The following is a 237,811-nucleotide window of genomic DNA, read 5'->3' as shown; positions in this document are numbered from 1 at the left end:
TTTATAGGAAACCCCAGAAAGGACAGTGATGGGAAGCACAAAATGTCCATCCATGGTTGCCAGGATTTGGGAATAACTAGGGCGAGAGGCGGCTTCTGCGAGGGCGGCCGTGCTCTGCTGTGGCTGCGTGGGCCGATGCAGACTCCGTCCGAGTGTCTCCTGGGCTGCGCCTCTCTGCAGGTGCACCCAGCCCATCGCAGCCCCCGCTGCGCGCTTACCACCCCCGCACCCCCAGCTGTGTGCTGCGCTTCAGAAGGACGTTAGGGCTGAGCGCATCTCCACGCGTCGCTGTGTGTTGGGTTTCTCGGGCTTCCCCGCCGTCCTGGCCTGAGCAAGGTGACGCACGGTACGGACGAGAGTCATGTTCTCAGAGTGGAAGCTGTGGACCATCTGAAGAACGCCTGCCCTTCCTTATTCCCCCTGAAGGCTCCAGTTCTGGCGAAAGCTGGGCCCCTCCCTTGGGGACGTGGTGGGTGTCCCGGGGCCCCGTATGAGCACCAGAACTCCTCGCACACACAAGCGTCCTCACCACGTCACTCGGGGGCCTGGGCCGAGGGTGGGAGGGCGATGTGGGAGTTTGTCCCTTGTCTGAGACATGTGTCCACAGTTGCAACCAAACAACGGGGACACGCTGGCCAGGTGGTTGTAGGAGAGGCTTTTACCGTGTGCGTGTCTGCACCTTCTGCATTTCAGAAGCATCACTTAGTTCAGAAGTAAAGGTCTAATGTACCGTGACTCTGGCACAAGCCTCACGCCAGTGCCAGGACTGGGGGCACACCTCAGCGGCGGGGCATGTCACAGGCTACGGACTCCCTCTACAAACCCCAAAATGAATTCCATTCTTAAAAAGAACCCCTTCCCATGGAGCCCCAGAGAGCGTTTACCTTGATTGCCTTGTCGGTTAGTTGTTTTGCTATTTTGAATCTGTCTAATTTGGGGGAAGAAACCAAGTCTTGGGAAACGCCTTGTTTTAATTCTGCAAAAGGAAAACAGACATGAAGGCAAAGGCAAGACCAAACCAGTTACATTCACACCCAGGAGATACCAGTCTGATCCCTGTGTCCAGCCCCCCATGGCAGGCAGCCCTCAGAGACATTTCATAATATTCCAAATGTGTATATACTTAATAATATAGCTTCAAATGTATAAAAACACAAGTGGACAGAGATTACAAAAAAAAAAGGCATAGAAAATCCAAATTCATATTGAGATACTTCAATGAACCATTTGTCTCAGGAAAGGAAGGGCTGCCTGGGTGGCACTAGGAGTAAAAAAATCCACTTGCCAACGCAGGAGACATAAGACATGAGTTCCATCCCTGGGTCAGGAAGATCGCCTGGAGGAAGGCATGGCAACCCACTCCAGTATTCTTGCCTGGAGGATCCCATGGACAGAGGAACCTGGTGAGCTACAGTCCATGGACGTGCAAAGACTCAGACAGGACTGAAGTGACTTAGCACATGCTCAGAAAAGGAAAGCATAAACAAAGAATCAGTAAAATATAGCAGATTTGAATCAATCAGCCCTAAATGACATCCAGAAATCAAATCCACAGCTGAGGACACACTTTCTCTTCACACATCTCTTCCAACATAGATCACACACTGGGCCACAGGGTCTCTGCAAACTTCAGTGGATCAAAATGATATAGATTAAATTTTTTACCACTGAAGGAAACTAGAAATTAATAACAAAATGGTAACTAGAAATTTTTCTAAACGTTCAAAAATTCAGTTCCATTCAGTTCAGTCGCTCAGTCATGTCCAACTGTGCGACCCCATGGACCACAGCATGCCAGGCTTCCCTGTCCATCACCACCTCCTGGAGTTTGCTCAAACTCATGTCCATTGAGTCGGTGATGCCATCCAACCATCTCATCCTCTGTTGTCCCCTTCTCCTCCTGCCCTCAATCTTTCCCAACATCAGGGTCTTTTCCAATGAGTCAGCTCTTCACATCAGGTGGCCAAAGTATTGGAGTTTCAGCTTCAGCGTCAGTCCTTCCAGTGACTATTCAGGACTGATTTCCTTTAGGATGGACTGGTTGGATGTCCTTGCAGTCCAGGGGACTCTCAAGGGCCTTCTCTAATACCACAGTTCAGAAGCATCAGTTCTTCAGAGCTCAGCATTCTTTATGGTCCAACTCTCACATTCATATATGACCACTGGATAAACCATAGCCTTGACTAGACGGACCTTTGTCAGCAAAGTAATGTCTCTGCTTTTTAATATGCTATCTATGTTGGTCATAGCTTTTCTCGCAAGGAGCAAGCGTCTTTTAATTTCATGGCTGCAGTCACCATCTGCAGTGATTATGGAGCCCAAAAAATTAAGTAGCACACTTTTAAAATAAAGCATGGCTCAAAGGAGAAATCAGGTGGAAATGATGAGAACTGTGCGGCAGTGAAAACATGGCCCATCACAGTGTCAGAACACAAACGAAACTATGATTAGAGTTCTAAAAATACAAAGGTTTCTAATGTTTGAAAATCCATAACATAGTCCATTGATACAGTAAATAAAAATATGTAGAAGAAAACATGATAAAATGTAATAACTGTTCATTTTAAAACTCTCAGTAAACCAGGAATAAAAGGGAACTTCCTTTCAAACTTATAGAAGCAAGAATTCATGGGTGTTTAACTCATAATTTTTGTGAATGACCACTTAAAACATACTACTTGTACATTTTAAAGGGGAAATATTAACCAATGGGGCTTAGAGGAAGGTATCCTGGTGAACCTGGATCCATTTAGGACTTCTGTTATATAAATATAAATTCAGTTCTAAAATGAAAATTAGTATTTTGAATAAATTTGCCAAAGAAAATTTGACAGCTAAAGAGTTGTGAAAAAGTAAATCATGGCTTTTTGTTTTGTTTTGTTTTTAAAAAATCTTATAGCAACACCATACTTCATGGTTAAACACTGAACACTCTCCTCTGGAGTTTAGAAACAAAAAAAGATGTCCACTATATCACATCTACTCAACATTATACTCAAAGTGCTAGCCCATGCAATAATGCAAGAAAAGGAAATAAGAGGTATAAAGACTGAAAAGATCTGCAGGTGATGACTGTGTATGGAACACATTTAATTGTTACAGTTAGTAAGTATATTTACTAAGGTCACCAACCACCAAGGCAGGAAAATGAATTCAACTGTATTTGCATACATTACAGACAATTAGAAAATGGAACTCAAAAATGCCATCCACGGCAGTGTTAAGCATGGACTATCTGGGAATGATTCTAACAAAGAGGTGGTACACACTTGTAACTAAAAGTGGGAACCTTGCCAACAAGATTGGAAGAGCTGATGTTCATGATCAGGACACTGAATACTAAGATATTAATTCTCTTCCCAGCTGATCTATGTATTCAGTGGAATCACACAGCAGGATGTGTGTGTGTGTGTGTGTGTGTGTGTGTGTGTGTGTGTGTGTGTGTGTGTGTTGGGGGAGGGGTAAATTAACAATTGATTCTAAAAATGCTAAAGTCCAAGAAACCCTGCATACATATTGAAGAAAAAAACAGAAAAATAGTGACTTACTATGAGGCTACTGAAATTAAAGCAGGTGGTTTGAGGTTAGGATAGGCAGATAGATCAATAGAACAGATAGAGGCATCCAGAGCCTGAACTTGACAGTCACTTTCAGAAAACCCAGGGGGACGGGCAGAGGACAATACTGACTAGATTCTGCTCTGCGCTCCCCTTCCAACGACGTGGGCTCTGATGGCAGCCTGTTCGGTTCACCTGGCTCCATCCCTGCTTCGACCTTGGCCTCGGGCACCTCGTCCTTGCCCCCTTCTACCACCTGGGCCCCTGCCAAGGGGTATAAGCCAGGCTGGAAGCGGGGAGCACAGATGGGGGGGGAGGGGAGGAAGGGGAGTCTGGAGTGGAGAGGGGACTCTCAGGTTGGGCGGGCAGGGCTGGGGAGGAGGGAGAAGTCTGGGGTTGGGGGGTCCTGGGGTTGGGGGGGGTCCAGGGTTGGGGGAGTCTGGGTTTCGGGGGCAGGGCTGGGATGGAAGGGGAGCCTGGGGGAGGGTGTCTGGGGTTGAAGGGCAGGGCTGCGGTGGAGGGGGGAGCCTGGGAGTGGGGGGGCCGACTTGGGTTGGGGGAACGCAGGTCCCGGCCCCCAAGGGCCGGGATTCAGAGGTGGAGGGCTGGGCGGGCCTGGAGTTCCGAAGGAAGGGTAGGTCTGGGGCTCCACTGGAGTGGTCTGGAATCCCGGAGGCGGGGGGCGGGGGCGGGGGCAGACTACGGGCCCAGGCCTAGGGTTCGGAGGGAGGCGGGCTCTGTGCTCACCCGGGCCGGTCCGCGTGCCCCCGCCCCCCGTCGCGCTGTCTCGCGTCCTGCGGTTGCCCTGGGCGACAGACCCCGGCGGCGCGGCGCATTGTGCAGCCCGGGGGCGCCGGCGGCGGGGCCTCGCAGGCATGGCGCGGCGGCCCGCGCGGGGCGTGGGGCTTCGCGGGCGGCGGGGTGCGGCGGGGGCGGCGGTGGGGGCGGCTCCGGGCGCGGCCCCGAGCGCAGCTCCGGGCGCGGCGGCGCGCGGGGGGCGTCGGGGGTGTGGGGTCCCACGGGCCACAGTTGAGGGCACCTAGGCGGCGCTCCTGGAAGGGGCTGCAGTCCGAGACGCTGCCGCGGCTGGCGTGGGAACCGGGGCGCGGGGCACGGAGCATGGTGTCCGCGGGGAGGGGGCCCCACGAGTGGCATGCGCCCTGCCCGGGGTCACGCAATCTCGCCCCGCGCGGCTGTCGGGGTCACACAGACCCGCCGTGGCAATCAGAGTCCCCCAAGTCATAAAGACCCGAAGGTCACACACCTGGGACCCCGCCCTTGCAGGACTAGCCGACCATCCAGGTCAGGCTCCGCCCCATCCAGTGTTCCTGGGAAGATGACCCTAGCCCTCCAGGAGCTGTACCATGTTCCCTGGGTCACTCGTGGGGCCTGAAGTGCTGCCCCGGGAGTTCCGAGCACCAGCCAGCATCCCAGCCACCCAGATGTCCAGCTTCTCTGGTCCAGCATCTTTGTAGAGGGAGGGGTGAATAGGAAAGATCCACCTACCCCATCGGCACCTTCCTCCTGGTAACTTTCCAAAATCTAGATGTCATCTTTATTTGGTTTAAACATCTTTATTTTGCATTTAACTTCCCTAGATAACCCCAAAGCGAGGCTCTGTGCCTATTCTGTGGGGGATTGGGGGTCCCGGGGGAGGCACCAGTGCCTTTCCAGCCTCCTCCCATCCCACCTGCAGACTGGCTCAAGGTTATGGTAAATCATGAATTAAAAGCATCCCCCCACCATGCTTTACGTCTTAGTTGTTTCGGAACCTGGGCACGGAGATGCGGGGCGACCCAAAGTGAAATAGGCCACTGGCCACAATGACATGTTAGCATTTATTGCTCAGGCAGTATTAAATTATATCACACAAAAATGTAAATTGACAGAGACAGGACTATGCAGTTTAAAACCCCACTTGTGTGAATGCTTTGCGCTGTCTCTGAAGTTAGAAGTGCCTGTGTAGCCCCAGGCACTCACTCCAGCTGTCAGGCTCCAACTTCCTGGCCTCCTAGAGACATCCCTGTCACCTGCGCTACCCCCGTGGCTTTCACCCAGCCTGAGGAGCTGGGAGGGGGAGTTGGCCCCCACGGGCTGCACGTGGGTGGGTGTGGTCTGCTTGTGTGCAGACAGCCCCTCAATGCTCCCGTGCTTGTTTGGGGACTTGACCAAGGCCTGTGTCTGCCCGGCCTGCCGGGGACACGAGGCCATCAAGGCATGCAGATGTGGCCTGTCCATTTTCAGAGCTGTGGACAGGCTCAGCCACAGCCGTGGCCCATCCGGAGGACACTGAGCTGCCACAGCGATCAGGGTGGACTTCTGTGTTGACAGAGGCTTCAGGACAAGAGCGCGCTGACTACCACTGAGCTGGGTCTCTACTGGCCGTGCGGACAGCCCAACATGGATGAGGGCCCTTCCAGAAACACTGGGGTTAAGTGTAAAAAGAGGTCAGAAATACAGGCCTGTGGGTTTCACACGGGGACACTGCGGGTCGAGTGGGGGCTGCCGGCGCCTGCAGCTCTGAGGGCTCTGCAGGCTCTGGGGCAGGCAGGAAGCAGCTCCGCCCGCTCCGGGGGAAATCGAGGCTTGGCAGGCTGCCCCCCTCGCCTGGAGGATAGAAGTGTGGAGATGGGTAAGGTCCATGCAGGGATGCAGGGCTGAGCACACAGCAGGTGCAAATCAAAGCAGGGCAGGGAGGCCGAGCACGGTGCAGGCGAGCATGCCGGCAGCCTGGGGCCCGGGGCTGCCCAGTGATCAGCGCCGGCAGGGTTCGGCTCCGGCCTGGCCCTTCCTCACCAGGGGCCCCCGTGCCGCGGCTCCTATGGTCAGGCCACCTCAGCAGCACTGAAATGATCACCCCTCAATAAGCACAAAGCAGTCAACATTTGCCTATTTCACAATTAAACCACAAGAAATGAGAAAACTCCACCTTGAACCTGGCCCTCCGCAGGAAAGGGGAGGGGCGGGCTGGGGTTGCAGCTCGGGGGCAACTAGCGTCTGGGTGTTAGGGTGCCGGGGCGTGGGCCCTGGGCCTTGGCGGCCCGTGTGTGGTCACTGGGCCATCTGCACCACGACGGCTCTCCACGCTTTCTCCTTGTCGAACTCCTTCAGGGGGCTTCTGGCCACCTGCAACTGAGGACAGCGTATCTGTCCGGGGCCGCCCAGCCCATGCAGGAAGCAGGAGAGGCCCTGACCCCCTCACTGGCCCTCCCAATTCTCCCAGACGTCCCCCCGCCGTGCTGTCCGCAGGGGCTGGGCTGGCACCCACACCTGCCTCGTGAGGCCTCTTCCTGCGTGCCCGCATCCTGCACCCGGCAGGGCAGTCTCGGCACACGGCAGGTGCTCAGTAAGTGCTGCGGACGGGCAATAATGCTCTCCAGGGCACAGCGGCAAGTCCCGCCAGCTCTTCCTGGGGAAGGGGACAGATGCCCCCCATACCAGGAGGCTGGACCTGGCCCTGGAGGCTGTGAGGCAGCTCTAGGGCTGTGACCCCCGGGAGGGAGGGCGTCTGAAGCAGCCAGTGGTCGCCAAACAGGGTGGACCGCTGCCCGGATTGCCTTCCTGAGCCCCAGAACGGCAGCTCTGGAACCAGCCGGGAGGAACCACTGGCTTGACGCTGCATCTTGACGTCCTGGCATGGAGCCAGGTGGACCTCACATGGGGCCCGGGGACACAGCGGTCCCTGCGGGAGACTGACCGCAGCCGGGTGGGAAGGACAAGCGAGCAACACCGCCCGAGCAGCGCCCAGCAGATGGGGGGCCGGTGGTGCCGGGCTCGCCCCAGGAGGTGCCGCGCGGAGCGCAGGGGAGCCCCACTCGACTCGCCGTGTCCCCCCGGGAAACCCACGGGCCTGCGTTTCTCACCTGTTTTTACACTAAACCCAGTTTTCCCGGAGGGGCCCTGGTCCATGCTGGGCTGCCCTGCACAGCCCATAAGTAAGCCGGGTGGGCCCAGGGGGCAGCCAGGCAGGAGGAGTGTCCCGTCCACCCAGGGTGCCCTCCCCAGGTGCCCAGGGCATGGTGCCGCCTGGGGGACAGTGGGCAGGTGTGTCCAGCCAAAGTGCCGCAGCAGACAGCACCCGGAAGGAGCCGTCCACTTGTGGGGACGAGGGGCGGGGCCCGGGCAGAGTGCAGCGGCCGTGAGCCTGGTCGAAGGGCTGGCGTGAGTCCTCAGAGCCCGCGCCACGGGCCCTGGACGCACATCTACAGGGGGCGGGCTGGGCTCCCCTTCCTGGCCAGGCTGCTGGAGGGAGAGCCCGGTGATCCCTGAAGATGCTTGCCAAGTTCTCAGCTCACTTATAAGAGTAAAACTGGAAGCATTCAGTCCATAATATCTTTTCAGAAATGGATTTGTGTTTGCCTGGCTGGCTTAAAAACTGTATAAACGTATTGCACCTTTTCAAGAGTTTTCTTTGTTTTAAAAAGAGAAAGTGACCCAACAGGTCTTGAAAGAAGTCAGCCTGGGTGGCGTCGCTTTGCCCAGGGTCCCAGGATGGCAGGCCCCCCTTCCCCTTCCCTCCGGACGGGCTCAGAGGCCACTCACCTCCCCGGCCACCGGGCGCTCCTGCGGGCTGGGCAGGGCGCCCGCGGCGTCCCAGGACGCGCCCACCTTGAAGCGCACACACTGGATGACCGTGGCTGTGTTGAGGCCCGCCTGCAGCAGCAGCTCCAGCATCAGCATTAGCAGCAGCGCGTCGTAGGATTGCTGGGGGCGAGAGGTGAGCAGGAGACGGGGGAGAGGGCGGGAGGGGGGGATGGCAGGCCGCACACCCTGCTCCCTCTCAGCCGCTACCCCCCCCCACCCCACTGTGTGGCCCCTCGGCCGGGAGGCTCCCAAAGCAGAGACCCTGAGCCCTGGGGTAGTTACATGGAGCGGTTTCAGCTTCCCATTCCTCGGGGGCCCTACTGTGTCACCAGCCAGGGCAGTGATCACTGCAGTGAGCCAGAGCTGAGGAGCTCAGTTCTGGTCTGAGCTCTGTCATCCTGGACTTAACAGAAGACCCGCACAAACATGACCCAAAGGCAGCCAGGCCCCCGACGGTGCTGCCCGGCTCATCTTCTAGGCCCCCCAGCAGGGCCAGAGAGGAGCTGCTGAAATGATCTATGGCCTCCCGGAGGGTGCCTGGTGACGCAAAGGCGAGTTCCGTGTGAGACGCCAGTGGAAGCCCAGAGCTGGAGGAGAAACAGGGACACAGGCTCCAAAGAAAGACCGGCAGACCAGCTCCAGCAGAAGCCGGGGGGCCTGTACTGACTACTGGGAGGAGGCGTCTGCCCGGGACCACAGGAGCAGGGGGTGGCACGCCTTGGGGAAGGGGCTGCCAGCAACCCTAGGAGGAAGCCCTAGGGTCTGTAAAGACACCCACAGACCACTGGCTCTCTCCTCACACTGCAGGGTGACCTTCCAGCCTCAGAAACGCAAAGCAACCAAACGTTAAGACAAAGAACCCAGGTAGGGTCACTGTTTAAAAAAAAGAGACTCAGTGTCTCTGACGTTAACCTGCATACTTAAGGGTGAGTCTAGTTTTTCTAAAAACTCAACACTGTGTTTTCTTGAGTCAGGCAGGGTGATTCTAAAATTCACACAGGAACTTTCTGGTAGTCCAGTGGTTAAGAATCTGCCTCCCAAAGCAGAGGATGTGGGACTGATCCCTGCTTGGAGAACTAACATCCCACCCGCCGCTGGGCAGCTCAGCCCAAGTGCCACAGCCACCGAGTCTGCACTCGAGGGCCCGCGTGCCCCAACGAGAAAGAAACGCATGTGCCGCAATGAAGACTCCCACACGCTACCACCGAGTCTGCACTCGAGGGCCCGCATGCCCCAACGAGAGAGAAACACACGTGCCGCGACGAAGGATCCCACACGCTATAACCGAGACCCGACGCAGCTCAAAATAAAACATTTCTTACAAATCTAAAAAATAAAATTCATATATAAGAACAAACAAGTGACAGAAGTGAGGAAGCCCTGAAATGCAGGGCAGTTGGCATCAAGCCAGCCAGGTGGTGATGGCCTGGTGCCAACCTCCAGGGTGGGCAGAGCGGCACAGATTGGCTGCGAGAGGACAGTCAGGGCAGAGAGAGACCCAGATAGACAGAAACTCAGTGCATGAAAAAGGCAGAGTCTCAGACGACAGAAAAAGATGGGCTTTCTAATACAAGGGGCTGAACCTCTCATTCACAGATGAGCTACTCGAGTAAAGTCCGACTGGGCCCACTCCTCGCGCCATGCTCCGGGTTAAACTCCAGCACAAACACAAGTGTGAGCCTTCCTAATTGTGACTCAAAATCCAGAAGCAATGAAGGAAAATATGGACAGATTTAACTGTGTAAAACACCAACAAAACTTCCACATGAGACAGATCACAGCAAGCAGAATGGAACAGCTGCCTAGCTGAGGCCGCTGTTTGCATCTTCCGTGTCTGACGGAGGGCTGGGCTTCCTGTGTTGACAGCGTTATTAAAGCCCGCAGGAAACGGGCAAGAGACACAGGCAGAGCTTGTAGGAGAAAGGCAGGGCCTGGGACAGAGGAAAGGGCCTCAGCGACCTGCGTGTTCAGATGCGTGCTTCACCCCCCCTGCCACAAGACTCCATCTCAGCCGTGTCACACGTCCCGGGGGACACCCCTCCCGGGCTATGAGGGGACAGATGCCCTCATACCGCTGGTGGGAGGAAAGAGAGGAGCCTCCAGGGGATTTGCCAACATCCAACTAAACTATAAATGCATCTATCCTTTGGGTGATGAGGAAACACCAAGATAAATTGTTTAAAAAAAGAAAGGTAAGGTGCAGAGATTATTAGAGTGACCTGTTCTGTAGGAAAGAAGGAAACTAAAGATACACACAGTTGCCTGTGGGAGCAGCGGGGGGCCGTGGGTGGGACCACAACCGCTCTGAGTTTGCCTCCGGTTGATTTCACTTTTGAACCACATAAAAGTTTTATATGTTCAAAAGTACTAACAAGAGGGAAAAAAGCATCAAAGCCCCAAACTGAATACAAACAGAAGCCGTTAAACTTGGCTCTGCAGCATGGCCACCCAGCGGGGGTTCCTTCCCGGAACGAGTGGGTGGAGGAGCCGTCAGCTCGCCCAAGGGCATCACTGCGAGCACGTGTGTGCAGTCAGATCAAAGGTGGCAGCAACCACAGTCAGTGCTACCGGGAAGCACGGTCTCTGGACTAAGAGAAAAATAAGGCAAATATAAAACAACAGAGGCTGGGGGAACCCTAGAATGTAAAATTTTGAATTAGAGATACCAACATACATTCAGGATCTGTAAGTACACACATTTCTCAGCTCTGTCCACTGACAGGGCTTAGGCATGATGATACCCCCGCCGGAATGGGTACATGGCTCCCCTCCCAGGGCGAGGGCGAGTTGGGGCGGGGCCAGGACCAGGTGAGCTGGGCCATCTCAAGCGTCTGATGGGAGAGGCTGATGGGCTGGCATCCGGGAGCCCAGAGAACAGGGACGCAGCGCTCTGTGGACAGTGACCAGCACACGTCCCCCGGGGGCGGTTCTTGGGCAGACACAGGTGCACACACCCCGACCCCATCTGTGGCCCAGGGAGTGTGCCGCCAGCCGCGCTGACCCACAGATGCCGGCGCTGGGACTTCCTTCCTTCAAGGGGTTGCAGCTCCTGGGAAGCCCGCCGGCAGCACTGCAGACTGGCCAGCACGCAGCGCCAGCACTCCTGGACTCACTCCTGCCCACACTGCAGCACACAGACCCACGGGGGCATCTCCCAGGCCACAGGCCAGCACTCCAGAAAGTCAGTGCCTGGGGGGAGCGGGGGCTGCCCCAGATCCGAGGACACCAGAGTGCAAGGGTGAATGAACCTCACTGCTCTGAGGACCACAGCCCTGGGAGCGTCTTCTCGGGACAGTCCGAGGGAGGCTGTGCTGTCAGCTGTTAGGCCAGCTGCCTCAACTGTGCCAGGACTGGCCTTACTGCTGACATGCAGAGGATCGAAGGCCAAGGGTCACCTCAAGCATCTGCCACTCCCTTTCAGATGCTTCCAGAAAACAACGCCTGTGTGTGCTCTGCCCACCCGTCAGCGCACACCACACACACACACAAACCACCAGAGAACCTCAGTGTTGACTGTATTAACCTTCAACTCTCCTGATATGTTTGAAATTTCTCTTAACACCGTCTTACTGGGATCATCCAGGGCATCTGAGACTAACCCTGCCTGATGCCTGAGCCTGTGGGGGAGACACTGGACCCCAGAGAATCCCCTTAAAAAGGAGGTTCTCGCTCCCTTCAGCTTACCCAGGAACCAATGGGGTCTCTCATGAGACTGGATGAATGTGACTCTAAAACACAAATGAACGCAGAAAGGGCTGAGAAAATAAGACACGCCTGTGAAGGCAGGCGTTCCGGACCTGGGCAGCAGCTCAGCGGCACTGTGTCTCTAAGGGTTTAATTAAAATAAAAGCACACAGACCTTGAAGGCTGGTGGGTAGTCTTTGAAAACGTCCATGATTCTCATGATGCTGAAGGACAGGTACCCAGAGGCCGTGAACAGCAGCGGGGCCGCCAGGCTGCAGACGGCGATCAGCACCTCCACCTGGGGGAGCGGGCGGGGCGGGGCCGGGGGCCAGCGTCACTCAGGACTCCGCTGGGTCTGCGGGTCTGTGGCTGGCGGGGGGCCTGCTGAGTCTCTGTGCCCAGTGTGCCCCTTGATTCAAAACGCACTGTGTGTTGAACTTTCTCAACTGACACACAATTCACTCTGTTCATAAAACAGCACTTAATGATCTCTGGCCTCCTCCCCATGCCCTCCAACCTGCTCCTCTGACCTCCCAAAACAAGCCACGCAGCCCCAGGAGTCGGCCGAGCTGGGATGCTCACACCTTGGGGCATTCAGACTGGATTCGGCAGTTCAACACCCACACCATGACAGGACGCCGCCTCTGCTGAGTCCCTAGAATCTCTCCCGACTCTCATGCCAGACCTGCCGTGGCTGCTCATTTCCAGACGGGCCAGCCCTCGGACAGTCGCCCGGCCTTCCTGCAGGCCCTGCAGACGCCCCTCGGGTGCTCACCCCCACCCCGCTCAGGCCAGCAGGTTGCGCAGGAGGTCCCTGGGCCCAGCCGGGTGTCACCTACCAGAGGCCTGCTGGGACACTCCGCCGTCACGTGACTGGCGATGGCGCTTGGGAAACACTGAGAGCGGAGGAAAGAGAAGGCTTCAGAGCCGACACCCCACGTCCGGCCCCAAACCTGCCCTGCCCCCCCGTGCTCATTCAGGCCGGCCACTCGGGGCTAGAGGGTGCGGGGGAGGCAGGGGAGGCACCCTGCGCCCCGCTGCTCAGCGCCACAGCGGCTGGGGGCCAGGCCGGGAGGCGGGCACCCCGCCAACACCGAGTGCCTATCTCCTGCTCCCTCCCAGCTCAGCGGCAGCCCAGACTGTGACGCGGACTCAGTGGCCGTGTCCAGGGCAGGGTCTGCGTCCAGCTGCAGTCGTCCCTGCCGTGTCCTGGCCCAGGTGGGTCTGCTCGCAGCTCAGGGTCCAGGTGAGGATGAAGCTTCGTGCTTCTCGTCTCTGGGGAGCCCTCAGCTGGCCCTCACCTGTGCCTCATTCGTGACATTTCTGGGCCGTCACCAGGGCGGGCTGCATGGGCTCAGCTGGGCTGTCAGACGCAGGGGCCCTGGAGACACTGTGCCACCGCACACCACGCTTCGACCACGGCGGGGGCCTCCACTGGGCCAACGTCCCTGCCGCTTTGTTAGTAACAAATGCCTGTGCTACTTATTTTAAGGAGCCAGATCTAACTCTACACGACCCAGGCAGGGGGAAGTTCGGGGGCTGGACTTCCTCAAGGTCGCCAACCCCCGAGCCCACCTTCTGGCCATCCACCCGCCCGCACCAGGCACCCGGAACCCTCCGCCGTCCCGGCCAACACGGCCTGCTAAGCCCAGGTGTGTCCAAGCCCCAGCCAGCCGTCCACGCAGCCACAGAGGAAAGGGAAGCGCCCACACGCTGGGTGTGGGAGCACCAGGCTCCGGAGGACTGTGCGGTTGGGGCGTCACACGACACGGGGAGACTCGGGGCGCGGGGGGCCCTGGTAACTGCCCCAAGCGGACTGGGATCCAGGCACCCCGGCACGGCAGGGCCGCAGGGTGGCGGGGCTGGGCAGGCGCTCCACAGGGGGCTTCCCAGTTTAAGGGGCGAATAGCATTCAATTGCGTAAGTCAACTGAGACTTGCTTATGAGAGGGTGGACGTTCCGTCTGCAACAGCGACCCAGCGGTGAGCACTTGCCAAGCTGAGCCTTCACTTGTTGCAGTCAGTGTAAAATAACACACGTGTCCTTCATTTAAAATGTGAAACAAAATGAATGCTATACATTATAAAATTATATAAAATAATGAAACAAGGATTTTCCTGGAAAAATAATACAAAAAAATAAAATAAAATAAAACAGCTAGGCTAACAGGCTGACTCGTTTCCTCCCGGGTCCCAAACAGCCCGGGTGCCCCGGCCCTCCCACTGCGATCCTGCCTGACCCCTGAAGCTGAGCTCAGAGGCTGGCCACCCCCACGGGCACCGCCGGTGTACTCACGGCCACTAAGATCCAGAAGAACGTAACCGAGAGGTGCGGGCCCGAGACGGCGTCATCCACGTTCAGAGCAATGACCCCTCCGAGGATGGCGGAGACCCCTGCGATCACCTCGATGACCTGGGGGCAGGCAAACATCGAGGGTCAGCATCTCCCAGGGGGTGGGGCGGCTCCCCAGGGCCCCCGGGAGGCAGGTGGGGAGGCTCCTGCGAGCTCAGGGCTGAGGAGCAGGGTGCCCCCCCCACGCAGTGACACGCAGGATAATCTCCAAAGGAATACTGAAAATATGCATTCCAACACAAATTTGTGGGAAAAGGAAGGAGGAAGCTTCCACCAATTCAAAGGAAAGTGGGAAAAGCCACAGAAAATAGGAAAACGATGGAGAAATACATAAATACGAAGGTGCCAGGAACTGTGCTCCGGGTGACCCGGCTCAGTCCACACAGCCCCTATATGCCACACAGAAACCACCCAGATGTGCAGGAAGAAAGGGCTGGAAGGAATGGAAGACACGGTGAGGAGATATTAACAAGAGACAACTCGCGTAGTTAATGATGCAACTGTCCTGGCAAAGGCCACGACTCTGGAGAGTTGCTCGAAATGGTTTAAAAAAAGGGGGCGGGGGGCAGGGGATGGGGGGACAGGCGTAAGGAAGGGATTCTAAAGTTGTGTGTACTAAAAACCAGCAAGCTCTATGGTGCAAAGCTGCAGAATTACAGAGACAGATCCGTAATCTGCACTCAGGTTGGGAGGTTTTTAACAGACCTTTCAGTAATAGAACAAGTGGACTAAAAGATTTTGGAAAGGGCTTAAAACACAGTTAACATGGGATTTATGGAACAGGGGTGCACTGCCAACCAGGGCGGTGCCTGTGATCGTGGACACACCCACTCCGTATTTATCACGTACACCCCCTCCCCCCACCACTCCATGAAACCAAGTAGAGGGGAAAAAAGCCTTTCTTACAGAGTAGGATTTCAGGACCCGAGCAGGAAATGTCACTTCACACAGAATGTTGGTGCTGTCAGAGATGGAACCCTGTAAAGAAACAAACCCCGTTACAGGGGTGGCCATGTCCAGGCCACCGCTCCAGGGACGGTCTGAAATGGGAGTTTCTAGGCAATGCTCCTGGATCTTCAGGCTTAAGAGCAGAAGTTCAAACATGGACTTTCTCTTTGCACATGGAAATGTGTGATTGCTGAAGTCCTAGTTTACAAGGTGATACTTGAGGTTGACTTGGGCTCTGTCTGTGGCACTGCTGGGGGTGGGGAAGGTACTTGGTCAGAATCAGACGAGGGAAGAGATGGTCCGCATCTCTCTGTTTGCCTCCCCGGGGCCATCGACCCCTCACTCCGCAGCCAGGTCTGTGGTGCAGCTGTGCCGCAGGCTGGGCCCACCTTCTGCTTGCAGTGCGCCTCACTGGACCGTGCAGAGATGATCACTGTGGCCGCCATGAAGAGCTCCAGCAGAAGCAGCAGAATCAGATTGAAGTTGATCTGCCCAAGGAAAACATACACGTTTATAAAATTGGCTTCTCCACTTTGATCCAGTAAACGTAGACAGCCCCATGAAGGGGCTCAGTGGCCTCTTCAAAGCCCGGGCAACATTTCCTGTCCAAAGTTAGATATCAGGCAAGCCTTTTCTTTCTTGGTTGTGGATTTTTGTTCTTAAACCACTGTTGGTTCACAGGCTGGATTTGACCTTGGGCTGTAGCCTGCCAACCCTGACCTCAAGCTTCCTTGGCAGTTGTTCACTCCTGGGTATTTATACTAAAGGAATGAAAACTCACATTTATAACAAAACCTGCCCATATTTACAGTAATTCTGTGCATAGCTGCCTCAAGTGGAAAACACCAGGCTGTTGGGGGTTACAGGACTGACCCACATCCTGACTGTTGGCAGTTACAAGAATCCATGCCTGTGTTTAAATTCACACGATACACAACAAGTCAATTTAACTGTGTGATATAAAACCATAATACCTACTACTGTGGGCAAGAATCCCTTAGAAGAAATGGAGTAGCCCTCATAGTCAACAGAAGAGTCCAAAATGCAGTACTTGCGTGCAATCTCAAAGATGACAGAATGACCTCTGTTCGTTTCCAAGGCAAACCATTCAATATCACAGTGATCCAAGTCTATGCCCCAACCAGTAATGCTAAAGCTGATGTTGAACAGTTATATGAAGACCTACAAGACCTTCTAGAACTAACACCCAAAAAAGATGTCCTTTTCATTATAGGGGGCTGGAATGCAAAAGTAGGAAGTCAAGAGATACCTGGAGTAACTCTTGCAGTAAAGTGATGCACTCAATATGGCAGCAAATTTGGAAAACTCAAGAGTGCCCACAGGACTGGGAAAGGTCATTTCTCATTCCAATCCCAAAGAAAGGCAATGCCAAAGAATGTTCAAACTACCACACAACTGCATTGATTTCACACGCTAGCAAAGCAATGATCAAAATCCTCCAAGTCAGGCTTCAACAGTACATGAACCGAGAACTTCCAGATGTTCAAGCTGGATTGAGAAAAGGCAGAGGAATCAGAGATCAAATTGCCAACATCTGTTGGATCATAGAAAAAGCAAGAGAGTTCCAGAAAAACATCTACTTCTGCTTTATTGACTATGCCAAAGTCTTTGTGTGGATCACAACAAACTATGGAACATTCTTCAAGAGGTGGGAATACCAGACCACCTTACCTGCCTCCTGAGAAATCTGTATGTAGGTCAAGAAGCAACAGTTAGAACTGGACATGGAACAACAGACTGGTTCCAAATCGGGAAAGAAGTACATCAAGACAGTATATTGTCACCCTGCTTATTTAATTTATATGCAGAGTACATCATGCGAAATGCTCAGCTGGATGAAGCACAAGCTGGAATAAAGATTGCCAGGAGAAATAGCAATAACCTCAGATACGCAGGTGATACCACCCTTATGGCACAAAGCGAAGAGGAACTGAAGAGCCGCTTCATGAAAGTGAAAGAGAAGATTGAAAAAGTTGGCTTAAAACTCCACATTCAGAAAACAAAGATCATGGCATCCAGTCCCATCACTTCATGGCAAATAGATGGGGAAACAATGGAAACAGTGATAGACTTTGTTTTTTGGGCTCTAAAACCACTGCAGATGGTGACTGCAGCCATGAAATTAAATGTTTGCTCCTTGGAAGAAAAGCTATGACCAACCTAGACAGCATATTAAAAAGCAGAGACATTACTTTGCCAACAAATGTCCGTCTAGTCAAAGCTATGGTTTTCCCAGTGGTCATGTGTGGATGTGAGAGTTGGACTATAAAGAAAGCTGAGCGTCGAAGAATTGATGCTTTTGAACTGTGGTGTTGGAGAAGACTCTTGAGAGTCCCTTGGACTGCAAGGAGATCCAACCAGTCCATCTTAAAGGAGATCAGTCCTGAATATTCATTGGAAGGACTGATGCTGAAGCTGAAACTCCAATACTTTGGCCACCTGATGTGAAGAACGACTCATTGGAAAAGACCCTGATGCTGGGAAAGATTGAGGGCAGGAGGAGAGGGGGACGACAGAGGATGAGATGGTTGGATGGCATCACCAACTCAATGGACATGAGTATGAGCAAGCTCCAGGAGTTGGTGACAGACAGGTGATCTGCTGAAGTCTATGGGGTTGCAAAGAGTCAGATACGACAGAGCAACTGGACTGAACTGATAAAACCAACTAATCAGGAATTCCCTGGCAGTCAGTGATTAGGACTTGGCACTTTTACTGCCTGGGCCCAAGTTCAGTACTTTTTTTTTTGCTCTGTTGGGTCTTCACTGCTGTGCGTGGGCTTTCTCTAGTGGAGTCAAGAGGGGGCTCTCTAGCTGCGGCGCTCAGACTTCTCATTGCGGTGGCCTCTCTTGTCGGCGGCTGTCGGGTTCTACAACACGCAGGCTCGGCAGTCGCGGTGCACAGTTAGCTGCCCCGCGGCAGACAGAAAACTTTAACACTAATAGTGAAAGCTGTCCCCTCACCACAGTCATCATCGAGATGACTTTACAGGTGAGTTCCATCAGACTTTCCAGAAGCAGTGACTTCTCATCGTGTCAAGATGTTGCAAAAAGCAAAAAAGAGGTAAGAGTTTCTGCGTTCATTTTATGAGAACAAGGAAAACCTTGGTTCTAAAACCAGACGAAGGAAATGTAGGTCCATTTCACTCAGGAAACTTGATGAGCAACCCTAACGAGGAGACTGGTTGGTCGGCCCATCAAAACACTGAAAATAACACACTGTGATGAGGTAAAGCTAATCTCCGGAAGGAAAGTTTCAACACCAGAAAAATTAGTGCATTTAATAAAGTAAATGAGGACAGAGCATCTCAATAAGTTCAAGAGCAAGCAGCACATGTTTGTATTTTTAAAACGAAAAACTTACAGCAAACCAGGACTTGAAGACAAGGTTTTGACTTGGTGAAAGTTATGTATAAAACACTTAATGGAGGGACTGCTCTAGTGGGCCAGTGGTTAGGAGGCTGCCTTCCAAGGAAGGGGATGTGGGTTCGAGCCCTAGTTGGGGAACTAAACTCCCACGGGCCGCAGAGCAACCCAGCCCACGCCCATAACGACTGAGCCCTCAAGCCAAAAGCGAGTCTGCAGGCAGCGCAGCCAAAGAAGAAAAAGAAGGAAGTTCACGGCAACTTTAGATCCAGCCCATTTAAAACCAGGAATAAGACAGAAAGGCCCAAGGTGCCAGAAGCCCCGGGCAAAGCTATGAAGACTCCGGGACTGAGGGGCAGGCTGAGCAGGGCGTTTAGTGTCACTTGTGGTGACACAGGCCTGCACAGAAAACCAGCGCAACCAAGAGGGACGCTCGGAGGATGCGAGTCCAGCAAGGCTTCCGGACACAAAGACCTCTTATGAAAATCCACTTCTAAAAATGGCTACCATTTCAATGGAGTCTAAATTAACACATGCCATGTCAGTTGATTTGACAACATAAGATGCTGTCACTGGGGCAACTGGATAAAGGACACCCAGGAATGCTCTGTACTGTGCATGCAAATTCTTTTCAGTCTCTAACACTTCAAAATAAAGGGGAAAAAAAAGAAAATCAGAAGCTTCTCTCTGCACTAGGAACAACCCATCTAAAAATATAATTTGAGAAAGAAGACACCATTCATACTAGCAACACGCCCATGAATTATGTAGAGACTGTCTAATACAGGAACATTCTGACCCTGATAAAGGGCAGATGCTGTGAGGGGGGAGACAGTCTGTGCCCCTGGTGGGATGACGTCACACAACAAAGCTGTCAGTTCTTCCCAGGTTACTCTATAAACTTCAACTAATTGCAACAGAATCTCAGTTGTATTTTTTGGGAACTCAGCAATCTTCTCCTCCAACATATTTGAAATAAGAGCGGTCGACTTTGAAGGAGGAAGACAACTGAAGTCACGAAGCCACACTGAGAAGCCTGGCTTCGCCTCGGCCGCCAAGCAGCCCACGGGGGTGTAGGCAGGGGCTGGCCCACGTGGCACGGCCCGAGCTGCTGACCACGGGGAGACCCAACTCAGGAGAAGCCGAGGACGGGAGCAGCCAGCAGACAGAAAGGAGGTTCAGGAGGGCACCTGCCTGGGAAGAGGGGTTCAGAGGTGGCAGTGATCCGAGGGTGACCTGCGGCAGCTGGGAGCCACGCCACAGTCATCAGATGGGAAAACGGGATGGCTGGAGATGCCACGTGCAGGGACAGCTGTGCGACCAGGCAGCTTTTGGCCGTGGGGAGGATGGACCCCGCGGTGTCCTGGGCTTGGCTGCGTCAGGTGGGTTCACGGCCCTCCCGGGCATCCAAGGAGCCCACGGAGATGTGCCACGTCGGCCTCGTTTGCTGAGGGAAGAGTCAGAGGCCAGGGAGCTGGGTCCTTCCCTGAAGAAAGCAGCGCCCAGGAGGACACAGAGCAGCCTGGGTGGGGAGTGCGGGCACGGGGGCAGCAGAGCCTCTACTGGAACCCCGCGTGGCCTCCCCCGGGGAGGAGGAGGAGACAGGCAGAAGGGGGAGGGGAGCAGCCCCCTCACCCTGGTGGCCTCACGGCGGGGGGCTTCAGGGTTTCCTGTTTCATCGTACATGACCCTGTTTGGACACTGGGAGTCCGACCTCGTGGTCCTGGGGTCCTTCCGTGCGTTCAGGTGTCCGAGCTTCACGTCCTCCACGTGGCCTGGCTGGGCCTTAGAGGTGCAGGAGCCCATGGGTCTGGTTAGCGATGGTGGGGGGATGCTGCGGCCCAGCCCCGGGGGAGGCCACCGGAGGAGGAGCCCTCCTGGGGGAGCCCTGGAGGAGGGGAAATGCAGTGCATAGCTGCGCACATCTGCAGCCTCTTCATCCACTCTGTGTGGGGCGCCGTCCTGGGTGACGGGTGCTGGATTATGTTCTGGTCTGGGACTCCTGCCACCATCAACAGGGCTGCTAGGAACACGCTGCCTGGTCACCCGTGTGAGTGTCTCTCTGAGGTTTGTACCTCTTTCGAAATGACCTGAAAATTCCAGGCCTTTGCCAAGAGCCTGCGCAGCAGCAGGAGTTGCAGGAAGTGAGGGAAGCCCCCTGGGCCCTTGCCCGACTGACGCGGGGAACGTCATCTCCTGTGGTTTCAGCTGACCTCCTCTGACGGGTGGGTCTCGGCTCGGCTGCCTGCTGGCGAGCCCCTGGCGCAGTCAGCTACAGCCCAGGACTTTCTCCCAGGGCTCCGCACGGTGGCCTGGAGCCAGCCGCTCTGACAGAACCTGTCCCCTTCCTCACAGCGTGGGCTCTTGTGTCCGCGGGACAACTGGCTGGGCCTCATGGTGGGCAGGTGGCAGGGCCAAAGCCGAGTCGATCACAGCTGTGTGCCAAGCCTGGGACGGCCACACCCTGGACTGCTCAGGCTGACTGGATGCAGGCGCCCTCCTCTCCTGCCAGGGCAGCTGTGCGATGGAGGGGGAGACCCCCACCTGAACTTCAAGGGGGCTCCGCCCCGGCCCTTGGGTACCACCTGGATCTGCTGGGGCCTGCCTGTGGGTGGACTTGCTCTGGGCCCACAGGCCGGCAGCACCTCCATGCAGAGTTTCTTTCGTGAAAAAGCATCGCAATTGTCAGTGAGGCTTTGTGACTTGCTACAGTCTCCAGACCTTCTGTTGCATTTATTCCCAGGAACTTGATACTGTATTTCATAAAGTGCTATCTGTATTTCAGTAACATTTTCAACAATTTCTGTTTCTGGCACAAATAATTGTTTTACATGGATTTTCACATCCAACAACCTTGCTAGGAGCACTTAACGGTCAAATGTCAAGAAAGCAGAGACTCATCTCCTGCAGGACAGGCAGCAGACAGGCTCCTCTGAGACCTGAGCGTCTGTCATCTTCCTGCTCAGACGCCGGGCTGGGGTGTCTCTGGCCACGGCCTCCGTTTCCCGATCTTAAAGAAACGCGTGCACTGTCACACACAGAGCAGCGATATCCCTAACCAGGTCCTGTTTCCAAGAGATTCTGCTCTGCTTTTTTGTGATTTAAACAACAAGGCTCTTCCATTTTTCTTAGCAGAACATAAAGTAATAATGGGACTTTAGTCAGCAGCATCACACATTTAACAAAATACGTTATGTACTGCTAAATGTTTAAGACCCTGTTTAAGACTCCTTTGAAAAGACCCTGATGCTGGGAAAGATTGAAGGCGGGAGGAGAAGGGGACAACAGAGGATGAGATGGTTGGATGGCATCATCAACTCAAAGGACATGAGTTTGAGTGAACTCCGGGAGTTGGTGATGGACAGGAAGGCCTGGCATGCTGCAGTCCATGGGGTCGCAAAGAGTCGGACACAACTTAGCAACTGAACTGAACTGAACTGAACAGAACGTTTAAGAACTGTCATGAAAGCAATACAAGAAATCAGTGTATCCATCCACTGACACCAATGAAAGCATCGAAGACAGTTATTTTCTTCAGAAGCATAGGTGAAATTCTCAGACTCAAGAGCTACGGTACACATCCCTACGTAACTGCCCAGCAGACAGCTCGCCAACACTCGCTCCAGGCCCACAGGGCTGAGCAGACCCAGGAGCCAAGCCCGCGGCACCCGTGAGTGCAGGAGACCGCATGGCTCTCTGCGGACTCACATCTACTGCTGACGGGTTCAGGACAAGCTTACAGCCGAACCAGATCAGGCAGGTGGTGGTGACCGCGAACGTGGACACGAACAGTATCTGGAAGCTGGGGATCTGGAAGACAAGACGGGAGGCTTTCCTTCACCTCTGTGTGACGTTCAGCCTCATTCCCGGGCACTGACCACCACCCCGAGGTCAGGCACTTAGCATCAGCAGGGGTGACTGTGAGCTCGGCCCCTTAAGCCCTCATGGGGGCAGGAAGAGGGGGTGCAGGGCTGCAGAGGGTGTGCCCCAAGGGCGGCCTGGGCCCACCCCCCCAGCCCTCCCACCTGCGTGCCCTGCCATCCGGGGCCTCTGGTACCGCCCTCAAGCTATGCAGGTGGAAGGCTGGACTCACCGCGCTAACATTTCTCTTCGAGACAGCGAAGCTCACGATGGCTGAAGGGATGCACTGCAAAGAGAGAGTGGGTGAGCGTCCTGCTGGCCGCTCCGTGTCCTGAAAACCCGCAGGGCCCGAAGCATGTCCCCTCTGCCCAGTGGTCTCACTCAAAGCTGGAGGGGTCTGGGTCTTTAAAAATAATTCTTCTGGAAACAGCTTTAACTGTTCTGATGATGGAAAGGCACCTGAAGGTGAAGACTGTCCTAGCCAGACGCGCCTGGAGCAGATTAGTTTCCTATCACCTGAGACCAGCGCGGCTTGCTAAGAATTACCCAGGAGACCCCGAGCCCCTTGGGGTCCTTGTTGGGGGCCCCCACTGCACCCTCCCAGGAGCTGAGGACAATGAAAAGGGGGAGCCTGGGTGGCAGGGAGGGGATGGGGGCCAGCCTGAGCCTCGGGGATCATGCCAGTGTCGCTGCAGCCCCAGGACCCCCAGACCTCAGAGGGAGCAGCGGCGACACAGCCTGGCAGGAGTTGGGTGGGGGCTGGGCCAGGGGAGGAGCCAGGGGGACCATATGACCCGCCCCCACCCCGTCACCCCTGACAATTCTGCTGGGACATCTGTCTAGGTCAGCGTGGCCCTGGAGCCACCTGGGTCAGAGGTCACTGTGACCCCCAACCAGGGCTGCTCCAGTAGTGAAGAGCAAGGGCCACCTAGGAGGTTCTGGAGAGAAGGGCAGCAGGTGAGTGGAATTCTTTCAACGGGTTTTCTTTAAGAGAGCGGAGGCTGTGCGCCCTGCAGGGGTATAGGGTAAGGAAACGTAGGTCTCGAGTTTTCAGACACTTGGGAGTGCTGACGGGGCTGGCAGGGAGCAGGTGCCCGAGCCCCGCCCCCCCAAGGCCCCAGGGAGCGTGCCCTGTGCTCGAGCTGGCCGGGGTCACCGGGTGTTTCTCCGCGCGGGCCAGCGGCTCCCCTGGGCCTCAGCACTCTGAGCCCAGAGCAGGCACAAGCTCTGGGGAGGGCAGGTGCAGCCCCCAAACCACGGAGGGGGTTCCCTGCTGGCTCGTGGGACAGCCCAGAGCAGCTCGCAGCCGCCTGGGAGAGATCAAAGGGCCGCTTCTCACCCTGGAGTTGGTGGAGTAAGGCAGGCTTGCTTCATTCATCCGTTTCAAAAGCGACAGAAGCCAAAGTACACAAAGAGATTTTTTGAGTGAGAAGTGAGCACAGATACGGGTCAATCTCAGAGTCAAGAACTCAGTGCTGACGGAGGACCACTACTCACCGAGCCCGCAGCACAGCGTAGGTAGTCCATCTCCAGAGGAAACACGTTTCCCAGGTAGAGAGAAAACCCCGAGGTCACGAGCAGGCAGCTCTGCAGGACAGCACGAACGCCGGTGACGACAGCGGGCCTGAAGCTCAGGTGGTGGGACAGGAAGCCCTCTCCCACACCTTAACTCTGCCCACACCAACACCCCAGTGGATCCTGCTGGACCTGACTCCCTCCTGAAGGACAACAGCTGCCCACTCTCCCCCAGGCTCAGGCTGTGGGCCTCAACACTTACTAGGGGGACGGGAGACTCTGTCAAAGCTGAAAGCAAGAAGCAGAGGTGCCGCTTCCCAGACAACGCCTGCACCTCAATGCACGCAGGGGGCCTGGGGACGGAGCCAGCACACAACCGTGTCCTCCTCAAGGAGGCGGAGATGGAAGCTCACCCCACGGAGAAGGCCATGGGGCAAAGGTCACAGGTAGAGGTCTCTCAGACCTGGGGTCTGAGGGGGGCCTTGTGCACCGTGGAGTGGGAGCATGGGGCCTGGGGGTGCGGAGACAGAGGAGCCCTCGCTGCACCCCCAAGTGAGGAGCAGACAGCTGGGCCACGCGCTATGGCCGAGGGCACAGAGCCCCGGGCCCTGGGAGTGAGAGGAGGCTGACCAGCTGCTGGCCGTCCACACAGGGGCGGGGGGAGGAGACTCCTCTGAGACACAAGTAATGGGGGTTCCAGTCTCAGTGGCGCAGGGTCGCAATGTAGGGGGAGGGCAGGCAGGACCACTGGGGTGCTGGCCTGTAGGGCCTGGGCCCGGGGAGAGGCAAGGGCCCAGCCTGGATCCTGGATCTTGGCCTGGGCACACGGGCCCCCAAGGTCCTGCCCACGGAGAGGTGGGGCCAGTGGCCAGCCCCGGTGACCGTGCTTGCTCAGGCCAAAATGGCTCTTGCTGTCGTCCGAGTGCCTGCGCAAGCTGTCAGAAAACGTCCTGGGACCCCAGGCACGGTCCGCCGGGCCTGCCCCCAGCTCCTGTCAGCCCTGCCCTTTCAGCCCCTCGGTCTTCACGGTCCTGTGGCCCTGGCGTACTGCCTCAGGACCCCCTTCCACTGTTCACCCTGCCAGAGGCCCGTCCTGAGAGCAGAGCCCCTCCTCCCATCTCTGCAGAGCCCCCAGGAGGTGATGGGCATGCAGACCACCCTGGCCCAACAGGTGACCTGGCCGACGGGCAGCGTGGGCCCCAGACTGTCCCAACCCTGCGGGACACAGGGTGGCCACCAGGAAAGAATCCAAAGAACAAAAGCAAGCCAGCATGTCACACCCGTGAGGCTCTCAGATGCAGCAGTGACCCAGGGCCCCGGGGAGCCACACGCAGGCAGGGGACCCTTGGCGGGGAGCACTCACCCCCACCAGCACAGAGAAGACCCACGTCTTGCGGCTGAAGCACGGGGGCAGCCTCGACGACAGCTGAAGGTCGCCGGGCTTGGTGTCCGGGGCGTAGCCCGCGGCGTCCGGCCTCCCGCGCTCCAGCGGGGGCATCCGGTCGTACGCCAGGCCCTCCCGGCACTGCTCCTCACGGGCCATGGGCCGGCCGGGGCAAGGCTGGCGTGAGCGGCTCAGCGCAGCACTCACCACGCAGCCCTGTCTTTATTTGCGATAAGATTACAAATTACACTTTGATCACTCTGAAAAAACTCCCACAGAAGTGATTTTCAGTAAATACTTGTTTTGGGCTTCCCTGCTGGCTCACTGGTAAAGAGTCCACACCCAGTGCAGAAGGCGCGGGTCTAACCCGCAGTCTGGGCAGGTCGCACACGCCAAGGGGCAGTTATGTGCACGCGCCACACCCACGGAGCCTGTGCGCCCCAACAAGGGCAGTCACGGCAACGAGAAGCCCACACACCACAACTCCAGAGTAGACCCCACGTGCCGCAGCTAGAAGAAAGCCCGTGCAGCAGCAGAGACCCGGCACAGCCAGAGACAAATTAAAAAACTATTAAAAATTTCTTAAATATTTGTTTTCAATAAAAGAAATATCATGCGTATGGAAGTACTGTGAATTTGAAGAATAAAATGAACACTTAATTTCGCAAGTGAACACAATCACTCTCCCAGTAAAACCACCCTGACCAGTCCAGATCCATGGAGGGACTCAGGCACCTTGCTGAACTGGGGCTCCCTCGGCTCCTCCCCCCCACATCCCACTGCCCACTGGCACCTGCAGCCACAAATCCCTTGATGTGTCGGTTACCCCAGGTCCAGGGTGGTGACCAGACAAGAGATCACAGATGTACCCCACCCAAGGGGTTCCCAGCTGTCCACGCACTTACCTCCGTGGTGATTCTGGCGGCGGGAGCACCGGTCGCTGGGTGATGGGCTCCTGTTACTGAGTCACTGTGCCTTGGCGTCCAGTGAGAACTATTCACAGACGGAACAAAAGCCCAGCAAAACTGCACTTAAGCCAGGGAAGCGGGACTGCTTCCTGAATTTCAATGAGGGCATGAAGTGCGGGATCCTGGAAGGTTCTCGGCGGTTGTGTAACTGCTGGCCCAGAGTTCCACTCCATCCTGTGCCAACCCACCAAGAGCAGGGGGGCCTCCGCTGCTCCACTTGTGGCAGACAGGTTGTGAGCACCAGAGTGGGCCTCTCAGGACAAAGAGCGTGCCCGAGCGCAGAACTGTTCCAAGCTCAGGATCCCAGAAGGCCCGACAGCCCAGCGCTTGACTCTTTTGGAAACAAGCACGCTTTTATCCAAAGTCTTACTCTCCATCCTTTCTGGAAGCCCTTTTCCATCCCTGCCATCACACAAGGAAGGCCCTTCACAAGGTCACACACCATTTGCATGCTGCGTGACTGGCCTGGCCCTTAAACTGTTTGGGATTCTGACCCATGGGTTCCTGTGCGCCGTGAGGGCCCCGCTGTGCCCGCTATGTCCGCTCAGCGCGGAAGGGAAGGGACGGGCGTGCATTTCGCCCAGCCTCTGCTTGTTACTCCTCCATGGCTCAGTCGTGTCCGACTCTCTGCGACCCCATGGACTGCAGCACGCCAGGCTTCCCTGTCCTTCACTATCTCAAGGAGTTTGCTCAAACTCATGTCCATTGAGTCAGTGATGCCATCCAACCATCTCATCCTCTGTGGCCCCCTTCTCCTCCCGCCCTCAATCTTTCCCAGCGTCAGGGTCATCAACCTGGTCAGAAGTTGCAAAGTATCGATACTCCTCACTGTCATTCAGCCTTCTCTATTTGCCATTGCTTGTGAACTTCACACACAGACAGTGCGCTCCAGAACGAAAACCACAGTCACAGAAAACGAACCCAAACGATCACATGGATCACAGCCTTGTGTAACTCAATGAAGCGATGAGCTGTGCTGTGCAGGGCCACCCAAGACAGACAAGTCATGGTGGAGAGTTCTGACAAAACGTGGCCCACTGGAGGAGGGAACAGCAAACCACATCAGTACTTTTGCCTTGAGAACTCATGAACAGTATAAAGGCAAAAAGACATGACATCAGAAGATGAGCCCCCAGCTCGGTTGGTGCAGAGACTCCGGTGCCCCATGATCACAACGTCAGTCTCTTGTGTTCTCAGGAGCCGAAGCCTTCCACAGAGCTGGCCGCTCAGACCACAAGCCCACATCACGCCCAAGCAGAGGCTTCAGCTTCCCATCACAGGATGCTCAGAGCCTCAGTTCTTCAACCAATCAAAAAGTATTAGAATTAATTTTCACAAACTGTGAGGTCAAGAAGGGATTTTAAACATTGAAAACCTCCCAAACCTCCTTATGACTGCCTTTTAAAGCAATTAAGTGCAACTAGCAGGGAGGTTGTCAACCAGTGGAACTCTTCGCTTCTCTCTTTGTTTGAAAAAGAGCATTATGCAGGTTTCACCATGTCTGTGCATTTCCAAAGTCGTTCTCTAAGAAACACAAATAAGCAGTCTGGAATTAGAGATGGTGGGACAAACGCCTCCCACGCATCCTGGGAAGAACTTCCTCACCTCCGGCAGCAACACCAGTCTCTAGAACAAGCCCCACCCCTCGCACGAACTCTGTTCCTAAAGTGCCCCCCTCCCTCTGTGCTGCCCAGGTCCTGCTCATGCATCAACATTCACCTCGCCGTTCAGCACACACTTGCGGGATGAGCGGGACAGGCCACGGCCCTTCCAATGTGGAGTCCACAGCCTGATGGGGCACACAGGGGCTAATCGGGTGTCTTCTGTGGTGATGCACCTGGCTTCCTCTGTGATGGCAAATAAGTCCAGGGAGGGTGTGGGGGGCTACTTGGGGGAGTTAGGGTAGGCCTCACTGGGGGGGGGGGCAAGGAGGGCAGGGGAGCAGCAGCGCCCCAGGTGCAGAGGCACTGAGGTCATGGCAAGGCTGGAGGGCGGTGGGCACAGTGACCCCGCGAGGCAAGGTGCAGATGAGGCACCCAGGCATGAGGCTCCTGAGGACGTGGAGACGGCTGTGGCTTTGACTCCGAGATGCACTTGCAGGGCAGGAGAGTGAGCGTTCAGCTGGGTGGAGCACAGGCCGTGGCACAGCCGCTGAGAGCAGGTGTTGGTGGGATGGAGGGGGAGCCGCCGGGGTGGTGAGAAGCCACCAGATTCTTGACAGACTGAAAAGTCAAGCTGACCTGCCATCCGATGATGCGAGATGAGGGGAGCAGGAGTCCGGGGACTGGAAGGTTCCCGGCCTGAGAGGTGCAGCTGCCTCACCTGAGACAGAACACAGAGAGCAGGAGTTCTGTCCACGGGACGGTTCAGCCACAAGCCCATGCTCTGCGACAAGAGACGCCGCCGCAGTGAGAAGCCTGCTCGCCACAACTAGAGAAAGCCCACGCGAATCAACAAAGACCCAGCTCAGCCAAAAATAAACAAAAACTTTTAAAATATTGTATATGCAACTAATTGGTGCTTAGAGTAATATATGGTCTTAAATGCTTGTGTTAAAAATGAAGAAAGTTCCATTCCAAAATTCATGATCTAATTTTCCAGCTTAAAAAGTTAGAAAAGCACAAATCAAACTAGAAGAAGGGGAAGGAAGGAGAAGAGGAGTGGAAGGGGGGAAAGAGAAGGGGGAGGAAGAGAAGGCAGGAAATAGTGAATAGAAAAAAGTCAATGAAACCAAAAGATATTTTTTGAAAAGATAAATAAAATTGATAAACATGTAGCTAGACTGATGAAGACAAACAAGAGGACAGACATTAATTACCAAAGTTAGGAATGAAAGATGGTTCATCACAGTGGATCACAGAGACAGTAAAAGGATAGTAAGGAAATACTATGAACAATTTATGCCAACAATTTGACACGTTGGCTAAAACGGACAAATCCCTTAAAATTACCAAAGTTCATGCAATATTGCTGAATATCGGTAACAGCCCTTTAACTAATATAAAAGTTGAATTTGTTAAAACAGATATATGTGTTTGATAGGCCACGAGGCAGGCTGTTCCAGTTAGCACAGATTTCAAGCCAAATCAGGTCTAAGCCCGGAGGACTACCCCACACCGCAATAAATGAAAAATTCCTCATCACTCAGGCACAAACATACCACCCTTGATCAAATATCACCAAGCTGGATCAATACACAAAACAGATAATACACCATGACCTGGGAAGTTGAGCTTCCCAGGAATGCAGGGTAGTTTAACATTTCTCTGATGGTAAAGCGTCTGCCCACAGTACGGGAGACCTGGGTTCGATTCCTGGGTTGGGAAGATCCCCTGGAGAAGGAAATGGCAACCCATTCCAGTACTCTTGCCTGGAAAATCCCATGGACTGAGGAGCCTGGTAGGCTACAGCCCATGGGGTCGCAAAGAGTTGGACACGACTGAGTGACTTCACTTTCTTTCTTTCTTAACATTTGAAAATTCAATCAATGTAATTCATTCTCAACACGCTAAAATAGAAAAAACAAGATGTCATTACACTAGATACAGGGAAAGCATTTGAGAAAACTCCACACCCAAGCACTGTAAGAACTCTCAGAAAAGTGGGCAGGGGGTACTTCTCCAACTTGATACAGTGAACTGAAGTCACTCAGTCGTGTCCGACTCTTTGCGACCCCATGGACTGTAGCCTACCAGGCTCCTCTGTCCATGGCATTTTCCAGGCAAGAGCACTGGAGTGGGTTGCCATTTCCTTCTCCAGGGGATCTTCCCGACCCAGGGGTCGAACCCGGGTCTCCCGCACTGCAGGCAGACGCTTTACCATCTGAGCCACCAGGAACATTTGCCAAAGCTACACCTACCAGCACCGAGCAGCCAAACGTTCAGCCGGCTCGCGCCCAGAAGGAGGCAAGCACACCTACCCAGCTTGCCTGCACGAAGCCCGGCCAACCTGCTCCAGGTCCCGCCCACCAGCACAGGCGTGACGTCACTCCCACAGGCCGCACTAACGGTCGCAACCGCCCACCACTCTCCGCGTGCAGCACACCCATTGGCTGAGCTCCACCGGCTGGGCGCAGGCGCCGCAACCCTATTGGCCAAGCTCCAGGGAGCGCTGGCGCGAGCGCGGCAGCCCATTGGCGGCAGGAGCGGCGTGCCGCGTGCGGGCTCCTCAGGCTGTGGCGCTGAGGCTGGGCGCCCAGGCCATGCTGCGCCTCGCGGCCAAGGTGGTTTCCTTCTTCTGGAGGAAGGCGGACTGCCCAGAGGAGGAGGCCGGGCCTCTGGGGCCCGAGCTCGTGGAAGGTGCCTCGCGGGGAGGGCGGGCTGCGCGGCCCCTGAGGCGGCCCGGCCTCACTGGACGCTGCCCTGGCGGGGGCGGCTGGTGACCTAGTAGTAGCCCCCGAGGCTCGCGAAGCCTGGTTCCCGCGCCTGCACTGAGGGTGGGGGTGGGGAGTGGCCCGGGCCGGGTCCCAGGGCGTTGGCATGACCACACCAGGGTCTGAGAGACCCGGGAGTCACCTTTATATTGTCTTCTCCCTCGAAGCTGAGGCGTGTCTCTTTCATGGCGATCTCTTCCCAGCGTAGGATCTGTGTCTCCTTTCCGCTTGGTTTTTTCGCGCGCTGCGAGCGCCCTGACACCAGCCCCTCTGGACAGGTTCCCGCTCTCTGTCCATGCCCCAGCAGTTGGGTGCGTCGACGGCTCTGGAAAGGGTGACCCCGGCTGTCCTAAACTGTCCTTTTAGTCCGTGGGGTCTTGCTCTTCTCGAAATTGTTTTCGAACCCAGTTCCTGAAGTCCAGGCAGTACTTGTGATTCTGGCACCCGGAATTACACATTACCCAAGGTTCTTGTCATTTTCTCCCAACCCCTCCTTCTGTCCGAGACTTGAGCGCTGGGTAGTGAGTCTCTAGTTGCTTTCTGTAACCTCCAAAACCAGGAAATTCTCCGCAAGAGAAGCCAGAACGTCAGTCATGGAACTACTTGTCGCAACGTGCTATTAGCCGTCCCCCGCCGGCATTCTGGCCTCTTCAGCAAACTGCGGCCTGGAGCAGGTCGCTTCACCCATCCAGGCCTTGTCTGTCAATGCAGCCCCTCAAGCAGCAGTAGGATTACAGCTCGGCCTCAGTGGGCTTCCAGCCGGGCCGGGGGGCACTCGGGTGTCTTCTGGGTCTGAGAAGGAGCAGGAGTTCTAGGCCCAGGTCTCCTGAGTGGATGAGGGCAGGCCAGCTCTGTCCCAGACTTGCCCCCCAGGCCCAGACTCTTCCAGTAGTGCCTGCCTGGGATTGAGTGCTCAGTTGTGTCCCACTCTTTGCGAGCCAGTGGGCTATAGCCCACAGGCTCCTCTGCCCATGGGATTCTCCAGGCAAGAATACTAGAGTGGCTTGCCATTTCCTGCTCCAGGGGATGTTCCTGAGAAGGAATTGAACCTGGGTCTCCGGCATTGCTGATAGTTTCTTTCACCATTGGGCCATCTAGGAAGCCATTCCTGGTATGATGAAATAATACTGGATCTCCTACCCCTGCTGCTGGTAGTATTGGTGATGAGAAAGACAATAGTGGTGATGAGAGTGCACAGTAGTGACTCCCCCACTGCTGCTCTAAAGCAGCCCCCAGCCTGTGCCAGCCACGCAGAGGTCTGTGCTTTGCACATTCTGTCGTGTGATAACCTTCACACAGCTCTCTTGGACTGTAACTGTCTCCATTTTACAGATGAGGACAGGCACAGACCTAGACCAGGGTTCCCCACATGGCAGGGCAAGAGCTGGGCATCAAACCCAGGCAACATGGCTCTAGAGTCAGAGCTCTACCCATGGTGCGTACCACCTGTGCCCCTTGGAGTAACCTGGGAAGTCTGCCTCCAAAACCCTACTTTCTGAGCACTCTGCTCTCCAGGGAGGTTCTCAGCCCACAGGGCTCTTAGCCACAAGGATGCTCTGAGCTCCACTGTTCTCTGGGAGGCTCAACTGTAGTGTGCACTTGCTTTGTGGTCAATGTAACCTTTCTGTTTACCTGTCTCAGGTGACACCAGGTTGAAAACTGTCCAGGGTGTTGTGACAAGATACTGCAGTGATTATGGCATGATTGATGATTTGATCTACTTCTCCAATGAGGCTGTGACTAGCAAAGTGCTTCTAAATGTCGGACAGGAAGTTATTGCGGTTGTGGAAGAAAATAAGGTGTCAAATGGACTGAAAGCAATCCGGGTAAGACCTGAGTTGTTGAGGAAGAATTTTCTCCACCTTGAGCTTTGCACCACCATCCTCCTCTCAGAGACAACCTATAGTTTTGTGCCATGGAGGAAATCAGTGTTACCACTTCGTTATCTATTCTTCTAGTCATTTAAAAAACTATTGTTACAAATGATAGCTATTTGGACCCTTTGTTATCCAGTTAGCAAAGATAATTAATGAACTCTACTATGCAGCAAATTTTTCTTTAAAAAAATATAGTAGTATTATGCTCTAATTCCCTGATGTTAGTCAGAGGGTATGCATGTTTAACATTTTAATGGTTATCATCAAATTATCCTTCAAGAACTTTGTGCTAATTATACTCAGGAGCAGGATGAGAGACTTGTCACCTATGTTGGCAAGGATGTGGACTTAGGCATCTTTGAAATCTTCACCAGTCACTTTCATAAATGATCTTATTGTTTTAATTTGCATTTAAGCCTTAAAATAGACTAAATATTCACATTTTTTTCCTGTGAGTTATTTTAGTGTCCTTTATACATTTTGTTTGTTAGATTCAGCTATTTAAAATTAAACTTTCTACATTACAGGATTAAGTTTCATTCCATGTAGTTAATGGGTCTGTCTGTTTCTTGTGGCTCTGGGGCTTTGTATGAATCCTTAGAGAGGCTTTTCATACTTCTCAGTACAGACATGCACTCAGGTTTTCCTCTGAAAAATTGTTTATTGACATTTAAATGTTTAATTTCCCTGGAACTTATTGGCTGTGTGGACTGAAAGAAGGAGCCAGACGTTTCTTTCCTGGTAGCTTGCCAGTCATCTGCTGAGTGGTCCAGTCTTTCCTACTGAGTTGGAAGGTCCCAGCATCCCACCTACCTGGGACCCTGTCTGGGCCCTGTCGGTCCTGATGCCTCACTTGGACTCCGTGGCACAGCCACGTCCTTGGGTGGCAGGCTGGTTTCCCTCTTCCTGTCTGTGGAGGGGCTTCTCCAGGCTCTCCTCTTATTCTGGTGAACATTAGAGTCGTCCTGCTGTTTCTCCTCCTTGGCTCAGACTGACCTGGACCAGCACGGAGTGCATGGATCCACTGAGGTCCAGTGACGTGGATTAGGGCGAGTTTCACCAGCTACAAATTAGGTCCACTTATTTAAGCCTTCCTTTGTGTTCTTTTTGTTCACTTATGTTCTGCAGATTCCTTCTTAAGTTTATTTTTGAGAATTGTATTGATTTTATTTCATCATCAGTATGATTTTATTTTGTATTTTCAATCCTTTTCTTCCCTTATGGGAAATCTGTTGATTTTTGGTATATAACTTGGTATCTGGTAAACTTACTGAGTTCAACTACTTTTTTAAATGGTCATGACATACCATCTACCAACCATATGTCGCTATTTAGATTTATTAAAATTAAGTAAAATTTAGAATTAACTCCTCAGTTTCATGAACTACATTTTAAGTACTGAACATGACTGGTGGCGCCAAATCGGATGCTTCCAACATAAACCATCTCTATTGGGGCAGAAGGGCCTGTGGAGTTGCTGTGGTCTGGAACATGCCACCCCCAGGGAACAGCATTCTCCTCGTGCTCCACCTGGACTCTGGCTCTTCAAACACAGTACTTCCTTGTTTGTCTTTAGCTCTTCTGGAAGATGCCTATGTCACTTGATTTACCAACACTAGGTAGGATTAACTGACTTCCACTGTGAAAGTTGTGGAATTGGCTCATTTCTACTAGCCTCTGGATTTATTGGCTTATTTTTTGTTTAGGTTTTTTAAATCATGGTAAAATGTATATAACATGAAATTGTTAACCATTTAAAATTTCTTGATGCCATTCAGTGGCACTGAATACATTCATGTTGTTGTGCACCCATATCACTACTTTCACAACTTTTCTTCGTCCTGAATACAAACTCTATACCCACTAAATAATAACCCACAGTTCTAGTTTCTGTCTCTATGAGTTTGACTATCCTGGGATGCTTCATGTAAGTGGAATCGTGTATTAGTCCTTTTATATCTGCCTTATTGGACTTCCTATTTTCAGAGTACATCCACGTACCAAGTGTCAGCTCTTCATTCCTTTTTATGGTTAAATAACATTCTGTTGTATGTATAGATTATATTTTGTTTTTCCACTCACCTGCTGATGGACATCTGGGTTGTCTCTACCTTTTGGTTGTTGTAGATAATCCTGCTAGGGAAAGTACCTTTTGAGTCCCTGTTTTCAACTCTGGAGTCTTCACCTTGCAGTAGAATTGAATGGTCATATGGTAATCCTGTGGGCTTCCCAGGTGGTTCAGTAGTAAAGAATCCGTCTGCCAATGCAGGAGACAGGAGATGTGGGTTCGATCCCTGGATCAGAAAGATCCTCTGGATTAGGAAATGGCAACCCCCTCCAGTCTTCTTGCCTGGAAAATTCCATGAACAGAAGAACCTGGGGAGCTACAATATACGGGGTTTCAAAGAGTTGGACATGACTGAGAGACTGAGCATGTGTAAGGTAATCCTATATTTAACTTCTGGAGAGTCCACCACAGTTTCCCCACCAGCAGCACAGAGCTCCACTTTCTCCAGGCCCCCACCAACGTGAATTATTTTCCTTTTTTTTTTTTGATAGTAACCAACCTAGTGAATGTGTCTTATTGTGGTTTTGATTTACATTTTCCTAATAGTAACACTGAAAATCTTTTCATGCCTTTATAGGTCATTTACAACAACATGTGTCTTCTTCAGAGAAATGTCTTTTCAGTTCCTTTGCTTATATTTTAATCACTATTTTCTTATTGAATTATAAAAGTTCTTTATATATTCTGATATTAATCTGTTATCAGATGTGTGATTTACACATATTTCCTCCCATTCTGTGGATTTTTTCACTTCTCTTTTTAAATTTATTTATTTTTGGCTGCATTGGGTCTTTGTTGCTGTGTGTGGGCTTTTCTCTAGTTTTGGTGAGCAGGAGCTACTCTCTAGTCACATTGCTCTGACTTCTCATTGTAGTGGCTTCTCTTGTTGCAGAACATGGGCTCCAGGGCACTTAACCTTCAGTAGTTGTAGTGCAGGGACTTAGTTGCTCTTCAGCAGCATATGAGATCTTCCCAGACCAGGGATCATACCGATGTCCTCACATTCCAAAGCAGAGTCTTAACTACTGGACCATCAGGGAAGCCTCTTCACTTTTCTCAGTAATATCCTTTGATGCACTGAAGTTTTAAATTTTGATGAAGTCCAATTTATCATTTTTAAATTATGATAAATTTAAATTAAATTTAAACTAAAATTATCATATTTTATTTTTTAATTTAATTTAAATTAAAATTTAATTTTAACTTTTAATTTAAATTAAAATTATCATTTTAAACATGAGCCTGTGCCTGATGTCACATTTAAAAAATAACCCAAGATCATAAAGTTTTTCTCCTATGCTTTCTTCTAAGAGTTTTGTAGGTTTAGCTCTTAAATTTAAATCTTTAACCCACTTTTTAATAGTTACTGAATATGGTGTTGGATGAGAGTTTGACTTCATCTTTTACATGCTGGGATCCAGTTTTCCCAGCGCTATTTCTTGAGGAGATTGCACCACATGGAAGACCTTTTCTCCTTCGAATGGTCTGGCACCTTTGTTGAGAGTCTTTTGACCATACATGTGAGGGTTTATTTCTGGGCTCTTTATTCTGTTTCATTGGTGTTTTGTATGTCTCTACAGTCTTTTAATTATTGTAGCTTGGTAGTAAGTTTTGAAATCAAAAAAGGTGAGCCTTCCTACTTTGTCCATCCTTTTCAAGATTGTTTTGGCTATTCAGGGTCCCTTGAGATTCCATGTGAATTTTAGGATGGGTTTTTCTGTTTCTTCAAAAACCATCATTGGGATTTTGACCAAGATTGCATCGACTCCATCGATCACTTTGGGCAGTATTGATGTCTTCATGTTAATCTGTGGACGTGGGGTGTGTTTCCACTTGTTTGTGTCTTCTCTAACTTCTTTCCTGGTGAGGGCTTCCCTGGTGGCTCAGACGTTAAAGAGTCTGCCTGCAGTGCGGGAGACCTGAGTCCGATCCCTCGGTCGGGAAGATCCCCTGGAGAAGGAAATGGCAACCTACTCCAGTATTCTTGCCTGGGAAATCCAATAGATGGAGAAGCCTGGCGGGCTCCGGTCCATGGGGTCGCAAAGAGTCGAACATGACTGAGTAACACTTTAACTTCTTTCAGTCACATTTGTAGTTTCAGTGTATAAGTCTTTCACCTTCTGGGTTAAATTTATTAAGTATTTGATTCTTTTTTGATGCTATCATAAATGGAATTGTTTTCTCAGTTTTTTTGGATCATTTATTACAGGTAAATAGAAATACAGCTGATTTTTGTATGTTGATTTTGTATCCTATAACTTTGCTGAATTTGTTTATTGGCTCTAACAGGTGTTTTGTAGATTCTTTAGCATTTTCTGGATGTAAGATCTCGCTCAGTAATGTTTGACTCTTTGCAACCCTGTGGACAGTAGCCTGCCAGGCTTCTTTTCCATGGAATTCTCCAGGCAAGAATCCTGGAATGGGTAGCCCCATTCCCTTATCTAGAGGATATTCCTGACCCCAAGGATCAAACCCAGGTCTCCTGCATTGTAGGCAGATTCTTTACCATCTAAGTCTTCAGGGAAGCCCATATTAGATCATTTGTTGTTGTTCAGTCCCTCAGTTGTCTTCAACTCTTTGCAATCCCATGGACTACAGCATGCCAGGCTTCCCTGTCCTTCATCTCCCAGAACTTGCTCAAACTCATGTCCATTGAGTCGGTAATGCCGTCCAACCGTCTCATCCTCTGTCGTCCCCTTCTCCTCCTTCATTCAATCTTTCCCAGCATCAAGGTCTTTTCCAATGAGTCAGCTCTTCTGATGTCAACTCTAAATAGATAGTTTTACTTCTTCCTTTCCAATCTGGACATTAAAATTTCTTCTTCTTGGCTAGTTGCTTTGACTGGGACTTTCAGTATTCTGTTGAACAGAAGTGGTAAAAGCACACATCCTTGCCTTTTTCCTTATCCTGGGGAAAAGCTTTCAGCCTCTCACCACTGAGTGTCATAGGAGCATTGGGTCATATGTGGTCTTTATAGTACTGAGGAAGTTCCAGTGTCTTCCTAGTTAATTGAGTATTTTTATCATAAAAAAGGTGTTGGGTTTTATCAGATGCCTTTTCTGCACCAACTGAGGTAACTATGTAATTTTTCATTTGTTCTGCCAGATTGCTGGATGGTGGTGACTGGTTTGCATTTGTTGAGCCATGTCTGTGTTCTGGGAGGAACCCCTCTCCATCACGACGTGCAGCCCCTCACCATGCAGCTGCATTCGGTTTGCCTGTGTTTCACTGGGATTTTTGCCTCAGTGTTCATAGGGGGTCTCGGCCAGTATCTGGCTTTCTTTGTGGTCCTCAGCATGTGCTAAGTGGTGGTTTGTCTGTCTTGCAGGTGGAAGCTGTCTCTGATAAATGGGACGATGACAGCAAGAGCCACGGTGGGGGGCTGTCGGACCCCAGCCCCCGGGTGCTCATCGGCTGCGTGACCTCACTGATGGACCGCGCAGGCTACATCAGCCAGACCACGTACTTCTCCCTGGAGAGTGTGTGCGAAGGTGCGCTGGGCAGGTCTCTGCTTCACATTTACAATCAGTTTTTGTGGTTTTTAAAAAATGTTGATGGATAGAGTTGAGGTGACTGCTCGCATCACTGAAAGGGCCGTGTCTGGGTTCCCTCTGGAGGAGGCTTGTGGTGGGAGCAGCAGCAGGTGCTGGTGCCACAGTGCCCCTCGTCTGTGGCGTCTGTCGTGCAGTTGCCGACTCCTAGGTAGCTGTTCCTTTTCCATAATTGTTGCTCCTGACCTAAGACAGCAATGTCATAGATGTACAGAGGTACTGTGATTTTTTTTTTTTTTAGTTGTGTCCAGTGTTTTAAAATAGGACTTGGGGATAACCTGGTACTTTTCTGAGAGTACATTTTTAATTGCATCTGGTTTTAGCTGATATTCCTAGATGGCGCCGTGATAAAGAATCTAGTTTCCAATATAGGAGAAACAAGAGACCTGGGTTTGATCCCTGGGTTGGGAAGATCCCCTGGAGGAGAAAATGGCAACCCACTCTAATATTCTAGCCTGGAAAATGCCATGGACAGAGGAGCCTGGCAGGCTACAGTTCATGGAGTCGGCAGAGTCAGACTCAACTGAAGGACTGAGCACACACACATTAGCTGATCTAAGATTCTGTTTTTATGCTTAAAGAAATAATTCGTCAGCATAATTTGTTGAACAACTATTTATTGTGTGCCTGCCGTCTCCAGTGGTGGGTAGGGAGCAAGGCAGGAGGAGACCCAGATGAGTGAGCCCTTGCTGTCCCACCTGAGGAGAAACAGCCCTATACATGCTTTATCCTCAGGCAGGACTTAGAGGAGCTTGGTGGGGGGAGGCCCGTGAGCTGGACACTCTGCTGGGCTGTGTAGTCGAGGGGCCGTGCCCCCTGTCTGGATGACCCTTCAGTGATTGATGTGTCCAGTCCAGGGACCAGTTTTCATCTCCCAGCATCCCTGAGGTCCTCAGAGTGTTGCTCTGAAAGCCTCGACCCAGCACCTGGTTCCTTCTTCCTGGGGCTTATCCCAGACCTCTGACCTACGACCCACCTCAAGGCTGGACCCCTTTACCTAGATCTCCCCCTTCTCTGACCCTAGGCCTGCCCTATATGGACCACAGCCTTGCCCTCTGCCTTCTGGTTGGGATTAACCTGGGGGGAGCACCAGCAGGTTGAGGATGTGGGGAGTGAGATTGGGCTCAGCACCCCCACCCTGTGGCCTGCCCGTGGCTTCGCTCCTCTCCTGTGACCATAACCAGGGCACCAGGCAAGTGAGTGGCCAAGCTGGTACACAGTGGAGAAGTGAAAGGGACATTCAAATTGGTGAAGATTAAATCATTTTAAAATGTGTGTGTATATATATATATCAATTAGCACATTTATTTTATATTGGTGGGCCTTTACTGATATTCAAAAACTATTTGCAATGCTAAAATTCCTTCTAAAAAAAAAGAAAAACAATACCTGGGTACATTAAAGAATAGTAAAACAATTTAATCTTGACTGTGTAGCCATTATATTCTTTGTGTGTCTTAACATCTTTTCATTTCTTAGCAGCCCTAATACCATGTCACTGGTATTGTTCTGAGGAACGTACATTTTTCAGTGTTATCTTAGCTTCATTTTTTCATACAGTGGCCTGGAGTCTTCCTCAAAGCTGCATTTTATGGTCGATGAACTTGAAATTGTAGGCACCTTTGATGGGCTCTCCCTGTAGGCTTTTGTATGCTCAGTCGCTAAGTCATGTTAAGCTCTTTGTGACCCCCACGGAGTGTAGCCCACTAGGCTCCTCTGTCCATGCGATTTCCCAGACTAGAATGCTGGAGTGGGTTGCCATTCCCTTCTGCTGGGGATCTGCCCAGATCAGGGATTTAACCCTCATCTGCATTGCAGGTGAATTCTTTACCACTGAGCCACCTTTTAATTAAGGAAATACTAGTAAGCTTAAAGCAGATTCTGCTGAATGTGAGTTTATGAACAAGTCTGGGTTTTTTCCTACTGAAATATCCAACTTTTTTAGCCCAGATGTTTCACAAGTATTGGTTTTTACCTCTGTGAGTACAAAGGTATTCAAATATTTTCATGAACTGAAATCTATCAAATAAGTCATCTCTGTGATTTTTTTTAATCTTACACCAAATTTGGAAGCTGTAGACTTGTTGTAGGCCTTAATGGTTTTAACTTATTCACTGCTGAATATCAGTGTATCCAGCTAAGAGTGAGGGCTTGATTGAACGGCTCCTCACACAGGTGGTGGGCGTCATGGCCAGGTGCTCAGCTCTGCGCTGAATCAACACATGGGGCCTCGCTGCTTCAGGTTCTTGGTGCTTTTATGGGAGTGAGTGTCACCATGTCGTGTTTACAGGCTGTATTCCCAGTAACTGCAGTTCACAAAAGCCTCAGAACTGAAGTTTTTTTTCTTTTGTTCCATCTCCCGCTCAACCCCCCACCCTGCCGTGCCGCACAGCTTGTGGACTCTTGTTCCACAACCAGAGTGAACCCCGCCCTCACCAGTGAGAGCACCGAGTCCTAACCACTGGACCATCTAGGAATTCCATAAAGCTGAAGATTTGTTGCTTCCACATTTACTGAGTACTTTAATTAAAAATTGCCAACTGATTTTGAACAAAGTGTAACCAAAATTTAGAGCCCTCACCTGAAAAAAGGGGAAGGAGCACCACTGAAGGGTTGATTTACAAAGCACTTTTTCAGAGGTTCAACCATTTGTAAAATTCAGGCTGCGAAGAGGACCAGGCCACCAGGCCCCACGATCTGTTTGTTTTAACACTGGCTTTGCCACGGGGCTCTGAGGCTGAGTTGCCTCCGTGCCTCCGTCAGTCTCCATGGCTGCAGCCTGTCCGTCCACTCACCGCCCGGCACAGCGTGGGGGAAGCCCTGGGCCTGCGGGCACATGGTAGTTCCTGTACTTGTTGCCCCACGGGTGTCTTGGTGCACAGGGACCTTGTTTCTGTTACAGTTCCATCAAAACTTGCACTTATGTGTGTTATCATGGTAAAAGCAAATAATCTTTTCTCCAGTGTTGGGTTTTTAAACTGAATTACAGTCGCTTTCACAATAACGTCAGATATATCTCCTTCAATAGAACAGTCTTCCAAAAATCTTTACTTTGACTCCATGATTCTGATGGGGGAAAAAATGAGCTAGTTTTTTACTTGTCTCACTGTTTTTCTCTTTAAAATAACTTTTATACAGCTAACAGTAATAGCTGTTGCTTCACTTCTCGTGTATGTTGGAAGATACAGAATTAAAAATTAGCAAAATTATCAATTATTTGATAAATTAAGGCATGGCTTACAAACCAACAAGTAAAGATTTCTCAGTGGTGTGTTAACTTGTGCTTCTGGGCAGCATCCTCCTAAAAAACTCACCAACCTGGAAGCTGGCGCCCAGGAGCTGTGTCTCCCGTGGGTTTGTGCTGCCGTGCCATGCTGGGTGGCCCCTGTGCTGAGAAGCAGTGTCTGTAGGTGTTTGGGCTGCTCTCTGCTTATCATCAGCTTTCTTGAGAAACAGCTCAGTATTTTATTAGGCACTGTTGTCTTCTCAGCTCAATAAAAATGTTTATTACAAAAGAACCAAAAGGTTATCAGCAGGTATAGCCCCACCACGAACCACGGCAGTTCAGCGGCTGCCTCACGTCCCTGCTTCTGTGGTTCCCGTCTCTGCCTGCCCCGCCAGTTCCTAGGCATGCTGAGGGGGCTCCCAGGGCTCCCCTGCCTGAGCTGGGGCGGTCGCAGCTGCCCAGGCCTCGGGCGCGAGTGCACCTCCCTGCGTCGCCACGCACCCACGTGTCCCTGACGAGGAGGGTGGGCGCGCGCTCCCAGTGTCTGCTGGAGCCGGCAGAGGAGCGCCATGAACACCCACGCCTCCTGAAGCTCACCTCAGTGCGGTTGTCAACCACGGTGCTTGGTCACGTGTTAGATGTGTGCTATATATGCATATGTGTATAATTGCTATATATGTATAACATAATATATATGCCTGTGTATTATATAGCATATAATTGTGTATTACATATGATCACATACAGTATATATAGTTGTATATAATTAACATACATAATATATACCTTATATATTACATACATATGTAACAACCATGCTCTGAAAGGTAACTTCAGAGTCTCTTGTACACTTTTTTTTTTCTTGTACACTTTAATGTTTCAATGTCACCAAGTAACTTGTCTGGTTTCCCTGCCTTGGAGGTTTCCAGCCCTGCAAGGGAGACTGGGTGGAGGCTGAGTACTGGATCCGGCCAGGCACATGGAGCAGCGAGGCCATCTCAGTGAAGCCGCTGAGGTACAAGCGTGTGGACCGGGTAGGTACCAGGCCTCGAGTATCCGTGGGTCCTGGGTGCAGCGGGAGGTCAGGTTAAGTGAGAGTCAGAGAAGACCCTGACTTCTTACCAAGATGGCCGGAGGCCGGCCTGCATGCAGGCGTACTTAAATTCTAGGTCACGGGGGTACTCAGTGTAAAGTGTCTGATGGTGGGACACAGAGAGCGGGTGTGGGCTCTGCCTGTGCTCCTCGCAGAGCTGTGGTCTGGGGAGTCGGGGCTGGAGCAGAGGAGGGAATCGCGCTCGCGAGTGGAGGTGGAACCTGCCCTGGGCTGCTCCCGAAGCCTCGGCTCCAGGCTTCTGCCTGGCCTGCGCCGTCTAGGGCGTTGCTTCTCACCGGCGACCAGGCCCGCGCCTTGCTGGCCACAGCAGCCCCACCCTCCGGGCGCTGGTCTCCGCCTCACTGTGCACGTGCTGCCAGCCTCAGTGTTCTGCTTGCAGGTCTGCGTGTCCAGCCTTTGTGGGAGGAATGGGGTGATCGATGATTGCATCTTCTTCACCTTGGACTCCCTGAAACTTCCGGAAGGCTACATGCCCCGCAGGCACGATGTGGTCAGCGCAGTGGTGGTGGAGAGCAGCCAGTCCTGCTATGTGTGGAGGGCACTGTGCATGACTCCAGTGCAGAGGTGGTGAGCAGGCGGGAGCGGGCCCAGGGTGCGTCTGAGGGTTGGTTCAACAAAACAAGATCCCCTGAGCCAGCGGGGTTGGAGGGAGACCTCCTGGGTGCTGAGGGGTCTTTGTGTTTGACTGAAGGCTGAGTGAAAAATGGCCCCTTGAGCCTGATCTCATGTTGATGATCTTCATGTTTTCATGGGTTTTGTGAGTTGTACTCTTTCACACACTGGTGTTTTGCAGAACATGTTACACATGGCAAATTTTTAGAGTTACTGAATTTGCTGTATCCGTATTCTTCTCTCTGTGTCCCAGTGACCTTCCACCTCTGACGCGTGTTTGTGAGCACTCCAGGCATTCCCGAGCTCGGGTGTGAGCAGCAGTCCTGCCCTGCGTCCTGCCTGCCTCTGCTCTTTCTCCCCAGTGCTCAGTTAGGGCACTCATACACGGTTTCCTAAGCAGTCCTATTTGTCCTGTGGTCCCACAGGAGCAGGTCACATGTGGGAGGAGGGTCTGTGAGCCTCAAGTCGGGGAGCCTGTCTCAGGAGAAGTGGGCTACCGGCCTGGCCAGGAAGGTGTGCTGCAGATAAGGTGTGGGCAGAGCAGGGGACATGCGGGCAGCCCTGCCGCGTCCAGACCACCTGTGGGCACGTGCTCCTGCCCCACGGGGCTTGCTCCCCTTTTGGAGAATGACTTGGCCCATCTGCGGAGCAGTGAAGTGTGTGAGACACATTGCCCTCGCCCCTACCAGCAGAGAGGCTGAGGAGTTCTGGCTTCAGCCTGTCTGATGGGCCCAGGGGTGTGAGGACCACCCTGCCACGTGATCGTGCTGGCCGCCAGCTGCCTGGAGCAGAAGCCGGGGCCCTGCCCACATGGGTGTCATGGTTGCTCAGAACCTCGTGCCGCTCTCAGGAGACCCCAGGTCGTTGAGACGCATGATTCCGTGACCGTCCTCTTTATGCCGCCGTTAACTGGGTTCCTATTGGCTGTGGGCATGGGCGGACCGTGGGCGGGTGGCCGGGACTGGCCCAGATGACCATCCGGGAGAAAGAGCTGCCAGCACACCCTCAGGGCCAGTGTGTCCATCAGCAGGACTCTGGATCCCTACTGCTCCACCTGTCTGCCTCTCTGCTCACTTCCCTTGCCCTGCCCTGCAGCCCTCTGTCTCCAGAGGACTCACGTCTGCTGAATGGAGTGGGTGGGGGCATGGGCAGGGGCTCCCTGGCTGTGGGTGGCAAGCTTCAGGTGAGCCTCTTTTGGGCCCCGGCTGCAGTGGCCTCTGCTCCATCCAGGGCGGGGACCTGGTCCCGGGCGCGTGATGACAGGCATGTCCCCCTGCGGCTGGAGCGGCTGTCCTCGCAGGGAGCCCGCGGCCCAGCAGGTGCTCCCCGAGCACTGTGGCCTGTGCCACTGCCCTGACCCTGCCTCCTCCTGAGCTGGTCCCGCCTTCCGGCTTTAGCCCCAAGTCGAGGGTGCCGCCCCGCCCTCAGACCCACTGTCCTCCGCCCACTCGAGGGTCCAAAGGCCAGCAGCAGTGCTGTGTGCGCAGCAGGGCCCGTGCTCCTCCAGGCCCAGCCTGTGGTGCTGTCCAGGCCCGCCCCCCAGGCTCTGGGTGGGTTGAGCCCTTTAGCCAGTTCTCAGCCCCTGGGTGGTGGGCGGACTGTAGGACAGATGGCCACTGCCACAGCACGCTGGGCTGGGGGAGGCTCGGCAGGGCTGGCTATGTGACCAAGGCGAGGAAGACGGGATGGGGTGTGTGACTGAAGTGGGTCTGAGGGGGTGGGCAGGCTGAGGTCGAGGATGTTGCTGGTGTGTGGACAGGAGCGGGTGTGAAGGAGCCCATTTGTGAGTGGCATGGGGTGGGTCAGGGATGGGAAGGAGCTGCGAGTGAGTGGTGGACGCAGCACCTGCAGCTCACAGCCCTGTCAGCACAGAGGGGCGAACGGTCCCTCCCACGGGAGGGCGGCGTCTGCCCATTTTCTAAAGATTAAAATCCTCCTTTAGTTTCAGATACTCTGAAGCCAGACTCTTCTCCCCAATGAAATGGGTCCCTAACAAGCCAAGTGCCTCCCTCCAGCCGAGGGGAGGGTCTGAGGAGGAGCATTGAACGCCCTTCCCTCTGGGTGCAGCGGGCTTGGGTCCCTGGGCCGCTCTGATGGAGGCAGCCTGCTCTCAGACCCTCAGTATCACTGCTGGTCCCCCTCTCCTCTGGAGTCAGCAGGCTTGTGGTTTCTTCATGAGGGTGACCTCCTGTCCTGCCCAGAAGTCCTCAGGGTGTCCTTCCACGTCTCCTCTGGGGCTTGGCTCCATGCCCTGTCCCCTGCTGTTGGTGCCACCCGGCGGGGCGGGGCCTCCACACACCCCTGCCCGCTGACCTGACAGCGTCCTGTGGTGCTTTCTCCAGGGACTTCTCTCCCACCACGGGGACTGCTGAAGAGGCCTGTGGAGCCCTTTTGCTCAAAAACAAAGGTGACATTGAAGTCACAAGGATGACAGATTTTGGAACTCTGAAAGAAGGAGAAAGCAAAAATATGGTGATCTGCATAGAGTAAGTTTGCCACTTGAATAGAATTACACAGTTGGGTTTTAAGCTGTGATCGAAGAGTTTCTGTAGAGTGAACTTTACTTTGCCTGTTTGTTTTTCGTTTTATGTCTGTCTTTCTAGATTTTCCGCCCTGAAGTAGCCTTTTCACTTACACTCGATTAGAAGTATTTTCAATTGTCATTCTCTTGTTAGATTGAATTCTGTTTTATGGTAATAGTGTTTTACTTTAAAAATCCTGTCTCTGTTCACAGCTAATTTTCCCTTTCCAGGAATAAAGGAGACGTTCCTCAAAACTTAGTCAGCTGCAAGCTGGGTGGCTGGGATAAAGCTCAACAGTTCCGATTTCAAATGCTGGATAAGACCCCACTGTGCCCTGAAGTGTCTCCTGTTTGTGTTCCTCAGAAGGAGAAGGATTTTGCAGATGGAAATATTAACTCGCTAGACAGCTGCGGGGGAAGCACAGCCGGGCAGCCCCTGGAGAGCAGTTCAGTGAACAGCAGAGAAGTCTCTTCAGGTAGCCGTCTCACTGATGCCGTCGGGTCAGCCGCACCAGCACCTTCGGGCCAGGGGCTGGTGCAGCTGCTCCCGGGTCTGGGCTGGTGGGGGCGGTGGCTACACTGCTGGTGCTGGCTCTGGACCCTACTCCGGTAACTCGGGGCTGACGACTGGAGACGCGCCCAGTGTGCTTCAGACAAGCCACTTCCTCTGAACGATTCCAAACTGGGGAGAGGCTGCCTGTGCACCTTTGCCTGCTGGTCAGTGTGTGTGCTAGACCCTTCCATCAACACCACCGCTGTCAGAACAGCTCACCTTTGGTCTAATTTTGGATTTAAATTTCATCTCCCAGGTGATTGTGCCTGTAAAGGAGAAAATGGACTAAAGGAGAAGAACACATCACAGAAGCAGGTGACAGAGTCCGAACCTGATGGGCTCATCCCTCCAGGGGGAGAAACTCGGATCGTGATCACATGTGATGCAAAGTACGTGGCTGGAGGGTGTGGAAGGAGTTGACCTTAGGGACGTGTGCACATGTGTCTTGTTCTGTTTCACGTGTGGTCCTTCTGGGTTGGATGTTGTGAAAAGGATCGGTGGTTATTTTGGTGGGACAGAATCACAAGGAAAAGCACTGGAGAAAAGTGGTCCAGTCCAGGGGGCGAGTAGGGGTGCCCGCCAAGGGGCTTAGCCTGGCAGAGGACATGAGCCCCCTCAGTCCTGGGAGCCAGTGCCCCAGCCTCCTGCTGCTGCTCCTCGAGCCTGCCTTCAGCGTGCCCTGAGCCCTTCCTGCCCCACCCCTGCCCCCCGCGCAAGCTGACCAGACGGCGGCTCCTGAGCCCTTGCGGGCCCTTCCCCTCTTCTGCCTCCGTCCCTGTGTCCGGAGCCCTGGGCTCTGACTCCCAGTAACCTGTCAGCTCGGAGCTTGGGTGCAGCCCTTCTTCCCTGTCTCATCTCATCTGCACCTGCTGGTTCTACGTTGGTCCAAGGGTGGCTCTGATTAGATCAGTGCCTCGCTTCAGGCCAAGGGTGACCCTGCACACAGAGGGCAGTCCTCGCGTGAGCAGTCAGTGCTGGTGCCTGTGTAGCTCTGTGATGTGGCCCAGCCTCGAGCAGCAGAGGGAGGCGGGCCGCAGGCAAAGGGAGACGGCGTCTTGTGTAGCACGGCTCTGATCAGACTTGGGGACACTGAGTGTATGTTTCCTATTCTTAAGTCTGAGAATCACAGACAATACTATTTTAGGTTTGTGATTTTATCTTATACTGTTCATGGGGTTCTCAAGGCAAGAATACTGAAGTGGTTTGCCATCATTCCCTTCTCCAGTAGATCACATTCCGTCAGACCTGTCCACCATGACCCCTCCGTCTTGGGTGGCCCCACACTGCATGGCTTAGTTTCACTGAATTAGACAAGGCTATGATCTGTTTGATCAGATTGGCTAGTTTTCTGTGACTGTGGTTTCAGTCTCTCTGCCCTCTGATGCCCTCTCTCAGCACCTACTGTCTTACTTGGGTTTCTCTTACCCTGGACGTGGGGTAGCTCCTCTCGGCCGCACTTCTGTGCCGTCGCAGCCATCGCACTCCAAGAGTGAACATGAGTGAACATTGACATTCTAGGAATCAGCAAGCTAAGATGGACTGGAATGGGTTATATCTACTACTGTGGGCAGGAATCCCTTAGAAGAAATGGAGTAGCCATCATAGTCAACAAAAGAGTCCGAAATGCAGTACTTGGATGCAATCTCAAAAATGACAGAATGATCTCTGTTCATTTCCAAGGCAAACCATTCAACATCACGGTAATCCAAGTCTATGCCCCGACCAGTAATGCTGAAGAAGCTGAAGTTGAACAGTTCTATGAAGACCTATAAGACCTTCTGGAACTAACACCCAAAAAAGATGTCCTTTTCATCATAGGGGACTGGAATGCAAAAGTAGGAAGTCAAGAAACACCTGGAGTAACAGGCAAATTTAGCCTTGGATACAGAATGAAGCAGGGCAAAGGCTAATAAGAGTTTTGCCAAGAGAATGCAAACACCCTCTTCCAACAACACAAGAGAAGACTCTACACATGGGCATCACCAGATGGTCGACACCAAAATCAGATTGATTATATTCTTTGCAGCCAAAGATGGAGAAGCTCTATACAGTCAGCAAAAACAAGACCAGGAGCTGACTGTGGCTCAGATCATGAACTCCTTATTGCCAAATACAGACTGAAATTGAAGAAAGTGGAGAAAACCACTAGACCATTCAGGTATGACCTAAATCAAATCCCTACTGACTATACAGTGGAAGTGAGAAATAGATTTAAGGGACTAGATCTGATAGACAAAGTGCCTAATGAACTATGGGCGGAGGTTCATGACATTGTACAGGAGACAGGAATCAAGACCATCCCCAAGAAAAAGAAATGCAAAAAAGCAAAATGGCTGTCTGAAGAGGCCTTGAAAATAGCTGTGAAAAGAAGGGAACCGAAAAGCAAAGGAGAAAAGGAAAGATATTCCCATTTGAATGCAGAGTTCCAAAGAATAGCAAGGAGAGATAAGAAAGCCTTCCTCAGAGATCAATGCAAAGAAATAGAGGAAAACAATCAAATGAGAAAGACTAGAGATCTCTTCAAGAAAATTAGAGATACCAAGAGAACATTTCATGCAAAGATGGGCTCAATAAAGGACAGAGATGGTAGGGACCTAACAGAAGCAGAAGATATTAAGAAGAGGTGGCAAGAATACACAGAAGAACTGTACAAAAATGATCTTCATGACCCAGATAATCTCGATGGTGTGATCACTCACCTAGAGCCAGACATCCTAGAATGTGAAGTCAAGTGGGCCTTAGGAAGAATCACTACAAACAAAGCTAGTGGAGGTGATGGAATTCCAGTTGAGCTATTTCAAATCCTGAAAGATGATGCTGTGAAAGTGCTGCCCTCAATATGCCAGCAAATTTGGAAAACTCATCAGTGGCCACAGGACTGGAAAAAGTCAGTTTTCATTCCAATCCCAAAGAAAGGCAATGCCAAAGAATGCTCAAACTATCACATAATTGCACTAGACTCACATGCTAGCAAAGTAATGCTCAAAATTCTCCAAGCCAGGCTTCAGCAATACATGAATTGTGAACTTCCAGATGTTCAAGCTGGATTTTGAAAAGACAGAGGAACCAGAGATCAAATTGCCAACCTCCAATGGATCATCAAAAAAGCAAGAGAGTTCCAGAAAAACATCTAGTTCTGCTTTATTGACTATGCCAAAGCCTTTGACTGTGTGTATCACAATAAACTGTGGAAAATTCTTAAAAGAGATGGGAATACCAGAACACCTACCTGACCTGCCTCTTGAGAAACCTGTATGCAGGTCAGGAAGCAACAGTTAGAATTGGACATGGAACAACAGACTGGTTCCAAATAGGAAAAGGAGTACGTCAAGGCTGTATATTGTCAGTCCGCTTATTTAACTTATATGCAGAGTACATCATGAGAAACACTGGGCTGGAAGAAGCACAAGCTGGAATCAAGATTGCCGGGAGAAATATCAGTAACCTCAGATATACAGATGACACCACCCTTATGGCAGAAAGTGAAGAAGAACTAAAGAGCCTCTTGGTGAAAGTGAAAGAGGAGGGTGAAAAAGTTGGCTTAAAGCTCAACATTCAGAAAATGAAGATCATGGCATCCGGTCCCATCACTTCATGGCAAGTAGATGGGGGAACAGTGGAAACAGTGGCTGACTTTATTTTTCTGGGCTCCAAAGTCACTGCAGGTGGTGATTGCAGCCGTGAAATTAAAAGATGCTTAGTCCTTGGAAGGAAAGTTATGACCAGCCTAGACAGGATATTGAAAGGCCGAAACATTATTTTGTCAACAAATGTCCGTCTGGTCAATGCTATGGTTTTTCCAGTGGTCATGTATGGATGTGAGAGTTGGACTATAAAGAAAGCTGAGTGCAGAAGAATTGATGCTTTTGAGCTGTGGTGTTGGAGAAGACTCTTGAGAGTCCCTTGGACTGCAAGGAGATCCAACCAGTCCATCCTGAAGGAGATCAGTCCTGGGTGTTCATTGGAAGGACCGATGTTGAAGCTGAAACTCCAATACTTTGGCCACGTGATGTGAAGAGCTGACTCATTTGAAAAGACCCTGATGTTGGGAAAGATTGAGGGCAGGAGGAGAAGGGGACGGCTGAGGATGAGATGGTTGGATGGCATCACCGACTCAGTGGACATGGGTTTGGGTGGACTCCGGGAGTTGGCGATGGACAGGAAGGCATGGCATGCTGCAGTTCATGGGGTCGCAGAGTCAGACATGACTGAGCGACTGAACTGATTTTATCTTGGGAAAATGTTACATTGCTTATTGTAAAACATCCCTTTTTTCCTGTAAAAGAATTATTAAAAGGCTAACGGTGACTGGTTTGCTACCTCTGTGACTTTCCCTGAGTGAAAAGGGAGGTTGTATTAGATCTGCCTGGCTTAACTTATAACACACACTGAATTGTGTCTTGTTTTTCCAGGAATTCTGGCCGCTGCAGGGAGCTCCTTCTGCTTTGCTTCTCCAATTTCATAATTGGGCGATACCTTGAAGTAAATGTTGTAAGTGAGGAGGAGTCACTGATAGCCATCCGTGAACCCTTTTCGTGGAAGAAGTCTAAAAGTTCCCAGGTGTTAGCTTCCACCAAAACCACAGTCGTCGTGACCACGCAGAAAAGGTACCATGAGCAGAAATGAAAAAGCAAGCCCTGATCTCGGGCTCGCGATGAGAGGGACACACACGGTTGCTGTTGTTGAAGGGATGCAGACGTCCAGTTAAAGGGGTGTAGCTGTGGCCCAGCCTCTTACATCACTGTGCTCGGGGCACGCTGTGAGGACCAGGCGGGGAGCCTGTGACCGCAGCTCGTCTCGGGGTGACTCTCAGGGCAGGACGGGGCTTGACCCTCACCCTCAGCTCCTGCCGCCTGTCATGTTCCCAGCAGCACAGCCGCTCACCCTCAGAGACAGCCCGTGTCCCACATGGGCACCCCTCAGGAAGGGGTCAGTGAGACGTGGCTGGCGTAGCCTCTGTGAGCTGTCCACAGCACCCAAGTGTCACTTATCAAGGGCAGCTTGAGGGTCACTTGGCTGCTTGAAGCCCTTTTGAAGATGTGACACCTTTTAAAAGTGAAATTAAGAAAAAAAAACCTGTAACCTGCCATCTACGTGTGGCTGGCGGTTGGGGACCACCCAGACTTTAACTAGGGCATCGTCTGGAGAAAGTGCTTTTTGTCTACCTTTTCTCATCTGCAGTAACAAACCCCAGAAGCTCTAAAAAGCAGATTTTGCTTTTTCAAGTTTGGTGCCAAAAATCATGACCTATAGACTGGAGGGTTTTCATGACTTCGTCCTGTGGGTATGTGGCCTCAGCTGCTGCCCCAAGTCCCTGGGATGATGGGTGCTACTTTTCTGTAATGGGAAGCCCTGAATTTCTGCTTACACCCTACCTGGGAATAACTGAAGATAAGATGCGGACTTCAGCTCAGCTGTGGGCTAAAGGAAGACCTGTTGGACTGTTGTGTGTTGTCGGCCTTGGGTTGGAGCACTGTTGACTCCCAGCATGCACAGGGAGCCGCGTCCACTCCCAGCATGCACGGGGAGCCGCGTCGTCCCTGCCCAGTCTCTCAGTCTCTCTGACCTGCTCTCTCTGTGAAGCGATAGTCCCGCCCCCGCCCTGCCTGTGATCGTAAGGATCTTTCTTTCCACCGAGCTGGGTCTTTGTCTTGGTGCACCAGTGCTTGGTTGCTCTACGTGGGCTTTTCTCTCGTTGCTGTGAGCAGGGCTCACAGGATGTCTGAGGGCTGACATTGCAGTGGCTTCTCTTGCTGCGGAACATGGGCCCTGGGGTGCGCTGGCCTCAATAGTTGCAGCACGTGGGCTCAGCAGTGGCATGCGGGGTTAGTTGCCCCACAGCATGTGAGATCTTAGTTCTCAGGGCAGGGATCAAACCCATGTCCCTTGGATTGAAACGTGGATTCTTAACCGCTAGACCATTGGGAAGTCCCAGTTAATGAGGATTAAATGTACAGTTTCTGGCTCTGAGCAGTTAGGAGTAATAAATAAGCAGTAACAGTCACTAGGTCTGTGAACAGTGGTCAGGTTGGGTGGCTCTAGGGATGGAAGCTGAACACAGGAGCAAGAAGTCACATGGTCCGCAAGTGGTGGGTCCCCAGGGCAGGGCTCCAGTTACAGGAGCTTTCTAGAGCTTCCAGCTGTCTTCAGTGGTGCTGCAAGCAGCTTTCTCATCACAAGTTGACTTAACTGAAGAAGTAAAATAGAGCAGGAGCACACATATTTAATCCCCTGGTCAGCTTTTTCACTTTGAATGTTAATACATTGTTCCTGTTCAGGAGCATCCCTAAAACAAACATCTGTTTCCCACCATCAAAGCAGTGACCCAGACTGCCTGTCCTGATGGCCTGGCTCTTTTGGAACTGCCACCGTCTGCATCTGCCCACCCCATCAGTAGGCAGGCTGCTTTAAGCCCTTCAAGACCTAGACCCAGCCACCAGTGGCCAGCAGCCTCCACACAAGGCAGGGCCTGGGAGCAACCAGACCAGGGGCAGCCGCACCCACCACTCAACAGCAGTCAGCCCACCATGACCGGAGGACCCACACAGCCCACACAGAGGGCGCCTGTAGCTGTGAGGCATGTGGCTCTGGTGCTCAGCGGGGACTGTGCTGCTGGGTGCACAGGACATCTACAAAAGGCCACTTTTCCAAGGCTAGGAAACGTAACCACCCCCCCCAGATACTCAGAAATAAAAACAGCAAGCTGGGCAGAGGAGGGCTTCCCTGGTGCTCCAGTGGTTAAGAATTTGCCTGCCAATGCAGGAGACACAGGTTCAGTCTCTGCTCTGGGAAGATCCCACTTGCCAAGGAGTAATTAGGCCTGTGAGCCACAACTGCTGAGCCTGCATGCCCCGGGGCCTGTGCTCCTTAACAAGGGAGGCCACTGCAAAGAGAAGCCCTCGGGCCGCAATGGAGAGGAGCCCCCACTCACCACATAGAGAAAGCCTGCATGCAGCAGCAAAGACCCAGTGCAGCCAGAAATACATAGTGTTAGCAAGGTGACAGAGGGATGCGTTCCAAATACAGGAACAGGTAAAACTCCAGAAGAAGAACCGAGCGACGTGGAGAGAAGCCTCCTGCCCAAGAGATTTCAAGGTAATGATGATTGCAGAGATCAAGCAACTTGGGAGAAGAGTGCATGGATGCAGCGAGAAGTGAGAAGTTTTCAACAGAGTTAGAAAACGTAAAGAACCAAACAGATGGAGACTGAAGTAACTGAGATGGAATATGCCCTAGAAGGAATCAGCATTGGATTAGATGATATGGAGGAATGAAACAGCAAGCTTGGGAGACAGTGGTAGAAATCACTGAGGTGGAACAGAAGAAAGAGAAAAGAATAAAAAGAAATGAGGATAGATTAAGAGACCACTGGGATGACGTCAAGTGTGTAGACATTCACGTGATAGGGGTCCCAGAGAGAGGAGAGAGAGAAAGGGGCAGAGAACACAAGTGAAGGCGTAACAGCTGAAAACTTCCTAACTTGGAAAAGAAAACAGACATCCAGGTCCAGGAAGCACAGGGAGTCCCAAACAGGATCCACCCAAAGAGGAACATAGCAAGACACACTGTCGTTAACCTGGGAAAAGTTAGAGGCGGAGTATTAAAGGCAGCACACTGGGTACAAGGGCACTCCTGTAAGACAGTCCGCTGATTTCTCAGAATCTGCGGGCCAGAAAGGAGTGGCAGGATATATTTAAAGGGATGAAAGGGAAAAAACTAACGCCCAGGAACACAACCCAGCAAGGCTCTCATTCAGATTTGATGGAGAGATCAAAAGCTTTACAGACAAGCAAAAGCTAAAAGAATTCAGCATCACCAAACCAGCCTTACAAGAAACGTTAAAGGGACTTTAGCAAAAAAGAAAAGGCCACAAATGAAAGTGTGAAAGTCATGAAAGAACACTCGTAGGAAAGATAAAAATATATAGTAAAGCTTGCAAAAACAGCCTTGTATAAAGCTAGTAATAAGGTTAAAAGGCAAAAGTAGTGAAATCATATGTGCCCGTAACAAGTAGTTAAGTGACAGTGTCAGTTGCACAGTTGTATCCGACTCTTTGTGACCCTATGCATGGTAGCCCACTGGGCTTCTCTGCCTTGGGAGTCTCCAGGCAAGAACACTGGAGTGGGTTGCCATACCCTTCTCCAGGGGATCTTCCTGACCCAGGGACTGAACCCATGTCTCTATGTCTCCTGCATTGGCAGGTGAGTTCTTCACCACTTGCGCCAACTGGGAAGCCCAGTAAATAAGGGATACACAAAAGATGTCAAGTATGATGTCAGATATGATAATCATGAGGGAAGGGAAGTAAAAATGCAGGGTTGTTTAAATGTGTTTGTACTTAAGCAGCTTAAATAACCATAGATGGATGGATGGATTGATGGGTGGATGGATAGATGGGTGGATGGATGAATGGATGGAAGGTGGAAATGGATGGATGGAGGCTGGCTGGATGGAGAGGTGGGTGGATGGATGGGAGGGACAGATAGATGGATGTATGGATAGATGCGTGGGTGGGTGGATAGCTAGCTATCCCCAATGTGGGGAATACAGTCAATAACGATGTATCAATATCTTTGCAGAATGACACATGTTAACTATGCCATGATCGTCCTTTTTGAAACGTACAGAAACATCAAATCACTCTGTCGCTTAACAGAAACTAACAGTGTTGTAGGTCAGTTATACATCAAAAACAAAGTTATAGAAAAGGACGTCAGATCTGTGGTCACCAGTTTGGTTCAGGGGAGGGGAATTGAATGAAGGAGGTAAGAGGTGCAAACCACCATTAACCAATGAGTGAGTGCTGGGGTGTGACGCGCAGTGGGACGGGTGCAGTCAGCCCTGCTGTGTGCTGCACGTGAGGGTTGTTCACGGAGTGAAACCTGGGAGTTCTCGTCACATGGAAAACTATCTTTTTCTGTTTCTCCAACTTTGTGTTTGCACGAGACGGTGAGTGATCATGATTTCTTGATGCATATAAATCAGGTCATTATGCTGCACACTTTAAGTGTCTTCAGTGCATCTGTCAGTATCTCTATGAAACTAGAAGGAAAAGAACAGTTGAGCTCATTGGAAGCTTCGAAACAGTGTTTCTGAATTCCCTGGTTCCTGGAGGCTCCTGGTCATTGGGCCCATTCTCCTATCGCAGGCAGAGCAGCTCTGTTCCTGCTTACAGGAGGACAGGCCCGGAGAGCAGGTCCCAAAGCTGAATGACACTTTACAAACCGAGAACCGAGGCCAGAGCCCAAGGGTCAGTGGCTTTTGGTGAGAATGTGTAAGTGAAGACGTCTGGTAGGAAGTGCTGTGTGAGGAAGGATTGTTTTTGACTTGTGACTCTCTTTTGTAAGGAACTCACGACGACAACTTCCCAGCTTCCTCCCGCAGTACCCGATACCAGACAGGCTTAAGAAGTGTGTGGAACAGAAAATCGACATCCTGACCTTCCAGCCGCTGCTTGCGGAGGTAAGGATTGTGTCTTAACGCGAAGCACTGATTCTTCTCCACACTCGAGCTGTTTTCTGACACACTCAGGATGAACCCTTGTCGAGTTCAGAGGTCATGTGGGCTGAGAGTGTCAGAATATTGAGTGTGGAGACCATCGCTGGGTCCCTCTGGAGACGGTCCATCCTCACAGCCTTATGGACTTACATGCACCAGGGCTCTGGGGATACCCTCTCCCCACCTGGCCTTTCTCCTGTGTGGCTGAGCCTCTCGGCAGCTCTCCACTCCTGCCGGAGCTCTGAGCACTAGGAAGGCCTGCAGCCGTGCAGAGCAGTGCGGAGCGGAGGGGGCTACCCTCCCCAACCCCGACCCTCGGGCGTCCTCTGCCGGGACGGCTCCTCCTCACCCTCCCAGTGCTGTGTGTTCTCAGGCTTCCTCATGCCTGCTGGAGGAGGCCTGCTTCGAACCTGTCTGCTGTGACGGGAGAAGGGCTGGGAGTCTGAGGGCAGGGCAGTGCTGAGTGAGCCCCGGCAGGGCTGGAGCCTGTGTGTGTGCAGCGGGAGCAGAGATGTCTGCTTCACTGGCAGGGAGGAGGGGAGCGCGGCCCTGTCTCCAGGAGGCATCTTCCCAAGAATCTGGGGGTCTGTTGGCTGAGGACAGGGTGAGTGGAGTGAGAACTGGGCCTGTGTTGATTCGGGGCAAGGGGGGAGGAGAGGCCATGTGGGCCCTGTATCAGAGGAGAGCTTGAGCCCATGACTGTGTGGCAGCTAGGAGCACGCCTGACGCTGTAAGACAGACTGACGGACAGACGGAGCCTCCGTCTGCTGGGCCCTGTGTCCTCCGCAATGAGGATGCCGCAAGGGCACCCGCAGCAGACAGCACCCGAGGCAGACAGCACCCGAGGCTGGCTGACCACAGGGAAGGGGCAGCACCTGGAAGCATGTGGGCGAGGCCGCGGGTGGCTGCAGTGATTCCTGTCGGCCTGAACTGAAGCCGGAGCAGCAAACCTGCCCTAAAGTAGCTCAGAGCAAACCTGGGGCTGAGAAGCAGATCCCAGGGCGGTGCTCGTACAATGTCCTGTGGGCCTCCTGTGACTTGGCCTGGGCACCAGGACGGGACCTCCTCGGGAGTGCAGTTCCCAGGAGAAAGTGGCTCCTTTCAGCAGTGGTAACATCACAGAACTGAGATAGCGCACCTGTCACTCAGCACTTCTGCGCCCTGTGACCTCCCCCCCCCCCCCGACCCCGCAGTGTGGCCCCTCCTGGGGCTCCTCCCATCTGCTGGGGGCCTGCACAGTAGGTTCCCCACTGCCCTGTCTGGGAGGGGCCCTCTGGGCCCGGGAGGCGTTGCTTTCCTTCTCACCTTTATTCTTTTGTACAAAGCCTGTATTTTCCCCTACCTCCTTTTAGGGTTTTCACTAGTTTTAAGGCATTTAATTCACAGTGTGCCTTGCTGTAAGTTCTTCACGTTTCTTGGCTTGGGTTCTTTGAACTTATTGGACAACCAGAACTTACAGTTCTCAGATTTCAAGGTTCTTGGCCATTCTGTCTTCATGTGTTCCTTCTGCCCTGCTCTCCAGGCTCCTCTGACGGGCACGTGCGGCCACATGAATTAGCCCAAGCTGCCGGCTGCTCCCTTCACTTCTCTCCGTCTTTCCCCTCTGCGCTGCATTCTGAGTAGTTGCTCTGGCTGTGTCTTCACAGCCAGATGTTTCTTCTGCAGCATGTGATCCCCTTCAGACACTGCAGTTATTGCCTCCACAAGTTCAGTGAGGGTCTTTTATATCTTCTGTATTTCTACTTAATGGACTTCCCTGGGGCTCAGATGATAAAGAATCTACCTGCAATGCAGGAGGAGAATACAGGAAACTCAGGTTTGATCCCTGGGTGCGGAAGATCCCCTGGAGAAGGGAATGGCAACCCACTCCAGTATCCTTGCCTGGAGAATTCCGTGGACAGAGAAGCCTAATGGGCTACAGTCCATGGGGTTGCATAGAGTAGGACTTGACTGAGTGACTAACATTTTCACTTTAACTTCTCTACTTAATATGTTTCATCTTTCCTCAACTTCCTTTTCACTTCCATTTTTTCCCCTCCACTTTTTGAATGTATATAGTTAAATATATAAAATATATAAATATGTAAAAGAACTGTTTTATGTGTTTGTGTACTGATTCTATCCCAGGGTTTTTGTGGGTTTTTTTTTCTTCCTTTTGAACCTCTTATTTTGTTTGGAGTTTAGCTGATCAGCCATGTTGTGATAGTTCAAGGTGAACAGCGAAGGGACTCAGCCATGCATATACATGGATCCATTCTCCCCCAGACTCCCCTCCCGTCCTCAACATTGAGCAGAGTTCTGTGTGCTCCACAGCAGGTCCTTGTTGGGTATCCACTTAACAGCAGTGTGTACATGTCCCTCCCAAACTCTCTCACTATCCCTTCTCCCCATTCTTCCCCCTGGTAACCGTAAGTTCCTTCTCTAAATCTGTCAGTCTCTTTCTGTTTTGTAAATAAGTTCGTTTGTATCGTTTCTTTTTAGATTCTGCATATAAGGGATATTTCTCCTTCTCTGACTTAACTCCTGGGGTCATTTTTTTGTTCTGTAGATAGGTTTTTCTCCTCCTGGGGTCATTTTTTTGTTCTGTAGATAGGTTTTTCTCCTCATTACAGGTTGTGGCTTCTGCTCATTTCCATGCCTGATCATCTTTGGATGCTAAACAAACATCCTGCATTCTACTTAGTTGGTATTTCTATTCCTGCAAGTAACTTTGAACTTTGTTCTGGGATGCAGTTAGGTTAGCTGGCAGTGGTTGGGTACTTTTTAGCCTGGATTTAAAGCCTTATTAGACCAGAGTAGTTTTTACTTAGGGCTGATCCCTTCTGAATCCCCCACCCAGTGCCCCTGTATCTCAGGCCTTTCTCTTTAGGCTAGGGGGCCCGTGGCACCTCAGCCCTGTGTGAGCTCTGGGAATTGTTCTTTCCAACCCAGTGGCTCTCAGCAGGCGAACTTGCCCCCAGGAGACACTTGGTTGTCACCGTTGAGAGAGCCCACAGCCTCCAGTGGATGGAGGCCAGAGGTGCTACTCACTGCCGAGCTCTGCGCAGCTCAGCCCTGCTGCAGAGGCCGGGCCGCCCTGGCGTCTCCCGCCCCACGCGTCTACCCCGTCTGGCATAGCTCCTCCCGCTCATGTGCTCACGGGGCCCTGGGAAGCTCCAGACCACCCCGGCATTCGGCCTCCTGGGACCCCCAGCCCCGCCCGCTCTGGGCAGAGACCGCGAGGCTGCTGGGTGTGCTCCGTGCCGAGCCTGGCAGCTCTGTCTGGGTGGGAGCTGGGCGGCTGTGGGCACACTCAGATGGCTCCCGGTCTCAAGGCTGCCGCCCTGCATTTGCCGGGTCATCGGCGTGTGAAGGCTGGTTAGCCTGTCCTTTGGCCTCCTGACCTGAGTGTGTGTGGAGTGCCGCTCTGCTCTCACTCACAGGCTGCCTTGTTTCCAGCTTTTGAACATGTCAAACTACAAGGAGAAGTTCTCAACTCTGCTCTGGCTGGAGGAGATTCATGCAGAAATAGAACTGAAGGAGTATAATATGAGTGCAGTCACGTTGAAAAGAAACGGGGATCTGCTCGTTCTGGAAGTCCCAGGATTGGCTGAAAGTCGGCCTTCGCTGTATGCAGGTTTGTTATGTGTCATGTTCTCCTCGGTGAACTGGCAGCCACTGAACACGGTCACGGAAGAGAACATGTTAGCTGGCAGCGCTGTCGTCACATGAGTTGCCTTTGCTTTGGGTATCTCTCTTAGTACATTGATGTGATTTTAAGCCATTGACCTCATAATGTTTTTTGGCTTATTCCACTTCTTCATAGTGTTTCACCTTACAGTACAGCAGCAAAGTTTATTGAGTTTGTAGTTTTACATGTGGTAATGTGTTTTTTAACTAGGTGATAAACTGATTTTAAAAACCCAAGAGTACAATGGACACGTGATCGAATACATCGGCTACGTGATTGAGGTGAGAGGCCACTGTTAGTCAGTCCATGTGGGGCTGGCCCAGCAGACCACTCACAGAGGTGACCCATCTGCCTTGGGGACAGGGAGGGGGTCCCCTGGGTGTTGACAGCATTTTAGAAAATCAAGGATCAAGAGAATATTTAAATAAGTGTGATACATAAAGAGAACTTTGTAACTGAAGAAATCCTATCACTTTCAGCCATAAACAGCGTCTTACTTGTTATCACATCGATATCAAGGTATCGCATGAGTATCCCATGGAAGGCTTGCATCTACTCAGATTTGAGTGTTCTGAACAGGTCCCAGAGGGTAGACTGGTCATGCCCCTAGGGGCCACTCTGTGGACTAAATCCTCAGCAGAAGCAGGGCCAGAGATGTCAGGGGTGAGACCCCCATGGCCCTGCCCCCAGGCTGGCTGGGGGAGTGAGCAGCGCCACAAGCTGGAGAGTCCAGAGCTGAAGCTGCAAGTGCCAGCCTCCGGGTGAGGGCGCCCTGCCAACCCTCCTGCAGGACCATCTGGAGCCGCCGCTCCTGAGTGATGGGCTGCCAGGTGAAGCTAGGGCTGTCTCGGGTCTCAGTCTGTTGCTTCACTCAGTTCTCTGGAACTCCTTGGCCGGTGCCGTGGCCTGGGTACCTTGAAGGCACCAAGGCCCTCGAGAGCCCCCAGATTGTGTGGCAGGCGGCACGGTGCTTCCGGGAGCCTCCTTGGCTGCGCCAGCACTGGCCTCCCCCGGCCACCGCCTCAGAGGGCCTGCTTGTCTGGGGCAGCGCACGGAGCACTTCCCCCCTTCTCCCTGAGTCTGGCTCTGTAAGCACACCCCATTGTGTTCCCTTGTGTTATCTTATGCTTGCTTATCTTGGTCTCCCTAGTTTTTTTTGTTTCATAGTTTTTGAAGTTTCTGTAAACGACAGTGTCAGTACATGCTGTCCTGGGGGCCTCGATCTGTTGATGACTGTGCCTGTAGACCCTCACTGTCTGTGGTTTGTTTCCTTGTCTGCTTGGTGGTCTTTGATTACAGATTTATTTTCATTTGTCTTAACCTGTGGGAAAACTGGGGACCTGTGCTTGCATTTGCTTCTGCCAAGAGCAGGGGCACAGTTAGCCTCATGTCACGGCCCCCAGCTCTTGGGAGAGACCCCACTGCCTGCTGCTCCTGTCCTCTCAGCTCCTCCTCAGCTCGGGATTTTCCATCCTGCTCATCTCGGATTGTTATGTAGGATCTAGTTTTGGCTGGAGGGTTCCTGAATGTCTAGTACCCTGTCCTGCTGGAAGGGGGTTTCAGAATGATGTCCATGAGGCATTTTTGTGGTCAGCACACCCTGCTGTTAGTGGTCACTCACTTGTCTACTTTGGAGGTGGCAGCCTGTCTCCAACATAGGCTGTCTGAGCCCCGAGGAGAGTGCGACCTGGGGGAGGAGTCGGCAGATGTGCTAGTGGGGCTGGGGATGCAGCGGCACAGTGACGGAATCTTTTTAATATTTTTGCACACGTTTCAGATACCAGATTTTAGCTCTGATCTATAGGATGGATTTTGATGATGCGTTATGACTATGGGTGGAGGATTGTCCAAAGCAAGCATAAAGATGAGAAGTAAAATATTTTTCTTTTTAGATTCATGAAGAAGATGTAACTCTTAAACTTAATCCAGAATTTGAACAAGCATATAACTTTGAACCTATGGATGTGGAATTTACATACAACAGGTAATGCTTCGGGGACTCTTTCTGCCGGGTGGGGGGCTTCTCCCCTTCGCTCGGCCCCTTGATGCCTCGGTGGCGGCATGGGTGCTGCAGGTGGTGCTCCTGCCCCTCTCTGTGGTCACAGCTGGGTCAGTGGACATGTGTAACATACTGAGCTGCGAACGTTTGCACATCCGTTCCTTCTTGGACCTGAAGTGAGAATCCCCACGCTCAGTACCACCGCCACCGCTCCCTCTCAGCCCTCGCCCTCGTCACGTGTCACCAGCCATCTGTTCCCTTCCTCCCCCAAGCCCCCCACTGTCAGCAGGGATTTTGTGTTTCTCTTCACTTTTTAAAGCACAGTCTGTGTCTGTGCATATGCACACGCGCACACACACAGGAAAGGTTGTGTTAGCTGCAGCTGCTTTGCGCTTACAGCCTGTGGTCTCTGGAGTGGTGTGTGTGCTGACGTGAGGGTCACATGCCAGGTGCTCGGCACGCTTGTGCCCCCGTGTGTTCTGCCCCGTCTGTGTGCCAGCTGGGCTTCTGTGCACACATACTCCCCCCTCATGCACACACACTCCCCCCCTCGTGCACACACTCCCCCCTCGTGCGCACACACTCCCCCCTCGTGCACACACTCCCCCCTCGTGCGCACACACTCCCCCCTCGTGCACACACTCCCCCCTCGAGCACACACACTCCCCCCTCGTGCACACACACTCCCCCCTCGTGCACACACCCCCCCCTCGTGCACACACTCTCCCCCCTCGTGCACACACACTCCCCCCTCGTGCACACACTCCCCCCTCGTGCGCACTCTCCCCCCTCGTGCGCACACTCCCCCCTCGTGCACACACACTCCCCCCTCGTGCACACACACTCCCCCCTCGTGCACACTCTCCCCCCCTCGTGCGCACACTCCCCCCTCCTGCGCACACTCCCCCCTCGTGCACACACTCCCCCCCTCGTGCACACACTCCCCCCTCGTGCACACACACTCCCCCCTCGTGCGCACACTCCCCCCTCGTGCGCACACTCCCCCCCTCGTGCACACACTCCCCCCTCGTGCACACACACTCCCCCCTCGTGCACACACTCCCCCCTCGTGCGCACACACTCCCCCCTCGTGCGCACGCTCCCCCCTCCTGCGCACACTCCCCCCTCGTGCGCACACACTCCCCCCTCGTGCGCACACTCCCCCCTCGTGCACACACTCCCCCCTCGTGCGCACACTCCCCCCTCGTGCGCACTCTCCCCCCTCGTGCACACACACTCCCCCCTCGTGCGCACACTCCCCCCTCGTGCACACTCTCCCCCCCTCGTGCACACACACTCCCCCCTCCTGCGCACACCCCCCCCTCGCGCGCACACTCCCCCCTCGTGCGCACACACTCCCCCCTCGTGCACACTCTCCCCCCTCGTGCGCACACACTCCCCCCTCGTGCGCACACTCCCCCCTCGTGCACACACACTCCCCCCTCGTGCGCACACACTCCCCCCTCGTGCGCACACTCCCCCCTCCTGCGCACACTCCCCCCTCGTGCACACACACTCCCCCCTCGTGCACACTCTCCCCCCTTGTGCGCACACTCTCCCCCCTCGTGCACACACACTCCCCCCTCGTGCGCACGCTCCCCCCTCCTGCGCACGCTCCCCCCTCCTGCGCACTCTCCCCCCTCGTGCACACACACTCCCCCCTCGTGCGCACACTCCCCCCTCCTGCGCACACTCCCCCCTCGTGCACACACTCCCCCCTCGTGCACACACTCCCCCCTCGTGCGCACACTCCCCCCTCGTGCACACACTCCCCCCTCGTGCACACACTCTCCCCCCTCGTGCGCACACACTCCCCCCTCGTGCGCGCACACTCCCCCCTCGTGCGCACACACTCCCCCCTCGTGCACACACTCCCCCCTCGTGCGCACACACTCCCCCCTCGTGCACACACACTCCCCCCTCGTGCACACACTCCCCCCTCGTGCACACACTCCCCCCTCGTGCGCACACTCCCCCCTCGCGCACACACACCCCCCTCGTGCACACACTCTCCCCCCTCGTGCGCACACACTCCCCCCTCGTGCGCGCACACTCCCCCCTCGTGCGCACACACTCCCCCCTCCTGCACACACTCCCCTCTCGTGCGCACACTCCCCCCTCGTGCGCACACTCCCCCCTCGTGCACACACTCCCCCCTCGTGCACGCACACTCCCCCCTCGTGCGCACACTCCCCCCCTCGTGCGCACTCTCCCCCCTCGTGCACACACACTCCCCCCGCGTGCGCACACTCCCCCCTCGTGCACACTCTCCCCCCTCGTGCGCACACACTCCCCGCTCGTGCGCACACTCCCCTTCCTGCACACACTCCCCCCTCGTGCACACACTCCCCCCTCGTGCACACTCTCCCCCCTCGTGCGCACACACTCCCCCCTCGTGCGCACACTCCCCTTCCTGCACACACTCCCCCCTCCTGCGCACACTCCCCCCTCGTGCACACACACTCCCCCCTCGTGCACACTCTCCCCCCTCGTGCACACACACCCCCCCCTCGTGCACACACACTCCCCCCTCGTGCGCACACTCCCCCCTCGTGCACACTCTCCCCCCTTGTGCGCACACTCTCCCCCCTCGTGCACACACACTCCCCCCTCGTGCGCACGCTCCCCCCCTCCTGCGCACGCTCCCCCCCTCCTGCGCACTCTCCCCCCTCGTGCACACACCACTCCCCCCTCGTGCGCACACTCCCCCCTCCTGCGCACACTCCCCCCTCGTGCACACACTCCCCCCTCGTGCACACACTCCCCCCTCGTGCGCACAATCCCCCCTCGTGCACACACTCCCCCCCTCGTGCACACACTCTCCCCCCTCGTGCGCACACACTCCCCCCTCGTGCGCGCACACTCCCCCCTCGTGCGCACACACTCCCCCCCTCCTGCACACACTCCCCTCTCGTGCGCACACTCCCCCCTCGTGCGCACACTCCCCCCTCGTGCACACACTCCCCCCTCGTGCACGCACACTCCCCCCTCGTGCGCACACTCCCCCCTCGTGCGCACTCTCCCCCCCTCGTGCACACACACTCCCCCCCTCGTGCGCACACTCCCCCCTCGTGCACACTCTCCCCCCTCGTGCGCACACACTCCCCGCTCGTGCGCACACTCCCCTTCCTGCACACACTCCCCCCTCGTGCACACACTCCCCCCTCGTGCACACTCTCCCCCCTCGTGCGCACACACTCCCCCCTCGTGCGCACACTCCCCTTCCTGCACACACTCCCCCCTCCTGCGCACACCCCCCCCTCGTGCACACACACTCCCCCCTCGTGCACACTCTCCCCCCTCGTGCACACACACTCCCCCCTCGCGCACACACACTCCCCCCGCGTGCGCACACTCCCCCCTCGTGCACACTCTCCCCCCTTGTGCGCACACTCTCCCCCCTCGTGCACACACACTCCCCCCTCGTGCGCACGCTCCCCCCTCCTGCGCACGCTCCCCCCTCCTGCGCACTCTCCCCCCTCGTGCACACACACTCCCCCCTCGTGCGCACACTCCCCCCTCCTGCGCACACTCCCCCCTCGTGCACACACTCCCCCCTCGTGCACACACTCCCCCCTCGTGCGCACAATCCCCCCTCGTGCACACACTCCCCCCTCGTGCGCACACACTCCCTCCTCGTGCACACACACTCCCCCCTCATGCACACTCTCCCCCCCTCCTGCGCACACTCCCCCCTCGTGCACACACACTCCCCCCTCGTGCACACTCTCCCCCCTTGTGCGCACACTCTCCCCCCTCCTGCACACACTCCCCCCTCGTGCGCACACACTCCCCCCTCGTGCGCACACTCCCCCTCCTGCACACACTCCCCCCTCCTGCGCACACTCCCCCCTTGTGCGCACACACTCCCCCCTCGTGCACACACACTCCCCCCTCGTGCACACTCTCCCCCCTTGTGCGCACACTCTCCCCCCTCGTGCACACACTCCCCCCTCGTGCACACACACTCCCCCCTCGTGCACACACACTCCCCCCTCGTGCACACACACTCCCCCCTCGTGCGCACACTCCCCCCTCGTGCGCACACACTCCCCCCCTCGTGCACACACACTCCCCCCCTCGTGCGCACACTCCCCCCTCGTGCACGCACTCCCCCCTCGTGCACACACTCCCCCCTCGTGCACACACACTCCCCCCTCGTGCACACTCTCCCCCCTCGTGCACACACACTCCCCCCTCGTGCGCACTCTCCCCCCTCGTGCGCACACTCCCCCCCTCGTGTGCACACTCCCCCCTCGTGCGCACTCTCCCCCCTCGTGCGCACACTCCCCCCTCGTGCACACACTCCCCCCTCGTGCACACACTCCCCCCTCGTGCGCACACTCCCCCCCTCGTGCACACACACTCCCCCCTCGTGCACACACACTCCCCCCTCGTGCGCACTCTCCCCCCTCGTGCGCACACACTCCCCCCTCGTGCACACACTCCCCCCTCGTGCACACACTCCCCCCTCGTGCACACACTCCCCCCTCGTGCACACACACTCCCCCCTCGTGCGCACTCTCCCCCCCTCGTGCACACACACTCCCCCCCTCGTGCACACACTCCCCCCTCGTGCACACACACTCCCCCCTCGTGCACACACTCCCCCCTCGTGCACACACTCCCCCCTCGTGCACACACTCCCCCCTCGTGCACACACACTCCCCCCTCGTGCGCACTCTCCCCCCTCGTGCACACAACACTCCCCCCTCGTGCACACACTCCCCCCTCGTGCACACACACTCCCCCCTCGTGCACACACTCCCCCCTCGTGCACACACACTCCCCCCTCGTGCGCACACTCCCCCCTCGTGCACACACTCCCCCCTCGTGCACACACTCCCCCCTCGTGCACACACTCCCCCCTCGTGCACACACACACTCCCCCCTCCTGCGCACACTCCCCCCTCGTGCACACACTCCCCCCTCGTGCACACACTCCCCCCTCGTGCACACACACTCCCCCCTCGTGCACACTCTCCCCCCTCGTGCGCACTCTCCCCCCTCGTGCGCACACTCCCCCCTCGTGCACACACTCCCCCCTCGTGCACACTCTCCCCCCTCGTGCGCACACTCCCCCCTCGTGCACACACTCCCCCCTCCTGCGCACACTCCCCCCTCGTGCACACACTCCCCCCTCGTGCACACACTCCCCCCTCGTGCGCACTCTCCCCCTCGTGCGCACACTCCCCCCTCGTGCACACACTCCCCCCTCGTGCGCACTCTCCCCCCTCGTGCACACACACTCCCCCCTCGTGCACACACTCCCCCCTCGTGCACACTCTCCCCCCTCGTGCGCACACTCCCCCCTCGTGCACACACTCCCCCCTCGTGCGCACTCTCCCCCCCTCGTGCGCACACACTCCCCCCTCGTGCACACACACTCCCCCCTCGTGCACACACTCCCCCCTCGTGCACACTCTCCCCCCGTCGTGCGCACACTCCCCCCTCGTGCACACACTCCCCCCTCGTGCGCACTCTCCCCCCTCGTGCACACACACTCCCCCCTCGTGCACACACTCCCCCCTCGTGCACACACTCCCCCCTCGTGCACACTCTCCCCCCTCGTGCGCACACTCCCCCCTCGTGCACACACTCCCCCCTCGTGCGCACTCTCCCCCCTCGTGCACACACACTCCCCCCTCGTGCACACTCTCCCCCCCTCGTGCGCACACACTCCCCCCCTCGTGCGCACACTCTCCTTCCTGCACACACTCCCCCCTCGTGCACACTCTCCCCCCTTGTGCGCACACTCTCCCCCCTCGTGCACACACACTCCCCCCTCGTGCACACTCTCCCCCCCTCCTGCGCACACTCCCCCCTCGTGCACACACACTCCCCCCTCGTGCACACTCTCCCCCCTTGTGCGCACACTCTCCCCCCTCCTGCACACACTCCCCCCCTCGTGCGCACACACCCCCCCCTCGTGCGCACACTCCCCTTCCTGCACACACTCCCCCCTCCTGCGCACACTCCCCCCTTGTGCGCACACACTCCCCCCTCGTGCACACACACTCCCCCCTCGTGCACACTCTCCCCCCTTGTGCGCACACTCTCCCCCCTCGTGCACACACTCCCCCCTCGTGCACACACACTCCCCCCTCGTGCACACACACTCCCCCCTCGTGCACACACACTCCCTCCTCGTGCACACACACTCCCCCCTCGTGCACACACACTCCCCCCTCGTGCGCACACACTCCCCCCTCGTGCACACACACTCCCCCCTCGTGCACACACTCCCCCCTCGTGCGCACTCTCCCCCCTCGTGCACACACACTCCCCCCCTCGTGCACACACACTCCCCCCTCGTGCACACTCTCCCCCCTCGTGCGCACACTCCCCCCCTCCTGCGCACACTCCCCCCTCGTGCACACACACTCCCCCCTCGTGCACACTCTCCCCCCTTGTGCACACACTCTCCCCCCTCGTGCACACACACTCCCCCCTCGTGCACACACTCCCCCCCTCGTGCACACACTCCCCCCTCGTGCACACACACTCCCCCCTCGTGCACACTCTCCCCCCTCGTGCGCACACACTCCCCCCTCGTGCGCACACTCTCCTTCCTGCACACACTCCCCCCTCGTGCACACTCTCCCCCCTTGTGCGCACACTCTCCCCCCTCGTGCACACACACTCCCCCCTCGTGCACACTCTCCCCCCTCCTGCGCACACTCCCCCCTCGTGCACACACACTCCCCCCCTCGTGCACACTCTCCCCCCTTGTGCGCACACTCTCCCCCCTCCTGCACACACTCCCCCCTCGTGCGCACACCCTCCCCCCTCGTGCGCACACTCCCCTTCCTGCACACACTCCCCCCTCCTGCGCACACTCCCCCCTTGTGCGCACACACTCCCCCCTCGTGCACACACACTCCCCCCTCGTGCACACTCTCCCCCCTTGTGCGCACACTCTCCCCCCCTCGTGCACACACTCCCCCCTCGTGCACACACACTCCCCCCTCGTGCACACACACTCCCCCCTCGTGCGCACACACTCCCCCCTCGTGCACACACACTCCCCCCTCGTGCACACACACTCCCCCCCTCGTGCGCACACACTCCCCCCTCGTGCACACACACTCCCCCCTCGTGCACACACTCCCCCCTCGTGCGCACTCTCCCCCCTCGTGCACACACACTCCCCCCTCGTGCACACACACTCCCCCCTCGTGCACACTCTCCCCCCTCGTGCGCACACTCCCCCCTCCTGCGCACACTCCCCCCTCGTGCACACACACTCCCCCCTCGTGCACACACTCCCCCCTCGTGCACACACACTCCCCCCTCGTGCACACACTCCCCCCTCGTGCACACACACTCCCCCCTCGTGCACACACTCCCCCCTCGTGCACACACTCCCCCCTCGTGCACACACTCCCCCCTCGTGCGCACTCTCCCCCCTCGTGCACACACACTCCCCCCTCGTGCACACACACTCCCCCCTCGTGCACACTCTCCCCCCCTCGTGCCCACACTCCCCCCTCGTGCGCACACTCCCCCCTCGTGCACACACACTCCCCCCTCGTGCACACACTCCCCCCTCGTGCGCACACACTCCCCCCTCGTGCGCACACTCCCCCCTCGTGCGCACTCTCCCCCCTCGTGCACACTCTCCCCCCTCGTGCACACACACTCCCCCCTCGTGCGCACTCTCCCCCCCTCGTGCGCACACTCCCCCCTCGTGCGCACACTCCCCCCTCGTGCGCACTCTCCCCCCTCGTGCACACACACTCCCCCCTCGTGCACACACTCCCCCCCTCGTGCACACACTCCCCCCTCGCACACACTCCCCCCTCGTGCGCACTCTCCCCCCTCGTGCGCACATTCCCCCCTCGTGCACACACACTCCCCCCTCGTGCACACACACTCCCCCCTCGCACACACTCCCCCCTCGTGCGCACTCTCCCCCCTCGTGCGCACACTCCCCCCTCGTGCACACACACTCCCCCCTCGTGCACACACTCCCCCCTCGTGCACACACACTCCCCCCCTCGTGCACACTCTCCCCCCTCGTGCGCACACTCCCCCCTCGTGCGCACACACTCCCCCCTCCTGCGCACACCCCGCCCTCGTGCACACACACTCCCCCCTCGTGCGCACACACTCCCCCCTCGTGCACACACACTCCCCCCTCGTGCGCGCACACTCTCCCCCCTCGTGCGCGCACACTCCCCCCTCGTGCGCACACTCCCCCCTCGTGCGCACACTCCCCCCTCGTGCACACACTCCCCCCTCGTGCACACACTCCCCCCTCGTGCGCACACTCCCCCCCTCCTGCGCACACACTCCCCCCTCGTGCACACACTCCCCCCTCGTGCACACACTCCCCCCTCGTGCGCGCACACTCTCCCCCCCTCGTGCGCGCACACTCCCCCCTCGTGCGCACACTCCCCCCCTCGTGCGCACACTCCCCCCTCGTGCGCACACTCCCCCCTCGTGCACACACTCCCCCCTCGTGCGCACACTCCCCCCTCGTGCGCACACACTCCCCCCTCGTGCGCACACACTCCCCCCTCGTGCGCACACTCCCCCCTCGTGCGCACACTCCCCCCTCGTGCGCACACTCCCCCCCTCGTGCGCACACTCCCCCCTCCTGCGCACACACTCCCCCCTCGTGCACACACTCCCCCCTCGTGCACACACTCCCCCCTCGTGCGCACACTCCCCCCTCGTGCGCACTCTCCCCCCTCGTGCACACACACTCCCCCCTCGTGCGCACACTCCCCCCTCGTGCGCACACTCCCCCCTCGTGCACACACACTCCCCCCTCGTGCGCACACTCCCCCCTCGTGCACACACTCCCCCCTCGTGCACACACTCTCCCCCCTCGTGCGCACACTCCCCCCTCGTTGCACACACTCTCCCCCCTCGTGCGCACACTCCCCCCTCGTGCACACACTCCCCCCTCGTGCACACTCTCCCCCCTCGTGCGCGCACACTCCCCCCTCGTGCACACACTCCCCCCTCGTGCACACACACTCCCCCCTCGTGCACACTCTCCCCCCTCGTGCGCACACCCCCCCCTCCTGCGCACACTCCCCCCTCGTGCACACACTCCCCCCTCGTGCACACACTCCCCCCCTCGTGCGCACACTCCCCCCTTGTGCGCACACACTCCCCCCTCGTGCGCACACACTCCCCCCTCGTGCGCACACTCCCCCCTCGTGCGCACACTCCCCCCCTCGTGCGCACACTCCCCCCTCGTGCGCACACTCCCCCCTCCTGCGCACACACCCCCCCTCGTGCACACACTCCCCCCCTCGTGCACACACCCCCCCCTCGTGCGCACACTCCCCCCTCGTGCGCACTCTCCCCCCTCGTGCACACACACTCCCCCCTCGTGCGCACACTCCCCCCTCGTGCGCACACTCCCCCCTCGTGCACACACGCTCCCCCCTCGTGCGCACACTCCCCCCTCGTGCACACACTCCCCCCTCGTGCACACACTCTCCCCCCTCGTGCGCACACTCCCCCCTCGTGCACACACTCCCCCCCTCGTGCACACTCTCCCCCCTCGTGCGCGCACACTCCCCCCTCGTGCACACACTCCCCCCTCGTGCACACACACTCCCCCCTCGTGCACACTCTCCCCCCTCGTGCGCACACTCCCCCCTCCTGCCCACACTCCCCCCTCGTGCGCACACTCCCCCCTCGTGCCCACACTCCCCCCCTCGTGCGCACACTCCCCCCTCGTGCGCACACACTCCCCCCTCGTGCACACACACTCCCCCCTCGTGCGCACACTCCCCCCCTCGTGCGCACACTCCCCCCTCGTGCACACACTCCCCCCTCGTGCGCACACTCCCCCCTCCTGCGCACACACTCCCCCCTCGTGCACACACTCCCCCCCCTCGTGCACACACTCCCCCCTCGTGCGCACACTCCCCCCTCATGCGCACACTCCCCCCTCGTGCGCACTCTCCCCCCTCGTGCACACACACTCCCCCCCTCGTGCGCACACTCCCCCCCTCGTGCGCACACTCCCCCCTCGTGCACACACACTCCCCCCCTCGTGCGCACACTCCCCCCTCCTGCGCACACACTCCCCCCTCGTGCACACACACTCCCCCCCTCGTGCACACACTCCCCCCTCGTGCACACACACTCCCCCCTCGTGCGCACACTCCCCCCTCGTGCGCACACTCCCCCCTCGTGCACACACTCCCCCCTCGTGCGCACACTCCCCCCTCGTGCACACACACTCCCCCCTCGTGCGCACACTCCCCCCCCCTGCGCACACACTCCCCCCTCGTGCACACACTCCCCCCTCGTGCACACACTCCCCCCTCGTGCGCACACTCCCCCCTCGTGCGCACTCTCCCCCCTCGTGCACACACACTCCCCCCTCGTGCACACACACTCCCCCCTCCTGCGCACACTCCCCCCTCGTGCGCACTCTCCCCCCTCGTGCACACACACTCCCCCCTCGTGCGCACACTCCCCCCTCCTGCGCACACACTCCCCCCTCGTGCACACACACTCCCCCCTCGTGCACACACTCCCCCCTCGTGCACACACACTCCCCCCTCGTGCGCACACTCCCCCCTCGTGCACACACTCCCCCCTCGTGCACACACTCCCCCCTCGTGCGCACACTCCCCCCTCGTGCACACACACTCCCCCCTCGCGCGCACACTCCCCCCTCGTGCACACACACTCCCCCCTCGTGCGCACACACTCCCTCAGGTGTCCTTGGCTGCACACTTTGGACGGGGCGTCACAGTTGGGGGGTGTTAGTGTTCCAGTGCTTACACGTGGTGGGAGAAGCGACCCCCGAGGTCAGGATCTGTAACACCCTCCCAAAACCTGGTTTTAGGAAACGTCTGAATTGGTGCCAGCCTTGTAGGTGTCTGCTGTTTCCTCTGTGGTTGTGAGGTGTGTTTCTCTGATGATGTCTAAGGTTATGGATCTCCCTGTTTGTTGGCCATAAAGTTCCTTCATCTGTGAAATGCTTGCTCATGTCTTTTATTGAGTCATTTGATTTTTATTTGTAGGAGTTCTCTCTGTATTCTTTATATAGACCTTTCTTAGATTCATGCATTACAGATAACGTCCGTGAGTTTGTTACTTGATTTTTCACTTCTTAAAGTATGTTTTGAGTGACAGAAGGTGGTAGTTTTTATAGTGAAACGTACCTAGGATTTTGTACATTACTGCTTTTCATGTCTGGTCTTCTCTGGTGGCTCAGTTGTAAAGAATCCACCCACAAATGGAGAAGATGCAGTTTCAATCCTTGGGTCGGGAAGATCCCCTGGAGAAGGGAATGGCAACCCACTCCAGTATTGTTGCCTGGGAGATTTCATGGACAGAGAAGCCTGGCCGGCTGCAGTCCATGGGGTCACAAAGAGTCCGACAAGACTGTGTGACTGAGCACACACGCATGCTTTTCACATCTGATTTAAGAGGTCTCGGTGTTTGGAACACAGCCAGATGGAAACGTCTTGAGGATAAATGGATGGTGCAGATGTGGAGTCGGCCTCTTGAGGGGTGTTTGCCTGTGAAAGCAGTAAAGACAGGAGAAAGAGACCAGTGAGTGAGGAGGCGCCCGAGGCCCAGAGGCCCTCCCTTGTTTGTGTGCTGACCAGGGAGCACGAGTGACTTGTGGGGACCCGGCTCTGGGCCCGGTTTGCAGGCCATGGTCTCTGGGGGCGGCGGCACATCCTCCTTGGGGCTGAGCTGGTACAGCAGGCAGAGTGCTGGTGAATGGGGGTGTCTGAGGGCTTGTGGCTGCTCTGAAACAGGAGGCAGAGTGCTCACAGAGGACGGGGAGGATGTAGATCTGAGTGAGGCGGCGGAGTGGGGGGCAGAAGCAACATAGCTGCCATTGGTGTGAGAGGAAACGGACTGAGGGACACAGACGGGAGGATGGGTGGGAGCGCTGTCGGATCTGAGCCCAGGAGAGACAGGGAGCAGGAAGCGGCTCAGGACCCCGGGCAGCTTCTTGACTCAGCATCGTCCAGGTGGGGCACGAAGGGGGCGGGACGGCCGCCATAAGTGAGTGAGAAAGCCCGGGGGCACTTCTCTGCGCAGAGGTTCTGCTCCAGATAAGTTTTTGTTTCCCTTTTTTGTTGTTCTTTTTTCCCCTGTTTTTATTCTTTTATCTATTTTCTTTTGGTTTATTTCTTCTTGTTTTTCTCCCAGATAATTTTTGATGGTTTACATTAAGTTACTGCCCCAAAGAAGAATAATGTCAAAGAATGTTCAAACTACTGTACAGTTGCACTCATTTCACAAAATCCTTCAAGCTAGGCTTCAGCAGTACATAATGCAACAACTTCCAAGATATACAACCTGGGTTTCAGAGAGGCAAAGGAAACAGAGATCAAATTGCAGATATTTGTTGGATCCTGGACAAAGCAAGGGAGTTGAAGGAAAACATCTGTTTCTTTGCACTAAGACCTTTGACTGTGTGGATCATAACAAACTGTGAAATATTCCTAAAGAAATGGGAATACCAGACCACCTTACCTGTCTCCTGAGAAACCTCTGTGCAGGTCAAAAAGCAACAGTTAGAATCAGACATGGAACAATGGACTGGTTCCAAATTGGGAAAGGAGTACAACAAGGCTATATATTGTCACCCTGCTTATTTAACTTGTATGAAAAGTATGTCATGTGAAATTCAGGACTGGATGATTCACAAGCTGGAATCAAGATTGCCAGGAGAAATACCAACAACCTTAGATATGCAGATGATACCACTCTAATGGCAGAGAATGAAGAGGAACTAAAGAGCCTCTTGATGAGTGTGAAGGAGGAGAGTGAAAAAAACTGGCTTGAAACTCAACATTCAAAAAACTAAGATTGTAGCATCCTGTCCCATCACTTCATGGCAAGTTCAGTTCAGTCGCTCAGTCATGTCCAACTCTTTGCGATCCCATGGATCACAGCATGCCAGGCCTCCCTGTCCATCACCAACTCCCAGAGCTTGCTCAAACTCATGTCCTTCAAGTCATTGATGTCATCCAACCATCTCATCCTCTGTCGTCCCCTTCTCCTCCTGCCTCCAGTCTTTCCCAATATCAGGGTCTTTTCCAGTGAGTCAGTTCTTCCCATCAGGTAGCCAAAGCATTGGAGCTTAAGCTTCAACATCAGTCCTTCCAATGAATATTCAGGACTGATTTCCTTTGGGATTGACTGGTTTGATCTCTTTGCAGTCCAAGAGACTCTCAAGAGTCTTCTCCAACACCACAGTTCAAAAGCATTAATTCTGCAGTGCTCAGCTTTCTTTATAGTCCAACTCTCACATCCATACATGACTACTGGAAAAACCATAGCTTTGACTAGACAGACTTTTTTCAGCAGAGTAACATCTCTGCTTTTTAATATGCTGTCTAGGTTGGTTATAGTTTTTTTTCCAAGGAGCAAGTGTCTTTTAATTTCATGGCTACAGTCACTATCTGCAGTGACTTTAGAGCCCAAAAAAATAGTCTATCACTGTTTCCATTCTTTCCCATCTATTTGCCATGAAGTGATGCCATGATCTTAGTTTTCTGAATGTTGAGTTTTAAGCCAACTCTCTCACTCTCCTCTTTCACTTTCATCAAGAGGCTCTTCAGTTCCTCTTTGCTTTCTGCCATCAGAGTAGTGTCATCTGTGTATCTGAGGATACTGATATTTCTCCCAGCAATCTTGCTTCCAGCTTAGACTTCCTCCAGCCCAGCATTTCTCATTATGTACTCTGCAGGTAAGTTAAATAAGCAGGGTGACAATATACACCCTTGATGTACTCCTTTCCCAATTTGGAACTAGTCTGTTGTTCCATGTCCAGTTCTAACTGTTACTTCTTGACCTGCATACAGATTTTTCAGGAGGCAGATAAGGTTCAGAAAGAATGAAGAGATGGAGCCAAAGCAAAAACAAAGCCCAGTTTGGATGTGACTGGTGATGGAAGTAAAGTCTGATGCTCTAAAGGACAATATTGCATAGGAACCTGGAATGTTATATCCATGAATCAAGGTAAATTGGAATTGGTCAAACAGGAGATGGCAAGAGTGAACATTGAAAAAAAAAAAAAAGAGTGAACATTGACATTTTAGGAATCAGTGAACTAAAATGGACTGGAATGGGCAAATTTAATTCAGATGACCATTATATCTACTACTGTGGGCAAGAATCCCTTAGAAGAAATGGAGTAGCCATCATAGTCAACAAAAGAGTCCAAAATGCAGTACTTGGGTGTAATCTCAAAAACAACAGAATGATCTGTGTTCATTTCCAAGGCAAACAATTCATGATCACAGTAATCCAAGTCTATGCCCCAACCACTAATGCTGAAGAAGCTGAAGTTGAACAGTTCTTTGAAGACCTACAAGACTTTCTAGGACTAACACCCCCCAAGAAATGTCCTTTTCATCATAGGGGACTGGAATGTAAACATAGGAAGTCAAGAGATACCTGGAGTAACAGGCAAGTTTGGCCTTGGAGTACAAAATGAAGCAGGACAAAGGTTAACGGTTTGGCCAAGAGAATGCACTGGTCATAGCAAACGCCCTTTTCCAGCAACTCAAGAGAAGACTCTACACATGGACACCACCAGATGATGATACTGAAATCAGATTGATTATATTCTTTGCAGCCAAAGATGGAGAAACTCTGTATAGTCAGCAAAAACAAGACCAGGAGCTGACTGTGGCTCAGATCATGAATTCCTTATTGCCAAGTTCAGACTTATATTGAAGAAAGTAGGGAAAACCACTAGGCCATTCAGGTATGACCTAAATCAAATCCCTTACGATTATACACTGGAGGTGAGAAATAGATTCAAGGGATTAGATCTGATAGAGTGAAGAACTATGGACGGAGGTTCATGACGTTGTACAGGAGGCAGTGATCAAGACCATCCCCAAGAAAAAGAAATGCAAAAAGGCAAAGTGGTTGTTTGAGGAGGCTTTACAAATAGCTGTGAAAAGAAGAGAAGCGAAAAGCAAAGGAGAAAAGGAAAGATATACCCATTTGAATGCAGAGTTCCAAAGAATAGCCAGGGGAGATAAGAAAGCTTTCCTCAGAGATCAATGCACAGAAATAGAGGAAAACAATCGAATGGGAAAGACTAGAGATCTCTTCAAGAAAATTAGAGATACCAAGGGAACATTTCATGCAAAGATGGGCACAATAAAGGACAGGAATGGTATGGACCTAATAGAAGCAGAAGATATTAAGAAAAGGTAGCAAGAATACACAGAAGAACTATACAAAAAAGATCTTCATGACTCAGATATCCACGATGGCGTGATCACTCACCTAGAACCAGACATCCTGGAATGTGAAGTCAAGTGGGCCTTAGGAAGAATCACCACAAACAAAGCTAGTGGAGGTGATAGAATTCCAGTTGAGCTATTTCAAATCCTGAAAGATGATGCTGTGAAAGTGCTGCCCTCAATAGGCCAGCAAATTTGGAAAACTCAGCAGTGGCCACAGGACTGGAAAAGGTCAGTTTTCATTCCAGTCCCAAAGAAAGACAGTGCCAAAGAATGTTCAAACTACCGCACAATTGCACTCATCTCACATGCTAGCAAAGTAATGCTCAAAGTTCTCTAAGTGAGGTTTCAACAGTACATGAACCGAGATCTTCCAGATGTTCAAGCTGGATTTAGAAAAGGCAAAGGAACCAGAGATCAAATTGCCAACATCCGTTGGATCATGGAAAAAGCAAGAGAGTTCCAGAAAAGCATCTACTGCTTTATTTACTACGCCAAAGTCTTTGACTGTGTGGATCACAGCAAACTATGGAAAATTCTTAAAGAGATGAGAATACCAGACCACCTTTCCTGTCTCCTAAGAAGTCTGTATGCAGGTCAGGAAGCAACAGTTAGAACTGGACATGGAACCATAGATTGGTTCCAAATTGGGAAAGGGGTACATCAAGGCTGTATATTGTCACCCTGCTTATTTAACTTATATGCAGAGTACATCATGAGAAACACTGGGCTGGATGAAGCACAAGCTGGAATCAAGATTGCTGGGACAAATATCAATAACCTCAGATACACAGATCACACCACCTTTATGGCAGAAAGCGAAGAGGAACTGAAGAGCCTCTTGATGAAAGTGAAAGAGGAGAGTGAAAAAGTTGGCTTAAAACCCAACATTCAGAAAATGATGATCATGGCATCTGGTCCCATCACTTCATGGCAAATAGATGGAGAAACAGTGGAAACAGTGACAGATTTTAGGACAGGGAAGCCTGACATGCTGCAGTCCATGGGTTCGCAAGGAGTCGGACACAACTTAGCGACTGAACAACAGCAACAAAGTAAGTTACTCAAAATCAGATCCTTTCACACTTCAGAAAATCTGTATTTCCTCCTTGTTTTGAAAATGAGAGGATGGATGACACAGCAGTGCAGCAGGTGAGACAGAACCAGGAGGCCAGGCCTCTCAGTGCACAGATGGTCCCGTCTTATGCTCCTTCACAAGTGTTTTTCCTCCTTACAAAAGTAGGTGTGCTGAGATACAATGATGATAAAATGGTTATGCCTGTTTAAAGTGTACAGTTTCATGATTCTGATGTTTGCACACCTCTTGGATCCATCTCCACAGTGAAGACCGCAGTTCCGCAGGTGTTTCCTGGTGCCCCGTCCTGCCTTGTCTGTGCCCCAGCGCCCAATCTCCAGAGGCTTGTTTTCATTTCATAGAATTTACGTTAATTGGAAACATACAGGACCTACTCTTTTTTTGGTGGCATCTTTCACTCAGCTAATTATCTTGAGATTCAGCCTACTTTTGCATGAATTCATTCCTTTTTATGAGTAACATTCCCTTATAAGACCATACCCTAGCTCACTAATCCAGGCACCTGTGGTTGGACACTGGCTTGTTGCTTGTCATGGCTGTCACAGATGAAGCTGCTGTGAGCATCACACCGAGTGTCTGTGTGGCCAGGCATTTCCACTGCTCTTGGGTAAGTGCCTGGCAGAGCCAGAGCTGTGTACAGCGGCTGGTGTACACTGGGCATCCGGAGGCCCTGCCAGGCCCTCCTCCGGTGGCTGCGCAGCCTTTGTGCCCACAGCGTGCGTGAGGTCCCACTTGCCCCACAAGCTTACAGCCGCTGGGTGGTTGGTCATGCTGCTGCTCGTGGCAGTGTGAGGTGTGCAGGGGGGGCTCCTGTGGTCTCGGCCATCTTCGCTCTGATGACCAACACTTGCTGGCCATCACTTGGCCTTGGTGAGAGTGCCTGCTCCCGTCTGTGGTTCACAGCCTCCATCATTTGCTTATTTTTGTTGGTCTGGAGAGTTGTTCACATATTCTCAGTGCAAGTCCTTTATGAGGTGTGTTTTTTGCAAGTGTGTCCTCAGACTGTGGCTTGTGTTCTCACTGTTTCTAGCAGTGCCTTTGGAATAGCAGAAGTTCTTAATTTTGATGACGTTCAGTGTACCAGTTTTGCTTTGATGGATTATGCTTTCGGTGACACGTTTAAGAAGTCTGCCAGATTCAAGGTCATGAGGGTTTTCTCTTACGTTTTCTTCTATAATAGAAATTTTACAGCTTGAAGTTTTATATTTATGGCTATGATCTGTTCCGTTTTTGCAGATGATGCCATGTGTGGATTGACTAGCGGCAGGGGGTATCCAGTTGTCTCAGTACCGTGTGTTGAAAAGACAGACTGTCCTTTGTCCAGTGAGTGACCTTTTCACCTTTTTGAAAGCCAGTTGACCTGTGCCTGTGGATCTGCTCCTAAGCTCTTGGCTCTGCTCCACGGATGCGTGTGTCTGTCTTGCAGCCACACCACAGAGTCTTGTCAGGGTGCCCTCGTGGGAAGTCGTAAAGTTGACGGGACAGCCTCCAGTGAGTCCCTCTTCTTCAGAATGGCGGCTGTCCTAGGTGTTGGCATTCTGTGGGGATTTTAGATTCAGCCTGTCAGTTTCTACAGAGAGCCTGTTGAGATTTTGGTCAGGATGACATGACGGACCCTTTAGGTCCACTTAAGGGACAATAGACATCTTTTTTTAATTGGAGTAGAGTTGACTTACAGTATTGTGTTAGTCTCCAGTGTACAGCAAAGCGATTAAGTTACGTATTTCTTTCAGATTCCCTTCCCGTTCTAGGTTATTGCAATAACCTTTTGGCCTCAAGCACTTCCTCATGCCTGCTCCTTTCTGCCTATGAAAGTCTTCTATTTTGAGCTGCTCCTCATGCTCCTTTCTGTCTGCGGTTTGGACTGCCTGATTCTAATCAGTTTTTGCTCTAATAAACTCTTAAAATTTTTAACATATGTCAGCTTATCTTTTAACTGTTTTGAATAAATTTCATAGGAGTGAATCTTCACCATCAGTTACTTCCCTTTTTAAAAATTTTTTTTTACTTGTCTTTGGCTCTGCTGAGTCTTTGTTGCTGAGCTCAGGCTGTCTCTAGTTGTGGCACGGCAGGCTTCCCATTGCGGTGGCTTCTCTTTTTAGCACAGGTTCTAGGCTCAAGGGCTCAGTAGTTGTGGTGCATGGACTTGGTTGCCCCACGGCATGTGGGCTCTTCCTGGGCCAGGGATCGAACCAGTGTCCGCTGCATTGCAAGGCAGACTCTTATCCACTGAACCACTAGGGAAGCTGAGAGTTACTAGATTGATGCAAACATAATTGCAGTTTCAGACTGTGACTTTTAAATCATCATAACTAGACTCAAACACATTTTTATTAGTCAAAATAGGAACCATTACAATCAACACATTTTTGCCAGCGAGAAATAAGTTTGTTTATTCCTGTAGTGCAAAAATCCATTCTTCAGGATTTGGTGAACTCTTGGAAAGCATTTTCTGCTTCCTGTTGGTTGTGGAAGTGTTTTTCCTGCAAAAAATTACCAAGATGCATGAAGAAGATGTAGTTGGTTGGCAAGAGGTCTGGTGAAAATGGCAGATGAGGCAAAACTTTGCAGCCCAATTCATTCAACTTTTGAAGCACTGGTTGTGTGATGTATGAGGACGTTGTCGTGGAGAAGAACTGGGCCCTTTCTGTTGACCAATACGAGCTGCAGGCATTGCAGTTTTTGGTGCATCTCATCCATTTGCTGAGCATACTTCTCAGATGTAATGGTTTAGCCAGGATTTGGAAAGCTGTAGTGGATCAGACAGGCAGCAGATGACCAGTGACCATGACCTTTTCTGGTGCAAGTTTGGCTTTGGCAATTGCTTTGGAGCTTCTTGGTCCAGCCACTGAGCTGGTCGTTGCCGGTTTTCATGTAAAATCTACCTTTTGTCGCACATCACAATCTGACCGGGAAATGGTTTGTTGTTGTTGGGTCTAGAGTAAGAAAATGACACTTCAGAACGATGATTTTGATTTTTAGTCAGCTCATAAGGCACCCACTTACCAGGTTTTTCACCTTTCCAATTTGCTTCGAGTGCCGAACAAGCATAGAATGGTCAACATTGAGTTCTTTGGCAGCTTCTCGTGTAGTTGTAAGAGGATCAGCTTCAATGATGGTTCTCAGCTGGTCGTTGTCAACTTCTGACAGCCAGCCACTATGCTCCTGTCTTCAAGGCACTCGTCTCCTTTGCAAAACTTGAACCTCGACTGCACTGTACGTTCACTAGCATTCCTAGACCAAGTGAGCTGTTGATGTTGTGAGTTGTCTCTGCTGGTTTATGACCCATTCTGAACTTGAATAAGAAAGTAGCTCAAATGTGCTTTTTGTCAAACATTATTTCCATAATCTAAAATAAATATAAGTAGTTAAGTCAGTAACAAAAAAGACATAAAGCGAGAAATGTTCGTTAAAATAATGTATAATGTAGCTGCATTTATTTAAGAATGTGTTCCAGTATCAAATGGCAAAGTTCAACAGTGGGAAACCAAAATTACTTTTTCACCAACCTAATACTTTCCCACTGATGCAGCATTGTTGCTATTTCTCTGACACTTCACAGGCTCTATTTTCTTTTTTTCTACTTGTTCACTTTGTACATTAAACAGAGATAGTCCCAGAAAGGAAGGCACCTGCTACCCTGACACATTTAAAGTTTTCCTGGTAAACTCCTGGCATCCTGATGACAGCCTCATGGCCGGTGGGGCTTCTGATGCTGCCTAGCCTGGGCTCTGAGCGCCCATCTGCTGAGGCGCCAGGCCCTGACCTATGTTGCTTTCTCCACTGCAGGACCACCAGCAGACGATGCCACTTTGCACTTGAACAGGTCATCCACTTGGGGGTAAAAGGTACTACTTTTGGGGGATGGTAGTGTTATATCTTCCTGGAGTATTTTAGAAGCTTCCTATAGAATTTTGTGTAAATCAGTTTCTTCAGCTGTACATTAGAAGTGAATTGAAAAAAAAAAAAGAAGTGAATTGAAATTCTGATATCCAGTGTTTTTTCTGTTGGGGAGGTTCATTGTTTTCTGACAATTTCAAGTATGTAGAAATAGCACGCTTAAATTATTAACAATAAAATGATTTTACTCTGCTTCCCCATCTTAATATAAGTCGTTTGTAGGCTACAAATGAACAAGAAAGTGGCGTGGTTGCAAAGAACATGCGGTGCTGGCGTTACGCTGCAGCTGAGGAGCAGACCCGGGGCAGGGAGCAGGGGGTGCACAGACATGCGTGTCTTCTCTGTTCACCTTTCTTAAGCTTCTCAGTAATAACTGCCTTCTCGTGTTGTCTTGTTTTAAAAGTGTTGTTTCCAGAAGAAATCATTTTACAGCCTCCCCAGGTGACATGGAATTGGACCCATGCACAAGACACCAAAAATGACGGACAGTCTACCTCCAAGGTACTGATTTGATATGTGTAAATAGATAATAGTTTCCTTTCAGTTTACTGGTGCATCAGAGGAGTATAGTGAGTGTAGTTCACAAATAACCCCACATCGCAATGAAAGTAAAACTAACTATTCACTATGTAAAGTCTGTTTACCCTTACATGTAGGGTAATGACAGCTGCAATATATTGGGGAATAATAGGGGAAAGGAAGATAAGGATATATTGTGTGAGCATGTAGTTTTATTTTTTTGTTTTTATTTATTTACTTTTTAATTTTTTAATTGAAATCTAATTGCTTTACAGAATTTTGTGGTTTTCTGTCATTCATAGACAAGAATCAGCCATAGGCACACCCATGTCCCCTCGCTCCCGGACCTCCCTCCACATCCCACCCTCCCGCCTGTCGCAGGTTCAGTTCCCCGAGTCATACAGAGCCTTCCCACTGCCCATCTGTCTCACATGTTATTGTGAATTTCCACGTTACTGTCTCCATACATCTCCCCTTCTCCCTCCTCTCCTCCCCCCGTGTGCATAGGTTCAGAGCTCTTTCTCTGAAAGAGAAATTAAGAAATCAATCCCATTCACCATTGCAACAAAAAGAATTAAAATCTAGGAATAAACTTACCTAAGGTGAAAAAAGACCTGTATACAGAAAACTATAAGACACTAATGAAGGAAATCAGTTCAGTTCAGTTCAGTTGCTCAGTCGTGTCCGATTCTTTTGACCCCATGAACCACAGCACACCAGGCCTCCCTGTCCATCACCAACTCGCAGAGTTTACTCAAACTCACATCCATCAGCTCAGTGATGCCATCCAACCATCTCATCCTCTGTCGTCCCCTTCTCCTCCTGCCCTCAATCTTTCCCAACATCAGGGTCTTTTCTAATGAGTCAGTTCTCTGCATCAGGTGGCCAAAGGATTGGTGTTTCAGCTTCAACATCAGTCCTTCCAATGGCTATTCAGGACTTATCTCTTTTAGGATGGACTGGTTGGATCTCTTTGCAGTCCAAGGGACTCTCAAGAGTCTTCTCCAACACCACAGTTAAAAAGCATCAATTCTTCAATGCTCAGCTTTATTTATAGTCTAACTCTCACATCCATACATGACTACTGGAAAAACCATAACTTTCATTAGATGGGCCTTTGTTGGTAAAGTAATGTCTCTGCTTTTTAATATGCTGCCTATGTTGGTCATAACTTTTCTTCCAAGGAGTAAGTGTCTTTTAATTTCATGGCTGCAGTCACCATCTGCAGTGATTTTGGAGCCTAAGAGAGTAAAGTCTGTCGCTGTTTCCATAGTTTCCCCATCTATTTGCCATGAAGTGATGGGACTGGATGCCATGATCTTAGTTTTCTGAATGTTGAGTTTTAAGCCAACTTTTTCACTCTCCTCTTTCACTTTCATAAAGAAACTCTTCAGTTCCTCTTTGCTTTCTGCCGTAAGGGTAGTGTCATCTGCATATCTGAGATTGTTGATATTTCTCCCAGCAATCTTGATTCCAGCTTGTGCTTCATCCAGCCCCGTGTTTCTCATGATGTACTCTGCATATAAGTTAAATAAGCAAGGTGACAATATACAGCCTTGACATACTCCTTTTCCTATTTGGAACCAGTCTGTTGTTTCATGTCCAGTTCTAACTATTGCTTCCTGACCTGCATACAGGTTTCTCAAGAGGCAGGTCAGATGGTCTGGTATTCCCATCTCTTTAAGAATTTTCCACAATTTATTGTGATCCACACAGTCAAAGGCTTTGGCATAGTCAATAAAGCAGAAATAGATGTTTTTCTGAAACTCTTTTGCTTTTTCAGTGATCCAGTGGATTTTGGCAATTTGATCTCTGGTTCCACTTCCTTTTCTAAATCCAGCTTGAATTGGATTCAGAAAACTGGATGTTCATGGTTCACGTGTTGTTGAAGCCTGGTTTGGAGAATTTTGAGCATTATTTTACTAGCGTGTGAGATGACTGCAGTTTTGAGGTAGTTTGAGCATTCTTTGGCATTGCCTTTCTTTGGGATTGGAGTGAAAACTGACCTTTTCCAGTCCTGTGGCCACTGCTGAGTTTTCCACATTTGCTGGCATATTGAGGGCAGCACTTTCACAGCGTCATCTTTCAGGATTTGAAAGAGCTCAACTTGAATTCCATCACCTCCACTAGCTTTGTTCGTAGTGATGCTTCCTAAGGCCCACTTGACTTCACATTCTAGGATGTCTGGCTCTAGGTGAGTGATCACACCATTGTGGTTATCTGGGTCATGAAGATCTGTTTTGTATAGTTCATCTGTGTATTGTTGCCACCTCTTCTTAATATCTTCTACTTCTGTTAAGTCCATAACATTTCTGTCCTTTATTGTTCCCATCTTTGCATGAAATGTTCTCTTGGTATCTCTAATTTTCTTGAAGAGATCTCTAATCTTTCCCATTCGATTGTTTTCCTCTATTTTTGTGCATTGATCACTGAAGACAGATTTCTCATCTCTCCTTGCTGTTCTTTGGAACTCTGCATTCAAATGGATATATCTTTCCTTTTCTGCTTTGCTTTTCACTTCTCTTCCTTTCACAGCTATTTGTAAGGCGTCCTCAGACAGCCACTTTGCCTTTTTGCATTTCTTTTTCCTGGGCATGGTCTTCATCCCTGCTCCTGTGCAGCGTCACGCACCTCCGTCCATAGTTCATCAGGCTCTCTGTGTGTCAGATCTAGTCCCTTGAATCTGTTTCTCACTTCCACTGTATTATTGTAAGGGATTTGATTTAGGTCATACCTGAATGGCCTAGTGGTTTTCCCTACTTTCTTCAATATAAGTCTGAGTTTGGCAATAAGGAGTTCATGATCTGAGCTACAGTCAACTCCCGGTCTTGTTTATGCTGACTATATAGAGCTATAACATAACACCATAGGTAAAGGTAAGCTCAAAATGGATTAAAGACCTAAATGTAAGACCAGAGACTATTAAACTCTTCACGAAGAATGTAGACAGAACACTTCATGACATGAATCAAAGCAAGATCTTCTATGACCCATCTCCTAGAGTAATGGAAATATAAACGAAAATAAACAAGTGGTACCTAATTAAACTTAAAAGCTTTTGCACAACAAAGGAAACCACACACAAGGTGAAAAAACAGCCCTCAGAGTGGGAGAAAATAATAGCAAAGGAAACAAGTGACAAAGAATTAATTTCCAAAATACAAAACCAGCTCATGTAACTCAATACCAGAAAAGCAAACATCCGAATCAAAAGTTGGGAAAGGGACCTGAAGAGACAGTTCCCCAAAGAGGACGCACAGGCGGCCAACAAGCACTTGGGAAGATGCCCAGCGTCAGTCATTGTTAGAGAATGCACATCAAACCACAGTGAGATAGCCACCTCACACCGGTCAGCGTGGGCATCATCAGAAAGTCTACAAGCAATTAATGCTGGAGAGAGTGTGGGAGCGGGAACACTCTGGCATTGCTGTTGGGAATGTAAAATGATGGAAGATGGTGTGGAGACTCCTTAAAAACTAGGAATAAAACCACCATATGACCCAGCAATCCCACTCCTAGGCATATATCCTGAGGAAATCAAAACTGAAAGGGACACATGAATCCCAATATTCATTCCAGCACTGTCTGCAATGGCTACAACATGGAAGCAGCTTAGATGTCCGTCGACAGATGAATGGGTAAAGCAGCCGTGGTACATATACACAATGGAATACTACGTGGCCATAAAAAGGAATGCATTTGAGTCTGTTCTAATGAGGTGGATGAAACTAGAGTCTGTTATACAGAGTGAAGTAGTAAGTCAGAAAGAGAAATATAAATATCGTATGCTGACACCTACATATGGAATCTGAAGAGATGACACTGATGAATTTATTTTCAGGGCAGCAGTGGAGAAACAGACATAGAGAACAGACCTGTGGACACGGTGGGAGGAGAGGAGGGAGAAGAGGAGATGTGTGGAGGGAGTAACGTGGAAATTCACAATACCAGATATGAGATGGACGGGCAACGGGGATTCGTGTACGACTCAGGGAACTGAATCGGGGGCTCTGCCACAGGGGGGGGTGGGGTGGGGAGGGAGGGGGGGGGAGGGGACGTGGGTGTGCCTGCGGCTGATTCTTGTTCATGTGTCACAGAAAACCACAAAACTTTTACTTCTTCTCCGATTTGGATTCTTTTTATTTCTTTTTCTTCTCTAATTGTCATAGCTGGGACTTCCAAGACTATGTGAAATAATTGTGGTAAGAGTGGACACCCTTGTCTTGTTCCTTAGCTTAGAGGGAGTGCGTTTAGTTTTTCACCATTGAGAATAATGTTTGCTGTGGACTTTTCATATATGGCCTTTACCATGTTGAGGTAGTTTCCTTCTATGCCCATTTTTTGGAGTGTTTTTATCATAAATGGATGCTGAATTTTGTCAAAGGCTTTTTGTGCATCTATTGAGATGATCATATGGTTTTTATCTTTCAATTTGTTGATACGGTGTATCACATTGATTGATGTGCATATATTGAAGAATCCTTGCATCCCTGGAATAAACCTGACTCGATCATGGTGTATGAGCTTTTTAATGTGTTCTGTTTAAAAATTCTGTTTGCTAGAATTTGTTGAGGACTTTTGCATCTATGTTCATCAGGGATATGGCCTGTACTTTTCTTTTTTTGTGTTGTCTTTACCTGGTTTTAGTATCAGGGTAATTGTGGCCTCATAGAATGAGTTTGGAAGTGTTCCTTCCTCTGTGATTTTTTGGAAGAGTTTCAGAAAAATAGGCATTAGCTCTTCTCTGAATGTTTGATAGAATTCCCCTGTGAAGCCGTTGGCCCTGGCCTTTTGTTTTGGGGGAGATTTTTGATCACTGTTTCGATTTCAGTGTTTGTAATTGGGTTGTTCATAATTTCTGTTTCTTCCTGGTTTAGTCTTGGGAGGTTGATTTTTTCTAAGTACCTGTCCATTTCCTCTAAGTTGTCCATTTTACTAGCATATAGTTGCTCATAATATTCTCTCATGATCCTTTGTATTTCTGTGTTATCTGTTATAACCTCTCCTTTTTCATTTCTAATTTTATTGATTTCGTTTTCCTCCCTTTTTTTCTTGATGAGTCTGGCTAGTGGTTTGTCAATTTTGTTTATCTTCTCAAAGAACCAGCTTTTAGTTTAATTAATCTTTGCTCCGTAGTTTTATTTTTAAGGTACATGGTTTTTGTGTACACTCAGGCACGTTTTTATCATCACACATGCATAGAAGACCTCTGAAAGTGCTGCACACCAAGAACATTATTCTTTTGTGATCTTTGTGCAGGTTACAAGGGTATTTTTTAATGTACAATCATTAGGTCCGTAAATACGTATTATGTGCCAGATATTGTTCTAGGCTCTACGTTTTATTTTCAAGAGTAAAGTAGAAGTGGTTTTATTTATCACTGAATTTCCATTAACAAGAAAAACCCTTCATGCCACAGGTTACAGCTTGTAACTTATAATTCTCTGCTGTTGGAATTTGGTTTTTTGAGCATGCTTTGACTTTATAGTAAATACAGATTTTTAAATTATATCTGACATGTATAAACCTTTTTACTACTTTGTAGCCCCTCTCCAAAAATGGAGAAATGATAGCTTTAGAATGCCTGCACAACCACAGAGAATTCTCTAAAGGTTTGCATTAAAATCATCTGCCATATAACTGGTACCTGAACTCACTTTTGCTCTGAAAAATAGAAAGAGGTCTTCATTGAACAAAGATGCAATGTCATCTGCAAAACTGTGTTTTCACCTCATTTCCTGGCCCATCCCACTGCCCGATTCTCAGGAAGTATTGCTGTTTTAGTGGATCACAGTCCTGATGAGCTGAATCTTAGCACTTTAAATGTAGAGCATTGTCCTATTACAGATTAGCCAGGTTGCAGACAAAGCACCCAGCCAAGGTGGAATTGCAGGGAGTGGTTTTACCTTCCCACCTAAATGATTAAAAATCAGAATACATGAAGCAACAGGTTCAGAGCTTGATCAGTGATTCCTGAGAGAAGAAACAAGGAGCAGCCACTGTGGTCACCCCAGCCCCTGCTACCAGCCTTCAGAGCTCCCAGGTCGGGGAGCCCAGAGCCAGAGCCAGTGTCTGCCTCATGGAGGAGGCAGCGTTTTCACTAAATGGCCAGTGGTGTGTTTTGATCAACTTCAAGTGGAGATGGGTTTGGGAAAGATACTGCTTCTGTGAAAATGCCCCCTTTTCTCCATTAGAGGTACACTCCTTCAGCTCTGATATTCATATTCCAGTAAGTTATTTTGTTCTCACTGTTAAACACAAAAAGAACATAAAAAGCCTTGCACGGGACTTCCCTGGTGGTCCAGTGGTTAAGATTCTGTGCTCCCAATGCAGGGGCCTGGGTTTGATCCCCAGTCAGGGAACTAAGATTCCACATGCTGCAACTAAGAGTTTGCATGCCACAATCCAGCACAGCCAAATAAATTTTTTTTTTTAAAAAAAGACACAAGACAATGAAAAGACAAGTGACAGACTGAAAATATTTGCACATCACTTTATCTGATAAAAGATTTGTATCAAGACTACATATTGAAGAATTTTGCAAATTGAATAGTAAAGAAGATTTTTAATGAACCAATACCTGAGCAGATGTTGTACAGATGAACCACGTACAGGTGACATGACCGCAAGAAGATGCTCGGTGTTAGTCGTTACGGAAACACACGGCCAGTGAGACCCCACCACACGCCTGCTGATGTGGCCTCACTGCGCTCGCTGGTGGGAACACAGACCTGACTGGACACGGGATGAGTGCTTGAGCAGGAGATCGCCCACAGCCTGCAGTGCGGGCGTCTCCCCGCGGGCGGTGGGAGCACGTGCACTGCAGCCTCCCTTGCAGTGGCGCAGCCTCAGAAACAGTCTGTGTCCATCCACGGACAATAGGCCAGCAGTCAGTTTGTTCTCACCGTGAATGTCTTCTCAGCAAGGAAGAGGGTAACATCCGTGTACACACAGCCCAAAGGAGTCTCCAGACCTCCAGTTGTGCTGTGTGGAGATGTCAGAAAGCCTGCGTCTGTGCGCTTCTGTGACTAGAACCTTCTGGAAGATGCACGTCAGGCTGCAACAGCAGGAGGGTGTACGGGGGTGCTTGGGGACTGAGAGGCAGACTTGCTTTCTTGCGGTGATGGGTTTACGGGTGTGCATGTGTCCAGACCCGCCCAGTTACTCGCTTTGGCAGTCCACTCCTTACTGTGTGTCTGTTCTCTGTCAAACAGACGATGCTGGGAGGGCGGATTGCTGTGATCTCTTGGACTGAAATTTGATAAAAGAAAAAAACTTTTCAGTGTGAAAACCTGTATAGAAATTTTACTTTGGGAATTTACGCTGTAAAAGTAATCAGGTGATTACACAAGCATGTGTGTGCAGAGGTGTTTATTACCACGTTGTTTATAATGAGAAATTTGAAAAATAGTTCCATTGGTCCATGTCAGATTCAGTTTATGTTTAAACACATGCAAAACCAGTTCCTCAGCAGGATCCTGACCAGTAGACAAGGAAGCAGCCCCAGGGCCGCCTCGTACCCAAGAGGCAGGTGAGGGTCTGCCCGGGGCCGAGTCCTCGCCGAGCTCACGGGGCCCCTTCACACACGGAGAGGAGGACCTGGGGCCCCAGGAGCAAGGGCTGAGCTTGCAGTCAGCCCCAGTGGGTTCTCCTCGCAGATGAGCAGGCTCCAAGGGAAGAGCAGACATCCTGGACTCAAGGAGAATATAGTCCTTTTTAGCAGTTTTTATTAGATATTCTGCATTCGCGTTACATCTGAAAGGGATGACCTGTGATCTGTGCAGAGAGCTGTTAAGTCAATAAGACAAGCATTTGATGATTATTTACATTCACACTTTAAGCCTGCGTGAACACAAAGCTTTCTTTTTAAGCAATTTTTTTGGCGTGATTTTTTTCTAGAATAGGAAAGCCGTGAAGGACCAAACTAAGCAAGCCCCAGAGGAGCACCAGGCAGGTGCCCAGGACACACCAGGGCCGCGGGCCTTCGCCACAGAGATCAGCAGGCTGGGTGAGTCTGGGACCAGGCTGGCTCCTGCAGGCCTGGAGGGGAGACGTCTGGGGCTGCCGGGGAACACATGCTCTGGCCTTGGTGGTGGCTGTTGTTGTCCACCTGTCACCGCAACATCTGACACCTTGGTGACACTGTCCAAGTGAAATGGGGAGGGGCGAGTGGCCTGGGCTTTTGTAGTCAGCCAGCTGTCCTGGTGAGTGATGCTGAGCGGGTCTTGAAGGGCCCTGCCTGTGACCCACTGACCATCTCTCCCTGACGCAGTCAGTGGATCCCCGAAGGCGAGAGAAAAGGAGTTTTTCAACCCCATGCTCAACGAGAACCAGAAGCTGGCAGTGAGGAGGATCCTGAGCGGAGACTGCCGCCCAATCCCCTACGTGCTCTTCGGGCCTCCGGGGACGGGGAAGACGGTGACCATCATAGAGGCCATCCTGCAGGTAACGGCCGGGCAGTGTCGCGGGAGGTGTAGCCTTGTGCTCCTGCCATCAGAACGTGTTGGTGCAGACCTTGGGATCAGAGCATGGGAAACAGCTTAGAAAATCTCATTTGCTTTGCATGTAGCAGTTTGCTATGTGGCTTTAGGCTTCTGAGAGCTGGTGTCCTCAGTTTACAAAGGAGTTGCTTCATTTCAGAACAGTCAACTGCAGATGTTTCTGGTGCCTCAATCTAGATTGAAACTGAGTTTGTGGAAAGAGAGGGTGTGCTCAGTGTCCTGCATCGCTGGGGACCCGGCTTGACCCACAGGCACCCAGACCTGGTGCACGGTTTCCCAGGGTCCTGGCTGGGCAGTTTAGGGGCTGGGAGACACGATGGCAAGGTCAGGGCTCTGGCCACGAGGGGTGACGTGGGCCAGGCGGCAGGTCTGCATCCAGAGCCCTCGTGGCGGGGCTTGGTGCTGGCTGCTGACCATTCCCTCTTTGCCTTCCATGTGTCCTGGGGAAGGTCTTCCATGCTCTGCCAGACAGCCGGATCCTGGTGTGTGCACCCTCCAACAGCGCGGCCGACCTTGTGTGCCTGCGGCTGCACGAAAGCCGGGCGCTGCGTCCAGGCACCATGGTCCGCGTGAACGCCACCTGCAGGTTTGAGGAGGTGAGCACCCTCCCCAGCCTCGTGCACACCGCCGCAGGCCCCGGGAGGGCCATTTCCGTGCTGGTGTCCAGTGGCGGCCGGGCAGTCCCAGCTCTGTGAGGCGATGACACTCCTGCTTGCCTCCCCCAGATGTGTACTTGCTTTTCGGTTCTGTTCTGTTGGTTTGCTATAAAGGTTTCCAGTTTGGTTAGCAAAAAAGATTAGAAAGCATGTACAGTTGTTTTGGGGAAGGATCTGCAGGATTCTCTTGTTATATTCATGGTTCTAGCATCTGTAAGACGTGGATTATGTTGATGAGAAAACGTAAGACGTTTTGATTTAAGAAAACAATCTAAAAAAAAAAAAAAGGAAAACAATCTTACATCATTACGTAGTCCAGATAAAAAGGGGCAGCAGAACAGGCTTATTGTTGAGAATTCCATTCAGCTTTGTGATTACGTCCAGTTTAAAGAATCACTCAGTAACCCTAAGGGTGGCCTCTTCCCCGCAGACTATCACAGAGGCCCTCAGGCCGTACTGCAGAGACGGGGAAGACGTCTGGAAGGCCTCTCGCTTCAGGGTGGTCATCACCACGTGCAGCAGTGCGGGGCTCTTCTACCAGATAGGCTTGAGGTGGGGGCTCGAGGCTTGGGGCTTCCTGGGTGGAGGCAGGGCAGCATGGGGTGTGGGGAAGGGTTGGAGTTGCCTGGGCTCCCAGGCCGTGAGGCGAGGCCTTGTGGGCAGGACACTCAAGCAGGAGTGACCCTGGCACGTGTCTGCTGCAGAGTCGGGCACTTCACGCACGTGTTTGTGGATGAAGCGGGCCAGGCGAGCGAGCCCGAGTGCCTCATCCCTCTGGGGCTGGTGTCGGATGTCAGCGGCCAGGTGAGGCCCCTGCGCCGCGGCCACCCGGCCTTCGTCCCTGCCCCTCCACACACCAGGGGCCCAGGCAGCTGTGTCTGCCTTCTTCACCTGTGAGACACACGCTGAGAGTTGCCCCATTTGTGCTGTAGATCGTCCTGGCTGGAGACCCCATGCAGCTGGGACCAGTCATCAAGTCCAGACTTGCCATGGCCTACGGGCTGAACGTCTCCATGCTGGAGAGACTAATGTCCCGACCAGTGTACCTGCGTGATGAGGACGCTTTTGGGGCCTGTGGCGCCTACAACCCCTTGTTGGTGAGCTCAGACCCACATGCTCTTCAGTCAGACTGGATCAGAGGGGCCACTGGGGAGGTCACCTCTCTGTGTCCCAGAGTCACAGCTGGGGGCAGAGGCCACCACCTAGGGTGCACCTGAGGTGCCTTCAAACCCACTGTCCTGGGAACTCAGGAACTGCCGCCTGTGCCCCTTGAGGGGCTTCCTGAGGGGTCAGCCCTTCCAGCAGGTCCAGCCCATCAGTAGAACCACTGCAGACCGTGACGCTATGGAAGTGGGAAGGAGCTTTGTAAGTTTACCTGGAGGAGAAGGCAGGTGTCTGCGGTCTCCTGAGGTACCAGGTGGAGTGCAGGCTCCTGGCTCTTGGCGGCTCTCTAACGGCGCTGAGGCACAGACCTTGGCGTCTGCGTTTCTGGAGCCCCAGCTCCTGGAGCTCAGAGCGTTGTGCCTGTGGCTGCCCCGTGCTCGGGCAGGAGGAGGTTCCCCTCTGGACTTGGAACAGAAGGGCAGGTGCAGGGATCGTGGGCGGTGGTCCCGGCAAGGCCTGGGGCCTGTTCCACATTCCAGGCCCTTTCTGCCAGAGGGCAGGGCGGGCAGGTGGGCACAGGGTGGCGAGATGGCGGGCAGGGGTCCAGGCCGGTGCAGCGGGCCCAGCCTGGCCGAGGGAGAAGTCGTGCTGCTGAGTTTTGGGGTTTTGACAAGAGTCTCGGAGGCTGGACTTGTCGTGATGACTGAGTAGAAGGGTGTCAGCCGGAGGGTCCCGGGCCTCTGGCCTTCCCACCCCAGGAGCAGGAAAGACGGGAATGAACTTCCTGGACAGTTGAAGCAGGAAACAAAGCTGTCCTTGCTTCATGTCCTGGTGCTCCACCCCCACTGGCTCTCAACAAGGTCCTGGCCAGCCTCAGAGACCCAGCACCCACCACAGCAGATCCAAGACCAGGCGCCCCAGGCAGCTCTAATGGCCGGGCTCCCATGGCCTGGATCAGGGTGCAGCTTGGAGGCGGCCGCAGCCCCCACAGGGGCCCTGTCTCGCAGCAGAGGTCCCCCAAGCGCTTCTGAGGCAGGAGGAGCTGGGCACAGGTGCAGGGCCCTCCTCCACAGTGGCAGCGTGCAGGGCGCCCACGGGCTCTGGCCTAGGCCCTGCCCCACCTCCCCCATAGGTGACGAAGCTTGTGAAGAACTACAGGTCCCACTCGGCTCTGCTGGCCCTGCCGTCCAGACTGTTCTACCACCGAGAGCTGGAGGTGTGCGCCGACCCCGCCGTGGTGACCTCCCTGCTGGGCTGGGAAAAGCTGCCCAGGAAGGGCTTCCCCCTCGTCTTCCACGGAGTGCGGGTGAGCTTTGGGCCAGCTTAGCAGGAGGGTGTACACGTGTCTGTGCGTGGCTCTTGTTGAACCCAGTCGTCCCCCGGCGTTTCCCGAGAGCCTGCGGTGGGCTAGCTCCCTCCTGCTGCTGGTGGTGGCGGCGGTGTTGAGTCAGTAAGTTGTGTCTGACTCTTTGTGACCCCATGGACTGCAGCACTTCCGGTGAGTGGGGAATAAAACCAGTGAGGGGGGCGTTAAAGGGGGCATCCTGAAGGAAGGAGTAAGGGTCACAAAAAGCTTATTCATGACAAAACCCATGTAGGAGGAATTTGCCAACATGCGTAAGGTTGTGTAGAAGGAAACGGAGACTGAAGCCCACTGGGTACCCGGCCTCGGAGCTGCGAACGTGGGGCTCCTTGGCGTGGAAAGTACAGACCTGAAAGGCTGCCTTACTTTTTAATAAGTGCTCTTTGTTACTAAGATTTACTTATGTAGGCTGTGCTGGGTCTTCGTTGCTGTGAATGAGCTTTCTCTAGTTGCGGCAATGGAGGCTGCTCTCTGCGTGTGGTGCACAGGCTTCTGACCGTTAGGACTTCTCTTGCCAAGAAAGTGACATTTTCTGATGGACCAGCTATCCTCTTATCTTCCTGGTGACTCAGGGCAACGAAGCTCGAGAGGGACGCAGCCCGTCGTGGTTCAATCCTGCCGAGGCCGTGCGGGTCATGCGCTACTGCTGCCTGCTGGCCAGGAGCGTCTCCAGCCAGGTGTCCGCTGACGACATTGGCGTCATCACACCCTACCGGAAGCAGGTGTGGGCCGCTCCAGATCCTCCGCGCAGTCGTGTCCGTGGGGTCCTGGTCTCTCTGCCACTCGCCCCTCTGTCTGCACAGCTGCTGCTCCTGTGCCCCAGATGGGGTGGGCACACGCCTCGAGAAGGCCTGTCCTCTGGGTGTGGAGAGAGTGGCCCCTAGTCCCCGTCCTCCAGCCTCCTCTCCTGGAGAGCTGAGCTTCTGTCCATGTTCTGTTCCTTTCGCAATTCAGAGTTGCTTCTCCTTCGCCAGCACCGCCTGGAGATCTCGACACCCCTCTCCCCCAGCGCCCCCGCCCAGTCCTGCCCCACCTGCAGGAGTGTCTCCCCGGCCCTCTTCCTCCTGGCTTCCCTGTGGTGCCCGCTCAGGCCCCTGGGGGTGGGACCCCCTGAGGGGCTCTCCCCCCACCCTGGGAGGCACTCTGCACCCTGGAGCCGCCCCCACTGTTGGGGGTGCCCTCGTGTCTCACGTGAAACCCCACTCCTGGCAGTACCCACTGGCGCACCATCTGAGATCAGGGCATGTTCTGTGAGCAACTTAGACATTGTGAAACTTAAAAGATTGTGATTAGGAGTTGAAAGGCCCTGATGCTCACTGGTTACCGTTTGGCTTTTGCTGTTAATATGTAAAGAAATGGTCAGATTTGTGAAATTTTATCTTTGATCTTATCTCTTTCAAAGGTAGAGAAAATCAAGATTCTTTTGCGAAATGTTGATCTGATGGATATAAAGGTTGGATCCGTGGAGGAGTTTCAAGGGCAGGAATACCTGGTCATCATCATCTCCACTGTAGGTGCCCTGTCCCAGACTTGCACAGGCCCTCCCCTCGAGCACTTACCTGCAGGGTGTTCTTTAAGAAAACAAAACAACTATAGAATCCCAGGAAGAAGTGCTTAAATTTGGAGAAGGGACCCAGGAATGGAGAGGAGGGGAAGGCGGGATCGGAAAGCAGCTGCGGGCCCGGAGGGCAGCTGGGCTCCAAGGAGTCTGTTCTTCTTTTAAAAATTCCCATAGTGACCAGTGCACCGCTAACTGCAGGCAGATTAGGGAGTTCAGGCAGGAGAAGCAGCAGCGTTTCTTGAAACCCACACGTGAGGTCACCCCTGGGGAGAACATAGCGCGGTGAAGCGTATTCCCCTCCCATGGCAAAATGAAGACACACTGACGTGTAACATTTTTAAATGCTTTTATATATCGAATTTCTTTCCACACCAAAAATTTTTAGATACTGTTTTTATTCATCTCTGTGTTTTTTAGGTACGGTCAAATGAAGATAGATTTGAAGATGATAGATATTTTTTGGGATTCTTGTCCAACTCAAAAAGATTTAACGTCGCAATCACCAGACCCAAAGCCTTGCTGATCGTAGTGGGAAACCCTCACGTCCTTGTCAGAGTGAGTCACGGCCGGGGGCGCGGGGTGCGGGCCCTGGGGGCAGGGCGGCTGTGAGAGCCAGCCGCTCCCTGCTGTGTCCGCAGGACCCGTGCTTCGGGGCTCTGCTGGAATACAGCATCGCCCACGGCGTCTACACAGGCTGCGACCTGCCGCCCGAGCTGCAGCCGCCGCGGGAGTGAGCTGCGCCTCCTGGCAGACGGACTCCGGCCTGGCCCCTGGGCTGCAGCAGCCACCCTCCATCTGGTCCTGGGGTGACATTTCCAGTCTGCGTCCCTTGCCCTAGCACAGCTTCATGAGAAACTTCAGTGCCCCTCGTAAAGCCTCCTTGGGAAGCAGGGCGGCCGCCAGCCCCGCCGCAGTGGTCCCGTGGGCACCTGAGCCCCCACGGGGAGCCCCACCCACTGGCCCCTGCCTCTCCACGTCTGCAGCCATGGCTGGGTGTGTGGCCTCCCCTCCCCGCCCAGCAGAGCCCTGTTGAGAAAGGGCGGCCAGAGGCCAGCTCCACCCCCGAGGGGCGCTGTCTGGACGCAGCCTGCCTGGACTCCAGCCTTGGCTGCGGGCATGGGGCCCCTGGTCTGACACCTGCTCCCCCTGTGGGCAGCTCCACACCTGCCTGCCCCTGCCCCGGGGCAGTCCTGCAGCTGTCACCAAAATAAACGCTCAGTGGGATACCTGCGAGGCATCCGCCTCAGATGTGTAGGTGTTGGGGGATGGCCAGGCTTTCACGGGTCCTCCAGGCCCTTGAGCCACTTCCCCGTCATGTGCCGGCTGTGGGAAACCCGGCGGCTCTGCCCGAAGGCAGGCCAGTCGGGCAGGGGGCTCAAGCATCCTGCCCACCCACTTCCTGGAGCAGCCAGGCAGGGCCACGGAGACCTTCCCGTGAATTCTGCAAGGGTGGAGTGTGGAGCATGTGGCAGGACGGACGAGGCAGGGACTGTCCACACCAAGCCCCCGCGGCCGTCCCAGGACCCTCGTGCACATACCCTGTGACGGCTGCCGCCCCCCCGTCCCAGCAGCCCTGCCCCTTGTTGACAGCTGTGAGCACAGGAAGTGCCCTCATCCCAGCTCACAGGTGGGGAAGTTGAGGTCCTGGGGGTCCAGCCCGGCACCCGCTGGGGCCCCAGTGGTGGCTCAGTGGGTAAGAATCCACCTGCCAATGCAGGAGACGTGGGTTTGATCCCCGACCTGGGAAGACGGCACGTGCTGAGAAGCAGCTGAGGCCTGCGCACAGCTGACAAGCCCAGGCTCCTGAGCCCACGAGCCCCAGAGCCCGCGCTCCCACGAGGAGCCGCTACAGCGAGAAGCCCTCGCTCACCACAGCTGGAGAGACGTCCATGCACAGCACTGAAGGCCCAGGCAACCAAAAGCTAATGTGAAAGGCTGCCCATCCCCAGCGTGTTGTAAATGGTGCCTTTTCATGGCAGCCTTTCCAGTGTCTCCAGCAGAATCAAAAAGCCGCTGACTTGCCGCTCACCTTTGTCCACTTGACGAGGACCCTGCCAGCTGCCCCTCCACAGCTGGCCGCAGCGTGGCATTCCTCCCTCTGCAGAACCGCACCCCAGAGCAGGGGGCGCTCAGCTGACGTCGAGGCTATCACAGGGTCTGTTCCTCCCGGGCGCACTGTGGGCTGGGGCCAAGCGCTCTGCCAACAGAGTGCGGCAGCTCACAGCTCCACTTCCTCCGGAGGTGCCTGTGCCCCCAGCCCTGGCGGTGGCCGCCTCTTGCCAGAGTGAGGGGTGCTGACCAGGGCAGCGCTCCCAGCCCACCTACCACCCAGGTTCCGGGTGAAGCGGCCCTCTGCTGTGTTGTGTGTTGAGACCGGCGAGGTTACTGCAGCGTGACTGGGCCTGGCCTGTCCTGCCCAGCATCCAGTGCTGCTCCAGACAAATGCAGTCAGTCCCTGCGTATGGACAAGCTCCATTCTGAGAGCTGTTCATAAGTCCAACGATGTTTGCCTAGGTATCCAGCTAACACAATTGACTACGTAGTACTGTATTGTAATAGGTTTATAATACTTTTCATATAAATAGTATATAAAAAACAGTATGACAGCCAGCATGCAGGGACTGGTGTCGCGTGAACAGGCAAGAAGAGTTTCCGATGAGGAGGAAGAAGAGGGGAGAGAGGCTGAGCGGAAGGAGGCAGCCACCAGAGACAAGGCGCGGCCTCACTCACGTCTGATGTCGCTGGCTCAGGCCTGGTTCCATGCTGGATCCGGTTCTGTCGTCTTGAAAAAATGATCCCGTGATGTCTGGGTTGTAGCTCTTTTTCTGTCGTCATAGATGACACAGTAGCCCTGGATTGCATTCTGAACGGCTGCTACAGACGAGAACAGTGACTCCTCCAGCAGAGAACATGCTCTGCCGTTTCCTGTAGGCTGGCTCTCTCCGGCCTTCAGTTCCTCCTCCTCCTGTCTCTCCCCGTCCTCTCTCTCCCCTCATCCCCTCGGGTCTTCATTAGCGAGGCCCCCATGTTGCACAGCAAGGAGTTGAGGGAAGTCATCCTCCTGCAGATCCACTCCGGCGTCTCTCTCAGGGTCCCTGAGTTGCTGAAGATCTCTTTGGACTCCTCATCCACCTTCTCAAATCCTCAAGAATCGTGAATTATGGGCAAAGGTTCTTCCAAACCCCATTCATGGTAATGGCTGTAACCTCACGCCGAGCAGAGTCGGTGTTTTTATGGCCCTGTAGATGGTGTCCTTCCCAAACTGTCACAGCTTGTTCCTGATTGGTCAGTGCCTTTACTTCCTGATGAAAAGTGTGACGTGAGTAATACTTCTTGAAAGTCAATAAAACTCTACTTGGTCCATAGGTTGGATGAGTGACATGCACTACTCCGACGTTGGGATGAAAATTGTCTATGAGCAGGGGGTGGCCTGGAGCACTGTCAAGCTTCAAATGTTGAATGGAACGTCCTTCTCCACACAGTATGTCTCTGCCTCTGGGATAAAGTGGGAAAACCAGTCCTGGAAAACGGGCTGTAACCAGGCTTTGGGGTTACTTTTCCACACAACAGGAAGAGAGCCCTTGGCTGTTTTTCAGGACTCAAGGGCTCTCTGAGTGGTAAATTAAGAGAGGTTTCAGCTTCATGTTACCAGAAGCATTGCCACCAAACCGCAGAGTCAGCCTGTCCTTTGCTGCTTTATAGCCTGGCATCAGCTTTTCCTCCTTACCAATGTAACTTCAGCCTGGCGTCCTCTTCTGGTACAGTCCTGTCCCAGCCAGTTTAAAAACCTGCTCTGGTAAATACTCCCCTTCATCAATAATTTCTCGAAGCATGTCAGGAAATTCCCAGCAGCTACCATCTCACCCACTGCCTCAGCACCCACTTTTATGTCGTGAAGGCTGACTGACGCTGGCTCTAGCCTTGAACCCATGAAATCAGTCATGGATGGGATTAAAGGATATACCCTCTGATTCTCCCTTGTGGGTCTTCTTCAGGTCTTCATATAGACTTTTAGCTCTCTTAAATCAGCATTAAGCTGAGTGGGGCTAGGCGCTGGTGCTGGTCCTGCAGCCACATGCTGAGAAGGTTCTCCGTCTCCTCCGTCGCTTTCCCACGCCTCTGCAATGTTCTGGCCAACATCCTCTGCACAGCAGACCTCCACACATTCCACGACCTTGTCCTTACTCTTTAGAAGCGCGCCGACGGCTGAACTGTTCATGTTACGAGAGCGAGTGATGTCGACCATCTTTTCACCTCGCTCTGCTCTCCGTTATTTTCACTTTTGTCTCCATCATTGTTTCTTGGCACTTGTTTGCGGTACTAGCTACATTACCACTATTTTTGCACCTGCTTGCAGATACCCTGGCCGTTAAATAAAGACGCTGCACCTCTGCACTCTATAGCACTGCACAGTAGCGTGCACAGAAGCGCAACGCTCCCAGAGATGCGCTCAGTGCCAGCGCACCCCAGACGCGTGAGCCAGCGGGACTGCACGTGTGAGCTCACACCTTTGGAAGTTCACAACCTGAAGGCTCACACATACGGGACTCACTGTATCTGCAGTGCACCGAGGGGGTCATCTGTCCTAATCTGAGGCTGGGAACCCGAGCTTCCCCTGTGTTCTCAGGATTATTAGCTACATACTCAACACGATACACAGACATTGCAGATTTGCATAACAACATGGAAGTAAAACTGACTTAGAAATTCGTTATTAACAAGCCATCTGTCTTCATGGCAGAACACTACTTAGGGCCAAAATGAGACAGTATTCAGAGTGGCGCTTTTTCCTATTTTTCATCTTTGTTGATAGAAGAACTGGTAAAACATCACCTGAATAGAGATGAGAATGTTTTGCTGTAGCAACATCCCTCAATTTTCCAAAGTCTTTCATGTGTCAGAAGCCACATGTTACTGTTCTGGAGACAGAAATGACCACCCACTCCAGTATTCTTGCCTGGAAAATCCCGTGGACAGAGGAGCCTGGCGGGCCACTCCCCATGGGGTCACAGAGTCGGGCGAGGCTGAGCGCCACACAGCACAGTCAGCCCCACGCCGGCTCAGTCGCTCAGTCGTCTCGACTCCTCCGACCCCGCGGGCCGTCAGCGCTGTGTGTGTGGGTGTCTCGGTGTCTAAAGGTATCTCGGGGGAAAGGGCAGTCTGCCCCCTGCAATGCCGCCCCGCCCCAGAGGCTGGATTTGGGGAGGCTGGCCCCCCACTCTGGGCCGATGGGCCTGGGGAGGGTGCAGCCCCTGTTATCCACCTCTGCCCAAGTGGGGGGTGGGGGGAGCCACAGAGAGGGCGGGGGGCTCAGAGCGCTGGTCTGGGCGTCACCTCCACACCCAGGCCTCCTGGGACGACAGCGTCGGAGGGGCTGCTGGCTCCGGCTGTGCCCCCGTCCCGTGGGAAGGCGTGGGCCAGCGTTCCCACGGCGCCCACTGGGTCCTGTCACTCACCACTGCTCCAGCAGCGACTCTGCCACGTGCCACGGCCACATGCCCACTCAGAGCCCATGAGGCCCATGGTGTTCGCGGCACCAGGCTGGCTATAAAATAAACCAGCGCGACTTCCCTGGTGGCCCAGTGGTTGAGGATCTTCATACCAGTGCAGGAGACACAGGTTCGAGCCCTGGTTCAGGAGGATCCCTCGTGCCACGTGGCAACTGAGGCCACGCTCTAGAGCCCGAGCTCTGCAACAAGAGAAGCCACTGCAGCTAGAAAGGACCCACACGCAGCAGTGAAGACCCAGCACAGACCCACATAAGCTAGTAAAACACACCAGAGACTGGGCCCTCTACAGTGGGACTTCTAGGACGTGTCTAGGAAGCACCTGCAGAACCAACAAGACATTGCAGGAGAGACACAGAAGACGCCGCGCCCTGTTCACCAACAGGGTACTTAACTCAGTGTGGATTGCCACTTTCCCCATCCTGCAAATGTTCATGGAAGAGGAAAGGCCGTGACTGCCTAAGTCGTCATGGGAAAAGGAGGGCGCGGGGACCTGCCGACCTCTGGATCCTGCAGAGCCAGTCAGGAAAGCGTGCTGCTGTGGGGAAGGGCCAGCCCCTGACGGGAGGCGTCAGGCTTGGGGGCATTGGGGCGGGGGCGGTTATCTGAAAACAGGCAGCCCAGCTCCCTCAGTGAGCAGCAAAGTAAAATGACCTGGAAGCCAGGGGCAGGCGTCATTTGGGAACATTTGTAAATCTTTAAAAGCACAGGCATATTAAAAAGGTTTTGTGTTTTGTTTGTTTTTAAAAAGTGTGAACTTAAGGCTTGTGCAGGATAAACCCCCTCTTTGAACCTCTGGGCAGAGGGTAGGGAATTAGCTCACCGCAGTGACCCAAGGCCTGCAAATACTGGTACTCACAACATGCTTGGATGAATTAATGAAGCGGAAACTCCAACTGTGCTACATATTTTACAAAGACCACGCATACATCCCCTTACAATGGCATGGGTTCCTGCCATGAAAAAGTGAGTCTCGCCGGCAGTGGGCATGGAGGTGCAGCTGGTCTCTGCCAGGAAGACCTAACCCAGGAGAGTGTGCAGTGGGGGTGCCTGAGGGTGGCTACGCGGGTTCGGAGTGGAGGGGGTGAAGTTCAGGAAGGTGGCAGGGACCCGGGAGCCTGTCTGGAGAATGCCTTTGACAGTGGCAAAGGGACGGGGTGATAGGGAGGGAGGTGCCGGGCTGGAGAGGCCTTAGGGCCACGTCGCTAGGGGAAAGGGGACGCTCACCGGGGCCATGGGTCAGGGTGTGGGCGCCGGGGACGCCGGCTGCAGTGGAGGGGCCGCGAGGAGACGCCCCATAGCGTCCATCTGCCCGCCGCCCCGAGCGGGGAGGGGTGCCAGACCCCTCCTCTGTGGCCGCAACACCCCGGGTGGGTGGGGGCCTCAGCGCCCACCGTGGCGGCCAGGCATCGGTAGGGAGCGGAGAGGGACTGCGGAAGGCGGGCTGCGAACCCCTCTCGACCGCTCGGGCGGCTCCCGGACGCCGGGCTGGAAGAGGGGGGCCCGGGACGCCGCAGGTCTTCCCGCGTTTCCTCCGCGTGCGGCCGCCCCCGCGCCCCGGGAGAGGGGAGCCACCCCACCCGCTAGGCCTTTCCCTCTTTCCCACCCTGAGGAGGCGAAGGGACCAGTCATTGTTCATTCATTTTATTTCATTTAAATATTTTTTGCTAAGTCATCGCCGGCGCCGCATCTGCGTGCGGGGGGGGGGGGGGGGGGGGCGGGGGCGGGGGGGCGGAGCTACTCCCCGAGTCGCCGCAGGTAAACAGCCCCCTCCCCGCGGCGGGACCGCAGCCGCCGCCCGCCGCTCGGGGCGGGGGTCCCGCCGCCGCCCCCGCCGGGAGGACGCGCCGCGGCTGCAGCCGAGGCGGGGGCGGCGGCCCCTGCGCCTCCCGCAGCCCGCGTCGGCCCGGGCGGCCGGACCCCTGCCCGGGGGGCGGCGGCGGAGCGCCCCCCGCCCCCGCCGCGGGCCCCGCGCCCCGGGTCCCCCGCGCCCCCCATGCACCACCTCCTGGAGCCGTCCGCGGACATGGCGACGGCGCTGCTGGCCGGGGAGAAGCTGCGCGAGCTGATCCTGCCCGGCGCGCAGGACGACAAGGCGGGCGCGCTGGCCGCGCTGCTGCTGCAGCTCAAGCTGGAGCTGCCGTTTGACCGCGTGGTCACCATCGGCACCGTGCTCGTCCCCATCCTGCTGGTCACCCTGGTCTTCACCAAGAACTTCGCAGGTGAGGCCGGAGGCTAGTGGCGGAAAGGGCACAGGCCCTCTGAGGTCTCCCTCGCTGACCCAGCCGCCGCGGGCCTCCTCGCTGGGACCCGCAGTGAGCGCGGTGCCCCGGGTCTCCCCGCAGAGCCCCTGCATGTGTTGCGGGTCGCTGGGGCTACCTCCCCACGTCTCTCGTTGCTGGATTGATTTTCCCTTCCCTTGGTTCACACTGGGTAGAGGGTGCTGCGGTCTAGGCATCAGGAGACATGGGGTCTGGCCTGGAAGAGGGGGGACCAGGAGGGGAAGTGGGCAGGGTCTGAGAGGAGGAGGAGTGGCCAGGTGGGGACCGGGAAAGGAGGCTGCAGGTGATGAGGCCCGGGGACACGGAAGACCACTGCTGGGTGGGGTCCTGGGGCCAGGTGTGGAGTGAAGACCCTGGGACGTGGGCAGATTCTTGTCTGGGGCCCAGGGATGCTCCAGCCGCTGGGAACCTGGGTCGGTCTTGGGCAGAAGCCCAGCAAGCAGGCAGGGCCTGGAGGAGCAGGCAGTGAGGGCACTGGACCACGCTGGCCTCAGCAGGAGGCTGAGCCTGAGGCTGATGCAGGGAGGAGAGGGCAGGGACCACGGCAGTGTGCTTGTGACGAGCGGTCAAAGGCCCGGGTCCGCAGATGCGGTCCTGGCTGGACTCAGTGTCGGGGCGCTGAGGGCCCTCTGAGAAGCAGTGACCCCAGGTGAGGCAGAGGCGGGGAGGAGTGGGCTCCTGGGGCCATTGTCCTCCCGGGGGGCCCACGGGGGTAGGTGGGTGGGAGACTGGAGACAGGAGACAGCACCCCCACCCAGGGTCTGGCTGGCAAGCGGTCTCAGGGTCCAGATGTCCAGGGAGGCCCCTGGGCACCCATCAGCCCGCGCAGAGAGGGCCCTGGGGCAGCGGGGTGGAGCAGCTCTCCCTGAGGGACGCAGCCAGGCAGCTTTCTCAAAGGCCTCTCCTTTAGGGGTCTCTGTGACCAGGGCGGACACTGTGCAGGCTGCCTTGTCTGACCGCTGGGCAGGGCACGCCCACACCCACATGCTCAGACACTCCCGGTCGCGCGCGACCTGTCCCCTCAGCACAGAGTCACCACCCCCTGCAGGGTTTGAGCCCGGGGGTGGGGTGTCCTGCTGCAGCCAGAAGGGTCCTTGTCCCACCCCCCGGGGCCCAGCTGGGCCAGGGGCACCTGGTGCCCAGACCCTCACTTGCTGCCCTGGTGTGGGGGGTCCCACCCTATCTGCCTGTTGCAGACTGGGCGAGTGCATGCTGGATGTCCGGCTCATAGTGAGGAGCCAGCCAGACGGGACCTCCCTGACACCAAGGCCTGTGCACGTCCCCCGGCTGGAGGGTGGCTGATGGTGGGAAGATCCTCATGGCTCCATAGATGCCGCCCACCCTTTAGACCTGCTCTGTGACAGACAGAGGGGACAGCCAGGGGCATAGCTGAGCAAGAGGACCACGAGGAGGGGAGTTGAAGGGTTGCCAGTTTCTCCAGGGGCTTTTCCGATGGCTCCGTGGCAAAGAATCTGCCTGCCAATGCAGGAGACACAGGAGATGCGGGTTGGATCCCTGGGTCAGGAAGATCTCCTGGAGGAGGGCATGGCAACCCACTCCAGTATGCTTGCCTAGAGAATCCCATGGACAGAGGGGCCTGGCGGGCTGCAGTCCACGGGGTCACAGAGAGCCGGACACGACTGAGCGCACAGCACACAGCAGGTTCTCCAGGCGTCACGCGGGCCCCGGGCAGAGGGGACCAACACCTGCCTTTTCCTAAGTAGCCGGATACAGCCGGCTCTGGCTTTATTGTGCTTCACAGATACTGCGTTTCTCACAACTTGAAGGTTAGTGACAACACTGTGTCAAGTCGTTTATTCAACAGCATTTGCTCAGTTCACATCTGTGCTGCATTTTGGTAATTCTCACAATATTTCAAATTTTTCATTATTAATATATTTGTTAAGGTGATCTGTGAGCAGTGATCTTTGATGTTACTACTGCAAAATGATTACGATTCACTGAAGGCTCCGATGATGCATAGCATTTTTTAGCAATAAAGTGTTTTTAATTAAGGTATGTACATTCCTTTTTAGACGTGCATACAGTATGCAGATATAGACTACAGTGTAGTATAAACATTTTTACATGCACTGGAAAAAAAAAGTGTGTTACTTGCTTTATCAAGGCATCTGGAGCCAAACCTGCAATGTCTCTGAGGTGCCCGCAGGTAGGCAGGGACTCCAAGGGTACTGGGGTGCCCAGGGGCTGGGAGGACCCTGGCCACAGTGCCATCCTCCAGAAGGGTGCCCTTCGCGGGCTGTCTGTGTCTCGGCCCCCGGCAGACACCTGTGCAGACCCTGCCGTGTCTGAGTGCCCAGGGCTCAGGCTCCGTGGCCCAGCAGTCACTGCACACCCCCCACCCCCGGGAGTCCAGCCCAGGTCCTGGGCCCCTGCAGGTCAAGTCAGGACAGGTGGCCGCCGCTCCTCCAGGGCAGGGTCCTGAGGCGCCTGGGTGCCACACGTGCTGGGCGCAGTCTGCTTCGCAGTAGCCAGCGGGAGGGGGAAGGATAGAGATCCTGGAGAAGAGCCCGTGGGGCGCTGGGCTGGGCCTCCCCTGAGCTGGAGCTGTTTCCCCTCCCTGCCGGCAGGCAGGGCTGGTGGCGGGCGTGAGAGGACCGGGGGTGGGGGCCAGCCTCGATGCACAGAGGGGCTCAGCTCCCCTGTGCCTGCAGCACCATGGCCACGGGAGAGGTCTCCCCGTGCCCCGGGGCCCGGCCGGGGCCTGGACCGGGGCACCGCCCCCCAGGGTCCCTTTCCCCAGCGGAGAGCATCTCCTGGCCTGGAGTTGGCTGTAAGGACAAAAGTAAGTGAATGAAATGCTATTTTCTCAACCGCGACGCGGGCTCCTGTGCCTTTTCCATGTTCTCGGAGCCTAACTCACCACCAAATCCGTGTCCTTGTCAGGGGGCCCTGGGCTGTGGGAACAGCGTTTCCTGACCTGCCCCCACCCCAGTGCCCCCGCCTCATCGCCACCCCCAAGCCCGCTCGCCCGCGTCCCTCCTGCCCCCAGGCCCCTGACTCCCCAGTGCCCGCCAGGCTGAGTTTGAGGTCCGCATTCCCGGAACGAGCCATGGGCCCCGCTCTGGCGATGCTGAGGCCCGAGGCCTCCAGGATGGCACGAAGCTAAGACAGGGTGGTGGTGGCCTGAGGCCTGTGCGTGTGAGAGGGAGGTGGTCTCGGCTGGCTGGGCCGAGGCGCATAGAGGGTGTTTGTACCCAGAGGGTAGCCGGCCCCTGGGCCCCTGCGAGGCACCAGCAGTGACCAGCTGCCTCCCCAGTCAAGGGCCGGCTTCGTGCAGCCGGCCTTGGGGTGGGGGGCCTGCACAGACAGACAGACAGACGGGCACGCTGGTCCCCACAGCTTCGTGGTCTGCGTCTCCTGGGCTGAGAGGCTTAAGCTGGGGGAGAGGGGGACTTAGCGGCCTGCCCTGGGGCTCTTCAGGTGAGGGGGAGGGTGCCCGCTGTGTTCAGGTTGGGGCGCTGCCTCCTGCCAGTGAACGCTGCCCTCTAGGTGAGGGGCCCTGGGCGCCGGCGCCTGCAGGAGGGCACCCCCGGCTGGAGCCCAGCCTAATAGCGCAGTGACCCGGCCTTCAGGGCCCAGACCACCCTGCCCTGAGGACAGTGCCGAGGAGGCCAAGCCCTGCCCTCTGGGAGACCCGGGGTGGGGGCCTCGCCTCCTGCTGTGGTCTGTGCCTGTCCTCACCTAGGGAGACAGTTCTTCCTGCGTTGGGGCGGAGCTCTCACCCTCGAGTGTTGGGCAGACACCGGGGTGTGGGTGATGACTCCTTGCTGTCCGATCCCTGGAGTGGCTCCCCTGCCCACCCAGCGTCCAGGGACCTCAGGCCTGCCCTTCCCCAGGACAGTGGGTCTGGGGGGACACCCTCACCTCTCACAGGCAGGCGCCGCTTTTGCTTTTCTTCAGTCATGCCCCCATAACCTCTGGCCAGGGAGGACTCGCCCAGGGCACCTGCCCTCCTCAGGATGGGTGGTGGTGCCAGGCCCCGGGGAGGCCCCGGGCTCTGGACTCTGCCCTGTGTGCTGGGGGCAGACGTGGTGGCACCTGGAGGGAGGCCTGAGGTTCCAAGTGCAGACCTCTGCCCCCCCAGGTGGGTAGGGCTGTACCCTCCACCCCAAACCGCAAAGCTGACTGCGGTATGTGGGGGCGGGAGGGGGTGTAGGAGGAGACCTCGTGGGACACAGCAGAGATGGGGAAGGCGGCTAGGGAGCCGCAGACCGGGAGGGGTCCGATGCCCCAGCGCCTTCTCCTCTCCCCCCCCAGAGGAGCCCATTTACTGCTATACGCCGCACAACTTCACCCGCGACCAGGCGCTATACGCCCGTGGCTACTGCTGGACGGAGCTGCGGGACGCGCTGCCCGGCGTGGACGCCAGCCTGTGGCCATCGCTGTTCGAACATAAGCTGCTGCCCTACTCGCTGCTGGCCTTCGCGGCGATCATGTACGTGCCCGCGCTGGGCTGGGAGTTCCTGGCGTCCACGCGCCTCACCTCCGAGCTCAACTTCCTGCTGCAGGAAATCGACAACTGCTACCACCGGGCGGCCGAGGGCCGAGCGCCCAAGATCGAGAAGCAGATCCAGTCCAAGGGCCCGGGCATCACGGAGCGCGAGCGGCGCGAGATCATCGAGAACGCCGAGAAGGAGAAGAGCCCCGAGCAGAACCTGTTCGAGAAGTACCTGGAGCGCCGCGGCCGCAGCAACTTCCTGGCCAAGCTCTACCTGGCGCGGCATCTGCTCATCCTGCTGCTCAGCGTGGCGCCCATCTCCTACCTGTGCACCTACTACGCCACCCAGAAGCAGAACGAGTTCACCTGCGCGCTGGGCGCGGCCCCGGGGGGCGGCCCGTCCGTGCGCGTCACCTGCAAGCTGCCGGCGGTGCAGCTGCAGCGCATCGTGGCGGGCGTGGACGTCGTGCTCCTCTGCGCCATGAACCTCGTCATCCTGGTCAACCTCACGCACCTCTTCATCTTCCGCAAGAGCAACTTCGTCTTCGACAAGCTGCACAAGGTGGGCATCAAAACGCGCCGGCAGTGGCGCCGCTCCCAGTTCTGCGACATCAACATCCTGGCCATGTTCTGCAACGAGAACCGGGACCACATCAAGTCGCTCAACCGGCTGGACTTCATCACCAACGAGAGCGACCTCATGTACGACAACGTGGTGAGGCAGCTGCTGGCGGCGCTGGCGCAGTCCAACCACGACGCCACGCCCACCGTGCGCGACGCGGGCGTGCAGACCGTGGACCCCAGCGCCAACCCCGCCGAACCCGACGGCGCGGCCGAGCCGCCCGTGGTCAAGCGGCCCCGCAAGAAGATGAAGTGGATTCCCAGCAGCAACCCGCTGCCCCAGCCCTTCAAGGAGCCGCTGGCCATCATGCGCGTGGAGAACAGCAAGGCTGAGAAACCCAAGCCCGTGCGCCGCAAGACGGCCACGGACACTCTGATCGCGCCGCTGCTGGACGCGGGCGCGCGCGCCGCGCACCACTACAAGGGCGGCGGGGGCGACGCGGGGCCCGCGACCGACAAGAAGCACGCCCGCCACTTCTCCCTGGACGTGCACCCCTACATCCTGGGCACCAAGAAGGCCAAGGCCGAGGCCGTGCCCGCCGCGCTGCCGGCCTCCCGGAGTCAGGAGGGCGGCTTCCTGTCCCAGGAGGACGAGTGCGGGCTGGGCCTGACAGCGGCGCCCGCGGCAGGTAGGGGCCGGCAGGGCGGGGGCAGGGGGCCGTGAGCGGGTTAAGGATTGCGCCATCCGGGTGGACGCGGGGGCAGGCAGGGGAGCCAGCTGCGGGCGTGACCCCAGGCGGCTCCCTCGCCCCAGGGCCCCGGGAAGCAGCAGGGATGAAGGGCTGGAGAGGGGAACACACGGTGAGGTTGCTCAGCTCCTGGAGAAGGTTCTGGAAACAGGCGCCCCTGCTCCTGGGGCAGCCAGGGTCCATCCAGACAGGCCACCGTGCTGGAGGGCTTCCGCGCTCCAGCCGGCCGGGAAGGAGGGGCGGGCAGGGCGCGCGGGAGGGGGGCGCCGCAGGTGGGGCGGGGGCTGCAGACACCCGGTGCTCTGGGCTGTTTGCAGACGCGCCGCTCCCGGAGGAGGAGGTCCTGTACTCAGCAGAGCCAGCCCGGGGCGTGCTGTCCCCCGGGGGCCCGTTTCACGTCTGCTCGCCCCCTGCCGCCCCTGCCACCGCCCCTCTGTCGCCAGCCAGCCTGGGCAAGCCTGACCCCCTTGCCATCCTGAGCCGCAACGCCACCCACCCGCTGCTGCACATCAGCACCCTCTACGAGGCCCGGGAGGAGGAGGACGGGGCCCCCCGCGCCCCCCAGGACGTGGGCAGCCTCATCACCATCCCTCCCCCGCAGCAGATCCTCATCGCCACCTTCGACGAGCCGAGGACAGTAGTGAGTACCGTGGAGTTCTGAGGGCCGGGGTTGCATGACAGCGAGGCCCTGCTCCCAGCCGCGTGCGGAGGCGGCCTTCGCTTCTCCCGGCACTGCCCACGCGCCCCGGCCTCCCGCCCGCATGCCACGGGTCTCAGCACCTCTGCCCCCCGGTCCCCCGAATGGCATCGTCGGGGCGCTGGCTGGGTCCGGGGCTGGCCGGGACCCCGTAGGAGCCCAGAGCCGCCCCCTCCCCCCAGCATCAGGCGCTCGGCTGTGAGATGAAGAATTTATTTTTTTAGTTGATTCTGTTTGGGGCCTGGGATGCTGGCCTGTGAGGGGCCGGGAGGTGGCAGGACGACTCAGGGGGGCGCGGGGGGGTGGGGTGGCACCTCAGCCTTAGCCCGCCCCTGCAGGGATGTGCGCCCTGGTGGGAGGGGCCGGGCCCCCTCCGGTCAAAGGTCAACATGCACTTTCTCCTCATACCCCGACCACCTGTCCTTTATTACTGTATTATGATTACTGTAACTAGCCAGTACATTTATTATCCGGCGGCTTCGGATGCCTTTAAATCAAAGGATGTCGTGCGTGTGACTGTGCGAGCGTGCCCGCGGGTGTGTGTGAGAGCCGGCGAGCGTGGAGCGTGTGTGTGAGTGGGCGTGGGGTGAGGCCAGTGAGGGCAGGAATCCAACGCAATAACCACGCCTCCTCCAGGCCACCTGAGGGGCCCCAGCGGTCTGTGGGAGCCCCGGGCTGGCGTGGGCGGGGCTCCCCATTACCTCAGCCAGGGGGACATCATGACAGTGTTAGCAAGGTACCGAGCATCTCAATAAAGATTATTCTGATACCCCCGGGTCCCGAGTGCTGCGTCCCCGCCAGAGGCCCAAGCTCCGGCTGGGGCTCTGTCTCCCTGCACGGGGTGGAGGTGCTGGGGGGCAGGGCACCGGGAGATGCCCGCTGCCCTCCGGGGCTGCGCTGCAGCTGAGCCAGGCCGTGTGGTCCTCGCCGGTGGCCTCCAGCTGCCTCACGTGCATCCTGGGCCCCTGGGTGAGTCCCTGCCTCAGTGGAGAGGGCCTGGCCCCCGGGAAGCCGCCCCCATCAGATGCTGGAGGGCCCAGCTGCGAGGTGCACCTGAGGCAACAGCCAGGGCTGGCGGGACTCAGGAGGGCTTCACCGAGGAGGCACCCGTGTTGCGGGGACTCGGGGTAGGGGGCTTTCGGGATGCAGGTGGGGGTGCAGCCGGTCCGAGGAGTCACGAGCCTCCCAGGCCCTGGCAGGGAGGCCCTGGGGGCCTGAAGACAGGTGGCTGGGGCAGCCAGGCCAGGGACCCCGGGGCTACAATCACAAGGGGGCTCGGCGGGGATTAGAGTGGGACCATCTGCTGCACCGTGTGGAGGGCCGACAGGAAGACCCTGGGCAGGCCCTCTCTGGAGCAGCCCCCGCTGGGCGCCGTGCAGATGATCCCTTGCCCAGGGGCGGCATCCTAATGGGTTTCCATCATCACTCGGGGACGGTGAGGCCCGAGATCGGGGGAGGCCGCCACTTTACAGACAGCTCCCGAGAGGAGGGCCCCAGGACCGGGCAGCAGGCAGGCAGGAGGACGTGTGGGCAGGGCCTTTCCTGGGGTCTCCACAGGGAGGGCGCATGTGAGGCAGGGTGAGCAGGCTCAGGATGGGCCGGCATGAATAGTCTGGTGGGGCTCGGGCAGGGGGCTGCCCCTGGCTGCCGGGTGCCTGGCCCTGGGGATCCCGAGGGCGGCACCAGGACACACAGGAGCCTGAGGAGGATGGGGCGCCATGCTCCGGACGTCCCCTTGGCCTGTGAAGCTGTTCGCCGGCTCTAGGAACTGGCCGGCTCTGGGAGGGCTGGTCTCTCCAGGGTCAGCAGGGTTCCCAGCCCTGCCCCAGAAAGCACTCACCCACACCTGCTGCTCTCCGCTGCCCAGCGTCCCAGGGCACGTGGCCCCTGCCCCTCAGGCTGGCACTATCTCCACGTGTCTGGGGAAGGTACCCAAGGACCCACGCAGGCTGGGCCAGCCCCGCAGGTCAAGCAGCTCCGTGGTGATGGTGACCCCAGCACCAGGGCCAGGGTGCCCCCTCCCCAGGAGAGCGGCTGTGCCCACCTGGGAACCCAAGCCACCCTGACCTCAGGCCCCCCCACCCCTGAGGGCTGGAGGGCAGCCCCGCCTGCTCACGCCCACGCAGGGCCTCGCTGAGAGTGGAGGTGTGCCCGGCGCCCACAGGCGTGCACTGGCCAGTGTGTGCCCACCAGTCGAGGCAGGGCTGGAGCGCCGCGGCCTCTGAGCCCTGGGCTGTGTCTCTGGCAGGACTGCTCTCCCCCAGCCCCGTCCCTGAGCCAAGGCTGGCAGGATGTTTCGGGCCCAGTCTCCTCCAAGGCCTGGGTTGGCTGGGGAACAGAGGGAGTCAGAGTCCCACTGAGGCTGACCTCCTCCTGCGGGCCGGGGCTGCACCTCAGGGGAGCGGGCAGAGGGTGCCCGACGGGAGCTGTCGGTCCATTACACACGGTCCACAGCCGGTCCTGGGCAGGGCAGCTGGGGGCGCCCTCCCTCTCCCGGGAGGAGGGGCGTCAGGAGAACCTCCGACCGCACCCCGGACAGCCAGGACGGGAGCCCGGGCCTGCATCAGTCACACCAGCCCAGCGGGGGCGTCTCAGCCAGGCCGGCTCTCCAGCGGGGCGACGGCCTGGAGTGAAGGGCAGCGCTCCACCTCTGCCGTGTGGGTGGCCAAGGCGGCGGGGCGGGCAGAGCCAATCTGTGCCATGCCGACCGGACAGAGAGGCTGGGCCCAAGCTGTGGGCCAGGAGCCTGGAAGCTAAGGGTCAGCCTGGAGCCTCTCCTGACAGCTCAGCCTGCAGGCCGGGAGCTCACCCTGCTCGAGGCTGGACGGGGCGTCTCAACTCAGAACGGGGGAGCCCGGGACCCGCAGGGGCGCCAGGGCGGGGCGCACCCCCTTCGTGGAGCTGACCAGGCAAAGCGGATGGGGCCGGCCTCACTCTGGGCTCCCCGTCCGGCTGCGCGCCCCCCATCCTGCCCGCCCTGCCCCTGCCCGCACCTCCCCGGACCCCACCCGCCAGGCCGAGGGGGCGCCCAGGCACCCGCACGGGCGCGATCTGCGGTCTGGACTCTGCTCCTAGCGTTGCATTGATGGTTCTGTATCATAGCAGGCCACACGAACATCCACTCCCTTTTCCCGACCGGAAGCTGAGGCCAGAGAATTTCGGGGCGCTTCGCAACGCCTCCCCACTACGGCCGCAGGCCTGGGACTTGAACCCACGTCCTCGGCCGCCGCTAAGCCCTCGGAGCCTGGTGCGCGAGGAGGGGCCAGGTGGTGCTCCTTGCGCGCGGCCTCCTGGGAAGTGAAGTCCTCGCACAGTCGCGCGCGGCCCCCTGGGAACTGTAGTTCGCAGGCGCGGATCGGGCCTGCTGCAAGCGCAGGCAGACGGCGCGCCGGACTACGCTTCCCGGCAAGCCGCGCGCCCCGCCCCCCGCCCCGGCCGCAGTCAGTCTGGCCGCCCCGCCCCGCCCCGCGGCCCTGGCCCGCCCCGCCCCGTCCGGTGGGCGACGCGCCGCATGGAGGCCGGCTGAGGAGCGCCGCCCCGCCTGGTACGCCGCGCGGCTCGGTTCGGGGCGGGGGGGCGCGCGGGGCGCGCGGGACAAGGGGGCGGCGGCGGCAGCGGGGGCGGTCCAGACCAGGCCCAGTCGTCCCGCGGCACGCGGCCCCGGGCCGGACGGTCAGCGCCGGCCTCCGCGGAGCGCGCGGGGCTGAGGGAGAGGGCGCTGTGGACTGGGGGCGGGGCCGGGGGTGGGGACCGGGCCGGGTCGGGGTCGGGGTCGGGGCCGGGGCCGCGACCCGGGGTGGCGGCGGTCCGAGCGGGCAGCCCGGCTCCGCAGGGGCGGCGACGTGGCCTCGGAGGGGGCCCTGGGCCCTTCGCGGCCCCGGCGGCCTCTGCCCTTCAGGCCGAGGAGTCGGGGCTGCCATATGGAGCCCCGGAGCCCAGACTCCGAAGCCCGGCGCGCTCTACTCACCTCGATTCTGGGAGCAGCTTTATTGAGATGTAACTTACACGCCGCAAAGTTCTCAAATGCGTCTCTGTGAAAACTGTCCCGAGAAAGAAAAGCGAGGCTCACGGAGAGCAGGAAGTCCTCGGCGTCACACTTGGGGTGTCAGGGCCGCCGCAACCGGAGATGGGGGGCCTCCAGGTGTCTTCCTCTGGGCTCTCGGGAGTCCCCCGGAGAGGAGGGTGTACAGGCCACCGGCTCGCTGCGCCCCCGTGAAGGCGGCAGTGTCTCTGGGCTGTCTTCCTGGCTGTCGTTGCCTGCCCCCTTGTTGTGTGACTGGGAGGGAGCCCCCTGACCTTGGCGCCACTGGGCAGCCTTGCAGGGTGGTGGTGATGCTTCCGTGTCAGGCCTGGGGCAAAACCGCCAGGAGAGGGTCCAGCATGGTGGGCAGGAAGGACCCCACCCCCCAGTGCCTCCGAGGAGGTCAGCATGGGGACCCTCACTGGGCAGAGTGCAGGTTCCAGGAGGGTTGGCCAGGTGTGCTAGGCCTCCAGCTCAGGTGTGACTTGACCCTTTACCCATATCCCGACCTTTGCCACAGCTCCATAAAACAGCCTGCCAGGCCCGGGGGGGTTCCGGTGGCTTCAGAAGTGGGGGTGTAGGGGTGTAGCTTCAGGCCACACTCTGCTGCCTCCCACTCAGTCGTTTTTCTTTACAGCCTGTTGTCTGTCCAGTTTGGGATCCCTGACCTGAGCAGGCAGGCCTAGTGGGCTGGTTGGGAGCTGGTTTTTCTGGAAACTCCATCTGGCGCTGGTCAGCTCTTGGCCAGTAAGGGGAAGCCAGGCTGGGGTCTGGGAGGCATTTCTGGCTTCCTGATTTTTAGAGGCAGATGGGAGGGAACGACTGAGTGTGATCATGACAGAATACCACCGATGGGGCTAAAGCAACAGTTTCCTCACAGTTGTGGGGATAGAAAATTCAAGACCAAGGTTCCTGCTGCCTTGGTTGCTGAGAGGAGCTCTTCCTGGCCCCAGACAGCTGCCTTCTCAGCATGCACACTCCCAGACCAGCCCTCCTGGGGCTCTTCCCAGGAAGGCTCTAGTCCTATCCTGGGGCCCAGCCTCGTGACCTTCTCATCTGAGTCATCTCCCGGAGCCCCTGCCTCCTAATTTCATCCCATTGGGCTCAGGGCTTCAAAATATGAATTAGAGGGAACACAGCCCAGTCCATAGCAGTGGGACCCTGAGAGGAGATGGCAGCCCATGGTCTGGCTCCCCGCCGGCTGCCTGCTGTCCTGGGTCTGTGCTGCATGGGGCACTCAGCAGGCTGTTTGCTGCGCTAACACCTCGTCCAGCAAGAGCGCCTGACACGTTCCCTGGGGGTCCCCAACGCAGGCGGGGCTCTCCCTGCCTGTGAGCCGGTGCGTTCTCTGGTGAACCTGGCAAGATGGGTCCTCTTGGGGGTCAGGGGCTCCCTGGCATTTGGAGTCTGTTTCCCATAAGTGTGTGGGTGGAGCCAGATCACAGTTACGCCCCTTCTGCGGAGGCGCCTCCTGGTCCTCCTGCCCCAGGGACGGACGCCGACATGCCATCTGAGCGCGGCACACCCTGTGCCCATCATGGGACGGCTGGGCGGCTGCTCGAACCACCCCGGCCCTGGAGGCCGGAGGTAGGCGTCTGGGCAGGTTGGGGGGGCTCCTGAGGCCGCACCGTGCCAGGTGGCAGTCTGAGAGTGGACAGCCCTGCGGACATCCCCCCGCAGCGCAGTTGCTGACAGCCCAGGTGCCTGTTTGCTGGAGGACCGGCCTCAGGCCACCCAGCTCAGGAGGCCTCCCCAGGCCGCGCTCCCTAAGTCCAGCGAGGTAGTGACAGCTGCTGGGGTGCGGGGAGAGCACCTGGATCGGGCGGAAAGTTCTGCTTTGTGCCGGCTCCCCAAGGGCTCGGCATTGTTGGCTGGGTTGCTGGGCGGAAGCCTGGCGTGGGCTCCCTGGGCCTGGGCGTGGAGCCTGGGGTCTGCTGGGCTGGGCTGCCAGGACCTGTCGTCCAGAAATCCTGTGGCCAAAAACACCACCTGCGGGTGTGAGGAGGTGGAGGCTGGGCCCTTGCGCCCCTCCAGGCAGCTGAGAGGTCGGGTCCCGGCTGTAAAGATCTGAGGGTGCGTCATGCTGGGAGGAGGGTCGATGACCCTCTGAACTGGTCCTGAGTCCGCCAGGGGCCCTGCCTGAGCTTCCGGGAAACCAGACCCTGGGAAGTGAGAGACGCCTCTCAGGCCAGGTACCCGCCCTGGGGCACTCCGAGTGCTGGGTCTGGGTACTGTGGTCGTGGCCCAGCTGTCTGGGGGCTCATGGCCCGTCTGCCCCCTGGGACAGAGGGTGGGTCTGGGGGGCCAACCAGACTGCGGCCCCCAGGCCCCAGGGAGGGACACTGAGGCTCACTGGCCTGCCTCCCGCTGGCTGTCACACAAGCTTCCCGGGACAGCACAGACGCTACCTGGAGAAGCTTCTCTGATCCTCTGGCACCATGTGAAGGAGACCCAGGGGGCTCTCCTGGGTCTGCTAGGGAACCTGAGAGGAGGGCGGGCCAAGGCAGACACCGCAGAAGCAGCTTCCTGTTTCTGTTCCCGTGGGGCCTTTGGTCTGTGAAGCGGGAAGGAGGCGGCCCTGGGGCTGGTGAGGCCGGTGAGCCGCCCTCCGCGGGGACCGGCCCCTGCAGCGTGGCTGCTGCTCCGGGTGGGGGGCGCCGGGGCCCGGCCTGCTCAGAGCCCACGCTGGCCCCCCGCCCCCCGCAGAGGCCCCGGCTCTGCCTGCTGCTCCTCGGCCGGGGCCTCACCCGGGGCCTGTCAGTCCCTCTCGGGACCCTTCCCCCGACTTCATTCCTGGGAGCCCCAGGCCAGGACGCCGGTGCTCCGAGAGGGGCTGGGAATGGAGCCCGGGCGAGAGTTGGGCCCAGGGTCACAGGGTACTGGGGGGAGGAACTTGACCTGGTGTCGTGTTTATTTTATGGTCTGTATTTCCTCTTCGTTGTGAAACTGGAGCTGATGGGGCCTTGGGCATGTCCTGCTGCCTGCGTGGACCTCCTGGGGGCCCCCCGCGGTTCACATGTGACCGCGTGGACGCGAGAGCCCACCACGGTGCTGAGCCAAAACCAGATCAGAATCGCTGCTCACGTGATGGTCCCGTCACCTGTCAGATTCTCCAGTGGGCTCAGCCCGTGGGTGCCCCGCAGGACCCCAGCTTTAAGCTCAGCTGGAACCGAGGCTCTTTCAGTTTCTGGTTTGTTTCCAGAGGCACCTTGGGAGGTCTGGGTGACTGATGTGGGGCAGGCACTGCTTCTGTCCTCAGTGGGGGCGGACAGAACGCCATGTCCCAGCCCCTGACATCCCACCCACCCCCGCAAACACCCACCCCATTCCTGATACCCCCACCCTGCTCCCTGACACCCCAGCACCCCTACCGTGTCCCTGACCCCACACCCCGCCCCCTGACACCCAAACACCCCTACTGTGTCCCTGATACCCCCACCCCGCCCCCTGACATCCCCACCACCCCCTGACACCCCACCCTGCCCCCTGACACCCCCACTGCCCCTGACCCCCTGGTTTTCTCAGGTGAGAACAGTCTTCCTGGGTCCAGCTCCTGGCTGGCCTCTGGTAGGAACAGTGCAGAGGCTCACGGACGACCCAGGGGACTTGGTTTCTGGCTCAGCTTCTTAGAAGCAGGCTGGGTTCTCAGTGACGCCAGCACAGCCAGGCCATCCCCGATCCCTGCTCCCTGCGCCTCCTGAGTCTCTGCTCACACCCGTGTGAGACTCACACCCATGCCGACACTGCTGGGACGTGGGCGTCACTGCCCATGAGAGCAGGGCTGTGGCCACGTGGCCTCCCACGCCGGCCCCACACACAGACTCCCTCCCACCGCTTGGTGTCATTTTTTTAGGGAATTTTATAAATTTTGTTTTTGTTCCGAAGTCAGAACGGAAGCACCCAGGTCTGGCCAACTCCCCCATGGGGTGTCCCCCTGCCGGGCAAGCAGAGCGGGCGCGTCCCAGCTGTGGGCGACTCCAGGCTTGCTGCCCTGGTGTCCCCGCTCCGCGCCCGGGGCCCAGGGCTTGCCTGCGGGTCGTTCCAGACACCGGAGGCCCTGGCACACTGATCCCGTGCCCGGCCCTGGGGCCCTAGGTGAGGACGGCCCCTGTTTCCTCAGGCTTCACGCGTCACTGCCAGAGCTGCTGCCAGCCATGGAGGGGCCGGAGGAGCAGCCGCCCCGCGAGGTCAGAGGCTGGGTGGGCTCGGGGGATGGGTGCAGGGTCCCCGGGGCTCCCGGGGTCACACCACCCTCTGTGCCCAGAGGCACCTCACTGGTTTTCCCACTGTGTTGCTGACCAGCTGAGGGCCACGCTGGGCGCCATTGGGAGCGTGTCGGGGGCACATGCCCCGCGGTCCCCCAGGCCGGGGGCAGCACAGCCTCAGCGCCTCCTCCCTCTGCAGGCTGACACGGAGCCCGTCGTGACTTCAGGGGCCTCAGAGGCGGTGCCCAGGGTGCTCCCCGGAGACCCCCAGAACCTGTGTGCGTGCTCCCCGGGTCCCCGTGGGGTGGGGCTTGGGCGGGGTGACCTCCCGAGGTCGTGGTGAGCCGGGGCCCCGACCCAGCCTGGGGTGTTCAGGGGTGCTTGAGTGGGAGCCCCCTCCCCTCCTCGGGTTGGTGGGCTGGGGGCTTCAGAGTCGCCCTGGAGCCCATGGGCCCTGCCGCAGCCTCTCCTGGGCGCCTCGGCAGCCTGGGGCTCCCACCCAGGCCCCAGGACGCTCATCCTGGTGGGTGAGGACCAGAGGCTCCAGACTGGGAAGGACCCCGTGTAGGCGGGCGTCCCTGAGCGGGGGCTCGCTGTCCCGCAGCCGACGTGGACGCGTTCAACCTGCTGCTGGAGATGAAGCTGAAGAGGCGGCGAGAGCGGCCCGACCTGCCGCGCACGGTGACTGAGCTGGTGGCGGAGGACGGCAGCCGCGTGTACGTGGTGGGCACGGCCCACTTCAGCGACGACAGCAAGCGGGACGTGGTGAAGGTGAGGCCGCCCCTTCCCGGCTTCACGTGCAGAGCGGTGCCGCGGCCCAGCCGTGGGTGGGGTCGCCGCGGGGCAGGCGCGTCCGGGGCGGGGCTCTGGGCCGGGCGGGGCCCTGAGCTGGCGTGTCCGCCGCAGACTATCCGGGAGGTGCAGCCCGACGTGGTGGTGGTGGAGCTCTGCCAGTACCGCGTGTCCATGCTGAAGATGGACGAGCGCACACTGCTGCGCGAGGCCAAGGAGATCAGCCTGGAGAAGCTGCAGCAGGCCATCAGGCAGGTGCGGCCATCGGGCGGGCCGGGCCCGGGGCTCTGCCCGAGGGGCCGGAGGAGAGCCGGCTGGCGCCCCACCCCCGAGGCAGGAGCTGCTCTGGTCCCGGGGACCCCGGGGGTGCTGGCAGGTCGCAGGGGTGGGGAGGGGGCTTCAGTGTGTCCTGGGGCCGCAGGCCGAGACCCCCACTGCGTGTCCCTCCCCGGGGACATAGCACCCAAGGGAGATGTGGACAGGGGAGTCGGGTTTGGGCTGGAGGGCTGAGGGCAGGGGGCTCCGTGGGGCCACGGGCAGGCCGCCGGCCCAAGCCTGCAGGCCGCTGGCGTGTGGTGGACACGCCTACCGGCGGCCTGCGGAAGGCCGCCCCCTCGCGGCTGACACGCCCCCCGCCCCCCCAACGCAGAACGGCGTGGCGTCCGGGCTGATGCAGATGCTCCTGCTGAAGGTGTCCGCCCACATCACCGAGCAACTGGGCGTGGCCCCCGGCGGCGAGTTCAGGGAGGCCTTCAAGGAGGTGGGCCCAGGCCCGACTGGGGGCGGGGGCTCGGGAGTCGTCCCGGGGCCTGGGGTCCCCCACCGACACTCCAACACCCCACCTCTACCCAGGCCAGCAGGGTGCCGTTCTGCAAGTTCCACCTGGGCGACCGGCCCATCCCTGTCACCTTCAAGCGGGCCATCGCTGCCCTCTCCTTCTGGCAGAAGGTCAAGCTGGCCTGGGGCCTGTGCTTTCTGTCGGACCCCATCAGGTAGGTCCGCTCAGCCTCCTGACTGGGGATGCGGCCAGCCGCCTCATGTGACCCGCAGTGACTGCCCCGCCGTGAGGCCTGCTCCCGAGTTCCCGGGCTGGGTCTCCTCGTGCAGAGCCGCCCCTCCCCTCCTTCCATGGGGTCCAGATGGGGGCGGGGGGGGCCCCGCCCTGGGCCCACCGCCTCAGCGCCGGCCGCCTCCCCCCAGCAAGGACGACGTGGAGCGCTGCAAGCAGAAGGACCTGCTGGAGCAGATGATGGCAGAGATGGTGGGTGAGTTCCCCGACCTGCACCGCACCATCGTGTCGGAGCGCGACGTTTACCTGACCTACATGCTGCGCCAGGCTGCCCGCCGCCTGGAGCTGCCGCGCGCCTCTGACGGTGAGCACAGCGCCCGCGGGCACGGGGCCCCGCAGGGAACGGGGGTGCTCAGGTGTCATGCGTCTCCCACCCCAGCCGAGCCCAGGAAGTGCGTTCCTTCCGTGGTGGTGGGCGTCGTGGGCATGGGCCACGTACCTGGCATTGAGAAGAACTGGACCACCGACCTCAACATCCAGGAGATCATGACGTGAGTGCTGTGCCCCGCACGCCCCCGCCCTGCCGCCTCGGAGTCGGGCTGGGGGCTGGGACCGCCCCCTCAGCCAGCCCAGCCCGCCCTCCCTCCCCAGCGTGCCCCCGCCGTCAGCCTCGGGCAGAGTGTCCCGCCTGGCCGTGAAGGCCGCCGCCCTGGGCCTGCTTGGCTACGGCCTCTACTGGACGGGGCGCCGTGCCGCCAGCCTGCTCCTGGCCCTGCCCGCCGCCCGGCGCTGCCTGCAGAGGCTCTGCGATGCCTGGCCGCACAAGTAGCAGGACAGACTGGAGCCAGCGCCCGTGCCGGGGCGCCCCTCGGGGGTCTCGGCCCAGCTTCTGCCCGCCCCCAGCCCGCCCAAATAAAAGAGTTGTTCACTGTCTGAGCTCGGGCTTCCCCGCAGCCCCTCCGCACACCCGCTGTGGGCTGTTAGGAGGCTCACGGGCCGGGACGAGCCGCGGGGCAGGGGCAGGGGCGCGGGAGGCCGGCCAGCCCCTTCCTCACTGTGCCTTCTCTCCGAGGCGGGCTGCGGGGGTGTCTCGCAGGGGGTCGGGGCCACTCCCTGGGGGCAGGCTGCGGCCATGCAGCCTTGGGGTGTCCCCTGGGGGCGACTTGGCCAGGCTCAGGCCCCAGGAAGCGCCAGCAGCAGCTCTGCCTGCAGAGATTCTGTGTTTTGGGCTTTTAAAAACGTCTGAAACTTTTTTACTCAGGTAATTTTAACTTAAACTGAAGCAAACGTCAGGAAATACTAGCCTTAAATCTGGTTGGGACCTAGCACATCTTTTTCTTGAGTCTCAGTCCTGGGAAGATGAGCTTGTAGGGCACGTCCGCTCCACTGTGGGCAGCCAGGCCGGCCCCGAGCCTGCCTCCAGCTGCCGGAGGCCCAGGACCCCACCCTCCCGGGTGGCTGACCCTGCTACCTGTGCAGCTGGCGGACGGACCCGGGGTCTCCCTTGCCCTCTGGACAGACGGTGGCTGCCAGCAGGGCATCCACCTTGCACGGGACCCAGCCTGGGCGCAGTCGGGCCCCACACCGCACTGCCCTGTCGCCGCCTGTCCGCGTGTCTCCTGGTCTCCTGTCGGTGGCGTAGCACCTGGGGCCCACGGCCTCGTCCGATTGTGTGTGTTGACTCAGTGTCCAGATGAGGTGAAATCCACACCACGGGCTGGACCAGGTCATTGTCATTCACATGCTCGTATACCCGTCCCTTAGAAACTGAAATAAAATCTAATTTTGGAAGCCGTCTTGTGAAATATGTGGGAAGGGGGCTCAAGTGACAGGCGGGTCGGGGAGGCGCCAGCGTGCTGGGGGCTCCCCCCACCCCCGCGGGGCCCTGCCCTCACCCTGCGGCCCACGCTGCCGTGCTGCCCAGCCCAGCCCAGCCCAGGCGGGAGGAGGCGGGCCGGGACCCGCAGCTCAGATCGGTCCAGAAAGCCCAGAGCGGAGAGGGGCCTTCCCCCCAGAACACACGCTCACCCACCCGACGCGGGCCTCTGTGCTGCTCTGCCCCGGGCCAGCTCAGAGGGGCCGCGTCCAAGGCCAGTAAGAATGGCCAGCGGGCACAATGAGCTGGGGGCCCCAGGGCTCCTGGGCCTCCCCCTGCCAGGGCTCTTCTCTCCACTGGTACAGGCAGTGGGCTGGGACCCCCAAGGCCTGGCCGGGCCTGGGGGGGTGGGGCAGGAGGGGCCGAGTGGATGCTGACCCTTCACCCCACAAGTCTGCACCCTGTAGGCCTCTCGCTGCCCATGAGGACCCTGTGGGGTCCCTGCCCTGAGCAGCCCGGGGAGGGGCAGACAGGGACCAGGCTCCTCCAGCCCCAAGTTGGGGGGGAGGAGGGCAGGAAAGCCAAGGCAGGCAGGTGAGGGCCACATGGGACCCACTGGGTGACCACGGCAGTGGGGGGAATCCAGGGTGGGGGCAGCCTCTTCAGGAGGAGGCAGCCTGACGGTGAAGGGACGGTGACCAGGTCATGAGTCACCTGCTGGGTCACCTGCAGGCCCTTTTGGGGCCCTGGTCCCCGGAGTGCTCTGAGGCGTCCTGGCCGCGTCTCTCAGGGAGGGGCCGCTCTCAGATCCTGGTGGAGAATCCCAGGCCCAGTGGCGTGTGTACCAGCCTGCTGGGGAGCCCGCACCCCCTTCCAGGATGTGGCCGGCAGCCCGGGGGGTGTGGACTCTTGTGTCAACTTTGGTAAAAACAAGAGACGTCACCGTCAGAGGTTGGGAGGGAAGGCGGGGGCCAGCCATACCTGCCCAGAGACCACCCTCAGGCGCTAGCTCCTGGGGTGCAAAGGCGAGGAGGAGATGAACCACAACGCCAGATACAAGTTAGGTATAAAATAACTGCCAAGCCTGAAGCCTGGAGAGTTACTTGAATCTTCACCCTGGGAATTTTTTAATGTATTCCAATGCAAGTTTGTATTACATTGACAAGCACAAAAGCAACAAGGTTTCATTTTTCAAATGTATGACAAGTACTTGGAGGAGAGTGGACTGACAACCAAGGGAGAGCCTATGGGCCCACCCAGGCGCTCAGCATAGGAGATGCTGGTGTCCCTGCCCCCACCTGGCTCCTCTGCGAGGGGGGCACAGCCAGTGGAGACTGGGGCCGGGGTGCCGCTGGACTCTGAGAGGTGCTGGCAGAACTAGAGACTGGGTCCCAGGACCTCGTCGGAGAACACAGCAGGGGTGGCCAGTGCGGCAGGCCTGAGCCTGGGGCCCCCCCACGGGTGACCCCTGAGCCTGGGGCCCCCCCACGGGTGACCCCTGAGCCTGGGGCCCCCCACGGGTGACCCCTGGCCAGGGCAGGAGCACATCTGGGTCCTGGCTCCCCGCCCAGCCTGCGTACCACGCTGCCGGCGGACCTGCTGGACACAGACAGCCACACGCTGCGGGCCCACTGCGACAATGACCGCGTGGACCTCCTGGACCAGTTTTACTGGCCGCCCCTTGGCCTGTCCTCGGCCCAGGTGAGTGCCTGGGGGGCTGGGGGCTCTGCTGACACCCCCCTGCCCACAAGCACCCCGTTTTGCTGACACGTTTTCCAGGCTGGGGGCGGGGGAGAAGGCTGAGGCCCCAGAGACCCAACTTCTCGGCCTACCGCTGCCAGCCTATGCGCTCTGGGAAAGGACGGTGCTCCCGGGGCGGGGGGGGGGGGTTGCTGGGGGCCCAGGGTCCATGATGGAGGTGCAGTCAGGGCCACATGGGGTCACGGACAACAGGGGGCTGTGCACACACACTGGGGCCACCAGGCCTCGCGGCCTCACTCAGCGCGCCTGCCTGTCGGCTGAATTTCCAGACAGGAGCCAGGAAGGGGCCGGCTCAGCCCCACACAGCAGGGCCGCGTGGGCCCACCTGCACAGGACGGACTCGGAAGGTCCAGAGGCCAGACGGCCAAACGGGGAGGCAGAGTCAAGGCTGCAGGGCAGGGAGGGCCACTGCCGCTCCTGGGTTGACCTGCTGGGACCACTGGAACCAACCAGATGTTCCCTCTGCTGTGCATGGCCAGTAGGCACCCACAGGCTGTCAAAACCCAGTCCCACCAGGTTCCAGAGTGCGGGCAGGGCAGGGGCTGAGGGTGGGGGGCGCAGGTCTGGAAGAGGGAAAGCTCAGGCCGGTCTCTCAGGCAGTTAGGAAGGAGGCTGGGCACGGAGGACTCTGCCCGCAGGCCAGGTGAGGAGACCCCAGGTGGGCCCAGGGGTAAGGGCAGCAGTCTGGCTGCAGGAGGCGGCTCTGGGTGCCGAGCACCACCAGACCCTCACCGCATTGGGGGCGGAGCCAGCAGGGCAGAGCGGGGTCACACGAGGTCTGGGAGCCGCGAGGTGGCCCCTGGAGGCAGTTCTGGAGAGCCCCCCATGTCAGAGGTGGATCGGGGCTGCTGGACAGAGCGGCCTGGACAGGAGGGCGCTGGGAGTTTGTCCAGGTCTCAGGTTTTGCTCCGGAGAAGGCAATGGCAACCCACTCCAGTACTCTTGCCTGGAAAATCCCATGGGCAGAAGAGCCTGGTGGGCTGCAGTCCATGGGGTCAGGAAGAGTCAGATAGACTGAGCGACTTCACTTTCACTTCTCACTTTCATGTATTGGAGAAGGAAATGGCAACCCACTCCAGTGTTCTTGCCTAGAGAATCCCAGGGATGGTGGAGCCTGGTGGGCTGCCATCTGTGGGGTTGCACAAGAGTCAGACATGACTGAAGCGACTTAGCAGCAGCAGCAGCAGCAGGTTTTGCTCTGGGCCCGGGTGGGCGGGGGCTTGGGAACCCCTCCGAGGACCACCCTCTCCAGGCAGGCATCAGCGGGTCACCTGGGGGCCCCACACGACTCTTCTGAACAGAGTGACCCCGGAGTCACTCTGCACACTGACCCCACCTCCTCACCTAGGGAGGCCCTTCGAGGCCAGGCTTGGCCCTCCCCACCCCGCGCCCGCCCCAGCCTCCTGGGCGTCCACCCGTGTTTTCTGGGGGAACTGCGGCCCGGATCAGCACAGCTGCCGCCCTCCCAGCGCGTGGTGAGGAGAAAGACACAGGAGAAACAGGAGAGTAAGAGCCTGCTTACTTCAGAGAGAAGCGCAAGGAAAAGCACGGGGTGACCGGAGGGAGGTCGGACAGGCAAGCGGAGCGGCAGAGGGCGGAGGGGCAGCGGGACAGCCGGGCGCCGGCTCCCAGCCGGGGGAGGGCAGCGGGAGGGGAGGGGCGGCGCCCGGCCCGCCGGAGGAGCAGGCGGCCGCGCCCCCGGCTTCGGCTTCACCCCGGGGCCTTCCTGGCCCGAAACTGCCCCCTGACTTCCGGCAAGATCTTGACCAGCGCCGCCGTCTTTCCCCCCTGTCTTGTGCGCGCTGGGCAAAGGACAGTCAAGGGCCAGACCCCAACAAAGCTGGTCCTGCTTCACGCGGAACTGCGGGGCACTCCGAGGGTCCCCTGGGGCCGTCACTCGGCACGGTCACCGGCCCGGAGCGCTCAACATGGACGGGCCGGAGCCCCCGAGGCGGGCCTCCAGGACCTGCCGCTGTGACGCGGGGTAGTCTCCGCCGCGCGCTCCCCCAGGGTCCGGCCGGGACCTCGAGGTCCCCCAGGCAGGACGTGGAGAGGAGGCGGAAGGACGGCGAGACCAATCAGAGTCAGACATCCGCGGGCGTCCGGCTCAGCTAGGCGTGTCCGACTCTGTGCGACCCCACGGACTGCAGCGTCCCAGTCAGTCAGGAGCGGCCCGGGAGGCGAGCCCGGGGCGGGACTTCCTGTCGGGGCGGCGGGGCTTCCGGGGCTAGCGGGACTTCCTGTCGGGGCGGCGGGCCTTCCGGGCAGCGGGACTTCCTGTAGGGCGCCGCTGAGGCGCCTCAGATGGCCGCGCTCCGCGCAGCGCTCGCGCCCTCGCTCGCGGTCGCCCGCGCCCGGCCGCCGCCCCTCGGCCGCTGTCCGCCGCCCGCCCGCTGCTCCGCGTTGGCCGGCGCCATGGAGCCAGCGCCCCGCTGGTTGGCCGGGCTGCGCTTCGACAACCGCGCCCTGCGCGCGCTGCCGGTGGAGACGCCGCCGCCCGGTCCCGAGGGCGCCCCGTCCGCGCCGCGGCCGGTGCCCGGCGCCTGCTTCAGCCGCGCGCGGCCCGAGCCCCTGCGGCGGCCGCGTGTCGTGGCGCTGTCGGAGCCCGCGCTGGCGCTCCTGGGCCTGGGCGCGCCGCCCGCCGCCTCCGCCGCCCGCGAGGCGCGCGAGGCCGAGGCCGCGCTCTTCTTCAGCGGCAACGCGCTGCTGCCGGGCGCCGAGCCCGCCGCGCACTGCTACTGCGGCCACCAGTTCGGCCAGTTTGCGGGGCAGCTGGGCGACGGCGCCGCCATGTACCTGGGCGAGGTGTGCACCGAGGCCGGCGAGCGCTGGGAGCTGCAGCTCAAGGGCGCGGGGCCCACGCCCTTCTCCAGGTGTGTTTGGGGGTGCGCCCGCGCACCCGCCGGGCGGTCGGGGGTGAGGCGTGTGGCCCGGGACCGTAAAGCGAGCTGGGCAGCCGCGCCCGAGCCGAGACCCGAGGCTCGGACGAGAGGCCGGGAGCTGTGCGCCCTCTCGGGTCGGGCTGAGCGTCTGATCCCGCCGCGCTGGCCGCTGCCCGTGCTCTGTTCTGATAAACGACCCACGGACTTCGGAGCCAGTCCTGCGCGTGACACGCTCGTGTTTACCGCGTGCCCCGCGGGGCTGCCAGCGCTGCGGCGCTTAAGGCTTCGTCTGAATGCTGACCAGGCCGTCGGCTTGCCTCCCACACACTTAGCACCGCGTATGCCTACTTACTACTTGGGGCCAGCCCTGCTCTGAGGGCGCAGTGAGGTGGGCGCTGTCCGTGCTCCTCCAGGGGCTCATGCTGCCGGCCTGGGTCTAGACCTTGACAGCCCTAGCTGGCAGGGTGCCCAGCTGTCCCACCTCAGCTGTATGCCCGCGGCTGACAGGCTGTTCTACTCTTTAACACGAAAAAGTTCATATCCATCGCCCATGTTGTTAAGGGCTTGTTGAATGGCCAGAAGAATTACACCTAACTTGGAGTTTTATATTCAAAGACATTCTGAAGGTGTGCTGTTGTCTGGCCCCTCCCACAAGCTCTTGCCTCCCCTCTGTCAGGGACTGAACCCGCCCCCCAACCCCCCATCTGTAGCAGCTCCACCTCAGGTCCTCAGGTTCTTCCTCATACCCCAGTCTTCAAACATTTCTGTGTCTGCGACATCCTGAGTTCAGCCTGGCACCCCCACCACGGTCCTGGAACAACCTGCTCAGAGCTGTTTGCACCTGCAGCTGGTGGAAGCATTTCTGCTCTTGGGATCATGTGTAAATGTCTCACTCTGGGGCTTGCATATTGTATGAGCAGCTTTCAACTTCATGTGTTCATTTTGACCATTTGTTTTTGTTTTAAAAAAATTTTTTTGAGAGTAACATGCTGCTGGAAAGTTGCTTTTGATATTTGAAGACTTGAACTGTAAGTCAGTGTTTCCAGACCTGAAGTCCTTTAAAAGAAAGGGGCTGTCTGACTGTTAGCAGACTTGTGCCCACCTGCCATCCCCAACGTTTCCTGGGGTCCCCAGCCTCAACAACACTTGAAGCTAGCATCTGAAGTGATGTGAGTGGGTTAGGCCAGCAGCTGCTGGAATCCCCGGTTGTGAGTTGGGGATGAAGGGACAGGCGGCTTCTTGCCTTTGCCTCCATGGGGGTTGGGGTTTCAGGACGGCAGGTGCAGGAGAGCTTGGCATGTGTCCTTGGCACTCTGGGCGGGCAGGGTCAGGGAAGGCCCTGTACCCTTGCTGTGCGGTCGTTACACGGTTCTGGTTTCTGCTTTGGGCGCCTCGCCCTGGGCAAGGAGGTAGCCTGCCTGTTTTCTGGATCCTTTTTTTACCAGATCCACAATTAGCTTAAGCAGTGCTGGCTTCCTGCTGAATAGGCCAGGGTGGGGGTGGAGTGACATTTGAGGACAGATTACAGACCACAAGGGCCTGAGTGGAATGCAGCTGTGTATTGAGTCTCACCAGCCAGAGGCAGGTGCGGACAGCCTTGGGGTGACTGTCAGGCCTGGTTTCTAGAGGTGTCAGTCACACCTGGAATAAACTCCTCCCAGGTGAGGGTGAGGCAGGAGGCCAAGGTGGTCCCCACGCCGTGTGGAGGCCCACGGAGGTCTCTGCTGACCTCTGGTCCCACTCTAGGCGTATGCCCCAGCACCTCAAACTCATACTGGCCTCTTCCCTGCAGAGGACTTGGGTAGAGGTGCATCCCAGGCAGCTTCATGCAGCATCTGTGTCCTTTGGCAGGTGAGACAGAGTGAGCCCAGAGTTTTTTTTATTCCTAGAGAATTTTCTAAGTTGTCTCAAGTGCCTTCCTGCTGGGGGAGTGCTCGGACGCTTCTGTGCCCTGGGCCAGGCCAGGGCACCAGGCCCGACTCTGAAGGGCAGAGATCCAAACTCACTTTGTTTTGGTTGCTTGATGGGTGGGGGCTCTTGGAGGTCGAGGTGTCCAGCCCCCTCACCTTACAAGGAGGGGCCTGAGGACATGGCTCATGCAGGCTAGCTGTTCTCAGGCACTGCTGTGACTTTCCTTTTTTAATTTGGAAAAACATGGAGTAAGAAACTGGATATCGTCACTCTGTCCTAATGGGTGAAAAGCTGAAAAAACTGAAAAATCCACAAGTTTTCTTAGATCTGCAAGAAAAGCGAGGTGAGAGGGCAAATCACTGCCCACCCGCCACCCCTGCCCCAACTGGAGAGACAAGCAAAGACAGAGAATTGCGCGTCACCAGAGCAGGAGTCTCCAGGGACTCTTGCACTGCGAATGATGATTTGCTGGAGGCTCAGTGTGGACAAGCCAGTTAAAACCCCAAGGGCCCCTGCACCTTGGTGAGTTTTACCTCCTGGAGCTCTACAAGGTCCTCACAGTGAATGCTGGTGGAAAACCCCTTTGTGCTTCTGGCAGGAGTGGGGAAATGAAGCCATTTCAAGTTCATAGGAGCACCGCGTTCTTAGCAAGCCTGCCTCAGGGAGCTAATTAACCCGAGGCTGACCTGCTGGGGTCTTCTCAGAGCCTAAGCGGGGAAGGGGAAGTGCCCAGCTCCAGCCTCTGGCGGAGAGGAGACTGAAAAGCCCATGTGGATGTTCTCAGTCCAGAGACCCAGGTTCACTGACAGGCTGAGGCCTCCACCCAGTACCTGAAACCCACCACCACATCACAGAGGCCTGTTTATAGCTGTTCTTTTTGCCCCAAACATCATTCCTGGCTATCAAGAAAAAATTAAAAAACATACTAAAAGGCAGGAAACACAGCTGCAAGTGACAGGGCCAGCATCAGAATTAGCCTCAGACATGGCAGAGGTGTTGGAACTATCAGACCAAAGACTTGACATAACTGTGATTAATATGTCAAAGACGCTAATCGATAAAGTAGGCAGCATGCAGGAACAGATGAGCAGTGTGAGCAGAGAGATGGAAATTCTGAGAAAGACCAGAAGGAAATGCTAGAGATTTCTAGTAAAAACACTAACAAAAATGAAGAATGCCTATGATGGACATATTACTACACTGGACACAGATGAGGAAAAGTCTCTGAGCTTGAGTATATCTCAGGAGAAACCTACAAAGATGCAAAGCAAAAAGAAAAAAACCGAAAAAGCCCAAACGCTATTCGAAGAACTGCAGGACAGCTGCAAAAGAAGTAGCATGTCATAGGAATACCAGGAGAGAAAGAGAAAAAGGGACAAAAAAAAATATTTAATGTAGTGACTGAGAATTTCTCCAAATTAATACCAGATGCCAAACAGATACAAGAAGCTCAGGGTACACCAAGCAAGATAAATGTCTACCTGCCCCCCCCCCGCTTACAGGAAAAAAAAAAAAAACACCTAGGCTTATAATTTTCAAGACAAGCAAAAATAAAGGAAAAAAGTGAAAAAAGCTAGAGGAAGGAAACACTTCACCTACAGCAGAGCAGAGATTAGAATGACAGCTGACTTCTCAAAAGCCAGGCAAGCAGAGTAAAGTGGAGTAAGGGAAAAAACTCGCCCATCTAGGATTATGTGCCTTGTGAAACTCCTTCAGCAGTGAAGGAGACACAGACTGCCTCAAAAAGTAAGGGGAATTGTTACCATTAGATCTGTTTTGCAAAAAATGTTGAAAGATGTTCTTTGCAGAGAATGAAAATGATACAGGTCAGGAGCTTGAATCAAGATAATCAAAGGAGGAGCACAGGAGAAGGAAGTGAATGTAGAGTGAAGCCTCTGCTTTTCATCGTAACTGATGTAACAGGTAATAGTTTAAAATAGCAGAAACAATGCATTTGATTATGTGTAAGTGAGATTAATGACACCAAATGGAATAAGGGATGGGAGGAAGAGGTTGGGATTATTTTGCTATTATAAAGTACTCATACTACCCATGGAGTAGTATAATGGTACTTGAAAGTAGACTTGGATTAGTTGTGAATGTGTATTACAAACTCCAGGGCAACCATTTTTTAGAGTAAAAAAACAAACAAAATGCACAAAAAAGTATTATTGATATGCCAGGAGAGAACTAGTGAAAAAGGAGAAAACAGAATCACAAAATGCTCAATTAAAACCACAAAAGATGGCGGGGGGCGGGGGGGAAGAGTGAAAGGAAAGAAAAACACTTTGGTCTAAACGCACTAATTAAAACACAGGATACTGTTAATTAAAAAAAAAAGGGTCCTAAAAGAAAGGAAAAAAAAAACGGTCCTATATGTTGTCCATAAGAAATCCACTTTAAATATGAAGACATGTAGATTAAAAGTAAATGGATACTAGTGTACCATGCTAACACCAATCCAAAAACAAGCAGGGGTAGCCATATTAATTCCAGAAAGAGTGGACTTTGGAGTAAGGAAAGTTATTAGGGATAAAGAGGGGCGTGACAAAATGAAGGGGCCAACAAGGCAGAACAGTCCTTAAGGTGAGTGACTGAGTGAGTGAAACTCGCTTAGTCGTGTCCAACTCTTCGCGACCCCATGGACAATACAGTCCATGGAATTCTCCAGGCCAGAATACTGGAGTGGGTAGACTTTCCCTTCTCCAGAGGATCTTCCCAACCCAGGGATCGAACCCAGGTCTCCCGCATTGCAGGCAGATTCTTTTACCAGCTGAGTCACAAGGGAAACCCAAGAGTATTAGAGTGGGTAGTCTGTCCCTTCTCCAGTGGATCTCCCTGACCCAGGGATCAAACCAGGGTCTCCTGCATTGCAGGCAGATTCTTTACCAACTGAGCTATCAGGGAAGCCCATCCTTAAGGTATATGTGTCAAACAGCACCATCAGAGTGCCAACTGACAACTTCAGAGAGGCATAGAGGAATCCACTATCATAGTTGAGACTTCAACACTCCTCTATCAGAAATGGACAGAGCCAACAGGCAGAAAATTGGTAAGAACACTTTTGAGCTCAATTAACACCATCGATCAACTGGATATAATTAACATCTAGGCCTACTTCATCTAACAACAGAATACATATGGGCCCACATGGAACATTTATCCAGATAAATCACATTCTAGGCCATAAAACACACCTTAACAAATTTTTAAAAATAGAAATTACACAGTGTCTATTCTCAGGCCACAATGGAATCAAACTAGAAATTGATAACAGATCACTAGAAACCCCCAAATTCTTGGAGATTATGCAACATACTTCTAAATGATGCATGTTAGTTGCTTCAGTCATGTCTGATTCTTACAAGTCCATGGACTGTAACCCACCAGGCTCCTCTGTCTGTGGAATTCTCCAGGCAAGAATACTGGAGTAGGTAGCCATTCCCTTCTCTAGAGGATCTTCCCAACCCAGGGATCGAACCCGAGTCTCCAGCATTGCAGGCAGATTCTTTACCATCTGAGCCACCATCCCAAGAGAAATTTTTAGATGTTTTGAATTAAATGGAAGTGAAAATATCAAGTGTGTGGGGTACAGTAAAAGCAGTGCTTTGAAGGGAATTTATAGTAGTGAGTGCATATGTTAGTAAAGAAAAGAGATCTAAAACCAATATTTAAGCTTCCACCGAGGAAACTACAAAGAGCAAATCCAATCCAAAGTAAGCAAAAACAAAAAAAAAGTGTGTGTTGGTAGTATGGTGGTGAGCATAGCTACTCTCCAAAGTAAACAAGAAGGAAAATTAGAGCAGAAATCAATGAAATTGAAATAGGAAATAATAGAGGAGAAATCAGTGAAACGAGAAGCTTTTTCTTTGAAAACATATATAAAATCAATACACCTCTAGCCAGGCTAACGAGGAAAGAAAGTTAGGACGCAATTACTAATACCAGAAATCAAAGAGGGAAGATCATACAATTCATATAGACATTAAAAGCATAATTAAAATACTTCAAACAGTACTATGTTCACAAATTTGCTAGCCTAGATGAAAAGGACCAATTCCTTGAAAAACAAAATTTGCCAAAACTCAAGAAAAAATAGACAATCTGAATAGGCCTGTATATATTAAAGAATAGACGATCTGAATAGGCCTGTATGTATTAAAGAAATTGAGTCAATTAGTAGCCTTCCAAATCAGAAAGCATCAGGCCCAGGTGAGCTCAATGGCAAATTCTGCCAAACGTTGAAGGACAAAATTACGCCACTCTTTTCAGAGAATGGAAGCGGAGGAACTGCTCCCTGACTTGTCTGAGTCCAGCATTGCCCTGATACCAGATCTAGACAAAGGCAATCAAGAAAACTGCAGACCAAAATCACTCATGAACACAAAGAATTCCTCAACAAAACATTAGCAAATCAAATTCAACAGTGTATGAAAAGAATTATATATCACCACCAAATGGATTTATTCCAAGTATGCAGGGCTGGTTCAGCATTCAAAGATCAATCAATGTGATCCATCAGATCAACAGGCTAAAAAAGGAAAATCATATATTAGTTGAAGCAAAAAAGGCATTTGACAGAATCTAACACTTCATGATAAATCAGAAATAGAGAAGAACTTCCTCAACTTAATAGAGTATCTACAGAAAACCTCTAGCTAAATCTTCTTCATCATGAGAACCTCAGAGCTTTCCCACTAGAAACAAGGAAAAGATGTTCCATCTCTCCATTGCTTCTCAGCATCCCTGGAGGTCCTAGCTAATGCAGCAAGGCAAGAAAATCAAAGGCATACACATTGAGATGAAAGAAAGAAAAACCGTTTTTGTTTGCAAATGGACATCTATGTAGAAAATCTCAAAGAATGGACCAAAATGAGCTCAGAGCAGTTATAATATTGCAGGATACTGTACTACAGCCAAGCAATGACAAGTGGAATTTGAAATTAAAAACACTGTTTCCCTTAACATTCCTAAAAATGAAATACTTAGGTGTGAATCTAACAAAAGATTGCTATGAGGAAAACTACAAGACTGATAAAAAAAGAAATAAATCAGTGTAAAGCTATTCCATGTTCATGGATAGGAAGATTTAATATTGCCAAGATGTTGGTTCTTCCCAACTCAATCTATAGATTCAGTGCAACCCCAATCAAAGTCTCAACAAGTTATCTTGTAGAAATTGACAAAATGATTCTAAAATTTTTATCGAGACAGAACCCCAGAATAGCTTAATATTGAGGGACAAGAACAAAGTCAGGACTGGCACTGCCCCCACTTCAAGACTGACTACAAAGCTGTGGTAATCAAGAGGGTGTGGTTTTGGCCAAAGAATGGATAGATCAGTGGAACAGAACTAAGAGCCAAGAAATAGACCCGAATAAACATGGATCTTTGACAAAGGAGCAAAGGCAATCCAATGGAGCAATGATATTTTCAACAGATTGTACTGGAACAACTTCCCAATCCCAAAGAAAGGCAATGCCAAAGAATGCTCAAACTACTGCAAAATTGCACTCATCTCACACTGTAGTAAAGTAGTGCTTAAAATTCTCCAAGCCAGACATCAGCAAGACGTGAACCGTGAACTTCCAGATGTTCAAGCTGGTTTTAGAAAAGGCAGAGGAACCAGAGATCAAATTGCCAGCATCCGCTGGATCATCGAAAAAGCAAGAGAGTTCCAGAAAAACATCTAGTTCTGCTTTATTGACTATGCCAAAGACTTTGACTGTGTGGATCACAGTAAACTGTGGAAAATTCTGAAAGAGATGGGGATACCAGATTACCTGACATGCCTCTTGAGAAACCTGTATGCAGGTCAGGAAGCAACAGTTAGAACTGAACATGGAACAACAGACTGGTTCCAAATAGGAAAAGGAGTATGTCAAGGCTGTATATTGTCACCCTGCTTATTTAACTTAAATGCAGAGTACATCATGAAAAACACTGGACTGGATGAAGCACAGCTGGAATCAAGATTGCTAGGAGAAATATCAATAACCTCAGATATGCAGATCACACTACCCTTATGGCAGAAGGCGAAGAGGAACTGAAGAGCCTCTTGATGAAAATGAAAGAGGAGAGTGAAAAAGTTGGCTTAAAGCTCAACATTCAGAAAACTAAGATCATGGCAAATAGATGGGGAAACATGGCTGACTTTATTTTTCTGGGCTCCAGAGTCATTGCAGATGGTGATTGCAGCCATGAAATTAAAAGACACTTACTCCTTGGAAGGAAAGTTATGACCAACCTAGACAGCATATTAAAAAAAAGCAGAGACATTACTTTGCCAACAAAGGTCTGTCTAGTCAAGCCTATGGTTTTTCCAGTGGTCATGTATGGATGTGAGAGTTGGACTATAAAAAAGCTGCACGCCAAAAAATTGATGCTTTTGAACTGCGGTGTTGGAGAAGACTCTTGAGAGTCCCTTGGACTGCAAGGAGATAGAACCAGTCCATCCTAAGGGAAATCAGTCCTGGGTGTTCATTGGTAGGACTGATTTTGAAGCTGAAACTCCAATACTTTGGCCACCTGATGGGAAGAACTGACTCATTTGAAAAGACCCTGATGCTGGGCAAGATTGAAGGCGGGAGGAGAAGGGGATGACAGAGGATGAGATGGTTGGATGGCATCACTGACACAATGGACATGAGTTTGGGTAAACTCCAGGAGTTGGTGATGGACAGGGAGGCCTGGCGTGCTGCAGTCCATGGGGTCGCAAAGAGTTGGACATGACTGAGCGACTGAACTGAACTGGAACAACTGGACGTCCACATTAAAAAAAGAAAAATGAATCTAGACACAGACCTGACACCCTCTACAAAAATTAACTGAGAATGGATGACCAACCTACACACAAAATGCAAAACTGTAAAACTCCTAGAAGACAAAACAGAAAATCTGAATGACCTCAGGTATGGAAACGACTTTTTAGATGCAACACAGAAGACAGGATCCATGAAAGAAATGATAGGCTGGACTTTATCAAATGTAAAACTTGTGTGAAAGTGTCAGGAGAATGACAAGCCACAGATGGGGAGAAAGTCTCTGCTAAAGACACATCTGATAAAAAAGTCCGTTCTCCAAAACATACAAAGAACTCTCAAAACTCAAGAATAAGAAAACAAACTGATTTTAAAATGGGGTCAAAGACTTTGTTAGACACCTCCCCAAAGAAGATACAGAGATGGCATATAAGCCCATGGAAAGATATTTCACATCATGTGTCATCGGGAAAATGCAAATTAAAACGGTGAGACACCACTACACCCATGAGAACAGCCAAACTCCAGGACACTGCCAACACGAAATGCTAGCAAGGACGTGGAGCAACAGGAAAGCACATTCATCGCTGCTGGAATGCAGAATGGTCCAGCTGCTTGGGAAGACTGTGGTGGTTTCTTACCAAGCCAAATATTATTGTCACCATATGATCCAGCAATCATACGACTTAGTATTTACCCAAAGGAGTTACAAACATGTCCACATGGAACTCTGTATAAGGATGTTCACAGCAACTGTATTCCTAATTGCCAAAACTTGGAAGCCACCAAGATATCCTTCAAGGTGAATAGATAAAACATGGCCCATCCAGACAATGGAATATTATTCAGCAAAAGAATAGGAAAAAAAAAAAAAAGAAATGAGCCATCAACCATAAAAAAAAAACATGTTGGAAACTTGGATGCATATCAGTAAGTGAAGAAAGTTAATCTGAAAAGGTCACACAGTGTGACAGTATGACATTCTGGAAAAGGCAAAGCTCTGGAGACAGTAACAAGACCAGGGGTTGGGAGGTGAGAGATGGCTCGGTGGAGCACAGAGGACTTTGGGCAATGAAACGTCTCTGTGTGACCCTGTAGTCATGGTGGATCCCTGTCCGGGCAGTTGTCCAGACCCACAGGATGGGTAACACCAAGGGTGAACCCTGATGTAAAATAAACATGGGCTCTGGGGGATGGTGACATGTCAGCGTGGGTTCACTGACAGATGTCCTGTCTGGTAGGAATGTTGATGCTGGGGGAGGCTCTGTGTGTGTGGTGGGAGATATATGAGAAATCTCTGCCTTCTGGTCGGTTTTGCTGAGAACCTAACACTGCCTAGGAAAGTAAAGTCTATTTAAGATAATAGTAATGTCAGTTTAGGGTAAGAGAACGTCTGAGTCATCTGGAGCTGCCCAAGGTGGGCTGAAGTCCTCCCGCCACTGCAGACAGTGCTGTGTCTGTGTTGTTGTGTTTTTTACAAAGTAAATTCTTAGGAACAGAACTGTAGAGTTATAAGTGTGCGTGTGACCCAGGGGATGGCTCTCCCTGTGAACTCGGCTCCCACGGCAGGCTGGGCACCCGTGCTGTGGATCGAGACCTTCAGGACATTAGGGGCATAGCACCTGGGGTCATTCGAAACGGACACGTCCTACGACGTCAGAGCTGCTCGGGGGCTGGTTTTGAGAAGCCGGCAGCGGCTTTCCCGGCCCTTCAGCCTGCGGCTGCGCCCGCATCCCCGTGCCCGGCAGTGACCTCTGCGCTTGACCCCAGACAGGCCGACGGCCGCAAGGTGCTGCGCTCCAGCATCCGCGAGTTCCTGTGCAGCGAGGCCATGTTCCACCTGGGCGTCCCCACCACGCGGGCCGGCGCCTGCGTCACGTCCCAGTCCACCGTCGTGCGTGACGTCTTCTACGACGGGAACCCCCGGCCCGAGCCATGCGCCGTGGTGCTGCGCCTGGCCCCCACGTTCCTCAGGTGAGGCCCGCACACTCACGTCCCCAGGCCAGGGGCTGGGCAGTGAGCCCGGGGCCACGACCTGGGGTCTGTGACCGGGGGCTGCGTCAGGCGCGCCGGGAAAACGGCCTCACCCGCGTCGCTGGGCGGGTGGCCGTGACGCCCAGCACGCCCGCTCCCAGTGCCCCGTCTGCCGACTGGAGGCCTCCTGCTGCCGGGGGCCTGTGCGTCCTCGGTCCCCAAGCTGCCTGGAGTCGAGCACTCGGTACCAGCCACCCACAGCCAGTCGCCAGGAGGCGGCTGTGGCGGTCTCGGGGATCAGGGGACTCAGCTGACCGCATGGCTCAGCTGTCTCCGGCTTCGCCTTTGTCTCTGAGGTGGAGGCGCCGGGCCCATATTGGGCCTGTTTCGGTGTGGTGGTAGTCTGGACCAGACGGTCTGCTGAGGGCTGGTCTGTGTCACGTAGGCAGTCGGGCAACACCCCTGGCCTCCACCCACGAACTGCTGGCGTTCGGCCTGTGTGATCAGCAAACATGACTCTGGACGTTGCCCCGTCCCCTGGGGGTGTAAGTGCCCCACTGCTGACCCCAGCTCACCCCAGTACAGGCCGCCTCCCTCCGTGAGAGACAGCACGGATCCCCTCATCCCTGCAGGGTGGCCGTGGCCGTCCCGCCCCACGTGCCCTGGGAGGCACCCCGTATCAGCCTGTGTCCCTGAAGATCAGCCGTGTTTGTATGGTTTGTCCCCTGCCTACCCCTGCTCTGGCCACGAACGCTGCCAGCAACCCCCTTCCCGCTTCACTCAGGAGGGGCGGCGTCACATTTAACTGGCTGTCAACGTGGGTCTCCCCTGCAGGTTCGGATCGTTTGAGATCTTCAAGCCCAGAGACGAGAACACGGGCCGCGCGGGCCCCAGCGTGGGGAGGGACGACATCCGGCTGCAGATGCTCGACTACGTCATCAGTACCTTCTACCCCGAGATCCAGGCCGCTCACCCTGGGGACCCTGTGCAGAGACACGCCGCCTTCTTCCGGGAGGTCAGCGGGGCCGTCCCCCGAGGGTGGGCGCTGGGTGTCCTGCCCTCTGAGTCCCCTCCTGTCCCAAACCCCCATCACCACCCACTGGCTTGGTCCAGGGCTAGCTTCTCAGATGCTGAGGGTCAGGGTCCTGGGATGGACCCCCATTTGAGCAGCCTCAAGGAGCTGTGCAGAGATCTGGGGGGGAGTCAGGGCTGGCAGGTGTTGGGTCTTCCGCATGGGGCCTGTGCGCACAGTGGCCCCCACCACACGCCCCTAAGCCTCTTGATTTGGGGGACATGCTGACTTTCCTGGCTCAGGGCTGAATGCACCCCAGAACTCTCAGGTATGGTCCCTCCCCAGGGGCCGTGCAGGCATCCCCGGCGGTGGCCACAGTGGGAGGGGTGCAGCCTCAGCCCGTGGCGTGGAGGCGGCAGGGCTGGGGGTCTTCCTGAGGGCTGAAGGCTCGCAGCTGACACTGTGCCCCAGAAGTGGGCCCAAAGCAGCGCTTGGGCCCCGCCTGCACCCTGGGGACCATGTGCAGAGACACGCTGGGGAGGTCTGGTCCCTCCCCAGACCCCCCTTCAGCCACAGTTTCTTCCTATCTGTCACATGGGCAGTGCCAGGGAGACTTGAGGCTCAGCTCACACCACGGTGGTGGCCTGGGTCTCCCCCACTCAGCCTGGTCTCTTGGTCAGTGAAGCCAAGTGTGGTACCGTCCCACGCAGGCAGTGCCCACGGCCTCAGAAGGCGCACTGCATGTGGGCTGCTCGGGGGGCCACGGGCTGTCTGGTGCACCTGCGGCTCACAGGGCTCCCCCCGGCTGGGTGCGGGGCTGCAGGGCCAATGCTCCCCTCACTGGCTGGGTGCAGGGCAGCAGGGCCGGTGCCCCCCCCCCCCACCGGCTGGGTGCAGGGCGGCAGGGCTGATGCTCCCCCCAGCTGGGTGCAGGGCGGCAGGGCTGATGCTCCCCCCAGCTGGGTGTGGGGCGGCAGGGCCGGTGCTCCCCCCCGGCTGGGTGCGGGGCAGCAGGGCCGATGCTCTTCCCGGCCGCCAAGGTGGGCTGGTGGAGCCTCGTCCCCTGCAGCCCTGGGTGAGGCGGGACCTGGGGCGGGTTTGCCTGATAATGTGGTGACTTGCTTCCTTCTTCCGACATGGTCATCCCACGTGGGGGCCTGTGTCATGAGAATGTCAGGGTTCCCTGATGTCTCTGGTTTGGGTAAAAGCCAGGACAGTGAGTATATAAGAGACGGTGGTGTGGTGGGGGGTTTCCTTCCCACATGTCCTCGGGCGTTCTTCCCAAGTCAGGCTGGGACCCTGGGCAGGCCCCCGGGAGTCACGCGGTATGAGACCGGCCCAGCGGGCACAGGTGGCTCGGGGAGGGGCCGGGCCGACGGAGTAGCGGCGGCCGTCCCGTTGCAGGTGACTCGGCGCACGGCCCGGCTGGTGGCTGAGTGGCAGTGCGTGGGCTTCTGCCACGGCGTGCTCAACACAGACAACATGAGCATCGTGGGGCTCACCATCGACTACGGGCCCTTCGGGTTCCTGGACAGGTGGGCGTCCCGCTGCCCGCCGGGGCCGCCGGGGAGGCCCACATCAGCACAGGCATCACAGGGCAACAGCCATCACAGGCCAGCATGGCTGCTTCGGTGAAGGTTTTGTTCATGTTTGATTCTCAGCAAGGCCTGGTCACTCCCAGAGCAGGAATCCCCCAGCGGGCTTTAGCACAGACACGTTTAACCAGCACCCTCTGCTCTTGGGTAGAAAGTGGGCTGAAAGGGGCAGGTGAGGCTGCAGGGCCCCGTGGGACAGGGCAGGACGGTGGTGTCCACCCGGTCCCTCGATGGGTCCCTTTAGGCACCACCCCACTCTTGCCCGTGTGGCAGGTACGACCCTGATCACGTGTGCAACGCCTCCGACACCGCCGGGCGCTACGCGTACAGCAAGCAGCCTGAGGTGTGCAAGTGGAACCTGCAGAAGCTGGCCGAGGCCCTGGACCCCGCGCTGCCCCTTGAGCTGGCCGAGGCCATCCTGGCGGACGAGTTCGACGCCGAGTTCGGCCGGCACTACCTGCAGAAGATGCGCCGGAAGCTGGGCCTCGTGCAGACCGAGCAGGAGGGGGATGGCGCCCTGGTGGCCCAGCTCCTGGAGACCATGCACCTGACCGGTGAGCGGGGGCGGGTTGCTCACGAGCCGCGGCTGTCTGGGTCCCCGTCTCCCGTCCTCCGGGACTGCCTTTGCAGGGCGTGTGTGACTTCCTGGCCAATCCGGCTTGGAGGCCCAGTGCTGCCCCACAGAAGTGGCCAGCCAGGCGCCATTTGCTGTCCCTGCCCCTGGGGAAAGCATCCTTCACGCAAGCGCGCCATGGGCCATGGGCCAGTTCACACGTGACTCCTCTCAGTAGAGCGCGCGCCCTCCTATCCACCGCTGCTGCTCTCACACTGTGTCAGTCGAGGTGACCACGTGGTTTTACTTCTTTGTCCGTATCCTGCCGCGGTTTAAACTGCTTCTCACAGCCTGGAGGCTGGACGTCCAGCCTTGGGATGCCATCTGCTGGTTGCATCCTCACAGGAGCACGGAGCCACTAGAAGGGCTGCAGCCTCATCCCTGCCTCCCAAAGGCCCCGTCTCCAGACACCGTCCCCCCTGAGGTTTGGGTCTCCAGCTATGAATCTGGGAGGGGACACACAGACACCCCTTGCATTCTGGGGTAAACCCTACATGGTCTTCTGGTATTTTGCTGAGGTTTCTTACGTCTGTACTTACAAGGGATACTGGTCTGTGGCTTTCTTTTCTCATGGTACCTTTGTTTGGCTTTGGTATCGAGACAGTGTTGGTTTCATGAAATGAGTTAGAAAATGTTTCCTCCTATTTTTTAGAAGAGTCTAAGGATTGGTGTTAACTCTTCTTTAAACGATCGGTAGGGAAAAAAAAAAAAGTTTGGTAGCATGCACCGTGAAGCCGTCTGGTCCTGACGTCTCCTGTGTCGGGAAGTCTGCAGTCTCTCTACTTGCTGTGGGCCTGTTGAGGTTTTCTTTTTCTTCCTGAGTCAGTTTTGGTCATTTATGTTCTTAGGAATCTGTCATTTAAGTTATCTGAATTAGTATTCATAGTGTCCTCTTAGTCTTTTATTTCTGTCTAATCAGTAGTGATATCCTCACTGTTACTTTTTTTTTTATTGTTTTCAGTCAGTTCAGCTCAGTCGCTCAGTCGTGTCCAACTCTTTGCGACCCCATGGACTGCACCACGCCAGGCCTCCCTGTCCATCACCAACTCCCAAAGCTTGCTCAAATTCACAACAGTTGAGTCGGTGATGCCATCCAACCATCTCATCCTCTGTCATCCCCTTCTCCTCCTGCCTTCAGTCTTTCCCTGCATCGGGGTCTTTTCTAATGAGTCAGTTCTTCGCAGCTTCAGCTTCAGCATCAGTCCTTCCAATGAATATTCAGGACTGATTTCCTTTAGGATTGACTGGTTTGATCTCCTTGCAATCTAAGGGAGTCTCAAGAGTCTTCTCCAACACCACAGTTCAAAAGCATCAATTCTTCATTACTCAGACTTCTTTATGGTCCAGCTCTCACATCCATACATGACTACTGGAAAAACCACAGCTTTGACTAGACGGACCTTTGTTGGCAAAGTAATGTCTCTGCTTTTTAATATGCTGTCTAGGTTGGTCATAGCTTTTCTTCCAGGGAGCAAGCGTCTTTTAATTTCATGGCTGCAATCACCATCTGCAGTGATTTCAGAGCCCCCCAAAATAAAGTATCTCATTGTTTGCACTGTTTCCCCATATATTTGCCATGAAGTGATGGGACCAGATGCCATGATCTTAGCTTTTTGAATGTTGAGTGTTAAGCCAACTTTTTCACTCTCCTCTTTCACTTTCATCAAGAGGCTCTTCAGTTCCTCTTCACTTTCTGCCATAAGGGTGGTGTCCTCTGTATATGTGAGGTTATTGATATTTCACCTGGCAATCTTGATTCCAGCATGTGCTTCATCCAGTCCAGCATTTCATATGATGTACTCTGCATAAAAGTTAAATAAACAGGGTGACAATATACAGCCTTGACTGGTTCCAATTTGGAACCAGTCTGTTGTTCCATGTCCCATTCTAACTGTTGCTTCCTGACCTACATACAGATTTCATAGGAGGCAGATTAGGTGATCTGGTATTCCCACCTCTTTAAGAATTTTCCAGTTTATTGTGATCCACACAGTCAAAGGTTTTGGTGTAGTCAATAAAGTCAATTTTTTCTTTATTGTTTTAGCTAAAATTTTGTCAATTTTACTGATCTTTTCGAAGAACCAATTTTGGTCTCATTCTCTCACTTTTGTTCTCTATGTATCTCTGCTTTCATCTTCCTTTCTGTGAAGTTTGGTCTTATTTGTTCTTTTTCTAGTTCCTTAGGTATAAGATCAGGTTATTGATTTGAAATGTTTTTATTGAGAAGTAACTGATGTGCAGCATCTTACAAGTCTCAGGTATGCACCATGACTATACATGCAGCGGGAAATGATCACCACACACAGTTACAGTTTTTTTCTGGTAATGACAGCGCTGTTCTTTTAGTTCAGACATACATAAGGATAAACTTCCCTCTTAGCACTGCTGCTTTTGATTCATACCTCCAAGTGTTTTCTGATTTCCCTTGTGATTTCTTTTTAGACCCAGTAGTTGATTAATTTTAACATGGTTATTCAGTTGCTAAATTGTGTCTGACTCTTTGCAACCCCATGGACTGCAGCAAGCCAGGCTTCCCTGTCCCAGTTTGCTCAAACTCAGGTCCATTGAGTCGATGGTGCCATCCAACCATCTCGCCTTCTAATTTCCATTTGTGACTTCTAGCTTCTTTCCATTGTGGTTGCAGAACACACCAGTGTTCTCAGGGTACTGACACTAGTTTCATGGCCTGACTCACGGTCTGTCCTGGAGAACGTGCAGCTGAGGGCTTGGGTGGGGCACCGTGCTTGGTGTTCGCTGTTTCCCTGCTGACCTTCTGTCCAGGGGTCAGGCGTTGGTACCCCGGCTCCTACAAAACTGCTAGACTCTGCCCTTCAGCTGTTTCTTGTTGTTGTTAATTGGAGTACAGTTTCTTTAACACGTATTCAGGAACTTCCCCGGTGGCCCAGTGGTTAAGAACCTGCCTTCCAACGCAGGGGTCGTGGGTTTGATCCTTTGTCGGGAAACTAAGATCTCACGTGCCGCAGGGCAACTACACCCTTGCCCAACCAGAGAAGCCCCCCAAACCGCAGGGACGGCCCCTTGCACAACTACGCCCTTGCCCAACCAGAGAAGCCCCCCAAACCGCAGGGACGGCCCCTTGCACAACTACGCCCTTGCCCAACCAGAGAAGCCCCCCAAACCGCAGGGACGGCCCCTTGCACAACTACGCCCTTGCCCAACCAGAGAAGCCCCCCAAACCGCAGGGACGGCCCCTTGCACAACTACGCCCTTGCCCAACCAGAGAAGCCCCCCAAACCGCAGGGACGGCCCCTTGCACAACTACGCCCTTGCCCAACCAGAGAAGCCCCCCAAACCGCAGGGACGGCCCCTTGCACAACTACGCCCTTGCCCAACCAGAGAAGCCCCCCAAACCGCAGGGACGGCCCCTTGCACAACTACGCCCTTGCCCAACCAGAGAAGCCCCCCAAACCGCAGGGACGGCCCCTTGCACAACTACGCCCTTGCCCAACCAGAGAAGCCCCCCAAACCGCAGGGACGGCCCCTTGCACAACTACGCCCTTGCCCAACTAAAGAAGCCCCCCAAACCGCAGGGACGGCCCCGCACAGCCAAGAAGCGTTTCCCTTCAGTTTTAGGAGTGTTTGCTTTCTGTGTTGGGGGCTCTTGTTTGACTGTTGTGTCTTCTTGCTGAACTGACTCACCCACATCTAAGGCTCCTCTCTGTCAAGTGCTTAAAGTCTACTTTCTGGTGTCAGCATAGCCACCCAACTTCTTAGGTTACTATTTGTGTGGGATATTTTTTCCATCTTTTTGCTTTCAACTTAAGCGTCTTCAGTATCTTACTGTCATTGGATCGTGTTTTTTATCCATTCTGCTGGTCTTTGCTCTTTGAATAGTGACATTAATCCATTTACTTTGGGGGGGGGGGCAGTCCTCTCAAGATCTTAGTTCCTGAACCAGGGGTTGATCCCATGCCCTTGGCATTAAAAGCACAGTGCTAACCACTGGACCAGGGAAGTCCCTGGTCCATTTACTTTAAAAGTTAACTACAGATAAGGAAGAATTTATGCTGCTTTGTTGTTTTCTGTCTTACATCATTTTTGTCCCTTATTTTCTGTCACCACGCTTGTGTTTAGGTGGTTTTTTGTGTACACCATTCTGGTTCCCCACTCATTTCCTCTTCTGTCTGGTTTTGGCCATTTCCTTAGGGGTTATGGTGACACTGATGTAGCCAGCCAGGCCAAGGATGTCACACAACACGCCTGTTATCTCAGGTCCTCTGCTATCTCAACCTTGCAGCTCCCAGAGCGTGCAGTGCTGAAGGCGCTGACAGCAACGGCGGCCAGGGCCGGCCTCGGTGCCTGGACTGTTTATTCAGGTCACCGATGAAGAAACTGGGCTTGGAGGCCTTGGGAGACTGAGTGACTTGTCAGGTTCAGAGTGGGGACCGAGCTGGGGGCACTGAGAACAGGCTGGGGGTGGGGGGGGTCAGGAACCCCTGGCCTGACGCCCAGCAGGGCTCCACACACATGTGCTGGATGAACCGTGTGGTCATCTGGTGACGGGGCTGCGCCCTGAGCAGCTTTGTGTTCTAGGGGCTGACTTCACAAACTCCTTCTACCTGCTGAGCTCCTTCCCAGCCGCGCCTGAGTCCCCAGACCTGGATGAATTCCTCGCCACGCTGACTGCACAGTGTGCCTCCCTGGAGGAGCTGAGGCTCGCCTTCCGACCCCAGATGGATCCCCGGTGGGTGCTTGGGTCTTGCTTCCCGGGAATTTGTTTCCGGAAAGGGAGGACTATTTAGAACAAAGCCATGGATGGTCAGACTCTGGCTTTGTAGCCCTGAGGCCCACCAGTCAGAGGAAAGGGCGTGATGCTGACGCTGGAATGGGGGGCCAGGCGGCACAGGCTGGGGCATGGTGGTCTCTGCTCCAGGGAGGCTCCCCAGGAACAGCCTGGGTGTGGCCCGCAGTCTCCAGCCACCCAGGCTTTCTGCACCTTTGTGCCCCCGTGGGGGGGGTGCGGTCCACCCATCAACAAGTTTGGTGCCCAGCAGGAACCTAGTGCAGCTGTGCGGGGGAGGCTGAAGCTGGCAGGACCTGCTGAGCCCAGAGCCAGGGTGACTGAGAAGGGGGTGTCAGGGGCTGCCCTGCCCGCCTCCCCAGGTGGAGGATCCAGCTCTGTGGTCTCCATGGGCGGAGTCAACAGCGGGAGACTGGCCTGTCACGTGCAGGGGCTGCCACAGAAGGAGGGCGGGCGGCTGATGGTGTTCCCCCGTCTGCCCCGCCCACCGGACCCGGGCTCCGCCCTGGCGGGGCCAGACACAGTAGTGTGGCGGGCCGGGAGGGCCGAGCCCGGGGCCCCTCACGCGCCCGCTCCGCGCAGGCAGCTGTCCATGATGCTCATGCTGGCGCAGTCAAACCCGCAGCTCCTGGCGCTCATCGGCACGCGGGCGAGCCTGGCTCGGGAGCTGGAGCGCGTGGAGCAGCAGTCGCGACTGGAGCAGCTGAGCGAGGCGGAACTGCACGGCAGGAACAGGAGCTGCTGGGCCGCCTGGCTCCGCGACTACAGGTGCTCCCCGCCCAACGCCCGGGCCCCCGCCCCTCCCCCCCCCCACCCCCCCAGTGCGGGCCGGGCTGCGCGCTGACGCCCAGTGGGTTGCAGGGCCCGGCTGGAGAAGGACCGGGAGGCCAGCGGCGACGCGGCCGCCTGGCAGGCTGAGCGGGTGCGCATTATGCGCGCCAACAACCCCAAGTACGTGCTGAGGAACTACATCGCGCAGGGCGCCATCGAAGCTGCGGAGAGTGGCGACTTCTCGGAGGCAAGCGCCGCCCGCCTGCCCCCTCACCCTCCTGGCTGCGGAGGAGGCCGGCCCCCAACAGCCCCCCTCGCTCTCTGCCCCCCTGCAGGTGCGGCGGGTGTTGAAGCTGCTGGAGACCCCTTACGGCGGGGAGGTGGACGCCGCGGAGGCCAGCGAGGCGGCTGCGGAGGCCAGCGGGTCAGCCGGCCGGCGGCGCTCCTATAGCAGCAAGCCCCCGCTCTGGGCGGCGGAGCTGTGCGTGACGTGATCCTCGTAACCGCCCTGGGAGCTCCACGCAGGAGACGCCAGGGCCGAACCCCTGAGTCCACGAGGCGGCCCCCCGTCCCGTCTCTCCGTGACGGTGGAGACGTCCAGTCAGGACCTGACCCGTCTCTGCCCGACGCTGACTCGCCACCCTTGCCCCAGGCTCTGCTCCCCACGACAGATGACCCACGCCGGCACCACGCAGTCCCAAGGACCGGCCGCTCGGCCTCCACCCTCCTGGCGGGGATGGGGTGGGGGGACAAGGCCCCCCAATAAACCGGCAGCCTCCTCAGTGGTCCCGCGTGGTTGTTCTGCCCCCGCCCGCCCCGGAGACAGAGGCTGGAGTGCGGGCACACGTTTATTGCGGCCGAGCCGGGGGCTCAGGCGTCCTGGTAGTAGTTGTTGAAGTTGATGCGCAGCAGGAAGTCCTCCAGGTGGGGTTGGTAGCCTCGGTTCACCAGCTTGCTCACCACTGGGTGGGGGGGGGGGGAGGTGGCGCAGGTTCAGTGCGCGGCTCAGTACCGCCCCCAGCCCTCCCCCGCCCCTGGGGTGCGTCACCTTTGAAGAGGAAATGGGAGTAGTACTTGAAGGCGCTGTAGGACTGCTGCATGAGGGCAAAGTTCGGGTGCTCGGGGCCCCGCGGGCCGCCAGCCGGGCCCCAGGGCTGGGAGATGAGCTGGCTGCGAAACTTGAGGACCAGGCTGAAGACGCTGTGGATGACGTTCATGACCGGCGCCGCCTTCTCGGTCAGCAGGCCCCTGGGGGGAGGCAGAGACTGCAGTGGGTGCGCCCGAGACGGGGGCGCGCCGCGGGCCCGCACCTCACCTGAAGACTGCCTTGTGCAGGTACTCGGCGTGGGCGCGCTGTATCTCCTCCAGGTCGCCCACCGAGGCCAGCTTGGCCTGGAACTCGCACCAGCTGACATGCAAGATCTGGTTGGCGATGTAGCCCTGGGTGACCTTGACGAAGTGCTGCATCTCGTGCTTGAAGAGCTGCAGCTGGCGGAATTGCACCGAGCCGGCCGCCTGGCTCGCCCGCGCTGGAGGCGGGGGAGGGGGCAGAGTGAGTACAGCTGCGGGCAGCGTGGGCGCCTCGGGCCCACCAGGCTCACCTGTGCGCTTGAGGTGGAAGCAGACGTCCTTGAGCGTCCACATCATGAGCTTCAGCTGCAGCAGGAAGGAGAAGATGCCGCCGTACCTGCTCAGGCAGCCCTCGGTGACCACGATGTTGAGGGGCCAGTCGACCTGCCAGGGAGGCGGGCTCAGCACAGCTGCGTCCCGGGGCGACCCCCACCGCCCGCGCCAGGGGGCGCTGCTGACCTTGTACCTGAGCTCCAGGCAGCTCAGCACGTCTGGGGCGTTGGGGGCGAACGTCTCAGGCAGGAACTTGAGGGCGAAGGAGAGGTTGGCAGCGTGCGGGCTGTCGCCGTGCAGGCTGTACTGCAGGGCCTTGCTCAGCACCGAGTTGAGCACCAGGGGGCTGAGAAGCTCCCCGGGCGTCTGCCCCGCCCCGAGCTGCAGGGACAGGACAGAGAGTCCCAAAGCGTCCAGAGCCTGCCCGCCGCCCCTCTGGCACCTGGCCCACCTGGGCTCACCTTCTCGAAGAGCAGGTCGCTGAGGGACTGGGCGAACTCCCCGTCCTCCATCAGCAGGAAGTGCCGCAGCGCCTCGAAGTGCGCCCCGAGGTTCAGCTCCACGAAGAAGTAGTCGACCACAGCCTTGTTCACCAGGGAGACGCTGTCGAGAGGGGCCTGGCGTTACTGACCGTCAGGGGGCGGGGCGGGGCGGGGAGGGGGCGGTCAGGCGGGCGCTCACTGGGCAGCCAGCGGGGCAGTAACGGAGTGCTTCATGAGCACAGGCAGCGGCAGCAGCTCGCTGAGCTGCACAGCGCTCTCGTCTGCGTCTGATGGGACCCCGGTGTCCTCGGGGAGGGCGAAGGCTCGGGGAAGCCCGTGGTGCAGGAGGCGGGCGACGGGAGGCTCTGCTGCGGGGTGACAGACTGCAGTCACGCGCTAGGGACACGGGGCCAGGCTGCCTCTGCCCGCCTGCCGTGGCCGGCCCACTCACACATAGCCTCATAGCTGTCCGGGTACTGCTCCAGGCGGTACTGCCCCGCCAGGCCCGCCAGGTAGGCCTGCTCCCGGTCCCAGCGCTGGGCCGCCGCCTCGCCAGGGTCAGGGCTGCTCTGGACATCTGCATCCTCCTAAGACGACCCAGCCTCGAGGAACCCGCCTCCTTCCCTCGTGGGAGAGGAACAAGCAGGCAGGCAGAGCAACACCCCCCCCCTCACCTGTCACCCAGTCCCAGGACGGAGCCCTCCCTGCCCATGAAAGGCCCAGCACACCCCCCCACCCCTGACCTGTGAGCCGAGAGAGAGGTCCCTGGAGTCCTCACTCATCCCCAAGCCTAAGCAGAAGAAATGGGCAGGAGAGGGGGTCAGGACCAAATGCCCGCAACAGGGCAGCGCCACCCCCACCCCCCTGCCGGCCACCCTGTCCTGGGCTCACAGATGCCCCCAGGGGCAGGACAGCTCTGGGCCCCACTGACCTGGCTCTTCCAGGGTGCCATCTCCCAGAGCAGCGGGTACAGCCTCAGCAGACAGCGAGGCCTGGGGGCCACCCTCCTCCCTGTAACCAGGGTCTGGTCCGGCCACCTGTGTGCTGGAGCTGCCTGAAGCTGTCTCCACAGGCAGCTGCGGCGTGTGTTCCTGGGCTCCCGAGCTGAGGCCCAACTGGGGCCCGGAGTCTGGGGGACCCAATGGGGGCCTGGGCAAATTGGGCTCTGCTTCCCCTGAGAGGACCCCCAGCATCACACTGGACTGAGAAACGTGTCCATGGACATTCCACCGTGGCCGGGAGGGGGCCACATCCCACACATTCTCCCCCACCCTGATGTTGGCGTCAGACACGTGTCCATGGACATTCCACCGTGGCCGGGAGGGGGCCACATCCCACACATTCTCCCCCACCCGGATGCTGGCATCAGACACGTGTCCGTGGACATTCCACCGTGGCCGGGAGGGGACCACGTCCCACACATTCTCCCCCACCCGGATGCTGGCATCAGACACGTGTCCGTGAATGTTCCACCGTGGCCGGGAGGGGGTCACTCCAGAAACACAGCCCCCTCTGGGAACGCCAGGCTCCGCCCCGAGGACCTGCACCATGGCCGGACAGCACTCCTCCTGGGGGGAGGGGTGCTGTGGGGGGTCCGGGCCACAGGTGTCCAGTGGCTCATGAGTGTCCTCCCGCAGCTGCTGCCCTCTGCTGCCCAGGCTGCCTCTTGCAGTCTGGAGCGCCCCTGCAGAACCTGGGGCAGCCACAGCGGGCCTCAGGATGGTTCTGAAGTCATACTCCTGTGGCCCGAAAGGTGCTGAGTCCACTGCCGTGGACGGAGCCACGGGGGGCAGGGTGGAGCCAATGGTCTGCAGTGCGTCCTCCAGGACAGGGGCCGAGCCGCTGAGCCTAGGCTCAGCCCCCTGGGCCACAGGCAGGAAGTCTCTGAGGCTGAGGCCCGCGGAGAACGGCCCCGGCTCCTCTGCCTGCACCCACAGCAGGCCTGCCCCTGGCCCCGCACCACAGGCCCCGGCTCCTGGAGACTCGAGGGGCTGCGGTGTGAGTGCGCTCTGCCCATGAGGGCCAGCCGGTGCCGCCTCCCGCGGCTCCTCACACCCGGGGTCACAGCTGCTGCCTCTATCGGGGGGCACAGGGCCCAGAAAGGAGGCCTGAAACACAAGCGTACATGGGTTCCCCCTGGTGTCTGCTTCTGTCCTCCAGGTTCAGTTCTACACCCAATACTCAAGCCCATGAAAGGGGACAGTGGGGACACATGCCAGGCCTGGGGCAGCCAACTCAGAGCCCACTCTCCATGGCCTGGGTCCTACCTGGTCCCCTGCCCGTGAGTGGGCACTTGTCTGGGAGCAGGCACCAGGGAGGACGGCCGGCTGCTCTAGGGGCCTCCCCTCGGCCACGGCCTCTAGCATCTCCTGAAATAGAACCAGCAGGATGTGAGCGGGGAGCACCTACGCAGCCCCGGCACAACTGCCAACTGGGCGGGGCTCACACAGCTGCCCAGAGCCTGGTTGGCTTTCCGCACCGCCCGTGTCACTTGAGGGCAGCCCAGCCTCTGCCAGTCACGCCCCTCTGAGCACCCGGTGAGAGTGTCACCCGAACCCCACAGTGGGCACACAGTGGGTCTGTGTGTGACTTCAAGGCTCCTGAGTCCCCGAGAGCCCAGGGAAGAGCTCCTGGGTGACAAGTGGCAACACCTGAACGCGCTTCTCATCTTCCAGGAGAAAACGAAGCCGTGCGCTGGCCAGCCTGTGCCTCCGGACCTTCCACAGTGCCTTCTGCTCCCGACGAGCCGCCTCTGCAGACAACTTGCTGTAATGATCCACCAGTGCCTGCCTGCAGCCACCCAGACAGGACGGGTCGCCAGTCACCCCACTGTCCAGCCAGTGCCCCGTGCGGGGGGCCCCCCGACGGGAAGCCTACCCCCGAGCACCTTCCCCAGGTGGGCAGCTGGCCCCTGGGAGCCCCCACAACATCTGCAGGGCGTCACTGGGCATGTCTTTCTGCCTCCCCGCCAAATGGGAGCCCCTGGCGGGCAGGCACAGTGAAGTCACCCAGAGCAAACCCCAGAACAAGCCTCCCCACAGCCTGAAGCACAGGGGTCAATGTGGGCCGGGGGGCCACACCCTCTCGAAGGCGCGACCTCGGCCCTCACTGCCGGCGGTTCTTGTGCTGCCGTGCCAGCTCCAGAGCACCGAGAGGTGATGCAAAGGGCATGGGGTAGCGGGAACATCTCACTTAATTCAAAGCTGGCCATGTTACACCCAATGATGGGGACCCTCTCACCAGCACGAAGCTGGTTTCAAACCCAGACTGGCCATTTTTAATTCAGCTGCCACAGGCCCGGGATACACCCTCCACACCTAGTTTCCTCCACATGTAAACAAGAGAATAACATCTACTCACACACACATGTGTACACACCCAAGTCAGGATGAATGCACACAGATACACGTGCACTCAGCACTGACTGGCTCTGTCACAGCTCCACCAACAGCCCCCGGGGTCAGGACCACTGACCAGGGGACGAGGAAAGGGAGGGGGCTCCTTCTGAGGCAGCTGTGCTGTCAGCTCGCAGGAAATGCAGGGAGGGAGGGAGGGAGGTCACAGCACAAGACAGACTCCTGGACGCCGTGCTGGGTAAATCCCTGTCTCTCAGTCAGGCTACTAACAGGTTTAAAGACAAATTTAAGGAACAGAGGCAGTTTAACTTAAAGGAAACAAACAGATAGAGACAGGATACAAGCATAGCATGTGGACCGAGCCTGGATCCCAGTCCACACAGAGCAACTGCAAGAAGACCGAGTTCAGACCGCTACTCCTCCTGCCTAAGCAGACACCTGAAAGGTGCCAAAATACTGACAAAAGGTAACCGACCATCACAAAGGTCAAACCAGCCACGACGTCCAGGAAGGCTGACCCGGCGCGGCACGGCACCCCCAGCTGCCCACCTGGCCTTCCTCTCCAGCTGCTCCTCCAGGGCCCTCAGCCTCCTCTCCCGGTCCCGGAGCTCACGGGCATAGCTGAAGTCCTCATCCAGCTCCTCCTGCCTGGCCGCCCGGCGTCGCTGCAGAACACCCCGTGAGGCCCCGCTGGTGAAGCTGACCCCTCGAGCCCGCGCTCCCCCATCCCACCCCCCACCAACCCCCCCCCCCCCCACCTCCTGGTCCTTCACAAACTGCTCCTTCAGCCTCTGGAACTGCTCTCGCTTGCGGGCATCCGAGGCCATCCGCTCCGACATCTGCCGATCTGCGACAAGACAGTCAGGGGCCGTAGTGAGAAGCCCCAGCAGGTGGCCCCCGACCTGGAGAGGCAGGCGAGCCACACGCACCACTGAGCGCCTGCAGGACCCTGGACGCCGCCTCCCGGGCCTGGACAATTAATTCCTGCTTTGCAATTTCCATCCGTAATTCCTGAAAAAGACCACCAGCGACTGATACGTCTGACCTTTCACCCCCCCATCCCTGGGACAGCCAGGGAGAGGGGTCTGCGCAGACCAGGCCTGGGGGTGCTGCGCCTGTCCTGCACGGCAGTGAGGCTGGTCCCCAGGCAGGTGACACCCTCTCTCAGAGCGATCCGGGGCCAAGACCCCAGCCTTCCCGCCCACCCTGGAGGAGGCCGGACTGGGCCTCCCACAGGGGCCAGCCCCCTGCAAGCCCAGGGCTCGCCCCTCCACACGACTGGTTCTTAGGGGTCTGCCCCGCCCACAGCTTCCTGCTGCCCACAGGTGCCAGGACTTTGCATCAACCCCTCCCCAGGGCACAGGACACTCAAAGCTCGGGCCTCAGTGCACCTGACCCTTCTGAGCAAGACGGGGGTTCAAGGAAGCCACTGAGGCCAGGAGCCTCAGGCCCTGCTGCCACGGCCTGGCCAGGATGGGGCTGCCCGGCGCCCGGCCCACCCCGGGAGGGGAGGAGAGGGCCCAGGAAGGCGGGGCTGCGGTGCCCTCACCTTCTCCTCCTTGCTGACGGAGCTGTGCCGCGCCACCCTCTCCATGCGGCCCACGTAGATGGCGCAGTCCTTCTCGACATCCTTCAGCTCCTCGAGGGAGAAGATCACGGAGATGCGCGGAACCGGGACATCGGAGCAGCAGAGGTAGTGCTGCGGGGCGGGGGCACGTGAGCCCAGGGACTCGCAGACACAGCCCACCTTGTCTCCCGCGTGTGACCCATGTGGACAGCCTGCTCGGGAGTACTGTGCTCCTCACTTACACCTTCCACAGCTCCACAACAGCAGGTGTGGGTCTCTGCGCAGGGCCAGGCCGCCCTGCAGCAGAGGCCATGACTGGCTCCCACAAATGAGGCTCCAAGAAAAGGAGGGAAGGCCCAGACACACCCAAGGCCTCCCTGAGGTCAGCCCAGCCCACTCCCGAGTCAAGCCCACGTGTAGCCCCACCCACCGTGGAAGCCCCGCCCCCCCAGAGCCAACACCTGGGCAGCTGCTGGGGCTCATGGATACTGGAGACGCCCCTAGCCAGCCCTGAGCCCATCCTGGCCACTCTAGCGTGCTCCTCTCAGCCCTGCACTCGGCCGGCCGCTGCTCCCAGCTCTGGCCTGAACCTGGCTGTTGCACTGCCGGGAGCCCCCAGTCCACACCCACCAGCCTGTCCAGACACCAGACAGCACCTCCTGCAGGGGCCGCCCATCCCACCCACTGCCACTGGCCATCTTCCAGGGGCCTTGGCTGCATGGACACCAGCTCAGGGCTCTGTTCCTGAGCACAGCCGAATCCTGAGACCCCTCACAGGACTCCTGGGTCCATCCTCCTACGGACACAGCCCTTCCCGTCCCTCTAGGATGGTTTCCAAGGTGGGTGGGGGGGAGCCCACTGCCCTTTTGGCCTCTGAAACGCCTTCAGCTTTCCTCCCATCTTTGAAGGAACACCAGAAACTCAACAGAGCCGCTCATGAAACTCTCAAGGGGACTGAGGCTGAGGTCACCCCACCCTGGCTGGAACACTATGGACCCGGACTGAGGGCAGATGGGCTGGCAGCGTGGGGCTGGCGGAGGCCAACCACTCGCCCCTCACCCGGGGGCAGCAGAGCTTCAGCAGGTTGATGGTCTTCCCGCAGACGTACACGTCGTGGGCGATGTGGCTGAGGAACACAGGGACGCAGTCCTCCGCCTCTTTGGAAATAAGCACGTAGCCGTGGGTCCAGTAGAACCTGTCTGCGTGTGGGACAGCTCGCTCAGGCCTGCGACCAGCGCGGCCCTAACCGAGGCGATGGCGGCATCCCCGCCCGGCAGCAGCCCCCACCTACCTCTGAAGCCCAAGTACTCGTGGTTCACTTGGATCATGAACTCGCCGTAAACATCTCTGAAGACCCCACTGTACACCCAGTCGTGGATGAACCTGCGCGTGTGTGGAAAGGGGTAGGTGAGCTGGGCGTGACGTCCACAGGGTAGAGAGCTCCGCCCTGGGAGTGGGGGAGCGGCAGTCCAAGCCCACCTATCCTGCCCCTCCACGGCTGCGCTCTGCGTGGCCCCGCCCCCACCCCGCCCCCGGAGCCGACCCGCCCTGCCCCACCGCGTGTAGGGCTCGCAGCTGGTCTTGAGCAGAGACAGCAAGACCGGGTAGTGCTCGTTGCTGCAGTTATCCAGGGCCTCCTGGTAGAGGTAGGAGAGCAGCTTCACGCCCTGCAGACAGCAAGGGGGGCTCAGCTACACCACACGCAGCAGGGGGAGCCCTGCTCTCCCCGGAGCCCACCAGCCCTCACCGTGGGGAAGGCAGCCCTGGGCTCTCCTCCGCCAGAGCCAGGGGGCGCAGCGCCGACACCGCAGAGCTCAGCCAGGTACCTGCACACAGATGCAGGGAGGCCAGGTGAGCAGAGAACCCAGGCCCTCCCCTGCCGTCCACATGGTCCAGCTTTAAAACCGCCTGCACCTCAAGCAGCTCAGCTTTGAGCTTCCTGTCAGACCCCTCCCAGGGACCCCATGCATCCCCACTTCCTTCCCAGGTCTGGCCAAGACTCTGAGTCTACGACCCTTCCCCACTCCTGCCGCTCTCCCTCAAGACGCCCTCCTGCACCCACCACCTCCCCCAGGTCACCACCTCCACCATCCTGAATGGCTACCAAGTCCCCTTGGGCCCCCCATCTCGCCATCCCATTCCAGGCTGTGCTCCCCTCGCGCCCTCCAGACACCTCCAGGCTCAGCCTCCCCCCCCACCCCGCCCCGGCGCCCCTTCTCCAGCCCCGGGGCCTCCACACTCCTCCCCTCTGCCTGCAGGAACTCCTCTCCACTGAACCCACCCCCCAACTCCTAGTCCTCCACTTTCCCTTCTCCAGATGGCACCTGCAAGCAGGCACTCTGCCCATGTTCACTGGCAGGCACCAGGTCTGTCTGTAGGGACCCTGTGTGCCTGTCAGGCAGAAGCCCTGATCCTAGGTTGGGCCTCACAAACTCAGCTGGGTCAAGGGTCATCCAGACGCCCACCAGGAGGCCGCCCACCACCTGGCATGGCCCATGCCTGCCTCACCAGCCACCAAATCGCACGCCGAGGCTCACCTGAGCTGCCGGCCCAGCTTCTTGAAGAGAAAGCCGATGGTGAGGAGGCTCAGGGTGGGCGGGGTGGAGAGCACGCAAGCGCGGTAGTACTGCAGGTACCGCCTCAGGCCGCTGGTGAAGGCCTGTGGGGCAGGGGGCTGGAAGCTCAGAACCTGAGAACAACCTGGGTGCGGGAAAAAGTTGGGCCTCCACCCCCAAGCATTGGGCTCCATTTTCCAAGGAATGGGCATCTGGGTCACATGCGGACACCCAGCCCAGCCAGAAGCCCAAGCCCACTGCAAGCCCCCCCCCCCGGGCCAGCTGCACCAGCAATCTGGACCTTGCAGATCCTGGGCAGCTGGGCTGTGCGCACAGACGCCAACTCCCAGTGGGTCTCTGGCTGTTCAGGCCACTGGGGTCCTGAGGACACCGGTGTCCGGGGCAGTGCCCAGGAGCATGGCCCCAGTGCAGCTCACATACTTCCAGGAGCTTGCTGGAGCGCTCCAGAGCAAACGTCAGGCACCCAGGAGACTGCTGTCCTGTCCTCCATCCCTGACAGTCAACACGGCAGTCCTGTCTGGGTTTCCCTCTGCCCTCCCAGCCCCGCTCAGGCCCATCCTAGAATCTGAACCTCGTCACATCACCCCAGCAGCCCTGCTGCGATGCCCGAGTGCAGAGGGCCCAGCCCAGTGGCCTGCGCTCTCCCTCAGGCCACACGCCCCCCCACAGCTGCCCACTGTCCTGGGGGTCTGCCCAGTGGGCACCGACGACAAGGCTTTCAGGCAGACCTGGTTCAGTCCCGCGCCAGGGGGACCAGGCAGCACGTGCTCCCTCCACACCACAGGCCGGCCCCCGGCCCCAGCACCCAGCACAGCTGCCTCCCACAATCTCACAGCCCCAACACATCCACCCAGTTTTCCATGCAGTGATAGGCCAGGCAAGACATGGTCCCTGGCCACCATTCCCAAAGGGCCACTGACAGACTCTGACGTCACTGAGGGGAGTATGGTCTGGCTCAGAGGCCCCGGGGCAGGCCTGCGTACAGCGCCCGGGGTCCCGCAGCAGTGTGAAGCGGGGCCGCACCTGGAACACGAGGCCCTTGCTGCAGGAGGAGTCCAGCACGGGCTGCAGGGAGAAGTGGCTGAGGCGCGTGTAGTGGGTCCCGCACTCCGCCACCTCGGAGAGGAGGCTGCTGATGCTCTCGGGGGATGCTCCTGAGACATGGACACCCTGCTTCACCGTGAAGGCCTGAGCTGGCTGGACAGGACAAAAGTGAGGTCATTGGGGTGGGGCTGCCTCCCATTCCACCCAGGCACCCAAACTCGGCACTGTCCTGAGCACCCCGAGGCTGGGCGCCCCAAACCCAGACACACAGGGAAGGCACAGGAGACAGAAAGCCTTCTGCCAGCAGGCTGGCACTGACATGACATGACATGTGAATGTCACGTGAATTTTAAGATTTAAAGAAAACAAAATAAAACAAAAACCCAAAAAAGAGAAGTCCAACACCAGATGGCTTCACTGGAAATTCTACCAATTAAAGAACATCAATTGTTATTAAACTCTTCTAAAACTTAAAGAGGAACACTTCCTAATTCTAAGAGGTCAGTATTGTCCTGATGCCAAAGCAAGATACAGACATTACAAGGAAAGACTACAGACCAACATCCCTTATGAACACAGATACAAAAATCTTTGAGACGATATTAACAAACTGAATCTAGCATCATGTTAAAGAGTTATACACTATGACCAAGTGGGTTTTATCTCAGGAATGCAAGGGTAGTTCAACATACAAAAATCAATGTAAGACACCACATTAATAGAATGAAGGAAAAAAAATTATACATATGATCATCTCAGCTGATGCAAAAAAAGCATTCGACAGAAATCAATTCAATCCTAAAGGAAATCCATCCTGAATACTCATTGAAGAACTGATGCTGAAGTTGAAGCTCCAACACTTTGGTCACCTGATACAAAGAGCTGACTTACTAGAAAAGATCCTGATGCTTGGAAGGATTGAAGGCAGGAGGAGAAGGGGACAACAGAGGACAAGATGGTTGGATGGCATCACTGACTCAATGGACGTGAGTTTTCACAAGCTCCCAGAGATGGTGAAGGACAGAGAAGCCTGGCATGCTGCAGTCCATGGGGCTGCAAAGAGTCGGACATGACTGAGCAACTGAACAATACCTTTTCACAATTAAAAACACTTAAAAAACTAGGGAAAAAATGGAACTGGCTCAGCAGGATAAAGACTGTGTGTGAAAAATCCACAGCTCGAATTATACTCAGTAGTGAGAGACTGAAAGCGTCTCCCCATGATAAGGAACAAGGCAAGGACGCATGCTTTCACCACTTCTCTTCAACGTAATACTGAAGTCCCAGACACAGCAGGTAGTCAAGGAGAAGAAATTTTAATATGCAGACTGGAAAGGAAGAAGTAAAATGATCTATTTGCAGGTGACATGATCTTATATACTGAAAATGCTAAAGAATCCACAAAACATGTGTTAGAGCCATTAAATGAATTCAGTGAAGTACCAGAATACAAAATCAACATACAAAAATCATTTGTATTTCCATACACTTGCAATGAAGAATCCAAAAAAGGAAAGTAAGAAATAATTCCGTTTAGAAGTGCAATATAAGAAAAAGTACTTAAGTAAATTTAACTGAGAAGGCAAAAGACTTGTTAAAGTGAAAACTAGAAAACACTGCTGAGAGAAATTAAAGACCTAAATAAATGCAAAGATATCCCATGTTCATGGACTGGAGTGTCTAGTAATGTCAGGATAATACACCAGGGACTCCCCCGGCAGTCCAGTGCTTTCACTGCAGGGGGCAGAGGTTCAATCCCTGGTCCAGGAAGTAAGATCCCCCATGCCACAGGCAACTAAGCCCACTCGCAAAAGTGAATGACCCCACAAGTTGTAATGACGATCCATCATGCTGCAACTAACACTCGACACAGCCAAATAGATAAAACAGGTACTTAAATACATAATGATTCACCCAAAGCACCCTGTGGGTTCAGTGCCACCCATATCATTATCCCAATGATGCTTTTAGCAGAAATAGAAAAACTCACCCTAAAATCCATATGGAATTGCAAAGGGCCCCAAATAACCACAACAATCTTAAAAAAAAAAGAAAAAAGCTGGAGAACTCATACCTCCCAAGGTCAAAACTTTCTACAAAGTTTTGGTCATCAAAATAGTGTAGAACTGGGGGACGTCCCTGGTTGCCTAGAGGTTAGATTACGGATTTCACTGCCCTGAACAAGATTCAATCCCTGGTCAGTGAACTGAGATCCTGCAAGATGAGGGGTGTGGCCACAAAAAAAATAGCACAAAAAAATATTGCAGGACTGGCATTAGGACAAACATGAAGATCAATGGAACAGAACAGAGTTCAGTAATAAACAACTCACATATAGTCAACTAATGTAAGGATACCAAGACCATACAATGCGGAAAGAAGAGTCTTTTCAACAAAGGGTGCTGGGTAAACAGAATATCTACATGCAAAAGATTAAAGCCGAGCCAAATGCAAAATGAACTCAAAACAGATCAAATATCTAAACTGTAAAGCTAACACTATGGGACTTCATGGTGGCGCAGTGGCTAAGAATCCACCTGCCGGTACAGGGTGCAGGGTCCAACCCCTGGTCTGGGAGGATCCCACACGTGGAGGAGCAACTAAGCCACGCAGCACCACTGCTGAGCCTGTGCTCTGGAGCCTGAGAGCCACGACCGCCGAGGCCACGACTTCCGAGAGCCACAACTGCCGAGGCCACCACCGCTGAGCCTGTGCTCTGGAGCCTGAGAGCCACGACTGCTGAGGCCACGACCGCTGAGGCCACCACCACTGAGGCCATGACCACTGAGGCCACAACTGCTGAAGCCCATGCGCCTGGAGCCCATGCTCTGCAACAAGAGAGGCCACCGCAATGAGGAGCCTGAGCACCACAGTGAAGAGTAGGCCCTGCTCGCTGCAACCAGAGAAAGCCTGAGCAGAGCAATGAAGACCCAGTGCAGCCAAAAATAAATAAATAAATGAAATTATTTTAAAAAGAATAAATCCAACACCATGAAACTCTTGGATGAAAACATGGAAACATAGAGGCCTTGGATTTGGAGATTTCTTAAATATGACACCAAAAGTATAGGCAACAAAAGGAAGAAAATAAACTGGACTTCATCAAAATTAAACTTTGTACTTCAAAGCATACTATCAAGAGTGTGAAAAGACAACCTACAGAATGAGAGAAAATATTTGCAAATCATATATCTGGTAAGGGATTAATATCCAGAATGCATAAAGAACTCCTACAACTCAAGAGCCCAACTCAAAGATGGGCAAAGGGCAGGTGACAGCACAGTAGGAGGCAGTGGTCTGCAGGCTGAGGAGACACTCACTCTGTGAGCACCTCACCCTTGTACCGCCAGCATCCAGAACAGTGGGTAAACACATTTCTGTTCTCTGATCAAAAAAAAAAAAAAAGGCAAAGGACTAGAATAGACTTTCTTCCAAAAAAGATATACAAATGAAAAAGTGCTCAGGAGCAGTACTCATGATGGAAATGCAAATCTAAACTATATGAGACATACATACACTGCCAGGTATAAAACAGATATCTAGTGGGTGGCATTAGTGGTGAAGAATTCACCTGCCACTGCAGGAGACGCCAGAGACGTGGGTTCAGTCCCTGGGTGGGGAAGATCCCCTGGTGGAGGAGATGGCAACCCCCTCCACTATTCTTGCCTGGGAAATCCCATGGACAGTGGAGCCTGGCAGGTTACAGTCCATGGGGTCTCAGAGAGTCAGACATGACTGAGCACGCAGGACAGAACAGTGGGAAGCTGCTATATTACACATGGAGCCCAGCCTGATGCTCTCTGACAACCTGGGTTGGGGGGGATTGGTGGTGAGGGGTGGGAGGGAGACTTAATAGGGAAGGGATACACACACACACACACACACACACACACACATACACATATATATATAGTCATGATTGATTCTCATTGTTGTATGGCAGAAATCAACACAACACCAAAAAGCAATCATCCTCCAATTAAAAAATTAAGCATTTTGATTTTTGGGAAAAAAACTATAATGAGACACCACTTCACACCCACTGGGACAGCTATTATTTACCAAAAAAGGAGTGGGGGGATAACAAGTATTGGTGAGGATGTAGAAAACTTGAACCCTAGAATAATACACACTGCTGGAGGGAGTGTAAGGGTACAGCCATGGTGAAAAATGGCTTCTCAGAAAGTTAACAGAATTACTGGGATTTCCTTGGTGGTCCAGTGGCTAAAGACTCTGTACTACAATGCAGGGGGCCCAGGTTCGACCCCTGGTCAGGGAACTAGATCCCACATGCTGCAACTAAAAAGGCCCTGCATGCCACAATTAAAGATCCCGAGTGCCACCACAGACCCGGTGCAGCCAAATAAACAAACCAAAGAGAAGCAGCACAGGACCCGGAAAGTCCACCCCCAGGAACACACCCTGAAGAACTGAATGCACCCCTGTTCACAACACACTATTCAAAACAGACAGAAGGTGAGATCCACCAGAGCGTCCATCAACTGGCTAACAAAATAGCAAGGGAGAGAGGGAAAGACACACCCAACTGAATGCAAAGTTCCAGAGAATAGTGAGCAGAGATAAGAACGGTTTCTTAAATGAACAGTGCAAAGAAGTAGAGGAAATCAATAGATTGGGAAAGACTAGAGATCTCAAGAAAACTGGAGATGTCAAGTGAACATTTCATGCAAGGATGGGCACGATTAAGGACAGAAGTGTAAAGACCTAACAGAAGCAGACAAGATTAAAAAGAGGTGGCAAGAATACACTGAAAAACTGCACAAAAAAGGTCTTAATGACCCAGATAACCACAGTGGTGTGGTCACTCACCTAGAGTCTGACATCTTGAAGCCTGAAGTCAAATGGGCCTTAGAAAGCATCACTACTAACAAAGCTATTGTAGGTGACAAAATTCTAGCTGAGCTATTTCAAATCTTAAAAGATGATGCTGTCAAAGTGCTGCACTCAATATGTCAACAAATTTGGAAAACTCAGCAGTGGCCACAGGACTGGAAAATGTCAATTTTCATTCCAATTCCAAAGAAAGGTAATGCCAAAGAATGTTCAAACTGCCATATAATTGTGCTAACTTTGCATGCTGGTAAGGTTGTGCTCAAAATCCTTCAAGTGAGGCTTCAGACATATGTGAACTGAGAACTTCCAGATGTACAAGCTGGGTTTAGAAAAGGGAGAGGAACGAGAGAGCAAATCGCCAACATACACTGGATCATAGAAAAGCAAGAAAGTTCCAGAAAAACATCTACTTCTGCTTCATTGACTACGCTAAAGCCTTTGACTGTGTGGATCATAAAAAACTGTGGAAAATTCCTAAAGAGATGGGAGTATCAGACCACTTTACCTGTCTCCTAAGAAACCTGTATGCAGGTCAAGAAGCAACAGTTAGAACCTAACATGGAAAAACAGACTGGTTCAAAACTAGGAAAGAAGTACGTCAAGGCTGTATATTGTCACCCTGATTATTTAACTTGTATGCAGAGTACACCATGCAAAATGCCAGGCTGGATGAAGCACAAGCTGGAATCATAACTGCCAGGAGAAATATCAACAACCTCATATATGCAGATGATACCATTCTAATGGCAGAAAGTGAAGAGGAACTGAAGAGCCTCTTGATGAGTGTGAAAGAAAAGAGTGAAAGCTTGGCTTAAAACTGAACATTCAAAAAAATAAGATTATGGCATTACTTCATGGCAAATAGGTGCAGAAAAAGTAGAAGCAGTGACAGATTTTATTTTTCTTGGGCACCAAAATGCAGATGTAGATGGTGACTGCAGTCATGAAATTAAAAGATGCTTGCTCCTTGGAAGGAAAGCGATGACACACCTAGACAATGTATTAAAAAGCAGGGACATCACTCTGCCTACAGAGGTCCACAGAGTCAAAGCTGTGGTTTTTCCAGCAGTCATGGATGGATATAGAAGCTGAACAATAAAAAAGGCTAAGGGCCAAAGAACTGATGCCTTCAAACTGTGGTGCTGGAGAAGACTCGAGAGTCCCTTGGGCAGCAAGGAGAATAAACCAGTCCATCCTAAAGGAAATTGACCCTGAATATTCATTGGAAGGACTGATAACTGAAGCTGAAGCTCCAATACTTTGGCCTCCTGATGCCAAGAGCCAACTCACTGGGCAAGACTGAGAGGAAAAGCAGAAGAGCGCGGCAGAGGACGAGCTGGTGAGATGGCATCACTGACTCAGCGGACGTGAATCTGAGTAAACACCGGGGGACGGTGAAGAGCAGGGAAGCCTGGAATGCTGCAGTCCACGGGGTCGCAAAGAGTCGGACATGACTTAATGACTGAACAACAACATATGTGTAGAAGACTTTCTAGGTTTAAAAAGGAAGGAAATTCTGACACAGACTACAACATGAACGACCCTTGAGGTCATTATGCTGAATGAAATAAGTCAGACACAAAAGCACAAACACTTCGTGATTCCATTCATATAAGGAAAATCATTTTTTAAAACTGAAACAAGAAGACCATCCCCAGGGAGGCTGCCAAGACAGTTTCCTGGCCACACCTCACCTCCTTACCTGGCAGAGGGAGAACGTGGTGGACACGACTCCGATCAGGACGTTGAGTGCGTCCTTCACCAGCTCACACTCCTTCACCAGCACGGGCTGTGGGGCCTGCAGGAGGCTCCCGCCCAGCACCTGTAGCTCCCCTTGGCGAAGCCGGCAGAATCTGTCAAAGGCGTCCCTTCCCGCCTCGGTGAGGTAGGGCTCCTCTCGGTGGCCGGGGGGGCTGTGGGGACAGAGCAGGCAGCGAGCTGAGGTAAGCAGGAGGCAGGACAAAGAGCAACTCAATAGCATGAGATCTCTAAGGCCAGGTGAGACTCCCCATTGCCCCCCAGTCTGCGTCCAGCAGGCCCATCAGACAGCACTGCACAGAAAGTGTCCCCACCCAGCCCACGCCCACTGTGTGTGTCCCCACACAGCAGTCCTCTGGCTGATGACTCGCTCGCTTGTGATGACCTCTACGTGGGAAACAACACGCAGGCCCTGAGCAGCACAGTCACAACCGCACAAGTGTCCATCAGTAGATGGCTGGATAAAGATGCGGTCTGTCCACACAGAGGAACATTAATCCAGCCTTCAGGAGGAAGGAATTCTGACACAGTGTGTCAGATGCTACAACACGGAGGAACCCTGAGGGCGTAACGCTGAGTGATTAACCCAGTCGTGCACAAGGACAAGTGCTGCATGACCCCTCCTCTGGGGTCCCCAGAGTCACAGTCACAGAAAGGAGATGGTGGAGGCCAGGGGCGGGAGGAGAGTGGTGGAGAGTATGATCGGTATGATGAAGACACAGTCTCAGTTTGGGAGGATGAAAAAGTTCTGGAGAGGATGGTGGTGATGGTCACCTAACATGAACGTGCTTAACGCCACTGATATAAACTTCAAAAGGGTTAAGATGTTAAACTTCATGTCATAGGATTTTATCACTCTCTGCCCAAGAAAGCACAAAGATCATACAGAGCCAAAAGTTCCCTGAAATTCTAGGAGAAAACAGGCACCTGCCTGCCCTAGGGTCTCTGCCTACGGGGTTTCTGCAGGATGTTCAAGAACAGGGTCTACCAGCCCGGTCACACTGTTCAAAAGAGGCCAAAGAGACAGCACCATTTTTTAAGTATTCCTTTGGAAACCATCAGCTCCTACTGAAAGCATGAGAGCTGTTTTTTAAAGTCCACTGGAAGTAGGTTCTTAATAAAAGCAGCCCAGGAAAAATCTTAGAACTTGCTAAAACCAAAAATGCTTCTTGATGGACAGTGCACCATAACGCGCTCTTTCTCTCATTCAGCAAAAGCAGGGGCCAGAGCAGTCAGGCGGATGAGCCCATCCCCACAGGGCCGGCGCCGCTACGAGACACACGCTGCGAGGAGGTGTGATGTGCCGCCTAGGAGAGGGGCCCTAAAGGGACTGCGGGAACGGAGATGCTGACAAGAAGGCCAGGGGAGCAAGGCCACGCCCAGAGCAGTGTCCCTGGGGGCGGGAGTGGCCTGCGTGAAAGCCTGGAGATGGGAGGAGAAAGGGGCCAGATGCTCTGGGCTCAGCAAGGGAGGGCTGAGGGCGGGGGCCCACGGCCAGTCCCAGTGGGCAGGGCTGAGGGGTGGCGGGCAGAGCAGCATACTCCAATCTCCATCCCTGGAAGGTGATGCTGGCCAAGCGGAGGATGGCCAGGCAGGCAGAAGCGGGTGGGCCAGTCCTGAGCGTCCAGACCAGCAGGTGGGCCCAGCCAGGCCTCGATAGCAGGCCGCGCTCCTCAGGGCAGGGAGAGCTGGAGGGGAAGAGGAGCCTCTGGAGTTCCAGGGACCCCCAAGCTCCAGTGCCGCGGGAGCCACCCCACGTGCACTCGGGCATCGGCCTCTGGCCACTCTCCCGGGGTCAACCCCCTTGGTGACTGAGAGTTGAGGAAGGAAAGCCCGTGAAGGAAGCACCACATTCACACTTGTCCCCACCGAGAACTTGGCCCTTAACATCACAAAACCACTTCCCCAGAAAGGGTGACAGATGCAGAGGTGCCAGCAGCAGGGAGACCCAAGCTGGCTGGCAGGGTGAAGCATAGGGGCGGGGGTCCTCTGGGGTCTCACGCAAGGGCAGAGTTCACAATCAAGGGCTGTGGCTGCCAAGGAAGCCTTGACTTCCCATTCGTCAGAGTTCCTGGCAAGAAACTAGCAAGTGGCTGGGATCCAACTGCAACAGATTCCCAAGAGCCTCCAAATGAACTTGAGCAATGGGCTTCAGAGGGGCAGGGGCATCTGGTTACGACAGAAGAGGCAGTGGAAGAGCCGCAGGGTGGCCACTGTCTCCTGCAGGGGCACAGGCTGACATACTGGCCACCATCCTCCTTGAAAGGACACCAAGAAGCAGTCCTCACTCTGGAGCTGTGGGGTCAGTTCTGCTTCAGGGGGACACTGAGGAGATTAAGTGCATTCACAAAAGGGGACAAGAACGTTGACCGGCTGAGCAATCATGTCTCCTACTAAAGAGAGATCTGAAAAACTGAGCCTGGAAAATCGGGAACTGGCAAATGAAATCCACTAATGAATATTCACAAAAGGAAGTAGTAGCTGCTTGATGGCCATGTTCAGACTTGTGAGGGGTTTGCAGCCAGCAGGTGATTAGATCTGCTGTGTACATACAAGACAGGTGAAGACCGAACAGGAAGTCATAGGGCAAGGACGCTCCTGGAGGACAAGAGAGCCACCAGAGCCGACGGTGTTTGGGGAAGCAGGGAGGGGCCCTGCCTGGGGGAATCCACGCTGGGAAAGATGCGCATGCCAGGAAAGCCCCTCCAGTAGGAGCAGGGCCCACATAACACCCCGAGCACATGCTCATCCCAGGGAGGCCCCACAGGAGCCAAAGCTGCGTCGGAAGGCACTCGGCTCCCTGCAGACTCCACCTCTCTCCCTCACTGCTCCCCAAGCTGGCATCCCCCAGAACTGTCAGCAGAGAAGAGGTGCCCAAACATGTGGGAGACAGGTCCTCTACCCCCACTCTGGGAAGCTGCGAGACACCAGCACGCCATGGGCTGAAAGATCCGGCATCAGAGCACCCATCAGGGAACACTGCAATGATGGGCTTCCCTCAGGGAAGCACCACCCTCAGGCCTCTCAGGTGTGAGAAGCACTCCGTCAGCAGCACCCCGTGCCCAGCACCAACCACAGAGCCTGCCACCTCGACCGGGAGCTGCCACGGCCCGGACGTGAGCCGTAGCCATCACTGGCTCAGTGGGAACTTCCACAGGTTTCTCCTGGTGGTTCTCTCAACCCTCAGGGCAGACAACTTGCACACAGCTTGACTAATAGTTCCAAGTCTCTAATCTAGGCTGAGTAAAGGCCACATTGGAGGGCAGGGGAGGAGCAGGGTTTGCATTTAGGGCAAAGGCTTACAAACCATCCAACTTGCTCCCAGCATCTCCGCTTGCTGGCCTCGTAGGTGAGCACAGCGTCCCACAGGTCAATGTCTGGCGTCATGCCCGGCTCAGACTGGGAGTCAGGAGTCAGATTGGATGCTGACTGGAACCCTTCATCTTCCGACTGATCCACGCTCGGAGGGACCTGGGCCGTGAGAAAAGGACTTCACCTGCGGCATGGTGTCTGGATTCCACCCCAGTGTGAGGAGAGTTCCAGGAACCCTTCCACTCGCTCCCATTCACTCTATGGGAAAGACCCGGAAGAACATTTCTTCTCTTTTTCTCAAGCACACAAGTTACTACACCATGTTTTTGCCCCCAGTGAGTCATTTAAGAAATTAAATTTATTCATTATCAATTTCCAATTTCACACAACACAAGCTTATTGAGGCTTATGAGCCTCAAAATAACTTACAATGACATTTTCCGTAACATGTCTCTAATCCGGAAATTCCATTTTGGGGAATCCAGCACAAAAAAAAAAATCACATAGAAAAATTCACTTCTCCCAAAGTGTTTGCTATAGCATTATGGTTGGAAACAATGTAAATGTCTCCCACTAAAGGAACAACTGAATAATAACACCACATCCTTTCAGCAAAGCTACAAAATGCAAAGGCAAAGGATGATTAATGAGGTCTGAAAAATCCCACTTCATCCAGAAAAAAGCATATAACACTGCACAGAGAGCCAGGAGACATGATTTTTGGCACCTATGGCTACTGAGTACTTGAGTACACAGGGAGGAATCAGACTTACTTCATCTTGCATGCCATGCTGTAGAACCGGCCTGACAGTGCAGGAGACGTAAGCTATGAGGGTTCGATCCCTGGGTCGGGAGGATTCCCTGGAGAAGGGAATGGCTACCCACTCCAGTATTCTTGCCTGGAGAATTCCATGGACAGAGGAGCCTGGTCAGCTACAGTCCAAAGGGGTTGGAAAGAATCGGACAGGACTGAAGTGACTTAGCTGGAATGCCGTGCTCAGCCGCCTCTGACTCTTTGCAACCCCAAGGGCTGTAGCCCTCCTCTGTGGACAGAATTCTCCACACAAGAATACTGGAGTGGGATACTTCTCCCGGGGGGGCGGGGGGGGGGGGCGGGGATCTTCTGACACAGGGATTGAAACCGAGTCTCCTGCACTGCAGGTGGATTCTCTACCCTCTGAGCCACGAGGGAATTGAAACATCAACTGGAAGGCAACAGAAATGACTGAATGGCAGATAAAAGAAGACAGTGGCATGGGACTCGCGTCTGCGGGGAGGGGGCCGCTGGGAGTCCGCACCAGTATCCCCCACCCCACAGCTCAACCGCCAGTGCTGGACTCCGGCTGTCCTCCCTTTGCCCCACTGGAAGGAGGGTCAAACGAGGCGCTTCCCAAGCCGGAGGAGCAGGAGACAGGAAGCAAACACTCTACCTTGATGGCCAGTCCGGAGAGGTCTGCGCTGTCCGGCACCGGGGGCAGGTCCAGGCGGACGTCCAAGTCGGCCGTGCGGCTGTGCACCAGGGCTCCGAAGAGCGAGACACGGGTGTCCCTTTCAAACCTCCCCCCGCAGGGGTCGCCGTACGAGAAGAGCCCGACTGCGGGCAGTCCGGTGCCCGGTGCCGCCTCCATCACCTGCCGCGTCTTGCGGACCAGGTCTCGACACAGAGACTCCTCTCCGGAGATGAGCGACCGCACGTCCGCCTCCAACTCACTCAAGTCGGCGCAGTCGTAGCCGCCGTAGGGAAGGGCTCTCCCGACCGGCCGGCTGTGCAGGAAGATGCCCCGCCGGCGCCGCCGCACTCGCGGGGGCCCGCTGCCCGCCAGCCGCACCAGCAGCTCCAGGACCGCGCCCAGCTCCTCCAGCGGCTGGCGCGGCGCGGCCTCCAGCCCCTCCACCAGCTCTTCCAGGCGGTCTGCCTCGGCGCCCAGGCCGCCCACTCGCAGGTCGAAGGACAGCATGAGGATCCTGTTCTTCACCGGCAGCCTCGGGAGGCCGGGCTGCAGCCCGCGGCCCTCCTCCTGAAAGAGGCCCGTGAACAGGGCGTCGTAGGCCACCCTCTTGAGGCCCCGCTTGGCCTTCCTGCGGCTCCCGCGGCGCGGGCCCGAGGGAACCTTGACGGCCGGCAGGAGGACCTCACACAGGTCGTCCACCAGCTGCGGGACGCTGGCCATGCCTCCACCTCACGCCGGGGCCGCGCGCGCAGCCGGACTCGCCTTCTCAGGACCCCGGAAAAGCGACGAACCACAGAGGTGCCGCCGAGGACGGAGCGTGGGCCCCTCAGCCTGAGGAAGGCGCGCGCGGCCTGACCCGGCTTCTCAGGGTCCCCTCAGCCAGAGGAGGCGCGCGCGGCGCCGCCACCGCGTCACCGCCGCGCGACCAGCCCGACGGCGAGCGCGAGCGCGCCGGAACTGCGTCACCCGGGGGCGGGCGGCCCGCGCGCAAGGGGCAGGCGTCCACCGACACTTCCGGCCTGGGTCCTCATTCCCGCCGGTGGGGAAACTCAGCCAGAACCGAACGAGTCAACTACACGGGGATCAATAAAGAGGCGGAGTCGGACTTTGGCTTAACCTACTTTTACTGACGGCTGGGAGATGGGAGCCGGGGAGGGGCCGTCCGTGTAGAGGCTGGCGCCGGAGCGGGGGTCCCGGCGGTAGAGCCCCTGAGCCCGTGTCCTGGGCAGGCCTACAGCCTGGCCCTCAGGTCAGAAGCCTCGCGCAGAAACGTGCTGGCGCAGTTAACAACAGGCTCCCGGGGGACTGGTGCGTAGTGTCGTTTCCACGGTGTAGATACTCTCACCCTGGCCGACTTCAAGCTGCCAGGTCACAGCACTCAAGGAGGCGCTGAGAAGCGGGGCACAACTGCTTGACAGGGCCATGAGCTGGTTCAGGGCAGCACCCCGCTCCCCGGGATGTGAGCCCTCTCCCCACAGAGACCTAAGGCAGCTGTCACCCAAGGCCCCACGCATTCAGCCTAAGCCTGGTCCCGCAGCCTCACCAGCCACCTGCAGCATCTTCCACCTTGGCTCCAGCCGTGGTCTCAGGTACATCAGGGCCTGCGTGTCCTCTGGGGTGGCCATGGAGAAGGGGCCCAGGCTGGGGGGTGCCTCCCCATTCAGCACGCTGGCCAGGACTGTCGCAAGCTGGGGTGTGGATTCCTGGGCCAGCAACAGAGGTGGAAGCAGGGAGTCACTGATTTCTCCCCACCTCCCATCCCACAGCAGGTCCACCCCACCCAACTCACCTCATCCACAAGGGCCAAGACTCGGCCGCCTGCTGGGCCCCGAAGTAGTGCAGCCAGGAGTGCAGCTTGGGGGTCCCGCAGGCCATGGGCCAGCCCCAGCGCCACCAGCACCAGGTCAGGCTGGAAGCTGTAGGCCAGGGGCAGCACCAGGGCCAGGGCACAGCTCAGGAACCCACCAGTTGTCTATGGGAGTGACAGCAGCATAGCCCGGCCCATCATCCAGGAAACTCTGGCCAGCTCGGGTCACCCCACCTCGCAATCTTGGGTGGGCAGACACTCACACCCCCAGTCCCGCCAGGAAGGGCAGGTAAAGTCCAGGAGTCTGGCCTTCATGCCAGTGCTAGTGAGCACAGCTGTCCTGCCCTGTGACTCCCCACTCACCACTGGCAGTGGCACAGAGACGTGGAACATGGACGGGGCACTTGCCTCCTTGCCCCCAATGTTCAGCCATAGATTCCTCCTTCCAGGGGAGAGCAAGCATATGGATACATGTGCTTGTGCGTGAGATGTCGCCCACTCTCCAGAGCCCAGACAGATGAGGGGACAGCTCAGGGGCAGAGATGCTAGGACTGCTGACCCTCCGTGCTGGAGACCCTCCTGGCATTGCTCCCATGGGGCCCTTCTGGAATTCCAGCTGCAGAAGGCCCCGCCCACCTGTCACCCAGGAATCCAGGGTGATGTGTTCACCCCGCCCTACTTGTGAAACTGGACCTACACATGACCCGAGATCATACCCATCATCGGTGAGAGCTGGGGGCCGATCCAGCTGCCCCACGGCCACACACAGCAGCCTAGAGGAAGAGTTGGCTCCTGGATGAGCTGCTCACCCCACCTGGAGCCCATTCCCAGAGCCCTTCCCACGCGGCCAGCCCATGAGCCCTGCCTGGGAGCCTCAGACCAGCCAGGAGAGGCTTACCTCTGGGCTCCGTGGGACAGGCCATACCGAACGGCCACATCCAGGGTGGCAGCTGCAGCAGGGGCTGGTGTGGCTGCCATGCCACTGCTCACCTGTGGGGTGGGTAACAGGTGTAAAGGGCAACTCCCAAGCTGGGTAAACATACCCATCTGTCTTGTCTTTGCCCCTGGCTACGGGGTATCATCTGTGCAATCTGAGGTCAAATTGCTTCAACTGCTTCACTCCTGAAAACAAGACGCTTAAAACTACAAGTCATCCCCTTCACCTCTCCGCCAAGAGAATTTCCTTGAGGGAACTGAGGGGGGTGCTCCTGATCAACCCTGGGGGCTGTCCTGGGAAGGAGCCTGGGTACAAAGCAACACTCAAGTCCACATGGTTCTGTACCACCCAGCCCTGCCCTGACTCCCGGTTGCCCCCACCTGCCCATCCAGGATCCTGTCCAAGAGGTACAGGACCTTCCCGAGTGCAGCGAGGGCCTCCTCCTGGGCCAGGGCCTCACGTGGCCTGTGGTGGACAAACCAGGGAGACAGAAGGACACGGCATGACACAGACCACAGCTGAGTCCCACAGCCACGGGCAGCCACGGCCCGGTCCTTCCCCCAGGCCCGCCCTACCCACCTGGCCCAGGCCTGTGCTTCCTCCCGCGGCAGTGACCCCTCCTCACAGAGGACACCCGGGGGCAGGGCCCGGCCAGCGTCTGGCACAGTCAGGGCAGCAGCCACGCGGACAGGGGGTGTGGGGTGGAGGTGCAGCTGCTCCAGGAGCACGCTCAGAGCATCAGCGGCCTGAGTCACCGCTGCCTTGAATTCAGGCTCCCCCGGTGGCAGCAGTGAGGGCCTCCCCTCTGGGCAGGGGGTGCCGGGGCTCAGTACAGGGGCGGCACCTAGGGGTACAGGGTGGTTCAGAGTAACAGCCACCGACAGGAGCCTGAGGCGTCATCCCACCTGCCGACCCAAGTCAGGCTGACCTTGTTGCTGGAGGCTCACCCAGTGAGGGGCCTGGGCTGCCCGCACACGCTGGAGGGACTCCAGGGCGCTGCGAGGAGAAGCAGGATCAGGAGGCCCGGCCTCCCACCCCGGCCCTTCCCACCCTCCTTCCTCCCGGTCCCGCACCTGCCATGGGGCTCCATGGGCCCTGACAAGGGCAGGGCAGGGTCACCCAGCAGCGCTCGCACCGTCATGCACACGGACTGGGAGAGGGACTCCAGGTGGTAACCACCCTGGGAGGAGGAGGAGGAAGCAGAGACACGACAAGCTGGGCGGTCAGGGCCCCAGGCGGGACGCCCCGCTCCGCACGGCAGCAACCTCCGCCAGTACCCCAGCCTCTGCCCAGGTGCCCTCCCCCTCGCTGCGGTCACCTCCAGCACGGCGCAGACCCGGCCACCAGCCAGCACCTGCAGCAGCTGTGTGAGGTGGGCGAAGCACTCCGGCGTGGCCAGCATGTGCCCCTGCAGCCAGAGCCAGGCGTGAGGAGGGCCTGGCCCAGGGCCCCAGAAGCCCTCCAAAGCCAGGCCAGGCCCTCACCTCGGGATCGCCGATGGCTGAGTCGAATCCTGCAGAGACTAGGACCAGCTCAGGGTCGAACTGCAGGCAGGGCCCGGTCGGAAGAGACACAAAAGAAGCTGGAGCAGAGGCAGAGGGGAGGCCCCTCCAGAGAGACCCTCCTAACCCCCAAGAGTCCTGTTCCACGCTGGTGGGGAGAGGGGAGCCTCTGGGCACCGAATACCCCTCCCCTCCTGCCTCCACCCCCTCCAGAGTCACCTCAAAGGCCAGGGGCAGCAGCACGTGCAGGAAGGCGGCCACGTAGTCGGCATTTCCCATCCCGACCTGCAGTCAAGAGGCGTCAGAGCAGCCCTGCCAGGGAGCACTGCAGGGTCTTCAACCCCAGACCTGGCTTCTGGGGGTGGTTCTGGCTGCATGCCCTGGGCTACACACGGCTTAGTGGGAACGTAGGCTGGGTGAGGGGGGCGGTGGCCAGTACCTGGTTCCAGGGCAGGTTAACAGTGAAGCCAAGGCCCCGCCCCCGTCCGACAGCATCGGCATCTGACTCCCGCAGATGCGGCCAGAAGTGTCCGTGCTCGTAGCGGTGCCAGGAGAAGTAAAGGACGCTGCAACAGCCAGCCAGGGTCAGAGGTCAGAGGTCAGGCCCCCTCAGCCTCAGGGCTCCTGGCAGAACCCTGACCCCCGCCCCCAGCCGCTGAGCAAACAGCTGTGTCTCCCCTCTCAGGCCAGGCTCAGCCTGAAAAGTGGGGTGGCAGGGAGCCCCCAGCTTACCTGGGGTCATCCTCGAAGATATACTGGATGCCCTGACCATGATGGACATCCCAGTCAACGATGAGGACCCTGGGACAGACAGTTCTGGGGTAATAAGGGTCCCGGCCTCCCACTCCTAGCCAGGAGCCAGGCCCAGGATGGGAAGAGGTCCCTCCGTCCCCGCTTCGTGTCTGGCCTGGGCCTTACCCTGCAGCCGGACTGACACAAACCTGCGCAACCCGTGCTGCTGCTGGGCGTGTTTGGCTGCTATGGCTACGTTGTTGAACACGCAGAATCCGTTGGCAGTAGCCCTCTGGCTGTGGTGTCCAGGAGGCCTGGGGGTGAGCGTGGGGCAGGTCAGGGTCACTGTGCATTCACAGGGCCCCCCGCAGGTCGGGGGGGTGCCGCGCTCACCTCACCAGGGCGAGCCCGTTGCGCACAGCTCCCGTCAGCACCGCGTCCACCAGCTGCAGCGCAGCCCCTGCGGCCAGCCGGGCACAGTGGAAGGTACTCTGCGGGGGAGAGGTCCAGGTCAGCCCCCGGCCCCCCACTCCTCACAGGCTCGGCCAAGGCCTGTGCCAGGTTACAGGGCACCGTTCCCGGGCACCTGCAGCGGCAGCCAACAGGGCACAGTGCACGGGAGTGCCGGCCGTGAACAGGCACACGCGCCGGATGTGTGACTGGGGGGGCGGGTTAACCAGGGCACGCACCGGATGGAGGTAGACGGCATCGTACTGCTTGGACAGGGCCTGGAGCTCCCTGGTGCCCAAGGCCTGGGTCCCCCGCAACAGCGCCACATACTCGGGGCTGCAAAGAGGCAGGCAGGCAAGGCAGGGTCGCCAGGAGGAGCAGGTAGAGGAGAGAGACTGCCCGCCTCATTGCTGCCTCGCCTACCCCCACAACGGGGAAACTGAGGCTTGGGGGGAGGCTCTATGTGCCAGAACAGCAGGCTGGGGCAGCCCCAGCCTTTTAGGGCAGTGGCCCACCCCCCATCTGACCTGTGCACCAGGCCCAGCTCCGCCTCCGAGGCCTCGCGGGCTGCCAGCCGCAGACACCTTTGCTCCAGACCTTGCTGCTGCAGGCGCTCCAAGGCAGTGGTCAGGCGCTCAGGACACTCGATCTTACACTCAGGGCTGAGTGGACAGAAAGCTCAGCGTCCAGAGCCTCTGTCTTCACCCCCACCTCTCCCTCTGCCAGGCCCCACTTACTCGTCCCAGAGCAGCCGGGCGGCTGTCATGTCCTCGTGGTACACAAGTGCAGTCCCCATGGCCCGCCCGGGGTCACTGTGGGCCACTCAGGGTGGGCAGGACCCAACGATCCTGCTCACAGGCAGGTCAGTGCGCCGCCCGCCCCTCGTGGCAACCCCAGGGAGCAGCCAGGGGAGCCACTGGGGCCTGGGCGGGATCTCAGGAAGCCCAGACGGGGAGGCCCCAGGCCCAGCTGGCGACACAGCCAGGCCGGGGTCGCCCGGGTAGCTCCAGAGCCCTGGCTTCCGTCTCGTCCCACGCAGGGCTGCCCCAGTCCCCGCCCCGACGCAGCAGAGCGGGCCCAGGCCTGAGCCCCTCCGGCTCCGCGCGCCTCCCTTCCCGCCGGCGACGGCTCCCCCTCCCCCTCCCCCGGCGCCGAGGGCGGGCTCTCTGCCTCGCGCCCCTGCGGAAGTCGGAGCGGCCGGGTGCGGAGCCGGACGGCCGGAGTGCCCAAGCTCGGCGGGCTGTCGCGGCGGCGCCACGCTAGTCTGCGCCCCACGCCCGGGGCCTCCTCCAGGCCCGCCCAGACCCCGCGCCGCGGCTCAGACACAGCGGTTGCCCACCGCCGCCCCGCGCTGCCCGAGGCCCGGCTGCGAGGGCGCAGGGAAAAGGGAAGGAGAGAGGCGATGAGGAGCCTCGCCCCGGGAAGGGGGCCAGGACTCAGGCCGGCCAGGGCTGCAGCGCAGAGCTGTCCCCCAGGCGCAAGAAGTGTCCGACTGAAGCTCCGGGAAGACCACCGGCCGGAAAGCGGGGGACTCGGGGGCTCAGGACTGTGGCCGAGAAGCCGGACAGGCGCAGCACCGCGTGGGGAAAGCGAGGGAGGGGACCAACAGAGGGGTGTCTCCCGGCCTCAAACCGAGAGCTTCGGGGGACTGAGCCCGTGGGGTCGGGCTGTGGGCCGGGCCTGGAGGGCAGACTTTCTGAGGCGGTCTTGGGTGGGGGCGAGATGGCTGGGCCTGCGAGGGCTGGTCTCCGCGGCGGGAGAGCTAGAGGCGGGGCAGGGGCCCGGGGCAGGCGTGCTCACTCCCGTCCTCTGTTGCCCCAGCCGTACGGGGACGACCCCCACGGCGGGGCAGCTGTAGAGGGAGGCCTTGCACTGCCCCGCGGCCCGCAGCCTGCTCGAAACGCCCCCGTCCCGGTAGGAGTGCCTGCCGCGTGGGCCCCTGGCCGCCGCCGGGCTGGGGAAGGCGTGCCCGCCCCGGAGCCAATCAGAGCAGCTCGGAAGCCGCGAGCGGACAGGCCGTCCCGCGCACGTGGTCGCCGAGGCGTGGCCCGCGGCCGCCCGCCCCGCAGAGATGGCTGAACGCTTGCGTCACAGGCGCGGGCGGCCTGGGCGGACGGCGGTATCCACTGTGGTCACTTGTCTTGACCGTATATTCGGCTGAACCAGCTGTGCGCAAGGCCGGGAGAAGGAAGACGGGCGGATACCGCCTTGCGCGCACCTCCCGAGGGAAACAGTCGGGAGGAGCCCCAGGGTGGCCCCTGACCCGTCAGCGAGTCCTCTGCAACGGCCAGCAGAGGGCTCCGCGGGCTCACCCGCGGCAGCAGGGTATGGCCGGGCCTGCGACAGGAAGAGGAGCACAGAAACCACCTTCTGCTAAAGCTCAGGCGTCTCAGAGGCCCCCTGAGAAGCCGCAAGTGTCTTGCATGACCCTCCCGCCCATGAATCTGGCCTTGGAGAGTGCGGGAACCCCAGATACCGGGGACTGACACCCGAGTTGGACCTTGACCCCCTCACCCCTGTCAGGCCCTGCCCTGCATCTGGCTCCAGGGTCTAAGCTTAGAGGAAGGAAACGGCAACCCACTCCAGGATTCTTGCCTGGAGAATCCCATGGACAGAGGAGCCTGGCGGGCTACAGTCCACGGGGTTGCAAGCAGTCAGACAGGACTGAGCAACTGACTACACAACCACCACCACGCAAGAAGGGCGGGGCCAAACCCTATCTTGGGGGCTCCAGGCCTGAGGCTCCCTGACACAGGTTGGGGGGTCAGCTTTGTGGCCGGGGAGGGAAGGGTTGCCCAGGCCCAGTGGCTCAGGGTGGGGAGAAACTCCCAGACCAGCCTCCTTACTCCAAACACAAACCTAAAGGTGGAGCTCCAGCCCAGGAATGAGAAAGTGAAGCAGAGTGGGACCTACAAAAGGGTTTATTTCCTCCAGCCGAGGGGCCACACCATGTGACCAATGTACATTCCAGGCTGGGGGTGAAGAAGCGTCCACACGAACACCCTCAGGAGACGCATCCCTGAGTCGGCATCCTGTCCTTCCTTCTCAGCACAGTTCAGAGAAGGCAGGGTCAGAGGCCAGGACTTGACCCCAAGTCCTGTCCCACCCCACCGGCTCTGAAGCTTCTGGTGCGTCCTGGGGGCAGGGACCGCTGCTGGAAGGCTCAGAGCCCAGCCCCAGGTCAGGTGGGCATCCTGTCCAGAAAGTCCAGATGCTCCTCCAAGGTTAGGCTGAGATGGGGTCTGAGAGCAGAGGAACAGGCTTCCAAGAGAGGTTCCGTGGAGCACAGGGGCTCCCGAGACTCCAGCCTCAGCCAAGGTCACAGTGGCAGACGGGGTCTCCCGTCCAGGTGGAGCCCCAGCCAGGGCCCAGGCGTCTTCACAAGGCTGTCTCCTTGGAGACCTTGGCCCCCAGCTGCCGGGGAGGCTTGAAGCTGAGCACCTCTTTATATGTGACACCTGGGGCCAGAAGGACAGAGTCACAGAAGGAGCCCACCACCCATCAGACAGCTCCACGGTGCATACCAAGCATCGACGCCAGTGACCCAGACCAAGTGCTCGCCCGGGCCAGTGACAGCTCCTGAGATTCCACTCGGGGTGGGCATGGGGAAAACGCCCGGGCCCAGAGCACAGGTCACTGACCTCGGGGCTCACTGCCCCCTAAATTACAGTCAGAGATCACTGCCAGGGCTTAGGCACCAAGGGAGCTCCTTTGTCGCACATGTGCGAATCCACCCGTATCCATCCCCAGGGACTGTCCACCCTTGACGGGACTCCTGTAGCCCACACACGCGGCCCCCAGAGTGGCTCTGGCCCCACAGCCTGCCTCGGTGAACAGAGGATGTTGCACGCACATAAACCAATGTGTTCACTCAAGTGGAGCTACTCAGGGTCCCACCAGGGCGTTCCAGCTTCAGAATGCAGAACATCCACGAAGCCTCAAACAAGAGTGAAATTCCCACTGACCACCTGCATCTCGGGCTTCCTCACCGGTCCCCATGTTCCCTGCACCACGCCCAGAGCGGGCGGTCCCTAGGGAGGGGGCGCTGCTCCACCTCTCCCAGCGTGCCCACAGTCACCAGGTCGGCAGAGCGCCCGTCTGGGGGACCACTGGGGCTCCCGGAGCCCCACTCAGAGGACCATGCTTCAACGGCATGTGGTCTGTGTGGTTTGCCCAGTGAGCGGCATGGTTGTGTTCCCACCCGTGAGGTGGCTCCCAGGCCATCTGTCTGACCCTCACGCAGGGTGGGGCCAGGCCACACGGGGAAGGTCCGTGTGGAGAAGCCCTTGCTGGAAGGCTGGCCTTTCCCAGGGAGACAGGAAGTAATGAGCTTAAATATCTGACCGGGGGTTTAACCGCAAACATGGTCTGTAGTAAAAGCAAAAGTTCTTACTACAGTTTGGGGCGGGAACCACAGACAGGATCCTATGGCCTGCGGTTTTGGGTTTTCTGGTCTTTTTTTAGCAACAGAAAACTTACAAGCACAAAACCCAGCACAGAGAAAGGTGCAGCCCCCGCTGGCAGCACCGAGAACCCAGGGACCCGAAAGAGCTTCGTGTGAGCGGCACAGCCGTCCGGCCCCGCCCCACCCTCCGCGTCTAGGACCACAGCGCTGGCCTGAGGCTCGGCCAGGATGGGGCCTTGGACAGCAGCCACCAGGCCCGCAGCTCCATCGGCCCTATGCTGCCCTCAGCTGGGTCCCCACTCCCTCCAGGGGCCTGAAGCCACAGAGAGACCACGTGCTGGACGAAGCCCGATCCAGCGTGGGGCGTCAGGGACCTGGCGGTGGGGGGGCGGGCCGGGGACCACGCAGGTGACCCTGAGCCCAGCCTCAGGCTGAGCAGCCCTCAGAGACCAGCAGGGCCCTCGGTCTAGGGACAGCCAAAGCAAAGCCTGCCGGCGCAGAGCATGGATGGGGGTGCTCAGTGGGCTGGAGGGGACGGGCAATGGGTGCTGAGGAAGGTGGAGGGCAGACGGGCTGCCTGGCGTGGACCTGGCCCTCCCGGCAGGACAAGGGTGCTGTGTGACTGTGTGGTAGGAACGGTCTTGAAGGGGCAGGAGATCCAAGAAGTATGAGCAGAGGCCTGGGGAGGGGTTCTGAGGGGCTCCGGGGCAGCCTGGGCCCTGGCCTAGACGTGCACGGGCACGCTAGCTGCTCCGGGCGCCAGGAGAGGCCCAGTGCCTGAATGTGCCCTCTGACCTCCTGCTGCATTCCTCGCTGAACCTGCATCCCGGGGAGGGGGGCCCGGGGCCCTGAGCCCCGCCACCCGCACAGGGCCGGCCGGGGCCCCCACTCACGCTTCCACTCGTCCAGCGTGCGGTCCACGTCATCGAAGGACTCGTCGTACTTCTGGGCCTGGGGCTCGTCCTCCGTGTCCTGCAGCGACTCGAAGTAGGGGTGGGCCAGCGCCTCGGCCGCCGTCACCCGCCGCTCCGCATCCAGCACCAGCATCTTCTCCAGGAGGCTCACGGCTGCAGGAAGGGCAGGTCAGGCCGGCCGAGGGCAGCGTCCTAGGGCCCGGCCCCACACCCACCCCAGTGCCACCTACCCAGGGGGCTCGCGTTGGTCAGGATGGAGGCAAAATCCTTCTTCTCCAGCTCAGGGAGGCCCTTCATGTAGTTCTTGGCCTGCGCAGGAGCAGGCCGTGAGAAGCCAGTCCCGGGCCTGTCCCCAGCCCCCGCCCAGCTCCCGGCTGACCTCGTCACTTTGCAGCCTCTGCACAAACTCCGCTGGAGGCGTCCCCGTCACCTTCATGATCTCCTTCAGCTGGTCCAGGTCTTGGCCAAGGTCAGGAACACAGAGCGGGCCAGAGACAGGGCTCGCCCACCCACCTGCTCCCGGCAGGTGTCCCCTCAGGTGCAGGGTAAGCCCCCCCAAACCCAGCCCCAGGTGCAGGGTAAGCCCCAGCCTGGCCCTCGGTATAGGATACGGTCGTTGCCTTTGAAGAGCGTCTTCCCCGTGATCATCTCGGCCATGATGCAGCCCACGGACCAGATGTCCACTGAGACAGAAGCCCCTGCGTCAGGGCTCCGCAGGCTGGGGAGGGGGGCACACACAGACTGGGGAGGGGGAGACACAGATGGGGGTGGGGGCGGTGGAGGGGTCATGGGCGCCGGAGCCATCTGGCCCGCCACCCCCCACCCAGCCCCCCACCCAGCTTGGAGCCTCCCCACGGAGCAGCCGCCACAGACCCCCGTGGAGCAGGGCGCGGGCGGGCAGCTCCTCACCCGTCTGCGTGTAGTGCATCCAGTTCAAGATGACCTCGGGCGCCCGGTACCACCTGGTCACCACGTACCCGGTCATCTCGCTGTCTGCCTGCCGGGCCAGGCCGAAGTCCAGGATCTATAGCCAGAGTCAGAGGGAGTGGGGGGCAAAGTGGTCCCTGGGGAGTGGGCGGGCCGACTGTGGTCCAGAAGACCCCAAGGGGCCCGGGCACACAGGGGCCTCAGGCCAAGCCCCTGGGGATGAGGTCTCGACCACGTGTCCCTAACCCTGCCTCCAGGGCCCCCTGACAGACAGGGCCCCCGGCCCAACAGGCCACGCCTGCCCCCAACCCTCAGAAACAGGCCCCCGGGGGTCTCCTCCCCGCGCCCCGCCCCTGCGGACGCCCAGGCCCGGCCAGTGCCTCTGTGCAGTCCCCTTCCGCCCCACTTCTCCTCAAGCAGGTATGGACATGTGCCACAGGCCACCCGCCAAGTGCCGCCCTAGGACCCCGGCCACGGCCCGGATGGCTGGGGTCTGGTCCGTCCGCGTGGGCCTGGGCCAGCCCACCTCCGGGCCTGAGAGCAGGGGCCCAGCGGGCAGACAGGCGGGTGTGGGGGAGGGCCCAAGTGCCCAGCCCCACACACACCTTCAGCTCACAGTCCTCGTTCACCGCCAGGTTGCCGGGCTTCAGGTCCTGGGGACAGAGGCATGGTGTTGGTGCAGGGCCAAGGCCAGGGCCCGAGCAGCACCTGAACGTGGGGGCACGGCCGGCCTCCCCGCAGCCCTTCCAGGAAGGGTGGGGTACCTGCCCCGGGCGGTGTGCAGAGGGGGTGCCCCCTCAGGGGTGGGCGGCTCTGGGACGGAGCCCCTTACACCCACAGCCAGGAGAGGCACCCCCCCGGGCCAGGACTCACCCTATGGATGACGCCAGCAGCGTGGATGTACTGTGGGGACAGAGGGCAGTCAGCGGCCGTCAGCTCACAGGAACCCGAGTCCCGGCCATGCCCGGGGCCCCTCCCAGCCCCGCAGGCGCCCCCCCGCCATCCCGTGTCCCCACCTTCAGCCCCTTGAGCATCTGGTAGACAAGGAACTGCACTCGGTCCTCACTCAGCTTCTCATGCTTCATGAGCTTTCCCAGGTCGGTGCCCATGAACGGCATCACCAGGTAACTGCAGGGTGTGACAAGGTACAGACAGTCAGGGTCGCATGGGACCCCGTCACACTGTGGCACGTGGTCACCGCCTCCCACGGCGCTACCCCCGGGCCCCACCCTGCAGGCCCCACGAGGCCAGGGAGCTGAGAACTGTGCTTTGGGTTTCCGAAGGGTGACCAGGGAGACCGAGGTTCAAGGCAGGGGAGGGGGCGAAAGAAAGGAGAGAGGTGGTTCTGGACAGGGGTGAACACAGGGCATCCACATCGGGGGGGGGGCAAGCTGGATGGGGTGGGGAGACGGGGAGACACCCTGAGCACCCCACCAGGACGCCGGGCCACTGTGTGTGCGTCCTTGACCTCCGCGAAGCTGGGCGGCGAGGAGCCCGTCTCCCCCGCCCTGGCCAGGCCGGGCCCAGGCTCCTAGCCGAGGGGAGCGTGAGTCCAGGGGTAGCCACCCCGGCAGTCACGGGGCAGGTGTCACAGAACAGTCAGCACTGGGCCCCCTGCGCCCCTCCCCTCCTGCCGGCAAAGGTCAGCAGCTCCAGTTACAGGCACAGCCTCAGGGCCAGCACGGAGCACGGGACCGCTGACAACCCTCAGGGCCAAGACTCACAACTCTGGCACTGCAGGAGAGGGCCCAGGTCCACCCCATGGCACCAAGAGCATGTGGCAGCGGGCAGTGGGGGGCCAGGTGCACCCCGACCCCTGGCCAGGCTGCGAGGTGAGACCCGCCTCAAGGGGCTCCCCGCCAACCCCAAAGCTGAAGTTGACACCCAGGAGCCACCCAACACCAACTCCCTACCCGGCCAGCCCCAGGCAGGCACTCACAAGTCCGTGAAGTCATCCAGCGTCTCGTCGGGCGTGAACACGTCCAGCAGCCCAATCACCTGGGGAGGAGGCCAAGCACCGGGTGGGCGGGGGCTCGGGCACCCACTGTTCTCGGCAGGAGAGCCCCCTGCAACTGCCCACGGGCCCAGCTCTGCCCACTGGCAGCTCTACCTTGCCCTGGCACACGTGCCCACAGACAAAGGCTATTTCTGGATGGAGACTGCGGGCATCCTCTGGGGGAGGGGCAGCCTCAAGTCCGGGGCAGCTCCCAGCCACCCAAGGAGCTCAGCCCTTGGCCCGACATCACCCCACTTCCTGTCCCTGCTGAAGACCCAGGACCAGGGTGGGGGCAGCCAGCCCCTAGGAGGGACCACGCCTCTGCCAAAGAGGTCCAGGCAGATGGACTAGGACCAAACCCACAGCCCGCAGGCCTGTGCTTGGGGGGAGACAGCACACGGGCAGTGTGACAGCTGGCTCCTGGGCCTCCAGGGACCCGTGAAGCCTGCACATCCAAGCGGCTGGAGGGACAGGTGGGCGTGCTGGCAGGGGGCAGGCCTGGCAGAGGCCACACAAATGGTGGCCGAGGCAGGAGACAGAGAGCTCGGAGCACTTGAGGAACATGGGAGAGAGGCCAGGTGGCCAAGAACCAGGCCAGGGAGCCGCCAAGGAGAAGCCGAGGAGAGCGAGCGGGCCCGCGACACCAGGTGAAGGCTGCCCTGATCCCAGGAGCCGCCACGGGGGGTTGGGCGGGCATGCTGCTGGGTGCGGCCCCAGCTGTGGTGCAGGGACAAAGTGGGCACGAGGCAGAGGGACGGCTTGGTGACCACCGCAGCCTCCAGGGCCAGACACGGGTGAGGGAGGCAGGGACACCAGAGAGGGGCCAGAGGCAGCAGAAGCCTCAGGAGGCGGTTTCAGCAAGGATCCCGGAGGTTCAGGGGAGGCGTGTCAGGTTGATGGAAACTTCCAGGCCTCTGCCTTGCACAAAGAGGCCAGTGCTGGGGGTGGGGGGCTGGGGTGCAGGGGCAGAGGTGGGCACAGAACTGGCAGGACTGGGTCACGCCTCAGCCTCTCGGAGACCGTTTCTTCCCAGGAACCCAGGATCATGAAAGGCGGAGCCTCCCAGCTCAGGGGGGCAGCTGCTGTGGGTCAGGGGGCCTGCAGGAAGGCAGGAACCGGCGGCAGCGGGGAGGCCCGAGCAAGGAAGGACAGGACCGGGAGGCCACGGAGCAGAAGCCCAGGGAGAGTGCGGACAGGCCAGGGCAAGGGGTTAGCATGAACTGGGAGGGAGGGGACCGCAGGAAGGCTCTGGCAGAGGGGTCAGTCCTCATGGGGATGAGTCCCGCGTGTGAGCAGGTGTGCCTGCAGGTAGCAAAGCCGGGGCGGGGTGGGTGTCCACCACAAGGGGCTCCACCCGGGGATGGGAGTGGAGAACCCCCCGAGGCACTGAGCGGGTGGGCCCTGGAGCTGAGGGCAGTTTCCCGGTGGACACGGGGACCAGGAGGTGCCGGCCCGCCATGATTGGCCAGGGTCTGGGCACCCAGATCACCCTCAGACTGGGCAGGAGTGGCTTGTGGGAGGGGAAGCAGGCAGCTTTCAGGGTCACAGGAGGAACTGCATGGAGGAAGAAGGGAAGGGCCCTTTGCAGCCCGCACTGTGCAGGGAGAGGCTTGGGGCACCACGGCCGTCTCCTGCGGGCAGGTCTGGAGGCAGAGGAGACCCCTCCCTGGTGGGGGCCGGCCCTTCCTCACATTGTGCGGGTGGGCGTCACAGGAAGGGTCTGCGTGCAGCTGGTGCCCAACATCCTCCACACACGGCTGGGCTCACTGGACCCCTTCTCCATCAGAGACCGGGGGGCTCTGAGGAAGCTGACAACTCGGGTTCCTCCGCGTTCCCAGCCATCCCAGTCCCAGGGCTGGGGCTCAGGAGGCAGACTGGGGTCAGGAAAGGGGCTAGAGGAGCGGGCAGGGGGCAGCCGGCTGGCGGGGGGCTGGGGGGGGTCCCCTTCCAGGAAAACCCCTCCTCCTGCCAAGTTCCCCAGGGCTCAAGTCAAAGTTTGGAGCGAGTAGGGCAGGAGCCCGGCGGCCTGGGCCATCCGCGAGCAGGCCCCGGGCGAAAGAGCCAGAGGCGGCTGCGGGACTGGCCCAGGCGGAGCGGACGAGACCCGGGGAAGCCGCCCTCTCGACCCGCACGCTCCGGGACACGGTCGGACCCACGGCCTCCGCCCCGCCACCCCAAGGAGCAGCCCAGGGGTCTCCGGGGCAGGATCTGGGGCCGGCGGGGGATGAGCGGAGCGCGGTGGCCGCGGGTGGGGCGGCGCGACTCACGTTCTCGTGGCGCATGTGCTTCAGCAGACGAAGCTCGCGGTAGGCGCGCTTGGCGAACAGCTCGGACTGAAAGGGCCGGTACAGCTTCTTGATGGCAACCTTGGCGCCCGTGCGGCTGTCCACCGCCGAGCTGCGGGGCGCACAGCTCAGCAAGGGGCCGAGACACCCCACCCGCGGCCACCCAGCCCGGCCTGCGCTCACCACACGGCGCCGTAGGCGCCCGAGCCCACGGGTTGCAGATCCTGGTACACGACGCGCACCTCCCAGGCCGTCTTGGTCACCTCCTGGCGATAAAAGCCCTTGCGGGCGGGCGACGGAGAGCTCATGGCTGGCCGGGCACCGCCCCCGCCGCGGACACCGTGCCTCGAGGGCTGGGGTCCCGGCGCGCACCTGGGCCACCGCCGCCACCGCCGCCGCCGCCGCCGGGGAAGCCGGCTGCCGGCTGTCCAGGTCCGGAGCTCCGACCCCGGCCCCCGCCTGGCCCGCCCGCGGCCCCTCCCTTGCGGGAGGACCAACCGGCCCCGGGGCCCGGGCGCACGTGACGCCCCCGCCCCCCCCCCCCCCCCCCCCGCCGCGGCCCCTCCGGAAACCTGAGGCGGCGCCGCCCTGCAGGCGGAGGCGAGCGAAGTGGGGAGGCCGGAGGCGGGGGAAGGGAGCGCCGCGGCGCAGGGCAGCCCCCACCCGGACTAGCCTGCCTCTGCGCTCCGCCCTCGGGCTGGACTCCCCGGACCTAGCGCACAGTGTCTCCGCTGGAGGCCCGAGGGGTTCCAGTCTCCTCCTTCCCGCCGCGCCCAGCGGCGCTGGCCCATCCTGGCCGTCTGAGCTTGTCAGCTTCTACCCCCAGCCCCAAATCACCGTTCAGCAGTCCCGCCAACTTCCTCCCCCGACCAGAGAACTCCCACCCTGAGGCACCTGACCTGAGCACTGTAGGCCAACTACCCACCCCGCATGCCCCTTCACCCTGCGCTGACCCTCCCACCCCTGGCTCCGTTCCACCCGTCTTGCCTTTATCCCCCTTTCCCTGTGAAGAAGCGCATTCCCTCTCCCGAACTCAGAGTGCCTACCACGCTGGAGCAGAGAGGGTGGTCCTGCAGGCCCCCCACCTGGGTGGGGACACTACCCAGAGATGTGCACGCAGTCCTGCAGGTCCCACCCCTGTCCAGCCCAGGCCCTCAGGTTTACGCTTCAAAACACAGCCAGAGCGGCTCACTCTCCCCATGAAGGTATGTCCGACCCCCAAAGTGGAGGGGCGCCCACTTACCTTGAGATGGGGGCATTATCATTTCATGCGTCAGAGCCCCCTCCATGCCCTCCCCCAGCCCAGTGACCCAGGCCTGAGACACAGTGGGGTAACAAGATCCCCGAGGGCCCGGCCACCTTCCGTGCCCTGCTCCGTGGATCAGCAGCCCGCAGCTTGCCGGCCAGGGCAGCTTTACACCTGCTCCACCGCAGCGAGCCGGCGCTCAGGAGCTGCAGCCTGGGGTCCCTGGAGCCACAGGCACGTTTGCCCGTGCCCCTCATCCCCTGTGGCACCCCACCTGCCTCCTCCAGGAAGCCCCCAGCTGGCCCCCTTACTCTCTGCATTGAGGTGCAGGGCTCCAGAAGGGTTCTGCTGCTCCCACCCCGCCCCGCCCCGCCCGGTCGCCAGGGGTCCTCCGGGACCTGAGGCCAAGCAGCCACGCTGACCAGGCCTCTCTACAGATGCAGCTCCCAGATGATCCCCACAACCCTCCCAAGGCCTGGGGCAAAGGCACAGAATGTCCCCATAATAAGGACACCTTGCCTGGTCCCCAGTGGGGCCTGGGCCTTCCCAGCCTGAGCTGCAGGGAGCAGCAGGGGCTTGACTGGAAAGAAAGGAAAGCTTCTCCCTGGCCCTGGGGAAGGCAGGCCTTTGTCCCCCCACCCTGCCTCCTCCCTGACCAGAGTGAGGGGCAGGTCTGGATCTGGACCAGACGCTGCCCAGTGAACCTCTGAGGGAGCGGGTTGATTCTGGGCGGACAGCCTGCTCTGTCCACCTCAGATCCCGCTGGCCCTCAGGGGCTGGCGGGATGCGGCCCTGCTCTACAGGCAGTAGGGGCAGCAGGAACTGGAGCCTGAGACACGAGCCAAGTGGGGGACAGGACCCCCTTTATTGCAAAACCCCTGTGCAGGCACTTGACACTCAGACCTCCCTGGTCCTGGAGGGTGAGAGGTCACCACCTGACAGAGAAGCCCCTTGATGGCGGGCCCACACCCCCAACACATCTGGAGGGTTCCTGTCCCAGAGGTCGCTGGGTCCCCTCCGCTCTGGAAGGACGGAGGACAAGGGCGGACCCACAGATTAGAGCACCCCAGGTCCCTGCAGCAGGACCAAGGGCGGCAGAGGTGGGGCTGGCACAGGTCTCTCCGTCCGCCTGGGGCCAGGATCCACCTCCACACTGGTGGGTGCCTCCTCGAGGCCGGAGCCCCCCAAGCCTGCCAGGCCCCCAGCGGGCCCGGGGCCCCGTGCCTCAGGAACCTGCTGCAGCCCCCATGTCCATGGGGAGAGGGTGTTTGCCCACAGGGATGCCCGTGGCCACCTGAGCCCCTTGCACGCCGCCCAGCAGGCTCTTAGCAAAGCCTCGCGCCCCACCCACATCGAGGACTGAAGGCAGGGGAGGCAACAGTACAGTCACCAGCACTTGGGCCTGCGGCTGGTCACACCGCAGGCTCCCAGGGGCCCTCAGACTCACACACGCCTGCGTCTGCTGGGATGTGTGGATTCCAGGACACATGCGGTGCGTACAGCACGGGTGGACATGTGGCTCCAGGCAGCCGCCCCACTCCGCCACCCCCACGGAAGACCCTTTGAGCCTCAGCACTTTTGAAGGGAACCCCTCACTTGCAGACCGAGCAGCTCTGACCATCAAGACTCTTCCTTTGTGCAGGGAGGCTCCCGCCCCAGTGTACTTACCCCCCGCCCAGAGCCAGCCCTCTGGGATCCAGGTCTGGAAACACACACACTGCCCAGGGAGAGGTCTTTTGGCACCCAGGTCCTCCCAAGGAGGCCCTAAAGGGGACTTCGGGAGGGGGCAGGAGAACAAGGACGTGCAGGACGCTGTGCCCAGACTCCCACGCCCGCGGCTCACGCCCGTGCAGGCATCCACACACGTGCAGGTTCCCCAGAAGGCGCAGCGTGAGGACGGGGGTCCCAGGCCAGGGCTGGGTGCCACTGGCTGTGGTGGCCTCAAGGCAGGCGCCCCCCATGGGGGTCTGGCAGGCCAGGGCTGGCGGCAGGTGGGCTCAGGCCCCTGCTTGGGTCCCAGAGGGCGGCTGGCAGGTGGCATTTCATCACTGCACAACGTCCAGGCTGCCCAGTGGCTGTGGGGGCTCTGGGGGCTTGAAGCTGAGGACTTCCTGGTAGGTGAGCTCTGTGCGGGGAGGGGGAAGCATGCACTCAGGCCCCCAGCAGCCCAGGCCCCCCACCCTCTGGGAGCAGCCTCTGCTCACGGGCCCCTTCCTGGACCCGCCTTGTGCGGCCCCCAGGTTTCTGGTGGACTCACCCAGGCCCAGCTCTAGCTGCCCCCTCCCGCCCCTGTGTTGGGAGTAGATGTCCCCCCACCCAGACCCTCTCGGAGGAGCGGGAGTCCCCCGCTGAGAACGGCCAGGGCCAGCCTCAGGGACATGGCCTCACCCTTCCACTCCTCCACCGTGCGCTCCTTGGCCTCCACGCTCTCGTCGTAGGGCTCCGCCTCGGGCTCGTCCTCCGGGTCATGGTACTGGCTGAAGTAGGCGTGGGCCAGGGCCTCGGCTGCGCTGACCCTCTGGTCACTGTCCAGCACCAGCATCCTGCCCAGGAGATCCACAGCTGCGGGGGCAGGGGTGCCAGGTCAGCTCCACCCCCAGGGCCGAGCGTGGAGCCCCACCCAGGCCCCGGGCCCGTCCTCACCCAGGGGGTTGGCTCCGCGGAAGATGCTCCTGAGGTCCTTCTGGGGCATGGGGGGCAGGGACTGGATGTAGGTCCGGGCCTAGGTGCCCACAGAAGGGTCTGAGGGGCTGTTCAGGGCCTCCCCGCCCCCGGCCCTAAGCCAGGCAGGGGCTTGATGGGAGAGGCCCCTGGCCTTTCTCTCCAACAAGCCTGGCCAAGGGCATGCGTGGAACAAAGACATCCCCCCTCGGATCTGGGGGCTCCAGCACCTTGCCTGGCCCCACAGGCCTGCAGGCCCAGGTGTGGTGCCACTCCACGGTCCGTGGCCAGGACGCTGCAGGTGCCAGGCTTCACCCGCCCTGTCCCTCAGGCCAGGATTGTCTCCCCAGGACACCCGTTTCTCCCTGAAGGGGGCCGTGCCCGCCTTGGGGTCTGTTCCACTGTGGCCCATGCTCCCCCCATGGGGCCCCATCTAGTCCCACAGCCCCCCTCCCACCAGGTCAGCAGAGGGGCTGGTGACCAACGACTCACATGTTCCGAGGATATCTTTGCTAGAACTTCAGGGCTGGGTGTGCCCACCACCTCCATGATACGCTTCAGCTGGTCGATGTCTGCCTGGCTCAGGAAAGGTCCAACGGCCAGGCATGGACTCTCCTGGGATCCCAGACCCCAGACCTTGGGTCACTGCCCAGACCCTGCTGTCCTGCCACTGGGGACAGTGATCCCAAGGTGGCATGGTGTGGGGCAGAGGAGGCAAGACTGTCCAGAAAGGGCCAGAGCCCACCTCCCTTGACCCCCACCCTGCAATAGGAGGCCCAACCCTCCTCCCCAACCTGAACCAAGGATACAGTCATTTCCAGGGAAGAGAGCCTTTCCCTGGAGCAGCTCAGCCATGATGCAGCCCACGGACCAGATGTCCACTGAAGGGGGAGGCGCACCATCAGTCTGCCCACCCCAAGTCCCGCCCCAGAGAGCCGGGGGCTGGACCCACCGGCCCCACGGTCACATCCAGGCCCCTTCCTGACAGCACCCTGGGCAGGGCAAGGGTCAGCCCAGGACCTGTGGTGCCCTGCCTTTCTGAAGGTCTGGTCTTGAGCGCCTGGCCTGTCCCAGAGGTCCTGGCCTCTGGGCCCGCCCGCCCGCCCCCGCAGGCCGCGCGGGTGGGGCTGCCACCACCTGTCTGGTTGTAGTGCATCCAGTTCAGCATGATCTCGGGGGCCCTGTACCAGCGCGTGGCCACGTAGCCAGTCATCTCCTCGTCTGCCTGGCGCGCCAGCCCGAAGTCAAGGATCTAGGGCGACGCCCGGCTTCAGCCCCGCGGGTCTCCACCTCCCTGCAGCCGCCTCCCTAGCCCCTGCCCTGGTTGCTCACCCTCAGCTCGCAGTCCTCGTTCACAGCCACGTTGCTGGGCTTCAGGTCCTGCGGGGCGGACGGGCGCTGTGAGAGGCCGGCAGAGTCCCAGGCGCAGGAACCCCGCCGCCGCCGCCGCCGCCGCGCACCGCACCTACCCGGTGGATGATCCCGGCCGAGTGGATGTACTGCGAGGAGGAGACGGCGGGGCGTCAGGCGCTGGCCCCTGCGCCCCCACCCGCGCCCGCTCCGCGCCCACCTTTAGCCCGCGCAGCAGCTGGTACACCAGGAACTGGACGTGCTCGTCGCTCAGCGCCTGGCACTTGACGATGTTGTTCAGGTCGGCGCCCATCAGCGTGGTCACCAGGTACCTGGGTGCGGCAGGGAATGAGCCCCGCGCCCCCGCGCCCCCGCGCCCCCGCCGCGCCGCGCCGCCCCTGCACCGCAGCCGCGCCGCCTCCGCTGCTCACACTTCGCTGAAGTCCTCGAGGGAGGTGGCTGGCGTGAACACGTCCAGTAGCCCGATGACCTGGGGGCACCAGGAGTCAGAGCCCGGCCCCGCCGCCGCCCTCGCGCCCCGCCCCCGCCCTCGCGTCCCACCCCGCTCACGTTCTCGTGCTTCAGGTGTTTGAGCAGCCGCAGCTCGCGGTAGGTCCTCCGCGCGTGGATCAGAGACTGGAAGGGCCGCGACAGCTTCTTCACCGCCACCCTCTGGCGCAGCCGCGTGTCATAGGCCGAGCTGCAAGGCCGCGCGTGAGGTCCAGCCTCGGTCCCGCCCTCCCCACTGGCCAGAAGGCCACTGGCACCAGCATCGGACCACACTCGCTCCCAGGCTCTCCCCTCCCTCCTGGGGTCTTCTTTTATTTTATTTTTTTTTAATATTATTTGTTTGGCTGTGCTAGGTCCTAGTGGAGGCATGTGGGATCTAGTCCCCTGAGCAGGGATTGAACTCTGGCCTCCCCGCCAGAGTTGGGAGGATAGCATCTTAGCCACCGGACCACCAGGGGAGTCCCCCTCCTGGGGTCTTGCTCCTTCCTCCAGAGGCAGGTCCCCTTCCACTGACCCCCTGACATCCGGCCTCCCTAGCCCACCTGAATTTCTCCTGACTCCTGCCCCTCTCTCAGGGTGGAAAGGGAAACAGCCAGAAGTGTGTTCTCAGAGTAGACGGTCCTTCAGCTCCCCGTGGGCCAGGGGATTGGGAGCCCCCTGAGGGGTCTCAAAGCCAACTCCAAAGCCCTGGAATATTCAACACGTGGAGGAGAACCTGACCAAAGGTGTGTGTTGCATCCCTATCTTTTTTTTTTTTTTTTTCCCCACCCCGCATCCCTATCTTTGACAGTGAGAAACTAGACAGTAGGAAATGTCCAGCAGAGGGTGGTGTCTGGACCCCCAGAGAATTCCCCTCCTGCAGCCCCACTCCCCCCTCCCCATGGAGGTGCAGACCCGCAGCCTCCATGCCCAGCTGCTCGGCGAGCCAAGCCCTCCCGGCTCCCGCCCCACTGCGGTCTCTAGGATCCAGCTCCAGCAAGCTGTCATGTGCGGCCACCCCAGCCCTCGACGCCCACACAGGGAGCCTCCTGCAGCACGTGGGATGCTCATGCGTGATGGTGGAGGAAAGCCGGTCTGGGGTGGGAGTCGGGGGGAATGTCCCTCACAGGGGAGGGGAGCAGACACTTTTCTGTCTGCAGGGTCAGCAGAGGACTGTGGGGAATGGCAGCAGGCCATCAACTTCACCCGAGGAGGGAGGGAGCCCAGGAGTGACACCTGTCTGGGGGCCCGCTTCCAGCCAGGGCTCTGTCAGCTCCCCCAGGAGCCAGGCGCACGTTGGCTCACACCCTCTCCTGCCCCTGAGGTGTTAGAGGGGAAGCCAGGGCCCAGTGGCTGGGGCGGCTGGAGTGGCCTGGGGTTCCCGAAGGCCGGCCAGTGACAGCGTGAGGCCCGAGGCCCAGGGGACCCCAAACCCCTGCTCCAGGCTCCAGCACTGGGCCCTGGGAGGGATCTGAGGAGTCCCACTTGGAACCTTCTGCCACATCCTAGAGCAACAACTCTCCCGGGGGCCTGCCTGCCCACACCCCTGCCCCACAGACAGCTGGCACCTCAGCGGTTCTGGATTGGGAGGGCACCCCTTGACATCCACACCCACAGCTGGCCTAACTGTCAACACTGAAACCCCAAGGACTGTCTGCAAGGCCCAGCCAGCCCCACCAGGTCCAGGGCCTCCCCAGGCCCCACCCTCCTGTCTGGGTCCCAGGGTCTCCGTGCAGTGTGCGCTCTCTTGGTTGGGGCAAAAATGGGGAGGGGTGTAGACCCTCTAAAGACTGTGGGGGATGGTAGGCTTCTCTGATCAGGCCTGAGCCCCATTCGGAGTCTGAGACCCCTTAGAAAACAGGGGAGGGGACCAGGCCCACGGAAGAGCTTGAGGTCATTCTTAGGCAGGGGTCTTGGCGCCCCACCCCCAAGCAGGGCTCTTCTTTTTCAAGCAAAACTACCCACCCTGCAGCGGGGGTATCTACCGGAGCCCAGGGCTGCCTGACCCTTGACCGGGGAACCCCAGATGCGTGGTCAGACATCCAGGGCCACGGAGACCGGCCCTTTCGCCAGCTGTGACTCCGCAGATTCAGACCCGGAGGAGGACGCCCTGGGCTGGAGGGGCAGGACCACCCTTCCCCGGACAGGGAGAGGCTCCGGCAGGAGTTTCCCTCGCGCCCCCACCCCCTATTCATTCCTTGGATCCGCGTAAGGCCCGGGGGCGGAGGCAGGGTGAGCCCCTCCCCGCGTGGGAACCCCGCTCGGGGGGGAGGGGCGCGCGCGGAGACCCCGCCGCCCGCCCCAGCCCGCCCCTACCAGACTGAGCCGTAGGCGCCCGAGCCCACCGGGCGCAGCCCCTGCAGCCGCTGCGGCACCTCCCACAGTGTCTTGTTCAGCTCCTGCCGGTAGAAGCCGGCGCGCGGGCCCGACATGTCCGGAGCGGCCGCAGCTCTGCGCGCGCCCCGCCCCGCGCCCCGCGCCCCGCGGAGCCCCAGCCAGCGGCGGGAGGCGGGGCGGGGCGGGGCCGGGGAGGGGGTTCCCGCAGACTAGCGCGCGGCTTCCTGCCGGCCCCGGGCGGCGGCCCGGCGGAAAGCGGCCTTCCCGGGGGAGGCGGGGTGGGAGCCGTGAAACGGCTCCTGGCTCCTCCCGCGGCCTCCTTCCAGGGACCGCGCGCCTCCCCCAAACGCGCCGCGTCTATCCTTGGCGCGGCACCGCACGGGCCGGGCCGGGCCGCGCCGCCTCCACCTCCTGGGCTCGGGTCCTCGCACCCTCCCGTGCCCGCACCCAGGGCGCCACCCCTGCCCATCTGCCTTCGCCCGCACTCCGCCACCCGCCTGCTCTGCGTCCTGGTCTCCCTGCTCCAACCTGCTCGGGGGCGGACACCCCTCCTCTCCCGGCTCCTCATCCCCTCCCCTCTCCCAGCGAGCTCCCCCTGGAATGAAGGCAGAATCCTCTAAATCAGAGAAGCCAGGGCGAATCATGGGAGATACGTGTATTTACATTTATATACGTATCAGAATAGAAAATAGCCCCTGAGAAAAGCTAGGCATTTGGTCGGGTAAGGTCCCCTCCGTCGTGGGCCGATGGCGGCGCCTTGGACCCTGGGTCGGCCTCACTTCCCTTCCCGTTTGGCCATCCGACCTTGGCCGTGTGGTTCCCTTCCTGGTAAAGCTTCCCCGGCCTGGTGAGGCCTCCTGCAGCGGCGGCTCCACGGCCGGGTCGGCCGCACTCTTGGGGAAGCGCAACTGCCGGGCCGGGCCCGGAGACCCGCCCTCAGGACCAGGGACAGCGGCGGCACCAGGGGGATTGGAGGGCTGGGCTCTTAGGAAACTCTCCCCACCGGGGCCCTCTTTGGGGCCTGGTACCCGTCCTCCTTATGAAGTAGCCCCCGCAGCTGTGACCTCTTCCAGGAAGCCCACTCTGACTTTCCCAGGTACTGCGGGGTCTGGAACTGCGACCTCCACCCCGCACGGGGCGTTTCCTCTCTGCCCTTGGAAGGTGCAGTTTGCACCGGCTGCTGTCACTGAAGGGGCTGGGCCTGTTTCAGCCTCTGTCTGGAGCTCTGGGCGGGAGCGGCTGCTTCTGTTTGACGTGACCAGGGTTCGGATAGAACATCTCTGGGGAGTCAGCCCCCTGACTCGCACCCTGGGGAAGTGGGGGGCCGGCGCTCGGCTGCCCCTCCCGAGAGTGCGACCTCAGGCTGAGTGCCCAACCTTTCCCTTTTTTGAAACAAACAAAAATCTGAGTTTTTGTGTGAAACCTCCTGATATTCAAATATGGATAACCAAATTAAAACATGTCAACGCAGTCCCAGGCAAACGAACAGTCGTGCCTGGCGAATCCGGGTCCTGCAGGGAGCCCAAAAGTCAGACGGGGTGCCGGGTCCCACTCCCAGCGCGCGGGCCTCAGTTCGCTCTGGGCGCCGGAGTGCGGGATGCGGTGTCCCCTCCCCCAGCCCCCGGCCCTACCCCCGCTTACTCTGGGCCCCGCGATGGGGACACCTTTCCCGGCTAGGCGAAGTGACTGAGGTTTTGTGCGGAGTTAATGGAGCTTCAGCTAAAGCCGGGAGGAAGGGGAGCGGCGGGCCGTGGGAACGGCCGCGCGCCGCAGGGAGGGGCGGCCTTTGTCTGCGCCGAGGCCGCGTGGGGCGGGCCGCGTTCCCATGGCGACCGGCGGCCCCGGCCGGGCGGGGTGGAGCGGGCGCCGGATCCTCCCTCCTCCAAGGGGGCCAAGAGGTCTGTCAACTAAGGGAGCCCCTCCCCGCCTTCTCCCGTCGCCCTCTTTCCCCCAGAATTCCAGACGCGAGTGGGGATTCTGTCCTCCGACAGGATCCGCACTTTTTTTTTCTCACTGTGCTGTGTTTACAGGGTCGCCCTGGCCGGTCTGGCTGGAAGGTAGAGGACGAGCCTGGAGCAGGGCTGGCATGGATCAAGGGCAGACAGGAGCGGCAGGCGCTGCCGGTGAGAGGAGGGCGCGGTGGGGCTGGCACAGACGCGCCCCCGTGAGCCCTGGGCCGCCGGAGGGCCCCCCAGATACCAAGATCCCACATGTCCATGTACACTGTCTCTCCACAGCCCCACACTGGTCTTCTGACTAGCTGCACGTCCCCCTGAAGGGAAGAAACCTTTAGGAAGGTCAGACGAACTTCCTAAAATGCTATCTGGCCCTGTCACAGGGGCCTCGTGACTTAGAGGATGTCTCATGCTCTCAACAATCAAGCAGGGTGTGGCCCTGGGCTGGCTGTTTTCTGCAGCTTGGAAGGAAAAGTCTTCGAGATTGCTCCTGGCTCCCACTGCACTGGGAGGAAAACGGGAAGTGGAGAGTGACAGAAGGCTGCATCACCCCTTGGTTTGTCAGTCTCCTGATCCCTCCAGGCTGGCCAGCCCACCCCTGTGCACCCAGCATCCACGCCCAGTTTCCCCACAGGCCCCATGAAAGGACGGCCTCTGGATCCATTCACATGCCTGTCCTCCACGGAGGAGGGCACCCCGCCTGTTGGACCTGCAGCAGAAGGCAGTCCCACCCACTCTCCCCCAGTTTCATGCCCAGCTACCAGTGGGGAGGAGGCAGAAGTGCCTGCTGAGGTCCAGTCTAGGAGCCAGGCCTCCAGGTCCCTGCTCTCTTGGGCCTCCCACCCTAACCCCCAAACTCTGCCCGCCCCCCATCTCCAGTTTAGCAGTATCTCGTTCCGATTTCCTGACTGGCTGGGTCTCAGTTCCTGACTGTAATACAGTGTCATTTCAGTGGTCCTTGGGGTGGGGGATGCCAATTGTGTGCCTTCCACATGGGAGATACCCACTCTTGTTTCATGTGGCTTGAAATTGGCTGCCTGTCCAGAAATGGCTCATAATCAAAAACCTAACCTGCTGAGACCTCTCAACCACAGTGGTGTACACCAGGTGGAGACACAGACTGGGGGAGCCTGCCAGTAGCATCCAGATCCTGAGAATAAAACCGCATGTACCGGGAAGCAGGTCAGACAGAACCCAAAGACACATGAGCACCTGGATGGAGCCGTATCTGAAGCTGGGCCCTTCACTTGCTTTTATGAAGCCGCTAAATCCCTTTTCTGCTGAGGTTGGTATTCTTGGACCTCACGGGCTCCCTCAGGGAAGGCCCTTTCTGCCCCCCTTTACTGCGGTGTAGCTAGTGCCTGGGACAACGTGCTGAGTGAACACATGGGGGCCCCGAGTCACTGACGCTGCGTGCGTGTGCACGCCCGTGTGCTCAAGGCATGTGTGCTTGATGGCCACGGGTTGTGCACCTCCTGGTTCCTGTGCTCTGCTCATGTGATTGGGAGCGAGCCCCTTCCCCCAGGGCGGCCTCTGGGGCAGCCCCCTCCCTGCACTAACCAAGGGGCCTCACGCCTTTGGGTACACGGCCCTTGAGCTCTGTGTATGTCCTGAGTCATCCTGGGCTGGTCTAGGGGACCCAGGAGGTGCCAACCCTGAAGGGCCCACAGCCTTGAACAGGGGGGACACACAGCCTCTCTTCAGGGACTACCGTGCCCACCCACGTGTACGCAGTAGGAGCTGACCAAACGTGTGCTGGTTGGACCACACTGGGGCACCCCACCTCGGCAAGGAGGAAACAGCTCCCCAGCGCTCATGCCATGCCCGCTCCTAGCACCAGACGGGGCCCGAGCCAGCCCCACCCCTACTGGGCGGGGACGTCTCCTTGCTTCTCAGGGTCTCTGGGACCAGCTCCTCTCCACAGCCTAGAACTCACGGCCCGGGTCTGACCATCATCCTATCCCGCTGGGGCCGCAGGGAAGACAGGGACCGAGGCTCCACAGGCACAGCAGGAGGCGGGCTTCTGGGGCCAGAGAGAGAGTGCACGGAAGTGAGGCCACAGGCAGCTGTGCAGGGACGGCAGACCGGAAGAACCCAGCCAACCAGCAGAATGAAAAAGACAACTGTATTCGATTTACAATTCACAAGATTTACAAAAAGGGTTGGGGTGGTCCTGGCAGACCCGCTCCTGGCCCCCCAGACCTGGGCAGGGCCTCCAGGTCAGCCTGTCTGACAGGCCGAGACCAGGACCACCCGTCTGCTGGGTCCCTTCTGGCCGCCTGGGCCTCGACGTCTGACGTCCAGCTTGACCTTTGAGGTGGGGCCTGCAGCACGGAGTCCCCGGAGTGCCGGCACCCCGCAGGGCAGGCCCGCGAGGCCAGCGAGGCATCGTACCGCTTCTCTGCCTCCGTCCGGGCGGGGCGGACGCACACAGTCCGGGCGCTGGGTCCCGGGGGCCGCAGGCACTCAGGCCCCGCCACTGGAGGCCGAACCCAGGTGTCTGAGGCGGCTGCTGGTGCTCGGGGAGGGGGCTGAGGCCTGACTGCCCCCAGCGGCCCAGCGTGGCACCGGGGCGTAAGGCACGTTTTTCGAATCACTCAGGAGACACACCGGATGCTGGTTCTTCGGGAGGGAGCTGGTGTTGGCGGCCCCCGGCTCTATTGCTCAGGGAAAGATGCTAACGTGGCTACAGACTTTGAGGGGGGGATCCCCCACCACACACACTCGGAAGCCCGGGGCTGCTCCTCTGCAGGAGAGAGAAGGGGTGAGTCCTGCCCGCCGGGCCCCGCCCCCCAGGGCTGCCCAGCACCTGGCCCCGTGCATCACACACCTGTGTCCCAGACTGTGATGCTGGAGGTTGGAGGTCAGAGGTCCGTGACTTTGTTCTCAAGCGCAGCTGCGATCTGCTGGAGCCGAAAGGCCAGCTGCATCTTCTGTGCGGCGGGGTCCTCCTCCAGGGCATTGATGATCTTGGTTGGGGGGTTGGGGGGGGCGGGTGACGTCAGACCACAGGCCAGGGGAGGGGGCGCCCGATGAGCGCTGCCGTCCCCAGGGAGGCCCGGCCCCCTACCTCGTCGTAGTACTTCTGCGTGTACTGGTAGAGCTGGTGCAAGGCCACGACGGTGTTCAGGGAGTCTGTGTGCGCCTGAAGGGCCGGGGCAGGGGCTGCATGACCCACAGGGGCCGGAAGCCGTGCCCCAGCGGGCGGGCAGATGCGCAGGGCCCCCCTCCAACCCCGTCACAACGCTTAGACACACAGCGTGCCAGGCACAGACGACTTCCCATCCATGCGGGCCCCAGGCAGGTGGGGCTGGCTCAGAGCTGCCCTCAGCTCCCCATGCGCCCCATGGCCCCTCACCGGTGCCTCTCCAGGTCCTGTGAGCATGTCACCTGCCCCCCCAAGTGGGGCCTTCAGGCGAGGTAGGAGGCTAACCCTGGGGGGTGGGGCTCTCAGCCTGCGCCCCCCGTGCCCCCCTTACCCGGGAAATCTCTGCCAGGTGTGTGTTCATGTCCTGGTCGCTGACCTGCACCATCTGTCTGATCCCCTTGTAGTAGCTGCGGGGGAGAGAGTTACACAGGGTGGGGGGTACTGGAAGCGGGGGGCAGTGGTCCCCAGAGGTGGGCCCTCCTCCTGATCACCCGCACCACCCAGGGGCCCCACTGGGTGGGCGCTGAGGGTGGTCAGGCGGGGCCTCGCCTGGCGGGCGGATGTGCGGGACTTACTCCTCCACCATCTTCTTGTAGGTGGAGATCTCCTTGGCGTAGAGGAGCTTGTTGCTGGGAGAGTCCTGTGGGGATTGGAGCCAAGTGACACCCAGGCCAAGATGCCCAGAGAAAGCAGGGTGTGCGGAGGAAGGGGTCCCACAAGATAGCTGCCCTGCCCAGCCACAGACCTGATGGTGCTTTCGTCATTTTGTAATTTACAATAAAACTCACTCTTTCTCGTGGAAGGGGAAGGACGACAGGGTCCCTAACTGCCAGAGGGCCGCTCCCCATGGGGCCTCCCATCATGCCAGGGACCAGCACCTGTTTTCGTCCTGACCTCCAGCCCGCACGTGCAAACCCACACCCGAACTGACCCCCTCACCCCACCGCAGCCTGCTTCCCTGATGCCCCCAGTCCAGGCCCCACCCCGCCAGGCTGCCCACAGCTGCACGCACGCGGCTCAGCTTGTGCTCTGTGCGTGTGCAGGCGTCCATGAAGGTCTGTGCGATGACCGACAGGGAGGCGTCCACCACCTCGTGGACGTGCACGTCGAAGATGAAATGGGGGTTCTTGAGGATGTTTACCCAGAAGCGGAGCGGTAAACTGAGGCAGAACAACAGGGTGTGAGGAGGAGCCTCCGGGAGCAGGGCGGGCGGGGTGGGTGGGGCCGACTCCCCACCTGTTGGTCTTCCAGATGTGGATAGTGTCCTCATCCTTAATGTCATGCTTTTCTGCCTGCTCGTCCAGGAAGTCAAAGAAGTACTTGACCGCCGGTGGCACCGCATTCCCGGGCGCCAACACGCTCTGGAAGAAGTTGTCCACGAACTGCTGCAGCGTGCCCTGCGGGGCGGGACAGGGCTCAGCACGGCAGGGTGGTGCGGGCAGGAGGGCCGGGCCTGCCGCCCACACGGCCCCCGAGGCCCACCTTGACGGACAGCAGGCGGGTCAGGTAGATCTCGGTGATGGCCTTGGTGCGCTCCTTCTCCTTGACGCTGCCGCGCTTGCATTTGCCCTCATCCACCTCGTCCGCGGGCCTCACCAGGTGCCACACGCGGTTCTCCTCCTCCAGGAGGGCGTGGCCTGTGGGGGGCGGGTGCTGAAGGACGACCAGAGCCCAGGGCTGGGGTCCCAGCACTGGGTGGACCCTGGTTCAGGACCTCCAGGGGCCAGAAGGGGCCAGACGAGGGGGAAGGGACTCACGCTCCCCAGGCAGGTCCTGCTGGCTGTCCTCAGGCTGCTGGGAGACCCCCACTTTGGACAGGATGAGAGTGGCTCCATCCCGGACCTGGGGAACAGGGACATGAGGGCCGGCCCCGCACCCCGCCCTCCGCGGGCTCTGCCTCTGCCACACTCACGTTGTAATGCATCAGCGTGTTGACACGCCGCCACCGGCCCTCCCGCTGAGAGGTCAGGTCCAGGTCTGACAGGATCTGGGCTGTGGATCCGGGACGCCACTCTGTGGGACGACACAGCCCAGTTCCAGGGACCCATCCCAGCCCCCGCCCCCACCTCCCAGCCCGCCTCCCTCTTGTCACATGCCCGCCCCCCCACCCTGGCTGACCGGGAGCACACAGCCCGGCTCCAGGGACCCCAGCCCAGCCCAGCCCACCCGGCCCAGCCTCCCTCTCGCCACCCGCCCACCCCCCGCCCCAGCCGACCAGGCTTCTCCGGGCACAGAGCCAAGCCTCCAGGGATGGGGCTCACCAAGGACCACGCTGTCAGCCTTGGGCCAGCGGGAGCAAGGCTGTGTGCGGTACACCTGGTCGATGATCTTCTCCTTGACCTGGGAGATGGTGTCACAGTTGAGGACCTTGACCGGCACCGCATCGACCCCTTCATCCTGGACGATCACGCTCACCGTCTGCCGGGGGCACAGAACAGAGGACCAGCTGGGGAGGGGCCCTCGCCCTTGCTCGCCCCAAACTGGAAGCAAGCTTGGGCCTCCTGCTGATGGCAACCTCTCTGGTGGAGGAGAAGGGGCGGAGCGTCCTGAGCCCCGACAGTACCCGGACCTCACCTTTACCTGCACTGTGGCTCAGCAGGACAGACAACAGGGGGCTGAGGCTGCTCACGCACAGCTATGACGCCACACACAGGTAATCACAGGAGCACACGTCACACACCGCCTCCCCACACACACATTTACCACCACACACCTGGTGTGCCGGGCCCCACACGTGCCTGCAGCAGGCTGGGGCTGTGGCCCTTAGAGCCCCTCTCCAGGGATCCAGGACCCAAGCCCCTCCCTGGGCAGGGGTGGGCCCAGCACAGGGGATGGGTGCTAATGTAAGTCCGTGAAGGAAGCAAGTGGTATCCAGTTTCTGGTTCTGAGGCTGGCCCGGAACCTGGCCCCGGGGGCTCACCAGGGGTGTGTACTCCACGTCATCCCCCAGCAGCCCCGTGTCGTTGAGGGTGTACTTGGCTTTCTTCTGCACGGCGTCCACGGGACCCTTCTCCACCTGATGCTTGATGGCCTTGAAGAGCTTGTACAGTGGCTCCCCTGCACTGTCCTGGAGCAAAGCATGGTGGCTGAGCCAGGGGTGGGGCTGACCGAGCCAGTGTGGGAAGCAGAGCCAGCCAGATGGAGCTGGGCCCCAGGGAGGTGGGCACTGGAGGGTTCCAGCACCACCTCGCCCCTCCCCCACCCCCTGGCAGAGCCGGGTGGGACCCACCTTGAGATACTGGTACAGGCAGATAGACATCCAATTAGACAGCATTCTCTCCACCACTGTCTCAGACCTGGAGGTGCAGAAAAGCTTTGTACAAGGGACCCGCTAGGGCCCCGAGGATCAGCTGGCTCTTCCAGGTACCCAGGCCAGGTATGGCAGCCCAGACTCCATCCACGTCCCGGGTCTCCATCTCCTGCAGTGACGAATCTCCCAGGTCCCTCAGGGAGGGCATTTCATCACCCACCCCACGCGACAGTGCTGACCACATGGAGGAGCAGAGACCACCTGCTAGCAACAACGCCCCCCTCTGCCCTCCTCACTAGCCCTGGCTACACCTGCTGGCCAACCAGGTGCCTGGACGAGCCTGTGCGCCCCGCTGCACCCCGACGCCAGGCGGGCACCCGCCCTGCCCCACACACCTGCGCAGCATCAGCTTGGGATTCTTGGCCACCACGTACTGCTCCATGAGCTCCAGGAAGAGCGTCCGCATGATGTCCGTGTAGTACTCCAGCTTCCCGTGCAGCGCCACGGTCAGCAGCGACGCAAAGTAGACCTTGGCGCGGGCCGAGAACTCCCGCTGGTTCTCCAGGGTGTGGATGAACTAAAGCGCAGTCTGGTCAGAGCCCCGCCCCCAGAGGCCCCGCCCCCCAGAGGCCCCGCCCACGCACACAGGGACTGCCTCCTCCCCGCCCACACTCAAAGGCCCCGCCCCCCAAGGGACCGCCTCCTCCCCGCCCACACTCAAAGGCCCCGCCCCCCAAGGGACCGCCTCCTCCCCGCCCACACTCAAAGGCCCCGCCCCCGGCCCCCGCTCACATTGATGAGGAAGCACTTGCTGTTGAGCAGGTTGGAGAACTGGTAGAGCGCCTGCTCCACCACCGGCCGCCGAGACTCGGGGATGTCTAGCTTGCCCGTGATCATCACGTCCTTGTCGCCATCCTTGGAGGGCAGGAAGAAGACGCGGTCGGTGTAGGTCTTATAGTCCAACACGGGGATGCCTGCCTCGTGCACGTCGTTGGTCTGGTCTTCCATCTCAATCATCAGATCTGCAACGGGGTACGGGTAAGGCACGCGTGGTCGTAGCTGGCCACCCGCCCCCCTCTGCCCGCCCCCGGAGACCCCCTCTCCCAGAACCTGGCCCCAGAGCCCTGCCCTCCCAGGACCCGCCCCCGAGCTCCCCCTCTCCCAGGACCCGCCCAGAGCCCTACCCGTGAACTCTTTTTTGCAGCGGTCCCGCACACTCTCCTCCAGGCCCTCCAGCTGGGACTTGATCTTCTCGTACTCGCGCTCCGCCTGCTGGCTCTTCCTCCTGGGAGCACAGGGAAGCTCGTGGGACCCGGCCTAGGTGGTGCTGGCTGGTGGGTGTGGCCGAGGGGTGGAGGCTGGCTCACCAGTAGCAGTAGACAGACACGGCGATGACAGCCACCATGGGCCCGATGACCAGCGGCAGGATGAGGCTGAGAGGCACGTCGCTCGCACGCGTGTCATACTCCACTCGGCCCAGCACCCACTCCCGCGAGCCGAACTTCACCTGCGTGGGGACGGATTCAGCAAGGACCAGGGGGGCCCGCAAAGACACCCCTGCGCGCCCTTCAGCCGCGCCACCCACATGCACGATCCCGCGCCCCCCTGCCGCGCCGCCCTCACGCACGATGAACTCTGGCAGGTTGTGGGCCGTGTCTCGCTTCTGCCTCCGCTTGGGAGGCGGCTGCACCTCTGGGGGCTCACAGTACAGATCCGTCTCCGTCAGCGTCTTCATGATGCAGCGCTCGGCGCCCACGAAGGCTTCCGCCTCGTGAATGGTCATGGCCTTGTTCAGATTGGTGCCCTGAGGTGGGCAGCGGCGTCACAGTGACCATCAGGGCATCTGAGGCCCCAACCAGCTCAGGCCAGGCCTTGGGCTGCTCCCTGCCCGCACCGCTCAGAACCTGCCCCCCGGGGCTGCGCTGGTCCTCACCCGCGCGTGAATGAGCTTGTTGACCTGCTTCTTGACACCCCCGGTGAAGTTCTCGAAGGTGGGGTCGGCAACGTACTCAAAGGCACCAGCCTCCGTCCTGAGCAGGGCTTGGTGTCCATCCATCCGGATGAGTGCAGTGAGGTTGTAGGCCTCGGGCTCGTCGGGGACGGCCGGGGACAGGAACACGACCTTGGAGTCATTGTAGAACACGTACTCCGTGCCCACGACCTAAGGGCCGAGGCAGGACCTTCAGGCCACCTGGCACAGGTGGCATCCGGCCCTGGCCTGTACCAGCAGCGGGCACCAGGACTGACCGTCAGGGGCTGCAGCGGTCCGGTCTCCCGCCGCTGTCTCCAGGACTGCAAGGGCTCGGCTATGACCACCATGGCGAACCTCTGGATCAGGCTGAAGCCCTGTCCTGTGACGTTGATGCTCCGGCCACCACTGGAGGACGGGGAGGAGACAGTGCCAGAGTGGGCACACCGGGCAAGGCAAGTGCCCTGCAAGGCCATGTCCCTGACCCCACCCACCACGACCTGGGATGTACTTCTGCAAGGCAGAAGCTGTGTCCAGAGCACCCGACTGAGCGCTGCCACCCTGCACTGTCGGGGGGCAGGGAGGCTGTCCACCGGGGTGTCTGGGGGAGGGACCTGGGGGACAGGGGTGCTCTGGAGGCCTCCTCCTGTCACCCTGACCTGCATCTGCCAATCCTCACGAGGCTGGTGGGAACAGAGCGCCTGGGAAACAGCTGGACGGGGTGGGTGTGGGGGCACCTGCCTCCGAGGGCCCCCTCTCACACCTGACGAAGCTCCGCAGTGGCTCGAAGGCCCGTAGTACTGGATTCTCACGGTAGGTGAAGGTGATGCCAGGGCTGGGCACTTCGGAGCCCCCGTAGTAAACCTTCAGGGCCAGCTCTCCCGGAACCGACTGGGGGCCAGTGACACATTGAAGCTGTGCCCCAAACTGTGTTCTGGAGGTATGAGAGCCGGTCAGCGTCAGCCCTGCCCGGGGACCACCCCAGGCCCAGGCCAGTGGGTCCACTGCCCCCTCCAGGACGGACACAGGGTCATGGCCAGAGGGCCCTCACCCTGTCCCCAGGACCAGGGGAGACCAGTATTTGGCGACCTGTGGGTGACACCCACACGTTACAAGGGACGTCATTGAGGGTCACTCTCACGTCTTCCTCAGAGCCCGTGTCCAGGTGGGTGCCGTTGATGGTCAGCGTGGTGCCGCCCGCCTGCGGCCCCTGCTTGGGCTCCACACTGCGGGGCTGGGGCTGCTGGAAGAGGGGCAGGGCATCTGGCTCAGGGCTGGGCGGGGACGCAGCCCCTCCGCCCAGTTCGGGCCTCCCCTGGGCCACAAACACTGTCAGGAGGCCCCCAGACCTCACCCACATCTGTGCTGACCTGCCAGGTGCTTACCTGGTAGGTGAAGAGGACGTCAGGAGGCGAATGGCCAAGCTTCCCATTGACGTCCACCTCCACGCCGCCTGTGAAGGGCGCCTCTGCAGCCTCGATGGTGCACACAATCCTGCATGGGTGGCAGGCAGGTGGGCACACGCTGTGGGTGTGCAAGGCCTGGGCACCCACGCACACCTGGACCGTGTCTTCCCTCTCCACGCCCCCCAGTCCCCAGGCCCCCCAGGACAGGGCCGAGTCCAGCCCTGGGAGTCCAGGTCATGGGCTGCCCACTCACCGGGTGGACACAGAGTACCGTTCTGGCTCAAAGGCACAGTTCTGGCCAGCCACGGTGACCCTCTTCACATCGTCTGCTCTGACCCCCAAGTTTGACCCAAGGATGGTGATGCGGATGCCTCCGCCCAATGGGCCGGTCTCAGGCTGGATCTGAAATTGGCAGAGCCAGGCTGACCTGGGGGTCCCAGGCCGGCGGGACCAGAGCTCTCCTGCAGGTGAGGGGGCAGGGGGCTCACCCTGGTGACGACGGGTGGCGGGCACTCGGAGGTGGCATTGCTGCACAGGGCCTCGTACACACAGCGGCTCTGCCCGCTGCACCACACGCAGCGGTAGGCGGGGTCAGCGGCCAGGCACAGGCTGCAGTCGCTGCGGCCGAAGGAGCAGTTGTAGAGGGTCACTGCAGAGGGAGAAGCCGGCTGTTGGCAGGGCCGTGCTGCTTCCCGTGCCCGTCTGCCCGCCCGCCCGCCTACCTTGGAGCCGGCTGTCAACATTCTTGCCGGAGGATTTGACGTACAGGTGCAGGGGCAGTGTCTCGTTGGCGTCGTGCATCAGCTAGGGGCACACGGGGACACACTGCACCCCCTGCTCCCACGAGGTCCCCGACGGCCATGACCATGTGTCCCCGCATGGCGGAGGGTGATTCCCATTCCAGGGAGCCGGGGGACACGGGGACGCCCCGAGGCTGCACCTGCCTGCCGCCTGCTTCCTCAGCAGGGTGGTGTGGTGGGCCTGGACCCCCGACCCCTCAAGGTTGGTGCTGTTCAGTCTCACAGTCGTGTCTGACTCTGTGCGACCCCATGGACTGCAACACGCCAGGCCTCCCTGTCCTTCACCATCTCCCAGAGCCCACTCACACCTGTGTCTGCTGAGCTGAGCTGCCTCCACGGGGCTGGCCCTTGGGGTCCACCAACCCGGCCCACCCACCCCGGGAGGTGTACCTTTGGGGTCCGAAAAGAGAAGGTTCCTGGCTCCTGGGTGCTGACTGACGCCTCAAACTTGAGCAGGTCACTGCCCACAAGCAGTGGAGAGCCCTGCCAGACAGGCCAGTCAGGACACCCCAGCCGGGCCACCCCACCCCACCCCGGGCCCCAGAGCCCACCGTCCCACACAGCTCCCGGGCTGCCAGGCTGCCCCCGCCCAAGGGACACTCGGCCACACCATGGTCCCCACCTGGGCCCACAGCCTGCTCCCTCCTGAGCAGCACTCGCTGCCCGCCTCCTAAACCCTAAACCCGCGCGGCCTGTCCAAATGCCCCCCATCCTCCCAGGCCCCTCCCTCACATGCTGGGCCCTGAGCACAGAAGCCCAGGGCGCCGGGGTCTGCAGGGGGCGGGCCCAGAGTAAGCCCCGCCCCCAAGCCCTGGCCCGCAGGACCCCCACCTGCACCGTGTCCAGGTTCTTGCCCTGGAAGGTCACGTCCGTCTCGTGGTTCACGGGGATGACCAGCGGGCTGGGGTTCAGGAACTGGGGGCAGTCGTCCTCCTGGGGAGGGGGAGTGGTCAGGGTCTGCCCTGCTGCGGCTGAGCAGCCGGGCCCCCCAGTGGCCCCAGGCCCCTCACCATGTGGGCGCTGACGACGCCGTCCTCAGGGCCGGGCGAGGCCTGCTGACACGCGTGCTCGCGCAGCACCCACTGGCAGGTCCAGCGATTGCTGGCACAGGAGATGCACCTGGAAGAGGGGGCGGTGAGGGGCGTGGGGGCCGCAGCGGGGCCGGGGGCAGGCGGGGGAGCCACTCACGGCAGGTTCTCCTGCAGGCTCATGGCCTCCTGGCAGTCATAGAAGGGGTACCGGTGGGAAGTCAGAAAGACGTTGCCGCGTTTGAAGAGGAGCTTGACTGTCACGGCCACGTGATCTGCGGAGGGACAGCGTCGGGCGGGGCTGCAGGCGAAGCTGGCCCGTAGGGGACAGGAAGCTGGAACTGGGCCTCCCTCGGCCCCAAGCCCGCCTTGCATCAGAGTCTCCCACAGGAGGCCACATGCAGAGACCCTGACTGGAGCCGGCCCCGAGGGCTCAGTTGGGCCTCTATCAGATCCCGGCTCAGGTATCGCTCTGCCCCCCACCGCGCCCTGAACTGCCAGCAGTCTTTCTGTCCCTGCAGGCGTCGAGGGCCGTGGTTCCCTTGTGTCTGGGGCAGAGCACTTGCCAGGTCCCAGCCACGTCACTGCACAGGCCCTGCCTTCACCATGAGCCGGCTTCCACCGCCCCACGTGCTCACGGGACAGGCTCGGCGCCAGGCCTGGCCTCCAGGGACAGCCTCACAGGTCTAAGCTGGCTGGGGCAGGGAGGGAGGGGCGGGTGCCCAGCACACATTCCCTGCATGCCGCCTGGCCAGGGTGCGGCCCTGGGGTCTCAATGGGCACCCCAGGGCCGGTCGGGGGTGGGGAGCCTGGGGTCTCAGTGGGCACCCCGGGGCCGGTCAGGGGTGGGCAGCCAGGGCCGGGCTCGCTGGGCAGCCTAGGGTCAGTCGGGGGTGGGCAGCCTGGGGTCTCAGTGGGCACCCCGGGCCTGGGCTTGGCGGGCGGCAGCAGGTGCCTCACCCTGGCCAGGCGGCGTGCGGGGGAGGCTGCTCCTGCTTGGCGAGTTGCAGACCACGGTGCCCTCCTGCAGGCGTGCGGGGTGAGGCGGCGATCCTCCAAAGAGGCACAGCAGCGTGTCGTCGTCGCTCAGGGCCGGGAGGGGGCTGACAGTCAGCTGCACCTGGGAAAGGGCCGCGCCGCTCATGCCAGGATGCTTCGGCCCCGACCTGGCGTGCGGGCCACCTCCCGGCCCAGCCCCACCCGGGGCACCTGTCCCCTGCTTGGCTCTCTGGCCACCCTCCTGAATGTGGACCCCTACCCCCTGGAAAGCCCTCTAGAACCCAACTCCGTTTCCCCTGCATGGGACCCCCTTGGGTCACTCCTGGGTCTGCCCTGGATTCTCAGGGGCACCCCAGGTCACAGGGGACCCCACGAAGGATGGAGTCCCTGTGCCCAGGCCCGCACCCACAGCCAGGAGCACAGCCCTGTATGGGCCTCTAGTCGTCTCCACAACCTGGGTCAGGAGCAGCCTTGCCTCCACCCCGGCCCGCCCCACTCACCTCCCCCTGGGTCTGGCGGCTCATGTTCTGCGGGTGGGCCCCAGTGATGGCCACGCAGGACTCGTTGCGGCTCCACAGCCAGTGGCCACTCTCGTCAGCCCGGGGGCACTCTGCCTTCCTGGTGCAGCTACAAGGGCGGGGGGCAGCCTTAGCCTGGCACCTGTCAGCCCCTGGGCTGGGGCAGGGCTGGACCCCCGGATTCAGGGCGGGGCTGAGCCCCCGGCACTCACCGGCCCTCAACGACGCACCAGCCACAGTAGGGGTCCTGTGAGCTGTGGCAGTGAGTGCAGCTGGAGAAGCTTGCACACTCCTGCACGAGAAGCCGGAACACCTGGGGGCACCCGGGCAGCGAGCATGACTCCAGACACCAGCCAGAGAGGAGCCCCCCAGACAATGATGCCTGGCTGCACCGGCTCAACCCCACCTTTCCCCACTAAGCCTCAGGAGCCTCAACACCGACGCAAGGCTGAGCAGGGACAGCTCCCGGCAGCCCAGAGGCTAGACTCGCCCGGGATCAGCTGGCGCCGGGTTCCAAGGAGCCAGGGGAGCCTTAGTTACAGCACCTCCCCGGTGCCTGTTGCATCAGCGCCCAAGAGGCTGTGGGACTTGGCCCATCTGAGCTCACAGGAGCGGCCCCTCAGCCTGACTTGCCCTTGGGAAGGCCCACTTTGAGCACTGATCCTCTGGTCAGATGGGCCAGAGAGAAACAGAAAGGACAGAAACAGTTTCGAAGGTGGGAAAGGTGCTCAGAGACATTGTCAGGGCCCGAGAAGAGGGCTGGCCCCTCCCACGCCACTCAGCCCCTCTCCAGGCCCTGGACCCCCGAGGGCCCTCCTCCGGGCCCCACGGGCCCACCTTGTCCTGGGTCATGGCGTACAGGCTGGCCCGGTCTGCAGCCAGCACCAGGTCTCTCTTGATTCTCTTGTTGATCTCCACGAGGACGGCGCCGTACTCCGTGGAGCTGCCGTCTGGGGCGAAGTACACCTAGGGCACGAGCGCAGGTACAGGTGAGGGTGGGGGTCTTGTGTGCTGAGGACCCCTCCAGGAGCCGCCTGCCCCAGCCCTGGACCTCACCTTGAGGACCCGGCCATCCGAGGTGCCCAGAAAGGCGATGGTGTGGCCGTTCTCGGTGGTCACGGTCACGGCCGTCAGGTTCAGGCCTCCACGGTGCAGCACGGCCTTGGCCGAGAGGCCGTTGCGGCTGCCCAGCGGGTAGGGCAAGTGCTCCGAGCCACAAGGGAAACTCTCGCTGGCACCCTGCAGACCGTGGCGTCAACACCTGCCTGAGGCCTCTCCCCCACGATGGCCCCCAGCACTCAGGGCCACACACATGCCCCAGAACCAGCCTGGGCACACAAGGCCCCCGCGTGCTCACCGCCCCAAGCCCCCACCCCTGGTGCACCCGACACCTGGGAGAAGCGGCACCCACGTGGGTGTTCACGCTGACCTGCCCGTGGAGACACCACACAGGCACACACGGCCCTCCCACCAGGTGGCATGTGGACACATGTCAAGCAGGGCCACGCACAGACCCACCCACGTGTGGCCCAAGCCCATGTGAGAACTCTGAGGCCACATACCGACACATGGCCGCCACACTGGATGTCGCCGTGGAAGGGCTTGTAGAAGATGTCACGGGCCACCTCGCGCGCACCCGTGTAGCAGGCGTCGCGGTTGGCCTCCATCTTGCGGTGGACCTCGTCCAGCGGGAACAGGCAGAGGCCAGTCCGAGGCCCCCCGCCGCCCCGGCCATCCGTGCTGAAGACTGCGTAGAGCACCCCGTTGGAGCCCGGCCGGTCCACCGAGGCTGCCAGGCAGGTGCCGAAGGGGGGGGCCTGGGCGTCGCCGGGGTCCAGGCAGCTCAGGTCTACCTCTAGGTAGGAGTAGTAGAAGGGGTCCTGCTTGCACATGCGTGCCAGCAGCGTGCGGTTCCGGGCTGGGTGCTTGTCCTGCTGGTTGAAGACGAAGAAGACATAGGGGCCGTCCTCGAAGGCGGCCACGAACTGCTGTGTGTTGGAGGACATGTAGCCGGCCTTGTAGGTGGCGTGATCTGTGTAGGCCTCGAAAGCCTCCCGGCCCTCGGTCCGGTCCAGCAGGCGGGTGCTCACGATGACCCCGTTGTCGTGCGGCCCATTGCCCTTGCCCACGAACAGCAGGCACTCGTCGCCGGGGCCCGCGGCGCTGACCAGCCCCACGGTGGCCACGCTCTCGTCATTGCTGGCCACAAAGGACTTCTCGCCACTGCCATCCTCATAGAAGAGGCGCGTGGAAATGTTGCCCAGGGCGCGCAGGGCGCAGATGCCCTTGAAGAGGCTGCCGCACTCCACCAGGCGGCTCCGGGGAGGATCCAGCAGCAGCAGCTGGTTGACGTTGTCGGTCAGCACGGCCTCATGGCACTGGCTCACCTCGATTGGAGGCGTGCACTTCTTGTTGTCCAGGGCCGGGCCCGTGGCCGCCCGCTGCTCCAGCTGCAGGTCGGCACTCAGCTGGTAGAGCATGTTCACTGCCCCCACGTACACCATGCCTGATGCCTCGTCCACCACCAGGTGGTTCAGCTCCGTCTCGCTGCGGAAGAAGTCTAGCTTGCGGGGCCGCAGGCTCACACTCGTGCCCGCCAGGCCCAGGAGGGTCAGGGCCCAGAGCTGCAGCGCCATTGCCCCCGTACCCTGCAGGAAGAGAGGAGGGTCAGGGCTACCCCGGCCTGGAGGACCCACCCACCCTGTTCCTGATGCTGCCCAGCCGGAGGCCCACTCCCTTACCTGCCTTCCTGCCCCGCTGGCCAGACACACCCACTCTCAACTCCAAGGAGATCGTCTCTCAACCCTCCTCAAGACGACCACCCTGTGACCTAACCTCTCACGGGCCAGGCTACAGCTCCAGGCCTGGGTGTGGCTGGCCGCCCCCAGAGGACTGCGCCCTGGCCTTTGCCCCCAGGTTTCCAGAGAACCTTCAGGCCCACCTCAAGGCAACAGAGCACCTCCTCCAAGAAGTCTCCCGGGCACTCACATTCCATGACCCCACAGCGCAGGTTATCTGAGAGGCACCACCCCCAGACGGCACTCCCCAGAGCACAGACCCGAGCTGACAGGCCCTGAACATGCAAACAGAGGGCCACACACCTGTTCTGCGCCTGACTCTCACCACACAGTGTGATCCGACCAGAAACAGTGGAGCCACTGAGACTGCAGCCCGGCCTGCCTCCCTGACACCGCCCCCCACCCCCCCAGAGCCCACAGCAGTCTAGTCACCCAGCCTGTGCCCTGCTGGGGAGACCCTCAGGTCTCTGAGAGGGGGACCTCAGAGTCAAGAGGGCGGTGCTGCGTGTGGGCTATAGCAGGCCACGTCAGTGTGCGGTATCTACTTGAGCACACGCCCCTGTGTGTGTACGCAGGCCCGTTCACGTGTCCATGTGCATGAGGGCCAAGCTCAGGGTTGCCAACATGCAGGTCTCTCCCGGTTTGGAGTGGTCCAGCACCTCCCCACCTCAGGGACTCTGATTACAATCTTGAGAGTCTCTGCCACCAGCCCCTCAGGCTGCCCTTTCTCAATCTGTGTCCCATCCCTCATCCCTGGACCCCTGACATCTGCCCCGAGGATTTCTGTGCCTGGTAAGACGTTTAGGGCAGCCCCGTCCGTGCCCACAGCGTCAAAGGGAGACAGGGCCCTGGCCTCCCAGACTTCCCACAGCAGCCGCTGCGGCCACCTTCAACACCACTTCCCTGGACACACTCATTCACTCAAGAAATGACTACTTTTGTTCTCTCCTGCGACAGCCCTCCTTGCCTGCCCTGCCCCTGCCTCCTCCGGGAGAAAGAAAGCTAGCTGCTCCGTGGCCAGGGGAGACGTTTCTCTGGGGCACTGGCTTTGGGCAAAGCTGTGTGGACTGGAAAAGTTTGGCTTCCTCTCATGGACCCTGTGACTATTACACAGAAACAAGCCGACTTCCTTCTTTCCCTGGGTCACTAGGAACACCCCCCCCAAAACGGCCAGGCTGTGGCTGCCGCCCCCCCACCCCGCAGCGGCCCTGGGCCACTGGGAAGCCCCCCCCTCCCCCCCTCCCCGGCCAGGTTGTGGTTGGTCTCCATCCCTTTGTTCCCGTCTCCACCACGTCCCCTGGAGGAGGCTTAGCGGAGAAGAACCAGGTGACAAAGCCTGCTCATCCCAGAATCATGGGGGAGCGGGGTGCCGGCGGGTCCCGGCTGGGGAGGGGGCCCCGCGGCGAGACAGCGGCCCCAGGGAGGAGGCCCTGCTCTGAAGCGCTCCCGCCCCGCCCCCGGCCTCCTGAAGAGCTGCTGGGAGAGGAGCCACCCACAGGCCGAAGGGACGATATCGCAGGGGAGACAGCAGGGACCCGGGAAGGGGGCGGAGGTGGCCCAAGAGGAGGCGGAGGGCGGGGCAGCCAGGGTGACCGGGCCGCGCGGAGACCATGGGGCTGGGGAGGAGCGGGAAGATTCCGCAGGCCCGCCCGGAGCACAGGCCCGACCAGCGCACAGTCGGGTCTGGCTCGGCGGGCCGGCGAGCCCGCGCGGGGGAACAGGACGCCCCGGAGGCCCCCCAGACGTGGGGCTGGGCCACCCGCCAGTCCAGGGACGCAAGGGGCCGGGCGCTCGGGCGCCCGCTGGTGCTGCGCTCAGGTCCGGGGGCGGGCGGCCCGGCTGGAGGCCCCGCCCCGCCGCCCCTCCCCAGCCGCCCCGCCCCGCTGGCTGGCAGGTCGCGGCCCAAAGTCCGCTCGGCGGCGCCGCGCGGGCTGGGGCCGCCCAGGGCTTCTGCTGGTCCGCACCCCCGCCCGGCCCCGCTCACCCGCGTCCCCGCGTCGCCGCCGCCGCGACCCCGGCCCCGCTTGGCTTTGGCTCCGGCTGCGGCTCCGGCCACGGCCGGCAGCAGCGGGCGGGGAATGAATGGAATGTTCCCCGAGCCCAGGGAGGGAGCGAGCGGGCGGGCGGGCGGGGGCGGGCCGGCCGGCGGGGGAGGAGCTGCGGCCGGAGCTGAAGCCGGAGCCGCCCCTGGGAGCAGGGCCCCCGGTGTCCAGGCCCCTCTGCCCATCGGCAAGCCCGCGGAGGACTTGAACCCAGAACAAACCGATCGGGCACAACGCCCACTCCCCCATACGCTCTCTCGCCCCCCCCCCCCACCTCGGTCCCAGGAGATGGGAGGGTCACAGAGCCTAAACCGAATGCTCTGGTCGCCTTCTGGTTAGTGCCCAATTGACAGCCCCTGGGGCAGGGGCCCTGGGGCTGCTACACCAGAAGTGCTGGATGAAGGCGCTGTGTGCCCTCACCCAGTGGACCAGATCCTGCTGCTGACTCCCAGGGGCCCAGACGCTGGGCTGTTTCCCCCCACACTGCCCCCCCCACCGCCCGCCCCCCGGAGGCCAGGCCAGACCTGGGCTCCCTGCCAGCCCCAGCAGCCCTCTGCGCGGCGGGCAGAGTGAGCCCCTCTCGAGAGCCCAGGTCGTGCGGTGTCACAGGAGGGGCTGGGACTCCAGGCGGCAGCTCCCTCCACTTCCTGGACAAACAAAAGCCTCAGGTGACCTGCCTGGCCAGGCCCAGGAGCAAAGGGTGACCCACCTGACCAGAAGCCATGCTCGGGCCGCCGCACCGGAGGCGCCAGGCGCAGCCGGCAAAGCTCCCTGCGGCTGGTGTTCCCGGAACGGGCGCTTCCTGTTTTGAAGGCGGCCCGGGACCCCTGCTTGCTCACCGGGGCAGCGGGGATTTCCTCAGGGGCACCAGACGCCTCTTCCTGGCCGAAGTCCGGAGGTGCACTTCCAAGAAGTCCACAGCTCCAGCCTGCTGCCGGCCCGGAAGGCGTCTGGACGTGTGCCCCCCGCTCCAGGCCCGATTCCCAGAAGGCCGCGCTGCAGTCAGTGCCCAGCAGCCCTCCAGGCTCCCTGCAGAGCCCACCCTCCCACGCGATCCTGCCAGTAGCTCCCACAACAGGGCACCTGGTTTTGGGCAGACGTGTGCCCGCTGGGCCTGGCCAGACAAGACCCATGGGGACACCTCACTCTGTCACCGCGTGGCCGTGGCCCCCACTACCTTCCCCAGCTTGCGCTAGCCCCCACTCACCCAGGCTTCAGTGGTCCGGCTCAGTCTCTGCTCCAGGTCGGCATTGAGGTTCTCTAGGAAGCAAAGGAGAGACGGTGGTCTCACGACAAGCCTGGCCCCTGCCTCCACATCTGGGGTGCAAGGAGCAGCCCATGGGGCCCCAGCTGGCCTCTGCTGTCCTGGAGGAAACTCTCAGCCTCCTGCCTCCTCCATCCCATCTTCAGCCCTGCCCAGACACTGGCCTCCCAACCCCCTGCCCAGACACTGGCCTCCCAACCCCCAGCCCAGCACCCCCGTGCACATAGGTCCACTTGGTGTGTATGCCTGCATGCCCCTCCAGCTTCTGCTCAAAAAGGCAGAGAAGGGAATTCCCTGGCTGTGTAGTGGTTAGGGCTCTGCACTTTCATTGATGAGGGGCTGGGTTCAGTCCTCCATTGGGGGAACTAAGATCCTGCAAGGTACATACATTACTTTCATTAAAACTAAAATTGTTTTCTGAAAAACATGCACACACAACTCTGCAATTCTCCTTACTAGATATGTGACTTTGCACAAGTTACTTAAGTTCTCTGAGTCTCATTTCCCCATCTGTGAAGAGAAGACAGCCATAGTGACTAACCCTAGCGGTTTGTAACAACTAAAGGATTTGGGCCTGAAAAGCCTGTCACATTGTAGCACTCAAAAAGCTGCGACTGTATCCTCTCCTTCAGGATAAACACTGCCTGTGTATCACAGGGAGGACCTGGTCAAGGATACTTCTCAGCAGGGAAGTATGTAACCGGAGGACCCTGAGAACCCACGGTGCTGGTGAAGATGGGTGGTCCGTGTGGACCCTGATGGAGCCCAGACCTGTTGAGGACAGCTGTGGTGCAGAATTCCAGGCATCTCCATCCATGGGGGTTGATACAGACACCCAAGAGTTTAATTGAGAAGTTCTAGAAGACTACATCCAAACTGAAAGTCATGGTGAAGCCTTGAGGCAGGGAGGAGGGGGCTAAGACAGTAAAGCAGCTTCATTTGCCACTTTTAGAAAACATTTTTACAAGATTATATTGAGTATGCACATGCTACTGGTCTACTGAATCCCACCCCACCATGGCCACAGACCACTGGCTCCCTGTCTGGCTTACCAGCAGCATGCCCCCAGGCACCTCATTCCTGAGCCAGACAGCCCCCAAATGTGGGGACCAACACTGTGAAGAGGGCCCAGGGCTGGAAGGACCCCCCGCAGGTCTGAGGGAGACCAGCAGGGGCAAGGCCTGTGGGTGGGGGGCACCACACCTGTCACTTGGGGCAGGAAACCCCTCTGGCGTCCTCAGCCCCCAGCTAAGCAGGGAAGGGCTAACCAGAAAGAGGAGCTCAGAGTCCAGGTATGCGGTGAAGGTGCCCAGGCAGCCTTTGTGAAAGGGACAAAGGCCACTCCGCAGGCAAGCTCAGTGCCAAAGCAAAGGGCGTCCGGACGGTGGAGCCTCATGAGAGGGCTGGGCTGGGCCGGGCCTCGAGGCTGAGGCTTAACACGGGGTCCACAGCCCCGGGGCGGAGCATGCAGGCCTGCCTTTGAAGGGACGTCACGCTGGCCTCCGTGTGCCCGGGACCTGCTCCCTCTGCCTGGCATGGCCGAGTCCCCAGCCCCAGCCCTCCACCTGCCCAGGTCCCGGGGCGGGCGGGGGGGTGGTGATTGTGTGCTGGAGGCGAGGCCAAGGGACGCTGACCTCTTCCAAGGGACCCCCTCTTCCTAAGCCCACATACCCAGCCGCCACCTCAGCCCTCGAGGGACCTGCACCAAGGGGCCCACTGTGGCAGACCCCCTCGGACTCTCCTGGAGGCGGTCCTCAGATTTCTCCTCCCGACAGCAGGAGCCCCCAGCCCACACTTCCTTCAGAAGGAAACCTGGACACCTCCCTTCCGCTTGGCCCCCAGCTGCCCCATCATGTCCACCCTGCCTCCAACTGGCAGCCCCTGCTCACTCCTGCCATCTCAGATGAAGGCCCCTTTGCTGAACGCCCACAGGTCTGAGGCCCTGGGTGACCCCCGCCACAGTCTCACACACCCAATGCCGCTGCCCAGTCCCTTTTGACCTGGGTTATACGGGCCATGGACAACATCACACTGCGCCTTAGTTTCGCTGTGAGGTACGCAGGGTGATGACAGAACCAACCCAAGTGTGAGGCCTGGAGGTGTAAGTGAATCTGTGCCTGGAGGAGGGGCTCAGGGTGACACCGCGATGCCACCGTGTCTCTGCTTTTGCCGTCCCCCTGGAAAACGCCTACCCACCCCCCAGAAGCCGGAGACGCCCAGCCTGACCCGGCCCTGCAGGACTGTCGCTCACCCACCATGGCCCACAGTCTTCACTGATGGGCCAGTGAGCAAGGACTAAACACAGGATCTGGCCCGGTGGGCGCCTCCGGGTCTCAGCCCTGTGATCCAGGATGGGGGTGACACACGGCAGAGGAGGCTGAACATGCACGTGCCCCCAGAGCTGGTGCCGAGGCCCCCCTGCACCCAGCGGGCTCCCCAAGGCTCCCCCTTGGGTTCCTTTCTTTTAAGCAGCAGCCTCATGCCCTGCTCCCCCACCAGAAAAATGCAAACAGCAGGTGCTCACTTGGCAGAGCAGGGATCCCACCCCAGGCTAGGGGCCCCTGCAGCCCTGGCCCCCAGGAGGAGGGCCCTGGGGCGCAGGCTGGCCCTCCCGGTCACTATCATCACGCAAAACTGATGCAGGGACGTCTCAGCACTGAGGTCAGAACAACGTAGAACAGCCAGGTCTGCGGGGGGGGCCCTTGGCAGCTGTGGGCTCGGGCAGGGGACCCAGGTTCGGCCGACTGGGAGAAGGGGCTGTTCAGACAGAGGCTCAGGCCCAGGTGGGGACGCTCCGAGATGGTGGGGGCGGGGGTCAGCCTTAGCACCGCGCAGCGGGCACTCGGGACCCCCAGGGCCGAGGGGGGCTGAGGAGTCAACCCCTGGCGGAGCTCGGGGCCGTGAGTCACTCCCCAGACCCTAGGAGGGCCGGGAGGTAGCGGGGGCAGCGGTCCGGCCAGGGCCGCCGCTCCTCCCCCGCCGGGCAGCTGGCGGCGGGGAACCCGCCTGCGTTCCGCTCCCGCGACGAAAATGCAAATCTGCAATTAGCCCGGAGCGCGAAACAAATCAGAGGAAACAAAACCAGCGCTACGCCGGCAAATCTGAGCCTCCGCTGTTTTCAAAACAAGAGCGGGGAGTGGGCGCGCGCTGGGCGGGGTAGTGTCGCGGCACCCGGGCCAGGGCTAGAGGAGCCCCGGCCGGCCCGCCGCGCGCCCCGGGGCCGGGTCAGAGTTCAGTCGGGGAAGCGGGGCGCGGCCCCGATGGGGAGGAGCGGCCCGGTCTTGCAACCCCGGGCGGCCCGGAGCCGGCGCGGCGCCCGCGGACCACCCCTCCCGAGGCCCCGCCCGTGCCCCGCGCCCCCGGGGCCGCACCTGGGCCTCTTAACAGGGCTCCCCGGGGCCCCGGGGCTCGCGGTCGCAGGGAGCCTGACCTCCAGTCGCGATGACGGCAGCGGCGGCGGCCACGTGGTCCCAGGGACCCGTACCCAAGGAGCCTGGCGGGAGTCAGGCTGTCCTCCGTCGGCCAGGGCGCGATGCGCTGCCCCGCCGGCCCCAGGCCCAGGCCCCCGCGATCCGCTGTCGGCCAGTTACCCACCGCGGCCCCAGTGCCGCCTGCGTGACTCCACACCCCACCCCAACCAGACTCACCGGGCAAAGGCCGAGCGATCGGCAGACACCTCCGAGCGGGGGCGGGCCGGGGCCTGGCTGACGTCTAGCAGGAGCCTTGCGTCAGCGCCGGGAGAGCCTCCCGAGGGACCCTCCCAGGTGTAGGGTGTCACCTCCCCCTCCCCACCCGCCCAGCTCCCAGCCGCTCCTCTCCTCCCAGCGGGGGCTGAGGGAGACTGAGCAGCCGCCCCTGCAGCTGGGGCTCTGGGGCCCAGCAGGAAAGTCACCCCTGCCCGGAGGCCAGAGGTCAGAGGCTCAGGACCCAAGGCCAAGGTGAGGAGGTGCAGAGAAGCCCTGGGGCTCTCACTGCTGCCTGCCTGAGGGGTCTCCCGGCCCGCTCCCCACCCCCCCCCACCCCCGATCCTGTGGGCCTCCCCCAAGCTGAGGCCTGAGCCTCCCACTGCAGCCGCCTCCGAGCACCCCTCCGCCTTCGACTGAGGTCACCCTCGCCGGGGTCTTGCGTCCTGCCCTGAACCTCAGGCACCGCTGCGGCTCCCTGGGCAAAGCCCCAGGGTGGGTGCTGCCCTGGGCTGATCCCATGCTGTTGGCCCCAGTCACCGCCTCACCCTGCGGCCGCCTAACCCTGACCCCTTGGAGAGAAGGCTTAGGAGAACACCATTTCAATGAATTGTTGTTATTCAAGAATACAAGCCAGGCGCTGCCAGCAGCCCACAGCCTCCTGGGCCTCCCAGGCCCTCAGTGCAGAAGGTGGGGTTTAGTGGGGCCTGGCGCCCATGCGCTCCACCATGCTGCACTGCCCTCCTCCTGGCGGCCCTCCTGAGTGCCAGCCGCCCATGTCCCACCTGGACTCGGTTGGGCCCTGATTTCCCCTCAGGCTTGCCCACATCCCTCCTCTGCAGAGCCGCGCCCCCCAGAACACCTTGCAGCTTAATGCCTCTGTCAGTTTCCCTGTGCTCACGGGGACCCCCAGATGGGCCCGCAGACCTGCCCCATCTGCTCAGCCTGAAGCCCCCAAGCGCTTGCTGTGTGCCGGGGACAGGGGGACGAGCCTCCTCGCCCCAGGGCCCAGGAGGCCCTGGCCCACAGCGGCCTCAGGCCACACCTGGTGCACGGATGCACGGCGTTGGCACTCAGGCAAGTGTGGAGACCCCCGCCAGTGGGCAGCTGGTCACGGCTGGGCTGAGAGGGACAGGAAGTGGAGGGGTGGTGTGGGCTGGGCTGGCTGGCAGAGGGAGGGCGCTGCAGGGCCTCGAAGCACAGAGGGGTCAGGGAGGGCCCAGCCACCCCGACTCCTGAGGGGCTCCTATGTGAGGCACCGCACCCCCGTCCCCCCAGCAAGCAGGGAGGCTGGAGCTGTGCGGAGGGCGCGGGGCCCGGCACGGCAGGCACAGCCACTGGCACTGATGTCTGATGCCCACCCCCTTTCCAGGCTGGCCCCCGCAGCTGGTGGGGTGCTGCTGGCGGGGCTGCCTGAGGCTCACAGCGGCTACAGCTGGCCCAGGCCAGGCCCGGCCCAGGGCCCCTTCTCAGGCCCTGTGCAGGGGCGGGAGCAAGGCTTGGGGGCGGACGGGTGAGGGCCCAGTGAGCAAGGAGCAGGCAAGGCCTGTAATCTGCCTGTCAGTCTGTCAGCGCCTCGGCGGCCACCCTAACCCCACCTCCTGCATCACGGCCGAACCCCACAATTAGCCTGGGGCACCGCGCCAGGCCGGCGTGCCAGCCACCCCCCACACACCCGTGAGCCCTCTCGTGCAAGCGCACATCTGGGATGCCGAAGGGGGTCCCACCCCTCCGCCCAGGGTGTTTGCGGGACCAAGAGCCCCAGATCCGACCACTTGGGCTGGGGGCGTCTCGGGCAGCCCCAGCTCAGCATTGGCCCAGGGCGCCCAGAAGGGCAGAGAGGCCTGGCGGAACCAGGCAGGCCTGGAGCTGGCCCCGGGGACCATCTGTGGGAAGGGGGCACTGGGCCCTCTGCGCTGGCTGCAGGGGCCGCGGGGTCGGGGCCTCGTAGGGCTGGAGGGTCTGGAGTCCAGGCTGCGGGGGGGGGGGGGGCAGTGGACCGGCCCAGGGTCAGGCTCTGGCAGGGCAGAGGCACCGGGAGTTTCCAGCGAGGAAACGCCCCAGCTCAGGCTGAGGCTGGGTGCTGAGGGGGACTCCGCAGGTGCCAGGGAGCAGCGGGGCAGCCAGGACTCGGGGGGGGGGGGGGGAGGCACCAGGCCTCCCTGTGACAGCACACCCTGGAAGTGGCCCCCAGCCTCTGGGGCGAGGCCCCGCACCCACCTGGCTCAGGGCTGGCTTGGTTCGGCCTGGAGCTGCCACCCACAGGGCCGGGGCCAAGGGTCCCTGCGGGAAGCGTTGCCAGGTCTCCCCCTCTGGCTCCTCCTTGGCCACCCGTCCCTCATCCTGACCTCCCTCCCTGGGTCCTGAGATGGCCACAGTGGCCCCCAGATCCGGCCTGACGCCAGGACGGGGGAGGTCCCGCCCCTCACATCCCCCGGCCAGCCTGGGGAAAGACTCGAAGGCTGAGGGGGAGCTGGGGGCCACGCAGGGCCCCTCACTGCGACCAGCTGCCCTCGCCCCTGCCACCTCGCCCAGGGAGGCTTGACTGCTTCTCCCACCGCGGGGTGCACGCAGGGCAGCGGCCACCTTCCCGGGGTGGGCATTGGCTTCCCGCAGCAGCGTCCTGGGCTCGGCCCTTCTCCAAAGCAGGCCTGGCTCTAAAATAGCCCGGGGAGAGGGTGGGGGCAGGACCCCACACTCAGGCCGGAGCCCACAGCGCTTAGTGGTCCAGGAACTCACCCCCGGGGCCCCGCCAGCCCTTCCCAGCCCCTCCATCTCGCCACTCCTCCTCCAGGATGGACCCTCGGGTCCCACCTGTCAGGGCTGCTCCGGGGCCCCTCCGGCAGCCAAGGACCCAGGCTGCATGTCCGGCTGCGACCGCCGACTCCTGGAGACCCCTCAGCCTTCAGCGGCCAGCTTGGGACTGGGCAGGGGGCCTGGAGGAAGCCGAAGGGGCCCCACGGCCAAGCCCCCATCAGCCCAGCGCCTGTGCCCTGCAAGGCAGCAGGCTGGCCCAGCGGCCCCAGACGAGGGCAGAAGGCCAGCGGCCAGACTGTCCCTGCCTTGGGGGCAGAGGGCCCTGCCCCTGTGCTGTGTTGACACAGGTGGCCCTCTGCAGAGCTGACATCAAACTTCTTTCCTCTTTCTTCCTCTTCCTGAGCAGGGGCTTGAGCTGGCCCCACGTCAGGCACAGAGGTCTGAGCTCAGCGCGGTGCCCCTCCTCCCGGGCCCCCAGGGGAACCGCTGGCCACCTGCGCCGAGCAGCCACGTCTCCACACCCGGAAGAGTCAAGTCTGGGGCGGGGCTGATGCCAGCACCGGGGTCAGAACCTGGGTGACACCCAAAGACCTCACTCGCTCCCCCCGTGCCCAGGCCCGGCCTGCATGCGAGACAATTTTAGAGGATGGGCCCGGTTTCAGAGGTCTCATGATCTCAGGGGCTGAGGACGTGGGCACCAGGCCGACCCTCTCCCAGGTGCCCCGCCCCATCCCAGGAGCGCACCTCCTCTGCCCAGCCCACAGGGTGGAGAGTTGCCAGTGGTGGGGAGCCGGTCTCTGAGTGAGGTGGCCCGGAGCTGCAGAGGGGCACCAGAGAGGCCCAGAGGGCAGAAAACAGGACCCCAGTGCCAGGGGAGGGGGCAGCCCTGGGCTCCTCCCTGGGACCAGAGGGGCAGGCCTGCGGGTGTGCCCACGGTCACTCTGGGCTCCACCTACTGTCACGGGTGTGTGAATACTACAGACGCGAACCGAGTTAGGATGCACTGGCTTCGGCGCTGCGGGCAGGACAGCAGGCCCTGCCCTGCCCTTCAGACGAGCAGCTGTGCCCTGGTCTGGCTGGGGGGCCCAGGAGAGGGCAGGGCTCCTGCCTGGTCAGCTGGGGGACCGAGGTCCTCAAAGCCTCAGGGACAGAGAGGAGCAGAAACCCACAAGAGGATATGAAATCAGGGAAGGGAAAAACCACAAAGGGGCCACATGCGGCAGGGGGAGAAGAGGGAAATGGAGTGCCTCTCCCAGCCCCGCGCACCCCGGTGTCCCCCACCAATTACGGGCCACCAGCAGCCCAGTCCGTCCTGTAATTTGAAACCAAAGATGTTTAAAGGCCCCACCCACCTCACCCCAAACAGAAATAGCCATTAGCCTCAGGGGGAGGGACTCGTCCAGCCCCCACAAGAACTAGAGACTGGCCCCTGTGAAACTGCGCCCACCTCAGCGAGCCAGCTCGAGGCTGGAAGACCAGCCCGCTTCGGCTTTCGACAGGTCTGATGGCTCCTTTCCTCCCCTGACTGCTTCCCACACCCTTGTCTGGAACAGGCTCTGGACACAAGAGGGTCTCAGCAGAGAGGAAAAGCCTGTCCCCCCACACAGGAAGCCAAGGCAGGAGGCTGTGCCTGTTGTGGCAGAAAAAAGGCCCAAGACCTGACATGAGTGAGGACTCCCTGCTCGCAGGACAGCTCCGGGACGGAGGGCCTGGTGTCGCAGCGCGGATCTGCCCGGACCAGGCCAGGGGCCACGTGGGGAGGCGCCGAAGCCACAGCCAGTCCCACGCCCAGTGTCCCCGAGCACCACCAGCTTGGCCCCTGCAATGTGAGTCCAAAGCAGGGAAGAGAGCACGATGCTCCAGGAACGGCCCAGGTCCCAGGACGGCTCACGGCCGGTAACCAAGCTGTCCCGGGGGCGGAAGGGCATATGCCATATGGAACTTCCCCAGGCTGCCGCCCCCCGCCAGCCTTCCAATCCAATCTCTTCTGCTTCACTCGCCTGGGCTGTGGCCAGGCCCCTGGGCTGAAGTCCTCCAGCCCAGCTGCTTGCTTTGCCTCCCAGTATGGACTCTCCAGGGGCTGCTGGGGGTGCGGCTGCAGGCAAGCCCACAGGGACCCTGCAGGCCACGTGAAGGGCAGCAGCCCAGTCAGCTCCTGGCGGGCCCCTCCCCTGGGGCACCCCTCCCCTGGGACGGACTGACAGGTGGGGACATGGGGGCGGGGGCCAGGAGGTCGGAGGGGCTTTAGGCAAGGGTGCCCCCTCACTGCTGGTCGGTGGGCCAGTCAGGAGGCGGGATAATGGTCAGAGATCTGGCCCTGGGGAACCCCAGCGCTCCACCCGCTCCAGGCAGCCCAGGTCACGGCCCTGCCTGCCCCGCCACCCGGGACACACTGCACCAGCGCCAGGTGTGAGTAACAAGCCCAAGGTGTGTCCCTGAACAGGGTGCGGGAGGCAGCCTCACAGGGCCCGGGGCCGCGGTGCTGAGCCCTCCAGAGGTGGGGGGGGGGGTGGTCTCCTGGCGGGGTCGCTGCCCCGGGGCCCTGAGACCAGAGGCCCGGGACCCCTCCTGGCCCATGGCCTCCCCCAGAGAACCCGGGCGCACCCCAGGCTGGCTTGGCGGGCCTGCTGGGGCGTTCTCCAGGCCGGGGTGACTCAGCCCCTCCCACCCCGCCCCCGACCGGCCGAGCAGCCGCGGAAGGTGCTGGAGCTGCCCAGACTTGCCTGTCCCCTCCCTCCTGGGGCTCTCAGCCCACGGCCCCGGAAGTGGATCTCTCTCCCACGGCTGCAGCCTCCCCCCTTGGGGTGGCTGGACAAGGCTGGATAATCCAAAATAATTCCTTCTTGGCAGGCGGCCGGCGGGGGGTGGGGGACTTGAATTCCAAACCCTTGTTTTTCTCTGCAACTTCCCTCCTCTCTTGGGGAGAGGAGCCCCGGGCCAGACCTCAAGCCTCCCCCACCGTCAGATGAAAGTGGGCCACCAATAGGTGTGTTGGGAAGAGGTGACAAGCTCAGATCTGCTGAAACCACCTGCTTGTTTTCAGTCTTCTCCGGGAATTCCTAAAAGCTGACACGCCACAAAACATCCTCAGCAGCTCGGCCAGGCCGACGCTGACCGTGCCCTCCTAGGGACCCTCGCCTCAGAGCAGAGGACCGGCAGCCCCTGCCTCAGCTGTTCAACTCTGGGGCTCCCTGCCCTATGCCAGGGTAACATCCAAGTATGGGGTCGGGCTGGGCCCCCACCTCTGGGGGCCTTGTTCTCCCGTCTCCCAGGGCCCAGCCTGGACGTGTGGGGGGACACAGGGGGTGAGGTTAAGCGTGAAAGGGGCTCCCCAGGGCAGGCTCAGGCCCAGAGGGCCCTCCAAGCTTCAGAACATTCCACTGGCTTTGGGGTCGAGCTTCACCCTCAGTCCTGACCCCCCACCACAGCCCCAGAGCCCATCGAGACCCCTTCCTTTCTCCAGGTTGGCTGGGAAGAGGAGCCCAGTGACGTGGCAGGAAACTCTGAAGCCCTTGAGCTCAAGGACCCTCCTCAAATCTTACAGGCAACCTGAGCACAGAATGGTGGGAAAGGCCCATCTAGGAGGGCTTCCCGCAGGCGGAGGCACATAGAGTGGCAGGGTCCCGGCAGTGAGTACAGAGACTTTCTGGGTCCCAGAGTGTCCACCCAAACATCAAGACAACAAGCACCAGGAACCGCGGGGGCCGGCGGCACGGTGAAGCAGCTGGGGCGCCAGGCCGCCCTCCTCCCAACCCGGAACCTGCACCCGCCTTCCACCCAGGCAGGTGCAGACAGGGGCGCCCAGGTGGCCCTGTCTCATGCCCTCCTCACCAGGCCCGGGGGCGTGGGAGCCGCTAAGGTCTGACCGCGGGCCCAGCCCCTGGGGAGAGCTCCGGCTCTGCCACTCGGGAACGAGGCTGGGTGGGCGCGGGCCTGGAACTCTTGCACAGCCAGGGCCGACCTCCGCCCTGTGCACGGATCTCGGTGATCGGAGGGCTGGGGGGGCAGGAGCACGGAGTGTCGGGAACCACAGCAGCTCCGGAGGGGCGCGGGCTGCGGGAGAGGGCGCGGCGCCCAGCTTGCGACCCTCGGCCCGGCCGCCCCCGGCGCCGCGGGCCTCGCCCACCGCCTGAAAGAGCGCGAGGCGGGAGGGGCCCTGCCCCGGCTGCCGGGACGGACCGACAGCGGCCGAGGCCCCGGTCGCCCTCCGCGGGGCGGCTGCCTCCCAGATCCCCGCGTTCCGAGCGCCGCAGGCCAGGGCCAAGCGGCGCTGACGACGAAGCCCGCCCCGGCCCGGCGGTCCGCGGGCGCGGGGCCCCGTCCCCGTACCTGCTCGTTTGCCGCGGAGGCTCGATGGCGCCAGGGCCGCGATCGGCGCAGCGCTGCGGCCCGCGCGGCTGCCATGGAGACGGGCCTTTGTGTGGCCGAGGAGGGGCCGGAGCGCGCGGGAGCAGCGGCCCCGCCCCCGGCGGGGGAGGGGGAGGGGAGGGAGGGGGAGGGGAGGGCCCGCCGGGCGGGGGAGGGGAGAGGAGGGGAGGGGGAACGAGGGGGAGGGGAGGGGGAGCGAGGGGGAGGACCGCCGGGCGGGGCGCTCCCCGCGCGCCCCCGCGCCCGGCGGCCTCAGTGGGTGAACACCGCGCGGCGCCTGGAAGGTTCGACTGGATTCAGGCTCAGCCTCGCTGCCCGAGGAGCCCAAATCTGGACTCTGGAGGAGAGTGCCCACCACATGGAGACCCCTGGCACCCTAACCCTCAGACTGGGGAACAGGCCGGTCACACCCGTCCTGTGCGGGGCTGGGGGCTGCTGGGCCTTGTCCCCGCACCTCCTGGGGGAAGAGGGGCCCTTGGCCTCCAGCCACCCTCCCTCTCCTCCCCCAGCTCGCACCCAGGACCCTTTGACTGGCCTTCCAGTGCTCGGATGAGGGTGGCAAGACGCGGCCCCTCCCTGGGGAGTCCAGTTCCGGACAAGAGCTTGCCCCACTTTTGGTCACTCCGGCCCCATCTGCCCTTATCCTGATGCCCCTGGCTGCTCCCCACCCAACTTGAGCAGAGGTGGGGACCTCCCCCCCCCAGGAGGCCAGCTCTCTTGTGTCCTCCTGCTCCCTCATGGACACTCTCTGGTCACAAGTCCTGGTGTGGTGAGTGGCTGCTGGGGACCCAGAGGGGCATGAGGCCATCTCCCAGCCCTAATCCTAACTCGCACACTGGGACCCCACCCCCCCTTTCTGAGGGAGCTGCCATCCAACTTCCCCTTCCCTGCAGACAGCCAGCTTCCTCCACCCTGGGACCTGCCTCCAGTGCTCAAAACCCCCCACTCGGATGAAGCTGATGGAGAGGGTTGCACATGACTTCTGCGACATGCTCCCAGCCAGCAAGGCCACGCCTTCACCCTTTTAGCCCTGAACCATCCGCACCAAGGCCCATCCACGCCCCACCAAGAGAACCCTCAAGTTACCAAAATCTCATAGGGATGCCAACTTTTCATCAAAAGAGGAAGTTAAAAGACAAGCATTGTATCACAGACAGACACTTTAATACCAAAGATGTGGGAAGGCCCCCATCCCAGACTAAAAGGGAGGCTTTAAATAGCCTGCAGGAAGCTTGGGGGTGAAGACTGTCCTTCCTGTCCCTGGATCAGCCCACTGTCGTCCCACGCCCATCCCTGGCCACCACTCCAGACCCACACACAACCTCCTGAAGCAGATGGCCTCCCACACTGGCTGACCGCGGAGCCCCCGTGGACCACTGCTTCCTGCCCTCCAGGCCTGGCTGTGCACAGGGCCCTGGTCGGTGGTGCGTTGGCCTCTTTTGACCCTGCTGACCTTTCCTCCCTCCTCACCGTCCGTCCCTGGCCCTGGGGAGGGACAGAGGCTCAGCCCAGCCAGAGCTGACCTGATCCTGAGAGAACCAGGGAGCTTCCGGGGGGGAGGATGGAGCTGGCAGGACCCCATGCCAGGCTGTGCTCTGCCCAGAGGCCGTCAGCGTTGGAGCCCGCCCTGGGCAGTGATGCCCACCCTGCCAGGCAGCCCTCCCCCGCACCCCCCACCAGGGGGACAAGCTGCTGAGGGGCCGTGGCGCGGAATCAAGTGGTGCCGGAGGAAGGGCGCCGGCATCCAGGGGCATCTGGTGGTGCCTGCCGGGACTGCTGGAGGCAGAAGTCTGGGGGGTCAAGGATACCCCGGCGCGCCCTCGCAGCCCAGCCCTGGGAGGACCATGGTTGAGGCTGCCCTCCAGCACATGCCATCACCTTCCGAAAACAGAGGGAGGAGACTGGGCAACGTGCCGCAGTGATGGCGGGGCGCACCCCGAGCCTGGCCGCCCTGGCCCAGAGCCGGCGGGCTGCAGGGGCATTGCATCCACGAGGTCCCCCTCTCTTGAAGGCCTCACTCTCTTCCACCTGCAGCCACACGCCAGGCTGCCAGAGGTGGTGCTCAGGGGGAACAAGCGGACATCAGCGGTTCTGAGACCAGTGCCTCTGCCATCTGGGGGCGCCACCCTCTCCCCTGCTGGGGAGCAGTGGTGCAGCCCAGCCCTGGGGGCGGGTGCTCCAGAGGAGACAGGAGCCCCCCGCGCCCAACCCCCCCGCTGGGCCGCACCCCATGGCCCTCAGGGAGCCTCTCCCTCAGGGAGCCTCTCCCGTGCAGCCTCGGGCTGCTTTGCTGGGAGTCTGGGTCCTCCCGAAGGCCTGGGACTCTGGGTCCAGGCCTCGCCCCGCCCCTGCCTGCCCCGGCTGACCAAGCTTCCCTCTGGGCGCAGCTGACAGCACTGGTCGGGCCTGGGTCCAGTGCTCCACCGTGTCCCACGGGGGCGTGGGACTTCGGGGTGCCTTTCACTCCTTGTCAAGGAGCCTGGGGCCCTGAAACTCTGGAGGCTGGGGAGGGCTCTAGCTGCAGGGGCCAGGTCTAGCTAGAGTTCAAGACCCTCTTTTGCCTGCGGGGGCCGATGGACACACGGGGGGCCACTGGAGCGCCTGTGAGCCTGGGGTGGGCAGGGCCGAGCGCCGGAGGGGTGCCCAGCAGGGTGTCCCTCGAGTGGAACCCACAGGGCAGCACTCCTCCGGGCGAAGCGGCTCCTCCCCCCCCAGGCGAGGACTGGAGGCGAGATTCCCCTCCAGGCAAGAAGGTGGGGGGGGGGCGCCTGTGTGAGGGAGGCGTCTGCCCGGCAGCCACCTCCTTCTGTCTCCTGTCCTGAGCCGGCGTCCTGGTGGGTCTAAGGGGCGCATCAAAGGCAATGCCCAGGCCTGCAGGGTGCGGGCAGATGGGCGTCTGGAGGGGGTGGGTGGCCTTGGCCCAGATCAGATCAGCCAGGGCTCACAGCGTGCCGCCACCCCACTCGCCTAAGACCTCAGAGCGGGCAGGTGGGGCCCAGGGTGGGGTGAGCACAGGAGCCGCCAACAGTCAGGGTCCAGGCTGCGGTTCCAGATGCCATCTTTACTGCTGGATGACAGCGGTGCCAGGTGGCGGGCAGCAGGGAGCTTGTCGGGGAGGGCGGGGGAGGGCAGCAGCTCGGCCACACCCTGGCCACGGCCCACGGGCACCGTCCTAGGGAGGGCACAGGACGGCCTGCAGGTCCTTGGGCAGGGAGCCGATGGCCGTGTCGATGTACAGCCGTGCCCGCGTCAGTGTTGCCTCCTTCACGGGCAGCTGGTGGCCCTGTGCCCGAACCTACAGGGACAGTGGGGCTCAGGGGCAGGCAGCCTGCACGCCCGACTGGCTGAGGGCAGGCAGGGCTGCGCAGTGTCTCACCAGTCTCTCCTGAAGTTTCAGGATCAGATCCACGACCTCCACCTCGGACTTGTCCTTCATCCAGATCTCGATGTTCTGTGCGGACGACAGGCTGTCTGTCTCCAAGGTCCCCCCAGTTCTGGCCATGGCCTCCCCTCCAAGACCCCCCACCCCAGCCCCCCCTCACCGCCTCACAGATGGCCTCGAGGTGAAGGGCCTCCAGCTTCTGGGTCATCTCCCTGTGACGCTGCCGGTACCACCCGTCAAAATGGGGGGACTTGAAAAACCGCCTGTCGGGGCAGGGGGGTGGTGGCTGTGGGCTCCCGTGGGCTGACGGGTGGGTGTGCGCGCCCACTGGCCGCAGGAGCCCTGGACCCCGCCAATGGGCCGCCCACCTGTAGAGGCCCAGCCAGTCACCCTTGAGGACACAGGTGAGCTGGGGCCCCGCGCGCTCCAGGCTGTGTAGGAAGTCATCCTGGCGGAAGGGGCGGATCTGGGGAGGAGTCTGCGACATGGGCATCCAGTGAGTGCGGGAGGACCAGCCTCACAGGGCATGCCTGGGCCGCTTAGGAGTCTCCCCGGGGCACTTCCCAGGCACACCCCTGGCCCTGACTGAGGACCCCCAGCCCTCCTGGGACCACACCTTCCAGGGCACGATGCCCTTCTGCAGCGGCATGAGGCTGGCCATGTAGTGCTCCTGGGGGTGGGAGGGCAGTGAGTCCGGGCCAGAGCCCGCCCCCACCCCCCGCCCCCCACCCCGTGCTGGCCTCACCAAAGGGACGATAAAGCTCTGGGTGAGCTCCAGGAGGTGCCGCCTCAGCACCGCCGTCTGCACGTCAGACGGCCGCTTCTTCTGCAGGCCCTGGGGGTGGGGTCAGCAGGGCTAAGCCAAAGCACCAGGCCCGCGCACCCCCCACAGGGAGCCCCCCACCCCCAGCAGTACCTTCAGCAGCCGTCTGAGCAGGGCCTTGTCTCGGTGGAGGTGGGCCGTGTACGCGGTGTAGAGGCCTGAGGAGGGCAGAGGGCCACATGCTCTGCTCTGGGGGTGGGGGCACCCCCTCTGGCTGTGCCAGCCCCACTGCCCGCCCCTGCCCACCCCAAGGCCTGTCTCTGGGTCCTGGGAGGAGAAGAGGAACACGGACCTGGCTTGGTGTCCAGGGTCTTCAGCTTCGAGGGCTTTTTCAGTTTGACCTGCTTGGGAAGGTCCCCTAGAAGACACACCCCATGGCCGGGCCTCAGGGCCTCAGCTCTGTCTCTGCAGGCTCAGACCCCGCAAGGCCCCACGCACATCCCTAGAACCCTGGGTGGAGGCCCGGACAGCCTCACCTGACATCTTGGGCTCCCCGACTCGGAGAATGTGGGGCCAATGCTGGAGTGTTTTGATAAAGAAAGGGTTTGTGACTCCCAGGACCACGTTTGGTCTAGAGAGAGAAAGAGAAAGGGAGGGAAGGAGGCGAGGCAGGAGGGGCAGGGGCCAGGGGGGGCAGGGGGGTGGGGGCAGAGGAGGGGCGGCGGAGGGGGCCAAGGATGGTGCTTACGGGGCTTGCGTGCGCGTGGTGAACTCCTTGAACTCGCTGTCATGGATGGTGAAGTAGGGGCGGTAATCACAGCAGAACTTGAGGGGCTGCAGGCAGCTGCGGGGGGGGGGGGGCCCGTGGGGCAGTGAGCACGCCGGCCGGCCCTGGCCCCACCCCCCGGGTGGCCGCCCAGCTCACCTGGTCAATGCCAGGACCATCTCTGAGGACACAGCGGGCGAGGGCGCCAGGACCAGCAGGGGCTCCCCGAGGAGCATCAGCTCCCACAGCAGCTGCACGTGGGCCAGCACGGGCCGGAAGCACCTGGGGGGGCAGGGGGGCCAGCGGGGGTGTTGGCCAGGCAGGGGGGGCTCCCCAGCCCCGACCACCTGCCCCCACAGGTCCAGGCGGGCCCTGCTCCGAGTGGACAGCAGACTCACACCAGAGGGAAACAGTGGAGAGACGTGGGAGCCTGCTGAGGGAGAGTCCAGGTCGCCCCGCAGCCCCCAGGCCGGAGGCGGGTCTGCAGAGGTGGGGTCCCCGCTGACCCTCCAGGGAGCACGGCCTCCCCCCGCGGCACCTCCCAGCACCGTCGCTGCCAGGATCTGCCCACCTGCGCACAGCACTCGGATCCTCCAGGTGCAGACCTGGGCACTGGGCTCCCTGTCCGCCAGAGTCTCCCTCTCAGAATGGGCCGGGAGCCAACTCCTAAGGGGCAGTGCCCCTGGCAGCCCCACCTCGATGGGCCTGAACCTTGGGGGCTCGCTTACCGTCTGTGGGGGGAGGTGGGGCCTGTAGGGCTCACCTGAACAGGTCAAGCTCGTGGACGCTGGGGAGGACCACCGGGGCTGGCAGCAGGGTCTGTGAGGGTTGAGGGGTCAGGCCGAGACTGAGGCTGCTGCCCCAGAGCACCAAGCGGCCCCCGTCCCCCCAGCAGAGTTCTCGGGCTGCATCCCTACCCACATGTCTCCCCGTGCCCACCACACAGGAGCGGGCGGGGCCACCCCGCTTTGTCTGGGGTCTGGCCGGCCCCAGGACCCCCGCAGGGGAGGGGAGGGTCGCGGCAGGCAGGTGGTGGGGGACCCACCTCGTGGCTGCTCTGTTTCGGAGGCCCGGGCTCAGGCGTGTCTGCTCTCAGTGGGATGTGCACCTGTGGACCAAGGGGGCAGCTGCCAGCGGGGTGGGCCACACGCACGGGCCCCCGTGCCAGCCGCCAGCCCCCACCTGGAGGACGACTCCCATGATGGGCAGGTTCAGGGTCTGCCCCGGCGCAGGCGCCGGCCACTGGTCGATCTCGTTGCAGACTGTGGACATAGGCGGCCAGCATCAGAGGCCGGGCCTGGAGCGAGCTGCCCAGCGGAGTCGCCGGGAGCTACAGCCGGGCGGACGCAGCGGCCCCACTGCACCTGCTGGCCACTCACCTGCTTCCAGGCAGGGCGCCAGCTTGTCGAAGAACTCGGGGGCCACCAGGCCCAGCAGTGCCTGGAACAGCCGGACGAAGGGCAGGCGGGACAGCAGCACCAGCGACTGCAGGGCCCGGGGGCCGGTGAGACGTCGCCTCAGCCCCTGGGGACCCTGCAGGGACCCTCGGGCCGGGCTCTCCAGGGCTGCCTGGGGGCCAGTGAGACGCCGCCCCAGCCCCCGAGGGACCCCGCAGGGACCCCCAGGCCCGGCTCTCCAGGGCTGCCCAGGAAGGGCGTCCCACCGGCTTTCTAGGACAGCTGTCCCAGGAACAGCCCGACGAGAGACTTCAGGTCACTAGAAAACCACCACCACAGCAGGGCGAGCTGGAGCCCAGGCCTTCAGGGAAAGGCACGTGGCCGGGATTTTGGGAGCATCTCCCTGGGTTTCAAGTGCCTTCTGCTCTGGTGCTTGAGCTCAAGACTGAAGTCACTTAGAGTGTGATGAAGTGCCCCACCCACATCCCAGCGCGGGGAGGGGCAGGGAGCCTGGGCCAGACAAGGCTGCGGCCAGGCGGGGCGAGGCAGGGCCTCCACAGAGCCCACCCCCCGGCCTGGGGGCGGGGCGGGGGGGGGGGTGAGGCGCCAAGTACCCGGGGCTGCAGAGGAGGGGATGCTCCTGGAGGCTCTGGACCCCAAGGCTGTCAGTCCCTCCTGGAGGTGGCTGTCCCCAGCTCCCAGTGGAGCCACCCCGGGGCTCACCTTCTGGAAGTAGCCCCGCTTCATGGAACTGTCCTTCACTTGCCTGAAGTACACGTAGCCAAAGAAGTGTGCGGGCTCCCTCTGGAAGGAGGGGTGTCAGACAGGCCGCACCCCCCACCCACACTCCCTGCTGCTCCTGCAGACCCCCACCCAGGCTGCGGCACGCTCTCCCCAGCCCTAAGCTGGCCTGGGAATCTCGGCTCTGGGAACCTCTCCAGGGACATCTACGCAGACCCGGGCAGCAGTTGGGGGCTCGGGAGGCCTGCAGGCCTGCACCCTGAGCCCTGCCCTGGTGCACACAAGCGCCCAGGACCAGCTCCAGGGACACCGGCAGGGCCTCAGAAGGGCTGGCTGGCCCCTGCTTGAGGCTGGGGCGCCAGGCTCAGCCTGCAGCAGTTGAAGACCCTGCCGGCTGGGGGGTGGGCCAGGCGGCCTGAAGGGGCAGCTCCCGGTGCCCATCCTGGCCCGCGGGAGAGGGGAGAGGGCAGCCGCTCACCTGCAGAGACGCGGGAGCCCAACTGTCGCCGCACTTCTCACCCACGTGCCCGGGGCGCCTCTGCCCTCCACACTGACGGATGCGAAAGCTGAACTGCGTGTCCCCGAGGCAGCCTGGGGAAGAGAAGGCCCATCACGCTGGGTCCAGCTGGAGTCTCTCCTGCCAGCACACAGTTGAGGGGGGGAGGCCAGGGCCCCACGGGGCAGGCCTCTGCCTGTCTGCGAACGCCGTGGTGAGTCCAGCCCTCAGGGTCTGCATCTCCCGACAGAGGCCCCTGTGTCCTGACCCCTGTACCTCAGGGTTTAAACTCAGCACACGGACACGTGCACAGACAGCCCCGCAGTGTGGGCACCGAGGAAGCCCGCTGGGGGGTGGCAGGACCTCCGTGTGGCCTGGCTGAGCCTGCCTGGGACGGAAAACAGGCTGGCCGCACACGCGAGCCCCGGGGAGGGGCTGAGGTCAGGAGCTGGTGGCCTCTCCGCTGGGGCAAAGACCAGAACCCGCGGGTCCCTCTGCCCAGACACCTCTTTCCACAGGGGCCAGGGAGCCTGGTGGCCGCACAGGACTCAAAACATCTCCCCAGAGAGGGAAGCGGGGCCGGGGCGCCAGGCGGAGTGGGCCGGGCCGGTCCCAGAGCGACGCCCAGGGCAGGGCAGGGCAGGGCAGGGAGAGGTGGCGGGGTGGCCTACCTGAGTGGGAGTCGGGAAAGGACAGGTAGCAGATGCTGCTTTTCTGAAACACAGAAACCCGGTGAGGGTCTGCTCTCCAGGCGAGGTCTGCTCCCGAGAGGGCTGGGACCCACCTCCTTGTCTGTGAGCTGGAAGTCGCTGGGGTACACCAGCTGCGGGGGACACAGACCGCTTGGTGGCACAGGCTGGGCCGGTCTGGGCCGGCTCGGTGCTGGGCTGCACCCCCTCTGCCTCCTCTGACTCCCTGCTGACCCTCCCCCTCTCCTGGGCTCCACACCCGCCCCCCCTAGGGCCCTGGGCCCTGCATCATGGGGCCACTCCTGGCCCCTGTCCTTCCTGTTTCTTGGCTGGCACACCCTGACCAAGCTCAACTCCCTGCCCACATCCTCACCCTCACGGGCGCTTGCTTGCTCAGACCGGCCTCTCTGTCTCTGTGGCCCAACCGCCCATCCCCGAGACACCCCCTCACTTGGAGGGGGGGCAGGCCCTGCTGGCCTCCGCCCCCACTCCGCCCAGCCAGAGGGGCTTGGGCTGCACCTGCCCTCCCTGCCTGCTCACGCAGCCAGCACAGCCAGCCTCCTCGTCCTGGCTTCACTAGGTGGTGCCTGACGCTGGCACCCCTGCCTCTGAGCATCTTCACCTCAACCCCTGCTAGTCAGGAGTCCGGGAGCTTCCAGCCTGCTCCCGGTTTGGAGCAGGACCCCTGGGGTACCCAAGCCCCAGGAACGGCCAGGCTCCATCTGGGAGAAGGGCCACGCTCAAGGGGAGCCAAGCAGGTTGAGGCTTGCCTGTCCGGCCAGCATCCCTGTGCTCAGGCGGCAGGCCTGAGGATCTCCTTGTGGGACAGGAAGAGCGGCAGGCGGCCCCCAGGAGCACTGCGGTACCGTGGGCGTCGCCGCGGCCCCGGCCTGTGCTCAGACGCCGGGGGCTGGCTCTCCCAGCGGCTGCCTGCAGCGGTCCAAGGGCTGAGGGGCCTCTGTGCGCGGCGCCCTGTTCACCGTGTGCCAAGCTCCCAGGCGGCGGAGGACTTGGGTTCTGGCTGAAATCAGGCTTCTTCTGAGGTGGGCCCTGAACCCCAGACGGTGAGTGCTGGGCCCTGGGACCCCCACTGGCGCAATCACATAGCTTCTGTCCTATTTGCTCTGGGCCTCTGCTGCCTCCAAGTGTCAAGAGGACAGGGACTGTGTCCCAGGCACTTCTGCCTCGGAGCCCCTGGCAGGGAGTAGACCCTCACCAGATACTGTACAGGCATGTCTCATATTATTACACTTTGCTTTATTGTGCTTTGTGGATGTCATGACTTTTTTACAAATTAAGGGTTTGTAGCAATTTTATGGGTGCCATTTTCCAACATTTGCTCACTTCACACCTCTGCATCATATCCTAACTTCCACAATATCTCAAACTTTTTCATCACTGTATTTGTTTCAGTGACCTGTGATCTATGTATTTGATATTACTGTTGCAAAAAGATGACTTACTGAAGGCTCAAGATGATAGAGTTTTTTAGCAGGAAAGCATTTTGAAATAAAGGTACACACATTATTTTTAGATACGGTGCTATTTCTTGTATGCTCACTAGACCAGTCTAGTGTGGTATCAGTGTTAGTCGCTCAGTCGTGTCCGACTCTTTGCGACCCTGTGGACCGTAGCCCACCAGGCTCCCCTGTTCATGGAATTCTCCAGGCAAGAATACTGGAGTGGATTGCCATTCCCTTCTCCAGGGGATCTTCCCAACCCAGGGATTGAACCCAGGTCTCCTGCATTGCAGGCGGATTCTTTACTGTCTGAGCCATCAGGGAAGCTAGTGTAGCCATAACTTTTATATGTGCTGGGAAGCCAGGAAATCTGTGTGACTGGCTTTACTACAGTGGCCTGGAACTGAACCCCCAACAACTCTGAGGGGCTTATATTTATGGAGAATGTGAAAACATGTCTCTAAAGGACAGTGGAACAGGTGGGTCAAGAAGAAATCATAAGAAGATGTCAGCTAAGGCGGCACCAAGAGGGAAGGGCCAAGAGAAGGGAGGCTGTTGGCTGCTTAGTCACAAAGTTGCGTCTGATTCTTTGTGACCCCATAGACTGTAGCCGGCCAGGCTCTTCTGTCCATGGGATTTCCCAGGCAAGAATACTGGAGCGGGTTGTCATCTCCTCCTTCAGGGGCTCTTCCCAACCCAGGGATTGAACCTGTGTTTCCTGCTTGGCAGGCAGATTCTTTACCACTGAACCGCCTGGGAAGAGGTGGGAGGGGAGTTGGCCAAACACTGTTTGTCTGTGGGGCAGGCCCACAGAGGTACCTGGAGACAGCGCCCAGAGAGGCAGGAGCCCAGGGCCACACAGGCCAGGCCCCCGCGTGTCTGCTGAGAAAGGCAGAGGAAAGGCAGGTGCCTGGCGGCTGGGGCAGGGCACGACCGGCTCTCAGTGCTGAGGTCAGGGGTCTGAATCTGGTCTGCAGGCACAGGAGTCTTGCAGCATCTGAGCAGGCTCACAGCCCTGCCCAGGGCTCCGTGTTCAGAGTTCAGGAGCTGGGAGCAGAGGCCAGGGGGAAGGCCACGCCTGAGCGAGGGGGCAAACGGGGCAGACCCACAGAGACAGCTAGAGGGCGCGGAGCCTGCCGCGAGTGAGCCTTGTCCCCTGTCCTTCCCACCCGAGCCTCAGGGCTCAGGGGTGGTGCTGCCGTAACCCAGGTGTCCCGAGGAAGACAGACGTGGGAGCTTCGCCTCGCTGGAGGAGGCACCTCTAGGAAAGCACTTCTCCAAGTGTGGGGTGGGTGTCCTTGGGTGCCCTAGGCTCCCCGAGCCGAGGCTGCCTTTTCCAGTCGCTCCTTCTCACCGTGTGCAACATCACTTCCTGAGGTTGTGACGCAGGCCGTCCGTCGGGGGCACTGACTGAAGCTGACATGGGGATCTTCATGACATGTGGGTCTGTCCAGCTGCCTTCCGTTTGGCCGGACGTTAAAAGGGATGTAAAAGTATCAAATAATGCCATTCTCCTCACTAAACTTGTTTCTGAAAATATGGTTGTTTTGGTGGGGATATTAATAGCTATGTTAAAATAAATGGTATCTCATGTTTCAAAATGGATTAATATGCATTTTTAATTTTCAGTTTTAACTTTTAGTGTAGAGAACATTGATAGATGCAACCCACATAAAAAGCCCCTTGGGCGCCCAGTGCTTTTGAAGACTGAAAGAGTCCTGAGACTGTGCAGTGTGGGAGCTATGCTGACACCCGGTGGAGACAGGACCCCCTGGGCCCTTGGCCGTGGTTCTCCGCACAGGCTTTGTGGTAGGCGGGGCTGCAGGGAGGAGCGCTGCCAAGGCCTGAGGCAGCAGAGCCGGGCCCTCTGCTCTTGGCTGAGAGCACAGCCCTGCCCGCCCTCCCCGCACGTCTGACCTCTGCCTGCCTGCAGGCTCCAGAGCACCCACATGGGTGGGACACCACATACATCCTGCATGCTCTGGAGGGGGCGGGTCCTGCACCACTGACTCTCCATGTCTCTAGCACAGGACGTGAACTCCTGGTGGGCAGGCCCTGGCATCGCACCCAGCTCTGCATCCTCATGTCCAGCACCAGGACCGTGGAGCCTGGCAGTCGCTTGGTACTGGATTTATTGAGTGACTGAATGGCTGGCTCCTTGCCTTTGCCTTTGCTGGCTTTTGGGTGGAGAGGTTACTTGAAACAGCCCCCCTCCCAGGTCTGGATGCCTCCTTCTCATCCTGCAAGATCTGGCCAAGCACCGTTCCTTCCTCTGAGCTGCGTCTGCCCATGGAGTCTCCATGACCCATGAGTGCCTGGAGGGCAGCGCCTGGGTCTTCCATCCTGTCCCAGCGCCAAGCACAGGACTAGAGCCTCTGTGGTGCTCAGCTAGGCCAAGCCCAGAATAGATGAGCAAGTGCAGAGCAGTGTTCCATCAGTGATTGTGGACTCAGCTGAAATGACCCCTGATCCTCCCCATGATCTCCAGCGGAGAGAAGGAAGACAAGATGCAAACCGGTGAGCACCAGGTGGCTGCCCTGCCCGACCCCTGCACAGACGTGCCGGCCCCCCAACACCCAGGAGTTATACAGCCTCTACAAAGCTCGGAAGCTCCGCACTTGGAGCCTTTAACTGTTCTTGCTTGAATGGTTAAGTTCCAGAAAATCATACATGAGAATGCCTTAAGGAGACAGTGGACTCCCTTCCCTTGTGATTTTATCAGGAACAATTTGGGCACCAGCAGGAAAGGACTCTGTGATGTTGGGCAAATCACCTGACCTCTCTGGGCTCAGGTCCCTGCATCAAGTTAGCCTGGTGCACCATCAGGGGACAGCTGTTGCGAATGGGGTCTCCACAGCGAGCTGGGCAGTGTCAGCCCTCTGCCCATTAGGACTTGAGCTTCCCACAGTCTTGTGGAGTTCAGCAAGGTCTTGGAAAACAGCCCCTCACCCTGACGCTGGCTTTCCCATAATGGCTGACCAGGCTCACCTCGGCCAACTGCAGTCACGGGATGCACCACCTCCTGGGTTCTCAGAAAGCTGCCTCAGACAGTGTGCTGAAGGCTACCTCCTAAGCCTCCCCTGCCCTGGTCAGCTCCACTGTCTGTGTCATGGCCTTCAGGGCACAAAGGACCATCCCAACGGACCTGCTCAACTACAGAAGGCCTTCCTCCCCCAGTCTGTCACTTTGTCATCTACATCCATGTGGATGCGGGTGGGAAAGAGTCTCACAGGGAGGGGGAATCCCCTAGGCTGAGTGGGCTGGGTGCAGTCAGTGCACAGAAAGATGACTCCTGGGGCTGGATGTGACCCACCAGGGGTCTGGATCAGGTTCTAAGTGAAGAAGGAGGAGTCCAAAGGTTTAAGCAAGAGACCACAGATATTGGACTTGAGGTTGACCGATCTGGAGCCTTGCCGCAGGTGGAGCTGTCAGCCTTGCATCCTCCCGGGATGTGGGATGGAGGGAGGGGAAGAGTCAAGGGTGACCCCTGGGATTCTGGATGGAGTAACTGAGGGGAGGTGTCATAGTGTTGGAAAGGCCGGGGGTGGGGTGGGGAGGGGAGACAGGCTTTTCCTGGGGAGGAATCAAGTGTGCCACTTTAGGGATCAGAAGTGCAGGGCTCCCCTCTCCTCCATCCCACACATTGGTCTCGGCAACTTCACATTTTCTCCTCTGCTTGGGGGGCGTGTTTCAGGAGGGGACCAGTGCAGGGTTCCAGAAGGGGAAGAATCGGAGGGTATCTCACGGGCAGTGGGATTTCCACGCCCCTCGGCAACGCCTGAGCCGCATCCGCCTCCAGCGACAGCGCAGGACCCGCCCTCCGCGGCCGCCCCGGCCCCCGGCCCGCGGCCCCCTCACCTCCAGTGCCTGGCCCAGCTCCAGGTCGAAGGTGACCACGCACACGCACTCCAGCCAGGCCGAGAAGCGTGCCCAGGGCGTCCCCGGGGCCCGCGTCCCTGAGGACGGCGCGCCGAGGCGGCCGCGAGCCCGCTGCTGCCCGGCGCCGGCCCCCTGGTCCATAACCGCGGCTACCGGCACCGCCCAGCGTTGCTCAGGGAACGGCCGGAGGCGTTGCCGAGGGAACCGACCGGCGGCAGCAGCCCGGGCGCGTCAGCACCGCGCGGCGGAGCAGTCGAGCGGCCGTCGCGGGCCAGAACGGCCCAGGCGCGATCTCGCGCGCCCCTGGCGGCTGGAGGAGCGCCGTGCGGCGGAGCGGCTCCGAGACCATCAGCGAGACGCGCCCGCGCGGGCCAGAGCGGCACGACCCCCCCCCCCCCCTGGAGGAGAGACTTCCGGTGGGAGGAGTGATCGGAGAGGCCGAGCCTGGGCGGGGTCGCGGCCCAGGGGACCATGGTGTGTCCCCGCCTGGTCGAGCCGGGCGAGCGTCCTGCCCGGCCGGGTTTCGTCGTTACCGAGCTCCCGCTCTGCCGGCTGTCCTGGTCTCCCTCGAGTTTTGTCCCCGTGGTCGCCTCCTGGTGTGCGGTTTTGCAGAGGGTCGGTGTGCGACCTCTAGGGCACTTTTGCCTCCTCTAGCCCGGATAGCGGGTGCTGGGAGACCCTCGCCAGTGCCCTCCTCGCCTCTTGGGTCCACCACTCTTCCAGATATTTCTGGGCCCTGTTGGACAGCCTTGCATTACTGTGTCAGACCCGTCTGTCCAAACCGAACCCTGTGAATAACACATAACTCCAGCCAGCAGTGCCGTTTTAATTTCGGCTGCG

General features: G+C 58.8%; 11 protein-coding genes and 1 non-coding gene across 39 annotated transcripts; 5 read left to right on the top strand and 7 right to left on the bottom strand.

Annotated features, from left to right (window-relative positions):
- Nucleotides 1-5,381: 5,381 nt before the first annotated feature.
- On the bottom strand, nucleotides 5,382-26,316 carry MLC1 (modulator of VRAC current 1). 4 transcript variants are annotated; one of them, XM_043882439.1, is made up of 12 exons: nucleotides 26,177-26,316; nucleotides 25,251-25,491; nucleotides 23,870-23,959; nucleotides 22,605-22,658; nucleotides 22,220-22,321; nucleotides 15,515-15,613; nucleotides 15,084-15,155; nucleotides 14,121-14,237; nucleotides 12,665-12,721; nucleotides 12,001-12,123; nucleotides 8,100-8,261; nucleotides 5,382-6,689 (listed from the first exon to the last, which is right to left on the bottom strand). In XM_043882439.1, exons 2-12 carry the CDS (start codon nucleotides 25,428-25,430, stop codon nucleotides 6,609-6,611), a joined length of 1,137 nt encoding a protein of 378 aa, XP_043738374.1. In that variant the 5' UTR covers nucleotides 25,431-25,491; nucleotides 26,177-26,316; the 3' UTR covers nucleotides 5,382-6,608. The 4 variants fall into 4 exon arrangements, with proteins under 4 accessions (XP_043738374.1, XP_043738375.1, XP_043738376.1 ...); XM_043882440.1 differs by having other exon boundaries at nucleotides 5,382-6,683; XM_043882441.1 differs by lacking the exon at nucleotides 12,001-12,123.
- A 4,107-nt stretch (nucleotides 26,317-30,423) lies between these two features.
- On the top strand, nucleotides 30,424-96,717 carry MOV10L1 (Mov10 like RISC complex RNA helicase 1). 2 transcript variants are annotated; one of them, XM_043882421.1, is made up of 26 exons: nucleotides 30,424-30,537; nucleotides 32,253-32,437; nucleotides 37,885-38,047; nucleotides 42,255-42,367; nucleotides 42,827-43,014; nucleotides 45,402-45,545; nucleotides 45,812-46,056; nucleotides 46,390-46,522; nucleotides 50,546-50,740; nucleotides 55,481-55,595; nucleotides 59,070-59,247; nucleotides 59,512-59,582; nucleotides 61,194-61,285; nucleotides 81,395-81,453; nucleotides 81,909-82,006; nucleotides 89,924-90,032; nucleotides 90,297-90,469; nucleotides 90,975-91,121; nucleotides 91,612-91,733; nucleotides 91,886-91,985; nucleotides 92,114-92,278; nucleotides 93,418-93,591; nucleotides 94,221-94,370; nucleotides 95,051-95,158; nucleotides 95,627-95,764; nucleotides 95,903-96,717. In XM_043882421.1, exons 1-26 carry the CDS (start codon nucleotides 30,441-30,443, stop codon nucleotides 96,017-96,019), a joined length of 3,579 nt encoding a protein of 1,192 aa, XP_043738356.1. In that variant the 5' UTR covers nucleotides 30,424-30,440; the 3' UTR covers nucleotides 96,020-96,717. The 2 variants fall into 2 exon arrangements, with proteins under 2 accessions (XP_043738356.1, XP_043738357.1); XM_043882422.1 differs by having other exon boundaries at nucleotides 95,848-96,717.
- Nucleotides 88,315-88,386, top strand: TRNAG-CCC. The gene has a single exon. It is a non-coding gene; the product is annotated as a tRNA-Gly (tRNA).
- Nucleotides 96,718-102,472: 5,755 nt separating the features above from the next.
- Nucleotides 102,473-110,927, top strand: PANX2 (pannexin 2). 2 transcript variants are annotated; one of them, XM_043881558.1, is made up of 3 exons: nucleotides 102,473-102,938; nucleotides 107,280-108,710; nucleotides 109,088-110,474. In XM_043881558.1, exons 1-3 carry the CDS (start codon nucleotides 102,713-102,715, stop codon nucleotides 109,429-109,431), a joined length of 2,001 nt encoding a protein of 666 aa, XP_043737493.1. In that variant the 5' UTR covers nucleotides 102,473-102,712; the 3' UTR covers nucleotides 109,432-110,474. The 2 variants fall into 2 exon arrangements, with proteins under 2 accessions (XP_043737493.1, XP_043737492.1); XM_043881557.1 differs by lacking the exon at nucleotides 102,473-102,938 and having other exon boundaries at nucleotides 106,689-108,710; nucleotides 109,088-110,927.
- A 1,976-nt stretch (nucleotides 110,928-112,903) lies between these two features.
- Nucleotides 112,904-121,285, top strand: TRABD (TraB domain containing). 4 transcript variants are annotated; one of them, XM_043881561.1, is made up of 9 exons: nucleotides 112,904-113,011; nucleotides 117,609-117,675; nucleotides 117,791-117,971; nucleotides 118,298-118,464; nucleotides 118,600-118,740; nucleotides 119,135-119,245; nucleotides 119,338-119,477; nucleotides 119,686-120,045; nucleotides 120,146-121,285. In XM_043881561.1, exons 2-9 carry the CDS (start codon nucleotides 117,643-117,645, stop codon nucleotides 120,321-120,323), a joined length of 1,311 nt encoding a protein of 436 aa, XP_043737496.1. In that variant the 5' UTR covers nucleotides 112,904-113,011; nucleotides 117,609-117,642; the 3' UTR covers nucleotides 120,324-121,285. The 4 variants fall into 4 exon arrangements, with proteins under 4 accessions (XP_043737496.1, XP_043737497.1, XP_043737495.1 ...); XM_043881562.1 differs by having other exon boundaries at nucleotides 112,909-113,011; nucleotides 117,893-117,971; XM_043881560.1 differs by lacking the exon at nucleotides 112,904-113,011 and having other exon boundaries at nucleotides 117,893-117,971; nucleotides 119,686-119,858; nucleotides 119,934-120,045.
- Nucleotides 121,286-125,250: 3,965 nt separating this feature from the next.
- On the top strand, nucleotides 125,251-146,134 carry SELENOO (selenoprotein O). Of its 2 annotated transcripts, XM_043882459.1 has the most exons (9): nucleotides 125,251-125,944; nucleotides 136,396-136,599; nucleotides 137,434-137,614; nucleotides 139,016-139,146; nucleotides 139,480-139,760; nucleotides 144,374-144,524; nucleotides 145,164-145,349; nucleotides 145,443-145,599; nucleotides 145,688-146,134. In XM_043882459.1, exons 1-9 carry the CDS (start codon nucleotides 125,376-125,378, stop codon nucleotides 145,853-145,855), a joined length of 2,028 nt encoding a protein of 675 aa, XP_043738394.1. In that variant the 5' UTR covers nucleotides 125,251-125,375; the 3' UTR covers nucleotides 145,856-146,134. The 2 variants fall into 2 exon arrangements, with proteins under 2 accessions (XP_043738394.1, XP_043738395.1); XM_043882460.1 differs by lacking the exon at nucleotides 139,016-139,146 and having other exon boundaries at nucleotides 136,400-136,599.
- Nucleotides 146,135-146,182: 48 nt separating this feature from the next.
- On the bottom strand, nucleotides 146,183-168,459 carry TUBGCP6 (tubulin gamma complex associated protein 6). Of its 6 annotated transcripts, none has more exons than XM_043882456.1 (25): nucleotides 167,355-168,459; nucleotides 165,920-166,083; nucleotides 162,557-162,767; nucleotides 155,980-156,153; nucleotides 154,918-155,039; nucleotides 154,128-154,206; nucleotides 153,938-154,047; nucleotides 153,672-153,763; nucleotides 153,440-153,579; nucleotides 152,363-152,512; nucleotides 151,743-151,824; nucleotides 151,572-151,660; nucleotides 151,363-151,478; nucleotides 150,109-150,247; nucleotides 149,725-149,826; nucleotides 148,389-149,565; nucleotides 148,201-148,247; nucleotides 147,909-148,044; nucleotides 147,657-147,840; nucleotides 147,437-147,578; nucleotides 147,162-147,356; nucleotides 146,954-147,086; nucleotides 146,668-146,881; nucleotides 146,401-146,600; nucleotides 146,183-146,314 (listed from the first exon to the last, which is right to left on the bottom strand). In XM_043882456.1, exons 1-25 carry the CDS (start codon nucleotides 168,093-168,095, stop codon nucleotides 146,223-146,225), a joined length of 5,031 nt encoding a protein of 1,676 aa, XP_043738391.1. In that variant the 5' UTR covers nucleotides 168,096-168,459; the 3' UTR covers nucleotides 146,183-146,222. The 6 variants fall into 6 exon arrangements, 5 of the variants coding, with proteins under 5 accessions (XP_043738391.1, XP_043738392.1, XP_043738388.1 ...); XM_043882457.1 differs by having other exon boundaries at nucleotides 147,657-147,825; XM_043882453.1 differs by having other exon boundaries at nucleotides 146,668-147,086.
- Nucleotides 168,460-168,481: 22 nt separating this feature from the next.
- HDAC10 (histone deacetylase 10) lies at nucleotides 168,482-174,700 on the bottom strand. Of its 2 annotated transcripts, XM_043882461.1 has the most exons (20): nucleotides 173,541-174,698; nucleotides 173,331-173,465; nucleotides 173,043-173,139; nucleotides 172,747-172,844; nucleotides 172,563-172,667; nucleotides 172,354-172,422; nucleotides 172,061-172,187; nucleotides 171,841-171,906; nucleotides 171,604-171,663; nucleotides 171,438-171,527; nucleotides 171,193-171,299; nucleotides 171,048-171,115; nucleotides 170,699-170,963; nucleotides 170,500-170,584; nucleotides 170,081-170,172; nucleotides 169,899-169,955; nucleotides 169,546-169,624; nucleotides 169,165-169,347; nucleotides 168,919-169,078; nucleotides 168,482-168,764 (listed from the first exon to the last, which is right to left on the bottom strand). In XM_043882461.1, exons 1-20 carry the CDS (start codon nucleotides 173,597-173,599, stop codon nucleotides 168,754-168,756), a joined length of 2,013 nt encoding a protein of 670 aa, XP_043738396.1. In that variant the 5' UTR covers nucleotides 173,600-174,698; the 3' UTR covers nucleotides 168,482-168,753. The 2 variants fall into 2 exon arrangements, with proteins under 2 accessions (XP_043738396.1, XP_043738397.1); XM_043882462.1 differs by lacking the exon at nucleotides 171,438-171,527 and having other exon boundaries at nucleotides 173,541-174,700.
- Nucleotides 174,701-175,706: 1,006 nt separating this feature from the next.
- Nucleotides 175,707-183,861, bottom strand: MAPK12 (mitogen-activated protein kinase 12). The gene is made up of 12 exons (XM_043882463.1): nucleotides 183,514-183,861; nucleotides 183,313-183,442; nucleotides 180,989-181,047; nucleotides 180,066-180,177; nucleotides 179,923-179,952; nucleotides 179,655-179,702; nucleotides 179,032-179,146; nucleotides 178,734-178,805; nucleotides 178,502-178,581; nucleotides 178,353-178,431; nucleotides 178,102-178,275; nucleotides 175,707-176,261 (listed from the first exon to the last, which is right to left on the bottom strand). The coding sequence occupies exons 1-12, from the start codon at nucleotides 183,636-183,638 to the stop codon at nucleotides 176,182-176,184; spliced, it is 1,104 nt and encodes a 367-aa protein (XP_043738398.1). The 5' UTR covers nucleotides 183,639-183,861; the 3' UTR covers nucleotides 175,707-176,181.
- Nucleotides 183,862-185,411: 1,550 nt separating this feature from the next.
- On the bottom strand, nucleotides 185,412-191,878 carry MAPK11 (mitogen-activated protein kinase 11). The gene is made up of 12 exons (XM_043882464.1): nucleotides 191,393-191,878; nucleotides 189,158-189,287; nucleotides 189,019-189,077; nucleotides 188,808-188,919; nucleotides 188,707-188,736; nucleotides 188,570-188,617; nucleotides 188,375-188,489; nucleotides 188,047-188,118; nucleotides 187,730-187,809; nucleotides 187,220-187,298; nucleotides 186,965-187,138; nucleotides 185,412-186,701 (listed from the first exon to the last, which is right to left on the bottom strand). Exons 1-12 carry the CDS (start codon nucleotides 191,506-191,508, stop codon nucleotides 186,622-186,624), a joined length of 1,095 nt encoding a protein of 364 aa, XP_043738399.1. The 5' UTR covers nucleotides 191,509-191,878; the 3' UTR covers nucleotides 185,412-186,621.
- A 3,596-nt stretch (nucleotides 191,879-195,474) lies between these two features.
- On the bottom strand, nucleotides 195,475-223,491 carry PLXNB2 (plexin B2). Of its 8 annotated transcripts, none has more exons than XM_043881364.1 (38): nucleotides 223,360-223,491; nucleotides 212,534-212,586; nucleotides 208,049-209,134; nucleotides 207,543-207,725; nucleotides 207,324-207,452; nucleotides 206,699-206,799; nucleotides 206,469-206,595; nucleotides 205,930-206,089; nucleotides 205,130-205,244; nucleotides 204,952-205,060; nucleotides 204,773-204,874; nucleotides 204,332-204,424; nucleotides 203,864-203,945; nucleotides 203,630-203,790; nucleotides 203,395-203,543; nucleotides 203,121-203,229; nucleotides 202,842-202,978; nucleotides 202,499-202,669; nucleotides 202,014-202,143; nucleotides 201,700-201,927; nucleotides 201,394-201,570; nucleotides 201,134-201,273; nucleotides 200,951-201,051; nucleotides 200,559-200,788; nucleotides 200,162-200,343; nucleotides 199,746-199,812; nucleotides 199,437-199,583; nucleotides 198,778-198,934; nucleotides 198,429-198,529; nucleotides 198,274-198,358; nucleotides 197,999-198,153; nucleotides 197,753-197,913; nucleotides 197,529-197,676; nucleotides 197,092-197,156; nucleotides 196,848-196,923; nucleotides 196,439-196,513; nucleotides 196,199-196,337; nucleotides 195,475-196,114 (listed from the first exon to the last, which is right to left on the bottom strand). In XM_043881364.1, the coding sequence occupies exons 3-37, from the start codon at nucleotides 209,120-209,122 to the stop codon at nucleotides 196,233-196,235; spliced, it is 5,532 nt and encodes a 1,843-aa protein (XP_043737299.1). In that variant the 5' UTR covers nucleotides 209,123-209,134; nucleotides 212,534-212,586; nucleotides 223,360-223,491; the 3' UTR covers nucleotides 195,475-196,114; nucleotides 196,199-196,232. The 8 variants fall into 8 exon arrangements, with proteins under 8 accessions (XP_043737299.1, XP_043737305.1, XP_043737304.1 ...); XM_043881370.1 differs by lacking the exon at nucleotides 223,360-223,491 and adding an exon at nucleotides 222,862-222,877; XM_043881369.1 differs by lacking the exon at nucleotides 223,360-223,491 and adding an exon at nucleotides 222,573-222,588.
- A 1,049-nt stretch (nucleotides 223,492-224,540) lies between these two features.
- DENND6B (DENN domain containing 6B) lies at nucleotides 224,541-237,223 on the bottom strand. Of its 6 annotated transcripts, XM_043881666.1 has the most exons (20): nucleotides 236,951-237,223; nucleotides 231,728-231,766; nucleotides 231,615-231,657; nucleotides 230,926-231,038; nucleotides 230,430-230,510; nucleotides 229,689-229,794; nucleotides 229,492-229,571; nucleotides 229,355-229,417; nucleotides 229,073-229,128; nucleotides 228,469-228,591; nucleotides 228,292-228,387; nucleotides 228,080-228,174; nucleotides 227,896-227,961; nucleotides 227,697-227,761; nucleotides 227,526-227,615; nucleotides 227,397-227,450; nucleotides 227,149-227,258; nucleotides 226,941-227,043; nucleotides 226,775-226,849; nucleotides 226,440-226,693 (listed from the first exon to the last, which is right to left on the bottom strand). In XM_043881666.1, exons 1-20 carry the CDS (start codon nucleotides 237,110-237,112, stop codon nucleotides 226,571-226,573), a joined length of 1,743 nt encoding a protein of 580 aa, XP_043737601.1. In that variant the 5' UTR covers nucleotides 237,113-237,223; the 3' UTR covers nucleotides 226,440-226,570. The 6 variants fall into 6 exon arrangements, 5 of the variants coding, with proteins under 5 accessions (XP_043737598.1, XP_043737596.1, XP_043737597.1 ...); XM_043881663.1 differs by having other exon boundaries at nucleotides 224,541-226,693; nucleotides 226,775-227,043; XM_043881665.1 differs by having other exon boundaries at nucleotides 227,397-227,615.
- Nucleotides 237,224-237,811: the final 588 nt, after the last annotated feature.

Source organism: Cervus elaphus, chromosome 22 (assembly GCF_910594005.1).
Source record: "Cervus elaphus chromosome 22, mCerEla1.1, whole genome shotgun sequence".
In the NCBI taxonomy this organism is placed as follows: Eukaryota; Metazoa; Chordata; class Mammalia; order Artiodactyla; family Cervidae; genus Cervus; species Cervus elaphus.
Note: the sequence above shows the minus strand (reverse complement) of the source record. Positions and strands in the feature narration are given on the sequence as shown.

Excerpts from the sequence above, each read along its gene's own strand:
- MLC1 (XM_043882439.1), bottom strand. The coding sequence starts at position 25,430 with ATGGCCCGTGAGGAGCAGTGCCGGGAGGGCCTGGCGTACGACCGGATG. Across the intron at positions 12,722-14,120 it reads TCTTCTGGATCTTAGTGGCC|TGTTTCCCAAGCGCCATCGC; the intron begins GTGAGTACACCG and ends CTCCGCTCTCAG. Across the intron at positions 8,262-12,000 it reads ACTACCCACCAGCCTTCAAG|CAATCCTACGACGCGCTGCT; the intron begins GTCTGTGTGCTT and ends TCTCGCCCCCAG.
- MOV10L1 (XM_043882421.1), top strand. The coding sequence starts at position 30,441 with ATGCTGCGCCTCGCGGCCAAGGTGGTTTCCTTCTTCTGGAGGAAGGCG. Across the intron at positions 50,741-55,480 it reads GTCGTGACCACGCAGAAAAG|GAACTCACGACGACAACTTC; the intron begins GTACCATGAGCA and ends CTCTTTTGTAAG. Across the intron at positions 59,248-59,511 it reads TCGGCCTTCGCTGTATGCAG|GTGATAAACTGATTTTAAAA; the intron begins GTTTGTTATGTG and ends TTTTTTAACTAG.
- PANX2 (XM_043881557.1), top strand. The coding sequence starts at position 106,982 with ATGGGTGGTGGTGCCAGGCCCCGGGGAGGCCCCGGGCTCTGGACTCTG. Across the intron at positions 108,711-109,087 it reads GACAGCGGCGCCCGCGGCAG|ACGCGCCGCTCCCGGAGGAG; the intron begins GTAGGGGCCGGC and ends GGCTGTTTGCAG.
- TRABD (XM_043881561.1), top strand. The coding sequence starts at position 117,643 with ATGGAGGGGCCGGAGGAGCAGCCGCCCCGCGAG. Across the intron at positions 118,741-119,134 it reads TGCAGCAGGCCATCAGGCAG|AACGGCGTGGCGTCCGGGCT; the intron begins GTGCGGCCATCG and ends CCCCCAACGCAG. Across the intron at positions 119,478-119,685 it reads TTTCTGTCGGACCCCATCAG|CAAGGACGACGTGGAGCGCT; the intron begins GTAGGTCCGCTC and ends GCCTCCCCCCAG.
- TUBGCP6 (XM_043882453.1), bottom strand. The coding sequence starts at position 168,095 with ATGGCCAGCGTCCCGCAGCTGGTGGACGACCTGTGTGAGGTCCTCCTG. Across the intron at positions 151,661-151,742 it reads GGTCCTGCAGGCGCTCAGTG|ATCGGCAGATGTCGGAGCGG; the intron begins GTGCGTGTGGCT and ends GTCTTGTCGCAG. Across the intron at positions 146,315-146,400 it reads CTCCCATTTCCTCTTCAAAG|TGGTGAGCAAGCTGGTGAAC; the intron begins GTGACGCACCCC and ends CCCCCCACCCAG.
- HDAC10 (XM_043882461.1), bottom strand. The coding sequence starts at position 173,599 with ATGGGGACTGCACTTGTGTACCACGAGGACATGACAGCCGCCCGGCTG. Across the intron at positions 171,907-172,060 it reads TTAACCTGCCCTGGAACCAG|GTCGGGATGGGAAATGCCGA; the intron begins GTACTGGCCACC and ends TCTTGACTGCAG. Across the intron at positions 171,300-171,437 it reads GGGTCTGCGCCGTGCTGGAG|GGTGGTTACCACCTGGAGTC; the intron begins GTGACCGCAGCG and ends TCCTCCTCCCAG.
- MAPK12 (XM_043882463.1), bottom strand. The coding sequence starts at position 183,638 with ATGAGCTCTCCGTCGCCCGCCCGCAAGGGCTTTTATCGCCAGGAGGTG. Across the intron at positions 178,806-179,031 it reads GATGCACTACACGCAGACGG|TGGACATCTGGTCCGTGGGC; the intron begins GTGAGGAGCTGC and ends CTTCTGTCTCAG. Across the intron at positions 176,262-178,101 it reads CACGCTGGACGAGTGGAAGC|GTGTCACATATAAAGAGGTG; the intron begins GTGAGTGGGGGC and ends TTCTGGCCCCAG.
- MAPK11 (XM_043882464.1), bottom strand. The coding sequence starts at position 191,508 with ATGTCGGGCCCGCGCGCCGGCTTCTACCGGCAGGAGCTGAACAAGACA. Across the intron at positions 188,490-188,569 it reads ACGAGGACTGCGAGCTGAGG|ATCCTTGACTTCGGGCTGGC; the intron begins GTGAGCAACCAG and ends GCGTCGCCCTAG. Across the intron at positions 187,299-187,729 it reads CAAAGATATCCTCGGAACAT|GCCCGGACCTACATCCAGTC; the intron begins GTGAGTCGTTGG and ends GTGGGCACCTAG.
- PLXNB2 (XM_043881363.1), bottom strand. Across the intron at positions 198,154-198,273 it reads GCAGGACCTGCCTGGGGAGC|GCCACGCCCTCCTGGAGGAG; the intron begins GTGAGTCCCTTC and ends CGCCCCCCACAG. Across the intron at positions 197,914-197,998 it reads CCCGCCTGCTGTCCGTCAAG|GGCACGCTGCAGCAGTTCGT; the intron begins GTGGGCCTCGGG and ends CCCGCCCCGCAG.
- DENND6B (XM_043881661.1), bottom strand. The coding sequence starts at position 237,112 with ATGGACCAGGGGGCCGGCGCCGGGCAGCAGCGGGCTCGCGGCCGCCTC. Across the intron at positions 228,388-228,468 it reads ATGGTCCTGGCATTGACCAG|CTGCCTGCAGCCCCTCAAGT; the intron begins GTGAGCTGGGCG and ends CCCCCCCCGCAG. Across the intron at positions 227,962-228,079 it reads CGGGGAGCCCAAGATGTCAG|GGGACCTTCCCAAGCAGGTC; the intron begins GTGAGGCTGTCC and ends TGTGTCTTCTAG.